General features: G+C 45.2%; 1 protein-coding gene across 1 annotated transcript; it reads left to right on the forward strand.

Annotated features, from left to right (window-relative positions):
- Positions 1 to 44,223: 44,223 nt before the first annotated feature.
- Positions 44,224 to 243,237, forward strand: WNT6 (Wnt family member 6). Its single transcript, XM_082260109.1, has 4 exons — positions 44,224 to 44,467; positions 196,638 to 196,858; positions 219,459 to 219,763; positions 242,439 to 243,237. Exons 1-4 carry the CDS (start codon positions 44,391 to 44,393, stop codon positions 242,898 to 242,900), a joined length of 1,065 nt encoding a protein of 354 aa, XP_082116235.1. The 5' UTR covers positions 44,224 to 44,390; the 3' UTR covers positions 242,901 to 243,237.
- Positions 243,238 to 283,243: the final 40,006 nt, after the last annotated feature.

A 283,243-nucleotide genomic window follows, 5' to 3' on the forward strand; every position in this document is an offset into this window, starting at 1 on the left:
ATAATGAATGTGGGGTCAGCGGAACATATTTCTGGAACATATTAAAAAAAAAAATTGCTACAAAGACATAAACTCCTTCTATCCAGGAGATATTTCAGTAAAATAATATAATAGACAAGTAAAGGTAGAGAGGTGAGAACGGACCCCCCCCCCCCCCCCATCTCATGTGATATTGTTTTTCTCATTGTATGAATCAAATGGAAGTAATTTGGAATGCCATGTGATGGAGAACCCCGCCCCGGGTTTTCCTAGCGCACCTGGTCACCACGCCGGGAATTTATTGGCTCGCACAGGCAGTGCTTTACCGTGAAATGTATGACAACCTCCCGGCCGGCCCACTTGGCACAAAATTCTTTTTTCCAACACTTTTTTTTTTTATGTATGTAATCTTGATGAATACAAGGGGCAGATGAGGACTCACCTGAAGAATTCATGTCTCAGCACCGAGATCTCTGAAAGAATGGAAATCCTCGAAGTTGCCTGATCTTCAAAGATCTCTTTAACCACTTAAGCCCCGGAAGATTTTACCCCCTTCCTGACCAGGGGGTATTTTGCGAATCGGCACTGCGTGATTTTAACGGACAATTGCGCGGTCGTGCGACGCTGTGTCTAAACGAATTTGGCGTCCTTTTTTTCCCACAAACAGAGCTTTCTTTTGGTGATATTTGATCACCTGTGCGATTTTTTGATCATGTGCTATAAACAAAAAAAAGAGCGTAAATTTTTCAAAAATAGCAATATTTTTCACATTTTTTTTATATGAAATTCCCCCTAAAAAAATGTAAAAATCTAAATTTTTTAACATTTTCGGCCAATTTGTTTTATGCTACATATGTTTGGTAAAAAAAAATCGCAAAAAGCGTATTTTGATTGGTTTGCGCAAAAGTTATCGCGTTTACTAACAAAGGGAAAGATTTTTGTCATTTTTGTTGTTTTTTTTTTTTAACGCGTAATGGCGGCGATCTGCGATTTTTTTTTGCAGTACTGCGACATTGCGGAGGACAGATCGGACCCTTGACTGACATTTTTGACACTTTTGGGGTTACCAGTGACATTTCTACAGTAATCAGTGCTCAGTGTTGGGGTAGTTACTCAAAAAATGTAATTAGTTACTAGTTACTTCTGTAAATTGTAATGAGATTACTTTACTAGTTACTGCATTTGAAAAGTAACTTCACTACCTTTTAGGCTCCATGTACACGGGACGTTGTTAAAAGTCCCTTTGAATGCTGGAATTTTTAGGACGTTTGAAACGTCCGTTCGGTCGCGTTTGTACCCGCGTTTAGCGGCGTTTGCGGGCGTTTGCGTTTAGAAGCGTTCCTAGAGGTCAAAAAAATTATTCCCCTTTAAAATGGAAAAACGCGAACGCTAAAACGCGGGTCATCGCGTTCGGGCGCGTTTGTGCGTTTGAAACGCCGGGAAACACACGTTCGAACGCAAATAATTGCGTTCTAAAAAAAGTCCCTGAACGCAACTGCCTGCAAATGACTGTAAACGACCTGGTGTACATGGACAGATAAGATAAAATGTAGATGGGTTCAGGGGCTTCTGAAAAAAACGCCCAACTGCTCCTAAACGGCCATTTCCAGCGTCCCGTGTACATGGACCCTTACTTTACTTTCCTCTTTCTTAATTGACCGTGTAGAAGAAGATACATGACACTCTTTCTGCATAGAGTTTATTGTATAAACACAGGCTTTGGGAAACATGAGAACAAAACCTGAAAAAACAGAATAAAACATAAAGTGCAACAAAAAGTCATAGACTTCATCTCTCTCTATTCTTCGAAATAACGATTGTATCGCACGGCTTGGGTAACGCAGGAAAGAGCATTCCTATAGCCTAGTAAAGTAGTGTAGTTACTTCCTATAGCCTAGTAAAGTAGTGTAGTTACCAATATTAGTATTGTAACTAGTTACATTACTTAGTTACCAAAAAAAGTAATTAGTTACTGTAATCAGTTACTTTGTAACTAGTTACCCCCAACACTGTCAGTGCTATACATATGCACTGTTACTGTAAAAATACACTGGCAGTGAAGGGGTTAACTTTTTTTGCAAGGGCGGAGCTATGTGTGTCCCTAGGGGCGTGCTTTCTACTGTGATTGGCTGTGGCTTCATATGTATGAACAGTGATCAACAGTTCTACATAGTAGAACCGTATGATCATCCTTCATACACAGGGGAGAATGACAGGCAGCTTGTTTACACAAGCAGCCTGCCTTTCTCCCTCTCCCCCGACATCGGGTCCGCTGGTCACACGCGCGAGGGGGTGTGTGACCGCGCGGGAGCGTGCCTCCGGGGGCGCGCGCTCGCTCGCTCCCTAAACCCTCACATGCTAGCGACGTAGACCTACGTCACTTTGCCTGTGAGGGGCTGACTGCCGACGTAGATCGGCGTTAGGCAGTCGGCAAGTGGTTAAAGGAACATTCCAATTTACCTATAGAAAAAAAAAGAAAAGAAAATTCCGCCAATCAGCCACTGAAGTGCAGCTTTGAAATCCTGCGAATTCAGATAAAGTCGCATGATTTCAAAGCTGCAGTCAATGTGAGCAGGGGATAAGGCTGGTTTTAAACCTATGTACAACCCCCCCCCCCCCCACTCCTCTACCCAAAAAATAATCTCACAATCATTGCTGGTCAGTGGCACCCTTAGCAACCCCCCCCCCCCCCCCAACACACACACAAACCCCACCCCCCAAACACACACTACTAAAAAGAAGTAAACCCCCAATCATTGGTGATCAATGCCACTTTAACCACTTAAGCTTCGGAAGATTTAACCCCCCCCCCCCCTTTTTATGACCAGGCCATTTTTTGTGACACGGCACAGCATTATTTTAACTGACAATTTCGCATTGTGTGATGCTGTACACAGATAAAATTTGGAAATTCTGAAGAATCATTTGATATACTTTCCAAATTCCATAAGCGATGTCCCAGAAAGAAACATCAGAATCGTCGCTGTCCTCACTTTCCGTACCTGATGACGAATTTTCCCACAAATCGCTATCGCTCAGTTCTTCAAGTAACTCCGTTTCGCTGTCGCTGTTTTCCAGTTCGTCTAAAAGCGCTTTTGTACAAAAAGAACGCTTTTTGGACGCCATGGTCGTTCTCTATTTTCCAGGCACAAAGCACTGGAAAAGCACAGGCAGGGCACTGGAAAAGTCACCAGGTGAAATCCTGTGGTGAAATGGGATGATACAGTGTAATCCGTTAGGATCAGCGCTGTCACACTTTGATGGGCATTTGTGCGGTCATGCAACACGGTACCCATATGATTTTTTCATCATTTTCTTCACACAAATAGAGCTTTATTTTGGTGGTATTTATTCACCACTGGGCTTTTCGTTTCTTGCTAAAAAAAAAACAAAAAAAAAACAAAACAAGTTTTTTTTTTTTGTTTCTGTCAGAAAATGTTGTAAATAAGTAGTTTTTCTCCTTCACCGATGCATGCTGATGAAGTGACACTGATGAGGAGGCACTAATATGCAGCACTGATAGGTGGCACTAATGTGCACTAATGAGGTGACACTGAAGGGCACTGATGGGGTGGCACTGATAAGGAGGCACTAATATGCAGAACCAATGGGCACCGATGGGCAGCACTGATAGGTGGCTCTGATAGGCAGCATTGATGGACAATGATAGGCGGCACTCATGGGCAATGATAGACGGCACTGATAGGTGGCTCTGATAGGCGGCACTGATGGGCAATGATAGGTGGCACTGATGGGCAATGATAGGCGGTACTGATGGGCGGCATTGATGGGCAATGATAAGCGGCACTGATGGTCAATGATAGGTGGCACTGATGGGCAATGATAGGCGGCACTGATGGTCAATGATAGGTGGCACTGATGGGCAATGATAGGTGGCTCTGATTGGTACCATTGATGGACAATGATAGGCGGCACTGATGGGCAATGATAGGCAGCACTTATGGGCAATGATAGGTGGCACTGATAGACAGCACTGATAGGCACTGATAGGTGGCTCTGATAGGCGGCATTGATGGGCAATGATAGGCAGCACTGATAGGCACTGATAGGTGGCTCTGATAGGCGGCATTGATGGGCAATGAGAGGCGGCACTGATGGGCACTGATAGGCGGCACTGATAGGTGGCTCTGATACGCGGCACTGATGGGCAATGATAGGCGGCACTGATGGGCAATGATAGGCGGCATATGGGCGGCATTGATGGGCAATGATAGGTGGCACTGATGGGCAATGATAGGTGACACTGATGGGCAATGATAGATGGCTCTGATTGGCAGCATTGATGGGCAATGATAGGCGGCACTGATGGGCAATGATAGGCAGCACTTATGGGCAATGATAGTGTCAGATCACTTCTTGGTAGAGGCCGAAATGCTGAGAGGGCTTCCCTTGCAGCTCGGTGCGAATCACCCCTGGAAGTGGGACAGGAGGTGACGCGTCCCAAGGAGCACTGGATGCTTGTGGAGTGCAGGTAAAGGTTCACAAGGATATCCTGGAACAACTTGCAGGGCCTCCAGGGAATCAAGCAATGTGCAGGTAAAAGCCAGGCCGAGGGTCATACACAGGTATCAGTCCAAACAGGTCGCCAAGACAAGGGGATTGAGCAGAAGCAAGTCCGTTGAGCAAGCCGGGATCGGTACACTGGAAGTCAGGCAGAGGACAAGAGAGCAAGGATGGTCACACAAGCCGAGGGTCAAACACTGGAGCAGGATCGAAGGGTCAGACGAAGCCGTGGGTCAAAGCCAGGAGAGAGAGCAGACAGGTCAGAAACAAGCCGGGTCAAACTGGAATCCAGGAAGTAGCAATGCACAGGAAACAGGAAGAGCTGAAGACAATCCAGCAATCAGATGGGCTGAGCAGAGTCCTTTTATAGGCCAGTGAATTAGTCTATGGCCTGAGTCCATTGCAGCCATGGGAAGTACTGGCAAATTTGCCAGTTGCAGCGCAGCCATTTCACTGACAATGAGTCTATGGCCTGAGTCCATTGCGGCCATTGGAAGTACTGGCGGAGTTGCCAGTTGCAGCATGGCCGTTTCTCTGACAGTGCCCCCCCCCCTAGGGGCAGCCTCCGGATGCCCAACCGGGCCAATCTTTCCGGGAATCTCCTGTGGAATTCCTGTACCAGCCTGGGGGCATGCAGGTTACTAGCGGGTTCCCAGGAATTGTCTTCAGTGGGGTAACCTTTCCATTTAATAAGATACTGTATGATCTCACCCCTTCTTCGACAATCCAGAATGGTTTCCACTTCATATTCAGGTTCACCCTCCACTGAAACTGGAGGTGGAGGCAATTCTTCCCTCCCTGGGAAAGGGCTAGAAATTGCAGGCTTTAGCAGGGAAACATGGAATACAGGATGGATCTTGTATGAATTAGGTAAAGCCAGTTCAAAAGCCACAGGGTTTATCATCCTTTTGATTCTAAAAGGCCCAATAAACCTTGGTCCCAACTTTTTAGAAGGGCAAGATAGTCGTAGGTTGTTTGAGGAGAGCCACACCTTATCCCCGACCTTATACATAGGATTTTCCTTTTTCTTACGGTCATAAAATTTCTTGTACTCCTGTTGGGCTTTGGATATGGAGTCCTGTAGCACCCGGTAGTTATCCCTGATAGCCATTATCCGGTCTTGCACTGCAGGAACTGATGTTTCTGAGAAAGCACTGGGCAAAAAAGAAGGATGGAACCCGTAATTCACCCAGAACGGGGTCTGGTTGGTTGCAGAATGCAGGGCGTTATTATACGCGAATTCCGCGCACGGAAGTAAAGAGACCCAGTTATCTTGGGAGCAAGTGCAAAAGCAACGTAGGTATTGTTCAAGGGTCTGGTTGGTCCTTTCCGTTTGACCATTACTCTGCGGGTGGTAGGCTGATGATAGGCATATCTTAATGGACAAGGATTTGCAAAGCTCTTTCCAGAATTTGGAAGTGAATTGGACGCCTCTGTCCGATACTATACTGTCCGGGAGACCGTGTAGCCTGACCACTTCTTTAATAAACATGTTAGCTGTTTCCACGGCAGAAGGTGTGCCAATCATAGGCAAAAAGTGCGCCATCTTCGAGAGACGGTCCACCACCACCAGGACAGTAGTGAAACCTTCTGAAGGTGGTAATTCCACTATAAAATCCATGGAAAGTTGCTTCCAGGGCTGTTCCGGGATGGGCAATGGCCTTAACAGGCCCCAGGACTTGGTCTTAGCCCCCTTGTTACGCTGACACGTAATACAAGAACCCACATAGGATTTACAGTCCCGAACTAAATTGGGCCACCAAAAGTGGCGCTGAATGAGTTCACATGTCTTCCTGACCCCGAAGTGCCCGGCAAGCTTGTGATCATGCAAAGTCTTTAGGACCTGTAGTCTGATCTGTGAAGGAACAAAAATCCTTTCTTGGAACCACAAGAATCCCCCGCGTTTTTCCAAGGAAGAGGTCCCAGGCTCGAGACATTGAACTGAGGCTTGCTTAATTGCTGATTGCAGATCCGTTTGAATAAGCAAAAAATTTTGAGCCGAGAGGATGGTGTTAGGTTCGGCTGTGTTTGGGGTATCTGGAAACATTCTGGACAAGGCATCTGCTTTTCCGTTCTTGGACCCTGGCCTGTAAGTAAGATGAAAATTAAACCGGGAAAAGAACAAGGCCCATCGAGCTTGACGGGGTCTCAGGCGTCTTGCTGTCCTGAGGTATTCCAGGTTCTTGTGGTCTGTGAATATTAAAATGGGATGAGTAGCCCCTTCAAGCAAGTATCTCCACTCTTCCAAGGCACATTTGATGGCCAAGAGTTCCCGATCCCCTACGTCATAGTTTCTCTCCGGAGGTGTCATCTTCCGGGAAAAGAAAGCCACAGGGTGCAGAAGAGTCTTCGGGCCTTGTCTTTGAGATAAGATTGCTCCAGTGGCTATTTCTGAAGCATCCACTTCAAGCACATAAGGTAGGGTTGGATCAGGATGCTGGAGAATAGGTGCTGAGGTGAACAACGTCTTCAGTTTGTCAAAGGCCGTTTGAGCTTCCTGTGACCAATGGAAATGGACCTGTTGGCGGGTCAATTGGGTAATGGGGGAGATAATCATAGAGAACCCCTTCACGAACCTCCGATAGAAGTTAGCAAACCCCACAAAGCGTTGAACTCCTTTCTTATCACAGGGGGCTGGCCAATCGAGAATTGACTGCACTTTCTGTGGATCCATGGAAATGCCGTTTGTTGAGATAATGAGACCCAGGAATTGAATGGAGTCTTTCTCGAATTCGCATTTCTCTGGTTTCACATAAAGTCCGTGTTTCCTTAAAGTAAATAGTACCTTTTTAACATGGGTCCGGTGGAGTTCCAGAGTGGAGGAAAAAATGAGTATGTCATCTAGGTAGACAATCAGAAAGAGATCCAGGAATTCCCTAAAAATGTCATTAACTAGATGTTGGAAGGTAGCAGGGGCGTTACACAGCCCGAAAGGCATGACCAGGTATTCAAAATGGCCAAACCGCGTTCTGAACGCCGTCTTCCACTCATCTCCTTTCCTAATGCGAACAAGGTTGTAAGCTCCACGGAGATCCAATTTGGTAAAGATCCGAGCTGCCCGGAAACGTTGAAACAGTTCTGGGATAAGAGGTAGAGGATACCGGTTTTTAATAGTAATTTTATTAAGCTCCCGGTAATCTACACAAGGTCTTAGTGTGCCATCCTTTTTTTTCGACAAAGAATATCCCGGCCCCTGCTGGTGAGGAGGAGGGGCGGATAAAACCCTTTTCCAAATTTTCGTTAATATAAATCCGGAGGGTTTCCAGCTCCTTCTCAGATAACGGGAATATCCTTCCGAAAGGAATCTCGGCTCCAGGCAGAAGTTCTACAGGGCAATCATAAGGCCTGTGAGGAGGCAGAGCTTCAGCCTTTTTCTTATCAAATACGTCCATGAATTCCTCATAAACTGCGGGGACATTTTCCGGGAGATCATGTACTGGTTGGACGGCCAGGCAAGCAGCAGAAGTATCAGATCCAGGTAGGAAACAATGGTTCAGGCAGTAATTAGACGTGAAGGAGATCCTTCTCTTAACCCAATCAATCTGTGGGTTGTGGGCCTGTAGCCAGGGAAGTCCTAAAATAATGGGAAACATTGGTGAGGAAAGGACGTCAAATCGGAGGAATTCCTGGTGAAGAGAATCTGTCGTGGTGAAGATGGGGCACGTCTCTTCAGTAACAGGCCCGGAACTGGGCAAAGAACCATCAGCCAGAAGAATATGGAGTCGCTGTTCCTTAGCTTGCATGGGGACACACAGTCTTTGAGCTAAAGAACGGTCCAGAAAGCAACTACATGCCCCGGAATCAACGATCGCCAGAAGCCGAATCTTCTTTTCTGCTACCTGTAGGGAGACAGGGAGAATAAGATGAGTAGGGGATGACCCAGCGACTTGACAGTTCAGCAGAGGCCGTGAATAGGACTTACTGGGTCTCACAGGACAATTGCGTAGGAAGTGGCCAGATTCCCCACAATAAAGGCAGAGGTTAGCTTGACGGCGACGTTGTCTTTCCTCGGGGGTCAAGGCAGAACGGATTAGACCAATCTGCATGGGTTCTCCTTCAGATCCCCCGGAGACAGAAGGCCCAGGATGGGGTGAAGCAGCAAGTGGGACTTTCGGGAGAACCCAGGTAGGTCGGGCCCCTTGAAGGCGCTCTGAGCGTCTCTCCCGCAGGCGCCTGTCCAGTTGGATTGCCAGTGAGATTAGACCTTCCAAAGACGTGGGGGTTTCTACCCGAGCTAACTCGTCCTTAAGGGCTTCAGACAATCCGTGACGGTACTGGTACTTGAGTGCTGGCTCATTCCAGTCTGTATCCGCGGCCCATCTGCGGAAGTCAATGGTATAGTCCTCTACAGGACGTTTATTTTGTTGTAAGGCATGTAGGGCTGATTCAGCCGTAACAGTCCGTTGGGGGTCCTCATATAACTGGGCCATGGCCTGGAAGAAGGAGTCTACAGAGTTCAATGAGGGGCTCTTTTGCTCAAGGAGGTTATGGGCCCAGGTCTGGGGTTCTTCTGACAACAGAGAAATTATGAATCCTACTTTGACAGTCTCTGAAGAGAAGGTTCTGGGCTGAAGGGCTAAATACAAGAGACATGCATTCTTAAAGGATCTGAACCTTCTCCGTTCCCCACGGAAGCGTTCGGGTGTAGGTACCCTGGGTTCAGGTGGGAAAACCATGGCTGCCTGCGCAGGGCCGGCTGGTCCTTGCTGAGTGGAGGTGCCCCCGGAGCTAGCGGGCGGTTGATTGGGGTCGGAAGGAGAGGGTGCGCCAGCTAGGTTCAACACTCGACCCTCTAGTTGAAAATAACCGTCCTGCAGTCTCTGGACCGCCTGTGTTAAAGAGGAGACTTGCTGACAAAGAGCCTCGAGCTGGGAAGCACCTCTGTCGGCCTCTGACATGGCTGGATTGTACTGTCAGATCACTTCTTGGTAGAGGCCGAAATGCTGAGAGGGCTTCCCTTGCAGCTCGGTGCGAATCACCCCTGGAAGTGGGACAGGAGGTGACGCGTCCCAAGGAGCACTGGATGCTTGTGGAGTGCAGGTAAAGGTTCACAAGGATATCCTGGAACAACTTGCAGGGCCTCCAGGGAATCAAGCAATGTGCAGGTAAAAGCCAGGCCGAGGGTCATACACAGGTATCAGTCCAAACAGGTCGCCAAGACAAGGGGATTGAGCAGAAGCAAGTCCGTTGAGCAAGCCGGGATCGGTACACTGGAAGTCAGGCAGAGGACAAGAGAGCAAGGATGGTCACACAAGCCGAGGGTCAAACACTGGAGCAGGATCGAAGGGTCAGACGAAGCCGTGGGTCAAAGCCAGGAGAGAGAGCAGACAGGTCAGAAACAAGCCGGGTCAAACTGGAATCCAGGAAGTAGCAATGCACAGGAAACAGGAAGAGCTGAAGACAATCCAGCAATCAGATGGGCTGAGCAGAGTCCTTTTATAGGCCAGTGAATTAGTCTATGGCCTGAGTCCATTGCAGCCATGGGAAGTACTGGCAAATTTGCCAGTTGCAGCGCAGCCATTTCACTGACAATGAGTCTATGGCCTGAGTCCATTGCGGCCATTGGAAGTACTGGCGGAGTTGCCAGTTGCAGCATGGCCGTTTCTCTGACAGATAGGCAGCACTTATGGGTAATGATAGGCGCCACTGATAGGCACTGATAGGTGGCTCTGGTAGGCGACATTGATGGGCAATGATAGGCGGCACTGATAGGTGGCTCTGATAGGAGACATTGATGGGCAATGATAGGCGGCACTGATGGGCAATGATAGGCGGCACTGATAGGTGGCTCTGATTGGCAGCATTGATGGGCAATGATACGAGGCACTGATGGGCAATGATAGGCAGCACTTATGGGCAATGATAGGCGGAAATGATAGGCGACACTGAAAGGCAGCACTGATGGGTGGCACTGAAAGGCAGCATTGATTGGCATAACTGATGGGCACAGGCTGGTGTCACTGATGGGCACAGAGAGGCATTACTGATGGACACTGTTTGCGTTGTATTCCCTGTGAGGAGATGCTGCTTATCAGCTCTCCTCACCTGACACTATCAGTGTGAGAGAGGAAAAGCCGATAAACGGCACTTCCTTGTTTACATGTGACCAGCTGTGATTGGACACAGCCGATCACCTGGGTAAAGAGCTGCGGCTCTTTGCCGATATCGGAGTCGCGCCGTGCCCAAGGAACACAGCGTGCCCACATTCGCGGCTAAACTGGGCGCCATCATAGGACGTCATCCCAGAATGAGAGCTGCACAGCTCTGCCATCATTTGTCGGCGGGCGGGAAGTGGTTAAAGGGCCGCCCTATGCCCGTTGGTGGTGCAAAAAGAAGCTTGTGCACTTTTTTTGGGCAATGACATTGTACAATTTTTGAATATGCGATTCTGCGTGTCACACATAGGACAAACCATGCACTATAAAGGGCTGCCCAATGCACGTTGGTCCTGCAAAAGAAGCTCATTCACTTGTTTGGGAGATGAGCTTCTGCGGTTTTATAAAATATGCAATTCTGCATGTCATACACATGGCAGCCCATCCACTTTAAAGGGCGACCTTATGCCCGTTGCTTGTGCAAAAGAAGCTCATGTATTTGTTTGAGATTTTTAAATACGTGTTTTGCTGCGTGATTCTGCAATTGCTGCAAAATTGCACTGCGTTTGGGGTGCCATTAGGGATAATGGCACCTAAATGTGTGTTGCGTGCTTTGCCCTGATTTGGAATCGTTGTGATTCCAAGTCACCAATCGTGAGTCAAGCCTTAAGGCTTGGTCTGCACTACTGCGCATCGAACGCACGCAAATTGTGTGCTTGCTCAGCACATCTAGAAACCAGGGGCGGAGCCAGAGTCTAGTCTCGGGAGGGGCACTGCGGATTTTGTGGGCAATGGCTGGTGTTAGCACTTGTCTGATATGGTGTCAGGATGATTGAAGCGCACTATTTCTATTATTACTTTGTAATATTAAATGAAATAGGGCGTTTCACTTGCCACGTCGCCTGCCACCAGATGCGGATTGTCACTTGTCACATCGTCTGCCACCAGATGCGGATAGTCACGTGCCACGTCACCTGCCACCAATTGTCAGGTTGCGTGACATCAGATGCAGATTGTCACTTGCCACCTCGCCTGCCACCAGATGCAGCTTGTCACTTCCCACATCGCGTGACACCAGATGCAGATTGTCACTTGCCACCAGATGCAGCTTGTCACTTCCCACGTCGCGTGACACCAGATGCAGATTGTCACTTGCCACCAGATGCAGCTTGCAACTTGCCACGTCGCCTGACACCAGATGCAGCTTGTCACTTGCCACGTCGCGTGGCACCAGATTCTGATGCAGCTTGTCACGTCACCTGCCATCAGATGCAGCTTGTTACTTGTCATGTCGCGTGACACCAGATGCAGACTGTCACTTGCCATGTTTCCTGACACCAGATGCAGATTGTCACTTGCCACCAGATGCAGCTTGTCACTTCCCACGTCGCGTGACACCAGATGCAGATTGTCACTTGCCACCAGATGCAGCTTGCATCTTGCCATGTCGCCTGACACCAGATGCAGCTTGTCACTTGCCACGTCGCGTGGCACCAGATTCAGATGCAGCTTGTCACGTCACCTGCCATCAGATGCAGCTTGTTACTTGTCATGTCGCGTGACACCAGATGATGACTGTCACTTGCCATGTTTCCTGACACCAGATGCAGCTTGTCACTTGCCACATCGCCTGACACCAGATGCAGCTTGTCACTTGCCACGTCGCATGAAACCAGATGCAGCTTGTCACTTGCCACGTTGCCTGACACCAGATGCAGCTTGTCACTTGCCACATCACCTGACACCAGATGCAGCTTGTCACTTGCCACGTTGCCTGACACCAGATGCAGCTTGTCACTTGCCACGTCACCTGACACCAGATGCAGCTTGTCACTTGCCACCTAGAGCGGATTGTCACTTGCAAGTGGCTGTGTCCCAGAGTGAGGGCAGGCAGTGAGAGATAATGTAATCTCACTGCTGCCCACTGAGAGCGCTGCTTTGTCACAAACTGGACAGCGGTGAGGCAGGGCGGGCGGTGAGAGATGATGTCATCTCTCTGCTCGATCGCCTGCCCACTCACCTGCCTGTCAATCTGCTCACCTGCGCTGCCAGCCCACCCGCTCACCTGCCTGTTAATTCGCTCACCCATACTGCCGGCCCGCCCGCTCACCTGCCTGTCGATCCGCTTACCCATGCTGCCGGCCCGCCCGCTCACCTGCCTGTTGATCCGCTTACCCATACTGCCGGCCCGCCCGCTCACCTGCCTGTCGATCCGCTTACCCATGCTGCCGGCCCGCCCACTCACCTGCTTGTCTGCCTGCCCACAGTGTAAATTGCATGGTGCCGCAGCACATTGTTAGAAAAGCGTCAGGGACTTCTTTTCAGCGTTTCTCATGCATAGGAGGGGGCAATTGACCTCTTGCCCCCCCCATATCTGCCCCTGCTAGAAACGACCTGCCATTTATCAGATCTGGGGCGGTGCCAATTGGTAATGGCATCCCTAGGCACCTTCAAATTGCATGGTGCCGCGGCACATTGTTAGAAAAGGGTCGGGGACTTCTTTTCGGTGTTTCTGGTGTGCAGGGCACGGGAATACCGTGAAAATGCGTGGGAACAAGTGTGAGCCGAGCCGAATATAAACCAAGATAGAATGTACTGTATACTTCTCACTCTTACACCCCCATTTATCCCAGGGGCGGACAGATAATTGTTATTTCTCGCATTCTGTGACGTACATCTGATTGTAAGCTCTTCAGGCGAGCCTGCTCCTCCTTGCGCATTGTACAAGGGACACAATAGCAGCTTCGCAGATCGTAAACCATGTGACTGCGGACGTGAATAGCCGGCGTAAACATTTATATTAATATTTCGTAATCCGCAGGCGGAGCGCCATAAATCCTGCGGCGGGGAGATATTGTGTGCCCCGGGGGGTCAGAATTTACTCCGATTCTCCGCGCAGTGTTTGTGTTAGGGAGACGCATTAAATTCTGCTCTCAGAACGTGGAATCTCCGGATTGTGAAAACCTTCATTGTATCAACACGTCGGTGAGGGGCGGAGAGGAGGACTTGTGGTACTACGAGGTGCTCAGAGCCAAGAGGCTTCTATGTCCACTACAAGTCCCAGCCGATCCAAAGGAGCCAATCAGGGGTGCCGGTGGTATTTCAGCCGGATTTGTAAGCTGGTTACATTTGTATCAATATGATCATTCGATCAATTGATTGATGCGACGGAGCCCCCGTTCACACCGGTGCGACTTGTCATGCAATTTGATGGGTCCAAATCGCACGACAAGTCGCGCCCTATTGTCGGCAACAGGATAGTTCAAATGGTTGCGACTCTGACTTTGCGGTGCTGCATCGATCTGAAATAAAGGTTCCAGCACTATTTTTTGGTGATTTCAGGTGCAACTTGTATCAGTGGCGTACCTAGAGCATTTGGCACCCGGGGCGGATCCTATATCTGGCACCCCCCCCCCCCCCACTTTAAAATGTAAAAACACCCGCAAAAATTTGTAATGTCTCCAAGAATATTTATAGCACAAATTTCCCAGCCCCCCTATCACAGTGCCCTTTGCAGTATGCCCCCCCCCCCCCCCGTCTCTCTAATCACAGTTCCCCCTTTTGCACTCTCTGCCTCCCCTGCACAGTCCTACCTTTGGCATAGACAGATAGCTAATACTATTATCAATGTGTTTAAGTTTGAGTAAGAGATTGGAGACATGCTAAAGGAGATAGTCAGAGACTGAGGACATGATGCAAGAGATGGTAAGAGACTACGGACCTAAAACAAAAGAAATCAGATACTGAGGACATGATACAAGAGATAGTCAGAGACTGAGGACATGATACAAGAGATGGTCAGAGACTGAGGACATGATACAAGAGATGGTCAGAGACTGAGGACATGATACAAGAGATGGTAAGAGACTACGGACCTAAAACAAAAGAAATCAGATACTGAGGACATGATACAAGAGATAGTCAGAGACTGAGGACATGATACAAGAGATGGTCAGAGACTGAGGACATGATACAGGAGATGGTCAGAGACTGAGGACATGATACAAGAGATGGTCAGAGACTGAGGACATGATACAAGAGATGGTCAGAGACTGAGGACATGATACAAGAGATGGTCAGAGACTACGGACCCAATACAAGAGAAATCCGAGACTGAGGATATGATACAAGAGATGGTCAGAGACTACGGACGGGATACTAGAGATGGTCAGAGACTGCAGACAACACACAAGAGATGGTCAGAGACTGAGGACATGATACAAGAGATGGTCAGAGACTACGGACCCAATACAAGAGAAATCCGAGACTGAGGACATGATACAAGAGATGGTCAGAGACTGAGGACATGATACAAGAGATGGTCAGAGACTGAGGACATGATACAAGAGATGGTCAGAGACTGAGGACATGATACAAGAGATGGTCAGAGACTGAGGACATGATACAGGAGATGGTCAGAGACTGAGGACATGATACAAGAGATGGTCAGAGACTGAGGACATGATACAAGAGATGGTCAGAGACTGAGGACATGATACAAGAGATGGTCAGAGACTGAGGACATGATACAAGAGATGGTCAGAGACTACGGACCCAATACAAGAGAAATCCGAGACTGAGGATATGATACAAGAGATGGTCAGAGACTACGGACGGGATACTAGAGATGGTCAGAGACTGCAGACAACACACAGGAGATGGTCAGAGACTGAGGACATGATACAGGAGATGGTCAGAGACTGAGGACATGATACAAGAGATGGTCAGAGACTGAGGACATGATACAAGAGTTGGTCAGAGACTGAGGACATGATACAGGAGATGGTCAGAGACTGTGGACATGATACAAGAGATGGTCAGAGACTGAGGACATGATACAAGAGATGGTCAGAGACTGAGGACATGATACAAGAGATGGTCAGAGACTGAGGACATGATACAGGAGATGGTCAGAGACTGTGGACATGATCCAAGAGATGGTCAGAGACTGAGGACATGATCCAAGAGATGGTCAGAGACTGAGGACATGATACAAGAGATGGTCAGAGACTGAGGACATGATACAAGAGATGGTCAGAGACTGCAGACATGATACAAAAGAAGGTCAGAGACTGCAGACATGATAGAAGATAGAAGAGCATTAGGGGGGCCGGAGAGCACAGGGCAAGCAGAGAGCACTGGAGGAGCTGAAGGGCGCGGAGGGAGACTGGAGAGAATTAAGAGGGGTTTGAAAAGCATTGTAGGGGGGTTGGAAGGCGCAGGGGTGGAGAGCACTGGGGGGGACAGGGAAAACCAGGGGGATGGAGAGCATGGGGGAACTGGAACTCACTGAGGGGGGAGGCAGGGAGCACAGGGGGGTGGAGAGCACTGGGGGAGCCAGAGAGCATAGGGGGGAGATGAAAAGCACTGCGGGAGCTGAAGAGCACTGGGTGGCTATGGAGCGCTGGGGGGGGGGGGGGGCAAGAGCACTGAGGGGTTAAGAGCAGGGGGAGTGTTAAGAGCAGGGGGGTGTTAAGAGCAGGGGGGTGTTAAGAGCAGGGGGGTGTTAAGAGCAGGGGGGTGTTTAGAGCACTGGGAAGTGTTTAGAGCACTGGGGGGTGTTTAGAGCAGGGGGGGGTGTTTAGAGCAGGGGGGGTGTTTAGAGCAGGGGGGTGTTTAGACAAAGGGGGGGGGTTTAGAGCAGGGGGGTGTTTAGTGCAGGGGTGGTGTTTAGAGCGGGGGGGGGGTGTTTAGAGCGGGGGGGTGTTTAGAGCAGGGGGGGTGTTTAGAGCAGGGGGTGTTTAGAGCAAAGGGTGTTTAGAGCAGGGGGGGTCTTTAGAGCAGGGGGGGTGTTTAGAGCAGGGGGGGGTGTTTAGAGCAGGGGGGGTGTTTAGAGCAGGGGGGGTGTTTAGAGCGGGGGGGTGTTTAGAGCGGGGGGGTGTTTAAAGCAGGGGGGGTGTTTAGAGCAGGTGGGGGGTGTTTAGAGCAGGGGGGGGGGGTGTTTAGAGCAGGGGGGGTGTTTAGAGCAGGGGGTGTGTTAAGAGCAAGGGGAGGGGGGGGGCTGGAGTCTGGAGAGCACTAGGGGGTCAGCAAGTTGTATAGGAGAGAGGATGGGACAGCTGCATATAGATGATTTGATCTTTACATATTTCTCCTGCTGCCGCTAACTGACTGCAGGAGGGAGAGGAGAATCGGCCATTCAATGGCAGCAGGAGAAATACGGAAAGATGAATCCCTCTATATCCAGCTGTCCCATCTCCTCTCCAGTCCAGACAGTCACACAGAAGGAGGCTGCTCAGTGCTCACCTTCTTCCCGCCGGCCGCCGCCCCCGCGAGCAGCGCGGACTAAAGGAGCTGCAGCTCCTTCACACTGACTGATATTCCGAGCAGCCTGACACCCCCCCAGTGCGTGGCACCCGGGGCGGGCCGCCCCCCCGTTAGTACGCCACTGACTTGTATAGACATCTGTGCATAAAGTCGCACAGGTGTCAGGCAAGTCACACCTTAAATCGCACTGACCCGAAGCTTTGAACATCAAGTGGAATAGCAAGTGAAATTTGTGATTGCATAGACATCTGTGCATGAAGTCGCACAGGTCGCACAGGTGTTAGGCAAGTCACACCTGAAATCGCACTGAACTGCGACTTTGAAATTGTTCTATTTAACTTGAATTTCAAAGTCACATTCAGTGTGAACGGAGGCTAAGTCCCATTCACACCGGTGTGATTTGTCATGCGGTTTGACAGTTCCAAATCGCATGACAAGTCGCACCCTATTATGATATTATAATAGAACCGTTCAAATCGGTGCGACTCCGACTTTACGGTGCGGCACCTATTTAAAAAAAACAAGGTTCCTGCCATATTTTTTGGTGATTTCAGGTGCAACTTGCATAGACATCTATGCATAAAGTCGCACAGGTGTCAGGCAAGTCACACCTTAAATCGCACTGACCCGAGGCTTTGAAATTGTACTATTTCACTTGAATTTCAAAGTCGCATTTAATGTGAACGGGGGTAAGTCTCCATTCACACTGGTGTGATTTGTCATGCAGTTAGACAGTTCCAAATCGCATGACAAGCCTCGCCCTATTGTCGGTAATAGAACGTTCAAATCGGTGCAACTCCGACTTTACGGTGCGGCACCGATTTAAAAAAAAAAAAGGTTCCTGCACTATGTTTTGGTGATTTCAGGTGCAACTTGCATAGACATCTGTGTATAAAGTCGCACAGGTGTCAGGCAAGTCACACCTTAAATCGCACTGACCCGAGGCTTTGAAATTCAAGTGAAATAGCACAATTTCAAAGTCGCATTCAGTGTGAACGGGGGGCTAAGTCCTCATTCACATCGGTGCAATTTGTCATGCGGTCTGACAGTTCCAAATCGCATGACAAGTCGCACCCCATTGTCGGCAATTGCACCATTCAAATAGCTGTGACTCTTGTCACCGAGACTTTGAAAAAGGTTCCTGCACTACTATTTGCCGACTGCATTGCGACTCGTATAGACTTCTGTTGTGTGAAGTCGCAAGCCACAACGAAATCGGCAGTGCAAATCGCACTGATCTGTGGCATTGAAAATGTGATGAAGTATCGCAATTTTAAAGCTGCATGGGGGCTAATTGCCATTTTATATGCGGCATCTAGACATGGTGAAGACGACTTGTTGAAGTTCAAACTGAAAATCAGAATGGGGAAGAAAGGGGATTTAAGTGACTTTGAACGTGGGATGGTTGTTGGTGGGAGACGGGCCGGTCTGAGTATTTCTGGGATTTTCACACACAAGCATCTCTCGGGATTACAGAAAATGGTGGGAAAAAGAGAAAATATCCAGTGAGCGGCAGTTGCGTGGAGAAAAATGCCTCGTTGATGCGAGAGGTCAGAGGAGAATGGGAAGACTTTTTGGAGATGATAGAAAGGCAACAGTAACTCAAATAACCACTCGTTACAACCAAGGTATACAGAATACCTTCTCTGAATGCACAACACATCAAACCTTGAAGTAGATGGACTACAGCAGCAGAAGACCACACCGGGTGCCACTCTTGTCAGCTAAGAACAGGAAACTGAGGCTACAATTTGCACAGGATCACCAAAATTGGACAATAGAAAATTGGGAAAACGTTGCCTGGTCTGATGAGTCTGGATTTCAGCTGCGACATTCAGATGGTGTGGTCAGAATTTGGAGTAAACAGCATGAAAGCATGGATCCATCCTGCCTTCTATCACCGGTTCAGGCTGGTGGGGGTGGTATATTGGTGTGGGGGATATTTTCTTGGCACACTTTGGACCCCTCAGTACCAATTGAGCATCGATTAAACCCCACGTCCTACCTGAGTATTGTTGCTGACCATGTCCATCCCTTTATGACTACAGTGTCCCCATCTTCTGATGGCTCCTTCCAGCAGGATAATGCACCATATCACAAAGCTCCAATCATCTCACCACTGGTTTCTTCACCATGACAATGATGTCACTGTACTCCAATGGCCTCCACACTCACCACATCTCATCCAATAGAGCGCCTTTGGGATGTGGTGGAACGGGAGATTTGCATCATGGATGTGCAGCCGACAAATCTGCAGCAACTGTGTGATGCTATCATGTCACTATGGAGCAAAATCTCTGAGGAATGTTTCCAACACCTTTTTGAATCTATTCCACCAAGAATGAAGGCAAAAGGGGGTCCAACCCGGTACTAGCAAGGTGTACCTAATAAAGTGGCCGGTGAGTGTACATTAATGAATGGAATCGTATTTCAATCGATCAGGTTATGAGATTACATGATGGAAACAGAGTTGTGATCAATAACTTATGATTGTATCTTAACAATCAATTGAAATCGACTTCAGTGTGTGTGTAGCATTCGATTTCTAAATTATTGATCATATCTCGGTTTCTCATAATCTGATCAATCGGAATAGAATTGTGTTCATGATCAGAATATCTCAGGGCTGTCAGTTGATGCAAAAGAAACATTAGTTATACAAATTACAAATTATAATAATAAGGTATAATATTTAAAACATTACAAATAATAAAAACATATATAATAGAAAATTCTAATAAATATAAAAATTACCAAGTACAGTGCCTTGCGAAAGTATTCGGCCCCCTTGAACTTTTTCAAACTTTTGCCACATTTCAGGCTCCAAACATAAAGATATAAAGCTGTAATTTTTTGTGAAGAATCAACAAGTGGGACACAATCATGAAGTGGAACGAAATTTGTTGGATATTTCAAACTTTTTTAACAACTAAAAAATTGAAAAACTGGGCGTGCAAAATTATTCAGCCCTCTTAAGTTAATACTTTGTAGCGCCACCTTTTGCTGCGATTACAGCTGTAAGTCGCTTGGGGTATGTCTCTATCAGTTTTGCACATCGAGAGACTGAAATTTTTGCCCATTCCTCCTTGCAAAACAGCTCGAGCTCAGTGAGGTTGGATGGAGAGCGTTTGTGAACAGCAGTTTTCAGTTCTTTCCACAGATTCTCGATTGGATTCAGGTCTGGACTTTGACTTGGCCATTCTAACACCTGGATATGTTTATTTGTGAAGCATTCCATTGTAGATTTTGCTTTATGTTTTGGATCATTGTCTTGTTGGAAGACAAATCTCCATCCCAGTCTCAGATCTTTTGCAGACTCCATCAGGTTTTCTTCCAGAATGGTCCTGTATTTGGCTCCATCCATCTTCCCATCAATTTTAACCATCTTCCCTGTCCCTGCTGAAGAAAAGCAGGCCCAAACCATGATGCTGCCACCACCATGTATGACAGTGGGGATGGTGTGTTCAGGGTGATGAGCTGTGTTGCTTTTACGCCAAACATAACGTTTTGCATTGTTGCCAAAAAGTTTGATTTTGGTTTCATCTGAGCAGAGCCCCTTCTTCCACATGTTTGGTGTCTCCCAGGTGGCTTGCGGCAAACTTTAAACAACACTTTTTATGGATATCTTTAAGAAATGGCTTTCTTCTTGCCACTCTTCCATAAAGGCCAGATTTGTGCAGTATACGACTGATTGTTGTCCTATGGACAGAGTCTCCCACCTCAGATGTAGATCTCTGCAGTTCATCCAGAGTGATCATGGGCCTCTTGGCTGCATCTCTGATCAGTCTTCTCCTTGTATGAGCTGAAAGTTTAGAGGGACGGCCAGGTCTTCGTAGATTTGCAGTGGTCTGATACTCCTTCCATTTCAATATTATCGCATTCACAGTGCTCCTTGGGATGTTTAAAGCTTGGGAAATCTTTTTGTATCCAAATCCGGCTTTAAACTTCTCTACAACAGTATCTCGGACCTGCCTGGTGTGGTCCTTGTTCTTCATGATGCTCTCTGCGATTTAAACGGACCTCTGAGACTATCACAGTGCAGGTGCATTTATACGGAGACTTGATTACACACAGGTGGATTCTATTTATCATCATTAGTCATTTAGGTCAACATTGGATCATTCAGAGATCCTCACTAAACTTCTGGAGAGAGTTTGCTGCACTGAAAGCCTGAAATGTGGCAAAAGGTTGAAAAGTTCAAGGGGGCCGAATACTTTCGCAAGGCACTGTATAATAATAATAATATTAATAATAAATGATAATAACATATAATAATTATAAAAATGACAAATTATAATAATAATAAAAAATGATTGTGAAGGTACTCACCGTTACTGGGAGTGAAAGACAGATACTTAATGGACACTAAGAATATGGCTTGGATTGCTTCAAATGGGTTCTGTGTTTACACTTATGATAAGGGGTATTGAACTTCAATGTCAGAGACAGGCTCTCCCTATTGTTTGTGTATTGAAGTGTGATGTGGATTCTGTTAAGCCTGTCTGTCCCATTGTTAAATGTTAATGAACTCACATATTGTTTCTGTCCAGATGGCTAAATAATTACTTCAGGTTAATTCTATTTCTGTATACAATTTCATCTGCATATGATAATGTAATCAGGCAACCCCTGACCTGATGGGGAAATCTAATCAGGAGGAGGATGTCCATGTTGTATATAAACTGTGTGACTGTTCAATAAAGAGAAGGTTCCAGTACAAGCTAAGTTATCGGCTAGCTTTGTATGTAGGGCGGCTGGAAAATCTGATATCTATGTTCAAGACTGAAGGAAGCCGTATACTGACGGAAGCCCACAAACACAGTGCGGGTCGCGGTTCTGTTATAATTATAATTATAAAAATCAGAAATTATAATAAAAAATATAATAATAATAATAATATTTAAATAATAACAAATTATAATAAAAAAAATGATTATTAAAATTATGCAAATATTAAACATAATGCCCAGGCTGATTGACTCATTGCTGATCGAAAGGAAAGAGAAGTTATCGCTATGCAATTTGTTTGTGGATTCGATCATTTTGTTCGAATCACGCATCGATCAGATTAAAGAAATCAAAGCGTGTATGATTTGCGATCATATTTTAACTATCAATCGAAATCCACTTCCCCAATTGTGGACTATCGTTCAAATAGGTTTCCTACTGTAGATCGATTATTCCTATCAAAAGAGATCAACCAAAAATAAATTGATTGTGTATTGAAGTGTGTACAGCGATAAAAAAAAAAAAAAAAAAAACGAGAGAGAGTCATGAACCACTGCCCGCCAATTCGATCGATGTAGTGAGCCTTTAACCCTTTGATGTCAACGTAATGCAAAAATGCAGCCTTTGGCTTCAAGAGGTTGTAGTGGGATGATATGCAGCTGCAGGCATCACTCCGGTACTGTTTTTTTAGAGCCGACTGTCGGCTTTCTTGTAATAACAACCGATGAGGCTAATCGGCCGCTCGCCTGTTATTACAAGCAGTGGGAGGGGACGTCCCCCCCACCTCCCGCCACTGCGCCCAGGACTCCCATCCCACCAGGAGGCCAGAGTGACTAGCTGGCGGACATCTGGCCAGAGACCCAAACAAAGCCGGAATTGGCTCTGATCGGGTCTCGGATCTAGTAACCCGGAAGCAGTCATGACATCACTTCTGGTTACTGGAACCTTAAAGGCGCCAGATTGGAAAAAAAAAAAATGTCAGTATTCAAAACAGCCAAACTTGGCGTTGTGAACGCTTTTAAGTGCAAAGGAGGGATTTGGGGTCTTATAGACCCCCGATCCCTCTATTACTGTCACAAGGGATGTTTACATTCCTTGTAACAGCAAATAAAAGTGATTAAAAAAATAAATTGTATAAAATTAAAAAAATTAAAAAATTAAATACATTTGTAATTAAAAAATTTAATTTTAATTAAAAAATTAAAACAAATTTTATAGGGTTAAAAAAAAAAAAAAAGTAAAGTTAGCCCAATTTTTTTGTAGAATGTTTTTTTTTCAAAATCGTCGTTCTTTTTTTTGTTTATATCGCAAAAAATACAAAATGCAGTGGCGATCAAATACCACCAAAAGAAAGCTCAATTTGTGGGGGAAAAAAAAAGGACATCAATTTTATGAACAGTGTCGCGCGACTGCACAATGGTCAGTTAAAGTAACGCAGTGCCGTGTCACAAAAAATGGCCTGGCCATGAAGGGGGAGTGGGGGGGCGTTAAATCTTCCAGAAGGCAAGTGGTTAAACTGCAAATTTTCTGCATTAATTGATGGCAAACACAGTACAATAATCCACTACTGCTATGACACCGACATACAATTACAGCGGGGCTTTGTACAATGACACCATATGGGAGGGATGCTTTTAAATTCCTTTAAGTTGAAAAAAAAAAATTGTTCCCAACTTTTTTTTTTCCACCTCCTCTGCTGCACTGACATAAACTTTCTTATGTCTTCATATTTCTGAGGATAGTGTGTGAGCTCCCTGTGTTATCTCTTCTTCTCCTCTCCCATCAGCAGATAACCTCTGCCCAGGAGCCGCCACCTGCAGGGACTTCATTCCTCAGACATTCCCTCTCTCCAACAAACACGGCCCTTCTTCTACCACTCAGCCCCCCCTTTCTATTACAGACCTTCCAGTGTCTTTACAAGTCTGCATGAAGAAATGCAATGTGCAGCAACTGTATCAATAAAACTAAACCCACAACAGTAAAATTGGTCTGTATATGCAGTAAAGCATGCTTGTTATACTCACTGTGGAACCTAAGGGGTTAATCTTCTGCATTGTGTAAAAAGGCTGCTTGATCCTGTCCTTTCTGATCCTCCCCTTCTTTCACTGTCCCCAATCCATCCCCTGATAGTACAGAGCCCAAGAGGCACTCTGCACATGCTCAGTTTGGTGTGAATTGCTAGAGTTTTTTTTTTTTTTTTGGGGGGGGGGGGGGTACATGTGATCAGCAGCACAGGGCCATTCAGCACTATCCAGATAGAGGGTCAGGGGCCAAATAGCCTCATAGGACAATCAAGGGTTAATGAAAACTCCTCCTACAAGATTTAACCAGACACTGATAGAAGTCACAAGACTGCTATATACTGCTGATGAGAAAAGGTATTTAGCAGTTTATAGTTAGTAAAATAATTGCATTTCCATGTTCTGTGTACTGTGGGAGAACAGATATAGTGACTGCAGGCTCCCGGGGAGATCAGATATAGTGACTGCAGGCTCCTGGGGAGACCAGATATAGTGACTGCAGGCTCCTGGGGAGATCAGATATAGTGACTGCAGGCTCTTGAGGAGACCAGATATAGTGACTGCAGGCTCCTGGGGAGATCAGATATAGTGACTGCAGGCTCTTGAGGAGACCAGATATAGTGACTGTAGGCTCCGTGGTAGACCAGATATAGAGAATGCAGGCTCCTGGGGAGACCAGATATAGTGAATGCAGGCTCTGGGGAGACCAGATATAGTGACTGCAGGTTCCTGGGGAGACCAGATATAGTGACTGCAGGCTCCTGGGAAGACCAGATGTAGTGAATACAGGCTCCTGGGGAGACCAGATATAGTGACTGTAGGCTCCTGGGTAGACCAGATATAGTGACTGCAGGCTCCCGGGGAGATCAGATATAGTGAATGCAGGATCCTGGGGAGACCAGATATAGTGACTGTAGGCTCCTGGGTAGACCAGATATAGTGACTGCAGGCTCCCGGGGAGATCAGATATAGTGAATGCAGGATCCTGGGGAGACCAGATATAGTGACTGTAGGCTCCTGGGTAGACCAGATATAGTGAATGCAGGCTCTTGAAGAGACCAGATATAGTGACTGTAGGCTCCTGGGGAGACCAGATATAGTGACTGCAGGTTCCTGGGGAGACCAGATATAGTGAATGCAGACTCCTGGGGAGACCAGATGTAGTGAATGCAGGCTCCTGGGGAGAACAGATATAGTGACTGTAGGCTCCTGGGGAGACCAGATATAGTGACTGTAGGCTCCTGGGTAGACCAGATATAGTGAATGCAGGCTCTTGAGGAGACCAGATATAGTGACTGTAGGCTCCGTGGTAGACCAGATATAGAGAATGCAGGCTCCTGGGGAGACCAGATATAGTGAATGCAGGCTCCTGGGAAGACCAGATGTAGTGAATGCAGACTCCTGGGGGACAAGATATAGTGAATGGAGGCTCCTGGGGGGACCAGATATAGTGAATGGAGGCTCCTGGGGAGACCAGATATAGTGATTTCAGGCTCCTGGGTTTAGTAACACTTTAGCCATTTCCAGCCCAAGCCAATTCTGCCATTTCTCTCCTATATGTAGAAACCATTTTTTGATAGAAAATTACTCAAAACATTATTTTTTTTTTTTGTAGTAGAGACCCTAGGGAAAAAAATTGCGGTCATTGCAACTTTTTATGTCAAGCAGTATTTGCGTAGCAATTTTTCAAATTTTGGAAAAAAAAAACTTTTTCATGAATTTAAAAAACCCAAAACAGTAAAGTTAGCCCAATTTTTTTGTATAATGTGAAAGATAATCTTAAGCCGAGTAAATATATACCTAACATGTCACACTTTAATCCTGAACATGGAATGTCACCAAACTTCGGTGCTTAAAAATCTCCATAGGTTGCCCTTTGTTTTTTATAGGTTACCTGTTTAGAGTTACAGAGGAGGTCTAGCGCTAGAATTATTCCTCTTGTTCTAACATTTGTGGCGATAACTCACATGTGTGGTTTGAACACCGTTTAAGTATGTGGGCGTGACTTATGTATGAGTTTGCTTCTGTGTGCGGGAAAGGGGCACTTTCATTTTTTTTTTTAAACATTCCCTTTACATTTTTTTTAATTACTTTTAATCACTTTTATTCCTATTACAAGGAATGTAAACATCCCTTATAACAGAAGTAGTGCATGACAGGTCCTCTTTATGGAGAGATGTGGGGTCTATAAGACCTCGGATCTCTCCTCTAGGCAGGAAAGCCTGAGATAAAAAAAAAAAAATTGATCTCCGTCTTTCCAGCTAAAAACACAGCAGTGTTTACAACTACAGAGGCCGGAAGTGATGTCATAGTGTCGCGCCTAGCCACCGAAGGTCATATAGATGGCTGGGGACCATCTGGTCCTCGGTCAGCTCTATGGTAAACAGCTGCCGCCAGCTGATTCCTCCTCTGGCTCGCCCGTTCACACGGAAGAGGCAGTAGAAGCACCAGAGGGCAGTGGAAGGGGGGGGGGCATAAAAAAAGGGTGGGGGGGGGAAGTAAACTTTCATATTTTAGTTTTACCTATAGGTAAGCCTAAATTAAGGCTTACCTATAGGTAGTGCAAATATCTCCTAAACATGCACCGTTGCATGCCAGTTACGTCACTGGCGCACGCGCTCTAAAGGAAGGGCCAACCGAGCCGTTTCTTCAGAGCAGTGTGCTGTGACTGAGGGCTCCCGCGCGCATGCACGAGAGAGATGTCATTGTGGCCGCCAAGCCGGAAGGAAGACCGGGTAGAGGTGGACGCTGCCTTCAGCGATGGCATCGCGTCACTTGAATGCTTAGTTTTCAGGTAAGTTTAACATAATGTGCTAGTATGCGATGCATACTAGAACGTTATGCCTTTGCCTTGCAGGTAAGAAAAAAAAGTGCAGCGGTTTACAACTGCTTTAATGTGCAGGGAATCGCCAGCAGGAAAAAAAGATATGTCAGTGATGCCTGAAGCTGCACCCATCATTCAGATATCCCCACTGAGAGCCCTGGACGTCATATGACCACCTTGGGTGGGCAGTGGTTATTAACCACATGCCGACCGCAGATATACTGCGGCAGGCTGGCTCGGCTGGTAGTTCACGAGAGCGCTCCTGGGGGCGTGCGCCCGCTCCCATTAGGAAGCGGGGAAGCTGATCAACTGGGCCAGCGGCCGCATTTGCTGCTAGGCACCTGCAATCGTTCCCCGCTGAGAGAGAACAATGGTCTGCTGTTGTGAACACAGCAGACCGTTGTTCTCTCTGGAATGATCACAGAGAGCCCGTGATCCTCCTATAAAGGATCACAGGTCTCTGTGTTCATTCCACAAGCCCATCCCCCATACAGTTAGAAAACACCCCCTAGGCTCACACTTAACCCTTTGATCGCCCCTGGGTTAACCCCTTCCCTGCCTGTGTCATTATTCTTATAATAACAGTGCATATTTTTAGCACTGATTACTGTAGTAATGTCACTGATCCCCCCAAAAGTGTCAAAAATGTCAGTTAGGGGTCCGATCTGTCCGCCGCAATGTCGCAGTCCCGCTAAGGCTCCATTCACACTACCGCAACTTGTCAGGCGACTTGTCAATCTGACAAGTCGCGGTCCCTCACGGTCCATTGACCGCTACAGGAGCCATTCTAATAGGAGCGACACAAGTCGCTCCGACTTAGAAAAAGGGTCCTGTACTATTTCGGGGCGACCTCGGAGCGACTTGCATAGACATTCATTATATGAAGTCTGTGGAAGTCGCGCCGAAGTCGCGGTGCACGGGACTTCACAGGTCGCCCCCGAAGTCGTGCCGCTTCAGTGTGAATGCGGTCTAAAAAGATCGCTGCCATTGCTAGTAAATAAATAAATAAATAAAAATGACATAAATCTTTCCCCTAGTTTGTAGACGCAAAACCTTTTGCGCAAATTCAAAATACGCTTATTGCAAATTACCAAAAGTATGTAGCAAAAGACAAATTGGCCTAAAGGGATGAAAAAACTTTGATTTTTAAATTTTTTATTGGGAATGTTATATATTGTGAAAAATATATATATATTTTTTTTTCAGAATTGTCGTTATTTTTTTGTTGATAGCGTGAAAAAAATAAAAATCGCAGACGTGATCAAATACCACCAAAAGAAAAAAAAGGACATCAATTTTAATTGGGTACAGCGTTGCAGGACTGCGCAATTGTCAGTTAAAGTAACGCAGTTCCGAGTCGCAAGAAATGGCCTGGTCATGAAGGGGGGAAAACCTTCCGGTCCAGAAGTGGTTAAAAAAAAAAAAAAAATGAAACATTGTACCTGTGTTGTAAACATTAGTTTTTAAAAAAAAAATAAACATGCTATACATACAGAGCAGCCCCGATCCTCTTCTTTTCAGGCTCCCCCGCCAGCGCTCCAGGCTCCTCCTCCTCGCTAGGTGCCCTCAAGGAAAGCTGCTTTCCCTAGGGGCACCCATGCGTGCTCGCTCCTGAGTCCCGCTGCTGCATCCATTGACACAGACAGCAGAACTCAGCCCCGCCCCCCGCATTACTGGATTTGATGGACAGCAGGGGGAGCCATTGGCTATCAATCTGTCCACATCGCTGTATTGGATCAGGCTCAAGTAAGAATAAGGGGGGGGGGTGCTGCAGCACAGAAGATTTGTGAGAGGCTGCAGCAGGGGCTGATCTGTGTCAGACACAGTCACCAGGATTTACAAGATTGTCTCATCTCGGCATCACAGTCCAGGAAGTAGATGGTGACCCTGGATGATTCCTGAGCAAAGATGGTGCTGCCCATCTGGAGCAGATGAAGGAATTGTCAGAGGGAAGTACTGTGATCCCTGTGAGAGGTAATAAATATCTGGAAGTCTTTGGTCCTGTTCAGATATCGCACGGCGGGAGCGAGCGTTTCCGCTTGCCATTTCAAAATCTAATTTATTTTATAATAATATTATAATATTTATTATTATTAATTTATTATTATTTATTTTATAATGCATTTTTTTTTTCGAGTGTTTGTCGTGTGACAGCATCAGGCGGCCCATTCACTATGCGCAATAAATGCTCCAAAGTAACTCTTGAAACTTTTTTTTTTTTTGCTTTATTATGTTTATTTTATAATTTATAAAATGTATTTTTAATGTATAATTTTTTTAAATATAGCTATGTATTTATTTATTTTTAATTTAGAATTTATTTTATAATATTTATAATTAATATTGTTTATTTATTTTATTATGTATTTTTTTTCAAGTGTTTGTCGTGCGACAGCCCATTCTCTATGCACAATAAATGCTCCAAAGTAACTCTTAAACCTTTTTTTTTTTTGTGTGTGTTTTTTTTTTTTTTTGCATTATTATGTTTATTTTATAATTAATTTTATAATTTATAAAATTTATCATTTATTTTTAATTTAGTTATTTATTTATTTATTTTTAATTATTAATTTATATTTAATTCATTTATTATTTTAAATTTACAAATTATTTTACAACAATATTTTTATAACTTATTTTATAAGATTATTATAATATTTATTATTATTATTATTTATTTTATTATGGATGTTTTTTTTCGAGTGTTTGTCGTGTGACAGCATTGGGCAGCCCATTCACTATGTGCAATAAATGCTCCAAAGTAACTCTTAAACCTTTTTTTTTTTTTTTGCATTATTATGTTTATTTTATAATTTATTTTATAATTTAACACATTTATTTTTAATTTATAATTTATTTTTAATTTATTTATTTATTTTTAATTTATAGTTTTTTTTATAATAATATTTTTATAATTTATTTTATAATATTTATTATTATTTATTTATTATTATTATGCTTTTTTTTTTTTTTGCATTTTTGAAATGCACATTTTATCAATCGACAAATGTGTGACAAAATGCAACCAGTTTTTTCGGGTGCCATTTAGGCCCCTTCCACACTTGTGCAACTTTTCCTGCGACTTGGGACTGCAAGGTTGCATGACAAGTCGTACCCCATGATTTCCAATGAGTACCGTTCATATCTGTGCGACTTCAAGTCGCAACAATTTCAAAGCACTACTTTGGACAAGTCGCAGGGATTTCAAAGTAGTCCCTGCACTACTTTGGGCCGATTTTGATGCGACTTGAGGTCCATAGACCTCAAGACTACACAGGCATTGCTTCAAGTCGAGTTGAAGTCGCATCAAAGTAGCGCGACTTTCAGGTCGCACAAGTGTGAAAGGGGCCTAAGAAATAAAAGCACTGCATGCACAATGTGCATTTTGGTGTGCTTTTCACACATTTCAGAGAACGCTCACAGAATCGGTGAGGCCCTATTCGACAAATGCGCATAGGGCAGCAACACACAGAATCGCATGAAAATTGCACTGTCAAAATCGTGGATCGGAACCCTCATTTCCGCTACGCAATTATGTGAATGGGCCCTAAAAAACATCTAAAAGACAAGAATTATTTAGGCTGGCTCTCCCAGGCAAACCGATGAAGGGCTACTTCGGTCACTTGGAGGGAGCTAGTGGGCGAGCGCGCACCGCCGGCTCGTCAGCGGGGACTCCGATGCAGGGGGCAGGTGTCTCCGATTGCCGCCTGACACCAGCGATCGTTCCCTGCTGAGAGAGAAGGACGGTCGGCTGTTGTAAACACAGCTGACCGTTCTTCTCCCTGGAATGATCACAGAGCGCCTGTGATCCTTCTATATAGGAACACAGGTCTCTATGGTCATCTCAGAAGCCACGCCCCCCCACAGTTAGAAACACGCCCCTAGGTTCACATTTAACCCCTTAATTCCCCACAGTGTTAACCCCTTCCCTGCCAGTGTCATTATTACAGTAACAGTGCATATGTATAGCACTGATTACTGCAGTAATGTCACTGGTACCCCCAAAAGTGTCAAAAATGTCAGTCAGGGGTCCGATCTGTCCGCCGCAATGTCGCAGTCCCGCAAAAAAAAAATTTGCAGATCGCCGCCATTACTAGTAAAAAAAAAAAAAAAAAAAAACAATAAAAATGTCATAAATCTTTCCCGTAGTTTGTAGACACGATAACTTTTGCGCAAACTAATCAAAATACGCTTATTGTGATTTTTTTTTTTTTAACCAAAAATATGTAGCAGAAAACAGATTGGCCTAAAATGTTAAAAAATTTAGATTTTTAAATTTTTTTTTTTTTTAAATTTCATATAGCAGAATGTGAAAAATAGACGCAAAACCTTTTGGGCAAATCAAAATACGCTTATTGCGATTTACCAAAAGTATGTAGCAGAAGGCAAAATTGGCCTTAAGGGATGAAAAAACCTTGATTTTTAAAAAAATTTTTATTGGGAATGTTATATATATTGTGAAAAATATTGTTTTTTTTTTCCAGAATTGTCGTTATTTTTTTGTTTATAGCGCAAAAAGTAAAAATTGCACAGGTGATCAAATACCACCAAAAGAAAGCTCTGTTTGTGGGAAAAAAAGGACATCAATTTTATTTGTGTACAGCGTCGTACAACCGCGCAATTGTCGGTATAGAAACGCAGTGCCTGAATCGCAAAATATGGCCTGGTCATTAGGGGGGCAAATCCTTCCGGTCCAAAAGTGGTTAATAATCGGCACCCAGAAAACGCACCAGAAATGCGGCAAAAAGGTATATGCGTTTTTACCAGGGCTTTGCGTTGGAGCAGTGTGGTCGGTGTTTAGGTGAGCCGTGTGAATGGGAACACATAACAAACATATAGCAGAGCGGGGGGGGGGGGGGGGGGGCGGTGTCTCAAATTTTACTGCAAAAGTCAACTCACTCACACCAGTGCCACTTATCCTGCGATTTGACAGTCCCAAAATTGCATAACAAGTTGCAGCCTGTCACCGGCAATGGAATGGTTCAAATTGCAGCGACTTTGCAACGCTTTAACGCTCTCAACGCTTTGCAACCCGACTTTGCAATGCTTTAAATTCAACGCTTTACTTTGAAAAAAGCTTCCTGCACTACTTTTTTTCCCCGATTTCATTGCAACTTGTATAGACTTCTTTCAAACGAAGTCGCAATGAATTCATAGGTGCAAATCGCATTGATCTGCGGCTTTGAAATCGCTCTGAAGTAGTGCGATTTTCAATAACCGCACAGGTGTGAACCCGGGCACCCTTTCACATTAATGCTCATTCCTGTGCGCGCTTCCAGCACTGCTTTTGTTAGCGGCACACGGGTGCTATTCATTGTTAATGGCACCCACAGACACGTGCATGCGCGTTGCGTCCACCAAAACTGCACAGAGACGCAGTGCGCTGTGGTGCGCCGCAATGTTAAAAGTCGCGTTGCCATACTTTTTGTGTGCGCTCCCATGCGTTTTGCAGGCTGTGGAAATGAATGGGCTGTTGGGAACGCACAAAGGCGCACACGTGTTTCGGTGTGAAGCTGATGAAGATCATCCAATGCGACTTTAGATTCTCTTCAATGATGCATTTCCAATTTCTATTTCCTTTGCCCCCCCCCCCTCCCCCCCAGCCTCTGCCAGCTCCCCTTACATTCTTCAGCAGCCTTTTGAATGACAGCAGAAATTTTGGCCCAGAGGGAGAGGATGATGGAAGGAGAGAGGCATGCGACTACCTCTGACATGTGTGGGGTTCATTATTAGACGGGCCGCCATCCTCGCTCGCTGTCAGGGGCCAAATTACTGGAAGGGTGACTAAACGGCCAAGGTGTGCAGGACGGGGGATGGGGGGGTGAGTCACAGACACACCTGCACCGTCGTGACCCCTGACCTGCCCATATGGCGGCTCGGCAATGGAACCGGGCCCGCTCATTAATACTGAAGAGAATGTGGTCAGCTGACCAATCAGGGGTTAGCTTTTATTTTATCATATGCCTTGGTGCAAACTGGAGCAGCACTGTGATTGGTGGCGGAGACGGTCATACATTACCAATTATATTACCACTTCAGCTTCAGAAGGTTTTACCCCCTTAATAAAATACAGCTTTCTTTTGGCGGTTTTTATTTTTTGCGCTATAAACAAAAAAAGACAATTTTGAAAAAAAAAAAAAACAATATTTTTTACTTTCTGATATAAAACATATCCAATAAAAAAAAAAATGAAAAAAAAATCTAATTTCTTTTTAGGCCAATATGAATTCTGCTCCATATTTTTGGGGAAAAAGATCTCAATAAGTGTATATTGATTGTTTTGCGCAAAAGTTATCACATCTACCATCTACGGAATTTTTATTTTTATTTTAAACAAAAAAAGACCGACAATTTAAAAAAAAAAAAAAACAATATTTTTTTACTTTCTGATCTAAAACATATCAAATAAAAAAATGAAAAACAAAATCTAATTTCTTCAATAATTTAGGCCAATATGTATTCTGCTACAGATGTTCGGTAAAAAAAATCCCAATAAGCGTAGTCTGATTTGTAGACATGATACCTTTTGCGCAAACCAACTATGGAATATTTTAATGGAATTTTTATTTTAAACATAAAAGGACCGACAATTTTGAAAAAAACAATATTTTTTACTTTCTGCTTCAACAACACATCCAATAAAAAATATAAAAAATCTAATTTATTCAATAATTTAGGCCAATAGGAATTCTCCTACAGATTTTTGGAAAAAAAAATCTCAATAAGTGTATATTGATTGGTTTGCGCAAAAGTTATCACATCCACAAACTATGGAATTTTTATTTTTACTTTAAACAAAAAAAGACCGACGATTTAAAAAAAAAAAACAAAAAACAATATTTTTTACTTTCTGATCAAAAACATATCAAATAAAAAAATGAAAAAAAATCTAATTTCTTCAATAATTTAGGCCAATATGTATTCTCCTACAGATTTTTGGTAAAAAATTTGTAGGAGAATACATATTGGCCTAAATCAGACTACCAATAAGCGTAGTCTGATTTGTAGACGCGATACCTTTTGTGCAAACCAACTATGGAATATTTTTATGGAATTTTTATTTTAAACAAAAAAGGACTGACAATTTTGAAAAAAAACAAAAAAAAAAACAATATTTTTTACTTTCTGCTTCAACAGCACATCCAATAAAAAATGTAAAAAACCTAATTTCTTCAATAATTTAGGTCAATATGAATTCTGCTCCATATTTTTGGAAAAAAAAATCTCAATAAGTGTATATTGATTGGTTTGCGCAAAAGTTATCACATCTACAAACTATGGAATTTTTATTTTTACTTGAAACAAAAAAAGACCAACAGTTTTAAAAAAAAAAAAAAAAAAAACAATATTTTTTACTTTCTGATCTAAAACATATCAAATAAAAAAATGAAAAAAAATCTAATTTCTTCAATAATTTAGGCCAATATGTATTCTCCTACAGATTTTTGGTAAAAAATTTGTAGGAGAATACATATTGGCCTAAATCAGACTACCAATAAGCGTAGTCTGATTTGTAGACGCGATACCTTTTGTGCAAACCAACTATGGAATATTTTTATGGAATTTTTATTTTAAACAAAAAAGGACTGACAATTTTGAAAAAAAACAAAAAAAAAACAATATTTTTTACTTTCTGCTTCAACAGCACATCCAATAAAAAATGTAAAAAACCTAATTTCTTCAATAATTTAGGTCAATATGAATTCTGCTCCATATTTTTGGAAAAAAAAATCTCAATAAGTGTATATTGATTGGTTTGCGCAAAAGTTATCACATCTACAAACTATGGAATTTTTATTTTTACTTGAAACAAAAAAAGACCAACAGTTTTAAAAAAAAAAAAAAAAAAAACAATATTTTTTACTTTCTGATCTAAAACATATCAAATAAAAAAATGAAAAAAAAAATCTAATTTCTTCAATAATTTAGGCCAATATGAATTCTGCTCCATATTCTTGGTAAAAAAAAATCTCAATAAGCATATATTGATTGGTTGCAAAAAAATTATCACATCTACAAATTTTTTTTTTTATTATTTTTTATTATTTTAAACAAAAAAAGACCGACAATTTAACAAAAAAAAAACCCAATATTTTTTACTTTCTAAAATAAAAAATATCCAATAAAAAAAATGAAAAAAATCAAATGTCTTCAATAATTTAGGCCAATATGTATTCTGCTACAGATTTTTGGTGAAAAAAATCCCAATAAGCGTAGTCTGATTCGTAGACTCGATACCTTTTGCGCAAACCAACTGTGGAATATTTTTATGGAATTTTTATTTTAAACAAAAAAGGACCGACAATTTTAAAAAATAAAAAAAAACAAACAATATTTTTTACTTTCTGCCATAAAACACATCCAATAAGAAAATGTAAAAATATCTAAATTTCTTCATCAGTTTAGGCCAAGCATGTCCAACCTGCGGCCCGGAACCGCAGGCAATGCGGCCCACTGCCCCCTAACAATTTTTTATTTTTTTTGCTCGGGAGGAAGGAATATGAGTCGGGGGCACGGCCACAGAGGCTGCCTCGGAGGGGATCATCCACTAGTTGGGGGGGGGGGGGGCGCGGCAGCATGGGAGGGCGCGGTGGCATTTTATTACTTATATACCTTAAGTATAGTATATATTTTATATGCGGCCCGAGAAAATTTCTCTACACTCAATGTGGCGCAGAGAAGCCAAAAGGTTGGACACCCATGGTTTAGGCCAATATGTATTCTACTACATATTTTTGGTAAAAGAAATCTCAAAAAGTGTATATTGATTGGTTTACGCAAAGGTTATTGTGTCTACAAACTATGGAATATTTTTATGGAATTTTTATTTTAAACAAAAAAAGCCTGACAATTTTGAAAAAAATATATATTTTTTTACTTTCTGCTATAAAACACATCCAGTAAAAAAATCTAATTTCTTCATCAATTTAGATCGATATGTATTCTGCTCCATGTTTTTAGTAAAACAAATCCCAATAGGCATAGTCTGATTGGTGTGAGCAAAAGTTATCAGGTCTACCAACTATGGAATATTTTTATGGAATTTTTATTTTAAACAAAATCAAAAAAAAAAAAAAAAAAAACAATATTTTTTACTTTCTGCTATAAAACACATTCAGTGAAAAATTTAAAAAATCTAATTTCTTCATCAATTCAGGCCAATTTTTATTCTGCTACATATTTTTGGTAAAAAAAAAAAAAAAAACCCCAATAATCATATATTGATTGGTTTGCTCAAAAGTTATCACTTCTACAAACTATGGGATAGATTTATGGATTTTTCATTTTGTCTACCATTAATGGCGGCGATCAGCGGGACTGCAACATTGCGGTGGACAAAGTGGCACTTTTTGGGGACCAGTGACACCAATACATTGATCAGTACAAAAAAAAATTAATAAATAAAAAATTCACTGTATAAATGACACTGACAGGGAAGGGGTTAACATCAGGGGCAATCAAAAGGTTAAGTGTGCTCCTAGGGAGTGCTTTCTAACTGTGTGTGTGTGTGTGGGGGGGGGGTGGATTCACTAGAGGAAAACAGAGATCCGTGCTTAGCAGAAACACAGGATCTCTATCTTCCTCTGTGACAGAACAGCGGTCTGTCTTGTTAATTTCTGCCTCTCCTCGGAACGATCGGTGGGTCCTAAGGCCATCGCAGGGCGCTCCACCCACTGTGTCCAATCACAGCGGGAGCGGCGCTCCGGCGGCGTGCGCGTGCCCCAGATCTGGTGCACAAAATCTCGTACATGTATGAGATTTTGCGCAGCCAGGCAGTACAGTATATATGCAGCAAGTGGTTATTTATGTTATCAATGGATATGCAGGTTGAGCTCCAGGCAGATATAAAATAAAATAATCGAATGCAGTTCTCTTTATCATTAGGACTCGGTTTACAGAGTACAGGCGCGACCGAGCGCAGGCGCGTTCCCACGCATCACGTGTAGTGCAGCCCATTCATTTTAAAAAGTCATCTGTCAGCGTTTAAGTGGTCTGGACAAAGCAGCGTGTACTATGTGTGAATAGACAAAAACAAAAAGTACATAAAAAAGAAAAAAGCAGCGCTGATGGGTTAATGGTTTTGCTCTTTTTCAAAAGCAGTGCGTTTTCAGATGTGTGGGGGTTCCATTAATAGTTAACGGCACGGCCGCTAAATGGCAGCACGTTTCCGTCGCACGTCAGGAAAGCAGGAAATTTTGCAACCATTACCGACATGCAGTGGCTTAGCGCCGGTTCACATACACGCGACGCTACTTCCCGGGGCGACCTCTGAGATCGGAGCGGTCGCCACGGACTTCATAACATTGAAGTCTATGGCGGTCGCCTCCTGGTCGCCCTAAAGAAGCTCCGGACCCTTTTTCTAAGTCGGAGCGACTTGTGTCGCTCCTATTAGAACGGGTCCGCAGCTTCCCTATGGGAGGCGACCTGCGGCGACCTGTGAGGCGACCAGGTCGCCTCACAGGTCGCCTTAGTGTGAACGGGGGCTAAACCTAGCTATACTGTATTTTTTTTTAACTGCAACAAATGTAATTATTGAACTGCCCATTAACCACTTCTGGACCGGAAGAATTTCCCTCTTAAAGCGGAGTTCCGGGCACAGAAATCATTTTTCAACAAACATACCCCCGGGACAGTCAGGGCTAGCACATTCCACAATGGATAGCCTCTGATCTGTCCCAGTTCGCACTTACCTTTTAGAAGAAATACTCACTTTTAAAACTTCTTCTCCAGCGTTGCCATCTCTCTTGTGGGCAGCTGAAGCCGGCGCGGTCCTCTTCGGTGTCTTCTTCCGCGTCTTCTTCTCCCAGAATGCGCCTGCACCGCCCTCTCTCGTCACTTCCGGTGCGGCGCCGCATTCCTCCACAGCTTCTGGGCATGCCCAGAAGCTGTTTAGCAGGGAATGCGGCGTCGCCCCGGAAGTGACGAGCGGGGCCGGTGCCGTCGCATTGATTCCTGGGAGGGATGACGTTCAGCTCCCAGGAATCATCGCAAGACAGGAAGTGACGGCGGAGCCGCGGCACAGAGGGAGGAAGTACCCTGAGGTGAGTACTTTCAATCTGCAAATACAAGGTAAGTGAAAAAAAAAAAAAAGCCTAACTATCCAATTCCTTTTCAGGTGAGGGAGACCAAGCGGATGGGCACAAAAAAAAAAGCTCTATTTTGTGCTCGGAACTCCGCTTTAAGTAAACCCTCCTCTGACACTTTTACCTATAGGTGATCCTATGATAAGGGTTACCTATAGGTACTGTAAATATCTCCTAAACATGCACCGTTTAGGAGATATTTACCTTACATGCAGCCAGTGACGTCACTGGCGCATGCGCTCTGAATGAACGCCCACTGGTGCCTTCAGAGCCCCGTGCCGTGACTGTTGGCTCCCGCGCGCGTGCGCGGGAGTGACGTCACCGCGGCTCCGGCCAGTCAGGTGGCCGGATGCCGCGATCCTGGAAGACATGTCGTCCGTCATAGAGGTGAGCGGACGGCGCGGCGGGTGCTCATTCTAAGGTAAGTATTTCATAATGAGCTAGTATGCGGTGCATACTAGCTCATTATGTGTTTCTCTTTCAGGTTGCAAAAAAAAAAAATGTATGGGTTTACAACCTATTTAATGACCAGGCCATATTTTGCGATTTGGCACTGCGTTACTTTAACGGACAATTGCGCAGTCATGAGACACTTTACCCAAATAAAATTGATGTCCTTTTTTTCCCACAAATAGAGCTTTCTTTTATTGGTATTTGATCACCTGTGCGATTTTTATTTTTTGCGCTATAAACAAAAAAAGAGTGACAATTCTGAACAAAAAAATATATTTTTCACATTCTGCTATGTAACATTCCGAAAAAAATAAATAAATTTAAAAATCAAAATTTTTTAACATTTTAGGCCAATTTGTTTTCTGCTACATATTTTTGGTAAAAAAAAAAAAAAAAAAATCGCAATAAGCGTATTTTGATTGGTTTGCGCAAAAGTTATCGCGTCTACTAACTATGGAATTTTTTTTTATTTTAAACAAAAAAAGAGTGACAATTTAACGAAAAAAAAAAAACAATATTTTTTACTTTCTGATATATAACATATCAAATAAAAAAAATGAAAAAAAAATGTCATCAATAATTTAGGCCAATATGTATTCTGCTACAGATTTTTGGTAAAAAAAAATCCCAAGAGGCATAGTCTGATTTGTAGACGCGATACCTTTTGAGCAAACCAACTATGGAATATTTTTATGGAATTTTTATTTTAAACAAAAAAAGCCCGACAATTTTGAAAAAAAACAAAAAAACAAACCAAACCAAACAATATTTTTTACTTTCTGCCATAAAAGACATCCAATAAGAAAATGTAAAAAAATCTAAATTTCTTCATCAGTTTAGGCCAATATGTATTCTGCTACATAGAAAGATTTATGTCATTTTTATTGTTTTTTTTTTTTACTAGTAATGGCTGCGATCTGCGATTTTATTTGTGGGACTGCGACATTGTGGCGGACAGATCGGACCCCTGACCGACATTTTTGACACTTTTGGGGGGACCAGTGACATTACTACAGTAATCAGTGCTAAAAATATGCACTGTTACTGTAATAATGACACTGGCAGGGAAGGGGTTAACATTGCGGGTGATCAAGGGGTTAAATGTGTACCTAGGGGAGTGATTCTAAATGTATGGGAGAGGCGTGGCTTGTGAAATGATCATAGAGACCTGTGATCCTATATAGAAGGATCACAGGTGCTCTATGATCATTCCAGGGAGAAGTGTGTTTACAACAGCTGACCGCTCTTCTCTCTCAGCGGGGAGCGATCGCGGGTGGCAGATGGCAATCAGAGCCGCTTGCCCCGTGCATCGGAGTCTCCGCTGCCGAGTGGGGGCGGGAGCGCGCCGCCAGCGCCGCGCGATCGCCCCCTAGCTGCAGGCGCACAACCGACGTAGACCTATGTCATTTCACGCAGGAGGGCCGCCTTGCCGCAGGAAATTCGCAGTGGGCGGTCCGGAACCGGTTAATGAATTGCTATTAAAATACAAAAGAAAAGAAACAGCTTCTGCTGAAATAATCACTTTCAGTTCAGAGCAGTACATCTTTTCTGCCACTAGATGGCCTCAGTCTAATGTCCAACATCATTCAACCAGCTTCCCCTAAGTCCCAGTTCTGCCTTTGATTGGACAGTTAATGGAGAAGCAGCACTGAACACCTATCTCTGTCACTCTGCTCTTTCCTCCTATTAGCATGCTTTTGTCAGTACAGGAACTGATTGGCTCCTTGTGCTGCTTCTTCTTCTTCTTTCACTCCAGCCCTGCTGTACAGGAAATGCAAGAGGCTGATACCAGGTAACATTCAGGTACTTGCACTGCTTGCATTTAAAAATACATTTAATGATATATTAATGATTACAGCGCTGTATTAATTTGTGTCTTTGATATTTGCCCAGAGTTCAGCTTTCTTCCTTTTTATCAGAGGTGCAGAGATTTCCCTGCATGTTGGCTGTCAGCGCTCCAAACTCCCTCTGAACAGTTATCGGAGAGGATGTTCGGCTATTACAGTAATGAGGAAACTAATTAATTATATTTAATCATTTTTAGGTAATGTTGAATAATGTTAATAAATAATAATAGTAATAATAATAACAATAATAATCATTATTATTATTATTATTATTATTAATAATAATAAAAACATATTATAAGAATAATAATATAACTAATTATTATTATTAGTTATTTGTTATCATAAAAAATTATAAAAAATAATTATAAGACTATCATAATAATAAAAATAAAAATAATAATTATTAATAATATATATTATTATTATTATTATCATCATTATTAAAAAATAATTATAAGAATACAATAATAATAATACTTAACACATAACGTATAATAATAGTATTATTATTGTATTCTTATAATCATTTTTTTAATAATAATATTTATTAATAATAATAATACTTTTTATTATTATTATGATAGTCTTATAATTCTTTTTTTATGAGAACAAATAACTAATAATAATAATAATATGATCATAAAAAATAATTATAAGACTATCATAATAATAATAAAAATGATTATTATTAATAATAAATATTATTAAAAAAATTATTATACGAATACAATAATAATACTATTATAAGTTATTTGTTAAGTATTATTGTTATTATTGTATTCTTATAATTATTTTTTAATAATATATATTATTATTAATAATTATTATTTTTATTATTATTATTATTATTATGATAGTCTTATAATTATTTTTTTATAATATTTTTTATTATAACAAATAATAATAATTATTATTATTATTAAAAAAATACTTATAAGAATACAATAATAATACTATTAATAATACTTACTATTATTATTAGTTATTTGTTATCATAAAAAAATAATTATAAAGACTATCATAATAATAATCATATTAAAAATAATTATGAATAATATTATTATTATTAAAAAAAAATATTATAAGAATACAATAATAATACTATTAATAATACTTAATATTATTATTAGTTATTTATCATAAAAAAATAATTATAAGACTATCATAATAATAATCATATTAAAAATAATTATTATGAATAATATTATTATTATTAAAGAAATAATTATAAGAATACAATAATAATAATAATAATACTTACTATTATAATTAGTTATTTATTATCATTGAAAAACAATTCTAAAAGAATATAATATAAACAACAATAATTATAATAAAAATCATAATATTTTTTTATTATTAACAGCTAATTGTAAAAATCAAATAATAATAACAATAATTATTAGATTTTTATAATTGTTTTTTTATACATGCAACGCGCAGGAACGCGCTGAAAGGGGGCGAGCGTTTGACCTGTAGATGTGAAGCCAGCGTTTATCTACCCTACAACGATGGCTGTAATGGCTCGCTGATCCTTTCAGAGGTGCACAAATTTTGGACAAGTATCTGCCGTCTACAAGTTGGATGACCGCTTCCTGAAACAATTGCACCAGAGAGATAAGCAGCCGGCCCTCCTGTACTGGGCCTGGGCCCCATCAGTTCAAAAGGGGGGCCTGGGATCCTGCTCAGTTGGAGGTCTGGCTGTACTGTCCTATTGCAGACCCCGATTCTCTTCTGCCTCCCCCTGCAATGCTGCTGACTTCTCCTTCTCTCCCTCCCTTCCGCTGCACTGCAGGGGGATTGGTTCTAGCACATGCGCTCCTTCCATCTGCTGTCTAGGCCCCCCTGTGTGCGTCTTTCCGTGCAGCGTTACCAGCTTCCCTCCTTTCCCGCCGGCAGCTGCTGTGGGCACACAGGGGGATGTCATTTACTGGCCCCTTCCTTTTTCTGAATGAACACAGTGAGAGATCAGTACCAATCACTCCTGTGTCCATTCATCATGGAAGAGCATAGTAATCTGCGTTTACTATGCCTCAGTTTGTGAATGAGCGTAAGCATCAGAGCATTTCTTATTCATTCATCTTTGCAGCTGAGGCTGTAGACTGATAAATCTATGTCCTCTGTCACTTTTGGCCGGGATGGGGGGGGGGCGGAGCCTGTTGGGTAGGCTATATGGGGTCCTGTGATTTCTAACGGCAGCCCTGAGTGAGCCCCTTCCACTTATGTCTTACAATTCATTAAAAGGGAAGACACCAAATACCATTCTTTATCTTTCCTTGTATGTGCCGCTTCCAGAAAGATTCACCTTCAGCCAATTGATTTTATATAGTATAGACGGGTCTATCACAGTCATTTGTATGGCATACATTTATCATCGCTCACCTATGACTTCCGTACTTTCTTCAACCCGCCCCCCCCCCCCCAACCACTGACACCAATATCAATTGTTATCTTTCCTTGTAAAGCAGGGGATCTCCAAAATTTCTAAACAAAGGGCTGTGGTCACCGGGAGAAGAAAATGTCCCAGCATCAGTTGGAGTAAAAATGTCCCCATCATTGGTGTCAGTGGGAGGAATAGTGTCCCATCATTGGAGGAATAGTACCCCATCATTGGTGTCAGTGGGAGGAATAGTGCCCCATCATTGGAGTCAGTGGGAGGAATAGTGCCCCATCATTGGTGTCAGTGGGAGCAATAGTGCCCCATCATTGGTATCAGTGGGAGGAATAGTGCCCCATCATTGGGATCAGTGGGAGGAATAGTGCCCCATCATTGGTATTAGTGGAAGGAATAGTGCCCCATCATTGGGGTCAGTGGGAGGAACAGTGCCTCATCATTGGTGTCAGTGGGAGCAATAGTGCCCCATCATTGGTATCAGTGGGAGGAATAGTGCCCCATCATTGGGATCAGTGGGAGGAATAGTGCCCCATCATTGGTATCAGTGGGAGGAATAGTGCCCCATCATTGGTGTCAGTGGGAGGAATAGTGCCCCATCATTGGTATCAGTGGGAGGAATAGTGCCCCATCATTGGTATCAGTGGGAGGAATAGTGTCCCATCATTGGAGGAATAGACAGTGCCCCACGATTGGTGTCAGTGGGAGGAATAGTGCCCCATCCTTGGTATCATTGGGAGGAATAGTGCCCCATCATTGGTGTCAGTGGGAGGAATAGTGCCCCATCATTGGTGTCAGTGGGAGGAATAGTGCCCCATTATTGGTGTCAGTTTGAGGAATAGTGCCCCATTATTGGCGTCATTGTAGGAATTGTGCTCCTTCAATGGTATCATTGGGCCCCATTTTGGAGTCATTGGGAAGAATTGTGCCCCGTCATTGGTGTCAGTAAATGAAATAGTGCCCCAAGGGCCAGATAAAAGCAAGCAAAGAGCTGTATGTGGCCCCTGTGCCTCAATTTGGAGACCAATGTTACTGTAAAGGTTACAAAAAATATAATCTGGCCAACTGACTTCAAATAGTTTGTTAAGGTCTGGCACGGTCATCTGTAAGCCATACATGCGCCAATCCTCAACTATGACTTCCCACCTTTTAACTCCCCCCCCAGCCAATGACACCGGCATCAATTTTCATCTTTCAATGTATGGGTTGCTCTCGGAAAGATTCAGCGGTGTAAAGATCACAAAAAAATCCATCCGGCCATCTGACTTCAGAAAGTTTCAGGTCTTTCGTTATGTGCGCCATTCATGCGCCAACGCTCATCTATTGCTTCTCACCATTTGACTCCTCCCCCCGAACCACTGACACAAGCATCAATTTTTATCTATCAATGTATGTGTGTTTCCGGAACGATTACAAAAAAATCCACCCGGCCAACTGACTTCAAAAAGTTTAAAGGTCTGTCGTGATCTGCGCCATTCATGCGCCTGACGCTCATCCTTGGCTTCTCACCATTTGACTCCCCCCCACCCCCAACCCCTCCCTCCGAAACCACTGACACAAGCATCAATTTTTATCTATCAATGTATGTGTGCTTCCAGAAAAAGTACAAAAAAATCCAACTGACTTCAAAAAGTTGAAGGCGTCACATTTGTACGCCACACATGCGCTAACGCTCTTCGACTTTCATTGACCCCCCCTCAGGCGCCGTTGGGGGGGGGGGTTGAGTTTTTGATAGAAGAATGATTAGTAATTGTGTGGATTCACCTCCCTCTATCTCTTCCTCTCCCTCCTCCCTGCTCCTCTCCTCTCTTCACCTCCTCCTCTCCACCCCGGACTCTTCTCTCTCTCTTCTCTCTCTTCCTCCCCTTCCTTACTCTGCCAGTCCTCAGGACAGTCCCTGCACTCTGGAGCCACCTGAGTGCCGGTGCCCCCCTATCAGCCACTTGCCCCCCCCCCCCCCCCCCCCACCCACCCAGCTCAGGCTCTGCTACTGTCCTCCCACCTTCTCATCCATCCCCATAGGGAGAAAATCCAGGCATTCCTTGGAGTTTTCTGCTTGCTGACCTCGCTCCTTGTGTGTTCTTGGCTGCCTGGCTTCTAGAAGAAGAATCGCAATCCGGATAAATTATTCCTGGTGCTCCTCTGCCTGCGCCCACCTTGGCCAGGAGGGACCATGATGCCCATTTCCAGGACTCAGCTGGGACTTTTCTTCATCCTCCTGTGTCCTGCCAACATCATCGGGCTGTGGTGGTGAGTAGACCCGGCTGGGGTGACCCCGGCTCACTTCTTCTTTATTTCATTCCGCAAGTTGTCACTTGTTCCACTTCACATGCCCCAGGTAATGGCAGAGCGCAGCCAGCGGGGGTACAGCCAGCTACATGGGACTTCCAGGGACTATGTCCTTCTACTGGGACTGCCAGGGACAATGTCCTTCTGCCGGGACAGCCAGGGACAATGTCCTTCTGCCGGGACAGCCAGGGACAATGTCCTTCTGCCGGGACAGCCAGGGACAATGTCCTTCTGACATGACTGCCAGGGACAATGTCCTTCTGCCAGGACTGTCAGGGACAATGTCCTTCTGCTGGGACTGTCAGGGACAATGTCCTTCTACTCAGACTGTCAGGGACAATGTCCTTCTGCCGGGACTGGCAGGGACAATTTCCTTCTGCCGGGACTGTCAGGGACAATGTCCATCTACTGGGACTGTCAGGGACAATGTCCTTCTACTGGGACTGTCAGGGACAATGTCCTTCTGCCGGGACTTCCAGGGATAATGTCCTTCTGTCGGGACTGTCAGGGACAATGTCCTTCTACTGGGACTGCCAGGGACAATGTCCTTCTGCTGGGACTGCCAGGGACAATATCCTTCTACCAGGACGGCCAGGGACAATGTCCTTCTGCTGGGACTGCCAGGGACAATATCCTTCTACCAGGACGGCCAGGGACAATGTCCTTCTGCCGGGACTGTCAGGGACAATGTCCTTCTGCCGGGACTGTCAGGGATAATGTCCTTTTGCCGGGACTTTCCCACACTTCATGGCACTCTGAAAATAAACCCCAGTAAATATTTATACATTTTACAGTTTAGGTTTCTAAGGACTTTGTTGCGCCTCCTGTGCTCACCTGCAGCTTGGTTTGCTTCCAGAAACGCTGCGACAATTTTATTCTGAGCTCAGCAGGGGAGAAGCACGCTGCGACTTCTATATCAGAACAAGACGCCCGTGTGACCGGACCCATTCCCACCAATGCGATTTCCCCTGCGCCTGCCGGCACGCTGCACTGCCCACTGATTAATGTGAATAGGCAGCACCATACATTGTCGTTCGTCTGCAAATCGCATTACTGCCCCTTCACATCAATGCGACACGGTGCAGTGCGACTGTTTAGAAAAGGCTCAGGTGCTTATGGTGCAGCCTACTGCATTTGTTTGTTTTTTTTGGGCAGGGTTTTGTGATTGAGTCCCGGTTCACACTGGTGCGATGAACCAGAATCGCACAAATCTGCAAATTGCTGGGGGTGTCAATGAGAAGTTAAGGACACCCCCAGATTGGTTCGCAGATCGCAGTGCAAACTGTGAAATGATGAACACACCATGCGATCCGATTCCAGTGCGAACCAAAAAAAAAAAAAAAAAAAAGTTCCTGCACCATTTTGGTGCAAATGTGATGCGATTTCAGCCATACAGTTTGTATGGCTAAAATCGCATCATACTGACATCGCAGTGATCTGCACAGCAATGCGGTGCGAATCACATGCAATGTCTGGCATCGCAGTAGTGTGAACCGGCACTAAGGCTCATTTCTCACTCATGCGTTTCTGTAGTGATTTTTGCTGTGCTTTCCACATTTTTTTACCGCAATTTGTGTTTTGCATTTTTTAATGCTTTTTTTAGTTTAAAAATTTGATATTGAGCAGATTTAAAACCGCAAATTGCGGCAAAATCGCAATAATTGCATTTTGGATGCGGGTCCATTGAAGTTTCTATTACATGCAAAAAGCTGAATTTTGCTGGAAAAAAAGTCCCCGACCCTTTCCAAAATTGCACAAAAATGCATTGATGTGAACGTGTTCCATAGGAACTCATATTAAAAAAAAATGAAATGCATTTCTGCAAAAAGCATGAAAAAACGCATTAGTGTGAATGGAGCCTTAGGCCTCATTCATACTAATGCGATGCGGGAAACGCACACGATTCGCTGCGTATCCCCGTATCACAAGGCGTTCATGCAATCTGCTGTGGGTGTCAATGTTAGATTAATGACACCCTAGAACTGATTGCAAAACGCAGTGGGATTGCCAGAGTTGCATCGCATGGGTGTGAACAGGTGCAGAAAAAAAAGGGTCCTGCACCATTTTGGTGCAGATGCGATTTGAGCCATATGAAATGTATGGCTCAAATCACACTACACTGACATCACATGCGATGTGCAGAGGAATGCAGTGCGATTCCTGGGCGAATCACATGCCGTGTTTGCACACACCAGGCTTAGCTCTGGTTCACACCCTGGCGACTTGTCATGCGATCTGACAGTTCCAAATTGCATGACAAGTCGCACACCATTGCCAGCAATGGAAACATTCATATCGGCATGACTTGAAAAAGGTTCCTGCACTACTTTTTACTGATTTCATTGCATTGACTTTAATTAAATGAAGTCGCAAGCTGCAATGAAATCAGAGGTCCAGATCGCACTGATCTGCGGCTTTGAAATGAAAGTAGCTGAAATAGCAAAAGATTTTAAAGCCACGCTGGTGTGACCCAGGGCTGATCCCCCATTTACATTGGCTGCGGCTTTGAAATCGTGCATCTTCATCTGAAATCGCATGATTCCAAAGCCGCATGTCACTGTGACTTTGGGTGCGACTTTGAAGACATCTATGCAGCTTCATGCATCGCAGATGTCTATTCAAGTTGAACCCTGAATCCCTAAAAGTAGTGCATGTGCTACTTTTTCAAATTGATGCGGAACCGCAAAGTCGATTGCCGGCAACAGGATGTGACTTGTCATGCAATTTGACCTGTCAAATCGCATGACAAGTCACTCCAATGCGAACGGGGTCTAGGTTTATACATGCATTTTTCAGTGCATTTGCAGAAAAGCACTTTAGTTCCTATGGATCACTTTCACATCTAAGCAACTCGCAGCAGTGCGTTTTTTTTAAAGGTGCAGGGACTTTTTTTTTTTTTACATGCAGCATGATGCGTTTTTGGCTCCTTAGACTTCAATGGCATTGCATGAAAAATGCATATACATGTTGTCTTGGTGAGTTTTTGGTGCGTTTTCCTGCATGACAACACACCTCCCCTTAGCAACATTAACACATCCCAAAAACACAAACGCATTAAAAACGCAGGTGAAAAAACACAACGGAAAATGCATCAACCACAACCTGCATAGGAATGAACCTCGCCTAAGGGTCTAATCCCATTGGGCATTAGGAAACGCAATTTGCGTCTTCTTGAAAACGCAAGTTGTGTTTTTATTGCATTTTTAGTGCGTTGTACTGAGGCTCGGTTCACACATCTGCGATGATAGACATTGCATGCGATTCGCAGCGCACTGCTCTGAAAATCACATGCGATGTCTGTGCAATGCGAGTTCAGCCATACAGATAGTATGGCAAAATTCGCATCTGATTCGGACTGAACACGCAGAGGACCCTTTTTTTGGGTGCGCAGCAGAATCGGATGGCATGGTTGGTTACATCAATGCGATCCAATTCATGTCCGAATGTCAAATCGCACTGATCTGGGGGTGTCAATAACTTTGAATTGACTTTGAATTGACACCCCCAGCGATTCGCATATGGCAGTGTGAACTGGGAATGCGATGCGGGAACCCGCAGTGGATTCGCAGGGTTCCCGCATCGCATAACTAAAGGTCATCACAACGCTTAGTGCATTTTCTATGCGATTTCCTCCACTCAGGGAATGGGGAAAAATGAACACTAAATCACTAAAAATTAACGCAATTTTTATTGCGTTTTTGACTCAAAAAACGCAATAAAAAGTGCGTTTTTAGTGCGTCTTTGGTACACATTTTTTTTAGAAAACGCACAGAAGATGCAGCAACTTTTCAAAGTGCAGCGCCACAGTTTTATATAATTTATTATGGACTATTTTTTGTGCACTTTGTGCAGGTGTGTTGTAGCGCGCTGAAAATGCGAAGGTGTGGCTTACAGACAGTCTCCGCCTCCTCGCATCCAAAAATGCGCTACAAAAACATACTGAAAAACGCATGATTATGCAGCAGCACTGGTGGCCATCCTAGGCTACGACACCATGAGCCTTGGTAATGCACAACCAGAGCAAACGCCTTCCGGCAACGCAAATTATCGATTCGAATATCGCGCTTGTTTACCAAAAATAGATTAAAAAAAAAAAAGTAAAAAGATAAATCCGATACATTTTTGCAATTTTTTTTCTGCGATTTTGATTATTAATTATTATTATAATACGGAACTGATTTAGCGCCAACAGCCATCAAAATATAAAGGGAGGCAGTGCAGTCAAGGCAAGAGGGTTAGGAGGACCTTGCTGGCGCGGAGCTTGCAATCTAAAAGCCCCCCCCCCCCCCGAGGGACATTTCTGGGATGGGTGATGGGAAAAAAAAAAAAAAACGACAATACCTGAGTAAGGTGGAACGCTCTGCAAACGTTCAAGTCCAGGCTGCGGTCTCTGGGATCGCTCGTCATCTCCGCACCCCCGGCTTCCTGCGGTGACACGGCGCTCAGCTCTCTGGGCTGTTGACAGAGCGGGGAGCGAGGCTGTGACAGCGCCGGGATTACCTGCGATCCCTACAAAAATAACAAATGTGATGTGCAGATGATGGAGAGGAAACAATCCGCCGCAACCCCACCGCAGCACATTCATAATAATCATAGTGAGAGGAGATAAAGCAGCAAGGATGCAATAAACTGCATTGCACAGAGTATATTAATAGTAATAGTCTGCAGAATAATATGGATTGCAGAGTATATTAATAATAATAGTCTGCAGCATCATATGGAATGCACAGAGTACATTAATAGTAATAGTCTGCAGAATAATATGGATTGCAGAGTATATTAATGGTAATAGTCTGCAGGATCATATGGAATGCACAGAGTACATTAATAGTACTAGTCTGCAGAATGATATGGATTGCCCAGAGTATATCAATGGTAATAGTTTGCAGAATATTATGGATGGCAGAGAATATGTGATAATAAAGATAGTCTGCAGAATAATTTGGAATGCAGAGTATATTAATGGTAATAGTCTGCAGAATAATATGGATTGCACAGAGTATATTAATGGTAATAGTCTGCAGAATAATATGGATTGCAGAGTATATTAATGGTAATAGTCTGCAGAATAATATGGATTGCACAGAGTATATTAATGGTAATAGTCTGCAGAATAATATGGATTGCAGAGTATATTAATGGTAATAGTCTGCAGAATAATATGGATTGCAGAATACTATGGATTGCACAGAGTATATTAGTAATAATAATAATAATAATAGTTTGCAGAATATTATGGAATGCACAGAGAATGATAATAAAGATAGTCTGCAGAATAATATGGATGCACAGAGAAAATGAATACTAATGGTCTGCAGAATAATATTGATTGCACAGAATATAATTTTAATAATTTTAATATCCTGCAGGAAAATATGGAATGCACAGAGTATGTTAATGGTAATAGTTTGCAGAATAATAGGGAATGCACACAGTATATTAATGGTGATAGTCTGCAGAATAATATGGAATGCACACAGTATATTAATGGTGATAGTCTGCAGAATAATATGGAATGCACAGAGTATATTAATGGTAATAGTCTGCAGAATAATATGGAATGCACACAGTATATTAATGGTGATAGTCTGCAGAATAATATGGAATGCACACAGTATAATAATGGTGATAGTCTGCAGAATAATATGGAATGCACAGAGTATATTATTGGTGAGAGTCTGCAGATTAAGAAGGAATGCACAGAGTTAAATAATGGTAATAGTCTGCAGAATAATATGGAATGCACAGAGTGTATTAATTGTAATAGTCTGCAGAATGATATGGAATGCAGGATGAATTTGATTTAAATCAAGTCGATTTAAAAGAGCAACTGTCATCTTTGTCCCCCAGCGGCTCCTCCTCTGACCCGCTGTTGACTCACCGACAGTCCCATTCACTTTAATGGGACGGCTGGTGATGCGGCAGTGACACAACAAGGTGAGGGACATGGCGGCAGCAGGTGAGTGGATTCCCAATAACAGGCGCTGCCATGATGGATCTGAAATGACAGGGGCTCTTTAAATGTAAGGACTCATTCTTGCTGGTAGTGTGCTATTGTGTGAATGCATCACTGCAGTGCATGTTATCTCAGCCTGCAGAGCTTGGATTCATGGAATGAGTTTACCAAAAATGTAAATATTGCAGAATATACAGCTTCATCCTACATAACTAAGCTCCATTTCATGCTGAATAAAGTAAATTATTAATGCATCTTAAATAGAAGACTATCTTTAAAGAGATTTTTACTCCTAAAGCATTTTATTAAAATAAATGTGATAAAAAAAAAAAATCTGATTAAAAAAGAAAAAAAAAATTGATTTAGAATAGCCGGGATATACAGAATAGCTGGGATACAGAGAATAGCCAGGATAGGGATAATAGCCGGGATACAGAGAATAGCTGGGATACAGAGAATAGCTGGGATAGGGATAATAGCCAGGATATGGAGAATAGCTGGGATACAGAGAATAGCCGGCATAGGGATAATAGCCGGTATAAAGAGAATAGCGGGAATATGGAGAATAGCCGGGATCTGGACAATAGCCAGGATATTGAGAATAGCTGTGATACTGAGAATACCTGGAGCAGGGAGGGTAGCCGGGAGCTGGACAATAGTCAGGATATGGAGAATAGCTGGGATATGGAGAATAGCTGGGATACAGAGAATAGCCGGCATAGGGATAATAGCCGGGATAAGGAGAATAGCTGGGATACAGAGAATAGCCGGCATAGGGATAATAGCCGGTATAAGGAGAATAGCGGGAATATGGAGAATAGCCGGGATCTGGAGAATAGCCAGGATATTGAGAATAGCTGTGATACTGAGAATAGCCGGAGCAGGGAGGGTAGCCGGGAGCAGGAGAATAGTCAGGATATGGAGAATAGCTGGGATACGGAGAATAGCCAGGATATGGAAAATAACCAGGATAGGTAGGATATCCGGGATAGGGAGGATAGCCGTGATAGGGAGGATAGCCGGGATCTGGAAAATAGCCAGGATAGGGAGAATAGCCGGGTTAGGGAGAACAGCTGGGATATGGAGAATAGCCGGGATATGGAGAATAGCCGGGATCTGGGGAATAGCCGGGATAGGGAGAATAGCAGGGTTAGGGAGAACAGCTGGGATATGGAGAATAGCCGGGATCTGGGGAATAGCCGGAATAAGGAGAATAGCCGGAATCTGGAGAACACCTGGGATAAGGAGAATAGCCAGGATCTGGAGAACAGCTGGAATAGGGAGAATAGCCGGGATATGGAAAATAGCGGGATAACGGAGAATAGCCAGGATCTGGAGAATAACCAGGATACAGAGAATAGCCGGGATCTGGAGAATAGCTGGGATACAAAAAATAGCCGGGATATAGAGAATAGCCGGAATAGGGAGGGTAGCCGGGATCTGGAGAATAGCAGGGATATGAAGAATAGCCGAGATATGGAAGATAGCTGGTATACGGAGAATAGCCGGATCTGGAGAATAGCTGGGATCAGCAGAATAGCCCGGATAGGGAGCATAGCAGGGATCTAGAGAAAAGCTGGGATAAGGAGAATAGCTGGGATATGGAGAATAGCTGGGATAAGGAGAATAGCTGGTATACGGAGAATAGCCGGAATAGGGAGGGTAGCCGGCATCTGGAGAATAGCCGGGATCTGGAAAATAGCCGGGATATGGAGAATAGTTGGCATATGATCCATGATCTGGACAATAGCCAGCGATATTGAAAATAGCCATGATACGAAGAATAGCCAGGATCTGTAGAATAGCCAGAATACAGAGAATAGCTGGGATCTGGAGAATAGTCTGGATATTTGGGAAAAGCCGGAATAAGGAGGGTAGCCAGGATCTAGAGAATAGCCCGGATACAAAAAATAGCCGGGATAGAGAGGATAGCCGGGATACAGAGAATAGCCGGGACACAGAGAATACCCGGGATAGGTAGGATAGCCAAGATATGGAGAATACACGGGATAGGGAGAATAGCCAGGATATGGAAAATAGCCGAGAAATGGAAGATAGCTGGGATACGGAGAAAAGCCAGGATATGGTGAATAGCCAGGATACAGTGAATAGCGGGATACAGTGAATAGCCGGGATACCGTGAATAGCCGGGATACAGTGAATAGCCGGGATACAGTGAATAGCCAGGGAGATACAGTGAATAGCCGGAATATGGATAATAGCCAGGATAAGGAGAATAGCTGGCATAGGGAGAATAGCCAGTATATGGAGAATAGCTGGGATACAGAGCATAGCCGGAATAGGAAGAATAGCCAGGATCGGGAGAATAGCCAGGATCGGGAGAATAGCCGGGATCAGGAGAATAGCTGGGATCGGGAGAATAGCTGGGATCGGGAGAATAGCCGGAATAGGGAGAATAGCCGGGATAGGGAGAATAGCTGGGAAACGGGGGGTAGCCGGGATAGGGAGATTTGTTGGGTTACAGAGAATAGCCAGGATCGGGAGAATAGCCGGGATCAGGAGAATAGCCGGGATCGGGAGAATAGCCGGAATAGGGAGAATAGCCGGGATAGGGAGAATAGCCGGGATAGGGAGAATAGCTGGGAAACGGGGGGTAGCCGGGATAGGGAGATTTGTTGGGTTACAGAGAATAGCCAGGATATGGAGAATAGCCGGGATAGGGAGGGTAGCTGGGATCTGGAGAATAGTCAGGATATGGAGAATAGCTGGGATACTGAGAATAGCCAGGATATGGAGAATAGCCGGGATGTGGAGAGTAGCCGAGATGTGGAGAATAGCTGGAATAAGGAAAATAGCCAGGATACAGATAATAGCCGGGATGTAAAAAATAGCCGAAATAGGGAAGGTAGCCGGGATCTGAGGAATAGCTGGGATATGGAAAATAGCTGGGATATGGAGAATAGCCGACATACGGAGAATAGTCAGGATATGGAGAATAGCCGGGATATGTAGAATAGTCGGGATACGGAGAATAGCCGGGATATGGAGAATAGTCGGGATACGGAGAATAGCTGGGATATGGAGAATAGTCGGGATACGGAGAATAGCCGGGATATGGAGAATAGTCGGGATACCGAGAATAGCCGGGATATGGAGAATAGCCGGGATATGAAGAATAGCCGGGATACGGAGAATAGCCAGGATACGGAGAATAGCCGGGATATGAAGAATAGCCAGGATACGGAGAATAGCCAGGATACGGAGAATAGTCAGGATACAGAGAATAGCCGGGATATGGAGAATAGTCGGGATACGGAGAATAGCCGGGATATGAAGAATAGCCGGGATACGGAGAATAGCCAGGATACGGAGAATAGCCAGGATATGGAGAATAGCGGGGATATGAAGAATATTTGGGATACGGAGAATAGTCGGGATATGGAGAATAGTCAGGATAAAGAGAATAGTCGGGATATGGAGAATAGCTGGGATATGAAGAATAGCCAGGATACGGAGAATATTCGGGATACGGAGAATAGCCGGGATATGGAGAATATTCGGGATACGGAGAATAGCCGGGATATGAAGAATAGCCGGGATCTGAGCTGGTCCGGCTGTCACTGAAAGTTTAGGAATTACACCCTGTGAGGAATTTCTTCATCATAGTGAAGGGTTCCCTGTTGCTTTTGGGGGGATAATTCTATCATTTCCTGCCTACTGAGCATACAGCACAGAGGTTTCGCGGTCAGCACGTCTGCCTTGCAGCACTGGGGTCCCTGGATTACATCCTGGTCAGCACACTATCTGCATGGAGTTTGCATGCTCTACTTGTGATTTTCAATTGACAATTATCTCATTAGAACCTCGCTGGGTTCAGCGTGATGCAGCACAGTGGCATACCGCTGCGCGTTGTGTGCAGGACAGCTCATTCATTTCAAAAGGCTGCCCTATGGATGAGAAATACGCAAAAGAAGTCTCTGATCCTTTTCCAATATCCCGCCACACTGAATCGCATGGAGCTGCAGAACCATGTCCTTTGTCATGCGCATTAGGTGCCGTTAACAACGAATGGTACTGCCATGCGCACGTTTCTGTGCGTGTCAGGAAAGAACACACATTTGCGCATGTCCCTTATACATACAAGGTTTGAAGTTAGCTTTAGCCCCCCGTTCACACCGGTGCAACTTGTCATGCGATTTGACTGTTCAAAAATCGCACAAGTCGCACCCCGTTGCCCGCAATGGAAACTTTCATATCTCTACGACTCATGTTGCAGCGATTATGAAAAAGGTTTCTGCACTACTTTTTACCGATTTCATTGTGGCTTGCATAGACTTTTGTTATATGAAATCGCAAGCCGCATTGAAATCAGCAGTGCAAATCGCACTGATCTGTGGCTTTGAAATCGTGCTGAAGTAGCGCAATTTCAAAGCCGCACCAGTGTGAACCAGGGCATTGTGGGACACCGTGTTCAGATCCCCATCTGGACACTGTCTGCATGGAGTCTGCATGCTCTTGTACCTATGTAGGTTTCCTCTGGGTGCTCTGGTCCCCCACCCCCCACACACACTCCAAAGACATGCTGGGAGGTTAATTGGCTCCTGTCTAAACTGGCCCTAGTATGTGTATGTATGAGAGATAGGGACATTAGATTGTAAGCTCCTTAGGGCAGGAACTGATGTCAATGTATAATATGTAAAGCGCTGTGTAGATTGTTGGTGCTCTACAAATACCGGTACCAGGCAAAGGTCCAACCAAACCCCAGAATAAAGATCATTACAGCGGCATTAAACCCAAAAAGCAAACATTTATTATAATTATCAGGTGAAAACAGAGGAGGAAAAAAGAAAACAAATGCAGCCACCACATCTAAGGAATGGTAAGCTGTATTATTACAATTTGGGTTCTGGATTAGGGCTGCTTCACACCCCAGAAACCTCCTCCATATCCGTTCTGGATGCGTTTCTGAAGTTTTAGACGCACTTTTTTTTATGCGTTCTGGTCCATTTGTGATGCATTTCCAGGTGCATTTCAGATGCTTTTTTTTTTTTCTTTTTTCCTGTTCACACCACATGCGTTCCAGGTTACAAGGTTTTTAATGGCATAGTTCACACCAGTACTGCAGTTCCACTGCATTCCGGTTCCAGAAAAAAAAAAAAGTAGAACATGCTGCATTTTCCCTGCACTGGACTGTAGTAGAACGCAGTAAAATGCATCAAAAACGCACCGGAAGGCAAAAGAAACACGTCAAAAATGCGTATGCAGAAACGTGTTTGGAAGAGATCTGGAGGACAATTTTTGTGGCGTGAACTAGACCTCATTGTACTGCGTTTTTGATGCGTGCAGGTGCGTTCTGGTGCATTTTTGATGCATTTTATTGTGAAGTATAAATGCAAAAAATAAATGCAAAAAAAATAAAAAATACAATAGAGATTTGGGTTGCAGAACATTGGGGGGATTTGGGTTGCTGAACAATGGGGGATTTGGGTTGCTGAACATTGGGGGGGGGGGGGGGTTGTGGGGATTTGGGTTGCTGAACATTGGGGGGATTTGGGTTGCTGAACATTGGGGGGGATTTGGGTTGCTGTACATTGGGGGGATTTGGGTTGCTGAACATTGGGGGGAATTTGGGGAGATTTGGGTTGCTGTACATTGAGGGGATTTGGGTTGCTGAACAATGGGGGGATTCGGGTTGCTGAACATTGGGGGGATTTGGGTTGCTGATCATTGGAGGGGATTTGGGTTTCTGTACATTGGGGGGAATTTGGGGGGGATTTGGGTTGCTGTACATTGGGGGGGATTTGGGTTGCTGAACATTGGGAGGGATTTGGGTTGCTGTACATTAAGGGGATTTGGGTTGCTGTACATTGGGGGGATTTGGGTTGCTGAACATTGGGGGGGATTTGGGTTGCTGTACATTTGGGGGATTTGGGTTGCTGAACATTGGGGGGATTTGGGTTGCTGAACATTGAGGGGATTTGGGTTGCTGTACATTGGGGGGGATTTGGGTTGCTGTACATTGGGGGATTTGGGTTGTTGAACATTGGGGGGATTTGGGTTGTTGAACATTGGGGGGGATTTGGGTTGCTGTACATTGGGGGGATTTGGGTTGCTGTACATTGGGGGATTTGGGTTGTTGAACATTGGGGGGATTTGGGTTGTTGAACATTGGGGGGATTGGGTTGCTGAACATTGGGGGGGATTTGGGTTGCTGAACATTGGGGGGATTTGGGTTGCTGAACATTGGGGGGATTTGGGTTGCTGAACATTGGGGGGGATTTGGGTTGCTGAACATTGGGGGGATTTGGGTTGCTGTACATTGAGGGGATTTGGGTTGCTGAACATTGGGGGGGATTTGGGTTGCTGTACATTGGGGGGATTTGGGTTGCTGAACATTGGGGGGATTTGGGTTGCTGAACATTGGGGGATTTGGGTTGCTGAACATTGGGGGGGATTTGGGTTGCTGTACATTGGGAGGGATTTGGGGGGATTTGGGTTGCTGTACATTGAGGGTATTTGGGTTGCTGTACATTGGGGAGATTTGGGTTGCTGTACATTGAGGGGATTTGGGTTGCTGAACAATGGGGGGATTCGGGTTGCTGAACATTGGGGGGAATTTGGGTTGCTGTACATTGAGGGTATTTGGGTTGCTGTACATTGGGGAGATTTGGGTTGCTGTACATTGAGGGGATTTGGGTTGCTGAACAATGGGGGGATTTGGGTTGCTGATCATTGGAGGGGATTTGGGTTGCTGATCATTGGAGGGGATTTGGGTTTCTGTACATTGGGGGGAATTTGGGTTGCTGTACATTGGGGGGATTTGGGTTGCTGTACATTTGGGGGATTTGGGTTTCTGAACATTGGGGGGATTTGGGTTGTTGAACATTGGGGGGATTTGGGTTGCTGAACATTGGGGGGATTTGGGTTGCTGATCATTGGAGGGGATTTGGGTTTCTGTACATTGGGGGGAATTTGGGTTGCTGTACATTTGGGGGATTTGGGTTTCTGAACATTGGGGGGATTTGGGTTGTTGAACATTGGGGGGATTTGGGTTGCTGAACATTGAGGGGATTTGGGTTGCTGTACATTGGGGGGATTTGGGTTGCTGTACATAGGGGGATTTGGGTTGTTGAACATTGGGGGGATTTGGGTTGCTGAACATTGGGGGGATTTGGGTTGCTGTACATTGAGGGGATTTGGGTTGCTGAACATTGGGGGGATTTGGGTTGCTGAACATTGGGGGGATTTGGGTTGCTGAACATTGGGGGGATTTGGGTTGCTGAACATTGGGGGGGGGATTTGGGTTGCTGTACATTGGGGGGGATTTGGGTTGCTGTACATTGGGGGGGATTTGGGTTGCTGAACATTGGGGGGATTTGGGTTGCTGTACATTAAGGGGATTTGGGTTGCTGTACATTGGGGGGGGGATTTGGGTTGCTGAACATTGGGGGGGATTTGGGTTGCTGTACATTGGGGGGATTTGGGTTGCTGTACATTGGGGGGGATTTGGGTTGCTGAACATTGGGGGGATTTGGGTTGCTGTACATTGGGGGGATTTGGGTTGCTGTACATTGGGGGGGATTTGGGTTGCTGAACATTGGGGGGATTTGGGTTGCTGTACATTAAGGGGATTTGGGTTGCTGTACATTGGGGGGGATTTGGGTTGCTGTACATTGGGGGGGATTTGGGTTGCTGAACATTGGGGGGATTTGGGTTGCTGTACATTAAGGGGATTTGGGTTGCTGTACATTGGGGGGGGGGGGATTTGGGTTGCTGAACATTGGGGGTATTTGGGTTGCTGTACATTGGGGGGATTTGGGTTGCTGTACATTGGGGGGGATTTGGGTTGCTGAACATTGGGGGGATTTGGGTTGCTGTACATTAAGGGGATTTGGGTTGCTGTACATTGGGGGGGATTTGGGTTGCTGAACATTAGGGGGATTTGGGTTGCTGTACATTGGGGGGGGGGGGGATTTGGGTTGCTGAACATTGGGGGGGGGATTTGGGTTGCTGTACATTGGGGGGATTTGGGTTTCTGAACATTGAGGGGATTTGGGTTGCAGAACAATGGGAAGATTTGGGTTGCTGAACATTGGAGAGATTTGGGTCGCTGTACATTGGGGGAATTGGTTTGCTGAAAATTGGGGGGATTTGGGTTGCTGAACATTGGGGGGGATTGGGTCGCTGTACATTGGGGGGATTTGGGTCGCTGTACATTGGGGGGAATTGGGTTGCTGACTATTGGGGGGATTTGGGTTGCTGAACATTGGGGGGATTTGGGTTGCTGAACATTGGGGGGATTTGGGTTGCTGAACTTTGGGGGGATTTGGGTTGCTGAACTTTGGGGGGATTTGAGTTGCTGAACATTGGGGGGATTTGGGTTGCTGAACATTGGGGGGGATTTGGGTTGCTGAACATTGGGGGATTTGTGTTGCTGTACATTGGGGGGATTTGGGTTGCCGTGGGAGGGGCCCATTCACAGCGTGCGCCGTAATGCATCAAACACCCGCCGCAGGGCTTTATTTATTTGTTATTTTATCTGCTCGTGTTATCAGCGCTGCAGCACGCTGCATACGTTCTGACGTGCTGCGCAAAAATGCAATCTATCCAATTTTTTTTTTCCCAGCACACGCCGACACAGCGCATTGGTGTGACCTGAACCCGAGCTGATCAGGCGAATCGCCTTGTTCTTGTGTAGGGAGTATCAAAGGTAACAATGCTACTGGTGTGAATGAGCCTCATAGGAATACTCTCAATTAGCTACTTCAGTGTGATTTCACAGTGTGAACGGGCACTGAACCCAGGCTAAAATTCACACAGGAGCTGTAGGGGGAAACCACATGTGATTCAGACAGGAATCGTATTCCTGTTCAAAGCGCATGTGATTCTTTGCAGTGCGATGTGAGCCTGTTCATTTTGTATGGGCTCAAATCGCTCTGCCAAAATCAGGAATTGGTGCAACCCTCCTCTCAGCCTTTGTTACGGTTTGGGGTGAATGTGACAGGAAGATTATGATGAATATGAGGAATCCGGTGAATTAGAATTACAAATCGCTCGGGATCTGGTTTGGTTTATCCGTAGCGGAAAGGATGCAGAGAACTCTGCGCAGCGCATGCCGAAGGAATGCTGCATAAGTAGATGGAAATATCTTCATCACACCAATATGGGATTATCCAGCCAGGCAGCAACCTGGATGAACCAATCAGAATTCTTCTCTCGCTGATCTGATGAATCGGAAGGATTTGGCAGTTTAGCTGTTATAGCGCTTCATATCCCATAATGCTTTGTGATGGGTAATATGGGATTTGTAGTTCCACAACCAATTCTGAGCCCCGGTTCACATTAGTGCAATTGCGGAGATCGCATGAAATTTGGAGCGCACTGCTCCTAAATTAGATGCGATCTCATGTGCGGTGCAAATTTCAGCCATACACTTTGTATGGCTGAATTTGCACCGCACTAAACTCGCACATGAGGCTTTTTTTTTATCTGCAGCAGAATCGGATCGCATGGTGGTTCACACTAGTGCGATCCGATTCTGTGCAGACTTGCAGATCGCACTGCGATATGCGATCGCAACTGGGGGTGTTGTTAACTTTTAATTGACACCCCCTGCGTATAGCATATAGCAGTGTGAACTGCCAGAGGTGCGGATGCGATGCGGGATCACGCTGCATATTTGCAGCGTTCCCGCATCGCACAAATGTGAACCGGCACTGAAGTTCTTTTTAAAGTAGTAGTAAACCCTTCCCTATACATCCAGTGAAGTGACTGGCCTCAGGTGATACACAGAGGGGAAACAAATCCTTCTACATAAGTTGTACCTGTTTATTGCAGTCTTCTCTTCTCTACAGTGCGGAAGTTATAAAGCTATGACGTCACTCTGGTCCTCCAAGGCCATAGAGTGGAGTGGGGGGCCATCTTGCCCTCACTCGACTTCCTGCCTGAGGGGACAGCAGACCGGATAGTTTTCCCCGCTATCGACGGGTCCGGTAAGCGGGGAAAATGACCGGGAAGTGGCAAGGGGGGTTACCTATCCTGCCGCCCATAAGGGTGATCCAGCGGCAAATCCCCCACTTGGACCACCCTTATGTGAAAGAGGACCGCCTGCAGTTTAAAACAATGTTGGGGTTATGGCAGCTATCTTTAACGTCAAAGTACCGACGTAAAACTGCGGCGGGCGGTCCGTAAATGGTTAAAGCCTCATTGACATTAGTGCGATTTCTCCTGCGTCTATTGTCACCCTGCAATGCATGACAATGGAAATCACATTATTCTCTATGGTGCCCGTTCCCGGTAATGCAGCAGGGTGTGGTGTGATTTGTGAAACAGTGCAGGTGCTTTTTTTGCAGTTAATGGTTAATGGCAACCCCCATGCATCTGCTAACGCACGCGGTCTTGCGCATGCCAAACCACATGGTGCCGCAGTACAAGAGTCTGGGACTTCTTTTGCACCTTTCTCCCATATTGGATGGCCCAATTAAACCACTAAGCTGCCATATATGCGGCACATGGACATTCCTACGCACCATCACACCTGTAAGGGTGAACTGGTTTTCAAAGGGCGATTCTCCCGTGATTTTGCATGTTGCATGGGCCAGCCTGTTCACTTCAATAGACTGCCCTATGCGTGTTTGTCACCTGAGAAGAAGGAGAAGTGGAACTAAACTCCTCATTATACCTAACTTCCACTGATGCAGCAGGTACAGTGCCTTGCGAAATTATTCGGCCCCCTTGAACTTTGCGACCTTTTGCCACATTTCGGGCTTCAAACCTAAAGATATAAAACTGTAATTTTTTGTGAAGAATCAACAACAAGTGGGACACAATCATGAAGTGGAACGAAATTTATTGGACATTTCAAACTTTGTTAACAGATAAAAAACTGAAAAATTGGACGTGCAAAATTATTGAGCCCCTTTACTTTCAGTGCAGCAAACTCTCTCCAGAAGTTCAGTGAGGATCTCTGAATGATCCAATGTTGACCTAAATGACTAATGATGATAAATAGAATCCACCTGTGTGTAATCAAGTCTCCGTATAAATGCACCTGCACTGTGATAGTCTCAGAGGTCCGTTTAAAGCGCAGAGAGCATCATGAAGAACAAGGAACACACCAGGCAGGTCCGAGATACTGTTGTGGAGAAGTTTAAAGCCGGATTTGGATACAAAAAGATTTCCCAAGCTTTAAACATCCCAAGGAGCACTGTGCAAGCGATAATATTGAAATGGAAGGAGTATCAGACCACTGCAAATCTACGAAGACCTGGCCGTCCCTCTAAACTTTCAGCTCATACAAGGAGAAGACTGATCAGAGATGCAGCCAAGAGGCCCATGATCACTCTGGATGAACTGCAGAGATCTGCAGCTGAGGTGGGAGACTCTGTCCATAGGACAACAATCAGTCGTATACTGCACAAATCTGCCCTTTATGGAAGAGTGGCCATAAAAAGTGTAGTTTAAAGTTTGCCACAAGCCTCCTGGGAGACACCAAACATGTGGAAGAAGGTGCTCTGGTCAGATGAATCCAAAATCAAACTTTTTGGCAACAATGCAAAACGTTATGTTTGGCGTAAAAGCAACACAGCTCATCACCCTGAACACACCATCCCCACTGTCAAACATGGTGGTGGCAGCATCATGGTTTGGGCCTGCTTTTCTTCAGCAGGGACAGGGAAGATGGTTAAAATTGATGGGAAGATGGATGGAGCCAAATACAGGACCATTCTGGAAGAAAACCTGATGGAGTCTGCAAAAGACCTGAGACTGGGACGGAGATTTGTCTTCCAACAAGACAATGATCCAAAACATAAAGCAAAATCTACAATGGAATGGTTCACAAATAAACATATCCAGGTGTTAGAATGGCCAAGTCAAAGTCCAGACCTGAATCCAATCGAGAATCTGTGGAAAGAACTGAAAACTGCTGTTCACAAACGCTCTCCATCCAACCTCACTGAGCTCGAGCTGTTTTGCAAGGAGGAATGGGCAAAGATTTCAGTTTCTCGATGTGCAAAACTGATAGAGACATACCCCAAGTGACTTACAGCTGTAATCGCAGCAAAAGGTGGCGCTACAAAGTATTAACTTAAGGGGGCTGAATAATTTTGCACGCCCAATTTTTCAGTTTTTTTATTTGTTAAAAAAGTTTGAAATATCCAATAAATTTCGTTTCACTTCATGATTGTGTCCCACTTGTTGATTCTTCACAAAAAAATACAGTTTTATATCTTTATGTTTGAAGCCTGAAATGTGGCAAAAGGTCGAAAAGTTCAAGGGGGCCGAATACTTTCGCAAGGCACTGTACATCATTTACTGCCTGCTGTCATCTGTTCCCCAGGTGCCAGGTTCTCGGCCTCTTCATTGGCTGGTGAGGATGACGTCATCATGCTGGTGTGCAGTGCGGCTGAGATCGGTGCATTGCACAGTTTCCTTTCTTTTTCTTTTAAATTACAATACATCCAGAAAGTATTCACAGCACTTCACTTTTACACATTTTGTTATATTACAGCTTTATTCCATAATGGATTCAATTCATTATTTTCCTCAAAATTCCACAAACAACCCCCCATAATGACAACGTGAAAGAAGTTTGTTTGAAATCTTTGCAAATTTTTAAAAAATAAAAATAAAACCCCATATACAAAAGTATTCACACCCTTTGCCCAATACTTTGGTGAAGCACCTTTGGCGCCAATTACAGCCGCAAGTCTTCTTAAGGATGATGCTACAAGCTTGGCACAACTATTTTTGGGAAGTGTCTCCCATTCTTCCTTGCGAACATATCAAATTGCACCCCCCCCCCCCCCAGATATGTGATCAATATGTGTCAGCAAAAATCCCCCCCCCCCACAAAAAAAATTAAGCATTAAGTACAAATCTGCCCCCTGCTGAAATCCCCCCTCTCAGCACCAATTCTCCGCCCCCCCCATCCCCCAGCTCAAGTGCCCTCCCTCCTCAAAAAAAATTCACCCCCACTTAACACAAATCCTCTACCCCTAAAATGTCCCCTCCTAGTACACATCTTCTCCCCCCACTTCAAGTCCCCCCTCTTAGCACAAAAATCCCCACTCCTAGCAAAAATCTTCTCCCCCATCCCCTCCCAACACAAATCCTCCTAAATCACAACTCTTAGCACTCCCTGCCCCAAATTGTCCCTTCTAGAACAAAACTTGCCCCTTGTCACCCCCCCCCCCTAATTGCCCCTTCCAACAAAAATCCCCCCCCCCCAATTTCTTTGTGGCTCCCCCCCACCTCACATGATACCACAGTGCCCAGGGAAGCTGACCCTCCTGACCACCCCTTGTCCCGGCCCTGCCCGCTGACACCCGCTGCTATCCGATCCTGTCCCTGAAATCCAGACGGATGGTAACCCTATTTTCCATCCGTCTGGAGGATCGGATAGGATGAGAACGGACAGGCGGTCCGTTCTCATCCGATCTCCCATAGATGACAGCGGGGATCTGACAGCTCCACCTCTGCACACAGAGCGGAGACAGAGCTGTCATTCGCCTGCTCAGTGGGGATCAGTAGATAAATCCCTGCTGAGCAAAACAGAGTCTGCCGGGCGCACCGCCGTGTGAAAGGCCCCTAAAGGCTCCATTCATACTTGTGTGACTCCAAAATCATGCAATTTCCTTTGCGACTTTACATTGCAACTTTGGATGGGTGCGACTTGGATGTGACTTTGACTGTTGCATTGATAACATTCCCACTTAAAGATCGCCCGTCACAGTTTTACTGCGGGAGGTCAACTCTGCCCCGTGAAACCACTTAACTGTACGTCGCTTTGCGGGACCGCTAGCGTGGGCGCATGCACCCATTCGCCACAGGGGAGGCCGATCAGCAGGTCCTGCATCCACGATTGCCGCCGGGCACCCGCCATCGCTCCTCGTGAAGACAGAACGGCGGTCTGCCATTGCAAACACAGCAGACCGCTGTTCTGTCAGCAATGAACACAGGGATCCTGTGTTCCTTCTATTTAGGAACACAGGTCTCTGTGTTCATGCAGAAAGCCCCCCCCCCCCACAGTTAGAAAACACCCCCTAGGGACTCATTTGATCGCCCCTGGTGTTAGCCCCTTCCCTTCCAGTGTCATTATTACAGTAACAAACAGTGCATATTTTTAGCACTTATTACTGTAGTAATCGTTGATATATATAATATATTTGATTTACACAACATATGTCAGTTGGTGTGCTAGCAGCTTATTTTTTATTCAGTTGGATATGTTTAATCTTTCTACTGTAGTAATGTCACCGGTCCCCCCAAAATTGTAAAAAATGTCAGTTAGGGGTCCGATCTGTCCGCCGCAATGTCGCAGTCCCGCTAAAAATCGCAGATCGCCGCCATTACTAGTAAAAAAACATAAAAATGACAGAAATCTTTCCCCTAGTTTGTAGATGTGATAACTTTTGAGCAAACCGAATAATATTCACTTATTGGGATTTTTTTTTTTTACCAAACATATGAAGCAGAATACAAATTGGCCTAAAATGATGAAAAAATTAGATTTTTAAATGTTATATAGCAGGAAGAAAAAAATATTGTTTTTTTTTTATTCAGTGCCGGTTCACACTAGTGCGGCTGCGGCGATCGCATGTAATATCGGAGCGCACTGCTCCTTCATTACATGCGATCGACTGTGCGGTGCGAGTTCAGCCATACACTTTGTATGGCTAAATTCGCACTGCACCCACAGCAAAGTCGCACAGGACCCTTTTTTTTTTAGCCGCATCAGGATCGGATCGCACAGCGGTTCACACTTGTGCGATCCATCCTGTGCGAACTGTAAAGATCGCACTGCGATATGCGATCAAACTGGGGGTGTCGTTAACATTTCATTGACACCCCCAGCGTATGGCATATGGCAGTGTGAACTGCCAAGGGTGCGTTTGCGATGCGGGAACAGGCTGCAAATTCGCAGCCTTCCCGCATCGCATAAGTGTGAACCGGCACTCAGAATTGTCGCTTTTTTTGTTTATAGTGCAAAAAATAAAAATCGCACAGGTGATCAAATACCACCAAAAGAAAGCTCTGTTTGTGGGAAAAAAAGGACATCAATTTTATTTGGGTACAGCGTCGCACGACCGCACAATTGTCCGTTAAAATAACGCAGTGCCGAATCGCAAAATATGGCCTGGCCATTAAGGGGGGAAATCCTTCCAGTCCAGAAGTGGTTAAAGAGATTGTAAAGTCTAGTTTTTTCTTTGTTAAAAATAACAAAAATGTTATACTTCCCTCCGCTGTGCAGTGATTTTGCTCCTCCTCTTCTCGGCTCCTCCCTCTTCTGTGCTCCTGGCCCCTCCCTCCTATTGAGTGCCCCCATAGCAAGCAGTTTGCTGAGCTGCAGCTCCATGTGTCCATTCAGACACCAAGCCATGGCCCCGCCCCCTACCACACCTCATTGGCTCACTGAATTTCATTGACAGCAGTGGGAGCCAATGGTGCAGCGCTGCTGTCTCAGCCAATGAGAAGGGAGAGACTCGGACAACCAAGATGCTCCTGCAACATCGCTGGATCGAGATGGACTCAGGTAAGTATTAGAGAGGTTGCTGCACAAGGAAGGTTTTTTTATCTTAATACAAAGAATGCATTAAGATAAAAAAAATCCTTCTGATTTTACAACTTTAAGATGCGAATTTCATGCAACTTTTGAGAGTTTACATTACAGTCTATGGCACTCAAGTTGCATTAAAGTGCAGGAACCTTTTTAAAGTCACTGCGACTTTAGGTTGCATAAATCTGAACAGCTTCCATTAAATACATGGGCTGCGACTTGTCCTGTCCAACTGTCGCGCTGATAACATTAAGATGCGACTTTCATGCAACTTTTGAGAGTTTACATTGCAGTCTATGGCACTCAAGTTGCATTAAAGTCACATCAAAGTAGTGCAGGAACCTTTTTTAAGCTGCTGCGACTTTAAGTTGCATAGCTCTGAACATCTTCCTTTGAAATACATGGGGTGCGACTTGTCCTGCAACTTTATGTGTCCAACTGTCGCATTGTTAACGTTAAAATGCAACTTTCATGCAACTTTTGAGAGTTTACATTGTAGTCTGTTAAAGTGGCATCAAAGTAGTGCAGGAATCTTTTTAAAGTCGCTGCGACTTTAGGTTGCGTAAACTTGAACAGCTTCCATTGAAATACATGGGCTGCGACTTGTCCTGCAACTTTATGTGTCCAACTGTCGCACTGATAACGTTAAGATGCGACTTTCATGCAACTTTTGAGAGTTTACATTGTGGTCTATTAAAGTGGCATCAAAGTAGTTCAGGAATCTTTTTAAAGTCGCTGAGACTTTAGACTGCGTAATCCTGAACAGCTTTGATTGAAATACATGGGCTGCGACTTGTCCTGCAACTTTACGTGTCCAACTGGCGCACTGATAACGTTAAGATGCGACTTTCATGCAACTTTTGAGAGTTTACATTGCAGTCTACTGCACTCAAGTTGCATTAAAGTCGCATCAAAGTAGTGCAGGAACCTTTTTAAAAGTCGCTGCGACTTTAGGTTGCATAAATCTGAACAGCTTCAATTGAAATACATGGGCTGCGACTTTTATGTGTCCAAAAAGTTGCACAAGTGTGAATGGTGCCTAAGCCAGGGCATGCTGGGATCAGTAGTTCTCCCTGGTGTAGATCACTGGCTGTATAAGAGCCTCTCCCAGCTGAAAGGAACACGCTGCGATTTCTCTCAGGTCGCTCTCTTTATCTTGATCTCTCCGTATTAATTATTAGCGAGAGAAATGTATCAAATGAAGTTTTATGGTGCAGACAAGTCCAGGCAAAGGCACGGAGCAAACGGGTTAAGCCACATTGTAGCAGAATTAGTGGATCGTCTGTTATTGGCTGGAGATGGGGTTAAGCGATTGCACAACTCGCAGAGATGCAGCCGCCTGATGTTCCTGGCAGGGCTGATTTTGTGGCCCGGGAGCCGAGGATTCTTCAATCAGCAGCTTTTCATATGCAAAGAGGACAGAACTGTTCTTGTGCGAATCGGGACTGGCGGTGAATCGCACTCATTCGCTCACACCTGTGGGGCTGCGTTCTACGTGTAATATATACGGCCCATTCATTTCAATGACAGACGGGAAAGAAGTCCTCGACTTCTGTGCCGCATTGCTGCAGCACCATGCGTTTTCACAAGCGCAAAAAACGCGGTGGTTTAGAGGATGCCATTAAGAATTAGGCCCCATTCACGCTTGTACGACCTGAAAATCATGCGACTTTGACGCAACTTGAAGCAATGCCGCACAGATATGAACAGTACTCATTGGAAATCATGGGGTACGACTTGTCATTCGACTTTGCAGTCACAGGACAAGTCGCACGAGTGTGAAAGGGCCTTAGGCTGCATGTTTCCTAAGTCCCTTTTCATACTTGTACGACCTGAAAATCATGCCATGCGACTTTGACGCAACTTGAAACAATGTTACACATATATGAATGGTACTCATTGGAAATCATGTAATACAACTTGTCATGCGACTTTGCAGTCATCAGGCAAGTCGCACAAGTGTGAAAGGGGCTTTAGACTGCATGTTTCCTAAGGCTCCTTTCACGCTTGTACGACCTGAAAGTCATGCAACTTTGACGCAACTTGAAGCAATGTCGCACAGATATGAACGGTACTCATTGGAAATCATGGGATACGACTTGTCATGCGACTCTGCAGTCACATGACAAGTCGCACAAGTGTGAAAGGGGCCTTAGGCTGCATTCACATCTGCATGTTTCCTAAGGCCCCTTTCATACTTGTACGGCCTGAAAGTCATGCGACTTTGATGCAACTTGAAGCAATGTGATGCAGATATGAATGGTACTTATTGGAAATCATGGGATACAACTTGTCATGCGACTTTGCAGTCACCGGACAAGTCGCACAAATCTGAAAGGGGCTCTAGACTGCATGTTTCCTAAGGCTCCTTTCACGCTTGTACGACCTGAAAGTCATGCGACTTTGACGCAACTTGAATCAATGCCTGTGTAATCTTGAGGTTCATGGACCTCAAATCGCATCAAAGTCGGACCAAAGTAGTGCAGGGACTACTTTGAAGTCACACAGATATGAACGATACTCATTGGGTTTTATAAGGGAACGACTCTTTTTTGCAAATATGCAGTCCCAAGTCGCAGGACAAGTCGCACAAGTGTGAAAGGGGCCTTAGGCTGCATTCACATCTGCATGTTTCCTAAGGCCCCTTTCACACTTGTACGACCTGAAAGTCATGCAACTTTGACGCAACTTGAAGCAATGTCGCACAGATATGAACGGTACGCATTGGAAATCATGGGGTACGACTTGTGATGCGACTTTGCAGTCACATGACAAGTCGCACAAGTGTGAAAGGGGCCTTAGGCTGCATTCACACCTGCATGTTTCCTTAGGCTCCTTTCACACTTGTACAACCTGAAAGTCACGCGACTTTGCCATGCGATTTTGACGCAACTTGAAGCATTGCCTGTGTAAATTTGAGGTCTATGGACCTCAAATCGCATCAAAGTCAGACCAAAGTAGTGCAGGGACCAGTGGCAGCTGGTGCTTTGGGGGCACAGGGGCGCCGCCCCCCCATCCATGTGTCCGGCCCCCTAGTCTACATGCAGGGCGCCGGACGCATGGAGTTCAATGGGGCGTTTATTTTTTTTTAACCATGTGATTTGAGCCAGAGGCTCTAATAGGCTAAAAAAAAAGGGTGGGCTCGGGGTGCAGCACTGCGCCCCGTGCCCACCCAGTTGTGTGACAATAGCGAATAATTATTCCCACGGATCCTCCTCCTGGCCAATCAGGAAGTGGGTCCTGAGACCAGTTTCCTGATTGGCCGAAAGGAGAAGCCATGCCATTGGGCATGGAGGAGGAGGAGGGAGGAGATGCAGTAGACTGAGGGGGAAGAAGCCGAAGCTGCCGTTTGCTGCTGCTGCACATGTCCAGGCAGGGTGAGTGAGTGGGGGGGGCGTGGTCCTGCTGTGGTCCTGAGGGGGGGGGGGTATGGTGTGCGGCCTAGTGTGGTCTGGGGGGGGGTATGGTGCAGCCCGTCTGCCGCCCCCCCCCCCCCGGCCCATGGAGCACCACCTGCCAGGGACTACTTTGAAGTTGCACAGATATGAATAGTACTCATTGGGTTTTATAAGGGAACGACTCTTTATGCGAATATGCAGTCCTAAGTCGCAGGACATGTTGCGCAAGTGTGAAAGGGGCCTTAGGGTGCATTCACACCTGGTCCCTTTCACACTTGTATGACCTGAAAGTCACGCGACTTTGCCATGCGATTTTGACACAACTTGAAGCAATGCCTGTGTAATGTTGAGATCTTTGGTCCTCAAGTTGCATTAAAGTGGGACTAAAATAGTGCAGGGACTACTCTGAAGTCGCTTGAAAAACAAAAGGATTAGAATGGCAATCAACCAGGTAACACTTTGGTATGGAATAGCCGGTGTCCTGTCGGATAATGCCTCCTGTCGAAAAATGCATCTGACGGACTGCACACGCGCAATAATGACGTCAACCCCAGCTGAGCGGAGCAGTTAGCTGGAGTGACGTCATTTACCGCGCATGCGCAGTCCGTCAGATGCATTTTTCGATGGGAGGCAAACGGGTGGCATTATCCGACAGGACACCGGCAATAGCAGCTTCCATGGTTGTCTCTGTATAGCTCTTCCTGTCTGTCTCTGTGACATGGGAGGAGAGATCAGGTGGCGACTTCTACTGATCGCAGTATTCCATACATTGGACAAGATGTAGACGAGCAAAACCTCTACATGTCCCTTGTTCCCAAGAGCTTGCACTCTGTTTAACATAATATTCTTCAGGCATGTAAAGAATTGGTCAAGTAAGGTCACACAGATCTATCTCCCCATTGATGGACTACAAGAGGGATCGCTCTATTCCATGCAATAACAACAGGGAGACCATGAGGTCAAAGTTTTTACAGAACAGGAATGAGTACTGCAAGCTTCTGATGCACTTTAATTTAAATGGAACCTGTCAGCAGAAGCATTGCCTGTCACAGCTGGAGATGCTAGTGCAAGTTCCATGAGCAACATGTCATGGTTCATGATGTGCATTGTACTCCTCACTGGAACTAACAGCACCAGGAGATGGCAAATGGCAGCTAGAGATTCTGGATGAGAACCTCTACTGCAGGGTTTATCAATCAAGGTTCCATGGAATCTTAACCACTTTGCCGCTGCTCACTAGAGCTCTACTGTGGCAAAGTGGCTCGATAACGTCTGGCGACGTAGAGCTACGTCGCCAAACATTCCCTTCTCTCGGCGGCGCGCGCGCGCCGCCGGAGGCTCGCCCCCGCTGTCCCTTCATTCACAGCGGGAGTCGGGCCAGGGGAGGAGCGGCGGTGATCACCGCTGCTCTTTACCGATCGTCGGGGAATCGAGTGTGGAGATCCGCCTGCTTGTGTAAACAAAGCGGGCGGATCTCCTAAGTGACAGGCAGGGTCAGATTGCAGGGATCAGCATAGCTGAACCTGCGATCTGTCCCTGTGTCACTCAGTCACCTCCCCCCACACACGTCAGTAAGCACCAGGTATACATTAACCCCTCCCTCTCCAATAAAATTAACCCCTTCCCTGCCAGTGTCATTTTTACAGTAACAGTGCATATTTATAGCACTGATTACTGTAGTAATGTCACTGGTACCCCCAAAAGTGTCAAAAATGTCAGTCAGGGGTCCGATCTGTCCGCCGCAATGTTGCAGTCCAGCAAAAAAAAAAATCGCAGATCGCCGCCATTACTCGTTAAAAAAAAACACCAAAAATGACAAAAATCTTTCCCTTAGTTAGTAAACGCAATAACTTTTGCACAAACCAATCAAAATACACTTATTGCGATTTTTTAACAAAAATATGTAGCAGAAAACAAATTGGCCTAAAATGATAGAAAATTTTGATTTTTACATTTTTTGGGGGGGAATTTCATATAAAAAAATATGAAAAATATTGTTATTTTTTCAAAATTGTCGCTATTTTTTTGTTTATAGAGCAAAAAGAAAAAATAGCACAGGTGATCAAATACCACCAAAAGAAAGCTCTGTTTGTTGGAAAAAAAAGAACGTAAATTTAGTTAGGGTACGGCGTTGCACGATCACGCAATTGTCAGTTAAATTCGCACAGTGCCGAATCGCAAAAAGTGGCCTGGACGTAAGACAGCAAAATCCTCTGGTGGTAAAGTGGTTAGGGTTCCTCCAGCGGTTGCTAGGATTTCCTTGAGCAATTTCTGCCTCTTAGAGAAGCTCCAAGTGACATCATTGATCTGGAAGGAGGTAATTCATCCCAATGGCCACAAGTGTAAGGAGCCATCTTCCCACTGACCATCACACTAATGTTATTTCAAGGGTTCCTCTGTGATGAAAAGGCTGAGAAAGTCTGTTCTACAGTGACTGATAAAATGTCTGGACTGTTCTCTGCCTAGAATGTGTCAATAGGTTGGTAAGCGCACTCCTCAGGCTAGCATGTACTGTATAGTTTATTGTGGGTAGAGATATTCCCAACATTCAGGAGAGAACATTAGATTCAGGCTGAATTTCATGAGTTCAGATGTCCTGAGCCAAATCCTAATTTCAGTGTTATTTTTGGCAGTTCAGATTGTTAAACACTTCTGGGAGAGAGGAACCCAAGGCTGTTTCTGCCTTATATCTGCTTCTGCTGTTGCCTGAGCATCCCTAGCTAGAATGTCAGTGCCACCAGGTCCCACCCTATCTTATCATTCCTCGTACAGTTATTCAGGACAGACATTATTCACCAATGTTCCTCCAAAGGTTGCTACAGGCTTCTTGAGCTGTGACTGACTGATGTCCCATTTGATGGTACCTGCATGGTTCCGGAGTCAATGCCACTTGGCAAAGCCAACTGCAGGACACCATGGATCTTTTTAGCTCTTTGTAAGTGTGGCATTCTGACCACTACTGTTAGGGGGCATTCTTACCACCGATCACCAATGTAAGGGACATTCTTCCCACTGACCACCAATGTAAGGGACATTCTTCCCACTGACCACCAATGTAAGGGACATTCTTCCCACTGACCACCAATGTAAGGAGCATTCTTCCCACCGATCACCAATGTAAGGAGCATTCTTCCCACTGACCACCAATGTAAGGAGCATTCTTCCCACTGACCCCCAATGTAAGGAGCATTCTTCCCACTGACCACCAATGTAAGGGACATTCTTCCCACTGACCACCAATGTAAGGGGCATTCTTCCCATTGACCACCAATGTAAGGAGCATTCTTCCCCCTGACCACCAATGTAAGGGGCATTCTTCCCATTGACCACCAATGTAAGGAGCATTCTTCCCACTGACCACCAATGTATGGGACATTCTTTCCACTGACCACCAATGTAAAGGGAATTCTGACCACCAATGTAAGGGGCATTCTGCCCACTGACCACCAATGTAAGGAACATTCTTCCCACTGACCACCAATGTAAGGGACATTCTTCCCACTGACCACCAATGTAAGGGACATTCTTCCCACTGACCACCAATGTAAGGGACATTCTTCCCACTGACCACCAATGTAAGGGGCATTCTTCCCACTGACCACCAATGCAGGGGGTATTTTCTACACTGACCACCAATGTAAGGGACATTCTTCCCACTGACCCCCAATGTAAGGGGCATTCTTCCCAATAACCACCAATGTAAGGAGCATTCTTCCCACTGACCACCAATGTAAGGGGCATTCTTCCCACTGACCACCAATGTAAGGGACATTCTTCCCACTGACCACCAATGCAGGGGGTATTTTCTACACTGACACCCCAGTGAATTGGTTTTAGCACTTCCCCAGGGCCTACAATTCATTTCAAGGATTCCCCTGGGGTAAAAAGGTTAATAAAGATAGATTTAGGGCTGCCATGAGCTGCTGCCGGTTTATCTGACTAAAATCAGATTTCCTCATTTTTTTGGCCCAATCATCTGGCAAAGCTGCCAATAGATCCCCAAACCATTCTGCACATGTTTGCATCATTTGCTTCTCATACACACTTTTCTTCACCCTGGTACAGATTTCTTCCTGACTTCAGTGAGACTTCCACTTATATAAATACTCCTGTGGTATGTCTACAGACAATTTTTTGTAGTATCAATACACACCTATCATTTGGTGCAACCATTTGTTGAGGTCAGGGGCTGCAGTGGAGGCCCCCATACTTTGTAAGTTGACAACTAAGGATGAGCTCAGGTTTGGTCCAAACTCGTCTTCTAAATGAACCGAGAAGGAACTTATCAACCCAGTGGTGGAACTACCAGGGTAGCAAAGATCACACTTGTAACTGGGCCCACAGAGAAGTAGTGCAGGAACCTTTTTCTTTTATTACTGCTACTTAACCAGTTCTGGACCGGAAGGATTTGCCCCCTTAAGGAACAGGCCATTTTTTTGCGATTCGGCACTATGTTACTTCAAAGCACAATTGCGCAGTCGTGTGATGCTGTACCCTAATAAAATTGACATTCTTTTTTTCCCCCACAAACAGAGCTTTCTTTTGGTGGTATTTGATCACTTGTGCAATTTTTATTTTTTGCGCTATAAACAAAAAAAGAGCGACAATTCTGGAAAAAAAAAAAACCATATTTTTCACTTTCTGCTATGTAACATTCATAGAAAAAAAAATGTAAAAGTTAAATTTTTCATTTTTTAGGCCAATTTGTTTTCTGCTACATATGTTTGGTAAAGAAAAATCGCAATAAGCATATTTTGATTGGTTTGCGCAAAAGTTATCTCGTCTACAAACTAGGGGAAAGATTTATGTCATTTTTATTAATTAATTATTTTTTACTAGTAATGGCCGGCAATCAGCGATTTTTAGCGGGACTGCGACATTGCGGGGGACAGATCGGACCCCTAACTGACATTTTTTACATTTTTGGGGGGACCAGTAACATTACTACAGTAATCAGGGCTAAAAATATGCACTGTTACTGTAATAATGACACTGGCAGGGAAGGGGTTAACACAGTGGTGATCAATGGGTTAAGTGTGAGCCTAGGGGGTGTTTTCTAACTGTAAGGGGGAGGGACTTTTGTGAAATGATCATAGAGACCTGTGATCCTATATAGAAGGATCACAGGCGCTCTGTGATCATTTCAGAGAGAAGAACGGTCAGCTGTGTTTACAACAGCTGACCGTTCTCTTTCAGCAGGGAGCGATCACGGGTGACGGGAGGCAATTGTGGCCGCCGATCCCGTGGATTGGCATCCCTGCTGCCTAGTGGGAGTGGGAGCGTGCCGGCGCATGCCCGCCCCCTAGCACCACTCGCGCTACCAACGTAGCCCTACGTCATTTCGCGCAGCCGAGCCAGCCTGCTGCAGTAAAACTGCGGCGGGCAGTCGGCAAGTGGTTCAGTTGCATTAAATAAGATGGCATCCATTGAAATGAATGTGTTTTGACTTGTCAGAGGACTTTATGTGTCGCAAGTAGCTTAAGTGACAGCAGTGTGAACTGGGCTTATAAAGGTCCCTGCCAAGGGAGTAGAAGGCTGTGGGATCAGTGGGAAGGGTCCTGAGCTTGGAGAGAAGGGCCCCGTGCTCATAGGGAAGGGCCCTGGCAATAGAGGAAAGGACCTCAGGACTGATGGAAAGTGCCCTGGCAGTCGGGGGGGGGGGGGGGGTCTTAATTGTTTCTTGCACCAGGGACCCTGAAGGTTCTAGTTATGCCTCTGTATTACCCTATCACCCCACCCAATACACTTCGGCCAGGGCATTCCCCATAATAAAATAGTGGGGTTGCTTGTGGCATGTGGATCGACCAATATAGTTTTTTCACTGCCGATACCGATATTTTGGTCATCGCGTATCGGTATCGGCCGATATTTTCGTACATTTAAAAAAAATTTTTTTTTTATTTTTTTTACTTGACAGGTACTCTTGTGGAGGGATCTGGGGGTCGAAAAGACCCCAAATCCCTCCTCTGCACTTAAAAGCATTCAAAACGCCAAGTTTAGCTGTTTTGAATGCTGTCATTTTTTTTTTAATCTGGCGCCAGTACCCGGAAGAGATGTCATGACATCACTTCCGGGTTTTTGCATGGAGACCCGATCAGAGCCGAATGCGGCTTTGATCGGGTCTTCGGTGGCTGTGCAGGCTGGTTGCCCAGTGGGATGGGAGACCCGGGTGAGCAGCGGAAGGCGGGGAACGTCCCCTCCCGCTCCTTGTAATGACAGCCAAGCAGCTTCTCAGCCGCATTGGTTGTCATTACAAGACAGCCGACTGTCGGCTATGGACGCCGGTACCGGAGTTATGCCTCTAGCTGCAGGCATCACTCCGGTACAAGCACTTTCCATATCGGCAATATCGGTAACCTCTGGGGCCGATTCAGATATATCGGGGAAAGTAGATATCGGCTGGTACCGGGGGGATGCCTCTAGCTGCAGACATCACTCCGGTACCAGCACTTTCCGAAATATCGGCAATATCGGTGACCTCTGGGGCCGATTCTGATATATCGGGGAAAGTGCATATCGGCCGGTACCGGGGTGATGCCTCTAGCTATAGGTATCACTCCGGTACAAGCACTTTCCGAAATATTAGCAATATCGGTAACCTCCGAGGCCGATTCCGATGTATAGGGGAAAGTGCATATCAGTCCTTGATATATCGGCTTTGCCGATAATCGGTTGATCCCTATCATGCAGCCATGTTACGTCAGTGATATCACAAGTCACAATGCCCTGGCCGCAGTTGATTGGGCGGCAGTAGACATCCAAAATTCGGACCCAACCCGATCTCACCCTTATTTATAACCACTGATTTATATAATCAATATTATATTTTATCTGTAACAACGACCGCTGAGATATAATCTCCATGCCAAAGATTCAATTTATCTTATTTATTTATACTGAACGACTGCAAATGGGGGTCTCTAATTACTAAAACGTCACATTTGCGTAAATTCCCTCTGGCGATGCTGGTTAGCGAGCGAAATGTAACTCCTTGTCTACAGAGGAACGTTCTGAAAGTACGCTGATTTCTGTGAAGGTTGAAGGGTGGAAGAGGGGTTAAATCTCTCGCTCGGCAAGCGATGAAAAGGTACGCATGCAGCGGAGGCGAGCGGTTGGAGTCTTGCGAGGGACACATTACCCAAGGCTGTGCTACTGACACAATTAAGAAACAATTCTATGACAGCTGATCTGGCAATGCAGCAAGGCGGAATTGTTCTAGAAGCAGATCTGTTTAATTATCCGCCTTAACTCTTCACTACCTGCTGAACAGATTGGAGGATGACTTTCTCCAAGCCCTCGTTCCTCCATTGCTGCTGACCCAAGTGCATGGACCCTAATAGGCACTAACTGGGCTGTATTCACCATGGTCCCCAAGGGTGGAGAAGGCATCACCAAGCCTCATAACTTACAAAGAGTAATAACTTTTTCCCTAATTTGTTTTCATCTTCTGGTCATTGATTACGAATTCAGCAGCTGTAGGGGGGCAGAGGATGTTAAGAGGAGTCAGGAGACTCACTACAGCTCAAAAAAACTGTAGCACTGCCCCCTTGAGGACTGCTGGATATTACACTTGGGTTACCGTTAGCAACTGCAGCATGCACAATTTAACTCTTTACTCTCCAGCTCAGTCAATGAAAAGTCTAGGGGTTGTAGTTGTTTTTGGGGTTTTATTTAAATTAGGGATGGGAGAAGGGAAGAGTGGGATACTCCAAAATTAAACTATTCACGAAAGATGAGGACTACTGTCTATAGATGCAGCCAGGCTGCTGGTTCACCTTGCCGATTTTCGGCTTGTTAGTATGATGTTTCCGACAACCGACTCCAACTTTTCGGCTGAACAAAGTCTGGTGTACAGGCTATAAAATTTTTGTTGGCCGTCAACAGAACGGCCGATTTTCGGTCAGTCAGTACAGATTTCGGCAGACAAAAATCAGATGAGCAAGACTGGACATGCTCAGAGAAGAAAAAACACACGGAAAGTAAACCAGCACATGACATCACTTCTGAAGTTGGTTGTTGTTGGCCGAGAAAATTTGTGTGAAGTCTAGTCACATTTCAACCAACACAACAACACTGGACAAAAGACGGCCGATCGGTCGGCCGATAATCGTTGCGTGTGTACGAGGCTTTAGTCTCTGAGTAGATGACTTGATTGAGTAACTATCTTTAGGGCACTCGCCTAGCACCCTCTTTCACTCCACCAGCTGACACCTGTCTTCTGACTATACTACTCCGGGATGGCCCCCTCTCAGGTCAGGCCCTTAGACACGATCCCCTGTACTCACGATACTGTTTTTCTAGGGTATCCAGTGTCTCAACCCCTCCAGTCACTTCAGGGCCAGCCTTAGGTGATCAGGCGCCCTGTGCGAGCTAATCCCGTGGCGCCCCCCCCGCGCGAATTTTCTTGCACCTTTTTTGCACTTTATTTTACTTTTCTTTTTTATGATCACTAATAACTTAGCCCCCCTTACATAAGAGCCCCCCTTACATCAGAGACCCCCCACACAAAGCCCCCCTTAAATCAGAGACCCCACACACAGAGCCCCCTTACATCAGAGACCCCACACACAGAGCCCCCCTCACATCAGAGACCCCCAACACAAAGCCCCCCTCACATCAGAGACCCCCGACACAAAGCCCCCCTTACATCAGAGACCCCCCACACAGAGCCCCCCTCACATCAGAGACCCCCCACACAGAGCCCCCCTTACATCAGAGACCCCCGACCCAAAGCCCCCCTCACATCAGAGACCCCCCACACAGAGCCCCCCTCACATCAGAGACCCCCGACACAAAGCCCCCCTCACATCAGAGACCCCCGACACAAAGACCCCCTCACATCAGAGACCCCCCACACAGAGCCCCCCTCACATCAGAGACCCCCCACACAAAGCCCCCCTCACATCAGAGACCCCCGACACAAAGCCCCCCTTACATCAGACCCCCCCCTCCCCACGGAGCCCCCACATCAGAGAGCGCCCCGCACATCAGAGACCCCCTACACAAAGCCCCCCTAACATCAGAGACCCCCTACACACACACACACACAAAGCCCCCCTAACATCAGAGACCCCCTACACACACACAAAGCCCCCCTCACATCCTCACATCAGAGACCCCCCCACAAAAAGCCCCCCTTACATCAGACCCCCCCTCCCCACGGAGCCCCCCACATCAGAGAGCCCCCCCTTACATCACAGACCCCCCACAAAAAGCCCCCCCCACACATAGCCCCCCACATCAGAGAGCCCCCCCTTACATCACAGACCCCCACACATAGCCCCCCTCACACAGAGCCCCCCCCCACACACATAGAGCCCCCCCTTACATCACAGACCCCCCCCTTACATTTTTTGAAGGAGAGAGATGTCACTTACTTTACTTTGTCTGCAGCTTTTTTTTTTTCTTTAAACTTCCCGCCCACACATCCCCAGGAGTGTGGGCGGGCGGGAGGAGGAGAAGGGGCGGGGCGAGGAGGAGCTGACGATCTCTCCTCCCTCCCTGCACTGACGCCAGAGGAGAGATCGTCAGCTCCTCCTCGCCCCGCCCCTTCTCCTCCTCCCACCTGCCCACACTCCCGGGGATGTGTGGGCACTGGGCAGGAAGTCAGCGTGGATTCCGTGGAAGGATCGGAGGCTGAGCTGTGTGAGAGATACACAGCTCGCCTCACTGCAGCAATAGGTGATCGAGGCACGGCTGCACAGCGGGAGGTAAGCTGCGGCCGCGGCCTGTGTTAACCCTGGCCGCTCACCTCCCGCTGTGCAGCCGTGCCTCGATCACCTATTGTTGCAGTGAGGCGAGCTGTGTATCTCTCACACCGCTCAGCCTGATCCTCTGCGAGCTGAGATGGCCGCACGGCGCCCTTGTTGCCCATGGCGCCCTGTGCGGCCGCACAGCTCGCACACCCCAAAGGCCGGCCCTGAGTCACTTCTCCTGGACCTCTGGGTTCAGCTCCTTCCTTCTGGTCCACCAGGTCGACCGCACACCAACTGCTACAGAGGAGGAGGCAGCCGCCACCCTCCTTCCGGGACTCTGCTCACCAGCCAAAGACCCCGAGCACATGTGCTCCTGGCTTTTATACCATACCCCAGAATGCACAGAGACAACCAGTCTGTGCCAATCACTGGGGCTGTATCAAAACCTGTGTACCCATTGGCCTGGTTTCCTCCACTGTCCAATATGCCACCAGTGGCATATTGGACCAGTGTGAAACACTCCCTAGACCAGATGAATCACACACTGAGCACCATGAGCAGACCTAACTCACAGACCCTGCTCTCTGTTAAGCAGAAAGCAATATAGAATTTGCCTGCTGCTCCTCTGATAGGCAGACAGAGCCAAAACTATACTCACTCTCTAGCACCTACCTAGGAGGGTGCTACAAAACATTTCCAGGTTAGGTGGACAGTATAGTCGAAAAATAGTTTGGCATATAAAAAAACTGTAGATTGCTTCTTTTTTTTTCTTACTATAGCATCACATGACACAGGGGGCTGGGCTTCACAAAAGGGGCACCTTGGACAGCATGCTGCCTAATTAACACACAGTGCTACTGGGCTGCTGCTCTAATAGCTCTTAGCCAGCAATGCCAAGGATTCCATAGTTAAGGGGGACATAGGCACAGTTTCACTAAATGATTGCTGAACTTTGTTTGCATGTGCCGGGTACATGTTAAATGATGGATGGGGGGACTGAGGGGGTACCGCTCCAAGTACAGGGTTAAAGATAAAGGGGATCTGGATTGGTGGCAAAGGTGGGCATATCCAGCAGTAGAGCAGGAAAATAGGGATTAATGGGAGGTCAAAGAGGGTCCTGACCCACAAACCTGACCCCTGCACTCTGTACATTACACACTCCTGACCCCTGCGTTCTGTACATTACACACTCCTGACCCCTGCGCTCTGTACATTACACACACCTGACCCCTGCACTCTGTACCTTACACACACCTGACCCCTGCACTCTGTACATTACACACACCTGACCCCTGCACTCTGCACATTACACACACCTGACCCCTGTACACTGTACCTTACACACACCTGACCCCTGCACTCTGTACATTACACACACCTGACCCCTGCACTCTGTACCTTACACACACCTGACCCCTGTACTATGTACATTACACACCTGACCCCTGCACTCTGTACATTACACACTCCTGACCCCTGTACTATGTACATTACACACTCCTGACCCCTGTATTATGTACATTACACACACCTGACCCCTGTAGTCTGTACATTACACACTCCTGACCCCTGCGCTCTGTACATTACACACACCTGACCCCTGCACTCTGTACCTTACACACACCTGACCCCTGTACTATGTACATTACACACCTGACCCCTGCACTCTGTACATTACACACTCCTGACCCCTGTACTATGTACATTACACACACCTGACCCCTGCACTCTGTACATTACACACACCTGACCCCTGTAGTCTGTACATTACACACTCCTGACCCCTGTACTATGTACATTACACACACCTGACCCCTGCACTCTATACATTACACACTCCTGACCCCTGCACTCTGTACATTACACACACCTGACCCCTGTACTGTGTACATTACACACTCCTGACCCCTGCACTCTGTACATTACATACTCCTGACCCCTGTAATGTGTACATTACATACTCCTGACCCCTGCACATTACACACGCCTGACCCCTGTACTCTGTACTCTACATACTCCTGGCCCCTGCACGCTGTACATTACACACACCTGACCCCTGTACACTGTACATTACATACTCCTGACCCCTGCTTTCTGTACATTACACACTCCTGATCCCTGCCCTCTGTACATTACATACTCCTGATCCCTGCACTCTGTACATTACACACTCCTGACCCCTGTTTTCTGTACATTACACACACCTGACCTCTGCAATCTGTGCATTGCCCACTCACCACACCTGCACTCTACTACAATACACATGCCCAACTCCTTTACTCTGTACAGAGGCACCAGTTTTAAGCACCCCCCATCCCCCACTGTTAGCGCAATTGTGCCACATCCACAATTCCCTGTGGCCTCGTTCATCTCCTCTGTGTGCCCAGGAAGGGGTGGGGGTGTCCTGTCAGGTAGGATGTACAGAGCACCATGATTTCTATTGGCATGCCCCATCTACACTGCTCAATAAAGTGAATGGGAATCTGCATTTCGATGCATATCAGATAATAATAATCTTGATCATTTTATTGATCATCTCTGAAAGACTTAAGAATGTTTGACTATAAAACAAACGGCGCTAATTTTGCTCGCTTTTGAAAAAACTGTTCAATCAATTTCCACCAGAAGGAGGTGAGGACGCTGTGACCTCATAGTGGCGCCATTTCTTTTTCAGCCTTTGCTGAAGTTTGTCCATTTTGCTCCCCGTCCCGTTGGATATCGCCGGCCATTATATATAGGACGCTGAGTGTTAATGAACCCCCGGTGGCCTTATCTTGTCTGCTTTATGATCCAAACAAATCCAGCTGACTCAAGTGGAAATTAACCTTGTATCAATTCCAAGTGACTCAGCCTTGTCTTTAATTATTACCACGCTGCATGATGGGAAATGCCATCGAGTCATTTAGTTGGCCACGCCCCCTTTCTGGAAATCAATGTCTGATGGCTCAAATGAAAACACATGCAGACTTTGCACATGTGGGCTTCATTAATAAGACAAAGAGCAATAGGCAGAGTGCTGTGCTCCATATTAAAGAGGAACTCCAGCCACGTTACCTGCCCCCACCAACCCCCTCCTAAAAACACATTATACATATCTTTCCCGCAGTCTTCTTTTTTTGGTCCGATGACATCATCAGACCTGATGACGTCACCAAGTGTCACTAAACCCGCATCATAAAAAAAAATCCATCAATAAATGGTGTATTCCATGCTGTTCATACTCAGTCACTATGAGATTCCTTTTCTAAATTCTGCAAAAACCTGGTTGATCCTGCTGCTCTCTATCTCCCCCTTCTGTCCATGTCCCCAATCTAGCTAGGGATTTTGAAGCTGTGGTGTCAACTCTGCACATGCCCAGTTGTCAGTGAGTTTCTATGCGGATTTCCTCCCTATCACATCTGAGCAGCCCATGTGACTATAGAGTCACACATGTGGGTGTATACACAGTGGTAAATGACAGCCCACTCCCTCCCTCCTCCTTCATGCCCACTAACCAGCTTAACACAATGGGGGGCTGGATTTTCATGTAGATTATTGGAGGCTTCACCTCCCTCCTATTCTAAGACACAGGCTGAAGGGACATGACACAGCCTGCGACAAGCAGAAATCACCCCACACCATGTTATTTCCACAAAATAATAAAAATTTGATTTCAAATACCGTATATACTCAAGTATAAGCCAAGTTTTTCAGCATGTTTGTTCATGCTGAAATAGCCCCCCTCTGCTTATACTCGAGTCACGGTCTCACTCACCTTTTCCCAGGTCAGTGCGCATGCGCCGCTGCCGCTCGGGAAAGCCCATACACTTTCGGCTATTCCCGGGCAGACGGCGCATGCGCAGTGATGTGTTGGCACCAAGCGGCACCATTTTTAAATGTAAGGCGGAGAGGTAAGTGAGACTCCTCTGCAGCACTGCAGGTAAAGGTAAGTGATACTCCTGTACCATGCCTGCAGCACTGCATCTCCTGTACCATCAGTGCCATATATGTGCCATGCCTGTACCATCTGTGCAATGCCTGTACCATATCTGTGCCATGCCTGTACCATATCTGTACCATCTGTGCCATGCCTGTACCATCTCCTGTGCCATGCCTGTACCATCTCCTGTGCCATGCCTGTGCCATCTCCTGTGCCATCTCCTGTACCATGCCCACAGCCCTGCATCTCCTGCACCATGGCCGCAGCCCCTGTTTTGTGTCTTGTGGTGGTCCAGTTGGGTCCAGTAGCTGCTGCATTTCCCACCCTAGGCTTATACTTGAGTCAATACGTTTTCCCAGTTTTTTGTGGTAAAATTAGGTGCCTCGGCTTATATTAGGGTCGGCTTATACTCAAGTATATACGGTATATATTTTAGACATGTGCATGATGAAAAAATTTGTTTTGTTTAGAATCGTTAATTTAGTTATTTAGTTTAGTTTCATTCCATTGATTCGTTCAATTGGTATTCGGAATTTGTATACGGTATTAGTTTCTTGTCTTTTTTTTTTTTTTAGAATTTACTGATTTTTTCGATTCAAAACGTTCGGAATGATACATTCAAGTGGACGCATCGAAAACTTTAGATTTTTTTTTTTTTTTCGATTCAAATGTGGCAAAGTGAACAAACAAAAGAAAAATCTTCATCAAATGATTACAATGACTCTTTAAATCATCTTTGGCTTAACAAAAAAACAGCATTTTTTCGAAATGGTACACAACAGTCTTTGATTTCAGAAACATGTTTACAGTTAGAATTCGACTGGAGTTCAATGTAAAATTTGATTCGAATTTCAATTCGAATTTTGGAAATTCTGACAAATTTTGTTTCGCTATTCGGAGCATTGGGTAAATTTTGTTTATACTGTAATTCGGATATTCGGATATATCCAGATCTCCGAATAACTAAAAATTTGTATGAATATTTATTTAGAACAAAACGAACTGCACATGTCTAATATATTTGTACGACAATTTAAAGCAGTTTATTGATACTAATTATTAATTATTGATATTAATTATTTATTGATATTAATTGATATTAATTATTTATTTTTACTTTGTATTCCAAAGGCTGTTTTTTTTTATTTTTTTTTGGACATGTGACCAGCAGCAGAGGACTAGAAGCTCCTCCTGCTTATGTTTCCCTGCAGACAGGCTGGGAGAGAGCTGGGTCATGTGACAAAAAATAGCAAAGAAAGAAAAAACAATATAGCGTATACAATTGCAACACAAATCATATTGTAATTGAATGTTATTAAAAATGGCCTTTCCTTTTCAATCTGCAGCTGTTGTCATTTTCTGAAAATGCAATATGGCCGCCTGGAGCTGTTCTGTACACAGAATGTATACTGACCACACCCCCAGAAACATCATTTCCTGCTTGTGTGATTGGCTCACCGATTTTCCCAGAAGTCTGCACTAAGATACAAGTCAGATTTCTGGCATCCCCTGCAACAAAAATGTCATATTTGATGAGATATTCCCAATAGAAACACGTGGATGCAGGCCCAGCAGCTTTCCTCATTAGAGCCCTGCAGCTGCACAGCTGATTGATAATTATGAAACCGCTCCCATTAGACCCACTCAGCACAGAGGAACAAATAATGATTTCTTCAGAATAACAAAAGGTAGGAATCTGCAACAAAAGTTGTTATAATCCTTGCAATGTACAGAGATCACCCAGAGGGGAATGGTTTTTTCTCAACAAAAGTGAAGTTACACTTCAAGTGGCGGTGACAAGGGAGAGGGAGGGGGCAACTATTTCAGGACTGAGAGGCAATTACGTGATAATGTGTGAGGCTTGGCCCCCCCATTCACATTGGACCGATTTGTCATGTGATTTGAAAGGTTAAATCGATGATAAGTCGCATCCTATTGCCGGCAATGGCAGTGTTCCAATTGATGCGACGCCGAGTTTGCGGTGCTGCATCAATTTTAAAAAATAGGACTTGGACTACTTTTGGCGATTTTGGGTGAGACTTCAATAGACCATCTGTGCATAAAGCCGCACAGATGTCTTCAAGTCACACCCGAAGTCGCATGATTTCAAAGCCGCAAAGAATGTGAACGGGGGGTTCAGTCCAGCAATACTATGAGCCCAGCCTGGGTTATATGGAATTAAAGTAAAAAATTTAAATGGAAAAAAAAAAAATAATAAGCCCCCTTAGTGGGGGGGTTGTAAACAAAAAGCTGGGCTCACAGGAGATGGGCAGGGATCTTCCCAGAAGTAGACCAACTGAACAGTGGTTGAGACTAGAGTGTAGAGATTGTTAACTGCAACTTGGGTTTTTTTTAAATAAAGTTTCACTTTAACCAATAAGGATTCAACTTATATCGGTCAGAATAATGGAAGGTCAAAGCTCATTGGTTGATACAGGGAGTATACTTCACATATTGTAAATTGTGTATTTTAACCACTTGCCGATTGCCGCAAGTACATATACTGCAGAAGTCAGCCCCGTGCAGGCAAAGTGACGTACCGGTACGTCACTAGCCTGTGAGCCAATAGGGGGCGAGCGCGCGCCACCGGAGGCGCGCTCCCGCCCCCGCTCGTTCACGGACACCTCCGCGCGAGTGACCGGCGGACCCAATAGGGATGAGGGGGATTAACTCCACCTGGGATACCGCCAACCTAAGCCTGGGTTCTGCGTGCGCACAGTGCGGAACATTTGTGTGGGTTGCTGGGTAAAAGTGAACTGATATAAAGAACCTTTCAACCCCAAATCAGTCCACTTCTGTACTGAAACTGTCTTTGTGTAATGCAGGTCTCCTGCAGAGCACAGGTCTTCCACCCACCCTCATTGACCGGAGCAAGTCCATGATAGTCAACAGGTGCTTGAAGCTCAACCTCAGGATTTTTGTAAGAAATAACCTTTCAGTGCCTCCCTCCCCCAGGGTAGAGGGAAAAGGTGTAACCTCACTCTGGTGTTCTCCACCTCACTCCAACGCTCCGGGTTCTGTGACCCTGTCCTACCTCACATTCAGTGCAGGCCTCCTCTCTTCCAGAATCCTCCACCCACCCTCATCGACTGGAGCAGTTAATGGTAGCCAATAGGCAATGCAAGCTTAGCCATGTCTTGTATCACGTCTGCAGTCTCTGACCTTTGGCTTGTATCAGGTTTGCAGTCTCTGACCATGTCTTGTATCATGTCTCCAGTCTCTGACCATCCCTTGTATCACGTCGGCAGTCTCTGACCATCTCTTGTATCACGTCGGCAGTCTCTGACCATCTCTTGTATCACATCGGCAGTCTCTGACCATATCCTGTACCATGTCTGCAGTCCCTGACCATCCCCTGTATCATGTCTGCAGTCCCTGACCATCTCCTGTATCATGTCTGCAGTCTCTGACCATCTCCTGTATCATGTCTGCAGTCCCTGACCATCTCCTGTATCATGTCTGCAGTCTCTGACCATCGCTTGTATCAGGTCTGCAGTCTCTGACCATCGCTTGTATCACGTCTGCAGTCTCTGACCATCGCTTGTATCATGTCTGCAGTCTCTGACCATCGCTTGTATCATGTCTGCAGTCTCTGACCATCGCTTGTATCATGTCTGCAGTCTCTGACCATCGCTTGTATCATGTCTGCAGTCTCAGACCATCGCTTGTATCACGTCTGCAGTCTCTGACCATCGCTTTTATCAGGTCTGCAGTCTCTGACCATCGCTTGTATCACGTCTGCACTCTCAGTTCAGATCAGGCACATCACTGTTGCTGCAGCTAAGTTTTGGTAATAATTGTAAATGGATCCTATGCTGCCTATGAGTGACAGGTACACTTTATCACTAAGACGCATGACCTACACGCGCTGCAATTCCACCGGAGGCAGAATCCTATTAGATTGTGCAAGAAGAACAAATTACACAGAAATGTGGCCTGCAGGGATGAGGAAGAAGAGATCACCTCCTGCATGCAGTACGGGGAAGACTGACGCCTAATATTTATTTAGTGAAAGAAAAATTGACGTTCCCTCATATAGTGCTAAAATGTAAAAAGAGAAAAAGCTTTTCCTAGTGAATCTGCCACATAGGATATAACATCAGGCCTATGATGACATCAGTGTGGGGCGGGACAATGCAGATATGGAGTTTACTTTTTAAAAACCGCCAATGCACATGTGTTAACACACCGCAACAGCGTGCAGCATTCCCCGCAGGCTTCACTGTCCTCCTAACATGTAACAATATACCACTATCTACACAGAGGAAAAAAAGATACAAGAGCTGCCCATCCAGTCCCGAGATTTACACAGCTCTGCTACACAGCCACTTACAGTCTCCTCCTCTCTGACTATCGCTTGTATCATGTCTGCAGTCTCTGACCATCGCTTGTATCATGTCTGCAGTCTCTGACCATCGCTTGTATCCTGTCTGCAGTCTCTGACCATTGCTGGTATCATGCCTGCAGTCTCTGACCATCGCTTGTATCATGTCTGCAGTCTCTGACCATCTCTTGTATCATGTCTGCAGTCTCTGACCATCTACTGTACCATGTCTGCAGTCTCTGACCATCTCCTGTACCATGTCTGCAGTCTCTGACCATCTCCTGTACCATGTCTGCAGTCTCTGACCATCTCCTGTATCATGTCTGCAGTCTCTGACGATCTCCTGTACCATGTCTGCAGTCCCTGACCATCGCCTGTACCATGCTTGCAGTCTCTGACCATCTCCTGTACCATGTCTGCAGTCTCTGACCGTTGCTTGTGTCATGTCTGCAGTCTCTGACCATCACCTGTACCATGTCTGCAGTCTCTGACCGTTGCTTGTATCATGTCTGCAGTCTCTGACCATTGCTTGTATCATGTCTGCAGTCTCTGACCATCGCCTGTATCATGTCTGCAGTCTCTGACCATTTCCTGTACCATGTCTGCAGTTCCTGACCATTTCCTGTACCATGTCTGCAGTCTCTGACCATCACTTGTATCCCGTCTGCAGTCTCTGACCATCTCATGTACCATGTCTGCAGTCTCTGACCATCTCCTGTACCATGTCTGCAGTCTCTGACCGTCGCTTGTATCATGTCTGCAGTCTCTGACCATCTCCTGTACCATGTCTGCAGTCTCTGACCATCTCCTGTACCATGTCTGCAGTCTCTGACGATCTCCTGTACCATGTCTGCAGTCCCTGACCATCGCCTGTACCATGTTTGCAGTCTCTGACCATCTCCTGTACCATGTCTGCAGTCTCTGACCGTTGCTTGTATCATGTCTGCAGTCTCTGACTGTTGCTTGTATCATGTCTGCAGTCTCTGACCATCGCCTGTATCATGTCTGCAGTCTCTGACCATCTCCTGTATCATGTCTGCAGTCCCTGACCATTTCCTGTACCATGTCTGCAGTCTCTGACCATTGCTTGTATCCCGTCTACAGTCTCTGACCATCACTTGTATCCCGTCTGCAGTCTCTGACCATCTCCTGTATCATGTCTGCAGTCCCTGACCATCTCATGTACCATGTCTGCAGTCTCTGACCGTCGCTTGTATCATGTCTGCAGTCTCTGACCATCGCCTGTATCATGTCTGCAGTCTCTGACCATCTCCTGTATCATGTCTGCAGTCTCTGACCATCTCCTGTATCATGTCTGCAGTCCCTGACCATTTCCTGCACCATGTCTGCAGTCTCTGACCATTGCTTGTATCATGTCTGCAGTCTCCGATCCTGTCCGTGATATCCGGAGGGATGGAAACCCTATTTTCCATCCATCTGGAGGATCAGATCGGATGAAAACAGACAGGCGGTCCGTTATCATCTTATCTCCCACAGAGGAGAGCGGGGCTCTGACAGCTCCTTCTCCGCACACAGACAGAGCAGAGACGGAGCTGTCATCCGCCTGCTTGGGATTGGCGGATCAATCCCCCGCTGAGCAAAACGGACTCCGTTGGGCGCACTGCTAGTGTGAAAGGACCCTTAGGCCCCTTTCACACTTGTGCGACTTGTCATGCGATTTGGGACTGCAAAATCGCATGACAAGTCGTTCTCCATTATTTCCAATGAGTACCATTCATATATGTGCGACTTGAAGTCGCACCGACTTCAAAGTAGTCCCTGCACTACTTTTGGCATGATTTTGATGCGTTTTGAGGAAAAGACATAATAAGCCCACTCAAAATCGCGTCAAAATCACGGCCACAAAGTCGCATCAAAATCGCGGTAAAAACTTTGAAGTCGCACAAGTGTGAAAGGGGCCTTAGAGAGATTTGTGAACAATATTTGCGAGAAATATACATAGAAAAAGTCTTAGAACTTTGAGGTCAGCTCATGAAAAATGGGGGCAAAAACAAAAGTGTTGCGTTTATAATTTTGTTCAGTGTATATTTACATCAGCTTTCACAATATACAAAAATTTGGGCTAACTTTACTGTTTTTTTTTTACAATTGAGCGAAGAGTATTTTTTCCCAAAGAATTGCGTTTGAAAGACCGCTGCGCAAATACCGTGTGACATGAAATATTGCAACGACCGCCATTTTTATTCTCTGCTAAAATATATTAATATATATATATATATATATATATATATAATTTTTGGGGGTTCTAAGTAATTTTCTAGCAAAAAATACTGATTTTAACTTGTAAACAACAAATGTCAGAAATAGACCTGGCTAAAGAACGCAGAGGGTTTAATACCATTTTAACTCCCAACTCTTGAGTGGAACACTTACCATATAGGAGTAACTGCACCCAAACTACAGCAGACGTACCCATACACCAGTACTACCTAATCAAGGCACAGCCCAATCAGCCAATCGGCATGCAGAAACCATGAGAAGCGCTTAGCATGGACGCGACCTAATCAGGCCCTCTCCCCGTCTCCCCGCAGCGCTGGGTGGGTGATAGGCTGCAGCTGTGCTCCGTAGATTCTCCTCCAGCTGATAATGGTGTTGAAATGCTCATTCTTTGCACAGGGGAGTAGATGTGGCCTTGGCAATGTATACACCAAGATATCAGGAACCAGCCATGGGCAGCCTTTAATATCCGGGGTTCCCAAGGTGCGAGCGGGATTTGGAAGTTGTACAAAGCCAGATGTGCCCTCCAAAATATATAACTGTTCTGTTCACCGGCTTTCACAAAGACATCACATTAACTTGCAAGGCCTACTCTTATGCACCTGATGCCAGGAACAGTGGTAGAAAAGTCTACCCTTTAGGCCTATGCGTGCCGGGAAAGCGAGCAAAACTGCGCACTTTCCCGACACACACAGAAACATGCTGCTCTTTAGCAGACGCACAGGGGTGCCAATCAGTGGCGGCAGAGCAGGGGGGGGGAACACCAGTCCTCCTGTTGGGGCCCTGGGCACAGAGGGGGGCCCCAACAGCACAGGGAATCGGTGCGGTTGGGCAGAGGGGCAATTACAGAAGGAAGCCCTGTGCGGCTCTCTGCAGCAGCTGAAAGCCAGTTTCAGCTGCTGCAGGGAGAGACACAGACATAGGGCATCGTTCCTGTATTTGCTTCTCCGACACCCATCCCCCTCCCTGTTCTGCCTGCTTCTGATCCCCCTCCTTGTTCTGTCTGCTTCTCATCCCTCCTCCCTGTTCTGCCTGCTTCTGATCCCCCCCTACCTGTTCTACCTGCTTCTGATCCCCACTCCCTGTTCTGCCTGCTTCTGATCCCCCTCCCTGTTCTGCCTGCTTCTGATCCCCCCTCCCTGTTCTGCCTGCTTCTGATCCCCCCCTACCTGTTCTGCCTTCTTCTGATCCCCCCCTACCTGTTCTGCCTGCTTCTGATCCCCCCTCCCTGTTCTGCCTGCTTCTGATCCCCCCCTACCTGTTCTGCCTGCTTCTGATCCCCCCCTACCTGTTCTGCCTGCTTCTGATCCCCCCTCCCTGTTCTGCCTGCTTCTGATCCCCCCTCCCTGTTCTGCCTGCTTCTGATCCCCCCCTACCTGTTCTGCCTGCTTCTGATCCCCCCCCCCTACCTGTTCTACCTGCTTCTGATCCCCACTCCCTGTTCTGCCTGCTTCTGATCCCCACTCCCTGTTCTGCCTGCTTCTGATCCCCACTCCCTGTTTTGCCTGCTTCTGATCCCCACTCCCTGTTCTGCCTGCTTCTGATCCCCACTCCCTGTTCTGCCTGCTTCTGATCCCCACTCCCTGTTCTGCCTGCTTCTGATCCCCACTCCCTGTTTTGCCTGCTTCTGATCCCCCCTCCCTGTTCTGCCTGCTTCTGATCCCCCCTCCCTGTTCTGCCTGCTTCTGATCCCCCCCTCCCTGTTCTGCCTGCTTCTGATCCCCCCCTCCCTGTTCTGCCTGCTTCTGATCCCCCCCTCCCTGTTCTGCCTGCTTCTGATCCCCCCTCCCTGTTCTGCCTGCTTCTGATCCCACAGCACTGCAGGCTTCCCTGTCCAGTAAAAAAATAACAAACTTGTAAAAAAAAAATATTTAAACATTGTAATAAATAATTCAAAAAAAATTGTAAAATAAAATCATTTTAAACATTTAAAAAAAAAATTATATATTTTTTTTAATTGCAAAAAAACAATTAAGGGCTAATTCACACGGGTTCTCTGTTATGTTTGTGTCCGCTAATAATGATTTTGATTATTTTTAGTGAAAGTATTGTCTTGATATTTTGCGGGGAGGGGGGGGCCTGCCAGGTAGGCTGTACGGCGCCCCGTGGTTTCTAAAAGCAGCTCTGAGCGGCGGCTGGTGCGCCATCGGTCGGGAGGCATCAGACAGACCTGACCACAGACCCCCCCTCCTGTCGCTCCAGCCCGCACCGTGCACCATACCCATTATGCGCCCCCTCCCCCCCTGGTTGCCAGCTCACTCACCCTGTGCTGCCCCCAGACCGACATGTGGAGGCGGCACTGGCTTCCCCCCTCAGTCTCCTCTGTGTCCCCCCCTCTGTCACGGCGGCCTCCTCCTCTTCCTCCTTCGCCAATAGGACGGCTTCACCATTCGGCCAATTGGAAAGTGGGTTTTAGGAGCCACTTCCTGATTGGCCGGGAGGAGAATCAGTGTGACAATAGCGAATATTAATTCGCTATTGTCACACAACTGGGTGGGCTCAGGGCGCAGTGCTCTGCATCTAAAGACTGGTAAACTGTGTTGAGGTAATTTGATGGGACAGTAAATTTACACTGTTATACAAGCTGTACACTCACTACTTTACATTGTAGCAAAGTGTCATTTCTTCAGTGTTGTCACATGAAAAGATAGAATAAAATATTTACAAAAATGTGAGGGGTGTACTGACTTTTGTGAGATACTGGTATATTTTTAAAATGTTCAGGTTTTTTGTTTATAGCGCAAAAAAATAAAACCGCACAGGTGATCAAATACCACAAAAAAGAAAGCTCTATTTGTGGGGAAAAAAGTAACATAAAATTAATTTGTGTACAGCGTTGCCCGACTGTGCATTTGTCAGTTAAAGTAAAGCAGTTCCAAAAAGCAAAATATGTCCTGGTGATGAAGGGGGGGGGGGGGTAAATCTTCCAGAGCGTAAGTGGTTTAAAGCGGAGTTCCGGCCACAAAATCAACATAATCGATTTTGTGGCCATCCGCTTCCTATTTGTCACCTGAAAAAGAAATGGATGGTTACGTTTTTTTTTTTTTTGTTTACTTACCTTGCTATTGAAGAAAATATACTCACCTTTCTTCCACTTCCTCCCTCTGCGGCCGCGGCCGGCGCCGTCACTTCCGGTTTGCAATGATTCCTGGGAGCTGAACGTCATCGCTCCAAGGAATCAATGCGCCTGCACCGGCCCCGACGTCACTTCCGGGGCGACGCCGCATACCCTACTAAACAGCTTCTGGGCATGCCCAGAAGCTGTGGAGGAATGCGGCGTCGCACCGGAAGTGACGAGAGGGGCCGGTGCAGGCGCATTCTGGGAGAAGAGGACACGGAAGAGAAAGCAGAAGAGGACGCGCTGGCTTCAGCTGCCCACATCCGAGATGGCAGCGCTGGAGAAGAAATTTTAAAGGTAAGTATTTCTTCTTACAGGTAAGTGCGACCCGGGACAGTTCAGAGGCTATCCATTGTGGAATGTACTAGCCCTGACTGTCCCGGGGGTATTTTTATTGAAAATTTTTTTTCGTGGCCAGACTCTGCTTTGAGCTCTGCTCTGAGCTCTGCACGCTCGCACCCACATTGATGTGAACAAAGTCTTAGTTCTCATTCACACGTGCAGCCAGGGGGGCAGTAAAACCAAGCGGTGGAGCCGGGGTTTTACTGCCCCCCTGGCCGCCCACATGAACATTAACATGCAGCTGCTCAGGGCTGTATACTGTATATGCCGCAACTGCAATGCTGTACCATCCACAACTAAAGACTAGTAAACTGTAATATACGTATGACAATTCTATTGGATGTAAATACAAAAGGGGTTTGTTTATACATAAAATGTACTGTGACTTTTTTTTTTTTTTTTTACTAATAATGGTGGCGATCAGCGATTTATAGCAGGACTGCGACATTGAGGCGGACAAATCAAACACCTGACACTTTTAATACAGTGATCTGTGCTAAAAATATGCATTGTCACTGTACTAATGACACTGGCTGGAAAGGGGTTAACATCAGGGGCGATCAAAGAGATAAATCTGTGCCTAGCTGGTGTTTTTCTGTAGTGGGGGAGGTGCTTTTACTAGGGGAAGGCGTGGATCCATGTCACTGCTTTGCAGGAACACAGGATCAATGCCTTTCCTACTGATACAGACCCGCTGTATAAAATCACGGTAGGGAGCGAGCCGGCGGTGGTGCGCCCCCGCGCCCAATACCTGGAAGTGCAGGATAACGTGTTTTATATACGTGATCCTGCACAGCGCAGCCGCCCTATAGCAGTAAATGTGCTATGGGGTGGTCAGCAACTGGTTAAAAGGAAAACGGTGCATTTTCGATTCAATAGAGAAGCTGCAGAAAAGCGTTGTCACCGCGATTTGCTTTTTTTAATCCACCCAACAAGAACCAATCCTTAGATTGCAAGAAGGATGGACAGAATCACAATAGAAAAACTAGAGGGAGAACACCACATAGATCAACTACTTCCGCTCCTAAGCTAACCAAGACTTCAGCTACAGTCTGCATATTGTGGCCCTGATTGGGTCTAGTAGTACGACTAAGCCAACTCACTGTGAAACGCGTCGGACGAGGCACTGGCAAGATGCAGGGACTGTAGCTGAACCTTCTGTTAGCTTACCAGCAGATGTGGTTGATCTATGTGATGTACTCTCTCTAGTTTTGCTATTGTGATTGCTCCATGGAGTAAGATGTGATTCCAGAGGTGCTATGACTGAGCCCAATCAGGGTGAAACGCATCGGGTGAGGCTTGACCAAGATGCAAGGACTGTAGCCGAAGCTTCTGTTAGCTTACCAGCAAATATGGTTGATCTTTCTGATGTGCACCCTCTAGTTTTGCTAATTTGATTGCTCTGTGGAATGAGACCTGCTTCCGCAAGGGGTTTGACTAAGCCCAATCAGGGTGAAACGCGTCGGACGAGGCACGACCAAGATGCGGGGACTGTAGCTGAAGCCTCTGTTGGCTTACCACTGGATGTGGTTAATCTATGTGGTATGTGCCCCCCTAATTTTGCTATTGTAATTGTTCCATAATGTGAGATGTGCTTCCAGAAGGACTGGCACCCACTGAGGGAGGAGAACTGATTAATATGACAAACAGGAGTGGTGCTATCGTTGTCTTCTTTTTTTTTGGCTGAGGTTGTCTTACACTTCCTGTTGTGGTGACTACACAGGAAGTGAGGGGTATATTTTCTCAATGGGGACACAGGCAAAAAAAAAAAAAGAAAATAAAAGCTATATAAATCCTGTATAACCGGTTGCTGACCACTTACCGCATATATACTTCTGCAGTGTGGCTCTCCCAGGCAAACCGGCGTAGGGCTACGTTGGTCACGCGCCTGCAGCTAGGGGGCGAGCGCACGCCGCCGCCGGCGCGCTCCCGCCCCAGCTCGTCAGCGGGGAAGCGGATGCACAGGGCTGGCGGCTCTTGACACCCGCGATCGCTCCCCGCTAAAAGAGAAGAACGGTCAGCTGTTGTAAACACAGCTGACCGTTCTTCTCCCTGGAATGATCACAGAGCCCCTGTGATCCTTCTATATAGGATCACAGGTCTCTATGGTCATTTCACAAGCCACACACCCCCACCCACAGTTAGAATCACTTCCCTAGGTACACATTTAACCCCTTGATCACCCACACTGTTAACCCCTTCCCTGCCATTGTCATTATTACAGTAACCGTGAATATTTTTAGCACTGATTACTGTAGTAATGTCACTGGTCCCCCCAAAAGTGTCAAAATTGTCAGTCAGGGGTCCGATCTGTCCAGTCCAGGGGTCCGCAGTCCTGCAAAAAATCGCAGATCGCCACCATTACTAGTAAAAAAAAAACAATAAAAAAGACATAAATCTTTCCCGTAGTTAGTAGACGCAATAACTTTTGTGCAAACAAATCAAAATACAATTATTGCGATTTTTTCTTTAACCAGAAATATGTAGCAGAAAACAAATTGGCCTAAAATGTTAAAAATATTTCATTGTTACATTTTTTTTTTTTTCCTTGGAGAATGTCATATAGCAGAATGTGAAAAATATTGTTTTTTTTTTTTCAGAATTGTTGCTCTTTTTTTGTTTATAACGCAAAAAATAAAAATCGCACAGGTGATCAAATACCACCAAAAGAAAGCTCTGTTTGTGGGAAAAAAAGGACATCAATTTTATTTGGGTACAGCGTCACATGACCACGCAATTGTCCGTTAAAGTAACGCAGTGCCGAATCGCAAAATATGGCCTGGTCATTAAGGGGGAAAATCTTCCGGTCCAGAAGTGGATGATAATAATAATAATAATAATAATAATAAAAGCTAAAGCTTAGCAAAAATTTTTTTTTTTTTTTTTTTAACATAGTAGTTTACCTACAACATAGTTTCAGGTCACTTCCTTGGTGGAAATGTCACTGGACGCAGAAACCTCCTGAATTTCCAAAATCCGAACGTTCCTTCATTCCTCCCCAGCTCTTCTGTGCTCGGTGCGCTGGGGACAGGGAAGTGCATAGAGGGTTTTCATTACACGGGTCAGATCCAGGCAGGGGGAAGCAGGTATGTGTCGAAACTTGAACTCTTTAAATCTATTAAGAATTTAAGCCACCCTTCCAAAGTCGTGCTATTCCAGCCAGAACCTGCAATTGTACACAATTTATTATCTAAGGTGATCCGTGATCCAGATATCCTGGCTCCGATTCACGGCTTCCCCCTCCTTCTCCTCCGCCCCTGCCAAATAAAGCTTCATCTAAACCGTTTCGATGGCTCTTATCCCAAAATGATTTATTTAATGCCACATCTCGCTGTGTTATTGCCAGAGGCACTGTCATGGAAACACACATATGAAGAGAGAGAGAGAGAGAGCGAGCGAGGCCTTCTTCTGGGAGCGAGGAGGGAAGACGATTCTTATATTCCTATAATAAAGGCTAAATGCATTCCAAGTTGGGATCGACCGATTATCGGCAAAGCCGATATATCAAGGGCCGATCTGCACTTTCCCGATAGATCAGAATCGGGCCGGAGTTACCGATATTGCCGATATTTTGGGAAAGTGCTTGTACCGGAGTGATGCCTGCAGCTAGAGGTATCACCCCGGTACCGGCATCCATAGCCGATGGTCGGCTGTCTTGTAACGACAACCGATGCGGCTCAGAAGCTGCCGGCTGTCATTACAAGGAGCGTGAGGGGACGCCCCCTCCCTTCCGCCACCTTCCGCAGCTCGCCTGAGTCTCCTGTCGCAGCTGGAGACCTGGGCATCCGACCTGCATGGCCGCCGAAGAGGAAACCCGATCAAAGCCGCATTCGGAATCACCCCGGTACCGGCGTCCATAGCCGACGGTCGGCTGTCTTGTAATGACAACCGATGCGACTGAGAAGCCGCTCAGCTGTCATTACAAGGAGCGGTAGGGGACGTCCCCCTCCCCTCCCGCCGCCTTCCGAGGCTCGCCTGGGTTTGCTGTCCCACCGGGAGACCCGGGCAACCAGCCTGCACGAGAAGAGAAGACCCAATCAAAGCCGCACTTTATATTTATTTATTTGGTTTATACCCATATATAAATTTGTGTTATATATGCACCTTGCACTTTATGGATTTTTAACACTCACACCTGATTATTATTATTTATATTGTTTACCATTTACGCAGGTACTATTGGCGCTTAACGCCAATTCATTTCTCCATGTAAAAACCCGGAAGAGATGTCATGACTATTCGGTGGGTACTCGGCGCCAAATTAAAATATATGACAGCATTCAAAACAGAAAAACTTGGCGTTTTGAATGCTTTTAAGTGCAGAAGGGTACCTGTAAAAAAAAAATAAAAAAATTTAAAAATAATTTTTTTTAATGCACGAACATATCGGCCAATATCGGCCGATGCCGATATGCGATGACCAAAATATCGGTATCGGCAATAAAAAAACTATATCGGTCGATCACTAATTCCAAACACATCAAATTAAAAAGGTGTTCAAAGATTTACAGTTCTTTTTTTATTAAAAAGCAGCCACAGATTTGGTAGAAAAGCCTGTCCCCTGCCAGCACTGCTGTAGAGAAGGACCCTTGCTCTTTGCGTGGAAGCAGCGACCTCTCTACAGAGATCTGACACGCCCCTCTGCTGAGTCAGATCTAGAGCTCTCCAATCAGTAAGGCTTATACTCCTTGCTAATTATATAATCACTAGACATTAAGCCCGTTATATTAACGGGCGCTAGAATGTATGTATATATGTATGTATATATACGTATATATATATATATATATATATATATATGTGTGTGTGTGTGTGTGTGTATATATATATATATATATATATATATATATATATATATATATATCTATATTTATAAAATGGAAGTGTCTCTGTGTCCGTCCCTGTGTCCGTGGAAATGCTCTACTGCGCATGTGCCGCACGAACAGCCGTTGGGACGCAGAGAGACTTCGGGCGGCCGGCCGGCGCTAGGTGGGCGTGTTAGACAGGAGCGGATCCCCGCCCACTTCACTTCCTCCTCAGAAGAGCGCGGCTCCGGAGGAAGAGGCCTGTCGGATGATGCCTCGAAGGCATTATCCAACATGACAGAGGCATCATCCGACAGCAGAAGGTACATCATAGTGAGCAGTCTCTCCGATCTGTCCCGGCTCTTCCGATCACCTCCCCGCCATGAGTTCCAGCAAGTCACCGGAGTCCACCAAACTTCCCACACATCTGCAGTAAATCCACACTGACAGCACCGGGATCTCACCGATCACACACCGCACTCCCAGCGCTGCACTCTGCTACGATAAATGCCGACCTCATGAATATTTATAGAGGGACCGGACAGGCCCACCCCCCCGACCAATCCGATTATCCCCCCTGGAGGGAGGCGGCAGTTGAAAATTTGGTGTGTGTGTGTATATGTATGGAAAGCTCAGAAAGTGTTAGGATTAGTGTTGAGCGAACACGGACTGTATTATTCGTGTTCGTACCGAATAATTGGATTTTTTGTACCCGAACACGGACACGGACACTTTACTGTATGTTCGGGTAAAAATCCGTGTTCGGTCGTTTTATTTCCGGGTTTTGCATGCTTTGGCGCTCTTTTCATGGCGGGCTTTCAACAGCCAATCAACAATCGTTTAACTGGTGTGCCTTAAGCCATCCCAGCCATGCCTGCAAATGTCTCAGTAGCTGTGATTGGCCGTCTGAAGCATGTGACCAAGTCTTTATAAGTTCGAGGCAGCCGCAGCGGCGTCATTATGCTGCTTAGATTCAGGGACAGAGCACACATCAACGTGCTGGCTGCTGATTAGGGAAAGATAGGCAGGAAAAAACCATTTGTGTCCGGATAGAATTGAGGGACAGGTCGGAGTGTTTAGGCAGGGCGAGTTGTAGGCATTTTAGGGATAGAGTCTGCTGAATTATATAGGGTCAGTGTCTTCTACAAACTACAATCGATATTGCTGTGTGGGGGGTGGGGTCTGCACTCAATCCTGATCTACGATCTCTTCTCAATCCTGTTAGGGACAGAGTCTGCTGAATTTTAGGGAAACTGTGTTCTACAAACTACAATCGATATTGCTGTGTGGTGTGGGATTGGAGATAGGCAGGTGTCAGTGATCCACATCCATTTTTCTGTGTGTGAGCTGCAGTGAACACAATCTTTTTGGGCTGCAGTGAACACAATCTTTTTGGGCTGCAGTGAACACAATCTTTTTGGGCTGCAGTGAACACAATCTTTTTGGGCTGCAGTGAACACAATCTTTTTGGGGTGCAGTGAACAAAATCTTTTTGGGGTGCAGTGAACACAATCCTTTTTGGTGTGCAGTGAACACAATCTTTGTGGGGTGCAGTGAACAAAATCCTTTGTGGGGTGCAGTGAACACAATCTTTTTGGGGTGCAGTGAACAAAATCCTTTTTGGGGTGCAGTGAACAACATCCTTTTTGGGGTGCAGTGAACACAATCTTTTTGGGGTGCAGTGAACAAAATCCTTTGTGGGGTGCAGTGAACACAATCTTTTTGGGGTGCAGTGAACACAATCTTTTTGGGGTGGAGTGAACAACATCCTTTTTGGGGTGCAGTGAACAAAATCCTTTTTGGGGTGCAGTGAACAAAATCATTTTTGGGGTGCAGTGAACACAATCTTTTTGGGGTGCAGTGAACACAATCTTTGTGGGGTGCAGTGAACACAATCTTTTTGGGGTGGAGTGAACAACATCCTTTTTGGGGTGCAGTGAACAACATCCTTTTTGGGGTGCAGTGAACACAATCTTTTTGGGGTGCAGTGAACACAATCTTTGTGGGGTACAGTGAACAGAATCTTTGTGGGGTGCAGTGAACACAATCTTTGGGGGGTACAGTGAACACAATCTTTGTGAGGTGCAGTGAACACAATCTTTGTGGGGTGCAGTGAACACAATCATTGTGGGGTGCAGTGAACTCAATCTTTGTGGGGTACAGTGAACACAATCTCATACTGAAGGTTTGAGGGTGCTGCCTGTTCCATACTCCCCCTACTCCTCATCTAGCCTTTTAAGGGTACAAACAATAGTAATTGGGGCCTAGTGTGGTTGTGTACGTGTGATATACATACACTTTTTTGGGATCATATTTTCTATTCCGCTATTTAATCAAAAACCTTTGGGGATCAGTTAAATTGGGGGATAGTCTGTGTTGGTACGTGTGAGAGAGATCCACCTTTCCAAGTTGTTGGGGTTCATCTCATACTTCTGAAGGTTTGAGGGTGCTGCCTGTTCCATACCCCCCCTACTCCTCATCTAGCCTTTTAGGGGTACAAACAATAGTAATTGGGGCCTAGTGTGGTTGTGTACGTGTGATATACATACACTTTTTTTGGATCATATTTTCTATTCCGCTATTTAATCAAAAACCTTTGGGGATCAGTTAAATTGGGGGATAGTCTGTGTTGGTACGTGTGAGAGAGATCCACCTTTCCAAGTTGTTGGGGTTCATCTCATACTTCTGAAGGTTTGAGGGTGCTGCCTGTTCCATACCCCCCCTACTCCTCATCTAGCCTTTTAGGGGTACAAACAATAGTAATTGGGGCCTAGTGTGGTTGTGTACGTGTGATATACATACACTTTTTTTGGATCATATTTTCTATTCCTTTATTTAATCAAAAACCTTTGGGGATCAGTTAAATTGGGGGATAGTCTGTGTTGGTACGTGTGAGAGAGATCCACCTTTCCAAGTTGTTGGGGTTCATCTCATACTTCTGAAGGTTTGAGGGTGCTGCCTGTTCCATACTCCCCCTACTCCTCATCTAGCCTTTTAGGGGTACAAACAATAGTAATTGGGGCCCAGTGTGGTTGTGTACGTGTGATATACATACACTTTTTTTGGATCATATTTTCTATTCCGCTATTTAATCAAAAACCTTTGGGGATCAGTTAAATTGGGGGATAGTCTGTGTTGGTACGTGTGAGAGAGATCCACCTTTCCAAGTTGTTGGGGTTCATCTCATACTTCTGAAGGTTTGAGGGTGCTGCCTGTTCCATACTCCCCCTACTCCTAGCCTTTTAGGGGTACAAACAATAGTAATTGGGGCCTAGTGTGGTTGTGTACGTGTGATATACATACACTTTTTTTGGATCATATTTTCTATTCCGCTATTTAATCAAAAACCTTTGGGGAACAGTTAAATTGGGGGATAGTCTGTGTTGGTACGTGTGAGAGAGATCCACCTTTCCAAGTTGTTGGGGTTCATCTCATACTTCTGAAGGTTTGAGGGTGCTGCCTGTTCCATACTCCCCCTACTCCTAGCCTTTTAGGGGTACAAACAATAGTAATTGGGGCCTAGTGTGGTTGTGTACGTGTGATATACATACACTTTTTTGGGATCATATTTTCTATTCCGCTATTTAATCAAAAACCTTTGGGGATCAGTTAAATTGGGGGATAGTCTGTGTTGGTACGTGTGAGAGAGATCCACCTTTCCAAGTTGTTGAGGTTCATCTCATACTTCTGAAGGTTTGAGGGTGCTGCCTGTTCCATACTCCCCCTACTCCTAGCCTTTTAGGGGTACAAACAATAGTAATTGGGGCCTAGTGTGGTTGTGTACGTGTGATATACATACACTTTTTTGGGATCATATTTTCTATTCCGCTATTTAATCAAAAACCTTTGGGGATCAGTTAAATTGGGGGATAGTCTGTGTTGGTACGTGTGAGAGAGATCCACCTTTCCAAGTTGTTGGGGTTCATCTCATACTTCTGAAGGTTTGAGGGTGCTGCCTGTTCCATACTCCCCCTACTCCTAGCCTTTTAGGGGTACAAACAATAGTAATTGGGGCCTAGTGTGGTTGTGTACGTGTGATATACATACACTTTTTTGGGATCATATTTTCTATTCCGCTATTTAATCAAAAACCTTTGGGGATCAGTTAAATTGGGGGATAGTCTGTGTTGGTACGTGTGAGAGAGATCCACCTTTCCAAGTTGTTGAGGTTCATCTCATACTTCTGAAGGTTTGAGGGTGCTGCCTGTTCCATACTCCCCCTACTCCTAGCCTTTTAGGGGTACAAACAATAGTAATTGGGGCCTAGTGTGGTTGTGTACGTGTGATATACATACACTTTTTTGGGATCATATTTTCTATTCCGCTATTTAATCAAAAACCTTTGGGGATCAGTTAAATTGGGGGATAGTCTGTGTTGGTACGTGTGAGAGAGATCCACCTTTCCAAGTTGTTGGGGTTCATCTCATACTTCTGAAGGTTTGAGGGTGCTGCCTGTTCCATACTCCCCCTACTCCTAGCCTTTTAGGGGTACAAACAATAGTAATTGGGGCCTAGTGTGGTTGTGTACGTGTGATATACATACACTTTTTTGGGATCATATTTTCTATTCCGCTATTTAATCAAAAACCTTTGGGGATCAGTTAAATTGGGGGATAGTCTGTGTTGGTACGTGTGAGAGAGATCCACCTTTCCAAGTTGTTGAGGTTCATCTCATACTTCTGAAGGTTTGAGGGTGCTGCCTGTTCCATACCCCCCCTACTCCTAGCCTTTTAGGGGTACAAACAATAGTAATTGGGGCCTAGTGTGGTTGTGTACGTGTGATATACATACACTTTTTTGGGATCATATTTTCTATTCCGCTATTTAATCAAAAACCTTTGGGGATCAGTTAAATTGGGGGATAGTCTGTGTTGGTACGTGTGAGAGAGATCCACCTTTCCAAGTTGTTGAGGTTCATCTCATACTTCTGAAGGTTTGAGGGTGCTGCCTGTTCCATACTCCCCCTACTCCTAGCCTTTTAGGGGTACAAACAATAGTAATTGGGGCCTAGTGTGGTTGTGTACGTGTGATATACATACACTTTTTTGGGATCATATTTTCTATTCCGCTATTTAATCAAAAACCTTTGGGGATCAGTTAAATTGGGGGATAGTCTGTGTTGGTACGTGTGAGAGAGATCCACCTTTCCAAGTTGTTGGGGTTCATCTCATACTTCTGAAGGTTTGAGGGTGCTGCCTGTTCCATACTCCCCCTACTCCTAGCCTTTTAGGGGTACAAACAATAGTAATTGGGGCCTAGTGTGGTTGTGTACGTGTGATATACATACACTTTTTTGGGATCATATTTTCTATTCCGCTATTTAATCAAAAACCTTTGGGGATCAGTTAAATTGGGGGATAGTCTGTGTTGGTACGTGTGAGAGAGATCCACCTTTCCAAGTTGTTGGGGTTCATCTCATACTTCTGAAGGTTTGAGGGTGCTGCCTGTTCCATACTCCCCCTACTCCTAGCCTTTTAGGGGTACAAACAATAGTAATTGGGGCCTAGTGTGGTTGTGTACGTGTGATATACATACACTTTTTTGGGATCATATTTTCTATTCCGCTATTTAATCAAAAACCTTTGGGGATCAGTTAAATTGGGGGATAGTCTGTGTTGGTACGTGTGAGAGAGATCCACCTTTCCAAGTTGTTGAGGTTCATCTCATACTTCTGAAGGTTTGAGGGTGCTGCCTGTTCCATACTCCCCCTACTCCTAGCCTTTTAGGGGTACAAACAATAGTAATTGGGGCCTAGTGTGGTTGTGTACGTGTGATATACATACACTTTTTTGGGATCATATTTTCTATTCCGCTATTTAATCAAAAACCTTTGGGGATCAGTTAAATTGGGGGATAGTCTGTGTTGGTACGTGTGAGAGAGATCCACCTTTCCAAGTTGTTGGGGTTCATCTCATACTTCTGAAGGTTTGAGGGTGCTGCCTGTTCCATACTCCCCCTACTCCTAGCCTTTTAGGGGTACAAACAATAGTAATTGGGGCCTAGTGTGGTTGTGTACGTGTGATATACATACACTTTTTTGGGATCATATTTTCTATTCCGCTATTTAATCAAAAACCTTTGGGGATCAGTTAAATTGGGGGATAGTCTGTGTTGGTACGTGTGAGAGAGATCCACCTTTCCAAGTTGTTGGGGTTCATCTCATACTTCTGAAGGTTTGAGGGTGCTGCCTGTTCCATACTCCCCCTACTCCTAGCCTTTTAGGGGTACAAACAATAGTAATTGGGGCCTAGTGTGGTTGTGTACGTGTGATATACATACACTTTTTTGGGATCATATTTTCTATTCCGCTATTTAATCAAAAACCTTTGGGGATCAGTTAAATTGGGGGATAGTCTGTGTTGGTACGTGTGAGAGAGATCCACCTTTCCAAGTTGTTGGGGTTCATCTCATACTTCTGAAGGTTTGAGGGTGCTGCCTGTTCCATACTCCCCCTACTCCTAGCCTTTTAGGGGTACAAACAATAGTAATTGGGGCCTAGTGTGGTTGTGTACGTGTGATATACATACACTTTTTTGGGATCATATTTTCTATTCCGCTATTTAATCAAAAACCTTTGGGGATCAGTTAAATTGGGGGATAGTCTGTGTTGGTACGTGTGAGAGAGATCCACCTTTCCAAGTTGTTGGGGTTCATCTCATACTTCTGAAGGTTTGAGGGTGCTGCCTGTTCCATACCCCCCCTACTCCTAGCCTTTTAGGGGTACAAACAATAGTAATTGGGGCCTAGTGTGGTTGTGTACGTGTGATATACATACACTTTTTTGGGATCATATTTTCTATTCCGCTATTTAATCAAAAACCTTTGGGGATCAGTTAAATTGGGGGATAGTCTGTGTTGGTACGTGTGAGAGAGATCCACCTTTCCAAGTTGTTGAGGTTCATCTCATACTTCTGAAGGTTTGAGGGTGCTGCCTGTTCCATACTCCCCCTACTCCTAGCCTTTTAGGGGTACAAACAATAGTAATTGGGGCCTAGTGTGGTTGTGTACGTGTGATATACATACACTTTTTTGGGATCATATTTTCTATTCCGCTATTTAATCAAAAACCTTTGGGGATCAGTTAAATTGGGGGATAGTCTGTGTTGGTACGTGTGAGAGAGATCCACCTTTCCAAGTTGTTGGGGTTCATCTCATACTTCTGAAGGTTTGAGGGTGCTGCCTGTTCCATACTCCCCCTACTCCTAGCCTTTTAGGGGTACAAACAATAGTAATTGGGGCCTAGTGTGGTTGTGTACGTGTGATATACATACACTTTTTTGGGATCATATTTTCTATTCCGCTATTTAATCAAAAACCTTTGGGGATCAGTTAAATTGGGGGATAGTCTGTGTTGGTACGTGTGAGAGAGATCCACCTTTCCAAGTTGTTGGGGTTCATCTCATACTTCTGAAGGTTTGAGGGTGCTGCCTGTTCCATACTCCCCCTACTCCTAGCCTTTTAGGGGTACAAACAATAGTAATTGGGGCCTAGTGTGGTTGTGTACGTGTGATATACATACACTTTTTTGGGATCATATTTTCTATTCCGCTATTTAATCAAAAACCTTTGGGGATCAGTTAAATTGGGGGATAGTCTGTGTTGGTACGTGTGAGAGAGATCCACCTTTCCAAGTTGTTGGGGTTCATCTCATACTTCTGAAGGTTTGAGGGTGCTGCCTGTTCCATACCCCCCCTACTCCTAGCCTTTTAGGGGTACAAACAATAGTAATTGGGGCCTAGTGTGGTTGTGTACGTGTGATATACATACACTTTTTTGGGATCATATTTTCTATTCCGCTATTTAATCAAAAACCTTTGGGGATCAGTTAAATTGGGGGATAGTCTGTGTTGGTACGTGTGAGAGAGATCCACCTTTCCAAGTTGTTGGGGTTCATCTCATACTTCTGAAGGTTTGAGGGTGCTGCCTGTTCCATACTCCCCCTACTCCTAGCCTTTTAGGGGTACAAACAATAGTAATTGGGGCCTAGTGTGGTTGTGTACGTGTGATATACATACACTTTTTTGGGATCATATTTTCTATTCCGCTATTTAATCAAAAACCTTTGGGGATCAGTTAAATTGGGGGATAGTCTGTGTTGGTACGTGTGAGAGAGATCCACCTTTCCAAGTTGTTGGGGTTCATCTCATACTTCTGAAGGTTTGAGGGTGCTGCCTGTTCCATACCCCCCCTACTCCTAGCCTTTTAGGGGTACAAACAATAGTAATTGGGGCCTAGTGTGGTTGTGTACGTGTGATATACATACACTTTTTTGGGATCATATTTTCTATTCCGCTATTTAATCAAAAACCTTTGGGGATCAGTTAAATTGGGGGATAGTCTGTGTTGGTACGTGTGAGAGAGATCCACCTTTCCAAGTTGTTGAGGTTCATCTCATACTTCTGAAGGTTTGAGGGTGCTGCCTGTTCCATACTCCCCCTACTCCTAGCCTTTTAGGGGTACAAACAATAGTAATTGGGGCCTAGTGTGGTTGTGTACGTGTGATATACATACACTTTTTTGGGATCATATTTTCTATTCCGCTATTTAATCAAAAACCTTTGGGGATCAGTTAAATTGGGGGATAGTCTGTGTTGGTACGTGTGAGAGAGATCCACCTTTCCAAGTTGTTGGGGTTCATCTCATACTTCTGAAGGTTTGAGGGTGCTGCCTGTTCCATACCCCCCCTACTCCTAGCCTTTTAGGGGTACAAACAATAGTAATTGGGGCCTAGTGTGGTTGTGTACGTGTGATATACATACACTTTTTTGGGATCATATTTTCTATTCCGCTATTTAATCAAAAACCTTTGGGGATCAGTTAAATTGGGGGATAGTCTGTGTTGTTACGTGTGAGAGAGATCCACCTTTCCAAGTTGTTGGGGTTCATCTCATACTTCTGAAGGTTTGAGGGTGCTGCATGTTCCATACCCCCCCTACTCCTAGCCTTTTAGGGGTACAAACAATAGTAATTGGGGCCTAGTGTGGTTGTGTACGTGTGATATACATACACTTTTTTTGATCATATTTCCTATTCCGCTATTCAATAAAAACCTTTGAGGATCAATTGAATTGCGGGATAGTCTGTGTCGGTACGTGTGAGAGAGATCCACCTTTCCAAGTTGTTGGGGTTCATCTCATACTTCTGAAGGTTTGAGGGTGCTGCCTGTTCCATACCCCCCCTACTCCTAGCCTTTTAGGGGTACAAACAATAGTAATTGGGGCCTAGTGTGGTTGTGTACGTGTGATATACATACACTTTTTTTGATCATATTTCCTATTCCGCTATTCAATAAAAACCTTTGAGGATCAATTGAATTGCGGGATAGTCTGTGTCGGTACGTGTGAGAGAGATCCACCTTTCCAAGTTGTTGGGGTTCATCTCATACTTCTGAAGGTTTGAGGGTGCTGCCTGTTCCATACCCCCCCTACTCCTCATCTAGCCTTTTAGGGGTACAAACAATAGTAATTGGGGCCTAGTGTGGTTGTGTACGTGCGAGATACATACACTTTTTTTGATCATATTTCCTATTCCGCTATTCAATAAAAACCTTTGAGGATCAATTGAATTGCGGGATAGTCTGTGTCGGTACGTGTGAGAGAGATCCACCTTTCCAAGTTGTTGGGGTTCATCTCATACTTCTGAAGGTTTGAGGGTGCTGCCTGTTCCATACCCCCCCTACTCCTCATCTAGCCTTTTAGGGGTACAAACAATAGTAATTGGGGCCTAGTGTGGTTGTGTACGTGCGAGATACATACACTTTTTTTGATCATATTTCCTATTCCGCTATTCAATAAAAACCTTTGAGGATCAATTGAATTGCGGGATAGTCTGTGTCGGTACGTGTGAGAGAGATCCACCTTTCCAAGTTGTTGGGGTTCATCTCATACTTCTGAAGGTTTGAGGGTGCTGCCTGTTCCATACCCCCCCTACTCCTCATCTAGCCTTTTAGGGGTACAAACAATAGTAATTGGGGCCTAGTGTGGTTGTGTACGTGCGAGATACATACACTTTTTTTGATCATATTTCCTATTCCGCTATTCAATAAAAACCTTTGAGGATCAATTGAATTGCGGGATAGTCTGTGTCGGTACGTGTGAGAGAGATCCACCTTTCCAAGTTGTTGGGGTTCATCTCATACTTCTGAAGGTTTGAGGGTGCTGCCTGTTCCATACCCCCCCTACTCCTCATCTAGCCTTTTAGGGGTACAAACAATAGTAATTGGGGCCTAGTGTGGTTGTGTACGTGCGAGATACATACACTTTTTTTGATCATATTTCCTATTCCGCTATTCAATAAAAACCTTTGAGGATCAATTGAATTGCGGGATAGTCTGTGTCGGTACGTGTGAGAGAGATCCACCTTTCCAAGTTGTTGGGGTTCATCTCATACTTCTGAAGGTTTGAGGGTGCTGCCTGTTCCATACCCCCCCTACTCCTCATCTAGCCTTTTAGGGGTACAAACAATAGTAATTGGGGCCTAGTGTGGTTGTGTACGTGCGAGATACATACACTTTTTTTGATCATATTTCCTATTCCGCTATTCAATAAAAACCTTTGAGGATCAGTTAAATTGGGGGATAGTCTGTGTCGGTACGTGTGAGAGAGATCCACCTTTCCAAGTTGTTGGGGTTCATCTCATACTTCTGAAGGTTTGAGGGTGCTGCCTGTTCCATACCCCCCCTACTCCTCATCTAGCCTTTTAGGGGTACAAACAATAGTAATTGGGGCCTAGTGTGGTTGTGTACGTGCGAGATACATACACTTTTTTTGATCATATTTCCTATTCCGCTATTCAATAAAAACCTTTGAGGATCAATTGAATTGCGGGATAGTCTGTGTCGGTACGTGTGAGAGAGATCCACCTTTCCAAGTTGTTGGGGTTCATCTCATACTTCTGAAGGTTTGAGGGTGCTGCCTGTTCCATACTCCCCCTACTCCTCATCTAGCCTTTTAGGGGTACAAACAATAGTAATTGGGGCCTAGTGTGGTTGTGTACGTGTGATATACATACACTTTTTTTGGATCATATTTTCTATTCCGCTATTCAATAAAAACCTTTCTAGGGCAAGATCTTAAATTACAGAAATATGAGGAGACCGTCAAATAAGGGCCGTGGCCTGGGTCGTGGTGCTGCTGGTAGAGCTCCTGTTGCAAGGAGAGGACATGGTCGATCTGTGCCAGCTACACGCACAAGTGAAACACCTTCCTCAAGTGTGAGTAGGCGACAGAACCTGCATCAGTATTTGGTAGGGCATCAAACGCCCCTAGAAGTGATGAGGCCAGAACAAGTTGAGGCGATAGTAGATTGGTTTGCTGCTGACAGTGCCTCCAGTTCCTTCACATTGTCTCCCACCCAGTCTACTGCAGAAAGGTCAGAGTTGGCACCTGCAGCCAATGTCCAACCGTCTTTCACCTCACCCCCTTGCAAATCAGGCCAGCAGTCTGAGCCCCAAGCCATACAGCAGTCTCTTATTCTTTTTGAGGACTCTGTCAGCAGGGTTTCCCAGGGCCATCCACCTAGCCCTGCCCCAGAAGTGGAAGAGATTGAGTGCAGCGATGCCCAACCACTTATTTCTCAAGATGAGTACATGCAAGGATCATCGCAGCACGTCTCCGATGATGACGAAACGCAGGTGCCAACTGCTGCGGCGTTCAGCATTGTGGAGACCGACAAGGAGGGCAGGGGTGAAGACTGGGTGGAAGATGATGTGGAGGACGATGAGGTCCTCGACCCCACATGGAATGAACGTCATGCAGGTGAACTGAGTAGTTTGGAGGAAGAGGCGGTGGTCGCACAGAGCCACCAGCACAGCAGAAGAGGGAGCAGGGTGCAGAAGCGGAGCGGCCGTGCCCTAGACACTACGCCCGCTACTGCCCAACGCAGCAAGGGAACGAGCGCACCAAAGTCAGCTCAAAGGAGTTCTCTAGTGTGGAAGTTCTTTAGAAAATGTGCTGATGACAGGACACGAGTGGTTTGCACCCTGTGCAATCAGAGCTTGAAGCGAGGCATGAACCTTCTCAACCTGAGCACAACCTGCATGATCAGGCATCTAAGTGCAAAGCACGAGCTGCAGTGGAGTACACACCTTCAAAACCAAGAAACGTCTCTGGCTCATCCTGCTTCCTCTTCTGCTGCAGTCTCGGCCGCTCCAGCCACATCTGTAGTGATACCGGCACCTGCCACCCCGCAAACAGACGATCTGTCAGCAACACCACCACCTGGGTCACCAACAACCATCTCCACAATGTCCCGTGGAAGCGTTCAGCTTTCCATCTCCCAAACACTTGAGAGGAAGAGGAAGTACCCCCCTACCCACCCGCGATCCCTGGCCCTGAATGCCAGCATTTCAAAATTATTGGCCTTTGAAATGCTGTCATTCCGTCTGGTGGAGACGCACAGTTTTAAAAACCTTATGTCGGTGGCTGTCCCACAGTACGTCGTGCCCAGCCGCCACTACTTTTCCAGGCAAGCCATCCCTTCCCTGCACAACCAAGTGGGGGAAAAAATCAGGTGTGCACTGCGCAACGCCATCTGTGCCAAGGTCCACCTAACTACGGATACGTGGACCAGTAAGCACGGTCAGGGGCGTTATATCTCCCTAACGGCACACTGGGTAAATGCAGTGGCGGATGGGCCTGAGGCGGATAGCAATTTGGCGCATGTCCTTCCACCACCGAGGATTGCAGGGCGCTTCAGTTTGCCTCCTGTTCCTAACTCCTCCTACTCCGCTTCCTCATCCTCTACCGCCTCCTCATCCGGACAGCGTAACACCTTCACCACCAACTTCAGCACGGCCAGGGGTAAACGACAGCAGGCAGTTTTACAACTTGCCTGTTTGGGGGACAAACCACACACCGCGCAGGAGTTGTGGAGGAGCATGGAACAGCAGACAAATGAGTGGTTGCTGCCAGCGAGCCTCAAGCCCGGCCTGGTGGTGTGCGATAACGGGCGAAATCTCATAGCAGCTCTGGGCCTAGCCGGTTTGACGCACATCCCTTGCCTGGCGCATGTGCTGAATTTGGTGGTGCAGAGGTTCCTTAAAAACTACCCCGATATGTCAGAGCTGCTGCAGAAAGTGCGGGCCGTTTGTGCGCACTTTCGGCGTTCTCACCCTGCTGCTGCTCGCCTGGCAGCGCTGCAGCGTAACTTCGGCCTTCCCGCTCACCGCCTCATATGTGACGTGCCCACAAGGTGGAACTCCACCTTGCACATGCTGGAAAGACTGTGCGAGCAGCAGCAGGCCATAGTGGAGTTTCAGCTGCAGCACGCACGCGTGAGTCGCTCTGCGGAACAGCACCACTTCACCACCAATAACTGGGCCTCCATGCGAGACCTGTGTGCCTTGTTGCGCTGTTTTGAGTACTCCACCAACATGGCCAGTGGCAATGACGCCGTTCTCAGCTTAACTATCCCACTTCTATGCCTCCTTGAAAAAACAATTCGGGCGATGATGGAAGAGGATGTGGCACAGGATGAGGAGGAGGAGGAGGATGAAGAGGTAACATTTCCAAGGCTTTCAGGGCAGTCATTCGCAAGGGGCTCCGAGGGTGGGTTCCTGCACACGCAAACGCCAGGGACGCAATTGTCCAGCAGGGGCACAGTTCTGGAGGATGAGGAGGATGAGGAGGAGGAGGAGCTGGAGGAGGAGATGGAACCATGTTCACAGCAGGGTGGCACCCAGGCCAGCTCATGGCCATCACTGGTGCGTGGCTGGGGGGATACAGAGGACACGGACCATACACCTCCCACAGAGGACAGCCTTTCGTTGCCTCTGGGCAGCCTGGCACACATGAGCGATTACATGCTGCAGTGTCTCCACAACGACCGCCGAGTTGCCCACATTCTAACTTGTGCTGATTACTGGGTGGCCACGCTGCTGGATCCCCGTTACAAGGACAACGTACCGTCCTTAATTCACTCACTGGAGCGCGATCGCAAGATGCGCGAGTACAAGCGCACGCTGGTAGACGCCATGCTGCTGGCATTCCCATCTGACAGCGGGGCCACAGTGGAAGCACAAGGCAGAGGAGGAGGAGGAGGAGGTCGCCAACGCAACCAGGGCACCGCCAGCACCTCAGAAGGCAGGGTTAGCATGGCCGAAATGTGGAAAAGCTTTGTCAGCACGCCACAACAAACAGCAGCACCAGCAGCTCAGATGGAACGTCTTAGCAGGAGGCAGCATTTTACCAACATGGTGGAGCAGTATGTGTGCACACGCCTACATGTAGTGAATGACGGGTCTGCCCCCTTCAACTTCTGGGTCTCCAAATTGGGCACATGGCCTGAGCTTGCCCTTTACGCCTTGGAGGTGCTGGCGTGCCCTGCAGCCAGTGTATTATCTGAACGGGTATTTAGCACGGCTGGGGGCGTTATAACAGACAAGCGCAGCCGCCTGTCCAGAGACAATGTGGACAAGCTCACGTTCATTAAAATGAACCAGGCATGGATCCCACGGGACTTTTCCGTACCTTATGCAGAATAGCAATGGATACCGACCTTACCCACCCATTGTTCCATTTTTGCTCTTTCTCACTCTTTTGGGGTGTACCCTCATTTAAAATTTGTGAAAAGAAGCAGTGTTGGCTACCTCGTCCTCCTCCTCAGGGCCAGATTAATGTAGGGGCTATTGGAGCTGCAGCTCCAGGCCCCTACCTTTTATATAGGCCCCGGGTTGGCCATATTCACTGTTACCGCTCTTCTGTCACTTGTAAACACAGAAGTCTGGCTTCTATGCTCGCTTCCCCAGGCAGCACCCTCAGAACCTCCCCACACAGCGTGAAGGCCGGACAAGGAGGGACAGTTGGCGATGCATGGATGTGTTTATGGGCTTCAGAGACAGCATCCCATGTTGAATTAGGCATGCATGGCTGCACCCTTCCTCCTCTGGGTGCATGGCAAGGCACGGCCCTAAGGCCCTTCAAAATCCTCAGCACCAAGCCCATGATGCTGTTAATCCGGCCCTGGTCCTCCTCCACCGCCGCTTCCACCTACACCGCCCATAGGTGTGCGCAGCCTATTGCATTAAGGTGTGCACCCCAAAGTTGAAATACACATGCATGTGTTTGCCAGCAGGGAGAGTAATGTATCGGGGCCATGTACCTGTAGGCAAGGAGAAATAGAGCAGAGCAGGTCCCAGGGAGATCTTTCCCATCTCCTCACTGGCAATGCTATGTGCCCTAGGTGATTAGGGTGTGCCCAGGCACACCCAGCACACCCTGTGCGCACGCCTATGTCACCGCCACATCCACCACCACCTCAACCTCCCTCCTACTCCATATGGGCCTCGTCCTTCAGAGATGAAGAAGAACATTGTTTTATTTTTCTGTTTTGTTGTTTTAAGTTATTTCCCTATCCACATTTGTTTGCAGAGCACTTGCCATGCTCTTAATTACGTTTTGCTGCCATTTGCAGCACTCTAGCCCTTTCCTTTGGTGTTTTAGAGCCATTTTAGTGCCTTAAAGTTCGGGTCCCCATTGACTTCAATGGGGTTCGGTGTCCGGGAAAAGTTCGGTAAAAGTCCGGGACACGGACCCGGACTTTTTTTTAAAGTTCGGCCGAACCCGTCGAACACGGACATCTAGGTGTCCGCTCAACCCTAGTTAGGATACAACAGACCTGTTCTATTGAAGTCTACAAATGGTTGCTTCCATCACCACCTTCTCATACAGGAATTTTGACAGTAAAGTAATCAAGAAGCTGCCAGCTAAGATAATGAAGAATGCAGTCTTTTTTTTTTTTTTTTTTTAAGCCTAAAGTGCATCTATAATCAAAATATAAAATCCTATATTCATGTTATTTCTTGCTTATTCCTATTCATCTGAACCATCTTGAAGTTTGTAAACTTACTTTGTGAAGTTTCCCACACATTTCCTGCCTTGATTTCAGTGTCCCGTAGTCACCATGTCCTGTGAGTAGCACTGCTGTGTCACACATTTCACAGAGCCCGCCTTCTGCTCTACAGAGGAGCTGAGAGGAGGAGTTTCAGGAGGCGGAGTCAGTACAGGAAGCACTGCATGCAGACAGCAAGGTACCATGGGATATGTAGTTCTTAGAAATGGAGGAGAAGTTGCAATGCATGCTGGGAATCCAGGAAGTTGTGGAAAGGGATGGCCAGCAGACAGGCAGAACTCACAACATGAAGATTTTTCCAGTCAGCTTATATTGGATTATCGGACATGAATATTGTTTGTTATTTCAATGCTGATGTTAGAAAATGTATGCTGTGACTATAGAGCTCCTTTATTTAACCACTTGCCTACCGGGCACTGTCACCCCCTTCCTGCCCAGGCCAATTTTCAGCTTTCAGCGCTCTCACATTTTGAATGACGGTTGCACGGTCATGCTACACTGTACCCATATGAAATTTTTATAATTTTTTTCACACAAATAGAGCTTTCTTTTGGTGATATTTAATCACCTCTGGGTTTTTTATTTCTTACAAAGAAAAAAGAACATTTTGAAAAAAAAAAAAAAAGTTTTTCTTATTTTCTGTGAGTAAATTTTGAAAATAAATAATTTTTTCTCCTTTACTGATGTGCACTGATGAGGCAGCACTGATGGGCACTGATAGGCTGCACTGATGAGGTGGCACTAATATGCCGCACTGATAGGTGGCACTGATGAGCACTGATAGGCGGCACTGATGGGCACTAAGAGGTGGCACTGATGGGCACTGAGAGGTGGCACTGACGGGCGGCACTGATGGGCACTGACAGGCGGCACTGATGGACACTGACGGGTAGCACTGATGAGCACTGATGGGCAGCCACATCAGTGCCCACACTCAGTGCCCATACTGCTGCCAGTCAGTGCCTAGATGAGCAGACACTGATGGGCACTGACTGGCAGCACTATGGGCACTGATTGTGGGCACTGATGGCGGGCAGTTATGGCACTTTAGTTCACTCTTGTGTAATCAGAGCACTGGTGATCAGTGCCCTGATTAAATTTCCCTGTCTCCCCTATGAGGAGGAGCCGCTGATCGGCTCTCCTCGCCTCACACACTGACAGTGTGAGCCGAGGAGAGCTGAAATACGGCACTTCCTCATTTACATGTGACCGGCTGTGATTGGACACAGCCGATCAGATGGGTAAAGAGTCATGTCATTGACCCTTTACTGAGATCGGGATCGCGCCGTGTCCTAGCAACACAGCGCGGTCACGATCGCCGCTCCGCTTGCCCCCGGGGGAGCATGAGAGAGCCTGTTCTGGTGCGCCGTCATATGATGGCGTCCCAGGATAATAGCTACACCGCTCCACCGTCATTTGACGGCGGGCGGGTAGTAAGTGGTTAACCACTTCCAGCAAACCGACGTACCTGTGTGTCAGCTTCAAGAAGTGGTTGTACCGGGATGATCTGCAGCTGCAGGCATCACCCGGGTACCTTTTTTTAGAGCCGGCGGTCGGCTTTCAGGAGATAACAGCCGACATGGCTCAGCAGCCGCTTGGCCGTTATCTTAATGAGTGAGAGGGGATGCCCCCCCTCCTCCCGCCACCTTCCACCGCTCTCCCGTCCCACTGGAAGACCCAAGCAACCAACTGGCACATCCGCCGGCTGGTTGGAGTCCCGAACGAAGCCGGATTCGGCTTTGATCGGGTCTCCGATCATGTAACCCGGAAGCAACATCATGACGTCACTTCGGGTTTACTTGGCCGCCAATGGCGCCGATTTTAAAAAAGCTGTCACCATTCAAAAAAGCAGATTTCAGAGTTTTGAATACTTTTAAGTGCAGTGGAGGGGTCTGGGGTCTAAAGAGTACCTGTCACTGCCTATTAATGTCACAAGGGATGTTTACTTTCCTTGTGACAGCAATAAAAGTGATCAGATTTTTATTTTTTTAAAGAAACAGTGTAAAAAATTTAGGTAAATAGGAAAACAAAAAATGTTAAAGCGCCTCTGTCCCCGTGAGCTCGCGCACCAAAGAAAACGCATATGTAAGTCGCACCCGCAAATGAAAATGATGTTTAATTTACACATGTGAGGTATTGCCAGGATCGTTAGAGCAAGAGCAATAATTCTAGAAATAGACCTCCTCTGTTACTCTAAACTGGTAACCGTTAAAAATGTTTAAAGCGTCGCCTATAGATATTTTTAAGTATCGTAGTTTGTCTCCATTCCAGGAGTGTGCTCAATTTTAACCGTAACATGTTGGGTATCTATTTACTCGGTGTGACATCATATTTCACAATATCCCAAAAATTGGGCTAATTTTACTGTTTAGTTTTTTGTGAATTCAGTGAAATGTATTTTTTCCAAAAAAATTGCGTTTGAAAGACCGCTGCGCAAATACCGCATGATATAAAATATTGCAACGGCCGCCATTTTATTCTTTAGTCTTTGTTAAAAGTGTATTTATACATATATAATATTTGGGGGTTCTAAGTAATTTTCTAGCAAAAAATACTGATTTTAACTTGTAAACAACATGCAGTTGCCCTCTGCAAGTATGTTTGCTCCAGAGCTTAGTAAATGAGGTAAAGCTTCACTTGGCAAAAAATACCCAATCACATGCAAGGAAAATAAAAAAAAAAAACAGCATTTTTGCTTGCATATGATTGGATGATGGAAGTCAGCAGAGCTTCTGCTCATTTACAAAGCTCTGGAGCAACTGCTCTTACAGAGTGCACAGTCTTTTTCCCTTTAGTAAATCAACTCCATAGGCTATGATTCCCTGAGGAGGTGCTACACAGTGGTTGTGCTTTACTGGTCCTTCTCACAATGCATGTCTATAAGTTGGGCGATTCATGAAAACAACGCACTCCCTGTGTGGCTGATATCTCAACAGTTGTGGAGATGAACTGAAATGAGCTACTGAGGGCTCTGTAATTAAAGTGTCACTAAACCCAGGAGCATGCATTCACTATATCTGGTCTCCCCAGGAGCCTGCATTCACTATGTCTGGTCTCCCCAGGAGCATGCATTCACTATATCTGGTCTCCCCAGGAGCCTGCAGTCACTATATCTGGTCTCCCCAGGAGCCTGCATTCACTATATCTGGTCTCCCCAGGAGCCTGCAGTCACTATATCTGGTCTCCCCAGGAGCCTGCATTCACTATATCTGGTCTCCCCAGGAGCATGCATTCACTATATCTGGTCTCCCCAGGAGCCTGCAGTCACTATATCTGGTCTCCCCAGGAGCCTGCATTCACTATATCTGGTCTCCCCAGGAGTCTGCATTCACTATATCTGGTCTCCCCAGGAGCCTGCAGTCACTATATCTGGTCTCCCCAGGAGTCTGCATTCACTATATCTGGTCTCCCCAGGAGCCTGCAGTCACTATATCTGGTCTCCCACAGTACACAGAACATGGAAGTGCAATTATTTTAGTAAATATAAACTGCTAAGTACCTTTTCTCATTGGCAGTATATAGCAGTCTTGTGACTGCTATCAGTGTCTGGTTAAAGCGTGAAGGAGTTTTCTGACTGCTCCATGAGACCCCTGACCATCTGTCTGGACATGGCTGATTGGCTTGGGGCTGCTCACATGCACCCTCCTGGAAAAAAAAAAACTCTCTAGCAATACACACCAAACTGAGCATGTGCAGCCTTACTCTATAGACTCTGTGTTATTAGAAAAATATTAGGGGACAGTGGAAGAAGGGGAGGATCAGAGAAGACAGGATCAAACAGCTTTTTTACACAATTCGGAGGATTAACCCCTTAGGTTTCACAGTAAGTAAAACAAGCATGCTTTAGTGCATATACAGACTGATTTTATTGTTGTGGGTTCAGTAGCACTTTAAAGTTGACCTGTAACCAGACTATCAACATTCAAATATTTATATATTTTTAACCACTTGCGGACCGCGCATTCCCAATGTACTGCGGGTGCGCAGCCGGTGTAGGCAAAGCGAGGTACTGGTACGTCGCTGCCTACTTCCAGGTTTAGATCAGGTGCATGTGCGCCCCCCCACCTGGCTCCCGTTATGACTGTATCATGTGGAGAACAGGGTGGCGAATAGGTGGAGTTCTGTAGTCCAGCAGGCAGGGGCTGACAATGCTCATTAGGATTTCAGTGCAGCAAAGGCAATGTGGCGTCAGCTAAAACAGGAAGTTAGGAACACATTAGAATCCTGGAGGATCAACAAGTATTTTCTCTTTCGTTCATTGACAGACAGTGAGCGGAGTCTCCTGCTGCTCTGGTGGAAAACCTGGAAATCGCCATACGAACTCTGAGGGAGTTCAGCTGGATTCTGAATTTTTCAGAAGTCTGCTCTGGTTCCGTCCACAAAGCTGGACTATCTGGGTCGGACTCTGGACTCTGCCTTAGCCAGAGTGCTCCTTCCTCTGGACAAACTCCAGAAATTTGTCTCCTGCTGTCCAGCAGATTGTCATCCTTCTGGACTTGCATGCGGTTGCTGGGCCTGATGGTGTCCACCTTCGAGGCAGTTCCGTTTGGACAGTTCCATACGAGATCCCTGCAAAGGGAGACTCTGGCCAAATGGGACAAGGCTCTGCAGTCTCTGGGCAATTGTATCCGGCTGAGTCGGGGAACGAAAGAGTCCCTGATATGGTGGCTTCACTCTCCGGCGCTTCGGCTGGGCAAATCCTTCCTCCCCTTGTATTGGACCGTGGTCACCACGGATGCCAGCCTATAAGACTGGGAAGGCGTCCTTGGCAAAAATTCTGCTCAGGGGATCTGGACACTGGAAGAGCCTAGACTACTGATCAATGTCTTGGAACTCCAAGCGATCAGACTGTGCCTGGACCATTGGCCGGATCGTCTTAAGGGATGTCCAGTGTGCATTCAATCGGACAATGCCACGGCCGTGGCTTATGTCAATCACCAAGGGAGCACAAAAAGTGTCCTGGCGGCTCTGGAGGTAGCTGACATTCTAAGGTGGGCAGAACGGTTTGTTCCAGCCCCCTCCACCGTACACATTCCCGGGATGGAAAACTGGCAGGCGGATTACCTCAGTCGGGAGGTGTTGGACCAAGGGGAGTGGTCCCTTCATCCGGGGGGGGGGGGGGTTTCATCAGTTGTGTCTCCGGTGGGGCAACCACAAGGTTGAACTGTTGGTGTCTCGCCTCAACAAAAATTAAGTTTGTGGCTTGGTCAGGGAATCCTCTTGCTGACCCAGCAAACGCGCTGGTGGGCCCGTGAAGTCAGTATTGTCTGATTTACGCCTTCCCTCCTCTCAAGCTTCTGCCAGGATTGAGGCAGAAGGGATTCCGGTCATCTTAGTGGCTCCAAACTGGCCTCACCAGTGTGTTAGAAGGGGAGGGAGATAGGACTGCATTGCGCTACACAAGGTAAAGAAGTTGTAAAGTCTCAAGGTTTTTCACCTTAATGCATTCCAGGCTTGGTACGCAGATCTGGTGCGGCTGGTCACCGATGTTCCTTGGAAGCTTCTTCTCAGGGAGGATTTGCTGTCCCAAGGACCAATCTTCCATCCTGCTTTAGAGTTGCTGAATTTGACGGCTTGGCTGTTGAGCGATAGGTGCTGATGGATTGAGGTTTATCTGAGTCGGTGATTCCATTGCTGTTAAAAGCTAGGAAATCTACTTCTAGGAAAATCTACCATTGTACGTGAAAGACATACATTGCGTGGTGTGAGTTTCTTGAGGTTCATCCTTGCTTCTTCTCTGTAGCTCAGATCTTGTCCTTCCTTGAACGGGGGGTTGAACAGAAATTGGCCTTGAGTACCATCAAGGGCCAGGTGTCGGCTTTGGTGGTCTTCTTCCAACAAATCTTGGCCACACACTCCCTGGTGCATACCTTTCTTCAGGGGGTCCAACATTTAGTTCCTCCAGTGCGGTGGCTTTTTGGTGGCTATCACCTCTGCGCACAGGGTGTCGCACAATTCTGTGCACAATTTTCACACCGTGTTCAAATGCACTGCCCTTGAATTCTGCATGCAGGTGCCAATGAAATGCTAACATCACCCCAAAAACAGATCATGAGCAATGTGTTAGTGGGCACCAAATCGCATGGTCCCACAGTGCATGCACTACTTTTTCTGTATTCTGGTGCCATTTCCATTAAAATTAATTGGGCTGCAAAATCGCACCGTGCAAGAACGCACAAGAATGCGGCACTCGTTTCTGTACGATCCTGATGTGAACCGGTCCTTTAACTGTCTTCTGTTCATCTTAATCTGACTTCTCTGGAATGCTCTACAGGCAGTTGCTCACATGTGAGCTGGGCGAGTCCCCTTCCTGGACCTGGGCCATACGAATTTGCTCTCAGGCTTTTCATATGAGAGATACAGCAAAAGGGGTCCCCTGGTCAGCAGACTTCTAACAATAGATAGCAGGATGGACTTTTGCACTATAGTGATATTAAAAAAACGAAAGAAAAATTTAAATTCTTGGCAGTTAGGCTGTGTGACAAACATTTTATACTTACCTGCTCTGTGCAAGGGTTTTGCATGGACCAGCACCGATCCTCCTCTTCTGGGGTGCCCCAGCGTTACTTCTGGCTCCTCCTCTTCATCGGTGCCCCCACGAAGAGTCACTTTCCATGGGGGCACCCGTGCGGCATGCTCCAGAGTCTTGCTTTGGCGTCCATTGCAGGGGAGGACTGGGCCAGGGGGCAGGGGGACAATTCCCCCCCCCCCTGGCTGCTCTGATGCCCCATAAAAAGGCTGCACTGCTTCTGCCACAGACATGCCTAACGAAGAGACATGCCTGGTGAAGAGAAGTAAAAATTCCCCACCCCTGACCTACTGAGTGCGGGATGAAGACAAGGACAGAGCGCAGGCTCCCCCCCCCCCAGCATGGATGGTGTAAAATGTGTCTGAGCAGAGGCCAGTTCCATGCCCCACTGGAGCCTCTCCTCCCCCCGGCCAGAGGGTAGAGAATACCTGGAGTGGAGCTTCAGCCGGGAATGGGGGTCAGAAGGAGGCAAGGAAGAGAGAGAGTGGGAGGGGGGCCAAGTCTTTGCACCATTGGCCTCTGTCTCCCATGTCACTAGATTTGATTGACAGCAGCGGAAGCCAATGGCTCCTGCTGCTATCAATCTACCCAATGAGGACCCAAGACAGCAGCTGGAGCCTGCTGGGCTCGTGCTCGTCGCTGAAACATTCGGGTTCAGGTAAGAATAACATGGGGTCTGGGGGGCAGCTGCAAACAAGAAGGTTTTTCACCTTAATGCATAGACTACATTAAGGTGAAAAACCTTGAAACTTTACAACTCCCTTAACTTGTGTAGCGCACCCCTGTGGGAGCTGTTGGCTAATACAGTCCAATCTCCCTCTTACACACCAGGAAACCCCCATTTTCTGCATTCTTTTACTGGCTCAGAAAGCAGTCTAGGGGTTCTTTTTAGGGTTTTTTTGGGGTAATGATAAACAGAGAGAGGGAGTATGGGAAATCTCAAGAAAACTGCAAAACTGGATAACTTGAAGACTCCTAAATTTTTGGCTGCACTGCATAAACTGAATGTCCCACGGGATCACTATGCTGCTGGTGACCTGTACTCCTTCCAGAGTTAAAAGCTGCATACAGTCACTTGCCTTCAGCACTGGGGGGTCTTCTACTCACATAACCACAGGATCATTGGTTGCCCCCTGCCATCAGCCACCAGGCTCTGCCTAGTGAGGGAAATGTAGACTTACACCACAGCTGGACTCTTTCCCACCAACTTCCTACTGGCTCTTTACAGTAACCCAACTTCATCCCTGGACACTGATCTGCAAAAAAGACCCCCCCCCCCCACCAGCTTAGCGCAGCTGGGACCTTGGTGTCTTCTTCATGGCCTCCCCTATGGTCCTTCACCAGGGGGCTCCTCCTGCAGGGCTAGGTCCAGGAACACAACTGCCGCTGAGGCACTGCTCACTACCTTCTGGGCACACCTCCCAAGAGATTGGCTGGAGTTCCATAAATATTGAGGCTGCCTGCTCTGTTCTTCCTCCCACTATACTTACAGAACCCTCTAGAAGACAGGGGGGAGTAACAGAAAAGCAGCCAGTGAAACATTGAGCAGCCCTGAATAATCAACCCCTGCTCCACTGATTACAGGGAAGCCAGATTAAATTGACCTAGCAGCCTGCTCTATATTATGAGGGTGCTACACTTGCAACCTTTTTGTATGGATAAGGGGTCCTCTGAGCCCTTTCTAGTTCACAGATGAAGAGGTAGCAATTTCTCATTTAGTTTAGTTAGCAAATACCCCTCCTGCTGGGGCACTGGTTGTGCAATAAAGGCAAATGATGTAAGACAAATTTGAAAACTTTTAATAAATAACTGGTTTGGACAGGAAAACAATATACTTCCATTTAAGGTGATGTAATTTTCCTTTACCTGCCCTCTCTAGCAGGCCAAGCTGTCTTTATGATTCAGAACTTGGTAGATTTCACAGTTATATATGTCAAGATTTTCCACTGACTTTAGGAATTCGAGGTATTTAAGGTGATAATTTTTTTTCCTCCTTAATTGTCTTTTGAGTGGAAGTGTTTTAACTGTTTATGTTGAGGGCTTTTACGTCTCTCAGAAATACAAAATAACAGGATGGGGTTTCTCAGTTTCAATGTGAATTCTCAACAACAAACTCCCTACTGCTACCTTGACATCAGTCTTTGGTGGGCGAGGTGGCGGTGGCCGAACTGTCTGGAAGGTTCTAGCACAGGGGTTGGCATACTTTTTGACTCGAGGGCCGCAATGGGTTCATATATTGGACCCGGGGGCTGGACCAAGAGTAGATGGCAAAAAACGCTGTAAAAAATTGCGTGACTTTGAGGTCACAAAAGTGTGAAAGGGGCCTTCAGAAATTAAGGTATAGTGTGCCCCCTTTCAATGCACAGTGACCAGCGTACTCCCTTCATTGCAGTGACCAGCGTGCCCCCTTTCAATGCAAAGTGACCAGCGTGCCACCTTTCAATGCACAGTGACCAGTGTGCCCCCTTCAAAACAGTGACCAGCGTGCCCCCTTCAATGCAGTGACCAGCGTGCCCCCTTTCAATGCAGTGACCAGCGTGGTCCCTTCAATGCAGAGACCAGCGTGCCCCCTTCAATGCAGAGACCATCGTGCGTGCCCCCTTTCAATGCAGAGACCAGTGTGTGTGCCCCCTTCAATGCATAGACCAGCGTGCGCGCCCCCTTAGTTTGTAGAGACCAGCGTGCGTGCCCCCTTTAATGCAGAGACCAGCGTGCGTGCCCCCTTTAATGCAGAGACCAACGTGCGTGCCCCCTTCAATGCAGAGACCTGCGTGCGTGCCCCCTTCAATGCAGTGTGCCCCCCGAGGCCAGTGCACTTACTGCAGCAGCAGCAGCGGCGGCTTCTCAGTCCCCCGGCGTCTCCTCGAGTCCTCCCGCCTCCTCCTTGGCCAATGGCATGGGGTTTGCCTTGCGGCCAATCAGGAAGCGGGTATTAGACCCGCTTCCTGATTGGCCAAGAGAAAGATCCGTGTGACAATAGTGAATTTTCATTCGCTATCATCACACAATGTGTGGGCTCGGGGCGCACTGCTCTGCACCCCGGGTCCACTCTTTGCTGAAGCCTAGGACCGGCCGCCACTGTAAGGCTCCGCGGGCCTGATTAAAAGGTCCGCGGACTGTAGTTTGCCCATTCCTGTTCTAGCAGCTTGAACTTAGAAGGTTCAAATGGTAGTGGTGCATAAGACCCAGTTGTGCATCTCTGGCTACTTGGCTCCTGGAGAAACCAGACACCAGTAAGTGGTTGTGAGGAACACCCTGCACAAAGAGTTATACAGCATGGTTCCATTTTTTATTGGTAGCCACATAAAAATACAGGCAACATATTTAGGGGAATTATGTCTCTCTGTTCTTCGTGGCTCTGGGGGGTGGTTGATGCTGGAGTCCAGGGGCAGACTGGCAACTTTCGGCCCAGGGGGCAAGCACAAACCAGAGGCCCATGGTGCAGCGACTCGGCCCCCTCCCACTCTTCCTCTTCCTGGCCTCCTCTTGACCCCCATTCCAAGCTGAAGCCATGCTACAGGTACTCTCTACTCACCGGCCGAATCCGGGTTCCTGACCTGGCCAGCAGGGGGTGGTTGGGGGGAGCTGGGACAGCTCAGTTGGGGCTGGCCAGGGGAGGAGAGTCTCAAGCGGGGCATGGACCTGGCCTCTGCTCAGACACAGTTTATGCTGGGGAGGGGAGGGGGGGGGGGGCTGCACTCTGTCCTTGTCTTCATCCCACACTCAGTAGGTCAGTGGCAGAGACATTTTACTTCTCTTCACCAGGAATCCTTTAGGCATGTCTGTGGCAGAAGCAGTGCAGCCTTTTTACAGGACATCAGAGCGGCCCAGGGGGCAATTGCCCCCCTGCCCCCTGGCCCAGTCCTCCCCTGCTGGAGTCTGTGTTGGATTGCTCCACAATTGACACACTGTATAAGCCAATAATCCAGGGGACAGCCCTAGCTCGAACACCAGTACCAATCATCCAACAGAGCCCTGAAGAAATACATTTTTTAGTACAGGTACTTATATAGCGCCGTCAATTTACGTGGCGCTTCACATAAGTCCCTGCCCTCAAGGAGCTTACAATCTAAGGTCCCTAACTCACATTCATACATACGCATATCAGAGCCGATTTAGACAGCAGCCAATTTAACCTACCAGCATGTCTTCGGAGTGTGGCAGGAAACCGGAGTGCCCAGAGGAAACCCATGCAGGCACAGAGAGAAAATGCAAATTCCAGTCAGGTAGTGCCTTGGTTGGTGTTTGAACAGATCCTAGTGCTGCTAGGTGGAAATGCTAACTGTGCTTACCAATTAGCCACTGTGCTGCCTGAATTGAGGTGCCCTTATCTCTTGAAACACGTTGGTAGTCATTTTTTTGTGACTACCAAAAAAAATGTGATCTTACACATATGGTAGCATCATTTTTATTCTCCCCCTCCCAGTTACACATTTGCAAGCATTTGTTTGGGGAAAACCTTGGTTAGGTGAGGATTAGTAGCCCTTGGTCACCTACATCCAAGGAGGCTTCAGGACATTCTCTCCTAGTTGGTCGATCTTGCCCATGAGTGATCAGGAAGTGACAGCGGTCTCTTGAATCCAAGTTGGTGATGTGCCAAAAAAAGAGCCGCAAAAACTTTGGGTGGGAGAAAGACAGAGTTGGACTTCATGGACCAGTAGGTATGTGTTTTTAACCACTTAAGCCCACTTAAGATTTTACCCCCATTCCGACCAGGGTTTTTTTGCGATTCGGACAATTGGACAATTGCGCGGTCGTGCGACGCTGTACCTAAACTAATTTGACGTCCTTTTTTTCCCACAAACAGAGCTTTCTTTTGGTGGTATTTGATCACCTGTGCGATTTTTACTTTTTTTAATATTAAACAAAAAAAGAGCGTAAATTTTGCAAAAATAACAATATTTTTCACATTTTTTTATATGAAATTCCCCCAAAAAAATGTAAAAATCAAAATTTTTTAACATTTTAGGCCAATTTGTTTTATGCTACATATGTTTGGTAAACAAAATTGCAAGAAGCGTATTTTGATTGGTTTGCGCAAAAGTTATTGCATTTACTAACTAAGGGAAAGATTTTTGTCATTTTTGGTGTTTTTTTTTTTTAACGCGTAATGGCGGCGATCTGCGTTTTTTTTTGCGGTGCCGCGACATTGCGGGCGGACAGATCGGACCCTTGACTGACATTTTTTACACTTTTGGGGTTACCAGTGACATTACTGCAGTAATCAGTGCTATATATATGCACTGTTACTGCAAAATGACACTGGCAGGGAAGGGGTTAACTTTATTGGGGAAGGAGGGGTAAAGTGTGTCCCTAGGGGCGTGATTCTAACTGTGATTGGACATGGCTACTGGTGTAGGAACAGTGATCAACGGTCCTACATAGTAGAACCGTATGATCGCTATTCCTACACAGGGGAGAATGACAGGCGGCTTGTTTACATTAGCTGCCTGACTTTCTCCCTCTCCACCGACAATCGCCGGGTGACTGGCGGACATCGGGTCCGCCGGTCACACGCACGGACTTCCTAGGGAACGAGCGGGGGCGGGCGCGCGCCTCCGCGGGCGCGCGCTCGACCGCTATTGGCTCACAAGCAACTGACAGGCAAGTGACGTACCCATACGTCACTTTGCCTGGCCGGGGTTGACCGCCGCAGTATATGTACTTGCGGCGGTCGGCAACCGGTTAAATACTTGTAGCTGCTGATTTTTATTTTTGGATAGCTGGATGATGTTCCTTTTTAACTATCAAGTTGTACATCACCCATCATACACTAATGCCACTTACAGAAGTGGAACTCTTTCCCTAGCCATGTGGCAATGGCCATGTGATTGCCAAAGAAATTCTTTTAGCACTGAAACACCAAAAGTGTCAATGTGGGCATTGGTGGGAAAATCCCAGAATTAGACAGGCAATACATTTGGCAATACTGAGTGGCCAGAAAAATTTGTTGAGCCTTACCGTGGAAATGTAGCAGAAAACATTTTGACCTAAATTTAAGAAGAAATATTATTTATTTGCAAACTTTTATAACAGAAGCAAATAAAAATGTGTTTTTTTTTTTTTTTTTTAAGTTTTCTGTATTTTTACTGTTTATATAGCAAAAAAAAAAAAAAAATCCACTGATGAATAAAAAATTTGACATTTTTCTGTCTCAAAAATGATTAAAAACAATTAATTTAAATGATTGAGTAATTGTCATTCAAAGTGTGACAGCACTGAAATCTGAAAATTGGCCTGGGCAGGAAGGGGGTGAAAGTGTATAGGTAAAGTGAAACGTGGTTAACTTCTTCCGGACCGCCCGCCGCAGCCCCTCCTGCGCGAACCAACATAGCCCTACGTCAGTCGCGCACCTGCTGCTAGGGGGCGAGCACATGCCGCCCCCACTCGGCTGTGGGGACTCCGATGCATGGGGCCGGCTACTCCGATTGCCTCCTGCCACCTGCAATTGCTTCCCGCTGAGAGAGGACGGTCAGCTGTTGTAAACACAGCTGACCGTTCTCCCTGGAATGATCACATATAGGATCGCAGGTCTCTATGGTCATTTCAAAAGCCCATCCCCCATACAGTTAGAAACACTCCCCTAGGCTTACATTTAACCCCTTGATGACCCACTGTGTTTACCTCTTCCCTGCCAGTGTCATTATTACAGTAACAGTGCATATTTATAGCACTACTGTAGTAATGTCACTGGACCCCCCAAAAGTGTCAAAAATGTCAGTCATGGGCCCGATCTGTCCCGCTAAATATCGCAGATCGCCACCATTGCTAGTAAAAAAAAAAAATGACATAAATCTTTCCCGTAGCTTGTAGACGCGCTAACTTTTGCGCAAACCAATCAAAATTCGCTTATTGCGATTTTTTATTTTTTTTTACCAAAAATATGTAGCAGAAAACAAATTGGCTTAATGTTACAAAAATTAGATTTTTACTTTTTTTTTTTTTTTTGGGAATGTCATATAGCAGAATTTTTTAAATTTTCAGAATTGTCGCTCTTTTTTTGTTTATAGCGCAAAAAATAAAAATCGCACAGGTGATCAAATACCACCAAAAGAAAGCTCTATTTATGGGAAAAAAAGGACATAAATTTTATTTAGGTACAGCGCCGCACAACCACGCAATTGTCCATTAAAGTAACGCAGTGCCGAATCGCAAAAAATATCCTGGTCATTAAGGGGGCAAATCCTTCCAGTCCAGAAGTGGTTAAATACATACTGTAACTCTTACCTGCCAAAAATTGTGACCTCTCTTTCCTCTGCTGTAGTTAGAGCAGTACAGCTTGGTCAGGGTTCACCCCAGCCTGTGATTGGATAATGAGGTCGTACCTGAGCTCACCTATCAGCCAGCAATGTGTGCAGTGCTGTACATAATGGTAGATTTTACACACATTTTGTAATTCAATGATAGGAGACTTTACATTCCCTCTAAACCTGAGTGATCTACTCGGCCCCCAGGTAAGAAACTAGAAGCGGTAAAACCCTTTGGCTGCCCTTTGGATGCCCAGATGAAGCTACGCAATTCCCCTGCGAAACGCGTTGACGTCACTAGCGGCCGAGTTATCGCAACGCAGATCCCCGCAGAGTGGCGATCTGCATGACGGCGGAAGGAAAAGGGATTTTGATACTTTACACCCACGGGGGTTTGGACGTGGACTGGACTTCATATTGGATATCACCCCGGTGTTACACTCAGAAGCCTTCGGCTGGGGCAGCATAATTATCATTTCTACCAGGACGGAGGTACCGGGCTCAGGGGGGCGTAACTACAGGGGTTGCAGTTGCAACCGGGCCCCATGCTCCAGGAGGCCTGTGCGGCTCCCCTGTACACCTGGATAGAAGGGGGGGGGGGGGCAGCATGAAGAGAAATCACTGTCCTCCTTTTTCCTCCTGTAGCTGCAGGAGGAAAATGGAGGAGATTGGTTCCTCTGTATGCTGCCCCCGCCAATCCTCCTATCCAGTTCACTTGTGTTCTGCTGTCTCTGGGCCCCTGTGTGCTCCCCTGGTTCCCCCCCCCCCCCCACTGTGCTCCCTCCCCTCTCCTTGAATATGCTTTTAAGTACAGAGGAGGAGTTTGGGGTCAATTTTTTTTTTAAATGTACGAAAATATCGGCCCATGCCGGCCGATCCTATTATGCGATGACCAAAATATTGGTATCGGCAAGGAAAAAACAATATCGGTCGATCCCTACTCTCAAACCAAGGTTTTACTGTACATGGTTCATATATATGTGATCACCGGAGGCCGTTACATGTCCAAATAGGGACCCTTTTGGATAGGAGGTCTACATACTCCGCCAGATTATATATTAGGAGAGACACATGACAAGTTTATATTCCTTGCTATGAGGAACGGCAGGTTATGCCTTTGGATGCTGAGATAAAACACAGTTGCATTGGACTTCGTTTATCCATCCACACCTGAATTTCTCATTCCCACTGTCCCTCCCCCCCTTTGGACTGATACGCCACCCCATTTTTTCCATCCATCCATCCATCCCATGCAGCTCGAGCGATCAGGGGCTTGCACCTAGGGGGACCCTTCACCATGCAGGGCTGGGACAAGGGGTGGGCAGGAGGGTTGGTTGCCCTGGGCGCAATGGTTTAATGCAGAGATGGGGGGGCGCCTTGACCCTAAACCTAAGGGAAGGGGGGCGGCGCAGTTTGGCATGCTTGCCCTGGGTGCAATGGTTTATTGCAGGGATGGGGGGGCGCCTTGACCCTAAACCTAAGGGAAGGGGGCGGCGCAGTTTGGCATGCTTGCCCTGGGTGCAATGGTTTATTGCAGGGATGGGGGGACGTCTTGACCCTAAACCTAAGGGAAGGGGGGGCGCAGTTTGGCATGCTTGCCCTGGGTGCAATGGTTTATTGCAGGGATGGGGGGGGCACCTTGACCCTGAACCTAAGGGAAGGGGGGGGGGGGGCACAGTTTGGCATGCTTGCCCTGGGTGCAATGGTTTATTGCAGGGATGGGGGGGCGCCTTGACCCTGAACCTAAGGGAAGGGGGGGGGCGCAGTTTGGCATGCTTGCCCTGGTGCCCTGGGTGCAATGGTTTATTGCAGGGATGGGGGGGGGGAGCGCCTAGACCCTAAACCTAAGAGAAGGGGGGGGGGGGCGCAGTTTGGCATCCTTACCCTGGGGGCTGGATGACCTTGTCCCGGCATTGTCACCATGTTTATGGTAATCAATACGGCAATAGTAGTGGGTGTCCCACTATAGGCAAGCAGTGCCTGGTAACCGGCTGATTAAATTTTATTTGTAGTATTGTCACTCAGTGCCATCTTAAGAGCATTATAGGCCATCGGGCAATGCAGTGCACTGGGGCCCCGCCTACGCAATCAACCACCAGAATAAAAATGCAAATTATGGATAAGGCGATATTTATTGGTACAGCAGTGCCAGGCTAATGACAGCTTCCAAGTTGGGCGGCTGGGTCCGGTGAACACACACGGACGGGAGTCAGACTCGGCTGTCCTGTGTGTGCCTGTTCTCATGGAGGTGTACAGGCATTCTTGATTTGTGGGCTCCCCCTCCACGGCCCAAGTGGCCTGACAGCAGCGCAGGGCCGACAGGCGCTTGCCACCTGCTGAGAGATGCACACGGGAATCGGGACTAATGCTTGGCTGGGTCGCTGGGCAGGTGGGCCCCCCCCGGGCAACTGGGGCCCGCGGGCAACTGCCCAGCATGCCCATTCAGTAAGTTGGCCCTGTTGTCACTTTGTTTGTCTTGTCTTCTGTTCCGTGAGTTTCTGCTGCAGTCTGTGCACATTGCAAATTAGCAGATATATTTCCGTGATTATCACACTAATATAGAATTTAATTTGTTGATAAATATTCCCTCTGCCTCATTTATAGCTTCTTTTTTTCAGTGATCTATACGGGACACTTTTTTTTCTTTGGCTGCCCTTTGCTTGATGCCGCTGTCTTCAGTCAAAAAAAAAAAAAAATCAGCTAAACGCGATGACTCGAGACACCGGTGTTTAGTCACTCAAATAAAATATTGATTAATAAGCATGCTCACTTCAGACGTCTGTTAAAACAATGTAACGTGCCAAATACGCCAGATTCCTCCGTGATTAACGACGCTGCAATCCACTGACCTGCATGTACCTACAGCTCAAAGTATGTCGGTTTAAAGGGATAGTTCACATAGAAAGAAAAACTGCACGACTCTGCACAACATGTAAAACATTCAGAAAACCCTTAACCTTCTTAGCGGTATTCCCGAGTGTGGCTCGGGGTTAAATTTCAGTGCCAAAAGCGGTAACCCCGAGCCACACTCGGGGTACCGATAAGACGATCGCTGGATCCTGGAAGAGAGGGTACTCACCTTGTCTCCGGGATCCATCGATGTATTCTGGCAGTGTGTGGTGGCGGATCTTCCTCCCGATGCTCTGTGCCCCGGCTTCTGTCTCCTGCGACGTGACGCTCGCAGGGGGGTGGAACCGGCGGCAAATTCAAAAGTAAAACACACCAAACACACTGATACATTGCAAAATAAAACAAATTCACATTAGTTTGCCTCCCAGTGCCCTTTCCTGCAATTTTACTGTACTTTTTATGTATGTATATATATATATATAATTTATGTATGTGTGTATATGTATATATATATATATATATATATATATATATATATATATATACATATATATATATATATATACACATACTTTAACTTATTTATAGTTATTTATTATATTATAATTTATGATTTTGTGTTTCAAACTTTATCATACCCGAGATGTTATAAAGAAGAACGCACAGTAAAAAAAAAATAATATGCTATACCTGTCCATTAAAGTCCCTTGGTCTTGGTAATCCACATATGTATTGGTCCCCTACAAAGTGAGACTTACCTTTTTCTTTTATCATATGTAAATAGTTGGTTTGGGCTGCTCATTCTTAAGAATTACATGCAAAATAATTGTACCGCTTTCAGCACCTAAAATCGGAAAGAATCATACCGCCAGGGAGGTTAAAGTGTTACTAAATCCGCAACAGTAAAATCAGTCTGTATATGCAGTAAAGCATGCTTGTTAAACTCACTGTGGAACCTAAGGGGTTAATACTCGGCATTATGTAAAAAGACTGTTTGATCCTGTCTTCTCTGATCCTCCCCTTCTTCCACTGTCCCCAATCATTCTCCTGATAAGACAGAGTCTTTGGAGTCACTCTGCACATGCTCAGTTTGATGTGTATTGCTAGAGAGTTTTTTTTTTGTTTTTCTTGGGAAGGTGCATGTGATCAGCACAGGGCCAATAAGCACTGTCTAGACAGAGGATCAGGGGTCCTGCAGCCTCATAGGACAGTCAGAGGGGAGTGAAAACTCCTCCTTCGAGCTTTAGTGCCGGTTCACACTTGTGTCAGAGATCGCATGATGTCAGACATCGCATGTGGTTCGCACATGCAATGTCTGTGCGATGGGAATTCAGCCATACAGATTGTATGGGTGAATTTGCATCGCATTCGGACCAAAGTCGCGCAAGATCCTTTTTTTGGTCTGCACCAGAATCGGATCGCATGGGTGTTCACAACTATGAGATCCGATTCCTGTCTGACTTGACAGTTCGCACTGCGATATGCAAACTAATCTGGGCTTGTCAGTTACTTTATATTGACACTCCCAGCAGTTCGCATATGGCAGTGATTCCCGCATCGCACCAATGTGAACCAGCACTTAACCAGACACTGATAGGAGTCACAAGACTGCTATATACTGTTGATGAGAAAAGGTATTTAGCAGTTTATATGTACGAAAATAGTTGCATTTCCATGTTCTGCGCATTAATCATGGAGTTTCATAGTGTCATATGTTGCCCTGTACACACAGATTATAGTCGAGTAAATCTTCTCAATACTTTGTCAGCAGTTTCTGTTTGTGTTCAAACATGAAGAAGGTGGCATGGCACGGCACAGGTTAATGCATGATCTCTGTCTGTAGTCTAAGAACCGTCACTTCCAGGAAGTGGACTGGAAGGTTTTACCCCCTTAATGACCAGGCCATTTTCTGCGATTCGGCACTGTGTTAATTTATAGAATTTAACTGACAATTGCGCTGTCGTGCGACGCTGTACCCAAATAAAATTGATGTCCTCGTTTCCCCACACATAGAGCTTTCTTTTGGTGGTATTTGATCACCTGCGCGATTTTAATATTTTGCGCTATAAACAAAAAAATAGCGACAATTTTGAAAAAAATATATATATATATTTTTTTTACTTTCTGCTATTTAACATTCCCAATAAATAAAAAAAAAATAAAAAGTTTTCATCATTTTTAGGCCAATTTGTATTCTGCTACATATTTTTGGTAAAAAAAAATGCCAATAAGTGTATTTTGATTGATTTGCGTAAAAGTTATGGTGTCTATAAACTAGGGGAAAGATTTATGTCATTTTTATTCATTTATTTGTTTTTTACTAGTAATGGTGGCGATCTGCAATTTTTAAGCGGGACTGCGACATTGTGGTGGACAGATCGGACCCCTAACTGACATTTTTGACACTTTTGGGGGGACCAGTGACATTACTACAGTAATCAGTGCTAAAAAAATGCACTGTTACTGTAATAATGACACTGGCAGGGAAGGGGTTAACACCAGGGGCGATCAAGGGGTTAAATGTGAGCCTAGGGGGTGTTTTCTAACTGTGAGGGGGATGGGCTTGTGGAATCAACACAGAGACCGGTGATCCTAAATAGGAGGATCACAGGCGCTCTGTGCTGATTCCCGAGAGAACAACGGTTTGCTGTGTTTACATCAGCAGACCTCCGTTCTCTCTCCACAGGGAGTGATCCCGGGTGCCTGGCGACAATCGGCCCCTTGCACCAGCTTCCCCTGTGGTGAATGGAGGTGGGCGCGTTCCTCCGGGGGCACACGCGTGCCCCCAGGTTTTAATCCTGCGAACCCCCGTACAGGTACGGTGATTCGCGGGAACTTGCCGTCCTACCGCCGTATATCGACGACAGCTGGTCGGCAGGTAATTAAATGCAGTCTGGGAAGCATTGCAGCTGCACTGGAGACGTATCACTATTCCTGATGCATGGGGTCTAAGAACTGACACTTCCAGGGAAGAAACTATATATCCCACAATCCATGGGTCTCCCAGTCTATTACTATTCCTGATGCATGGAGTGTTTTGTGGCCTCATCGCTCATTGTCAGTATATGAAACATTCCCTACCACCACAGGTTCTCCCTGGAGATTGCACACTGATAGGTAGGTGGAGAAACTGCTGCAATGACCCCTCCTATGCAAGCAATGTTGTATGCCTGTAGTGAGAGGTAGCATGCTGTGTCCTGGCAATGTGACTGACAGCCAAAGAGGGTGGGCAAGGGCACAATTTGGTTGCAGGGTGCTCACATTTGGAGGGCTTGTTCACAGTAGTGGTGCTCTCTGAAGAGTGATCCGCAATCTGATCATTCTTTAGAGAGCATTTCTCATGCAGTGAGGAAGGGTTTTATTGCCTCCTCACCACCTGCTTTAACCCCTTTGCTCCTTTGATCCGGTCACAAAGGTCGCAATTGTGACTGGACCCTGGTGTTCCACCACCATGGGGCCAGACCATAAGGCTTGGTTCACACTGCTGCAACCCCAAAGTCATGCGACTTGCTTGTGACTTCCTTGCGACTTGCTTGTGACTTCCTTGCAGTCTAGCATTGCAGTCTATGGCACTCAAATCGCACCAAAGTCACAGAAAAGTAGTGCAGGAGCCTTTTTGTCTATGCGTCTTGAGTCGCATTGATTAAAACAGCACCCATTGAAATGAATGTGTTTTGACTTGTAACCAGGGCTTTAAAAAGAACCCTGCATAGGAGTATAGGGCCCTGGAATCAGTGGGAAGGGCTCTGGGCCAGAAGGGAAGGGGCTCTGGGCTTGGAGGGTAGGGCCCTGGGACCGATGAAAAGGGCCCCAGCAGTTAGGGGGCCCTTTATGTTTTCTTGCATCAGAGCCCTGAAGGTTGTAGTTATGCCTCTGACTTGCCCTTATAGTGAGTTGGCTTGCTTGTTGAAGTATTGCTTCCTAAAGATTTAAGGGCAAGGACTGTGCACTACAATATTGGTTCGAGCACAAATTTATGACCAGAAACTCGGAATGCAGAGGAACTGGGAAATCAGGAGATCCACCATGAATGACCCCAAGGTGGCACATGACTCCAACATTTGTCCCTAGTCCTATATAATAAAACCTGTGCATAGATTATAGACTACCATCATACCAGTCCAGGATATCATCCACACTTATATAGGACAACCTAGAAGACTAGAGGCTAGACTACCTTCATACCAGTACTGGATATCATCTACACCTACTGTATATAGGGCAACCTAGAAGACCAGAGGCTAGACTACCTTCATACCAGTCCTCAATATCATCCACACCTACTGTATATAGGGCAACCTAGAAGACCAGAGGCTAGACTATGGTCCTATATAGGTATGGATATCATCCATACCTATATAGGTCAACCTAGAACACCAGAGGCTAGACTACCTTCATCCCAGTCCTAGATATCATCCACACCTTTATAGAACAACCCAGAAGACTAGAGGCTAGACTACCTTCATCCCAGTCCTGGATATCATCCATACATATATTGGACAACCCAGAAGACTAGAGGCTAGATTACCTTCATACCAGTCCTGGATATCATACACAGCTATATAGGACAACCTAGAAGACCGGGGGCTAGGCTACCTTCATACCAGTCCTGGATATCATCCATACCTATATTGGACAACCCAGAAGACTAGAGGCTAGACTACCTTCATACCAGTCCTGGATATCATCCACACCTATATAGGATGACCTAGAAGACCAGGGGCTAAGCTACTTTCATAACCGTCCTGGATATCATCCATATCTATATTGGACAACCCAGAAGACTAGAGGCTAGACTACCTTAATACCAGTCCTGGATATAATCTATACCTATATTGGATAACCCAGAAGACTAGAGGCTAGACTACCTTCATCCCAGTCCTGGATACCATCCATATCTTTATTGGACAACCTGGAAGACTAGAGGCTAGACTACCTTCATTCCAGTCCTGGATATTATCCACACCTTTATAGGACAACCCAAAAGACTAGAGGCTAGACTACCCTCATATCAGTCCTGGATATCATCAATACCTATATTGGACAACCCAGAAGCCTAGAGGCAAGACTACCTTCATCCCAGTCCTGGATATCATCCATACCTATATTGGACAACCTGGAAGACTAGAGGCTAGACTACCTTCATTCCAGTCCTGGATATCATCCACACCTTTATAGGACAACCCAAAAGACTAGAGGCTAGACTACCCTCATATCAGTCCTGGATATCATCAATACCTATATTGGACAACCCAGAAGACTAGAGGCAAGACTACTTTCATCCCAGTACTGGATATCATCCACACCTTTATAGGACAATGCAGAAGACTAGAGGCTAGGCTACCTTCATCCCAGTCCTGGATATCATCCATACCTTTATAGGACAATGCAGAAGACTAGAGGCTAGACTACCTTCATCTTAGTCCTGGATATCATCCATACCTATATTGGAGAACCCAGAAGGCTAGAGGCTAGACTACCTTCATCCCAGTCCTGGATATCATCCATATCTAAATTGAACAATCCAGAAGACTAGAGCCTAGACTACCTTCATCCCAGTCTCGGATATCATCCATACCTATTTAGGACAACCTAGAACACCATGTATTGCAACCCATCCCTGTTAGGTTAGTAAGTGGCGGGCCACCTGTTGGGTAGAAGGGGTTAAATCTTGATTACAGGGGTGGAAGGGCTCAGGGAGGGAGGCGTTGAGACAAGCTTGTCATGATAATTATAGATTTTGGATGGCTCCTAAAATCGTGTCATGGAGAACAAGCTTAGACAGACCCGGAGCTCCTGGTAGAGAGGGAGAAATTGGCAGCTGCACCGTGTCCCCCCACCCTCGGTACACACGAGAACACTAACATTGCACGCCGCTCGTACAAACAGCTGCACACACATACATGCAAACAGCACTGCGCACATGCTTTTGGTAAACGCGCCAAAATGCACCACTACAAACTTCTGCATGGGGGGGGGGGGGGGTCAGTAACTGATTGCGGCTCAGGCACACGCTTATTAGCTCGGGTCACACAAAGACAAGCGACATTTCGCTAATAAATCAATGGTAAAGTTGAGCGGCAGCATTGTCACCCTGCTGTGCAATCTCCTTTGGCCATAGAGCTGCCTCTCAGGTCTGCAAGAAAGCATGGACACACCCCTGATAGGCTGCCCAAAGACCAAGTGAAGGAGCTTGGCTGGCAACACTGGTACTTATTGCCCAGCAGTGGTTTAGGGTTGTCAACCTGAAACAGGAAGTGCTCTTACTGGCAGGATCTTCAGGCAAGTAAGTTTGCAAAAGATTCTCAAAGAATGATTTTCCTAAGAAGACCGTATTCAGTGAAACACGGTGCCAAACATACTGATAAATAGATTGCAAGCCCACGTCTTTGCATTGTGTTAATGCATGTAGGTTCACATGCGTTATGCAATGCATTATTGTGCATTTTATTAAACGAAGTATAATCAAAGCTTTTTTTTTTTTTTTAGAGAATAGGTGCAAGTGCTCCCCCTTTCCTCATTGAACTTCTGGAGAGAGTTTGCTGCACTGAAAGTAAAGGGGCTGAATAATTTTGCACGCCCAATTTTTCAGTTTTTTATTTGTTAACAAAGTTTGAAATATCCAATAAATTTTGTTCCACTTCATGATTGTGTCCCACTTGTTGTTGATTCTTCACAAAAAATTACAGTTTTATAGCTTTATGTTTGAAGCCTGAAATGTGGCAAAAGGTCGCAAAGTTCAAGGGGGCCGAATACTTTCGCAAGGCACTGTATAATGAAACTAATTATAGAATAGAACTCTATTAGGAATGAGCGGAGTGGTGGCCTTTTGCAATTTTTTTTTTTTTACCAAAAATATGTAGCAGAAAATAAATTGGTCTAAAATTTTAAAAAATTTAGATTTTTACATATTTTTTTTTTTTGGGAATGTTATATAGCAGAATGTGAAAAATATATATATATTTTTTTCAGATTTGTTGCTCTATTTTGTTTATAGCGCAAAAATAAAAATCTCAGAGGTGATCAAATACCACCAAAAGAAAGCTCTGTTTGTTGGAAAAAAAAAGGACATCAATTTTATTTTAGTACAGCGTCGCACGACCGTGCAATTGTCCGTTAAAGTAACGCAGTGCCGATTTGCAAGAAAATGGCCTGATCATTAAGGGGGCAAATCCTTCCGGTCCAGAAGTGGTTAAACTGTGTAGGCAAAATTGTTTTCTTCTTTATCCTTTTATTTTTGGAGGCGTGAGTTATTTTTAGTGTGTTTCGGTTAGTTTACTTTATTTATTTAGGTTTTTCCTTTTTGTGTATAGTAATCAATATTTGTGTACTGTTGCTTTATTTTTTTTTGTACTGTTGCTTTATATGTTTATTTTATTTTTAATTAGTTAAAAAATAAAACTTAAAACAAGAACAGGTCCAGGATAGTGGTAATGAACTTCTATAACCCTCATGAGCTATTTTAACCACTTAAGCCCCGGAGGATTTGGCTGCTAAAGGACCAGGGGTTTTTTTGCGATTTTTTACTGCGTGACTTTAACGGACAATTGCGCGGTCGTGCGACGCTGTACCTAAACGAATTTGATGTCCTTTTTTTCCCACAAACAGAGCTTTCTTTTGGTGGTATTTGATCACCTGTGCCATTTTTTTGATCACGCGCTATAAACAAAAAAAGAGCGTAAATTTTGCAAAAATAACAATATTTTTCACATTTTTTTATATGAAATTCCCCAAAAAAAAAAGTAAAAATCAAAAATTTTTAACATTTTTCGGCCAATTTGTTTTATGCTACCTATGTTTGGTAAAAAAAAATCGCAAAAAGCGTATTTTGATTGGTTTGCGCAAAAGTTATCGCGTTTACTAACAAATGGAAAGATTTTTGTCATTTTTGGTGTTTTTTTTTTTAACGCGTAATGGCGGCGATCTGCGATTTTTTTTCGGTACTGCGACATTGCGGCGGACAGATCGGACCCTTGACTGACATTTTTGACACTTTTGGGGGTACCAGTGACATTACTGCAGTAATCAGTGCTATACATATGCACTGTTACTGCAAAAAATTACACTGGCAGGGAAGGGGTTAACTTTATTGGACAGGGAGGGGTTAAGTGTGTCCTAGGGGCGTGATTCTAACTGTGCAGGGACATTCCTATTGGTGTAAAAGCAAAGATCAACCGTTCTACATAGTAGGACAGATCTTCACTTTTACACAGGGAGAACTAACAGGCGGCTTGTTTACACAAGCCGCTCTGTCTTTCTCCCTTCACAGGAGCGATCGCAGTGTGACTGGCGGACATCGAGTCCGCCGGTCACACGCACTGACTTGTCTGTGAACGAGCCGCGGCGGGCGCGCGCCTCGGCGGGCGCGCGCCCGCCCGCGATAGGCTCGCAAGTCAGTGACAGGCGAGTGACGTACTGATACGTCACTCTGCCTGGCCGGGGCTGACCGCCGCAGTATATAGTCGTGCGGCGGTCGGCAACCGGTTAAGCCCATTGCATCCAAAACAACCACCAAAAACACCTTCATTTCACCTTCTCCATTGACTTCGCATTTAGTCAAAATGGCAATATTTTCCCCAAAATATCTTGATTCCTGCAAAGATATTCAATGATTACTTTATGGGTGTTTTAGTAATTTTGAATATTTTTATAAATTATTATTTAACAAGTGTTACTGAAATTTCAATATATGGTTCATGTGGTGCTTTAGGGCTCCAATCACACCATGCTGGTGTTAATTAATGGGCACACATGCATTTCCACAGGTTGTATGGAAGCCCATTTCAATGGGCTGCCCTACGCACGAGAAACAAAGTCCCCGACCCTTTAGTAAAATCACACCGCACCGAACTGAATAGTGCCATAGCATGTGCTTTACGATAGCAGATGCTTGGGGGTGCAATTAACCACATTCCAGATGTTTTATGCCTATAATATCCACTTGAGCTCTGGAAGGCTTTACTTCCTTCATGACCAGGCCATTTTTTTTCTATTCAGCACTGTGCTACTTTAACGTGTAATTGCGTGGTTATGCAACACTGTACCCAAATGAAATTTATATAACTTATTTCCCACAAATAGAGCTTTCTTTTCGTGATATTTAATCACCTCTTGGGTATTTTATTTTTTTGCAATATAAATAAAAAAAAGGGCAGAAAATTAGCAAAAAATAAAAAAACTATATATATAAATATATATATATATATATATATATATATATATATATATCTACAAAGTATATATATATATATATATCTACAAAGTATATATATATATATATCTACAAAGTATATATATATATATATATATATATATATATATATATATATATATATATTTATTTTTTTATTTTTATATAATATATCTTACTTCTTTACTATCAAACGTCTTTATACATTTTTGCCAAAATGTATTCTGCTACAAAAAAAATCCCAATAAGTGTATATTGATTGGTTTGCCTGAAAGTTATAGCGTCTACAAACTAAGGGATATATACTGGGATTTTTTTTCTCTTTTTATACTACTAATGGCGGTGATCAGTGACTGTGATAGTGTGGCGGACAATCTGACACTAACTGACGCTGGAGGGGAACTAACTGCAACTTCTTGCCATAAAATGCATTCAGTGCTGGAGGTGCTGGAACTGGATTCCCACTGAAAAAAAATCCCTGCTCTGATTTCACTGCACACTGTGAGCTTCTCACAATGTGCATTAGAAGCTGCAGCAAGTCAGGTAGAGCCCCGCCTCATTTCCTCCCCAGCCTGTGTCCCTGGACCACCCCTTTCATTCATTGGATTTCAGCTCCGAGGCTTGGCTTCACATGTGGGCAGACTGCATGCAAATGCAGCATGTCTAGGAAGACGTCTCCTCCAGACTGACATTCCCTCATTAACCACTTCAGCTCCGGAAGATTTTCCCCTGTAATGACCAGGCCATTTTTTGCGATTCGGCACTGCGTCACCTTAACTAACAATTGCGCGGTTGTGCGACGCTGTACCCAAATACAATCGATGTCCTTTTTTTTCCCCACAAATAGAGCTTTCTTTTGGTGGTATTTGATCACCTCCGCGGTTTTTTAGATTTTGCGCTATAAACAAAAAAAGAGCGACAATTTTGAAAAAAACAAACAAACAATATTTTTTACTTTCTGCTATAAAACATTCCCAATATATATATTTTTTAATTAGTTTAGGCCAATTTGTATTCTGCTACATATTTTTGGTAAAAACAAAATCCCAAAAAGCATATATTAATTGGTTTGCGCAAAAGTTATAGCGTTTACAAACTGCGGGATAGAATTTTGGACTTTCAATTTTTTTTTCTGTTTTTATTGGTAATGGCGGCGATCAGCGATTTTTAGCGGGACTGCAACATTGCGGCGGGCAAATCTGACACTAAGACCAGTGACATTATTACACTTATCAGTGCTAAATAATATGCACTGTTACTGTATAAATGACACTGGCAGGGAAGGGGTTAATACTGGGGGTGATCAAGGGGTTAAGTGTGAGCCTAGTTAGGCTTACTAACTGTGGGGGGGGCTCTGTGTAAGGCACACAGAGATCGGTGATTCCGCTTAGCTGAGACACACCATCTCACTGTGCCTGTCTGACAGGAGAGCTGCTTGCTTTGTTTACATAGACAAACAGGTCTCCTGTCAGTTTTTCTGAAGATCGCAAGAGGCCGGCGGTGATCGCGCCCGCTCCTCCCATGGTCTGGCTCCCGCTGTGTCTAATCACAGCGGGAGTGCGGCTCCGACGGCACGCGCGCCCCCCTGAGACAGCGTACACATAATCACGTAGATCTACGTGATTATGCGCAGCCGAGCCGCCCTTCCACATTAAATCTGCGTGGGGCAGTCAGCAAGTGGTTAAGGCACTTTGATATTTGCACTCTGAAATACAGAGTAACATTCTCATGAAGATCAAAGGGGTGACGTCCCATCTCTATATGATGCCAGTTAAAGCTGAAGTTCAGGTATCATTCCTATAGAAAACCTACGTGGGTCCGGTTTGGACCAATGTAAGTAAGTCGTTGCTACTACTACAGTGGTAGCAGTAGTCTTTCGGGTTCCATGCTGCCCACAGGGGGTCGCTCACTTGGCACTGCCACATTTCCAGAACACCTTGTAGTTTCCCCCAATTAAAGCGGTAGTAAACCGCACTTTTTTTTTTTTTTTTAATGCAAAGTAAAGGTCTAATGTTTGCATCGCATACTAACACATTATGTAAAACTAACTTTAGAACTAAACCCTCCAGTGACGCGCTGTCACCACTGAGAGGTCTTCCATCTTTTTTTATTTATTTATCTATTTCAGGTACTTATATAGCGCCACCAATTTACGCAGTGCTTTACATATATATTGTACATTCACATCAGTCCCTACCCTCAAGGAGCTTACAATCTAAGGTCCCTTACTCACATTCATACTTACACTTAGTCTGGCCAATTTAGACAGGATCCAGGTAACCTACCAGCCTTCCTTCCGGGTTCGAGTGCTCGGGACATGTGATTGGCTGAGCCGCGATGACATCACTCCCACCCATACGCACAGGAGTCACGGACCACGGCACGGAGCTCTGAAGGAACAGCAGAGGGATGCCGTCCCTTCAGGGCGCATGCATCGGTGACATCACTGGCTGCACACAGTGTAAAAAATGTAAACAAAGCTGCCTGTCATTCTCCCTGGTGTAACTGCAGAGATCATATGATCCTGCTATGTAGGATTCTATGTCTCTGTGGTTATATGAAAAGTCACACCCCTTTACAGTTAGAAGCACGCCCCTAGGGACACATTTAACCCCTGCATCTCCTATAAAGTTAACCCCTTCCCTGCCAGTGTCATTTTTACAGTAACAGTGCATATGTATAGCACTGATTACTGTAGTAATGTCACTGGTACCCCTAAAAGTGTCAAAAATGTCAGTCAAGGGTCCGATCTGTCCGCCGCAATGTCGCAGTCCCGCAAAAAAAATCGCAGATCGCCGCCATTACTCGTTAAAAAAAAAAAACAATTAAAATGACAAAAATCTTTTCCTTAGTTAGTAAACGCAATAACTTTTGCGCAAACCAATCAAAATACGCTTATTGCGATTTTCTTTTACCAAACATATGTAGCAGAAAACAAATTGGCCTAAAATGTTAAAAAATTTTGATTTTTACATTTTTTGGGGGGAATTTCATATAAAAAAATGTGAAAAATATCGTTATTTTTTCAAAATTGATGCTCTTTTTTTGTTTATAGCGCAAAAAGTAAAAATCGCACCGGTGATCAAATACCACCAAAAGAAAGCTCTGTTTGTGGGAAAATAAGGACGTCAATTTCGTTTGGGTACAGCATCGCACGGCTGCGCAATTGTCTGTTAAAGTCATGTAGTGCCGAATCACAAAATAGCCCCTGGTCTTTGAGCAGCCAAATCCTCCGGGGCTTAAGTGGTTAATATTGTCTCTTTCCCTATACATTGCTCTGTATGGGTGATCAGTGTGCACAGCGGCTTTTATTTCCGGTCTCACTGTGATGAATGTAACGTCTCTCCGCTGTAAATTAAAGTCATCCGATGCTGGAAAACCCCTTTAAAGACACACCCACTTATCGTACCCCCCATTCCACACCCACTACTATCCCCCATTCCGGCTCTACGACTGATGCAATACCTTCATATCATTTTCTAATACATAAATCTTATTTTCCTTCAGGATAAATTTTTGTCTCTAATTTCTGAATGTTTATTATATCTTCCCACTATTTATAGGAGAAAGAAAAAAAGGTTTGCCAAGTCGCAGAGATAATAAGATGCTTTGTGATTGTGATTGGAAGCTGACCTCAATGCACTGTTTAATTGGGCAACTATGTGGCAAATGAGGTTTAATGTTGATAAATGTAAAGTTATGCACTTGGGGGCTAAGAATTATGCATGCAGAATACATACTAGGGGGGAGTAGAACTGGGGGAATCAGTGGTGGAGAAGGATCTGGGTGTTCTGGTGGATCATAAGCTTGAGTCTCGGTTCACATTTGTGCGATGCGGGAACGCTGCGAATATGCAGCATGTTCCCACATCGTGTCCGCACCCCTGGCAGTTCACACTGCCATATGCGATCGCAACTGGAGGTGTCGTTAACTTTTAATTACCACCCCCTGCGTATCGCATATGGCAGTGTGAACTGCCAGGGGTGCGGATGCGATGTGGGAACACGCTGCATATTCGCAGCGTTCCCGCATCGCACAAATGTGAACGGGGACTCAAGCTTATGATCTACCAGAACACCCAGATCCTTCTCCACCACTGATTCCCCCAGTTCTACTGCAAGATCTGCAAGTTCGCGCAGAATTGTATCGCACTAGTGTGAACCACTATATTATAATGGCAGCTGTTAGCATATTCATTTAGTAACCATTTCTCTGCCAGAACCATTTTCCCATATTAAACTGGGATGCCATTAAAGTTCATGTGCGTGTAAAGGCAGGTGTCCCAATATTTTTGACAATATAGTGTATGTCATCAATGGATTCCCTGAGATAGAGAAGAGACTGTCAGGTGGATTCTCTACCAAGAACTATAATATCAGTTTTGGGTGGACTGATCCTTAACCACTTTACCACCGGAGGATTTTGCTGTCTTACGTCCAGGCCACTTTTTGCAATTCGACACTGTGCGACTTTAACTGACAATTGCGCGGTCATGCAACGCCGTACCCAAACGAAATTTACGTCCTTATTTTCCCACAATCAGAGCTTTCTTTTGGTGGTATTTGATCACCTGTGCGATTTTTACTTTTTGTGCTATAAACAAAAAAAGAGCGACAATTTTGAAAAAATAACAATATTTTTCACATTTTTTTATATGAAATTCCCCCCCAAAAAATGTAAAAATCTAAATTTAACATTTTAGGCCAATTTGTTTTCTGCTACCTATGTTTGGTAAAAAAAAATCGCAATAAGCGTATTTTGATTGGTTTGCGCAAAAGTTATTGCGTTTACTAACTAAGGGAAAGATTTCTGTCATTTTTGGTGTTTTTTTTTAACGGGTAATGGCGGCGATCTGCGATTTTTTTTTCGGGACTGCGACATTGCGGCGGACAGATCGGACCCTTGACTGACATTTTTGACACTTTTGGGGTTACCAGTGACATTACTACAGTAATCAGTGCTATGCATATGCACTGTTACTGTAAAAATGACACTGGCAGGGAAGGGGTTAATTTTATTGGAGAGGGAGGGGTTAATGTATGCCTGGTGCTTACTAACGTGTGTGGGGGGAGGTGACTGAGTGACACAAGGACAGATCGAGGGTTCAACTATGCTTGTCACTTAGGAGATCCGCCCGCTCTGTTTACACAAGCGGGCAGATCTCCAGACTCGATTCCCCGACGATCGGGGAAGAGCAGCGGCGATCACCGCCGCTCCTCCCCTGGGCCGACTCCCGCTGTGACTGAATACAGCGGGAGTGAGCCACCGGCGCGGCGTACGCGCCGCCGAGAGAGGGGAATGTCTGGTGACGTAGGTCTACGTCGTCAGACGTTATCGAGCCACTTTGCCGCAGTAACAGCTCAGTGAGCAGCGGTAAAGTGGTTAAAGACCAGTTGTTGTGGATAGAGTGAAGAGGGATTATAATCCCTGACAGTTTTTATTGCTGTTTGTGTCCCCGGTAAGAAGATTCTCTCTCTTTGGATTTGTCCGGTTTTCATTGAAAGTAAAAATTAAAAGAAAATCCCAACCTTTGGGTTGTCCCCAGAAAAGTAATAGAGGGGAAATCTTCCAATGGGGACACTAGTTCTGGTGAATTCCCTTCATTTGCAGGGATTTCCTCTCTCCTGTTTGGCTTTGGGATAGGAAGTGATGGGAGATCTCCCCCAATGGAGAAATATCTGCCAGGGGTTATTACCCTGCCTTACTCCATTCAAAGTGAGCCGATAACTGGAAAGGCTGACAGGGCACAGTGAGTTCATTGTTTTTACATTGATTATCAGTGCAGCGCCATCAGTGCCAGTCAGTGCTGATCAGTGCAGGTTATCAGTGCAGGTTGTCACTGGCCATCTGTGCTGCCTCATCAGTGCAGTCTATCAGTGCCCATCAGTGCAGGATGTCAGTGGTCACCTGTGCTGCCTCATTAGTGCAGCCTCATTAGTGCCTCCTCATCAGTGAAGCCTATCAGTGCAGCCTCATCATCAGTGCCCATCAGTGCTCATTAGTGCTGTCTCATCAGTGCAGCCTCATCAGTGAAGCCTATCAGTGCAGCCTCATCATCAGTGCCCATCAGTGCAGCTTATCAGTGCTCATTAGTGCTGCCTCATCAGTGCAGCCTCATCAGTGAAGCCTATCAGTGCAGCCCATCATCAGTGCCCATCAGTGCAGCTTATTAGTGCTCATTAGTGCTGCCTCATCAGTGACGCCTCATCAGTGAAGCCTATCAGTGCCCATCAGCTTATCAGTGCTCATTAGTGCTGCCTCATCAGTGCAGCCTAGCAGTGCTGCCTTATCAGTGCCCATCAGTGCAGCCTCATCAGTGCCTCCTCATTAGTGCCCATCAGTGCAGCATATCAGTGTTCAGCAGGGCCACTTCATTGGTGCCCATCAGTGCAGCTTATCAGTGCCTCCTCATCTGTGCCCATCAGTGCAGCCTCATCAGTGCCTACTAATGAGTGCCCATTAGTGCAGCTTATCAATGCTGCCTCATCAGTGCCACAGCATAAGTGCCTTATCAGTGCAGCTTATCAGTGCCCATCAGTGCAGCCTTAGCAGTTCCTCATTATAGGTGCAGCTTATCAGTGCTGACTCATCAGTGCCGCTTCATCAGTGCCCATCAGTTATCATTGCCCTTCAGTGCTGCCTCAAAAGGGCCCCCTCATCATTGCCCATCAGTGCCTCCTCATCAGTGCCCATCAGTGCAACTTATCAGCGCACATCAATGAAGAAGAAAAATTACTTTTTTGCAAAATTGTTATCAAAAATATTTATCAAAAAATAAAAAACCCACCAAAAGAAAGCTCTATTTGTGTGAAAAAAATGATAAAAACTTCATATGGGTACAGTGTTGCATGACTGCGCAATTGTCATTCAAAGTGCAACAGCACTCAAAGCTGAAAATTGGCCTGGGCAGGAAGGGGGTGGAATGGTCTGGTATTGAAGAGGTTAAAACGAACCAGATTTTAAGCAGCCCAGCAAATGCTATGAGCTCACACGTGTTCTCAGGGCGGTAAACATTTCCAGAGAAGCGATAAAACGTCCTCGGGCCTCTCAGGAAAGGGTTAACCCCCGGGGCCGCCGTTCAGGCTGAGCGCCGCTCCTGGTCTTACGGGAAAACTGATGCATTTGTTATTCTGTAGTGGGCACCATGCCCAGCAGTAAGCATGGGTAATTGAGTGAGAACACACGACTGCGCGGGCACACAAACAGTTATGTAGTCACCATTACTCACTGCAGGGCTGAATCATTTCATAGAGCGCTGAATCATTAAACAGAGGATAGAAGAGATCAGATCACATAATCCCTGGCACTGCTGCAAGCCCAGTGATGAATTGCAGGGGGGGGGGGGGGGGGCAGGATCTGCCGGGGGTGGAGGGAGGGGAAGGAAACGGGTCTGAGCTGGAGAACCCTGGAGTCAGGTTAAGAGGTAACATAGTTCTGGTTGATAAAGAACTACTAGTCCCAGCATCCCTCATCAGCCTGTATGTATAGCTATTTTTTTTTTTTTAATGGGAAAGGGTTAAAACTTCCGTCAGTTATTTTTTTTTTTTTATGTCTATGTCCCAGTGGAGAGATTTTCCTTCACTTCCTGTCTTGGAGACACAACAGGAAGTATGCATGGGGGGGTCACTGGATAGGTGTCCCCACTTCCTGTTCTGGTGTCAACTGTAACATTTTGGTCTTCACCTCTACTTTCTAACGTGAGTACAATGGTCACCAGGATGAATGGAGAGGGTGAATCTCCCTAGCATGGACAAGCAATAAAAACCCAACAGGGGTTCCAATCCTTCCACACCCCATCCAAAACCTAAAAAAAGCTTTGACTATACATTTCATCTTTCTGTGTTCCCTTGGGTGGCGAGGGATGCTGAGATTTGTAGTTCCTCAACAGCCACATGGCACCAGGTAGACCTTTCTGTAACTTTGAATGAATAAATTCCTAATGTGTCAAAATTTACAGCATTGGTGATATTTTGGAGAAAAAAAAATCTGCTTTATCATTAAAATGTTGTACTTTTGTAAGTGACACGCCCCTTGGCTATGATGTCACCAGTCTGCTTCAGGTGGGAGGAAGCATTTCCTCAGTCCCCCCCCCAGCAATAAGACTGTAACATTGTAACTTTATAGCAATAATTTCCTCAGTCCCCCCCCCAGTGACAAGACTGTGGCATTGTAACTTTATAGCAATAATTTCTCTCCTCTCCCCACAGTGATCAGAATGCAACAATGTAACTTTGTAACAAGTCCTTTCCTCAGTCTCCTCTCCCTGCAGTGATCAGAATGCAACAATGTAACGTTGTAACAAATCATTTCCTCGGTCTCCTCTCCCTGCAGTGATCAGATTGCAACAATCTACCTTTGTAGCAATCATTTCCTCAGTCACCTCTCCCTGCAGTGATCAGAATGCAACAATGTAACTTTGTAACAAGTCCTTTCCTGAGTCTCCTCTCCCCACAGTGATCAGAATGCAACAATGTAACTTTGTAACAAGTCCTTTCCTCAGTCTCCTCTCCCTGCAGTGATCAGAATGCAACAATGTAACTTTGTAACAAGTCCTTTCCTCAGTCTCCTCTCCCCACAGTGATCAGAATGCAACAATGTAACTTTGTAACAAGTCCTTTCCTCAGTCTCCTCTCCCTGCAGTGATCAGAATGCAACAATGTAACTTTGTAACAAGTCCTTTCCTCAGTCTCCTCTCCCCACAGTGATCAGAATGCAACAATGTAACTTTGTAACAAGTCATTTATTCAGTCTCCTCTCCCTGCAGTGATCAGACTGCAACAATGTAACTTTGTAACAAATCCTTTCCTCAGTCTCCTCTCCCCACAGTGATCAGACTGACACATTGTAACCTTAAAGCGGAGTTCTGACCTGAAAAATAACATTTAGATAAAAATACCCCCGGTACAGTCAGGGCTAGTACATTCCACAATGGATAGCCTCTGATCTGTCCCGGGTTGCACTTACCTGCAAGAAGAAATACTTACCTTGAAAATGTCTTCTCCAGCGCTGCCATCTCAGGTGTGGGCAGCTGAAGCCGGAGCATCCTCTTCTGTGTCCTCTTCCGTGTCCTCTTCAGTCCCAGAATGCCCTGCACCGGCCCCACTCATCACTTCCGGCGCGGGCGCATCATTCCTGCACAGCTTATGCGCATGCCCAGAAGCTGTTTAGCAGGGAATGATGCGCCTGCACCGGAAGTGACAAGCGGGGCCGGTGCAGGCACATCGATTCCTGGTAGCGATAACGTTCAGCTCCCAGGAGTCAATGCAAGCAGGAAGTGACGGCGCGGCCCGCGGCCTCAGAGGGAGGAAGTGGAAGAAAGGTGAGTATATTTTCTTTAAAAACAAGGTAAGTGAATAAAAAAATAAATAAATAATTATCCAATTCTTTTACCGGTAATTTAGAGCAAGCGGACAGGGAAAACATTTTTTTAAGGGTGGAACTCCGCTTTAATTGCTATAATTTCCTCATGTAACTTTGTAGCAAGCATTTCCTCATTCTCTTCTCCCAGACGTAATCAGACTGCAACAATGTACCTTTGTGGCAAGCATTTCTTCAGTCTCCTCTCCCTGCAGTGACCAGGCTGCAACATTGTAACCTTAATAGCAAGAATTTACTCATATAACTTTGTAGCAAGCATTTCTTCAGTCTCCTCTCCCCGCAGTGATCAGACTGCCACAATGTACCTTTGTGGCAAGCATTTCCTCAGTTTCCTATCCCCCCCCCCCCTCTCCCGATCAGACTACAACAATGTACCTTTGTGAGAGGTAATACAGTGCCTTGAAAAAAGTATTCATACCCCTTGAAATTTTCCACATTTTGTCATGTTACAACCCAAAGCGTAAATGTAGTTTATTGGGATTCTATGTGATAGACCGACACAAAGTGGCACATAATTATGAAGTGGAAGGAAATGATAAATGGTTTTCAACATTCTTTACAAATAAATCTTTGAAAAGTGTGGCGTGCATTTGTATTCACCCCCCTTTACTCTGATACCCCTAACTAAAATCTAGTGGAAGCAATTCACTTCAGAAGTCACCTAATTAGTAAATAGAGTCCATCTGTGTGTAATGTAATCTCAGTATAAATACAGCTGTTCTGTGAAGCCCTCAGAGGTTTATTGAAGAACCTTAGTGAACAAACAGCATCATGAAGGCCAAGGAACACACCAGACAGGTCAGGGATAAAGTTGTGGAGAAGTTTAAAGCAGGTTTGGGTTATAAAAAAATATCCCAAACTTTGAACATCTCACAGAGCGCTGTTCAATCCATCATCCGAAAATGGAAAGAGTATGGCACAACTGCAAACCTACCAAGACATGGCCGTCCACCTAAACTGACCGGCCAGGCAAGGAGAGCATTCATCAGAGAAGCAGCCAAGAGGCCCATGGTAACTCTGAAGGAGCTGCAGAGATCCACAGCTCAGGTGGGAGAATCTGTCCACAGGACAACTATTAGTCGTGCGCTCCACAAATCTTCCCTTTATGGAAGAGTGGGAAGAAGAAAGCCATTGGTGAAAGAAAGTCATAAGAAGTCCTGGTTGCAGTTTGGGAGAAGCCATGTGGGGGACACAGCAAACATGTGGAAGAAGGTGCTCTGCTCAGATGAGACCAAAATTGAACTTTTTGGCCTAAAAGCAAATTGCTATGTGTGGCGGAAAACTAACACTGCACATCACCCTGAACACACCATCCCCACTGTGAAACATGGTGGTGGCAGCATCATGTTGTGGGGATGCTTTTCTTCAGCAGGGACAGGGAAGCTGGTCAGAGTTGATGGGAAGATGGATGGAGCCAAATACAGGTCAATCTTAGAAGAAAACCTGTTAGATCCTGCAAAAGACCTGAGGTTCACCTTCCAGCAGAACAACGACCCGAAACATACAGACAGAGCTACAATGGAATGGTTTACATCAAAGCATTTTCATGTGTAAGAATGGCCCAGTCAAAGTCCAGACCTAAATCCAAATGAAAATCCATGGCAAGACTTGAAAATTGCTGCTCACAGACGCTCTCCATCCAATCTGACAGAGCTTGAAATATTTTGCAGAGAAGAATGGGCAAAAATGTCCTTCTCTAGATGTGCAAAGCTGGTAGAGACATCCCCAAAAAGACTTGCAGCTGTAATTGCAGGGAAAGGGTTCTACAAAGTATTGACTCAGTGGGGTGAATACAAATGCACTCCACACTTTTCACAGATTTATTAGTAGAAAAAAAAATGTATTTTCCTTCTACTTTACAATTATGTGCCACTTTGTGGTGGTCTATCACATAAAATCCCAATAAAATTAGAGATCGACTGATTATCGGCAAAGCCGATATATATCGATGTGCACTTTCCCCGATATATCGGAATCGGCCCCGGAGGTTACCGATATTGCCGATATTTCGGAAAGTGCTGTACCGGAGCGATGCCTGCAGCTAGAGGCATCACCCCGGTACCGGAGTCCATAGTCGACGGTCGGCTGTCTTGTAATGACAACCAATGCGGCTGAGAAGCTGCTCCGCTGTCATTACAAGGAGCCTTCCGCGACTTGCCAGTGTTTCCCTTCCCACTGAGAGACCCGGGCAACCATCCTGCACGGCCGCCGGAGACCCGATCAAAGCCGCATTCGGCTCTGATCGGGTCTCCATGTAAAAACCAGGAAGTGATTCATGACGTCACTTCCGGGTACTGGCACCAAATAAAAAAAATTACAGCATTCAAAACAGCCAAACTTGGCATTTTGAATGCTTTTAAGTGCAGAGGAGGGGTTTGGGGTCTTTTAGATCCCCCAGATCTCTCCACAAGAGTATCTGTAAAAAAAAAAAAAAAAAAAAATTTTTTAAAATGTCCGAAAATATCGGCAGATATCTACCGATATGCGATGACCAAAATATCGGTATTGCCAATAACAAAAAAAAAGGATATCGGTCGATCACTAAATAAAATACATTTACGTTTTTGGTAGTAACATGACAAAATGTGGAAAATGTCAAAGGGTGTGAATACTTTTTCTTGGCACTGTACTTCTCAAATCGCACTGCTTGAAATTGTATCTATTTAGACACTGCCATAGAAACACATTTGATGCTACTTGGGGTACGATTGGTAAATTGCATGTGGTACCTGAAGTCATATTGCCTGTGACCGGGGACTGACACGTTACTTAGCATGGACTAAGCATGAGAATTTAGATCTGATGGACACAAGTGGTTATCGGCTATGAATGTGGCAGTCAGGGGTGGACTGGATGGACAGAGCACTGGAGGAGCCGGCCCGAGTATGTCAGGCAATAACGTCATCCAGCCCTCGTTCACACTGAGGGCGAGTTTGAAATTGCGCAAGTTCAGCTGAACTCGCACGATTTCAAACCTGCATGTCAGTGCGAGTTCGGGGGGCCATTCGATGGACATCTGTACGGGTTCCTGCACAGATGTCTATTGAAATTGCCCCCGTAGTCGGCAAAAGTAGTGCAGAAACTACTTTCGGGAAACTTTGCGGCGCCACACCGATTCGGACAGGGCCATTGCCGGCAATAGGCTTCGATCGGACATGTCAAATCTGCCCAATGTGGATGGGGACCAAACCCCCCTACAGAACCTAACTCATACGTTTTAGGCCCCTTTCACACTTCTACTACCTGAAAGTCATGCGACTTTGCAGCGACTTTCAGGCGACTTGAAGCAATGCCTGTGTAATCTTGAGGTCTATGAACCTCAAGTCGCATCAAAGTCAGACCAAAGTAGTGCAGGGACTGCAGCAGCAGCAGTGCGGCTCTCCTGGGTCCAGCAACGTAGACTTACGTGACTGAAGTTCTCGCTCCCGATGTGTTTAGACACAGCGGGAGTCGGGACGGAGGAGGAGAGGCGGCGATTGCCGCCTCACTCCCCTGATTGTTGTGGAAACGGTGAGAAGACCCGCCTGCTTATGTAAACAAAGCAGGCGGATCTTCTCAGTGACAGACAGGAGGCGATCACAGGATTCAGCATAGCTGAACCTGTGATCCCTGTCTGTGTCACATAACCCCCCTCCCCCCACACACGTCAGTAAGCATGAGGCTCACATTTAACCCCTTGATCACCCATAGGGTTAACCCCTTCTCTGCCAGTGTCATTATTACAGTAACAGTGCATATTTGTAGCACTGATTACTGTAGTAATGTCACTGGTCCCCCCAAAAGTGTCAGTCAGGGGTCCGATCTGTCCACCGCAATGTCGCAGTCCCGCAAAAAATCGCAGATCGCCGCCATTACTAGTAAAAAAAACCAATAAAAATGACATAAATCTTTCCCGTAGTTAGTAAACACGATAACTTTTGCACAAACCAATCAAAATACGCTTATTGCGATTTTTTTTTACCAAAAATATGTAGCAGAAAACAAATTGGCCTAAAATGTCAAAAAATGTAGATTGTTTAAATTTTTTTTTTTTTGGGAATGTTATATAGCAGAATGTGAAAAATATAATTTTTTTTCAAAATTGTTGCTTTATTTGTTTATAGTGCCAAAAATTAAAATGCACAGGTGATCAAATACCACCAAAAGAAACCTCTATTTGTGGGAAACAATGGACGTCAATTTCATTTGGGTACAGCGTTGCACGATTGGGCAATTGTCCATTAAAGTAACGCAGTGCCGAATCGCAAAATAGGGCCTGGTCAGGAAGGGGGTAAAATCTTCCGGTTTTAAAGTGGTTAATGGTACTCATTGCAAATCATAGGGTACGACTTGTCATGCGACTTTGCAGTTCCAAGTCACAGGACAAGTCACACAAGCGTGAAAGGGGCCTTAATGACATTTTTGCTCTACAAATACAGCACCATACACTGCAATTGTCAGCTCACTGGACTGTCAGATTGCAGAGACTGGCCTACCCCTCTGTGACAGCGGCCCTTTCAGCAGCATCATAGGGGTGGCACGGATGCAGTCGCAGAGTGGTAGGCCACTCTCAGTAATTGAATGTCGAGTAAGCTGTCAATTACAACGTGCGTCATTGAAGTGCCGGCCCTCCGCTCAGTGCCAGGTGGGAAGAAGCCCATCGCCTACTCTCTTCTGCACCTGCAGCCAGGTAGAAGAGCTCAAGAAGCACAGGGACTGCAGCACAAGGAGCGATTTGATTACTCAATCTTGGTATCAGCTGTTATTTACTAAGGGCTGTTATTATAAAATATCCCCAGAGCTATTCATCCTGTTCAAACGCCAGCATAAATAAATGTTATGTTAGGCTATTTGCTCTCCAGGTCGAATGTTCATTCAATAAAATAGAATGAATCAGGAAAATTCCCCTTTTCTCTTTCGTTCACTGACGGACACAGCTCAATGTCTTCTTTATGCTGCTCTCTCTAGGAGTAGGACTAAGCGGAAACCTTTTCGGTTACGCCCCTGAGGCAGTCACAGAGGGTATACCAGGGGCGTAACTACAGGGGTTGCAGGGGTTGCAATTGCAACCAGGCCCCATGCTCCAGGGGCCTGTGCCGCTCCCCTGTACACCTGGATAGGAGGGGCGGCGGGGGCAGCATGTAGAGAAATCACTGTCCTCCTTTTTACTCCTGTAGCTGCAGGAAAATGGAGGAGATTGGTTCCTCTGTATGCTGCCCCCGCCACTCCTATCCAGTTAAAGCGGAGTTCCGGCCTCAAAAAACTCTTTGGGCCATCCGCTTGCTCAGTGTCACCTAAAAAAGAAATGGATAGTCCTGATGTTTTTTTCAATTATTTACCTTGATATTGAAGAAAGTATACTTACCTTTCTTCTACTTCCTCCCTCTGCGGCCGTCACTTCCTGGCTTGCATTGACTCCTGGGAGCTGAGCGTCATCGCTCCCAGGAATCAGTGCGCCTGCACCGGCACCGCTCGTCAGTTACGGTGCAGGCACGTCATTCCCTGCTAAACCAGAAGCTGCCCTTGTCCCCCCCACTGTGATCCTTCCCCTCTCCTGCCGGCTGCTGCAGGGGATGTGTCACAATAGAGAACCAGGAAGGGGTCGGTAAATATGTAATTTACCAGCTCCTTCCTTTTCTGAATGGACAGAGTCATAGTCAGTGACATTGTAAAAAAAATAAAATAAAATTATAAAAATAATACAATTAAAATACCTAAAATAAAATCCTGACACCAGTGGGTGAACTTTCAGGATTGCAAAGGTCACACTTGCGACCGGGCCCTGGCATTCCATCACCGTGGGGAGGCCCCAAGATGGCAGGAAGGGGGCCCACTGCAGAACTTGTGAAAGGGTCCCTCTGCGGGACTGTAATAAAGGGCCCTGCAATGAGAGTAAAGGGCCCCAGGATCAGTGGGAAGAGCCCCAGGCTTGAAGGGAAGGGCCCTGGCCAGGATTCCGGGGGGCACTTCATGGTTTCTTGCACCGGAGCCCTGAAGGTTCAAGTTACGCCTCTGGGCTATACCATCACTTCCTGCTATAGGACTTCAGTTTTTTCTGCCTAGTCAGGAGTAACAGGCGTTCCTTCCTAAGGTTGTCTCTGGGTTTCATTTGAATGAAGATATTGTGCTACCTTCTTTATGTCCTAAGCCGAAACATCCTAAGGAAATTGCTTTACATTCCTTGGATCTGGTCAGGGCGATTCGGGTGTACCTGGCGGTGACTGAACCGATTTGGAAATCCCATTCTTTGTTGTTAAGGATGGACCTCGTAAGGGGCAGGCTGCATCTGCTGCGACCATTTCCAAGTGGATCAGGCAGACGGTGGTGCAGACCTATTTTATTAAGGGTCAGGTTCCTCCTTTCCATTCTACGAGGGCGCTTAGTGCCTCCTGGGCTTTCTTTTATCAGGCGTCAGTGGTTCAGGTGTGCAAGGCGGCTACGTGGTCGTCCGTACACACATTCACAAAGTTTTATAAGGTGGATGTACTTGCATCTTCGGATGCAGCGTTTGGCCGCAAAGTTTTGAAGGCTGCGGTTGCAGAGGTTTCCGCTTCTTGAGGGTGTATTTTTTACCTGGCGGTGAGCTCCAGTTGTTCCTGGTTGGGTTCCAGTTGTTACCTGGTTGACTATGTTTAACCTTGTTTGGAATTCTCTGTATTGCTGTGTTTTTCCTACCACTCATGTTGACACTGCTTTGGGACATCCTAATGGTCTAGAAGACATGGAGCTGTGTCCGTCAGTGAGCGAAAGAGAAAACTGGATTTTTGTCTTACCGTAAAATCCTTTCTCTGAGGTTCACTGATGGACACAGCACCCGCCCCTCTGTTGGGTTGAGTTATGTATTCTTCTGACACTGCTGGTTACAAACTGAAGTCCTATAGGAGCAAGTGATGGTATACCCCCTGGGACTGCCTCAGGGGCGTAGCCAAAATTGTTTCCGACTAGTCCTATTCCTGAAGAGAGAGCAGCATAAGCCCAAGGATCTAAAGACATGGAGCTCACGTGACGTGAACCTCAGAGAAAAGGATTTGATGTACAATAATCAAGTCATAAACTCACACTTCAACAGAAGTTAAACAGGAAAAGTTTTTTCCAGGAAACCGTTTCCAACCTGAAAGATGGCCGCAATGTCTGGGTGCGCGATGACGTCCTTGGGAGGAGTTTAGAAGTGTGACGTCATCGCGCACCCGGACGTGGCGGCCATCTTTCAGGTTGGAAACAATTGGTTTCCTGGAAAAAACCATGCTTAAATTCTGTTGATATGTGAGTTTAATATGAATATGAATTGAATATTTTAATGAATCTACTCAGAGGCGTAACTAGAACCTTCAGGGCCCCCGATGCAAGAAACCATGAAGGGCCCCCCAGACCCCTGGCCGGGGCCCTTCCCTTCAAGCCCGGGGCTCTTCCCACTAATCCTGGGGCTCTTTACTCTCATTGCATGGCCTTTTATTATGGTCCCGCATCAGGATCCTTTCACAAGTTCTGCAGTGGGCCCCCTTCCTGCAATCTTGGGGCCTCCCCACAGTGGTGAAATGCCAGGGCCCGGTCGCAAGTGTGACCTTTGAGATCCTAGAAGTTCACCCACTGGTTTGCTACCGGGCCCCCTGGAGCATGGGGCCCAGTAGCGATTGCAACCCCTGCAACCCCTGTAGTTACGCCCCTGAATCTACTCCTATTTGAACGTACTACCCCATGAGTGTCCCCTTTATGCATTTATAAACCACACGAGCCTCTGGATTAAAACAAAGAGGATTTTGCCATTTAAGAGGGATCCTCAAGGAATGAATGGAGTTTGGGCTTTTAATTGGCAAGGATATTATCATGCCATTTTGACCTTCTTTACAAGAGGTCCACATCTTGGGGTAAGAGGCAGTGTGTTCGGTGTTGATGGTGGCTCTCTTTGGATCTCTACCTGATCAACCCTCGCATTTGCTTCTATGTTTAAATCATTGATCTTATTATATTTTGGACTTTCATTTATTTATAGCGCTGCACTTTTCTCTGGAATTGATATTTTTATGCTTTTAACCCTGCATACATGTGCCAGCAGCTTGTTTTTAGCGACCATTTGATTTATGAGTTAATTAAGTGATCATCTGATATATGAGTTATTGATGTTATCCTAGCGCAACTTTTTGACATTTTTATAACAGATGAAAAGACATGAAAAATGCACCAAAACACGTAGTAAAAAAACCCAAAAAGGAGCGAGAGATTCTGCTGCATGTTTTCCTCGCATTTAAAAAATGCATGTTCATGTGACGCTAAGATGTGAATGCAGCCTAACCATTATCATTTTTATAACTGAAAAGACATATAAAGCGTTATTTCAATTTTTAATTAGGAGGATTGTTCGATCTATGTACTGCAAACTCCAAAGCTGGTCTATCGCTGGTTCCTGTGCATGATGATGTTTCATTGTGGCCACGCCCTATGCATTTTGTCATTCTCCTGAAGATGTCACCTATGACGAAATGCGTAGGGGGTGGCCACAATGTGACATCATCATGCACAGGAATCGGGGATAGGAGTATCTGCCTGTTTACATGGATCAAAGCAATATTATGGACTATTAACATGAGCGAATGATAAGTAGCATTGGAACCGGGCAAAAAGTACATAGAGCGTTTTCTGAACACTTTGTTTTAGGCCAGGTTCACATACGTGTTGCCGCGGGTTCGTGCCTGGGGTCCGGGGCGTGTCAGTTCAATGGTTCAGGTGCGAATAAGGTCCAGAATTTCTGCCTGAATTCTCACCTGAACCGGACCCAAAGACGCACAGGACCTTCTGCAATCCGGCCGCCCCACATCTGTGTGAACCGGTTCCATTGAGAGCCGGTCACATTCGCCTGTCATGCAGATTGGATGAGGGGAAAACCGCATGCAATTCGCATATACAGTATATGAAACCCAGCCTCAATGGTCACTGCAGTCTGGTAAGGGGCTTCATATTTGGCTGCTTTCATGTAAAAGCATTGGCATCTACAAGTTGGCACGTTTTTAAAGTGGAACTTCACTCTCTCAATCAACATTGATTATTTTTAATCCTTATGCTGCTAGCATTATTAAATAGATAGGAAAGTATATCATAATTACTTGTTTTCTACATTTCTTCCGTTACTTCCTGGTTTCTTGCCTAGGCAAATTATGTCATACAGGAGTCTACAGGAGGGGAGGAGGGGTTTTTCAGCTAAACTCTCCTGCCAGTATACCTAAGCTAAGGGCAGGCGGAGTCATCTGCTGTTACTCAAGATGACCATGGCCAGAAATGCTAGGGGGTGTATTTTAAAGTGATTTCTCAGCAAAATAAAGCATGGAGGGATGGATGGATGGATGGATGGAAGAGTTTTCTTTTAATATTAAAAATGAATGAATGAATGAAATAGCGTTTTCGGTTTGTGGTGCACAGATACAGTGTAGTAGCGCTTTAAGGAGTGTGAAGAGCACTTAGATCCGGTGAAATCAGACATTCACTGTTGGAGTGGGACTATTATCTTTGGATACTGTTTATTATATTATTTGATTGGTTTGAGATTGGCCAACATTTATTAGATTGCCCAGTGTATGGGAGGTTTGCAGGATATTTATTTATATCACTTTATTTCAATATATCCTTTTTGATGTTGCATGCAATGCCAAGCCGCTGCAAGCAAAGCCAACAGACTACTGGCATGTATAAAAAAGGGGATTCACTCCAGAAATAAAGCGATTATTCTCCCAATTTGAATTTACAAGACTCTGGTCCGGCCACATCTGGAGTATGCCGTCCAGTTCTGGGCACCGGTCCTCAGGAAGGATGTGCTGGAACTGGAGAAAGTCCAGAGAAGGGCAACAAACATTATTAGAGCAATGGAGGACTTCAGCTACGAGGAAAGACTCCAAGCATTGAACCTATTCTCTCTGGAGAAGAGACGATGGAGGGGGGATATGATATCAATGTACAAATACTGTACTGGTGACCCTAGCATAGGGAACAAATTTTTAGAGAAAAGGAATTCAATAAGACACGGGGGCCACTCACTCACTAAAACTAGAAGAAAAGCGGTTTAACCTTAAACTGCGTAAGGGGTTCTTTACTGTCAGAGCAGTAAGGATGTGGAATTCTCTTCCACAAGCAGTCTTATCAGCAGGGAGCATTGATAGTTTCAAAAAACTATTAGATGGGCACCTTAGGGACCACAACATACAGGGGTATACAATGTACAACATACAGGGGTATACAATGTACAACATACAGGGGTATACAATGTACGGTTAGCAGCAAACACACACACACATCATAGGTTAAACTGGATGGACTGATGTCTTTTTTCTAACCCACTAACTATGTAACTATGTCATAGAGTAACATATTTGAATTAACATTATTTTTAGGGTATAGCGCTACACCTTTCTTTTTATTTTTGTTTTTTTAAATTTTGAATCGCAATTTTTTTAGTGTTGACTCCTTTGTCCTGGTTATGTTTTTAGGCCATGCGCAGATCTTTTTGGTTGTATAGTTTTCAATTTGGTGTTGGTTTTTATTTTCTATTGGTTGAACTAGAAGCATAGAAGAGGGATGAAAGAGAACTGACCAAGTGTTTCAGTTGTCTCAGTTTGTCTGAGTATAGATCTATGTTTGTCCCAAGCATGTTCGAATACACATACTGTTGACAAACTAGTACAGGGGTCTCCAAACTGTGGCCCCGGGGTCAGATGCGGCCCTTTGTTTGCTTTTATCTGGCCCTTGGGGCAATATTTAATTCTCTGACACCAACATTGGGGCATAATTCCCCCCACTGCTATCAATTAAGGGGCACAACTTGTGATGCACCTGAAAAGGCTGAGTTCGAAGTGGATCTTGGGGGGCTGAGGACAAGGCTAAGACGTGGTCAGGCAGGCCTGCTGAGATCTAGACACGAGGTACAAAGTCAGGATCCGGGAGAGTAGTCGGGAGGGCAGAAGTCAAGACAGGAAAGGGCAGCAATGTACAAAATTAGCAGGCAGAACGGTCAGGAAACAGGCAAGAGTCATGGTGTAAATCCAGCACAAACCCAATCAATGGGCCCAGAGCACAGGAAGTGTCCGGTATTTAAAGCCTGAGATAATTGCAGATCTTCTACAGCTGGTTGGCAGGTGGAGCTAAAGTGTCCATAGGGAGAGTTGCACAGTAAAGTACAAAAAACCTGCAGCCGAAACCAAGTCCTTCCAAAGGCTGAATGGCTAGGTCTGTGCACATCTGTGCCAGAGACCCGGGTTCAAACCCCGAACCGGAGCTGATCCAGGAGTTATGTGACACAACTCCTGCCCATGAAACCAACGATAGGGCTAGTTCCTCCCAATGATACCAGTGATGGGGCACTATGGGCCACTGACACCATCAATGGGGCACAATTTCTCCCACTGACACCAATGATGGGGCACAATTTCTCCCATTGACACCAATGATGGGGCACAGTTCCTTCCACTGACACCAAGGGTGGGGCACAATTTCTGCCATTGACACCAATGATGGGGCACAGTTCCTTCCACTGACACCAAGGGTGGGGCACTATTACTCCCACTGACACCAATGATGGGGCACTATTCCTTCCACTGATACCAATGATGGGGCACAGTTCCTTCCACTGACACCAAGGATGGGGCACTATTCCTTCCACTGACACCAATGATGGGGCACTATTCCTTCCACTGATACCAATGATGGGGCACAGTTCCTTCCACTGACACCAAGGATGGGGCACTATTCCTCCCACTGACACCAATGATGGGGCACTATTACTCCCACTGACACCAAGGATGGGGCACTATTACTCCCACTGACACCAATGATGGGGCACTATTCTTCCCACTGACATCAATGATGGGGCACAATTTCTCCCATTGACACCAATGATGGGGCACAGTTCCTTCCACTGACACCAATGATGGGGCACAATTTCTCCCATTGACACCAATGATGGGGCACAGTTCCTTCCACTGACACCAAGGATAGGGCACAATTCCTCCCACTGACACCAACCATGAGGCACAATTTCTCCCACTCACACCAAGGATGAGGCAAAGTTCCTTCCACTGACACCAGGGAGGGGGCACAATTCCTCCCACTGATACCAATGATGGGGCACTATTCCTCCCACTGTCACCACAGATGGGGCATTGTTTACTGCCACTGATGCCGAGACATTTTCTACTTCCAGTGGCCATAGTCCGGCCCCCCCTGAGGACAGTAAACTGGCCCTTTGTTTAGAAAGTTTGGAGACCCCTGAACTAGATGGAATTGCGTATTTTATTTTCACCCTAATGAACAATGTAACTATATAACAGAGTGCTCCGTTCAGTCATTGTTTAGGCTGCGTTTACACGCCTTAGCGACACTGCCACGCCAGCATTCATTTTGAATGGGTCTCCCTCCACTCCAAAAATATTCCAAAGAAGTTGGATATACAAAATTTTGACACTGAGACAGGTTAGTTGGGAGTTGCATGTTTTGACACGCTTTACGCCCATTTGCTGCCAAAATTGCACCACGTTTGGGGTGCCATTAGGCCAGCCGACCAAAATACTCCAAGAGCACAACAACGACACATCCAGGTGGTTATAAAAAAAGAACCCAGAACAAGATCTAAAGAACTGCCGGCCTCACTTGCCTTAGGTAAGATCAGTGTTCATGATTCAATTATAAGAAAGAGTCTGAGCAAAAATGGCGTCCATGGGGAGTTCCAAGGCCAAAGCCACTGATGGCCAAAAAGAACACAAAGGCTCATCTCACATTTGCCAAAAAAACATCTGGATTACCCCCAAGACTTTTGGGTAAATATTCTGTTAACTGATGAGACAAAAGTTGAACTTTTTGGGAAGGTGTGGGTCCTGTTACATCTGGCGTTAAACAAACAAAGCATTTTATAAAAAGAACATCATACCAACAGTCAGACGTGGTGGTGGTGGTGTGATGGTCTGGGGCTGTTTTGTAGCTTCAGGACCTGGACAACTTGTCATAATTCATGGAACCATGAATTCTGTCCTCTACCAAAATATCCTGAAGGAGAATGTCCGGCCATCAGTTCCTGACCTCAAGCTCAAGCACACCTGGGTTATGCAGCAGGACAATGATCCGAAACACAGCAGCAAGTTTACCGCTATTGGCTCAAAAAAAAAAAAGAAGGTTTGGAGTGGCCAATCAAAGTCCAGATTTAAAGTGGCGGTATACTCACCTAAAAAAAAAAAAAAAAAACCCTGCAGAAGAAAGGCATAGCATCTCATACTAGCTCATTATGAAATACTTACCCTAAAACAAACCCCTGACACTGTCACCCGATCACTGCTGAGGGAGCCGTCACGTTCCCTCAGCATCTCTTCCTGGTTCAGCGGCTCCGGCGCTCCGGAGCCGCGATAACGTCACTCCTGCGCATGCGCGCGGGAGTTACTTTCCGACAAGAATCTTCAGTGCTCATCAGTGCAGGAAAAAAAAACGTATTTATTTACAAAATTGTATAACATAAACAAAAAAACTTTTTTTTTTTTCAAACTTTTCTGTTTTTTTTTATTTGTTTAGCGATAAAGAAAAAACCTTGCAGTGATCAAATACCACCAAAAGAAAGCTCTATTTGTGGGGGGGAAATTACATAAATTTGGTGTAGGTACAGTGTTGCATGACCGCGCAATTGTCATTCAAAATGCAACAGCACTAAAAGCTGAAAATTGGCCTGGGCAGGAAGGGGGTAAAAGTGCCCTGTATTGAAGTGGTTAACAGGGGCTGACTGGCAACTTTCGGCCCAGGGGGCAAGTACAAACCAGAGGCCCATGGTGCAACGACTCGGCCCTCCCTCCCACTCTCCCTCTTCTCAGCCTGACCCTCATTCCCTGCTGAAGCTCCACTCCAGGTACTCTCTACTCACCAGCCAAATCCAGGTTCCCGACCTGGTCAGCGGAGGCTGATTGGGGAGAGCTGGGAAAGTACGGTCGGGGCTGGCCGGGGGAGGAGAGTCTCCAGTGGGGCATGGAACCAGCCTCTGCTCAAACACAGTTTACACCATCCATGCTGGGGGGGAGGCCTGCGCTCTGTCCTTGTCTTCATCCCGCATTCAGTATGTCAGCGACGGGAACTTTTTACTTCCCTTCATCAGGAATCCCTTAGGCATGTCTGTGGCAGAAGCGGGGCAGCCTTTTTATGGCAATTAAGGCAATTGCCCCCCTTCCCCCTGGCCCAGTCCTCCCCTGGTGGTTAATAAATTAAATCATCATTTAAAAACTGCATTTTGTATTTATGGTTATCTTGTGTGTTTTTGGTTAGTAACGGCCAGCCAGGAAAGAGTTAATGGCGCTGTGCAAAAACCTGTAACCGCGATGAAAACAAATGCTGGGAGCGCGACTGCGGCCAGAGATAAACGGCTCCCAGTATATTAAAAACAATTTATTTCCCGGAGCTCGTTCCCCTTCCTCTGAACTCGCCCTTTGTTCTGTATATTGGTATAATAAGTGGTTGCCATGTTAACTCTTTCACCGCCGAGCGTAGTGGAATGATGAATTGTCGGGCCCCGGCTTTAATATTCTTAGATCAGATGTTCGGGAATATAGGGGGGGGGGGGGGGAGTTTGTTTGGACCCAGCTGACATTGTGATGAAATTATTTGTCGCACTATTGCAGGATTTCATATACCCTCCAAAATAGTAAGATCACATGAAGGTAAAGTAGGGGGGCTGTATGGGGGCCCTACCTCCCAAGTGGCCCCTGATCCTTAGGCCATCTTCACTAATATATAAGCCAAGTTATTTCAGCAAAATTGATTTTGTTACAGCGGAAACTTGAGCTCTTTGCTAGAAATTTGACAATAAAAAAAAAAACAAAAAATCTATTATTTGTTTGTTTCTACTTAGTTTTTTTTTTTTTAGTTTTTTTTTTGGGGGGGGGGGGGATTATTTTATTTATTTCACTAGATTAATTCTTTTTATTTTTATTTGATAATTATTTGTGTACTGTTTCTTAAAACTATATTTTTTGCTATTTTTGCCTGTCTAATTATTATTATTTTTTATTTTTTTATACTTACTGTAAAAAAAACTTTGCATATTGGGGATAATGAGGAGCTTTTATTCAGCACAAACAGAACCAAAATAGTTGGAAGGAGCTTCCATAGCCCTCAGGAGCCATTTAAAGCCAATCGCACCCTTAAACACCCCCCCCCCCCCCATTCTGTCTTTCCTTTAAACTTCAATGCATTCATCCAAAACTCTGAAACTTTACAGAAATCTCCCAATTTTTTGCCAAAGTTGTGCTTACCCCTAGCTCTAAGGATTAAGGAACAATATGGAAGAAATGCCCCCTCCCCCCCCACTCCTTCACCATAGTGACCTTTTTGCAAAAAGTTTTTGTTAACACCCCTTGTACAGTGCTTTGACAAAGTATCTGCCCCCTTCCTGATTTATCTGTTTGCATGTTTGTCACACTTAAATGATTCAGATCATCAGACAAATTTTGATGTTACATAGAGATAGCTGCCTCTCCTCCCCTGGCCCGACTCCCGCTGTATCTGAACAGCGGGAGCGAGCCTCCGGCGGTGCGCGTGCGCCGCCGAGAGGGGGCGTTGTCCAGCGACGTAGGTCTACGTCGCTGGACGATAACGAGCCACTTTGCCGCAGTACCAGCTCAGTGAGCGGTTGGCAAGTGGTTAAAGAAGTCGTTTGCAAGCCGCGCTAAAGTCCCGCTGTAGGGGGCTGCCTCAGAATCGGATGACTTTGAAGCCACCCCAGTGAGAACTGAGCCAATGTAATACTTCAAGACGACTTCTATCCGACTTGTGCCCATTAGGGTGACCACGTGTCCCGGATCGCCCGGGACAGTCCCGCATTTGGAGAGTCTGTCCCGGGTCCCGGTCAACCTCATTCCGGGACAATGCAGTGTCCCGGAATGATTTTGGCTCCACAGTCACAGAAGCGAACGTATCCAGTCCAGTCCTCCGCTCTTCTTGGCTTCCGGGTGACTCCTCCGGCTGGCCATCTACGGACTTCCGGTCCCGTCCTGCGCGGTGACGTCATGATCAGCGTGCGCCGCCCTCCCGGTGCTCACAGGCACCGAGGGAGCTCAACGCAGAGTCGCAGACTGGCTCCGGTCTGGGAAGGCGGCCGCACACCAGACCGTTTGGGAGGCTGTAATGAAGAAGAAGGTAAAACAAGTGGGGGACAGTAATGAAGAAGAAGGAGATACAAGTGAGGGACAGTAATGAAAAAAAAATTGACACAAGTGGGAGGCTGTAATGAAGAAGAAGGTGAAAAAAGTGGGGGGTAGTAATCAAGAAGGGGACTTAGTTAAAGCAGGTGCACATTGTAAACAACCTGTTTTTTAACTAATTGGCAAAAAAAATATAAAAAATCATCTTTTTTTTTGGGCGGGGGAGTTGTCGGGGGGGGGGGGGGGTGTCCCTGAATGGCAGTTTGGAAAAGTGGTCACCCTAGTGCCCATAGACTTTAATGGAAGTTGCCTCCAAGTCGGATCCTTATCTTAATTGATGTGATTTGGATCCAACATTACAGGAAGATTACCCAGGCATTCCCTGAAGTTGCCTCAAAGTAGCCATAAAGTTGCCTTAAAGTTGCTTCGAAGTTGCCTCAAAGTTGCTTCGAAGTTGCCTGACAAAGTAGTGCCGACTTTCAGGTCGCGGCAGTGTGAACCGTCTCTCTAGGAACATTTTTGGATCTAAAAACGAAAAAAAAAAAAGTTTGAATTTTAGATGTGCTCTACATATTGAATCTACTAATATAATTTAAAAAAATCATTATAAGAAACTCAATAAAAATAATAACAATTAAAAATTTTGAAATTGTTATAAACTAATTGTAAACTACAACTTAAAATTTTTGTTAGTCTGTTCTTTAGAACCATAGAAAAGTGGCGGCAGAAAAAAGACCAAGTGGTCCATCGGGTCTTTTTTTTTTTTTTTTTATAATATGTTTTGTATTTTTTTTTTTTGTGTGTTTTTTTTTTTTGTGGTTTTTTTGTTTGTCCTATACATGTTTGAAACCATTAATGTTAACTGACACAATATAGGAGTTTCTTTCTAGTTGTATCCATATTTATCATATTGCAAATCATTGATTTTAGCATCTTATACAGGCAAACTTATGCCTCGTACACACGCACTGATTGTTGGCCGTGAATTTTCGGCCAACGTCCGATCAGCCGATTTTCGGCTTGTAAAGCTGGATACACACTATCCAACTTTTGTGGTTAGATTTCCTTCAGATTTACCTTTTCTATGTAGTGCAAGGGCCTGCCTGATTGCATACAAATTCAAAGTGTTTAGGTTTGACCTCATATTATATGGTTTTGGTAAGTCTAAAGGAAAAAGTCTTCAGATAATCTTATAGTGTGTATGGCCCTTTAGTATGATGCTTCCAACAACCCACTCCGACTTTTCGGCCGAAAAAAATCTGGTGTGCAGGCTATAAAATTTTTGTTGGCCGTCAACACAACGGCCGATTTTCCGTCAGTCAGTACAGATTTCGGCAGACAAAAATCTGATGAGCAAGACTGGGCATGCTCAGAGAAGAAAAAACACACGGAAAGTAAACCAGCACATGACATCACTTCTGAAGTTGGTTTATGTTGGCCGAGAAAATTCGTGTGCAGTCTAGAGCGCATTTCAACCAACAAAACACCACTCTGGACAAAAGTCGGACGATCGGTCGGCCGATAATCGTTGCGTGTGTACGCGGCATTACTCATTGTTTTGGATATAGTAGGAAAGGGATAAAACAACAATTTTTTTTGGTTTTTGCTTTAGCTACAGTAATAAATAAATAAAAAAAATAATCTATTAGTAACAAAAAATATGCCTGCACTGGAAATACACAACAGTTTAAGTGCAATTATGGCGTGATTTTTTTTTTTTTTAAATCTTTTTGAAAGACAGAAAAATTGTATTTTGCACTGTAAAGTCTGAATTTACATCTTGTAAATGAGAAAAAAGAAATTCAATATGAGGAATCCCATATTCATTTCATGATAGTGTATATTTTGCTGTCACTTCATTTTTGCACCCTAATAGAACAAGTATATAATTGTTTGCAACTGACAATACTTCATCAAATATTGAGGAGCATTGGGTTACTCTTTTTCTATTAAAGGATATATTGAAGTCAACTGACAGCTCCTATTTGTCCTTGGAGTTCTGTAGATGGTCCATAGAAAAAAGTACAAATAATATAAAGAGGAGACGAGCCGTTTGACATTAATACGTTCAGAATGGTAACGTATTTTATTTAAAATCGAAACAACGTGTTTCAGGGCCTATAAGAAAATAATAATAACAATAATAATAACACTATTAGGGCTCTTTCACACGGGCGATCCGATCAGATCCGCCTGTCAGTTTTTTAGGCGGATCTGATCGGATCCTCCATGCAGCTCTATGGGGCAGCGGATGTCAGCGGAGACATCTCCTCTGACACCCGCTGCCATCCGCATCCGATCCTGTCCTTGAAATCTGGACGGATGGAAACCCTATTTTTCCATCCGTTCAGTAATCGGATCGGATCTGATGAGAGCGGACAAGCGGTCCGCCCTCATCCGATCCCCCATAGAGGGCAGCGGGGGCTGAGACACCTCCCTCTCCGCTCTGCAAGCGGAGACGGAGCTGTCATCTGCCCGGCTCAGCGGGGATCGCGGATCGATCCCCGCTGAGCAACACGGATCCGCCTACGGAGCGGACCGTGTGAAAGAGCCCTTACATTTTTTTTTCAAGTACAGATTAATACACAAAAATAATTCTAAAAAAAATATTGTAAAAAAAAAAAAAATGAAAGAAAAATCATTTAATAATTACAGTAAGTCCCCTACTTACGATAAAGTTCCGTTCCAGGAGCTCATTTATAAGGTTGACTTGTTCTTAAGTCCAACAAAGATCAGTGCTTGCAGACAAAGGCTGCGAGCTCTGATCAGTGTGTTCTGGCGGTCAGAACACAATAGCTCAGCTGGGGAGATTGCTGCACCAACATTGCTTCTGTTGGTACGGCGATCTTTCCGTTTTTTTTTTTTCTTTTCCGTTCAGCCCGCTGGGTTAAATATAAAAAAAAATGTGCAAGCATATGTTTGCATCTTTGAAAGTTTGCAACTCGAAGGATTGTATGTAGAGGATTTACTGTATAAACTAAAAATAATTATAAATGACAAATTACAACTTAAAATCTATTTAGTCAATAGGAGGCTATTTCTACTCCTGTCCATATTTATTATATAATAAATCATACAAATTCAGTCAAACTGCCACATTGTTTTAGATATAGTATGGAAGGGATTTTGTTTCCAAAACTACAAAAATAAACTTTTGTCTTTAGCTACACACAAAATTAATTTTACATAAAAAATTAATTATTAAAAAATTATTTACATACAAAATAAATAATTAAAAAAAAAGTATAAAAATAAAAAGGAAGTAGTAATTATAAAAAAGGAAAAAAAAATAAATTTAACTCAAATTTATATTTTACTTTGCAAAGTCTGAATTTGCATCTCGTAAATTAAAAAAATGGATTGAACACTAGGAAGATGATATTACTTTCCTAATAGCATACATTCTGTCTTCGCTTAATCTTTGCACCCTAATAGATCATGTGCTGAGCGCTGACGAGTGTGAGTGATGGCATACGCCCCTGCAGGTGGGATTATCGTCTTGCAGGTGGTCCCTGGAGAGAGCTCAGTGCCTGCAGGACAGTCACTGCAATCACGTCAGACTGATTTGCCAAGTTCTCAATTTTCTTTCCAGACGTTTAACCCTTTTGAGGGCACCAACTCATTAAATGCATATAAGCCAAATTGTACAATTCCAAAACATGATCTTGCTTATTTCATACAGCAAAGAGCAATGTGTTTAGAGGACTGACCTGAAGCAACCAATAAGAAACAAGCTTTCACAAGTCTGACTCCAGCAGAAAGGAATGTGATTGGCTGGAGCGATTAGGCTTGCTGTAATGGTGCCTATTGATGTTCTCCCTAAAACTGACCAATCTTTCCTCATTAACCACTTAAGCCCTGGAAGATTTTACCCCCTTCCTTCGAAACGGCACTGCGTGACTTTAACGGATAATTGCGCGGTCATGCGACGCTGTACCTAAACTAATTTGACGTCCTTTTTTTCCCACAAACAGAGCTTTCTTTTGGTGGTATTTGATCACCTGTGCAATTTTTTGATGATGCGCTATAAACAAAAAAAGAGCGTCAATTTAGCAAAAATAACAATATTTTTCAAATTTTTTTATATGAAATTCCCAAAAAAAATTTAAAAATCAAAATTTTTTAACATTTTAGGCCAATTTGTTTTATGCTACATATGTTTGGTAAAAAAATTTGCAAAAAGCGTATTTTGATTGGTTTGCGCAAAAGTTATTGCGTTTACTAACTAAGAGAAAGATTTTTGTCATTTTTGTTGTTTTTTATTTTAACGAGTAATGGCGGCGATCTGCGATTTTTTTTTTTTGTGGCGCACAGATCGGACCCTTGACTGACATTTTTGACACTTTTGGGGTTACCAGTGACATTACTGCAGTAATCAGTGCTATAAATATGCACTGTTACTGTAAAAATGACACTGGCAGTGAAGGAGTTAACTTTGTTGGAGAGGGAGGGGTTAAGTGTGTCCCTAGGGGCGTGTTTCTAACTGTGATTGGCTGTGGCTACTAGTGTAAGAACAGAGATCAACGGTCCTACATAGTAGAACCGTCTGATCTCCATTCTTACATAGGGAAGAATGACAGGTGGCTTTGTTTACATTAGCCGCCTGCCTTTCTTCCGGTGTAACGGACGATCGCGAGTGCCCGGCAGCGCTCGCTCGCTCCCTAGACCCTCACAGGCTAGCGGCGTAGACCTACGCCGCTTTGCCTGTGAGGGGCTGACTGCCGTGTGGCGGTCGGCAAGCGGTTAATAGGCACAAGCATGACCAATGTGAGTATCTATGTTCCATTGTGAATATCTATTATGTAGCAACATATATATATGTAGTGCACCCCCTTAAGGGCCGCAAGTAGCTGGGATCCCCCACCCTGCACAGCCAGGCACACCGAATTTCCACAGGCACTCAGAGTCAAGGAACAGTCGGTGACTTTGTTTTTTTTTTTTTTTTTTTATTGAGGGATTATAATTTGGATAAAGATTGGAGATTATGGGATGTCCAATTGACTTCGGAACAACTTCAGGGACAACTCTTCCTATATACAGTCCTATATACACTCCACTTCTTCCTCCAGCACCATAGCTCCCAACTGTCCTTGATTTCGAGGGACTGTCCTTGATTTCCAGGGACTGTCCTTGATTTCCAGGGACTTTCCTTGGTTTCCAGGGACTGTCCTTGATTTCCAGGGACTGTCCTTGATTTGGAACGAAGTCTCTCTGTCCCTCTATCCTCCTCATTTGTCCCTCATTTTGGTCTGATCCATATAGTTGTATATAAAATGCACTATTTATCTTTCAAAAAGTGTTTCCCAGTGCTAAACCTTTCATCCAATTCCTAAATTTCTGCATTTGTAAATTTCAAGCCAGTAAAAAGGAATTGTGGTGGTAAAAAAATATCACTTGTGGGTTTAACTAATAATTCTTTTTTTTTTTTGTATAATTGTATAATTCTCCTTTAAGGGGGCATGGCAAGGGGTGTGTCCTATGCCTAAATACTTTTGCTAATTGGTGTCCCTCATTCCCATCTCAGATAGTTAAGAGGTATGCAGCACTTGTTTGCAGAAACCCATCTGGCACACCATAAAGATCTGACAAATCACTCAGTCAGATTAGAGCAATAGCCTGTTAAAGGCAGGAACCCGAGGCCTCTTGGATGTGTAGCAGAATGTCAGTGTCTCTTCAGGCACTGCCAACCCACCTGGCTGCAGCTGCCCCTTCCACTAGCCCTCCAGGCTATCTTCCCCCCACAGTCTTCCAGGCTGACACTCACCAGCCCACCAGGCTGACTCTCAGGAGATCTCCCAGGCATGCTGACCTGCTCACGCTGTCTTCTCCTTGCACCTGTGCCTCCAAGAAGGGCTTCCTCCATGTGTTTTGGGGGATCCTTCCAGCACACGAGCCCCAGACCCGAGGACACCCCCCCAGACTAGGGGGGCCCTGCAAGGGCCTCCAGCAGCCTCCTCAGCACTCCATTTCCATCTTCCACCTGACTGCCTTGCTGACTCATGCCTATTTATGAGGTGGTCTTCCCCCTTCCAGACCCATTTTGCCGGGGATTGATTGAGGTTCTTATAAATATGCATGAGAGTCCCTTCTCCTAGCTTCCAACCACTACATCTAGAACGCTCTCCAATGTTCCAGGAATCGGGGGAGGCACCAGAAAAGCAGTCAAATAAGTTATCCAGCCTTCCTGAGTCTCCAACCCCTGACCAAGATTCACAACCCAGGCCTGGCTCTCAGCCAAACCAATTTACCTACACTAACAACTAAACCTATTTACACCTAGCACACTAGAGGGTGATATATATATATATATATATATATATATCTCTATCTATCTATCTATCTATCTATCTATCTATCTATCTATCTATCTATCTATCTATCTATCTATCTATCTATCTATCTATCTATCTATCTATCTATCGTGCCTTGCGAAAGTATTCGGCCCCCTTGAACTTTTCGACCTTTTGCCACATTTCAGGTTTTAAACATAAAGATATAAAACTGTAATTTTTTTTTGAAGAATCAACAACAACTGGGACACAATCATGAATTGGAACAAAATTTATTGGATATTTCAAACTTTTTTAACAAATAAAAACTGAAAAATTGGGCGTGCAAAATTATTCAGCCCCCATACAGTTAATACTTTGTAGCGCCACCTTTTGCTGCGATTACAGCTGTAAGTCGCTCGGGGTATGTCTCTATCAGTTTTGCACATCGAGAGACTGAAATTTTTGCCCATTCCTCCTTGCAAAACAGCTCGAGCTCGGTGAGGTTGGATGGAGAGCGTTTGTGAACAGCAGTTTTCAGTTCTTTCCACAGATTCTCGATTGGATTCAGGTCTGGACTTTGACTTGGTCATTCTTACACCTGGATATGTTTATTTGTGAACCATTCCATTGTAGATTTTTCTTTATGTTTTGGATCATTGTCTTGTTGGAAGACAAATCTCCGTCCCAGTCTCAGGTCTTTTGCAGACTCCATCAGGTTTTCTTCCAGAATGGTCCTGTATTTGGCTCCATCCATCTTCCCATCAATTTTAACCATCTTCCCTGTCCCTGCTGAAGAAAAGCAGGCCCAAACCATGATGCTGCCACCACCGTGTTTGACAGTGGGGATGGTGTGTTCAGGGTGATGAGCTGTGTTGCTTTTACGCCAAACATAACGTTTTGCATTGTTGCCAAAAAGTTAGATTTTGGTTTCATCTGACCAGAGCACCTTCTTCCACATGTTTGGTGTCTCCCAGGTGGCTTGTGGCCAACTTTAAGCGACACTTTTTATGGATATCTTTAAGAAATGGCTTTCTTCTTGCCACTCTTCTATAAAGGCCAGATTTGTGCAGTATACGACTGATTGTTGTCCTATGGACAGAGTCTCCCACCTCAGCTGTAGATCTCTGCAGTTCATCCAGAGTGATCATGGGCCTCTTGGCTGCATCTCTGATCAGTCTTCTCCTTGTATGAGCTGAAAGTTTAGAGGGACGGCCAGGTCTTCGTAGATTTGCAGTGGTCTGATACTCCTTCCATTTCAATATTATCGCTTGCACAGTGCTCCTTGGGATGTTTAAAGCTTGGGAAATCTTTTTGTATCCAAATCCGGCTTTAATCTTCTCCACAACAGTATCTCGGACCTGCCTGGTGTGTTCCTTGTTCTTCATGATGCTCTCTGCGCTTTAAACGGACCTCTAAGACTATCACAGTGCAGGTGCATTTATACGGAGACTTGATTACACACAGGTGGATTCTATTTATCATCATTAGTCATTTAGGTCAACATTGGATCATTCAGAGATCCTCACTGAACTTCTGGAGAGAGTTTGCTGCACTGAAATAAAAGGGGCTGAATAATTCTGAACGCCCAATTTTTCAGTTTTTTATTTGTTAAAAAAGTTTGAAATATCCAATACATTTCGTTCCACTTCATGATTGTGTCCCACTTGTTGATTCTTCACAAAAAATTACAGTTTTATATCTTTATGTTTGCAGCCTGAAATGTGGCAAAAGGTCGCAAAGTTCAAGGGGGCCGAATACTTTCGCAAGGCACTGTACATATATATATACTTACACACACACAGTATCTCACAAAAGTGAGTACACCCCTCACATTTTGGTAAAAATTTTATTTAGTGATCGACCAATATCGGTTTTTCGTTGCCGATACCGATATTTTGGCCATTGCATATCAGTATCAGCCGAAATTTGGCCAATATTTTCGTACATTTAAAAATTTTTTTTTTTATTTTTCATCACTTGGCAGGTACTCTTGTGGAGGGATCTGGGGGTCTAAAAGACCCCAAACCCCTCCTCTGCACTTAAAAGCATTCAAAATGCCAAGTTTGGCTGTTTTGAATGCTGTCATTTTTTTGGCGCCAGTACCCGGAAGTGATGTCATGACATCACTTCCGGGTTTTTACATGGAGACCCGATCAGAGCCGAATGCGGCTTTGATCGGGTCTTCGGCGGCGGTGCAGGCTGGTTGCCTGGGTCTCCGGTGGGACTGGAGACCCGGGCGAGCCGCGGGAGGGGGGGGGACGTCCCCAAGCGGCTTCTGGTTACAAGACAGCCGACCGTCGGCTATGGACGCCGGTATCGGGTGATGCCTCTAGCTGCAGGCATCACTCCGGTACAAGCACTTTCCTGAAATATCGGCAATATTGGTCACCTTGGTGGTCGATTCCGATATATCGGGGAAAGTGCAAATCGGCCCTCGATATATTGACTTTGCCGATAATCGGTCAATCACTAATTTTATTATATCTTTTCATGTGACAACATTGAAGAAATGACACTTTGCTACAATGTAAAGTAGTGAGTGTACAGCTTGTATAACAGTGTAAAATTGCTTTCCCCTCAAAATAACTCAACACACAGCCATTAACCACTTCCCGTCTGGGCTATGGAGGGGGTGGGAGCGGCTGGCTCAGGCTCTCAGCGGCTCGCAGAGAGACTGAGCCAGGTGATGATACAGCCATATGGGCGGATCCTGACTTCATTGTCATGATCTTTCCCAAGCCTAGACCACCTCTTTGATGTCAGCCTACAGCGGGCTTCAGCCTGCTGTCTGCTGAAAATGGGTCACAGGAGTGACTCCTGTGATCCACGGTAAAAGTACAGGCATACCCCGTTTTAAGTACACTCACTTTACGTACACTCGCGAGTACGGACACAGCCTGGTCAGCTTGGCATGGCATTACTCCCAGTTTTTAACATTGGCGTCTATGGGAAATCTTGGTCAGCTTGACTTGGCACTACTCCCAAACCATAAGTGACAGGGATACCAAACTTAGGGAGCAATGTGAGGGGACCCAGGACTACAACATATCCTATTTGTGGCCGGCCAGCTTGCCTAGGAAATGAAAAAAGGTATTGTTTCACTTTAAGTACATTTTCATTTTACATACATGCTCTGGTCCCATTGTGTACTTAAAAGCTGGGTACAGCTAAATGAGCTTTGGCTGTGCTTCTTCTTTAACTACCATGCTGTGTTAATGGTGACTTACTCACATTGGGCCTGCATGGTTCCCCATTGGGAAAGTGGTCCTTCTATTTTAAGATTATGTGTACAAGATCATTGGCTGTTTACTGAATGCACCTGAAATTTCCACCCGAGAGGCAGTGGCTTTACCTTGGCTTACTCATTTGCACCACATGTGAACTGTAATTGGAATCTTAGCATGTTGTGAACCCCTATGTGGAGAGTAATTTTTAATATTGTGTAATACATTTTTAATGCTGCATAATAACGTTGTTTTTATGGTACTCAGTTTCTCTATTATATGTTGACACAAAGATCCGTTCTCATCCAATCCCATCCGATCCGATTCGCTGGACGGATGGAAAATAGGGTTTCCATCCGTCCAGATTTGACGGATCGGTTTGGATGTCAGCGGACATGTCTCCGCTGACATCCGAATGCATGGGGGGACCGTTCAGATCCGCCAAAAAAACGAACAGGCGGATCTAAACGGTCCGCCTGTGTGAAAAGGGCCCTAGGATTGTCAGTTTGAATCCTAACCACAGCACTACCTGCCTGGAGTTTGCATATTCTCCCTGTGCCTGGGTGGGTTTCCTCCGGGTACTCTGGTTTCCTCCCACACTCCAAAGACATGCTGGTAGGTTATTTGGCTCCTGTCTCAATTGGCCTATGTATATTTATGAATGTAAGCTCCTTGGGGGCAGGGACTGATATGAATGTACAATATATGTGCAATGCGCTGCGTAAATTGATGACGCTATATAAGTACCTGTAATAAATAAATAGGAGGGCTATGACTAGCAAGGAGGGAGACGACTGTACTAGGGACTCTTCATGTGCTAGTCACATTTTCTAGCAAGTTCAAAGGTACATTGCAAGTCAATAAAAAAAAAAATGGTTATGGAAAGGAAAAACGCTTTGGGCGGACATTTAAAATTCTGGATTTTTCAATACTTTTACATGCAGTTATTAAAGTTTGGTGACAGGGTCTCTTTAACCACTTGCCGACCAGCCGACATAGTTTTACTGCGGCAGGTCGGCTCTGTTATGTGAAACTAGGTACCTGTACGTTGCTTCATGTAACAGATAATGGTGGTGCACGCGTGCTGCCTGACATGCCGATTGGCCAGAGGGGGAGCCAATCAGTGGGGCCGGCGGATGCAATGTCCGCTGGCCACCCGCCATCGCTCCCTATGGAGTAAGAACGGCGGTCTGCCGATGTAAACAAGGCAGACCGCTGTTCTGTCAGAGATGAACACAGGGATCCATCCAGTTAGAAAGCACTCCCTAGGAGCACACCTAACCCTTTGATTGCCCCTGGTGTTAACCCCTTTCCTGCCAGTGTCATTAGTACAGTAATATTGCATATTTTTAGCACTGATTACTGTATTAACCACTTGCCGACCGCCGCACGACTATCTACGGCGGCGGTCAGCCCCTCACAGGCAAAGTGACGTAGGTCTACATCGCTCGCCTGTGAGGGTTTAGGGAGCGAGCGCGCGCCGCCGGAGGCGCGCTCCCGCTCCCGCGTGGTCACGGACCTCCCCGCGCGTGTGACCGGCGGACCCGATCGCCGCCGGCCACTCTGCGATCGGCGGGGGAGAGGGAGAAAGTCAGGCAGCTTGTGTAAACAAGCTGCCTGTCATTCTCCTCTCTGTATGAGAGCTGATCACATGGATCTACTATGTAGATCCATTGATCACTCTGCATACAGTTGAAGCCACAGCCAATCACAGTTAGAATCACGCCCCTAGGGACACACACAGCCCCTCCCTCTCAAATAAAGTTAACCCCTTCACTACCAGTGTATTTTTACAGTAACAGTGCATATATATAGCACTGATTACTGTAGAAATGTCACTGGTAACCCCAAAAGTGTCAAAAATGTCAGTCAAGGGTCCGATCTTTCCGCCGCAATGTCGCAGTACCGCAAAAAAAATCGCAGATCGCCGCCATTACGCGTTAAAAAAAAAAACAACAAAAATGACAAAAATCTTTCCCTTTGTTAGTAAACGCAATAACTTTTGCGCAAACCAATCAAAATACGCTTTTTGCGATTTTTTTTTACCAAACATAGGTAGCATAAAACAAATTGGCCGAAAATATTAAAAAATTTTGATTTTTACATTTTTTTTGGGGGGAATTTCATATAAAAAAAAGGGAAAAATATTGCTATTTTTGCAAAATTTACGCTCTTTTTTTGTTTATAGCGCGTGATCAAAAAATCGCACAGGTGATCAAATACCGCCAAAAGAAAGCTCTGTTTGTGGGAAAAAAAGGACGCCAAATTCGTTTAGGTACAGCGTCGCACGACCGCGCAATTGTCCGTTAAAGTCACGCAGTGCCGAATCGCAAAATACCCTCTGGTCGTTTAGCAGCCAAATCCTCCGGGGCTTAAGTGGTTAAGTGGGGTACACCCTATAAGAAAATCAGGCGAACGATTGTCCGATTTTCCTCGTTGTTTCACAGCAAATCGGAACCAATGAAAGAATTTTCTTACGAAAATGCGTACGGAAATTCTCGTACGACAAAGGCTTTTTTTGTTATTTATTGTTTCTGATCATGCGCAGTCTTTCTTTTCTGATTTTTCTTGTACAAAAATCATACGAAAACGGTACACATTAAACCAAAATCGTTAGTTTTTTTCCCTTATGAGAAAAATTTGGGAGTTTGTCCCTTCGAGCATTTTTGTACGAAACTTCTGAATCGTCCGTAGAAAGTTCTGTACACACTATATGAAAATCATACGAAAATTCTTCGGACGAAAATGTCCGCCTGATTTTCTTATAGTGTGTACGAGCCTTTAGTGTCACCGGTCTCCTCAAAAGTGTCAGTTAAGTGGGGTACACACACTAGTAGAAAATCTGCCGAAAATTCCCGTCCGAGGTAAAATCATACGATTTTCGGCTAGTGTGTACACAACTTTCAGCAGCCGATGCCGACATTTTCAACGGGACAAACACCAACATTTTTATCGTCCGTCCCCAGATGACCAATTTCCGTTTAACCACTTAAGCCCCGGAAGATTTTACACCCATCCTGACCAGGGCCTATTTTGCGATTCGGCATTGCGTGACTTTAACGGACAATTGCGCGGTCGTGCGACGCTGTACCTAAACGAATTTGACGTCCTTTTTTTCCCCACAAACAGAGCTTTCTTTTGGTGGTATTTGATCACCTGTGCGATTTTTACTTTTTGTGCTATAAACAAAAAAAGAGCGTAAATTTTGCAAAAATAACAATATTTTTCACATTTTTTTATATGAAATTCCCCCAAAAAAATGTAAAAATGGAAATCTTTTAACATTTTAGGCCAATTTGTTTTAAGCTACATATGTTTGGTAAAAAAAATCGCAAAAAGCGTATTTTGATTGGTTTGCGCAAAAGTTATTGCATTTACTAACTAAGGGAAAGATTTTTGTCATTTTTGTTGTTTTTTTTTTTTTTAACGAGTAATGGCGGCGAACTGCGATTTCTTTTGCGGTACTGCGACATTGCGGCGGGCAGATGGGACCCCTGACTGACATTTTTGACACTTTTGGGGTTACCAGTGACATTACTACAGTAATCAGTGCTATACATATGCACTGTTACTGTAAAATTACACTGGCAGTGAAGGCGTTAACTTTATTTGAGAGGGAGGGGTTATGTGTGTTCCTAGGGGCGTGATTCTAACTGTGATTGGCTGTGGCTTTAGGTGTAGGAACAGTGATCAACGGTCCTACATAGTAGAACCGTATGATCACTATTCTTACACAGGGGAGAATGACAGGCGGCTTGTCTACATTAGCCGCCTGCCTTTCTCCTGCTCTAACGGACGATCGCGAGTGACCGGCGGACATCAAGTCTGCCGGGCACATGCGTGGGGGGGGGGGGGGTCCGTGACGCGCGCTCGCTCCCTAGACCCTCCCAGGCTAGCGACGTACCCCTACTTCGCTTTGCCTGTGAGGGGCTGACCGCCGCCGTAAATAGTCGTGCGGCGGTCGGCAAGTGGTTAATGTGTATGCAGTACGTCCGTGAAAAATCGGATACGAAAGGCCGCGCATGATCTGAAGTTTCTGACAAACCGGAAGTCTAGGAACAAATGTCCCAAAAAAAACAAAAAACAAATCGGACAAGAAATTTCGTGAACATTTATGCACTGTCAACTAAAAACGGTAATGAACGCTGAGCAAGAGAGAGAAAAATCTGAGGATATTTCGTCAAATTTCCGTCAAGTGTGTACGGGCCTTTAGGGGTCCGATCTGTCCACCGCAATGTCGCAGTCCCGCTAAAAATTGCTGATCGCTGCCATTACTAGTAAAAAATAAATAAATGAATAAATAAAAATGACATAAATTGATCCCATAGTTTGTAGATGCGAACCAATCAACATACATTTATTGGGATTATTTTTTACCAAAAATATGTAGCAGAATACAAACTGGCCAAAATTGATGAGAAAATTCGATTTTTTTAAAAAAAAAATGTTATTGGGAATATTTTATAGCAGAAAGTAAAAAACATTGTTTTTTTTTTTCAGAATTGTTTTTTTTTTGGTTATAGCTCAGAAAATAAAAACCACACAGGTGATCAAATACCACCAAAAGAAAGCTCTATTTGTGGGGGAAAAAAAGGACATCAATTTGGGTACAGCGTCGCACGACCGCGCAATTCTCAGTTAAAGTAACGCAGTGCCATAATCGCAAAAAAAGCCCTGGTCATTAAGGGGGTAAAATCTTCCGGTTCTTAAAGCGGAGTTCCACCCTCAAAAGTGACTTTGGGCCATCCGCTTGCTCTGTGTCACCTGAAAAAGAAATGGATGATGACGATTTTTTTTTTTTGTTTACTTACCTTGTTATTGAAGAAAATATACTCACCTTCCTTCCTCTTCCTCCCTCTTCGGCCGCGGCCCGCGCCGTCACTTCCTCTTTGCATTGATTCCTGGGACCTGAGTGTCATCGCTCCTAGGAATCAATGCGCCTGCATCGGCACCGCTCGTCACTTCCGGGGCATGCGCGTCATTCCCTGCTATACAGCTTCTGGGCATGGTGCAGGGATGATGCGCCTGCCCCAGAACTGACGAGCGGGGCCGGTGCAGGGCATTCTGGGACCGAAGAGGATACAGAAGAGGACGCTTCGGCTTCAGCTGCCCACACCTGAGATGGCAGCGCTGGAGAAGAAATTGTCAAGGCAAATATTTCTTCTAAAAGGTAAGTGCGACCCGGGACAGTTCAGAGGCTATCCATTGTGGAATGTACTAGTCCTGACTGTTCCGGGGGTATTTTTATTTCAAAAACATTTTTGAGGGTGGAACTCCGCTTTAAGTGGTTAAAGTTGATAAAGTACAAACAGCACAATCCATAGATCTGCGGTGACTCCACATTCCAGCACTTGCAGAGTTACCTGCAAAGAGTACAAAAGGCAGCTGGAGTTGGGGGTCTCATTAACGCTTTCGTCTGCTGCCTGCCCATCCGTCATGTGCTGTCAGTGTCAGCCTCAGGGATCAGACTATTTGTATGCATTTTTTAGAAGAAAGGTGACACAAAAAGCAAAAAACGTGAGCATGGAGTGATGGGGGTAGGCAGACGGTACTAAAAAAAAAATATATAATATATCCCCTCCAGTGCAGGATTTTCAGCAGCTGACTGGCAGGGAAACACTTATCACAACTTCCAAAACAAGTTTTTTTCTTGCATGAAGACGTTTGAGTTTAAACATTACTCCGGGAAGATATTGTTTTAAATATTAGAAACTAGAATAATTATTATACTGTTTATTATATTAGTTAATACAGTGGGGGAAATAATTATTTGATCCCCTGCAGATTTTGTAAGTTTGCCCACTTACAAAGAAAATGAAGGGTCTATCATTTTTATCATAGGTGTATTGTAAATGATAAAGACAGAATATCAACCAAAAATGTAGAAAAAAACACATGATACAAATGTTATAAATTAAAGCGGTAGTATCCCCTGAGTACAAAAAAAAAAAAAAAGAAAACCCTGCAAGACAATGGCAAAATGTGCTAGTATGCATTGCATACTAGATCATTATAAAATACAAACCCAATTCTAAAAAAGTTGGGACACTGTACAAATTGTGAGTAAAAAAGGAATGGACTAATTTACAAATCTCATAAACTTATATTTTATTCACAATATAATATAGATAACATATCAAATGTTGAAAGTGAGACATTTTGAAATGTCATGCCAAATATTGGCTCATTTTGGATTTCATGAGAGCTACACATTCCAAAAATGTTGGGACAGGTAGCAATAAGAGGCCGGAAAAGTTAAATGTACATATAAGGAACAGCTGGAGGACCAATTTGCAACTTATTCGGTCAATTGGCAACATGATTGGGTATAAAAAGAGCCTCTCAGAGTGGCAGTGTCTCTCAGAAGTCAGGATGGGCAGAGGATCACCGATTCCTCCAATGCTGCGGCGAAAAATAGTGGAGCAATATCAGAAAGGAGTTTCTCAGAGAAAAATTTGAAAGAGTTTGAAGTTATCATCATCTACAGTGCATAATATCATCCAAAGATTCAGAGAATCTGGAACAATCTCTGGCAAGGCCAGAAAACCATACTGGATGTCGGTGATCTTCGGGCCCTTAGACAGCACTGCATCACATACAGGAATGCTACTGTAATGGAAATCACAACATGGGCTCAGGAATACTTCCAGAAAACATTGTCGGTGAACACAATCCACCGTGTCATTCACCGTTGCCGACCAAAACTCTATAGGCCAAAAAAGAAGCCATATCTAAACATGATCCAGAAGCGCAGGCGTTTTCTCTGGGCCGAGGCTCATTTAAAATGGACTGTGGCAAAGTGGAAAACTGTTCTGTGGTCAGACGAATCAAAATTTGAAGTTCTTTTTGGAAAACTGGGACGCCATGTCATCCGGACTAAAGAGGACAAGGACAACCAAAGTGGTTTTAGCGCTCAGTTCAGAAGCCGGCATCTCTGATGGTATGGGGTTGCATGAGTGCGTGTGGCATGGGCAGCTTACACATCTGGAAAGGCACCATCAATGCTGAAACGTATATCCAAGTTCTAGAACAACATATGCTCCCATCCAGACATCGTCTCTTTCAGGGAAGACCTTGCATTTTCCAACATGACAATGCCAGACCACATACTGCATCAATTACAACATCATGGCTGCATAGAAGAAGGATCCGGGTGCTGAAATGGCCAGCCTGCAGTCCAGATCTTTCACCCATAGAAAACATTTGGCGCATCTTAAAGAGGAAGATGCAACAAAGAAGATCTAACACAGTTGAGCAACTAAAAACTTGTATTAGACAAGAATGGGACAACCTTCCTATTCCTAAACTTGGGCAACTTGTCTCCTCAGTCCCCAGACGTTTGCAGACTGTTATAAAAAGAAGAGGGGAGGCCACACAGTGGTAAACATGGCCTCGTCCCAATTTTTTTGAGATGTGTTGATGCCATGAAATTTAAAATCAACTTATTTTTCCCTTAAAATTATACATTTTCTCAGTTTAAACATTTGATATGTCATCTATGTTGTATTCTGAATAAAATATTGAAATTTGAAACTTCCACATCATTGCATTCTGTTTTTATTCACAATTTGTACAGCGTCCCACCTTTTTTGGAATTGGGTTTGTACTTACCTTAGAATGAAGCCCCAACATGGTCGCCCGGACACCGCTGAGGGAGCTGTCATGTTCCCTCGGCATCTTTTCTGGGTTCGGCGGCTCCGCCGCTGTGAGTGGCCGGAGCCGGGATGACATCACTACCGCCCATGCGTGCGGGAGTTCACTTTCTGGGGAGGAGCCGGCAAGGACCTTCAGAGCGCATGCGCCGCTGGTGTCAGCAGCTGCTTGTAGGGAGAATATCTCCTAAACCGTGCAGGTTTAGGAGATATTAATTTTACCTACAGGTAAGTCTTATTATAGGCCTTATTATAGGCTTACCTGTAGGTAAAAGTTAGAAAGCGGAATATACTACCACTTTAAGTTGCAGTTCAGTGAGTAAAATAAGTATTTGATCCCCAAGCAAAATATAACTAAGGCTCGATTCACATCAATGCGTTTTGTTCATACATAGGTTGCTATGGAACACGTTCACATCAATGCATTTTTGTACCTCTGAGTTTTTGGAAAGGGTCAGGGACTTTTTTTCCTGCAAAATGCAAGCATTGCGTTTTCACCGCGATTTTGGCAAGATTTGCATTTTTTAAATCTGCCCAACAACGAATCACCCCCCCCCCCCCAAAAAACACAAAAAACGCAAAACGCTGTAAAATCACGGCAAAATCATTGTAAAAAAACGTGGAAAGCACAGCAAAGAGCGCTACAGAAATGCTCAAAATCGAAATGCATAGGTGTGAATCGAGCCTAAGTACTTGGTGGAGAAACTCTTGTTTGCAAGCACAGAGATAAGACGTTTCTTGTAGTTGGCACGAGCACAGGGGGAAGCACTTTAAAACTTTTTTTATTGTTATTTATTTTAATAAAAATTGTTAATTTTTACACTGCCCCTTTATTTTTTTTCTATCACTTTTATTCCTATCTCAAGAAATGCAACGTTTCATCCCTTGTGATAGAAATAGCAGAAAAGCATGACAGGTCCTCTTTATGGAGAAATCTGGGGTCTATAAGCCCCCATATCTCTCCTCTACCCTTGAAAGCATGAGATTAAAAAAAACATTGATCTCATGCTTTCCAGAAATAAAATGGGAATGTTTACATCTGCCCTAACCGGAAGTGCCGTAAATGTTTGTCGTTCCGGTCTACACCATAGAGGTGATCAGAGACGAGCCGGCCTGCGAACACCTCTATTGTAAGCCGGGGCAACCACCAGATCGGATCCTGGGCTCCCCATCGAACAACTCTATTGTAATTTTATGAGATGCACCTGTATGTCCTCTGGTTTGAATGATTTTTGGTGCCATTCAACCCAAAAGACTGAGGATATCTTATGGCGAGCAGAGGTACTACGGGGATCAACTCTTCATTGAAGGGGAGTATACCTCTACTAAAATGTTAAAAATGTTGGGCTCTAAAGAAGAACTTTATCAAAAAGGATATATCTGCAATGATTTGGATGGAGTTGTTGCTACAAAAAAAGTTCCAGGCCCTGAGCTTTGCAACTTTTCCAGCAAAGAACAGCACGGAGGTCTATGCGTAACTAGCAGTTTCGTCATTGTTGCAGCAACAAGCAGAGGTCATTACCCATAGCTCAGGTTATAACTAGATAATGAAGACAATCTTGAAGCACCGATGCATCTAAAAAGAGCATGGGATTCCCCCCTAAAAATACACACCGGACCATTATCGTTGATGAAGGTCTGGTGTGGATGCCAAGGGGGACCCTGCACAAAAAAAAGAAAAACAGTGCTGGACTCCCTCTCTGAATTCTAAGGGGAAACCCAAAGTGAAAACCAAAAGCATTGGTTTTCCCCACAAAAAAACCCATACCAGGCCCTTGGCTGAGCATGATGAAGTGCATGCTCAGGTTATGACTAACTGATGAAGACAATCTTGGAGCACCGATGCATCTAGAGCAGCCTTTCTCAAGTAGGGTTCCCATGAGTAGGGATCAGCCGAAGGTACCTGGGTTCAGTTTGAGGCGGGTTCCGCAGATATTACTGAATCCAAACTCCATTGAAGTCAGTAGGAGCCAAATGTTAAAAAATATTAATGACCATTTTCTAGGCTAATAGGCAAGGGGTTGTCAAACAAATGAGATGGAGGGGTTGAGCACTGCCCTGGGGGATATGTACCAAAGCAAAAATTATTTTTCAAAATGTAAGTTAGCAGGGAGCAGCGATTTTAGTATTGCTTTAAGGGCAAAATTAAAATTGCCAAAATCCTTTATGACTGGGTAATGTTCCTAACTTGCCTGTGAAGTGGTGCATCTGTATGATGTATACAACCTACTTCAAAACTGACATTTTTTTCTTTCTGTAAAAAAAAAAGCAGCTGAGGATTCTCTTCATCTATACCAGCCCCATTTCTAGATGAGGGTCCAATATGTATGGTATTGGGGGAACCCCCACACAAATAGAAGAAAAAAAGAGCATGGAATTCCCCCTAAAAATACACACCAGACCATTATCCTTGATGAAGGTCTGGTGTGGATGCCAAGAGGGACCCTGCAAAAAAAAAAAGAAAAACCGTGCTGGACTCCCCTCCGAATTCTAAGGGGGAAGCCCAAAGTGAAAAACAAAAGCATTGGTTTTCCTCCAAAAAACATATCAGACCCTTGCCTGAGCATGATGCAGTGCAGCTTGGCAAGCCAAGAAAGGGAGGAGGGGCAAACGTGCCCACCCCCAATTCTGAAACATTCCAAGGCATGTGCCCTCAACATAGGGGGGTACCTTGACAGCAGGCCCCCTGGCAAACCACCTTGTCCCTATGTTTGTGAGGACAAGGGCCTCTTCCCAGAAACCTTGGCCCGGTGGTTGTGGGAGTCTGCAGGCATGGAGGGCTTATCAGAATCTGAACCCTATACAAATATAGGGTCCCCAGATACCAGCCCACCCCCCCCCATGTAAATGAGTAAAGACTAAGGGAATTGGCCAATCCTGACAGCTGCTCATGCTAAATACCTTCACCCAGGCCCCAATGCTAGTAATGGCCATATTTGATCGCTGTCATTGCCCAAGTATTGCCATGGGGTTACATATGGACAACATTTTCAGAGCTCTCCCTGCACCTTTTGTTTGCATGTCCAGGGATTCTTGGCCAGTAGACAAATCATGCTGGGTAATGTCACTAGTTTCTAAGGATGGAGCAGGTGCTGACACCCACTGCTTCCTTAGCAACCATTAATAGGAAACCGTCATAAAAAGAAGCACTGTGCAAATTGTGAGAAACCTCATAATCAGGGGTTGACAAATTTTCCTGATTTTTCCAGCTAAAAAAGTTAGGAGCCAGTTTTTTTTTTTTTTTTAAACTAACAACCAAGCTTTATTTAATAAAACGGATACTAAATTTACACATAAATACGACTAGAGCCCCACTCTCCTCTATAACGCAATTGGATGAAAACAGACTGTCTGTCTCTTTCCATCCGATGCCATCTGATCCGATCCACGGGATGGATAGAAAATAGAACCACCATCCGTCTGCTTTTGGAGGACAGGATCAGATGGCGGCAGATTACTGCTCCATAGAGGAGAATGAAGGGTCCGATCAGGTCTGCCTGAAAAACTGACAGGCGGACCTGATCAGACAGCCCGTGTGAAAGGGGCCTTCGGCTGTGGCATGACGATGAGGAAAAAAAAAAAAAAGATTATATATATATATTATTTTTTTTTAATAATAATAATTGGAAAAAATTTTTTATTTTTTATTTTTTTTTAATAATTAAAAAGAAAAAAATATTATTTAGTTTTTACATTTAAAAAATAAAATAAAATTAATAATAAATAACCACACTCCCTGTCAAAGGTAACTAACTGGACAGGGAGATGGTAATGCATTGTGAACAATCAGGCAGTGGAAACAGTAATTACAACAGTCATTACTCCCGGCCACCACAAGAGGGCGCCAGTTCCCCATTGGAAGCCTCTCATCTCAAGTAGGCCGAAAAGCCGGGGCCTCAATTTTCGGACGGCCCGAAAGTCCGTGCACTCTGTGCGCGGAAGTCCGTGCAAAAATGACAGGACACCTTCTGCAGGGCACCCCAGGCGCCAGGTCGCTAATTCTAGTCGCAAATGCGACCTGGCGCCCGGGTTTTGTCGAGGCCTGCTCATAATAATCTTGGAAATTGTGCCATTCTGCTTTTACCATGCCAAAAGTTTTGTCTGGTTGTTTGAATGTTTGTAAAAAAATGCAAATCTTTCTAATAAAAAATATTTAAAAAAAAAAAAACTGTAGAAATACCGCTACTATATATTATGCTCAGCTTCTACTAAAAGGGTAAAAAATCCAGACAAATGCCCAGATTTCAGTCCAAACTTTGAGCTCATCCCTACTTCTGAGTTTTCTGGAGGTCCCTTGAGCAGTGTGCAATCATGAAATGACCTTCTACTTACACTGATCACAAATACAACTACACCGACCACTAATGTTAGGAGACACCGCATTTTTTACTGTCTGCGTTATTATTATTCATATTACTTTTATTACTATTATGCGTATTACTTGCACACTGCAGGAGGGTGTGAAAAATGGTCTGTCCAGGGAGTCAGATATGCTAGGTATGCCATACTATTCATTCTTATATAAAAAAAAAAACATTCTATAATTTAGTGATCTTGCTAATGTACCGCAGACTGTATATATAATTATCTACAGAAGGGGTTCCCCGGGAACTTTTTTTCTTTGGTGGTAAAATGTTGGAAAAAGTCTATTCTAAACAAATCCATTTTGTCCATCGATGTTTGAGCTTCCTTCTTACTGCCTTGGAGTTGATTTTCTCAGTTCTCACCTATCAAGAAATGGGTCCTCTTTTGTCTCCCCCCCCCCCCCCCACATAACTTCAGCCAGCTTTCCTTCAAATTGTAGCAGAAAGATTAGGACAATGGGGTTGATTTACTAAAAATGGAGAGAGCAAAATCTGGTGCAGCTCTGCATAGAAACCAATCAGCTTCTAGGTTTTTTTTTGTCAAAGCTTAAAGTGATCCTAAAGTCTTATTTGTTTTTCTTTAAGAATAATAAACATATTATACTTACCTGCTCTGTGCAGTGGTTATGCACAGAGCAGCCCCGCTCCTCCTCTTCTCGGGTCCCCCGTCAGAGCTCCTTGCCCCTCCCTCCTGTCAAGTGCCCCCACATCAAGCATCTTGCTGAGGGGACACCCGAGCCAAGACACAGTGCCGCGGTTCGCCTTGCTCCCTCTCTCTCCTCATTGGCTAACTGACTTTGATTGACAGCAGTGGGAGCCAATGGCACTGCTGCTGTGACCCTTTTAGAAGGCAGAGTCCCGGACCCCCAAGGCACTCGTGCACATCGCTCGATCGAAATGGGGCTCAGGTAAGTATTAGAGTGGCTGCTGCACACAGGTTTCTTAGAATGCATTCAGATAAAAAAACCTTCTGCCTTTAGAACCACTTTAATTAAACAAGACGAAGTTAGAAGCTGATTGGTTTCTTTGCAGAGCTGCACCAGATTCTGCACTCTCCAATTTTAGTAAATCAACCCCAATGTGTAAGAACTTTTGGGAAGGTTGAGTATAAAAGATCCATCAATTCAGTCTCAGCATGGTGAAAATGGGTTTCCTGCCATAAAAAGCACATGACTCCATTGCATAAAAGAATATAACTACTGCCAGCTAAAGAACATTATTGGCAGCAGGTCAACCACAAGCTGGTGGTAGGCAATGTTCAGCACTTTACTGCAGGGTCCTCAATTCCCCTCCACAATTCTGTGAATATCCACGCAGTAGTCCTACATGCCAGCTGTGCCAGGACAGTCCCACATCTTGGTCCTCTGCCCTGTTGATGCTTTGTCCCAGGACCACATCATCAACCTTTTTTTAATTTACTGTATATGCCCAGTAACTCAAAAAGGAATTCATTGTAGGGATCAAGGCTGTGAGTGGATGATCCCCACATATTTAAAGGTAGGGGCTGGTCAAGACCAACCTATAAAGTGAATGTGATGGGCAGTCCCCACATATTTAGAGGTGGGGTCAGTGTGGGGTCAACTAAAGTGGACTTGACTACTGTTGACAGAGCCGTCTTTTGGCTCTGAGCAAGAGGGTTCTCCCTTAAACCAAGCCATCACGGACACCATCTGTTCTCCTTGCACTATTGGAGCCTTCCAGTGGTCCCGTAGCCGACTTGTCCTCATCTTGCTTTGATATGCATATATACACCGTGCGTTTGTGAGTATTATGTGTGTCACTTTTTATCCTTTAATAAATGTTTATAATAGAATTACACTAGGTTGGTGCGCCCTTCTCTTGTGTTTCATTGTTCTTCAGTATACTTGGATACCCATGGTCCTAAGAGGGCAGCAAGACCCCAGGCTTTGACAATAAGGACTAGACACCTTTCTTTGAGCATAAGACTCGATTCACACTAGTGCAACTTGTCAGCCTGACAAGTCGCGCTCCCTCACGGTCCATTGACTGCTACAGGACCCGTTCTAATAGGAGTGACACAAGTCGCTCCGACTTAGAAAAAGAGTCCTGTACTACTTCGGGGCGACCTCGGAGCAACTTGCATAGACTTCCATTATGTGAAGTCCATGCAAGTCGCTCCGAAGTCGTGGTGCATGGGAATGCACAAGTCGCCCCCGAAGTAGTACAGAGTCGTGCCGCCCCAGTGTGAACCGACTCTTACACTTAAGCTCAGGAGAGTTACTTTCTTGGACTTGACTGCCACCCTTCCATATTTAGAGGCGGGGTCTGGACGGGACCAACCTGTAAAGTGGGTGTGATAGGCAGACTCTGTATATTTAGAGGCGGGCTTTGTATGGGATCAACCAGAAAAGTGGGCATGGTTGACCATTTCTGCATATTTAGAGGCAGGGTCTGGGTAGGACAAACCTGTAAAATGGCCATGATTTGGGCATGCCCTCCTGGAAAGTAGACAGACGAAGTGTGGAGCATGGGCAGAGTTCACAGTGTCCCGGTGTTCCGTGAGAATTACCAACCCGTGAGAAAAACCTACCCCTCGTCACTTCCGGCTCACGGCACTGTATGTAATGCAGCGGGTACATTAAAACAACTGTGCTGCAATGCGACTCATCTCAGCTCCTGTCACTGTCACTTCCCTGCTCTCGGATAGTAAATATTAAAGCGGCGGCGGCTGTATGAAAACATAAATCACGGAGCCGAGAGCCGCTTTTATATTTACTTGCCAAGAGCAGGGAAGTGACAGGGAGAGGAGCGGAGATGACTCGTATTGCCGCACAGCTGTTTTATTTAACCGCCGCGTGGGTAGGTTTTTTTCACGGTACACCGTGATATTTTCATACTAGTGCGCATGCGCACTAGTCCGCTCCTCAGTTGTTCCTTTAGGTATCCGGGGCTGTGAGCATGCGCACTGCTGCGCTGCTCAGCTGTTCCTGCCCGGAAGTGACGAGGGTAGGTTTCTCACGGGGTAGGTAATTCTAACGTTACACCGGGATCTGGTTGCATCCATAATGTTGGTAAACATGAGTAGTGATGAATGTACAAATGTTTGATTGGCTGTAGTCCCAAATAGTGTTGTCAGCTCTGCCCAGTTTTTTAGTGTTCTGTAGTCCAGTAAGGGAAAATTGAGCAGGGCTGACAGCAGTGCTTGGAATTTAAGTGCAGCAGAGGCACTGAGATAAAAGTTCCTTTTGGTTATAATCAAGTGCAGTGTTTGTTCTTATCACTGTCCAGTAGGGGTGCCCCACCATCATTCTGGCTTTTAGGCTAGGATGGCTGACTGTATAGTATCTCTGCCGCTAGCCTTGAGGGATCTTCCTTGTGGGAAGGAATCCAAATGGAGCACCCACCACATAAGGTGGGGGATTGTAGTACTTCCCCAGTGTGGAGGAGCCCAGTGGCTCCTGGTTTGAACTCTGCTACCTTGTCTGAGGGCTGGGAAGAGCCCACAGTGTCAACTCCCCCTAGGAGTGGCATCTATGGGGTGCTCTTAGTATCACTATGGGTTTGGGACTCCACTGTGAGAAACCGCTCTAAGCCCTGACACCTCTTGCTTTCTCTGCAGCTTGCCTCATAGGTTATGCCTTTTGGCCGAGAACGGGGCAATTTTTGTTATCAGGCCACAAGGCTGATCCATTGTATTGCACTTTGGCGTTTTTTATTTGTTTTACTCACAGTTTTGTCACTGTACTTATTTATGCATCACCTTTCACTCAGGATTGTGGGGGGTGGGCAGGGGCAGACTGGCAACTTTCGGCCCAGGGGGCAAGTACAAACCAGAGGCTCATAGTGCAGCGACTCGGCTCCCCTCCCACTCTCCATCTTCCCGTTCTATTCCTGATCGCCATTCCAAGCTAAAGCCCTGTTCTGGATACTCTCTACTTACCGGCTGAATTCAGGTTCCCGACCTGGCCAGCAGGGGACAGTTGGGGGAGAGCGGGGACAGCTTGGTTGGGCTGGCCTTTTTACGGGGCATCAGAGTGGCCCAGGGGGCAATTGCCCCCCTGCCCCCTGGCCCAGTCCTCCCCTGGGGGTGGGTCTTCAGGCTCACCATGGAGTCTATGTGTGGCCATCAGACTGTGAAGTCTATGTGAGGATGTGGGGCCACCAGCTTCCATCCTTCCCTGCTTTGGTCGGCCTCTCTTCGGGAGTGCCCCCACAACCCAGTAACCGTTGTTTGGCTTTGGCTTATCATGAGGAGCAGGGTCTTCCATGCCTTTTGAGTAGGTGGACCTGAGTATGCCTTTCCCCTGTCAGAAGTCTTATGCACCAGGGGGGCCAGGGAGGGGTCCTTCCTCTTCGAGATGGGACCAAGACGCACCATAGTGCGCTTTTGTGTGTGTAATTAACATAAAAAAGTTGCAGCGCTGTATGAACAAGAATATAACTGTGAAATTATATATACAAAACTATCTCAAGTCCAAAAATGGTCCATTGAATTAAATCCACGTGAAAAAAGAAAAAGGAAAAAATTAAATACAAGGTTGTCCAGTGAACTATGTGATCTGAAGTGTCACCCATGGTGTCTTGCCATCACCAAAAAGTAAAAATGCAAACTCACCAGAACTAATTGCTGTCTATGTTATAGGACAGCAATCGCGTGTTAGGATATGAATGCGTTTCCTCTCTGTAAATCTCTATTTGAACCGACCAATCCGGTAGGTACTCCTACACATTAAAATGGAACCATCAAGGAATTTTTCAATCAGTCAGTGCCGGTTCACACTATTGCGATGCCAGAAATCGCATGTAATTCGGAGAGCACTGCTCCTAAAATCACATGCGATGTCTGCGCGGTGCGAATTCAGCCATACAGTTTGTATGGCTGAATTTGCACCGCAATCGCAGTGAACTCGCAACAGGACCCTTTTTTTGGTCCGGAGCAGAATCGGATCGTATGGTGGTTCACACCAGTGCGATCCGATTCCTGTGCGAACTGTCAGATCTCACTGCGATATGCGATCTGATCTGGGGGTTTGGTTAACTTTGAATTGACACCCCCAGCGTATCGCATATGGCAGTGTGAACTGCCTGTGCTGCGGATGCGATGCGGGAACACGCAGTAGATTCGCAGTGCTTCCGCATCGCAATAGTGTGAGCCGGCACTTAGTCAATTCATAGTTAACGACACCCCCAGATCAGATCGCATATCGCAGTGTGATCTGACAGTTCGCACAGGAATCGGATTGCACTGGTGTGAACTACCATGCGATCCGATTCTGCTGAGGACCAAATAAAAGGTCCTGTGCGAGTTCACTGCGATTGCCGTGCAAATTCAGCCATACAAACTGTATGGCTGAATTTGCACCGCGCAGACATCGCATGTGATTTTAGGAGCAGTGCACTCCGAATTACATGCAATGTCTGTGATCGCATTAGTGTGAACTGGCACTGAAGCAGGATAAATCATCAGGCATGAGATTAAAGCTGAGTTCCGGCCGCAAAATCGTTACAATAGATTTTGTGCCATCCACTTCCTTAGTATCACCTGAAAAAGAATTGGATATTCCAGATTTTTTATTTTTTTTTGCTTACCTTGTTTCAGAAGAAAATATACTCACCTTTCCTTCCACTTCCTCCCTCTGTGGCCGCGGCCCGCGCCATCACTTCCTGTCTTGCAATGCGTCCTGGGAGCTCTTACTCATCACTCCCAGGAGGCAATGGGCAGTGACGTAGGTGGCCGGCTGCTCCTCTCATCGCGTTATTTGCAAACAGGAAATAACGCGATGATAGGCGTCCCTATGGAAGCCCTTACTATGCCGATCGCATAGTACTGGGCATGCGCGAGATTTCGCGCTGCATTCATCTGCCCCCTCCAGCTAGAAACAGGAAGCAGGGCATACATTTGCATACTGCGGCTTCGGGTGACCAGAACAAAGATGGCGGCACTCAGCAAACGTTTTATAAAGTAAGATTTTATGATTGCCAATCAATTATTAAACTGTGTAAAACCGGATTAGCGGATGTATGAAGGGCGGTGGATCACTGTTTGGGAAGTATTAAAAAAAAACGATTCTGTGGCCGGAATTCCGCTTTAAATTCTCATATTGTAGTCATTTATTTTAACCAAAAAGTATAAAACAATAAAATAAAACAAAATAAAAACTTATGCCCCGTACACACGTGCAGATTATCTGCAGACTTTTGTCTGCAGACTTACCTTTTCTATGTAGTGCAAGGGCCTGCCGGATTGCATACAAATTGAAAGTGTTTAGGTTTGACCTCATATTATATGGTTTTGGTAAATCTGCAGACAAAAGTCTGCAGATAATCTGCACGTGTGTATGGGGCATTAGGCTCACATAGAACTAGATACCAGTCAATGTGCAAGATACTGGCAGTTCAGTGCAATAAGAAAGGTCCATAAAGTGCATAAAAGTTGCAATTCACTTACTGCGGGTGGCGCCAAAGGAAACCTAGAATGGCGGCTTGACCTCAGGCATATATCCCAACTCAATGCCCGTTTTGCGCCATGCGCCTCAGGACCTCTTTTGTGTGTGTGTGTTCACTTTTTCGGTTCACTGTGATTTTTTTTTTTTCGCACCACGCCGTGAGCCCGGGAAAAAAAAAATGTGTTCAAACAGGAAGTGAGGAGCTCACTGGATTGCTGGCAGTTTAAAATTGAGTTTTTAAAGGGACAAAACATGGGCAAATGGACTGAATGTTTTTTTTTTTCATCTTGCCCAGACGTACACTTTAAACCAGTCCCAGACAAGAAATGTTTAGAGTTATCTAATTTAGGAGATCAGCTCTCTAAGCAAACAGATCTTAATGATTAATCATCATAAGCCAAAACCCATTTAAAACAAAATGCTGTTGTACCACGGCTCAAATGATCTGATGCGGTCACATGGAGAAAACAATGGCTGGACCGTTGGGACAGGGAAAATATTGCTTTGTGTTGATATATTCCCCCAATATTATTGCACTTCTCCTAAATAATACAGTGCTCTGTCTGGTTTGTTGTGCTTTCCTCCGTTCACAGAGGAGAGGCGGGGCGGGGTGTCGGGGCGCGGAGGAGAAGAGACAGCGGGGATCGCTGTTCCTCCGGCCGCAGAGATCGGAGGTCCCTTGGCTGCGTGCACAATAGTAAAACACTGGGCAGCTTGTAAAGAACATTCCAAGAGATACAATAAAAAAAAAAAAAAAAAAAGTTCAGATCACTTTTAAAAAAAGGCAAAAATAGCATTTCTATAACGACTGCTAATCGCCTATGGACTCGCTGGAGGAGACTTTGCAAGAGTAAGGATGAGCAACCTTGTGAAACGTTTGATCGGTTGTGGTTGCGCTGAACTTTTAAAAATTCGAGAATTTTGAATTTCTGAACCGGAAGTTCAATTCAAGATAATGGAAATTACAAGGCAGCAAATGATTTGAAATTAGTTTAGTGCGAATGGGGCAAAATTGAGGCTATATTCTCTGCAAAGCGAATGTCATGAGTTAAAAAAAAAAAAAAAAATGGGTTGATAGGAAAAATACTGCATTGTGGCACACAATGGCATGCTGAGCAGAGGAGTGTTGGTGACATAATCCAGAGATATGTGAGAAGACGGCTCCGGGCTGGCACGGTGATCCTTCACCATGTGACCTGTACTGGGTCATGTGATCTGGGGTGCCACCAGGTATATCTGGAGTTGGAGAAGAATACAACTCCCTTTGCTCATTTAAAAAGTTGGTGATTGGTCTAGCAGTGTCACATGGGGCAGTGAGGCAGTCCTCTGTAAGCTCCTGCAAGAGGAGTTTTGGAGCTTACTAGGGTTGCTTTCCTTAATCCCAGAGTTGCAAAGGAGTAAAAAAAAAATGTGGGCACCTGCTGCTGGGAAGAGAGGGATTAAAGGAAAGAATGTCAGCCAAAAATATTAGGATTAAAATAAATGGCCCAATAAAAGATAAGATAAAAAACAAAAAAACAAAAAAAACAAAAAATAAAAACAGCATTTTCTGCATTACTCACCTTCAATCCAGAGATTTTCCTTGCAATACTTTTTTCTGCCTTTAGATGTCCTCAGTCTGATACCCAGCCCAGGTCATCCTGCACCGACCCTGGCCTGTTACTGCAGTGGTTCTCAAATCCGGTCCTCGGGACCCACTAACAGGCCAGATTTTAAGTATTACCTTGGGGGATGCAGACTAGAATACTGCAATCACTGAGAAGCAAATTAGATCACCTGTGATGTAATTTAGTTATCTTGCAAACCTGGCCTGTTGGTGGGTCCCGAGGACCGGATTTGAGAACCACTGTGTTACTGGACAGTGAAAGGAGGAGCAGTGCACTGATGAGCTCATCTTACTGCTTGTGCTTCTTTGTACAGCTCTGCTGTACAGCGACTGCAAGAGGCTGATACCAGGTCAAATTCTGAAGAAATGACAACACTGAAGAAATGACACTTTGCTACAATGTAAAGTAGTGAGTGTACAGCTTGTATAACAGTGTAAATTTGCTGTCCCCTCAAAATAACTCAACACACAGCCATTAATGTCTAAACCGCTGGCAACTAAAGTGAGTACACCCCTAAGTGATTAGCCATTTTCCTTTTCCCTTTCCCGTTGTCATGTGACTCGTTAGTGTTACAAGGTCACAGGTGTGAATGGGGAGCAGGTGTGTTAAATTTGGTGTTATCGCTCTCACTCTGTCATACTGGTCACTGGAAGTTCAACATGGCACCTCATGGCAAAGAACTCTCTGAGGATCTAAAAAAAAGAATTGTTGCTCTACATAAAGATGGCCTAGGCTATAAGAAGATTGCCAAGACCCTGAAACTGAGCTGCAGCACGGTGGCCAAGACCATACAGCGGTTTAACAGGACCGGTTCCCCTCAGAACAGGCCTCGCCATGGTCGACCAAAGTAGTTGAGTGCACGTGCTCAGCGTCATATCCAGAGGTTGTCTTTGGGGAATAGATGTATGATTGCTCCCAGCATTGCTGCAGAGGTTGAAGGGGAGGGGGGTCGGCCTGTCAGTGCTCAGACCATACGCCGCACACTGCAACAAATTGGTCTCCATGGCTGTCATCCCAGAAGGAAGCCTCTTCTAAAGATGATGCACAAGAAAGCCTGCAAATAGTTTTCTGAAGACAAGCAGACTAAGGACATGGATTACTGGAACCAAGTCCTGTGGTCTGATGAGACCAAGATAAACTTATTTGGTTCAGATGGTGTGAAGCGTGTGTGGTGGCAACCAGGTGAGGAGTACAAAGACAAGTGTGTCTTCCCTACAGTCACACATGGTGGTGGGAGTGTCATGGTCTGGGTCTGCATAAGAGCTGCCGGCACTGGGGAGCTACAGATCATTGAGGGAACCATGAATGCCAACATGTACTGTGACATACTGAAGCAGAGTATGATCCCCTTCCTTCAGAGACTGGGCCGCAGGGCATTATTTCAACATAACGACCCCAAACACAACTCCAAGACAACCACTGCCTTGCTAAAGAAGCTGAGGGTAAAGGTGATGGACTGGTCAAGTATGTCTCCAGATCTAAACTTTATTGAGCATCTGTGGGACATCCTCAAATGTAAGGTGAAGGAGCGCAAGGTCTCTAACATCCACCAGCTCTGTGATGTCATCATGGAGGAGTGGAAGAGGACTCCAGTGGCAACCTGTGAAGCTCTAGGGAACTCCATGCCCAAGAGGGTTAAGGCAGTGCTGAAAAATAATGGTGGCCACACAAAATATTGACACTTTGGGCCCAATTTGGACATTTGCACTTAGGGGTGTACTCACTTTTGTTGCCAGCAGTTTAGACATTAATGGCTGTGTGTTGAGTTATTTTGAGGGGACAGCAAATTTACACTGTTATACAAGCTGTACACTCACTACTTTACATTGTAGCAAAGTGTAATTTCCTCAGTGTTGTCACATGAAAAGATATAATAAAATATTTACAAAAATGTGAGGGGTGTACTCACTTTTGTGAGATACTGTATACTGTAAAAAAAAAAAAATGAATGATGTATTAATTAATACAAAACTGCATTGATTTCTGTTATTTATACTGTATGTTCCAAGAGTTCAGCTTTAACTTGTTGCCTCGCCCTGCGTGGAGACAGCTATGGTAGGATCGTGTTTGGATACATAGCGCTCGTCTCATTTTTTGTCTTTCTTTTACGGATTTGGCAGGGCAGTTGGAAGCCCCCTGGTGATGGACCCCAACAGCATATGCCGCAAAACCAAGCGCCTGGCGGGTAAGCAGGCTGAGCTCTGCCAGACGGAGCCGGAGATCGTCAGCGAGGTGGCAAAGGGTGCCAAGATGGGAGTGCGCGAGTGTCAGTACCAGTTCAGGTCACGTCGGTGGAACTGCACCGGTCACAACAAGTACTTTGGAAAGATCCTTCAGCAAGGTAAGCGCACGTCTTCACCACCCCTGAGAGGTGTCAAAGGAGGGGATTAGGAATGAAGCCGAGTTACCGGTTCACGGTGTTAATTAGCAGCATAACTCAACATTACTTATTAGGGAGCTCCATGTGTAGCCCTGGGCTAGAATAATTTAAACTCTTATTGTAGTGCTTGTTATCAAGTGTTCATGTTATCATAATTATCAGCTAGAACAGCAAGCAATGACATGAGATATCTGTGGAACATAAAATGGTATTGAGGTGAGAAGGGTCACCACGGGAGGGATGGAGATGATGCTACAAGGCATTAACTATGTGCGTTTATAGATGACATTGGCCAATGTTACACTAGCAATCCTCTCACTGGTGGCAACCCACCAGCAGCAGGATCACTATACAAGGTAAAGAGATACTTCCCTATGCCCAGGGCTTTTTTTCTCAGAGAGTAGGTGCAGGAACTCCCCCCTTTTGAGTCACCCCTTGTCTCCACCCCCTACTCACCCCCAAGCACATCCCTTGTCTCCACCCCCTACTCACCCCCAAGCACATCCCTTGTCTCCACCCCCTACCCACCCCCAAGCACATCCCTTGGTCTCACCCCCTACCCACCCCCAAGCACATCCCTTGTCTCCACCCCCTACCCACCCCCAAGCACATCCCTTGGTCTCACCCCCTACCCACCCCCAAGCACATCCCTTGGTCTCCACCCCCTACTCACCCCCAAGCACATCCCTTGTCTCCACCCCCTACCCACCCCCAAGCACATCCCTTGTCTCCACCCCCTACCCACCCCCAAGCACATCCCTTGGTCTCACCCCCTACCCACCCCCAAGCACATCCCTTGTCTCCACCCCCTACCCACCCCCAAGCACATCCCTTGGTCTCCACCCCCTACTCACCCCCAAGCACATCCCTTGTCTCCACCCCCTACCCACCCTCAAGCACATCCCTTGGTCTCACCCCCTACCCACCCCCAAGCACATCCCTTGGTCTCACCCCCTACCCACCCCCAAGCACATCCCTTGTCTCCACCCCCTACCCACCCCCAAGCACATCCCTTGGTCTCACCCCCTACCCACCCCCAAGCACATCCCTTGGTCTCACCCCCTACCCACCCCCAAGCACATCCCTTGTCTCCACCCCCTACCCACCCCCAAGCACATCCCTTGGTCTCCACCCCCTACTCACCCCCAAGCACATCCCTTGGTCTCCACCCCCTACCCACCCCCAAGCACATCCCTTGGTCTCACCCCCTACCCACCCCCAAGCACATCCCTTGGTCTCACCCCCTACCCACCCCCAAGCACATCCCTTGGTCTCACCCCCTACCCACCCCCAAGCACATCCCTTGGTCTCACCCCCTACCCACCTCCCAGTATCGCCCCTTTTAGAGAACACAGAACCAAGTATCATTCTGTGGTGCTAAGTAATTTGTATTGAACTTTTTAATTTTAACAAGAAAGGCAGCAAAATAGATCCCCTGCAGCCAGCAACAATAGACCCCCCAGAACCAAGAGATCACCTATACAACAATGCCCCCCACAACAAACTACCACCCCAACAGCAATAGATCCACCCCAAAGACAATAGACCACCAGCAACAACATTAAATTCTCCAGCAGCCAGCAACAATAGACGTCTCTCTCAACAGTAGATCCCTTCCAGCAACAACTGACTCCCTAGAAATATAAGTTCCCACCCAGCAACAATAGATCTTCCTCCTGCAACAATATAAAGGAGCTGAAATACCTTTTCTTAAAAAAAAGCTGCTCCATGCTTTTTCTACTGCAACTCACATAATGAAAAGTCTAGCCATTTGGTTGTGTGGTCAATGCTCTGCTTAGATAACATGTGACCAAACGCCTAGGCATGTATGTGACCAGCACTTTGGAAGCACTAGCTTATACACTATATTGTCAAAAGTATTGGGACGCCTGCCTTTACACGAACATGAACTTTAATGGCATCCCAGTCTTAACCTCCCTGGCGGTATGATTATGTCAGGAATTACATACCAAAAGCGGTAAAAAAATTTTCATGGAAATTTGGCGTTATGTATTATAGGCCTACAATTCTTAGTAATTACTGACTTAAACCTGAGCAAAACAAGACTCTAGTAGACATCCCAGATGTGATCAATTTGAAATACAAACGCATGAATTATAATCTAATCAATAATATAATTTTATTATATAATATATAATATATATATTATACAATAAAATTATATTACTGATTAGATAATAATTCATGCGTTATATAATATATATATATGTGCGTGTGTATATATAATATAAATGTGTTTGTGTTTTGTGCAACGTTTGAATTTCCCTCCCTAGTTCCGCTCCCATGCAGCATTGCTGCTGCAGGGAACGGAACTAGGAAGTCATCACACCAACGGAGGACGGACGAGTGGCGGGGATCTCAGACGGCTGGCGATCACAGCAATGGGAGATCATCGCTGGATCGCCAGGAGAAGGTAAGAGACCGCTGCGTGCTCTGCAGATCCACCCCGAGCGTGACTCGGGGATACCGATCCTAGACTAAAAAATCCACCCCGAGTCACGCTCGGGATTACCGCTAGGGAGGTTAAGCCCAGTACACACGATCAGATTATCGAACGATCTTTCGTCCGTTTTTTGTGGCATGCTAGTCTGATGTGGAAAGTGAAGAGGTTATTTTCATACGAATTTTCCCGTACGACAGAATTCTACTTCAGAAGTGATGTCATGTGTTGGATTGCTTTGTATGTGTTCTTTCTCTCTGAGCATCATATGGAAGAAAAATTTATTTACAATACATTTAGGGAAAAAATATTTTGAAATATATTGAATATGGCCAAAATTGTAGCATTTCAAATATATTTCCAATATATTTGGGAAAAATAAAAAATGTTTTTTTTAAAATATATTTTAAATATATTTTTCTTCCATGTGGGTGCCTAGTCTTGCTCTTATGATTTTTTTCAGTCAAAATCTGTACTAATCAGATGAAAATCGGATGTTGTATTATGGACGACAAAAATTATATAGCCTGCACATCAGGATTTTGTCAGCCGAAAAGTCGGAGTTGGCTGTCAAAAACACCATACTAAAGCCCCATACACACGTACCGATCGTCGGCGAACGATCGGCCGTCTTTTGTCCCCGGGCTGTCGGTGTCTGTTGAAAAGTGCAAAGACAGCACAAGAATTTTGTCCGCCGACTACAGCCGACTGCAGAAGTGATGTCATGTAATGGTTAACTTTCCCTGTGTTTTTTCTTTTCTGAGCATGCCCAGTTTTGCAAATCTGCGGTCTGTCGGCCGAATTCTGTACTGACTGGCGAACAATCGGCCGCTCTGGTGTCGGCATACAAAAATTTTAATGTTTGCATGACAGATTCTTGTCGCAGAATGTGCGCTGACGGCTGTCGGAGGCATCATACTAACAAGCGTTCAATCGGCAGATCGTTCGTCGGCCGACGCTTGTCTGCCGACGATCGGTACGTGTGTACGGGCCTTGACAATCCGAAAATCGGCAGATCGGTCGTCGAACAAATTTTCCCTACAGATTTTCTTATCGCGTGTACGGGCCTTTAGTCCGTAGGGTTCAATATTGAGTTGGCCCACCCTTTGCAGCTATAACAGCTTCAACTCTTCTGGGAAGGCTGTCCACAAGGTTTAGGAGAGTGTCTATGGGAATGTTTGACCATTCTTCCAGAAGCGTATTTGTGAGGTCAGGCGCTGATGCTGGACCAGAAGACACAAAAACCATGTCACACTGTGTCGTGTTTGTCAAATAACCAAAGCATACCAAAATACAAAACTTAGCCGTGGGGAAAGGTCCCCCAGCAAAAAAGTAGTCATGAATTGACAAACCAGACAGGTAATAGATGTAAAGGTGCCTAATTTTATTGCAAAATGTAAAAAAAAATTTGTAAAAAAGCCAATAAACGTAAATTCTAATAATTGGTTATGGTACAGATCACAGCATGTGGAAGGACAGTCGGCCCATTACCCAACACAAATAACCACACAAAACTGACAACATGTAGACATACATATATAGCTGGGCACCAATGGGGTAAAATTGAACACATGAAACGAAAAACAAAAAAGTCACTATGCAGCGTCCGGACAATGCGGGGAACGTCCAAAAAGAATCCCCAGGGGTACGGAAAAACCGTATTGGTGATGGCAGTGAATGCCAATAGAGTATTGCACCGTGCCCAAGATGTAGTCCAATAACTCAGGAAATATGCTGGCGGATAATTTAATGGTGAGACACGGGTTAATCTGTGATCTGTACCATAGCCAATTTTTAGAATTGACGTTTATTGGCTTTTATACGCAATTGTTTACATTTTGCAATAAAATTAGGCACCATTACATCTATTACCTGTCTGATTTGTCAATTCATGACTACTTTTTTGCTGGGGACCTTTCCCCACGCCTAATTTCTGTATTTTTTGTTGGACCAGAAGGCCTGGTTCGCAGTCTCCACTCTAATTCATCCCAAATGTGTTCTATTGGGTTGAGGTCAGGACTCTGTGCAGGCCAGTCAAGTTCCTTCACCCCAAACTTGCTCATCCATGTCTTCATGTACACAGATGGTATACAGAGCACCCGCCAGAAACATCATTTCCTGCTTGTGTGATTGGCTTACTGATTTTCCCAGAAGTCTGCACTAAGATACAAGTCAGATTTTGGGCTACCCTGCAACAAAAGTGTCATTTTTGGTGAGATACTACCTAAAGGGATGCAGACCCTGCCACTTTCCGCATTAGGACCCTGCAAGTGCAACAGCTGATTGATAGTTATTAATCACTCCCCTTCACGTTCACTGTGTATGTACATGGACACAGACAAACAGCTATTGCTTCAGAATAGTAACAGGTAGAAACCTGCAACAAACTTTGTTAGAATCAATGCAATGTACATAGATCACCCAGAGGGCAGTGGCGGCTGGTGCTCCATGGGCCGGGGGGGGGCGGCAGATGGACCACACCATACCGACCCCCAACCACAAAAGCTCGCTTGCACACCATACCACCCCCCCGTCCCCATCCCCGGCCCTGGCTTACTCACCCTGGACTGAAGTGGAAAGCAGGCGGCTTCCCCCGGCGGCAGCGGCTTCCCCTGCATCTCCTCCCTCCTCCTCCTTGGCCAATAGCATGGCCTCTCCTTTCGGGCCAATCAGGAAACGAGTCTCAAGACCCGCTTCCTGATTGGCTGGGAGGAGGATCTGTGTGATAATAGTGAATATTCATTCGCTATTGTCACACAACTGGGTGGGCTCGGGCGCAGAGCTCTGCGCCCTGAGCCCACCCTTTTTTGAAGCCTATTAGAGCCTCTGGCTCTAATCACGTGCTTAAAAAATAAAATAAAAAAACCCACTGTAGATTAGGGGGCCAGACGCATGGGTGGGGGAAGCTGGGGGGCGCTGCGCCCCCAATGCATCAGCCGCCACTACCAGGGGGGAATGTTTTTTTTTTCTTCTCAACAAAAGTGGAGTTAATTTTTGTAGAGCACTTTGGCATCCCTGCCTTGTCCTAGGTTTGAGGTGCGCCATACCTAGTAAGCAAACATGGCCATTGACATTGCCATTCAGGAACCGGAGGTCTACGGACCGCGGCCACTTGTTGGTCTGCCCAGGCAGCTGTGAACACAACGCACAGCTTGTTCCGGGATCTCAGGGATGTTTTTAGAGTTTGTTGTTGGAGGGATAGACGTTCCTATGCACGCTGCATTCTCTCTCCCCTGCAGGCAGGAGTCAGATTATTGCTATGTTCTACATAAGTCCCCGGCTTTATTGCTTAGACATGTTCCCCCGGTGTGTAATGAAGTAATTATGAATGCTCAGAGACAATGTGTGGGTTCAATAAAGAAAAAGAATGTTTTCTTGTCTGACGCATGATTTACTGCGCAGATCACCCCCCCCCCCCCCCTTTGCCAATCAGAATCCTCGTTGCTCGGAATTTGTGTCCTCCATGGTGTCCCATACCGAGTCCCAGCATTCCCTGGGAGCTCCTTCTTATGGCTTCCCTTTACCTAATGGGTCTAAGTGCCATTTAGCCACCATTTACACATCAAAACACACTCATTGGGGATTTATGGCCGTCTGATGTGTAAACTCCCATCTTCTTTAATGATTGACTTTTGAACTTGAAACAATTAAAGCATTTAAAAAAAAAATGAAACCCCTTAGAGGCTTCTGAAGAAGTCATTAAAAGGAGGACCACCCTGATCTCCATAGCTAAGTACAGTCTACACAACCGCCAACTGGAACTCTTTTGGAACTCAATCCATGGTGGAGACTAATGCCTCGTACACACACATCGATTATTGGTCGGGAATTTTCGGCCAACGTCCGATCGGCCGATTTTCGGCTTGTTAGTATGATGCTTTCGACAACCGACTCCGACTTTTCGGCCGAATAAAATCTGGTGTGCAGGCTATAAAATTTTTGTTAGCCGTCAACACAATGGCCGATTTTCTGTCAGTCAGTACAGATTTCGGCAGACAAAAATCTGATGAGCAAGACTGGGCATGTTCAGAGAAGAAAAAACACACGGAAAGTAAACCAACACATGACATCACTTCTGAAGTTGATTTTTGTTGGCCGAGAAAATTTGTGTGCAGTCTAGGCACATTCCAACCAACAAAACACAACTCTGGACAAAAGTCGGCCGATCGGTCGGCCGATAATCGTTGCATGTGTACGAGGCATTAGGCTGGATACACACTATAAGATTTTCTGTAGATACCAAAACCATATAATATGAGGTCAGACCTAAACACTTTCAATGTGTATGCAATCAGGCAGGCCCTGGCACTACATAGTTGAAGGTAAATCTAAAGGAAATTGAACAACAAAAGTTGTATAGTGTGTATCCAGCCAAAGGCTCAATTCACACCAGTGTGACTTGTCATGTGACTTTGGACACAAAGTTACATGGCATATCGCAGCTCATGTATTTGAATAGAAGTCATTCAAATCTGTGCAACTTAAAGTCGCAGTGACTTTAAAAAAGCTTCCTGCACTACTTTGACGCGCCTCAAGTGCCATAGACTGCAATGTAAACTCTCAAAGGTTGCATGAAACTGACATCTATAAGTGCAACAGTCAAAGCCAAAGTCACATCCAATTCGCACCCATCCAAAGTTGCATCAGTCGCAATGTAAATCGCAGGACTTTGAAGTCACACAAGTGTGAATGGAGCCCTACTAACACTGGAGCACTCAGAATCTGGTGCAGCTGTACAGGGTAGCCATTTAGCTTCAAACTTCAAGTTGTTCAATTAAAGTAGTATTAAAGGGTTTCGGCTTTAAAAAAAAAAAAATAACAAACATGTTATACATACCTCCTCTGTGTAATGGTTTTGCACAGAGCAGCCTCGATCCTCCTCTTATCAGGTCCCCTGCCGGCGCTCCTGGCTCCTCCACCTTAACCAGTGCCTCCAATAGCAAACCACTTACTATGGGTGCACTGGTGTATGCTCCCTCCCCAGCCCTGCTCTATCCATCCATAAGACACAAAGGGATTGATTTACTAAAGGCAAATAGACTATGCACTTTTCAAAGTGCAGTTGCCCTCTGCAAGTGCAGTTACTCCAGAGCTTAGTAAATGAGCAGAAGCTCTGCTTACCTCCATCATCCAATCATGTGCAATTAAAAAAGCTGTTTTTTTTATTTTCCTTGCACGTTATTGGATGATGGAAGTTAACAGAGCTTCTGGATCAACTGCGCTTGCAGAGGGCACAGTCTATTTTAGAAAATCAACCCCATAGAGCAATGGCATGGCCCCACCCCCTCCTCACTCCTCATTGGCTCACTGTCTGTGATTGACACCAGTGGGAGCCAATAACTCCCGCTGCTGTCTCAGTCAATGAGGAGAGAGAGACCTCTGGGACAGCTGAGGCTCTCATGGAAATCGCTGGATCAAGAGGGGGGGGGGGGTGGCTGTGGGGTGGGGGGGGGGTTGCATGAAGTTTAAAAAAAAACTTCTGTGTGCACCAGCCCCCGCTAATATACAGTATCTCACAAAAGTGAGTACACCCCCCGCATTTTTGTAAATATTTTATTCTATCTTTTCATGTGACAACACTGAAGAAATGACACTTTGCTACAATGTAAAGTAGTGAGTGTACAGCTTGTATAACAGTGTAAGTTTGCTGTCCCCTCAAAATAACTCCACACACAGCCATTAATGTCTAAACCGCTGGCAACAAAAGTGAGTACACCCCTAAGTGAAAATGTCCAAGTTGGGCCCTATTACCCATTTTCCTTCCCTGGTGTCATGTGACTCGTTAGTGTTACAAGGTTTCAGGTGTGAATGGGGAGCAGGTGTGCTAACTTTGGTGTTAAGTGTCAATATTTTGTGTGGCCACCATTATTTCCCAGCACTGCCTTAACCTTCTTGGGCATGGAGTTCACCAGAGCTTCACAGACATAGGTCTAGAGATATGCTTGTACAAACACAGGGGGGGGGGGGGAGGAATTTGGGACTTTATATGAGACTCATGACCAGCCACGGAGTAAAATCGTCTGTTTATTGGAGAGTCTATAGAAAAATATTGGTGAAACCAAATTGCTCGGTAAAAGCATGTAGCCCATGAGATTGGGAAAAACATGAATGATACACATATAAATATAAATGGTCTAGATAGGACAATGGTACAATATAATACAATGTTATCCTGGTACATCCTGGTACATAATTAGAAATATAATAGGGTCATGAAACAAAAGTATACAGTAAAAACTTGTAATTGATGAAATTGCCTGTGTTGAACTTGTTTCGTGAAAATTCACTTCATCAGGAGTAGGCATGGTTCATGTATCTAGAGAGGATGTACAAACATAAACAACAACATATCCAATAGGTAAGAAGATCTCAAAAAACCTATCAAAGATATAACTTACAATTAGGTAAGGCTTCACTGCCGGGTTCCCTGACCGGCAATGGCGGCGGGAGCACCCGACAGACGATGGAAACATCGGCTGCGGTGCCGACATCGCTGGATTCCAGGACAGGTAAGTGTCCTAATATTAACCACTTTACCACTGGAGGATTTTGCTGTCTTACGTCTGGGCCACTTTTTGCGATTCGGCGCTGTGCGACTTTAACTGACAATTGCGCGGTCATGCGACACCGTACCCAAACGAAATTTACGTCCTTTTTTCACCACAAACAGAGCTTTCTTCTGGTGGTATTTGATCACCTGTGCGATTTTTACTTTTTGCGCTATAAACAAAAAAATAGCATTTATTTTGAAAAAATTGGGATTTTGCTTGTTGGGTGTTTTGAGACTTCAGAGACTTTCAGCTCGTAAAACACTCAGGTGTGAAGTGAACAGGGCCTAAAAAAGCAACGTTGTGCTGTATAGGAAGTATGAAATTATTTAAATGGGTGTCTTGTAAAAAGAAGGCAAAAAACCTCCTCGACCCTTTAAATATCCCCATCTCTGATAGGTTCTTTGAACTTTATCATGGTTATCAATGACAGTCCCTGGAAAGACCCCCTTTGCAAGATAAATTGTAGTTCCCCTTTAACAAGGGACCCCCGGGCCCCTGTACATATCGGATTCCCAGGTTAGCCTGACCCCGGAGTTACGGACGGCACAGCTTTTACTATGGGATTTAAATAGCCTAATAGCTCCATAATGGAGGGAAACCACTTACTTTTCAAGCGGCCGCTTCCTCCACTGCTCCCTGCAAAGCTATAATTTGGGATATTTTTAGCTGCATCTACTAAATGATTTGGCAAAGGTTGTATTTGATTTGGATGACAAAGCAAAGGTGTGCAGTACAGCGGAAATGCAGCCCCGTACCCCGGGAGACAGGAAAGATCGCTCTAATGAGCAGAGATGGCTTCCGTCCCACAATGGCTAAATTATGTCATTTATACGGTGACAAGGGGGAGATGGGACCTTTATTAAATCTGATGGAGAACACGGGGGCAGGAGACTTCCCCTAAGAAAACAAAGAAATATTTCTGCAGGTGAAATAAACTGTAATTCTAACATTATAAAACATCTATCTATCTATCTATCTATCTATCTATCTATCTATCTATCTATCTATCTATCTATCTATCTATCTATCTATCTATCTATCCATCCATCCATCCATCCATCCATCCATCCATCCATCCATCCATCCATCCATCCATCCATCCATCCATCCATCTATCTATCTATCTATCTATCCTGAACAAAATTATAAACGCAAAACTTTTGTTTTTGCCCCCATTTTTCATGAGCTGAACTTAAAGGTCTAAGACTTCTTCTATATACACAAAAGGCCGATTTCTCTCAAATATTGTTCACAAATCTGCCTAAAGGCTCTTTCACACTATCCGCTCCGTCGGTGGACTCCGTTTATCTCAACGGGGGATCGATCCGCCGATCCCCCGCTGAGCAGGAGAATGACAGCTGTTCTCCGCACTTTGTGCGGAGACACAGCTGTCAGAGCCCCATACATCTCTATGGGGGAATCGGATGGGAACGGACCGTCGGTCTGTTCTCATCCGATCCGATCCGCTGGATGGATGGAAAATAGGGTTTCTATCTGTCCAGATTTGACGGATCGGATGTCAGCGGACATGTCTCCTCTGACATCCGATGCCCCATAGGGATGCATGGGGGGACCGTTCAGATCCGCCAAAAAAAAAAACTGGCAGGTGGATCTGAACGGTCCGCCTGTGTGAAAGGGGCCTAAGGCTAAGGCCCCTTTCACACGGTCTGCCTCAGTAGGCGGATCTGTGCTGCTCAGCGGGGATCGATCCGCCGATCCACGCTGAGCCGGTAGGTGGGAGCTCCGTCTCCGCTTGCAGTGCGGAGAGGGAGGTGTCACAGCCCCCACTGCTCTCTATGGGGGGATCGGATGAGAGCGAACCGCCTGTCTGCTCTCATCCGATCCGATCACTGAACGGATGGAAAAATAGGGTTTCCATCCGTCCAGATTTCACGGACAGGATCGGATACGGATGGCAGCGGGTGTCAGCGGAGGTTTCTCCGCTGACATCCGCTGCCCCATAGAGCTGCATGGAGGATCCGATCAGATCCGCCTAAAAAACTGACAGGCGGATCTGATCGGATGAAAGAGCCCTTAATCTGTGTTAGTGAGCACTTCTCCTTTGCGGAGATAATCCATCCACCTCACAGGTGTGGCATATCAAGATGGTGATTAGACAGCATGATTATTGCACAGGTGTGCCATAGGCCCCTTTCACACAGGCGGACCGTTCAGATCCACCTGTCAGTTCTTCAGGCGGACCTGATCGGATGCCCCATGCATCTCTATGGGGCATCGGATGTCAGCAGAGACATGTCCGCTGACATCCGATACGTAAAATCTGGACAGATGGAAACCCTATTTTCCATCCGTCCAGCGGATGGGATGAGAACGGACAGACGGTCCGTTCCCATCTGATTCCCCCATAGAGAAGAATGGGGACTTGACAGCTCTGTCTCCACACACAGCACGGAGACAGAGCTGCCATCCGCCTGCTCATAAAAGGCCACTGTAAAATGTGCAGTTTTGTCACACAGCACAATGCCACAGATGTCACAAGTTTTGAGGGAGCGTGCAATTGGCATGCTGACTGCAGGAATGTCCACCAGAGCTGTTGCCCATGATTTGAATGTTCATTTCTCTACCATAAGCCGTCTCCAAAGGCGTTTCAGAGAATTTGGCAGTACATCCAACCGGCCTCACAACCGCAGACCACGTGTAACCACACCAGCCCAGGACCTCCACATCCAGCATCTTCACCTCCAAGATAGTCTGCAACAATCGGCTTTCATAACCAAAGAATTTCTGCACAAAACTGTCTCAGGGAAGCTCATCTGCATGCTTGTCCCCATCGGGTCTCGACCTGACTGCAGTTCGCTCGTCGTAAGCGACTTGATTGGACAAATGCTCACATTCGATGGCGTCTGGCACTTTGGAGAGGTGTTCTCTTCACAGATGAATCCAAGCTTTCACTGTACAGGGCCCTTCTCCCCGATTGCTCAGTTTGGCCGGGTGGCCCGCTCTAGGAAGAGTTCTGGCGGTTGCAAACTTTTTCCATTTACAGATGATGGAGGCCACTGTGCTCATTGGGACCTTCAATGCTTCAGAAATTTTTCTGTACCCTCCCCCAGATCTGTGCCTCCATACAATCCTGTCTCGGAGGTTCAAAGACAATTCCTTGGCTTTCATGGCTTGGTTTGTGCTCTGAAATGCACTGGTAGCTGTGGGACCCCCTATATAGACAGGTTTGTGCCTTTCCAAATCATGTCCAATCCACTGAATTTACCACAGGTGAACTCCAATCAAGTTGTAGAAACGTATCAAAGATGATCGGTGGAAACAGGAAGCACCTGAGCTCAATTCTGAGTGTCATGGCAAAGGCTGTGAATACTTATGTACATGGGCTTTTTTTAATTTTTAATAAATTTGCAAAGTTTTCAAACAAACCTCTTTCATGTTGTCATTATGGGGTATTGTTTGTAGAATTTTGAGGAAAATGAGGAATTTGATCCATTTTGGAATAAAGCATAACAAAATGTGGAAAAAGTGAAGGCGCTGTGAATACTGTCCAGATACACTCTATATATATAAATCTATCTATCTATCTATCTATCTATCTATCTATCTATCTATCTATCTATCTATCTATCTATCTATCTATCTATCTATCTATCTATCTATCTATCTATCTATCTATCCGGGGCCGGCGCTCCTGCTAGGCAAACTGAGCAGCCGCCTAGGGCACACTGCCGCCTAGAGGCGCACTGTTGCCTAGGTTAGGGTGACCAGTCTCCTGTTTTGTTCCCGATTTGCAGGGCCGATCCTGGGCGGGTGCACTGGGGGGGGGGGGGGTCTGGGGCGTGCCCAGGGCTGGCCCTGCTATAAGTTACTTGGGCTGCCTTCAGAAGGGAAGGGAGAGGGCGAGGGCGAGCGCTGCATGATTAAACAGAGCAGGGTTCTTCTGCTTACCTGGCGCGGCTGCTGTAATGTGGAGATCCGCCTCCTGGACCGCCGCCAACCTATGAGAGACAGCACACTGGTTACGTCTATCAAAGGTTGGCGGCGGTCCAGGAAGCGGGACTTCAAATTATAGCAGCCATGCCGGGTAAGCAGCAGAACCCTGCTGTGTTTAATCATGCGGTGCTCTAATCCCCATACACTGGTCACTCTGCATTGATGGGGGCACACTGGTCACTCTGCATTGATGGGGGCACACTGGTCACTCTGCATTGATGGGGACACACTGGTCCCTCTGCATTGATGGGAGCACACTGATCACTGGTCACTCTGCATTGATGGGGGCACACTGGTCACTCTGCATTGATGGGGGCACACTGGTCACTCTGCATTGATGGGGGCACATTGGTCACTCTGCATTGATGGGGGCTCACTGGTCACTCTGCATTGATGGGGGCACACTGGTCACTGGTCACTCTGCATTGATGGGGGCACACTGGTCACTCTGCATTGATGGGGGCACACTGGTCACTCTGCATTGATGGGGCACTGGTCACTCTGCATTGATGGGGGCTCACTGGTCACTCTGCATTGATGGGGGCACACTGGTCACTCTGCATTGATGGGGCACACTGGTCACCCCCCCCCCCTCTCTGACACACTGCTCCCCCACCCTGACACACTTCCCCCCCCCCCCCCTGACACACTGCGAGTGATGCAAGTATTGGGGGGAGTATGGGGAATGCATGGAGTGTGCTGCGAGTATAGGGAAATTTTGAATTTTTTTTTTTTTTTGGGGAGGGGGGCGGGGCGCAAGTAGCTAGTCTTGCCTAGGGCGCAGAATAGTCTAGCACTGGCCCTGTATCTATCTATCTCCTTGCCAGAGGCCTCCTCACAATATTCCCACCCATTAACCTTTATATCCGAAGGAAAGAATGTCCACACAAAAAGGTAGGGTTGCTGCACTTTACTAATGTCACTTGAGGATGGCATTTACAGGTACATGACATAGACATGCTATCCAGGGTCACTTGTCAATCTATTATAGTGGAAGATCTGCAGCAGTCACATGTGAAAGCAGCACACAGTACACTTTAGTAAGCTGTCTTCACTCACTCATGACATTACTATAGGGGAGTGTTAGCTAGAAGGGACCTAGCACCCAGATTACACTATTCTCTGTTACCACACGCTATTCTGGGTCAGAGCCACCTAGTGGCAGTTTTCCCTCTAGGGCTGCAGTTGTAGCCAATCACAGTATCCTTTTTGATGGTGGTGACAGCAACTCTTCTGGGAAGGCTGTCCACAAGGTTCAGGAGTGTGTCTATGGGAAGGTTTGACCATTCTTCCAGAAGCGCATTTGTGAGGTCAGGCACTGATGTTGGACGAGAAGGCCTGGCTCGCAGTGTCCGCTAAAATTCATCCCAAAGGTGTTCTATCATTTCGAGGTCAGGACTCTGTGCAGGCCCTGTGTAGGGTTTCGGACACAGGGCCTCTTAGTTCAATGCACCTTACAGATACCCCCTTTTAGCCCTCCTCGCCTCCTTTATCCCACTCGTGTGGATGCCAAGGCATTCCTATTTGGATTGACATCACAGACACAGCAGCATCTTTTCCCACCCCAAGGATTTTCCTTAATTTGTAAGGATTTCCTCTTACTTCCGGTTTGGCTATGGGACGGGAAGTAGGGGGAGATCTCCAAAATGAGACATAGATGGCAAAAAAAAAAAAAACTGACAGGGGTCCCTTACTCTATCCAAAATGGAAAAAAAAGTTCTACTTTAATAAATATACAGTATCTCACAAAAGTGAGTACACCCCCCGTGTTTTTGTAAATATTTTATTCTATCTTTTCATGTGACAACACTGAAGAAATGACACTTTGCTACAATGTAAAGTAGTGAGTGTACAGCTTGTATAACAGTGTAAATTTGCTGTCCCCTCAAAATAACTCAACACACAGCCATTAATGTCTAAACCGCTGACAACAAAAGTGAGTACACCCCTAAGTAAAAATATCCAAATTGGGCCCAAAGTGTCAATATTTTGTGTGGCCATCATTATTTTCCAGCACTGCCTTAACCCTCCTGGGCATGGAGTTCCCCAGAGCTTCAGAGGTTGGCACTGGAGTTCTCTTCCGCTCCTCCATGATGACATCACGGAGCTGGTGGATGTTAGAGACCTTGCGCTCCTCCACCTTCTGTTTGAGGATGCCCCATAACGCAGTGCCTAATCGCAAAATATGGCCTGGTCAGGAAGGGGGAAAATCCTTCCGGTCTAGAAGTGGTTAAATGATGGCAGGTGTGTACTGACTCCTATTTAACATGAGTTGGAATGTGATTGTAATTCTGAACCCAAAAAGACAAAGTTTCCTGCGAGCAACCTCTCTACTATAGATTTTTAAAATGCCGCAGACACTTCACTTCTCATAAAAAAGTGCAATGGAGCTATTAAATATAAAATAGTGTTGCGCAGAATAAAAATCTATTTGAATGAATATATAAATAAATATATATTGGTGATATAGTGTATAAATAAAAATAAAGAATTATTATGTGCTAAAGTGATCAAATATATCCCTATAGCTACTCAATAATAAAATTCCATAATATTAAACAATATCCTTGATCAAATTGTGACTGTGAATAAATAATAAATATTAAATATAAATGGTAAATATTAATAATAATATATCTGTGTCAGATATATCAATAATAAATAATAAATATATATGTGCAATATCAAGCAATAACAAAGACGATATATATAAATATGATTTTAGTGTCCATTTATATTTAATATTTATTATTTATTCACAGTCACAATTTGATCAAGGATATTGTTTAATATTATGGAATTTTATTATTGAGTAGCTATAGGGATATATTTGATCACTTCAGCACATAAAAATTCTTTATTTTTATTTATACACTATATCACCGATATATATTTATTTATATATTCATTCAATTAGATTTTTTATTCTGCGCAACACTATTTTATATTTAATAATTCTGAACCCAGCTACATCCCCAGTTATAAGAGGGTGTGCACACTTATGCAACCACATTATTTTAGTTTTTTATTTTTACTCCCCCCTCTAAAAAATTTCAGTTTGTTTTTTCTACGGAGTTGTACAGTTTATAGGTCACATTAAAGGTGGAAAAAGTTCTGAAATGATTTATCGTTGTCTCATTTTTTTTTTTTTTTACATCACGGAAAATCTGACATTTTACCAGGGGTGTGTAGACTTTTTATATCCATTGTAGATAGGAAGCGGTTAAAAGAAGCTGGAGGCGATCAGCAGCACTGAGATACAAAAACGTAGGGAACAAAACTTGAAAATAAGAGTTAGCGTTTTTGTAAACGAATCGTCATGCAGTAGGGGTTGGACATCTAGCTGAACGTTCTACAAAAACGTGGGGTCTACAGGAACGATCCGTGGCCCCTGGGCCCGCTTTTGTCTGGAAGCGGCTTTGCATTTGGCAGGCTTAAGTCAGTTTTTTTTCCCCCTCACCTCCCCTTAATGTAAACCCATCCTGTCACTGAAGAGGATTTTCGCCTTTTCACCGTGGAATTTGATGGACACGCAGAGTGAGTCTCTTAAGTGAGCATGATGTGTGTGGAATGTCCCTGACGCCTTGCGATATGTCTGACTCGTGAGTTATATCTTTGCCTGGGGCACCTGCTGAAGGATCCCTGCAAGACTGAGAACCTTTCAGAGGCTCTCCGCAGCAAGAAAGACAAACAGGGGCAGAAGATGAGGGCTGTCCAGACCCCGATCGCTGGCCGGGGTGGAGCCCCTGAAGAACACCGCGAGGTTCTGATAAGAAGTGCTAAGTGTACGCCGGGTGCTGTAGGACAATGGTCCTCAACTCTGGTCCTCGGGGCCCACTAACAGGCCAGGTTTGCAAGATAACTAAATTACATCACAGGTGATCATTTGCTGCTCAGTGATTGCAGTATTCTAGTCTGCATCTCCCCAAAGTAATACTTAAAATCTGGCCTGTTAGTGGGCCCCGAGGACCAGAGTTGAGGACCACTGCTGTAGGATAGCAAAATGGCACAACGTTCCCGTCCTCTGAGAAATGTGATTGGAATCATTTTGCTGGCTAAAGCCCCGTACACTTGTACCGATTGTCGGCCGTAAATATTCGGCCGACGACCGATCGGCCGATTGTAGGCTTGTTAGTATGATGCTTCCGACAGCCGACAGCGCATTTTCGGCCGAACAGAATCTGTCGTGCAGGCAATAAAATTTTTGTTGGCCAACACCAGAACGGCCAATTGTTCGCCAGTCAGTACAGATTTCGGCCGACAGACAACAGGTTAGCAAGACTGGGCATGCTCAGAAAAGAAAAAAGACAAGGAAAGTTAACCATCACATGACATCACTTCTGCAGTCGGCTGTTGTTGGCCGACAAAATTCGTGTGCAGTCTTTTTCAGTTTTCAACAGACACGACAGCCCTGGACAAAAGACGGCCGATCGTTCGGCCGACGATCAGTATGTGTGTACGGGGGCTTAAGGCATTACCTGGAAAAGGAGCCTTTCCGGTCACTTTGATGCGATATCTGCATACACGTGGTGTCAAACGAATAAAAAAAAAGGTATTATGGGGGGGCTCTGAGCTACATGTTAAAACAGAACTCCAAGCAAACCGCTAAATACACCGATAAAATACAGTATCTCACAAAAGTGAGTACACCCCTCACATTTTTTGTTAATATTTTATTATATCTTTTTATGGTACAACACTGAAGAAATTACACTTTGCTGTCCCCTCAAAATGACTCAACGCACAGTCATTAATGGCTAAACCACTGGCAACAAAAGTGAGTACAACCCTAAGTAAAAATTTAAAAATTGGGCCCAAAGTGTCAACATTTTGTGTGGCCACCATTATTTTCCGGCACTGCTTTAACCCTCTTGGGCATGGAGTTCACCAGAGCTTCAGAGGTTGCCACTGGAGTCCTCTTCCACTCCTCCATGGCGACATCACAGAGCTTGTGGATGTTAGAGACCTTGCTCCACCTCCACAGATGCTCAATAGGGTTTAGGTCTGGAGACATGCTTGGCCAGTCCATTATCTTTACTCTCGCTTCTTTAGCAAGGCAGTGGTCGTCTTGGAGGTGTATTTGTGTATTTGGGCCCAATTTGAAAATGTCCAAATTGGGCCCAAAGTGTCAACATTTTGTGTGGCCACCATTATTTTTCAGCACTGTCTTAACCCTCTTGGGCATGGAGCTCACCAGAGCTTCACAGGTTACCACTGAAATCTCTTCCACTCCTCCATGACGACATCACAGATCTGGTGGATGTTAGAGACCTTGCGCTCCTCCACCTTCTGTTTGAGGATGCCCCACAGATGCTCAATAGGGTTTAGGTCTGGAGACATGCTTGGCCAGTCCATCATCTTTACCCTCAGCTTCTTTAGCAAGGCAGTGGCTGTCTTGGAGGTGTGTTTGGGGTCGTTATCATGTTGGAATACTGCCCTGTGGCCCAGTCTCTGAAGGGGGGGATCATGCTCTGCTTCAGTATGTCACAGTACATGTTGGCATTCATGGTTCCCTCAATGAACTGTAGCTCCCCAGTGGCGGCAGCACTCATGCAGCCCCAGACCATGACACTCCCACCACCATGCTTGACTGTAGGCAAGACACACTTGTCTTTGTACTCCTCACCTGGTTGCCGTCACACACGCTTGACACCATCTGAGCCAAATAAGTTTATCTTGGTCTCATCAGACCACAGGACATGGTTCCAGTAATCCATGTCCTTAGTCTGCTTGTCTTCAGCAAACTGTTTGCAGGCTTTCTTGTGCATCATCTTTAGAAGAGGCTTCCTTCTGGGACGACAGCCATGGAGACCAATTTGATGCAGTGTGCGGCGTATGGTCTGAGCACTGACAGGCTGACCCCCCACCCCTTCAACCTCTGCAACAATGCTGGCAGCACTCATACCTCTATTTCCCAAAGACAACCTCTGGATATGACACTGAGCACGTGCACTCAACTTCTTTGGTCAACCATGGCGAGGTCTGTTCTGAGTGGAACCTGTCCTGTTAAACCGCTGTATGGTCTTGGCCACCGTGCTGTAGCTCGGTTTCAGGGTCTTGGCAATCTTCTTATAGCCTAAGCCATCTTTATGTAAAGCAACAATTCTTTTTTCAGATCCTCAGAGAATTCTTTGCCATGACTCAGATTTTGCCAGGCTCACATTTAACCCATTGATCACCCACAATGTTAACCCCTTCCCTGCCAGTGTCATTATAACAGTAACAGTGCATATTTTTTGCACTGATTACTGTAGTAATGCCACTGGTACCCCCAAAAGTGTCAAAAATGTCAGTTAGGGGTCCGATCTGGCTGCCGCAATGTCGCAGTCCTGCAAAAAAATCGCAGATCGCCGCCATTACTAGTAAAAAAAAACCAAAACATTAAAAATTACTTAAATCTTTCCCGTAGTTAGTAGATGCAATAACTTTTGCGCAAACCAAACAAAATGCGCTTATTGTGATTTTTTTTTTTTTTTTTTTTACCAAAAATATGTAGCAGAAAATAAATTGGGCTAAAATGTCAAAAAATTTTGATTTTTACATATTTTTTTTTGGAATGTTATATAGCAGAATGTGAAAAATATTGTTTTTTTTTTTCAGAATCGTCACATTTTTTTTGTTTATAGTGCAAAAAATAAAAATCACACAGGTGATCAAGTACCACCAAAAGAAAGCTCTATTTGTGGGAAAAAAAGGACATTCAGTTTATTAAAGTACAGTGTCGCACGACCACGCAATTGTCCGTTAAAATAAAGCAGTGCTGAATCGCAAAATAGGGCCTGGTCGTTAAGGGGGAAAATCTTCCGGTCCAGAAGTGGTCTCCGTGTGAGAAAAATTTTGAAATTTTGGAGTTTGTCACTTCGAGAATTTTCGGAATTGGCTGTAGAAAGTTGTGTACACACTATACGAAAATCGTAACGAAAATTATTTGGACTAATATGTTCGCCTGATTTTCTTGTAGTGTGTACGAGTCTTTACTTGCGTATAAGCCTTCAAAATGGGCACTTTTTGATTTTTTCTGTTCAGCTCCCATGGACTTCAATGGGGTTCACCATTCGGGTTAGAACATTTTCCCCGTTCGGGCATTCTGCTGTGAACTGAACATGGGGGGGGGGGGGTTTAAATTTTGCCGGAGACATATTTAGAAAGAACCACATCCCTTGATAATATATAGAAATTGACTAGGAAATTGTTGTGGGACTTTTAAGGTGCAAACACATATATAAATGATGGAGAAAAAATAATTTTGGTAAAAACAATTTTACATATTTTTATTTATCCAAATAATAGACATAGTTTTTTTTAAAAGCAAGTAAAAAAGAAAAAAATATAACCATATACCGGTAATGTCAGCTCAACATGTTTCGCCATCTAGCGATAGCTTCTTCAGGAGACTAACGGACATCTCTAGTGAGTTATTTTTCTGTATATAACGAAAAGAACAATACAGTACATAAGAATTTTTATTCATATACATATATTACAAAATTAATTACATTAAATATTAATCCATTGAAAGGAAAACCACAGAACATACCTCCAAAAAACTGAATTGTGCCCCAATTCAGTTTTTTGGAGGTATGTTCTGTGGTTTTCCTTTCAATGGATTAATATTTAATGTAATTCATTTTGTAATATATGTATATGAATAGAAATTCTTGTGTATTGTTCTTTTCGTTATATACAGAAAAATAACTCACTAGAGATGTCCGTTAGTCTCCTGAAGAAGCTATCGCTAGATTGCGAAACATGTTGAGCTGACATTATATGGTTATATTTTTTCTTTTTTACTTGCTTTTATTTGGATAAATAAAAATATGTAAAATTGTTTTTACCAAATTTATTTTTTCTCCATCATTTATATATGTATTTGCACCTTAAAAGTCCCACAACAATTTCCTAGTCAATTTCTATATATTATCAAGGGATGTGGTGCTTTCGAAATATGTCTCCGGCAAATAACTCACTAGAGATGTCCGTTAGTCTCCTGAAGAAGCTATCGCTAGATGGCGAAACATGTTGAGCTGACATTACCGTGTTTCCCCCGAAAATAAGACCGGGTCTTATATTAATTTTGGCTACAAAAAAACGCACTAGGGCTTATTTTCAGGGGATGTCTTATTTATTGATGGTATGTAAAAAGATGAACTTAAGAGCCCGTTCACAATGGGGCGACCTGTGAGGCGACCTGGTCGCCTGACAAGTTGCCGTAGGTCGCCTGCCATAGAGAAGCTATGGACCCGTTCTAATAGGAGCGACACAAGTCGCTCCGACTTAGAAAAAGGGTCCGGAGCTTCTTTGGGGCGACCCGGAGCGACCTGCATTGACTTCAATGATATGAAGTCCGTGCCGGACCGCTCCGAGGTCGCTGTGCGAGCTGCGCACCGTGACCTGTGAGGTCGCTCCGGCAAGTAGCGTCGCCCCAGTGTGAACGAGGTCTAAAGGGATTGTAACTCTAAAATAAATAAATATCCTGATCCTTTAAAGCATGGTAGACAGCACAGTGCTTGTGTTGTGTCATTTAGCCCTCTTTATGTTCCAAAAAACCTGGAATAAAATAATAAAATGTTAAAAAAAGTTCTCTCCCTGTCAGCTCAGGAGTCAGCATTATGACATTCTGTAATCCCAAAAATAAACCTGGGATAAAGTCATTGTAAAAATATGTAATGGATTTTATAAAAAGATTATGTAATGTGCAGTGTGTCTCCTTTTGTAACTTTATTGTAGAAAATACCTTATTTACAGCGCCGCTGGGCACTCACGTGACCCTCCGGAGCTCTACTTTCCCACTCCGAATACTGCAGAGGGAGGGGCTGAGATCAAGGATTTTACTAGGGCTTATTTTTGGGGTAGGTCTTATATTGCAGCCATCCCTGAAAATCATGCTAGGTCTTATTTTCGGGGTAGGGCTTATTCTCAGGGAATCAGGGTATATAGTTATATTTTTTTCTTTTTACTTGCTTTTAAAAAAACTATGTCTGTTATTTGGATAAATAAAAATATGTAAAATTGTTTTTACCAAAACTATTTTTTCTCCATCATTTATATATGTGTTTGCACCTTAAAAGTCCCACAACAATTTCCTAGTCAATGAACATGGGGGGGGTGTTCGGCCCATCCCTAGCTGAAAGCTAAAAATTGGCCTGGGCAGGAAGGGGGGTAAGAGTTCCCAGTATTGAAGTGGTTAAAATAAAGCACCTGTGTGATATTCCTAGTTCCGTCAATATTCATTTGTACCTGGACTGTTCAGATAGACGCCTTTGTCTCCTCCAAATGAGCAGAATGTTATTAGTGGGGACATGAAATAAGGGAGTCAGTGGCTGGCACTAGATTAGGTTACATTTACGACACTGTGGCTCACAATGGCCTCCAGTTGGCAAAAACCAAAACCCCCTAAAGTGTATGGACTCCGGCCAAGAGAGGGAAGCTATCGCATGACACTAGAAAATTGGCAATTTGCTCCCGTTTAGTTTGGCGCTTGTAGAGAACATATCATTTCTACAGGATGATTAAACTGAATGGCAGGTGAATATTTCCAAATGTCTCCGGCACGTTATAAATTTAATTTGGCTTTCTGTGATCTGTTGCCTTGCAGATATCCGTGAGACGGCATTCGTCTACGCCATCACCGCCGCCGGAGTGATCCACACCGTGACCCAGGCCTGCAGCATGGGAGAGCTGATGCAGTGTGGATGCGAGGTGACGCGAAACTGGGGACCCCCTCCGCCGCTGGCCATTGGACCCGGGGCTGACGGCTCGGCCTGGGAGTGGGGGGGATGCGGAGATGATGTCGAATACGGCTACGAGAAGTCACGGCAATTCATGGATGCCAAGCGGAAGAAGGGGAAAAGTGACATACGAACCCTCATAGACCTCCATAACAATGAAGCTGGACGACTGGTGAGTAGGAAAATGTGAGAATTGACCATTGGTTCATAGTTACATAGTAGGTGAGGTTGAATAAAGACAATAGTCCATCCACTTCAACCTGTGTAGGTGTGTGGTCGTAATCATCTCTCATACCCCTGAATGTTCTGATCCTTGAGATGTCCAAGAGTCTTTTGAAAGTAGCCATACTTCCCGCAGAAACCACCTCTTGTGGTAGAGAATTCCACAATCTTGTAGCCCTAACAGTAAAGAACCCCCCACATTGCCTGAGGTTAAAATGCATCTCCTCTATTCGAATTGTATGTCCTTGAGTCCTCATGCAATCCTTTCGACTGAATAGCTTTTTTCTATGCTGAGATCACCATTGAGGTATTTATAAATTGCTATCATGTCCCCTCTCAGGCGTCTCTTCTCCAGGGAGAATAAATCAAGCGATTGCAGACGCTCTTCATAATTAAGGTCCTCCAATCCCCTAATTAGTTTAGTTGACTCTCTCCAGCTCCAACACATCCCTCCTGAGGACTGGTGACCAGAACTGGACAGAATACTCCAGATGCGGTCGGACCAGAGTTTTATAAAGTGGAAGGATTATAGTCTTATCTCTGGAATACATCCCTTTCTTTATGCATGCTAATATTCTGCCGGCTTTGGCAGCTGCCGCTTGACATTGCATGCTATTGCTTAGTCTATCCTCTATCCTCTAAAAGCTCCTCCCCCACAGTGAGAAAACACTTTTTAGGCACACAGTTAACCCTTTGATTGCCCCTGATGTTAACCCCTTCCCTGCCAGTGTTATTCGTACAGTGACAGTGCATATTTTTAGCACTGATCACTGTATTGGTGTCACTGTATTGGTGTCTCCAAAAAAAGTGTCAGTTAGGTGTCCGATTTGTCCGCCGCAATGTCGCAGTCCTGCTAAAAATGGCTGGTCGCCGCAATTACTAGTAAAAATAAATAAATTAAAATGCCATAAAAATATCCCATAGTTTGTAGACACTATAACCTTTGCGCAAACCAATCAATATACGCTTGGAAATATGGGAGACCGATAAGCCGATGTTAACCTAGTGATATATAGGTATATATATATATATATGTTTATTGGGATTTATAGCAAAAATATGTAGCTGAATACATATTGGCCTAAATTATTGAAGAAATTCGATTTTTATATTTTTTTTATTGGGTATGTTTTATAGCAGAAAAAATATTATTTTTTTTTTTGTTTTTTTTCAAAATTATATATAGGTATATTTTTGCTTACAGCACGAAAAAAAAAAAAAAAATCTGCAGAGGTGATCAAATACCGCCAAAAGAAAGCTCTATTTGTGGGAAAAAAAGGACGTCAATTTTATTTGGGTACAGCGTTGCATGACCATGCAATTGCAGTATCGCAAAAAACAAAAAAAAAAAACGGCCTGGTCATTAAGCGGGGTAAAACCTTCCAGGGCTGAAGTAGGTAATGCAGTTAACCACTGCCCTGAAAATATGGAACAGAAAAGCAGTAAAAAATGTGAAAATCACACCTCTTTACAAACTCAGTACATAGATATTCCGCATGTATGGTATTTTTTTTTTTCCATATCTGTGTGTCATTTGTGCCTCTGTCCATTTGTTACATTCCTCTGTCAAACGCTGTCATAATAAGTGATGTCATGGCGAGGGGCGGGCGTGTTTGTTTGGTACTAGCAGACAACTATGTCAAGTATTTGGTTTTCTGTTTTCTCTAATGTACTTTATACATTCTAACATTTTCCTATCAGCTTTCTATAAGCCTGAATGTGACACGGAATATCCAGCTTCCCGACACAAGGCTAATCTGTGTACATATCAGCGGGACGCCGCTTTTACCGCACGCCCTCGTTAAGTAAAGAGTTCTGATCCGTAAGTATTAAAACTGAACTCCGGGAATCAGACAAAGTCTACCCTTTGCAGTGCCCCCCTACCCCCAGAAATGCAAAGGGTTAAATGCTTCTTTAGGGCCGGTTGACACTGACGGCGAGCGAATTGATGCGATTTCACAGTGCGCTTTGTGTTTTGACAGGTGCAAACTTTTTTGCGATTTCTGAGTGGACTGGGCGTAGCTGGAGATTAAATTTGCGCCGCACCTGCACTAAACTCGCACAGGACCCCTAAACAGGATCAAAATTGCACCACATCTGCACTAAACTCGCACAGGACCCCTTAACAGGATCAAAATTGCACCACACCTGTACTAAACTCGCACAGGAACCTTACCAGGATCAAAATTGCACCGCACCTGCACTAAACTCGCACAGGACCCCTTAACAGGATCAAAATTGCACCACACATGCACTAAACTCGCACAGAACCCCTTAACAGGATCACAATTGCACTACACCTGCACTAAACTCACACAGGACCCCTTCACAAAATAAAAATTGCACCACACCTGCACTAAACTCACACAGGACCCCTAACAGGATGAAAATTGCACCGCACCTGCACTAAACTCGCACAGGACCCCAAACAGGATCAGAATTGCACCACATCTGCACTAAACTCGCACAGGACCCTTAACAGGATCAAAATTGCACCGCACCTGCACTAAACTCGCACAGGACCCCTTAACAGGATCAAAATTGCACCACATCACTAAACTCGCACAGGACCCCTTAACAGAATCAAAATTGCACCACACCTGCACTAAACTCGCGCAGAACTCCTTCACAAAATTAAAATTGCACTACACCTGCACTAAACCCTGCACAGGACCCCTTAACAGGATCAAAATTTAACCACATCTGCACTAAACTCGCACAGGACCCTTAACAGGAACAAAATTGCACCGCACCTGCACTAAACTCACGCAGGACCCCAAACAGGATCAAAATTGCACCGCACCTGCACTAAACTCGCACAGGACCCCTTCACAAAATAAAAATTGCACCACACCTGCACTAAACTCGCACAGGACCCTTAACAGGATCAAAATTGCACCACACCTGCACTAAACTCGCACAGGACCCTTAACAGGAACAAAATTGCACCGCACCTGCACTAAACTCACGCAGGACCCCAAACAGGATCAAAATTGCACCGCACCTGCACTAAACTCGCACAGGACCCCTTCACAAAATAAAAATTGCACCACACCTGCACTAAACTCGCACAGGACCCTTAACAGGATCAAAATTGCACCACACCTGTACTAAACTTGCACAGGACCCCTTAACAGGATCACAATTGCACCACACCTGCACTAAACTTGCACAGGACCCCTTAACAGGATCAAAATTGCACCACATCTGCACTAAACTCACACAGGACCCCTTAACAGGATCAAAATTGCACCACACCTGTACTAAACTCGTACAGGACCCCTTAACAGGATCAAAATTGCACCGCACCTGCACTAAACTTGCACAGGACCCTTAACAGGATCAAAATTGCACCACATCTGCACTAAACTCACACAGGGCCCTTTTTTTAACATTGATGCACTGCATTGATGTGAACGACCTTCATAGAAAACAATAGAGTTGATGTACTAAAGACAATTAGATTGTGCACCTTGCAAAGTACAGTGGCTCCGGAGCTTAGTAAAGATTCACTTTGCAAAGAATACCCAATCACATGCAAGGAAAATTAATTTAAAAAAAAATGTCCTTGCACATGATTGGATGATGAAAGTCAGCAGAGCTCTCCCTCTTCTACTAAGCTCTGGAGCAACTGCCATTTGCCTGTAACATATTAACCCAAATGTATTCTCAGATGACATGCAAATCTATATCTTTCAGATCGCATCAGATTTGCATGAATGTGAACCGGGTCTTAGGGCTCTTTCACTCCTAAATCGCACAGGAAGGCAGTCCACGGTCCTGTGTGATTCCTGTGCAACTGCCGTGCGATTGAATCGGCTGACAATAGCACTAGATTGTACCAAAAGTAGTGCATGCACTGCAACCAGATCACATGATACGATGGTACCAAGCAATCTGATGCAGGAAAGCGCACTGCATTTGCAACGGCAACGGCGACTTCAGGGGCGATTTCAATCGACATCTGTGCATGAACCCGCACAGATTTTATTCAAATCACCCCCCGAACTCGCACTGAAATGCGGGTTTGAAATCGTGCATCGTTCAACCGGAGCATGGGGGAGCTCATGGCCATAATGAGGACAGTAATGACACAGCCCCAAATGATCCACAATGGCTCACAAGTAGTGTTGAGCGAACACGGACTGTATTATTCGTGTTCGTACCGAATAATTGGATTTTTTGTACCCGAACACGGACACGGACACTTTACTGTATGTTCGGGTAAAAATCCGTGTTCGGTCGTTTTATTTCCGGGTTTTGCATGCTTTGGCGCTCTTTTCATGGCGGGCTTTCAACAGCCAATCAACAATCGTTTAACTGGTGTGCCTTAAGCCATCCCAGCCATGCCTGCAAATGTCTCAGTAGCTGTGATTGGCCGTCTGAAGCATGTGACCAAGTCTTTATAAGTTCGAGGCAGCCGCAGCGGCGTCATTATGCTGCTTAGATTCAGGGACAGAGCACACATCAACGTGCTGGCTGCTGATTAGGGAAAGATAGGCAGGAAAAAACCATTTGTGTCCGGATAGAATTGAGGGACAGGTCGGAGTGTTTAGGCAGGGCGAGTTGTAGGCATTTTAGGGATAGAGTCTGCTGAATTATAGGGTCAGTGTCTTCTACAAACTACAATCGATATTGCTGTGTGGGGGGTGGGGTGAATCTGCACTCAATCCTGATCTACGATCTCTTCTCAATCCTGTTAGGGACAGAGTCTGCTGAATTTTAGGGAAACTGTGTTCTACAAACTACAATCGATATTGCTGTGTGGTGTGGGATTGGAGATAGGCAGGTGTCAGTGATCCACATCCATTTTTCTGTGTGTGAGCTGCAGTGAACACAATCTTTTTGGGCTGCAGTGAACACAATCTTTTTGGGCTGCAGTGAACACAATCTTTTTGGGCTGCAGTGAACACAATCTTTTTGGGCTGCAGTGAACACAATCTTTTTGGGGTGCAGTGAACAAAATCTTTTTGGGGTGCAGTGAACACAATCCTTTTTGGTGTGCAGTGAACACAATCTTTGTGGGGTGCAGTGAACAAAATCCTTTGTGGGGTGCAGTGAACACAATCTTTTTGGGGTGCAGTGAACAAAATCCTTTTTGGGGTGCAGTGAACAACATCCTTTTTGGGGTGCAGTGAACACAATCTTTTTGGGGTGCAGTGAACAAAATCCTTTGTGGGGTGCAGTGAACACAATCTTTTTGGGGTGCAGTGAACACAATCTTTTTGGGGTGGAGTGAACAACATCCTTTTTGGGGTGCAGTGAACAAAATCCTTTTTGGGGTGCAGTGAACAAAATCATTTTTGGGGTGCAGTGAACACAATCTTTTTGGGGTGCAGTGAACACAATCTTTGTGGGGTGCAGTGAACACAATCTTTTTGGGGTGGAGTGAACAACATCCTTTTTGGGGTGCAGTGAACAACATCCTTTTTGGGGTGCAGTGAACACAATCTTTTTGGGGTGCAGTGAACACAATCTTTGTGGGGTACAGTGAACAGAATCTTTGTGGGGTGCAGTGAACACAATCTTTGGGGGGTACAGTGAACACAATCTTTGTGAGGTGCAGTGAACACAATCTTTGTGGGGTGCAGTGAACACAATCATTGTGGGGTGCAGTGAACTCAATCTTTGTGGGGTACAGTGAACACAATCTCATACTTCTGAAGGTTTGAGGGTGCTGCCTGTTCCATACTCCCCCTACTCCTCATCTAGCCTTTTAGGGGTACAAACAATAGTAATTGGGGCCTAGTGTGGTTGTGTACGTGTGATATACATACACTTTTTTGGGATCATATTTTCTATTCCGCTATTTAATCAAAAACCTTTGGGGATCAGTTAAATTGGGGGATAGTCTGTGTTGGTACGTGTGAGAGAGATCCACCTTTCCAAGTTGTTGGGGTTCATCTCATACTTCTGAAGGTTTGAGGGTGCTGCCTGTTCCATACTCCCCCTACTCCTAGCCTTTTAGGGGTACAAACAATAGTAATTGGGGCCTAGTGTGGTTGTGTACGTGTGATATACATACACTTTTTTGGGATCATATTTTCTATTCCGCTATTTAATCAAAAACCTTTGGGGATCAGTTAAATTGGGGGATAGTCTGGCTTCTATGCTCGCTTCCCCAGGCAGCACCCTCAGAACCTCCCCACACAGCGTGAAGGCCGGACAAGGAGGGACAGTTGGCGATGCATGGATGTGTTTATGGGCTTCAGAGACAGCATCCCATGTTGAATTAGGCATGCATGGCTGCACCCTTCCTCCTCTGGGTGCATGGCAAGGCACGGCCCTTAAGGCCCTTCAAAATCCTCAGCACCAAGCCCATGATGCTGTTAATCCGGCCCTGGTCCTCCTCCACCGCCGCTTCCACCTACACCGCCCATAGGTGTGCGCAGCCTATTGCATTAAGGTGTGCACCCCAAAGTTGAAATACACATGCATGTGTTTGCCAGCAGGGAGAGTAATGTATCGGGGCCATGTACCTGTAGGCAAGGAGAAATAGAGCAGAGCAGGTCCCAGGGAGATCTTTCCCATCTCCTCACTGGCAATGCTATGTGCCCTAGGTGATTAGGGTGTGCCCAGGCACACCCAGCACACCCTGTGCGCACGCCTATGTCACCGCCACATCCACCACCACCTCAACCTCCCTCCTACTCCATATGGGCCTCGTCCTTCAGAGATGAAGAAGAACATTGTTTTATTTTTCTGTTTTTTTTTTGTTGTTTTAAGTTATTTCCCTATCCACATTTGTTTGCAGAGCACTTGCCATGCTCTTAATTACGTTTTGCTGTCATTTGCAGCACTCTAGCCCTTTCCTTTGGTGTTTTAGAGCCATTTTAGTGCCTTAAAGTTCGGGTCCCCATTGACTTCAATGGGGTTCGGTGTCCGGGAAAAGTTCGGTAAAAGTCCGGGACACGGACCCGGACTTTTTTTTAAAGTTCGGCCGAACCCGTCGAACACGGACATCTAGGTGTTCGCTCAACCCTACTCACAAGTGATACGGTCCAGAAATATTTAGACAGAATAAGGGTGGATAAAGCGCCTGGACCAGATGACCTCCACCCACGGATCCTAAAAGAATTGAGCGCTGTAATTTAAAAGTCTTTGTTTCAAATTTTTAGGGACTCGTTAAGGACTGGAATAGTACCACTGGATTGGTGTAGTGCCAATGTGGTGCCTATATTTAACCACTTAAGCCCCGGAAGATTTTACCCCCTTCCTGACCCGGGCCTTTTTTGCAATTCGGCACTGCGTGACTTTAACGGACAATTGCGCGGGCGTGCGATGCTGTACCTAAACTAATTTGACGTCTTTTTTTTCCCACAAACAGAGCTTTCTTTTGGTGGTATTTGATCACCTGTGCGATTTTTTGATCATGCGCTATAAGCAAAAAAACAGCGACAATTTTGCAAAAATAACAATATTTTTCACATTTTTTTATATGAAATTCCCCCCAAAAAAGGGGGTAAAAATCAAAATTTTTTAACATTTTTGGCCAATTTGTTTTCTGCTACATATGTTTGGTAAAAAAAAATCACAATAAACGTATTTTGATTGGTTTGCGCAAAAGTTATTGCGTTTACTAACTAAGGGAAAGATTTTTGTCATTTTTGTTGTTTTTTTTTTAACGAGTAATGGCGGCGATCTGCGATTTTTTTTTTGCGGGACTGGGACATTGCGGCGGACAGATCGGACCCTTGACTGACATTTTTGACACTTTTGGGGGTACCAATGACATTACTACAGTAATCAGTGCTATACATATGCACTGTTACTGTAAAAATGACACTGGCAGGGAAGGGGTTAACTTTATTGGGGAAGGAGGGGTTAAGTGTATCTCTAGGGACGTGTTTCTAACTGTGATTGGATGTGGCTTTACATGTAACAGCACAGATCAACGGTCCTACATAGCAGGACCTTATGATCTGTGCAGTTACACAGGGAAGAATGACAGGCGGCTTTGTTTACATTAGCCGCCTCCCTTTCTCCCTTCACAGCGGACGATCGCGAGTGACCGCAGGTCACACGCACTGAGGTGTCCGTGAACGAGCCGGGGCGAGAGCGCGCCTCCGGGGGCGCGCGCTCGCCCCCTATTGGCTTACAGGCTAGTGACGTACCGGTACGTCACTTTGCCTGGCCGGGGCTGACCGCCGCAGTATATGTACTTGCGGCAGTCGGCAACCGGTTAAAAAGGGATCAAAGTCTTTGCCAAGTAACTATAGATCTGTTAGTTTAACTTCTATAGTCGGGAAGATATTGGACATAGATGAGTTCTTGCTGGAAAAAAATATTTTAAGCAACAGACAGCACGGATTCATGAGAGACAGAAGTAGTCAAACAAACCTGATTTCTTTTTATGAGGAGGTAAGTAAAACCTTGGACAGAGGGGTGGCTGTGGACGTGGTATACTTGGATTTTACAAAAGTGTTTGACACAGTTCCCCACACACGGCTAATGTGTAAGGTAAAGTCTACAGGCTTGGAAAGATCAGTTTGTAATTGGATAGAAAATTGGCTAAAAGATAGAATTCAGAGAGTAGTGGTAATGATTCTTACTCTGAATGGTCTCAGGTTATCAGTGGTGTACCCCAAGGTTCAGTGTTGGGACCCTTCTTACTTTTTAATATCTTTATAAATGATATCGGGTCTGGGATTAAAAGTACCATTTCAGTCTTTGCAGATGACACCAAGCTTTGCAGTGGAATAACTTCCTTACAGGATGTCTCCAACTTACAAACTGACCTCAATGCACTGTTTCATTGGGCAACTATGTGGCAAATGAGGTTTAATGTTGATAAATGTAAAGTTATGCACTTGGGGGCTAAGAATATGCATGCATCATACATACTAGGTGGAGCAGAACTGGGGGAATCCATAGCGGAGAAGGATCTGGGTGTTCTGGTAGATCCTAAGCTTAATAATAGCATGCAATGCCAAGCTGCTGTTTCCAAAGCAAGCAAAGTCCTTTCTTGTATTAACAGAGGCATGGACTCCAGAGAGAGAGAGATATCATTATTCCCCTGTACAAATCATTAGTAAGGCCTCATCTGCAATATGCAGTTCAGTTTAGGGCACCAGTTCTTAAAAAAGGATATCGGGGAACTGGAGAAAGTGCAGAGAAGGGCAACCAAACTGATAAGAGGCATGGAGGAGCTCAGCTATGAGGAAGGATTAGAGGAACTGAATTTATTTTCTCTTGAGAAGAGATTACGGGGGAGGGGATATGATCACAGAGGACAAGGGGGCACTCTTTATATCTAGAGGAAAACAGATTTTGTCTTCAAATACAGAAAGGTTTCTTCACAGTAAGAGCTGTGAAATTGTGGAATAGACTCCCTCCAGAGGTGGTTCTGGCCAGCTCAGTAGATTGCTTTAAAAAAGGCCTGGATTCTTTCCTGGATGCACTTAATATAAGTGGGTACTAAAATTTTTATATGTAAAGTTGATCCAGGGAATATCCGATTGCCTCTCGGGAGATCAGGAAGGAATTTTTTTCCCCTGCTGTAGCAAATTGGATCATGCTATGCTGGGTTTTTTTTGCCTTCCTCTGGATCAACTGAGGGTATAGGATTGTATGGTTGGGTTTTAAATACTGTTTGTTTTTTGTTTTTTTGTTGATTGAACCAGATAGACTTGTGTCTTTTTTTAACCTGACTAACTATGTAACTGAACTCGCACGATTTCAAACCTGCATTAAGGCTACGTTCACATGTTAGCGTAGCGGACCGCGGGCAGAATCACCGCGGTTCTGCCCACGATCCGGAAATCATTGCAAATCGCGGGATGCCTGTGCGTTACCGTTGATTTGCAATGGCACCCCAAACGCTTTACCATGTTGCCGCGATTTCCGCCTGCTGAATCGCGGTAACATCGCGCAAACAAAATCGCGGGTCGCATGATGCCCAAAAAAGGTACAAGAGCTTCTTTGGGGCGTCATGCGACCCACAAATGTGTTTGCACGATGTTACTGCAATTCGGCAGGTGGAAATCGCGGCAACATCGCACAGCGTTTGGGGTGCCATTGCAAATCAGCGGCAACGCGCAGGCGTCCTACGATTTGCAATGATTTCCAGATCGCGGGCAGATTCTGCCCGTGGTCCGCTACGGTAACATGTTAACGTAGCCTAAGTGTGAACGAGGGCTTAGGCTATGTAAACACTATTGCAGGTCTTGCTTGCCATGTTTTGCATGTGCACAGCAGTCTATTCATTTGATTGGGCTGCTGTAGCTGCGGGAACCACAGGGAAAAATTTCCTGACCCTTTTTCCAAAACTTACCTGCAACTCGAAGGGGAGGAGAGTGGACATCTGTCCGTATTCTCCCCCCCCCCCCCCCCATGCACCCTCTACCCTGCGGAACCTACTATGCCGGTCCGCAGATGGGCAAGCACAGCCCGGGATACATAGCGGGGTGGCGCACGTTGGGTGGGGGAGCATATGGGCGGCAGCCCAGGCGCCAAGTCGAAACTTCTGGTTGCAATGGTGACCTGGCGCCTGGGGTTTGTTGAGCCCTAACTTATAGAGTTGCTGATCCCCGGCGGTCTCCTCTCCACTGCAGGCTTTCGTGGGTTGCCTCGTTTCCCCTGCTTGCACCGACTGGTCTGGATGCTTGGACTCCCACAAGAGAAGACTTTCCTGAGTGATTTAATATTAGCTCTTTCATGCTCCTCCTGCTCTGGTGGGACCTGTAGTTCAGAAAGCTGGTTATATTAATACAGTATACGGTTGTGGCTTGAAACTACAACTCCCAGGGTTTCAAGCATGTCGCATTGAGGTCTATGAATTCACTGGACTTGGAACTCCCCCTGCTGGTCAGAGGTATATTGTGTAGTTCAACATCTGGCAACACTATGAACTATACAAGCTTCAGTATAGGGTCCCCATAACTATTCACAAGCTCCCCCCCCCCTTACCTTTGCTGAAGATGCCAGTTTAGCAAGGGCTTCTTTTTGCATTTCTTTTGGTCCTAAATTATTACGCAGGTTTCTGGAACCAGTTAAAAAACAAAATTTTCCTCTTTTGTGTGTCACCCTCGCCAATAAACCGCTACAATTGAATACGACCAGCACGTGCATTCCACTGTATTCAATACAAATTATGCCCTCACTAATTGGTCTTTAGTTCTTGGGTAAAAGGGCACAAAGTGGCACAGCAGTTCAGTCCACGGATGATCACTTCTGGAAGGTAACTTAGTGGAGAGGTACTTTTGTAGACCTCTGACAAGATCACCAGAGAAATGATTGAAATAGCCACAGAGGGGCAGTCTGGAACAACAGCTAACAGAGGCACCACCACCCATGACAGGCTGGAGGCAGAATCTGAGGCGACCAGAGGTTGACAACCTAGAAGGCGGGTATCAGGCAAGAAGGAGGGCAGAGGCATGGTCAGGGGGCAAGCCGAGATCAGCAAGGGGTAGGCAGGAACATGGTCAGGAAGTAAGGCATGGTCAGCAATGGGTTATCAACAGGTTAGTGGTCAAGAGGCAAGCCAAGGTCAGCAACAGGTAGTCAGCAGTGTCATGGTAAGAAAGTAAGCCGAGGTCAGCAATGAGTAGACAAATGAGCCAAGGTCAGAATCAAGCACGCCATGTCACAACAGAAGATCAGAACAGAGAAGAATCTAGAGAAAAACCAGGTCAGCAGCAGGAAATCAGAAGTAAAGGCAGGTTCAGGACCAGGGCCGTCTTTAACACAGGGCAAAAAGGGCAACTGCCCTGGGCCCAGTCATTGTTGTGGGGCCCGAAGCAGCTGCCCCTTGAGCCCCCACTGCCTGCCTGTAATAGGTGGATTTTGAAGGGTCCAAGAAAATATTTGCCCAGGGTCCAATCAATGTTAAGACGGCCCTGTTCAGGACACAAGGAACAGCTGAACAGATCCTCCAAGAACTTCCTATTTCAGTACACTTCATAAAATAGCCCGTCTGATGCCAAGCCTATAATCAGGTGTGCCTGTCCACGCGCCTGCATGTAAAGACGTTTGCACAATGTCTCCTTACGCACTCTCACGCAATCTAGCTTTCCCACATAACCTTCTGGCAACGATCCTTATTCTGCATATTGGCGCATGTGCACATCTTTTGAACCCATCCTGGCGCTATATCTCTCGACATTGTATTATTACATTTTCGTAATCATATCTGTATGTCTGTATGATTGCAAAAACGTAAATTGAAGAATTATTTTAACCACTTGCCGACTGCCGCACGACTATTTACGTCAGCAGTCAGCCCCTCACAGGCAGAGTGACATAGATCTACGTCGCTAGACTGTGAGGGTCTAGGGAGCGCCCCCGCGTGGTCACGGACCCCCCCCCCCGCGCGCGTGTGACCGGCTGACCCGATGTCCGCCGGTCACTCAGCGATCGTCGGTGCAGAGGGAGAAAGGCAGGCGGCTGATGTAAACAAAGCCGCCTGTCATTCTCCCCTGTGTAGGAATAGTGATCATACGGTTCTACTATGTAGGACCGTTGATCACTGTTCCTACACCTCAAGCCACAGCCAATCACAGTTAGAATCACGCCCCTAGGGACACACATAGCCCCTCCCTCTCAAATAAAGTTAACCCCTTCACTGCCAGTGTAATTTTACAGTAACAGTGCATATGTATAGCACTGATTACTGCAGTAATGTCACTGGTAACCCCAAAAGTGTCAAAAATGTCAGTCAGGGGTCCGATCTGTCCGCCGCAATGTCGCAGTACCGCAAAAAAAAAACGCAGATCGCCGCCAATACGCGTTAAAAAAAAAAAAACAACAAAAATGACAAAAATCTTTCCCTTTGTTAGTAAACGTGATAACTTTTGCGCAAACCAATCAAAATACGCTTTTTGCGATTTTTTTTTTACCAAACATATGTAGCATAAAACAAATTGGCCGAAAATGTTAAAAAATTTAGATTTTTACATATTTTTTTTGGGGAATTTCATATAAAAAAATGTGAAAAATATTGCTATTTTTGCTAAATTGACGTTTTTTTGGGGTTTATAGCGCGTGATCAAAAAATCGCACAGGTGATCAAATACCACCAAAAGAAAGCTCTGTTTGTGGGAAAAAAAGGACGTCAATTTTATGAAATAACATTTTTTTATTTTGGTACAGCGTCGCACGACCGCGCAATTGTCCGTTAAAGTCATGCAGTGCCGAATCGCAAAATAGGCCCTGGTCAGGAAGGGGGTAAAATCTTCCGGGGCTTAAGTGGTTAAAAAAAAAAAACTGAAGAGGAGGCCGTGGTGACCTCTCCAGGGTCTGATCATACCCAGAATCCTCACCATCACCCAGGAACCACCTCTAACTATTGTTTTTGGCTGCAGTCTCCTGGGCTTGTGGTTTCCCATTTACTGTCGCAGAAAACTATTTTAATTAAAGAGCCAGACGAGGAGAGGGCCTTCCATGAATCATGAATTAATTAGCGAGGAGCGATAGATGGGAGAAGGAGGCAGCCGTGTAGAATTCCTGGGGGTGGCGAGTTTGTGCCTGCAGGGAAGGAAGACACATTCCAAGGGGAGAAGCATCTTATCTAACCCATCTATCTCCTTCTCCACCTCCTCCCATGCCTCTCACCATCTCTCCTTCAGTCTCTTCTTGTTCCTGTCTCTTTCCCAACACTTCTTACCTTCTGTCAATTATCATTGTCTCTTCCCATGCATCATACTGCTCTGGCCTAAAGGAAAAGGTAGTTATTGTTCTCCGATAAGCAAAATTGTTTAACCACTTCTGGACCGGAAGGATTTTCCCCCTTAATAATGACCAGGCCATTTTTTGCGATTCGGCACTGCGTTACTCTAACGGACAATTGTGCGGTCGTGCAACGCTGTACCCAAATAAAATTGATGTCCTTTTTTCCCCACAAATAGAGCTTTCTTTTGGTGGTATTTGAACACCTGTGCGATTTTTATTTTTTGCGCTATAAACAAAAAAAATTCTGAAAATAAAAACAATATTTTTCACATTCTGCTATATAACATTTCCCCCCCCAAAAAAAAAAGTAAAAATCTAAATTTTTCATCCTTTTAGGCCAATTTGTATTCTGCTACATATTTTTGGTAAAAAAAAAAAAAAAAAAAATCGCAATAAGAGTATTTTGATTGGTTTGCGCAAAAGTTATCGCGTCTACAAACTAGGAGAAAGATTTGTCATTTTATTTATTTATTTATTTTTACTAGCAATGGCGGCAATCTGCGACATTGCGGCGGACAGATCGGACCCCTAACTGACATTTTTTTAACACTTTTGGGGGTACCAGTGACATTACTACAGTAATCAGTGCTAAAAATATGCACTGTTACTATAATAATGACATTGGCAGGGAAGGGGTTAACCTAGTGGGTGATCAAAGGGTTAAATGTGAGCCTAGGGTAGTGTTTACTAACTGTGGGGGGAGGGGGCTTGTGAAATGATCATAGAGACCTGTGATCCTATATAGAAGGATCCCAGGCGCTCTGTGATCATTTCAAAGAGAAGAACGGTCAACTGTGTTTACAACAGCTGACCGTTCTTCTCTCTCAGCAGGGAGCGATGGCGGGTGCCCGGCAGCAATCGCGGCCGCCGGCCTCATGCATCGGCATTCCCACTGCCTAGTGGGGGCGGGAGCACGCCGGTGGTGGCGCGCGCTCGCCTCCCAGCACAAAGCGCGCAACCGATGTAGGACTTGAAAGAAATCAATATTACTACACCAATATCTAAGCCCCTTAAACACAATACTCCATAAATGAACCACTTCAATACCGGATATTTTTACCCCCTTCCTGACCAGGCCAATTTTCAGCTTTCGGCGCTGTCACACTTTGAATGACAATTACGCGGTCATGCAAAACTGTACCCAGATGAAATTTTTTGCATTTTTTTTCACACCATTTAAACTTTCTTTTGGTGATATTTAATCACCGCTGTTTTTATATTTTTTTTTGCTAAATAAACATAAAAAGAGCAAAAATATTTGAAACAAAACGTGTTTTTCTTTGTTTCTGTTAAAACATATTTTGCAAATAAATAATCTTTCTTTATAAATGTAGGCCAAAACTTATTCTGCTCTATTTCTTTGGTGAAAATAACCCAAATCAGCTTATATTATTTAGTCTGTAGGAAAGGTATAGAGTCCATAAACTATGGTATAAACGGGGGTTTTTTTCAGCGGGTACAGGGGGGGGGGGGGAGCAGTTCCGGCACCTCCAGCACACAATATGTAATTACAAGGGGCGCTGGAGTGTGCTGCAGGTTCTATTGATGCTCGCTGCGGAGAGTATATTATAGAGGGGATCTATTTTTTCAGGGGGGGGGGCAAAAATCCCCCACCCCATAAAAAAATGAGCAGTACAAATCTGCCCCCCTACCTAATTTCCCTCTTTCCTAGCTCAATTCCTCCACCCCCCCCCCACTCCAAATCCTCCAGCACAAATTCCCCTCTCCCAATTCCCCATCCTAGCACAAATCAAAAAAATAAAAAATGAGCAGTACAAATCTGCCCCCCCCCACTGAAATTCCCTCTTTCCCAGCTCAATCCCCCCGCCCCCTAACCCCCCCCCCCCCAATTCCTCATCCTAGCACAAATCCCCCCCCCCAATTTCCCCTCTTAGTACAAATTACCCCTGATCATCCGTAGTAGCACAAATTCCCCCCCCCCCCCAAAAAAAATATTTAACCTCCTAGCACAAGTCCTTTCCCCCCTCTACCATATCACCTTTTCTAGCACAAATCCTAATATCCCCTTTCAACACAAATCCCCTCAAGTCACCACTACTACCACACCTACCCAAATCCCCCCCCCCCTCTAGAACCATTCTTACCCCCTCCGCCCAACACCAATCCCTTCCCTCCAATCTGCTTAAGCTGGATACACACTATACAACCTTTGTTGTTAGATTTCCTTCAGATTTACCTTTTCTATGTAGTGCAAGGGCCTGCCAGATTGCATACAAATTGAAAGTGTTTAGGTTTGACCTCATATTATATGGTTTTGGTAGGAAGGAAAAAATCTAAAGAAAATTGTATAGTGTGTATCCAGCTTTATGGTCCCTCCTCCTCCCCCCACCTCACATGACACCACAGTGCCCAGGGCAGCTCGCCCTCGTGCCCACCCCTTGTCCCAACACTGACGTCACTGCTACTATTACAAGGTAATATCTGAGTTTGCAAAGGCATTTCATGTTCACAAAGTCGATTTATATCCTTTGTGGCTATTAAAGATTATATATAAATACTTTTTTATTCTTTGGCGTGTCTGCAGGTAAAACATGAACGCCATGTAGCCCCAATAATAATGACCACAGATGTGTTTTCCATGGAACAGTTGCTGTAGCGTTCATTCCTATTCCACCGAATTTCCTGATAGTTCATCATCCAGGCAAATTCTGCCCTAAAGTGATCTTCGTGTTTTCTTTTTTACTGTAAGATACATTTTGGAAGACACTCTCTTGGCACGGCCGCCTTACCCCCCTGCAGGCTGTCTCCCTCTTCCAGTTCTAAAATTTGTATGTCAATATAATTGTAGGTTTAGCATTGTTCAAACTTGTTTGACGGAGAATATGAAAAGTGCAGGAACTCGGCTTTCCACGGGACACGGCCAGGGTGGATTTCAATTAAATCACTGGTAAAAAGGCTTGATTTAAAGCGGAGTTCCAGCCATTTACTCACCTGTCCAACGGTCCAGCGATGCGGCCGCCCGAAGCCTCGATCCTCTCTCTCGGCGCCGGCATCACTGCTGTGGGCACCCGGCTGTTACAGTTTGCGGCTTCACAGCCGGGTACCCACTGCGCATGCGCGAGTCGCGCTGCGCGCCGTGATTGGCCGGCAATCTTCTGGGACCTCTGACGTGTCCCAGAAGATTGCAGGGAGGGAGGGGGAGAGGAGAACTTCCGTTCAGGGCGCCGCAGTGCTCCAAGCGGAAGTGGGAGCGGGTACCTGTCAAAACTAGGTACCCGCTCCCCCCCCCCCCAAAAAATGACATGCCAAATGTGGCATGTCGGGGGGTCAGGACTCCCTAAAGCGGAAGTTCCACTTTTGGGTGGAACTCCGCTTTAAATCACACATTTTAAAGAGCAACTGTCATCTCTGTCCCCCAGCGCCTCCTCCTCTGACCCGCTGTTGGTTCACCGGCAGTCCCATTTACTTTAATGGGACGGCTGGTGATGCGGCAGTGACACAACATGGTGAGGGACGTGGCGGCAGCAGGTGAGTGGATGCCCGCTAACAGGCGCTGCCATGATGGATCTGAAATGACAGGGGCTCTTTAAATGTAAGGACTCATTCTTACTGGTAGTTAGAATCTGTAATATTTGCAAAAAAAATAAAGGTTTCCTATTTAGAATAATAAACTGTCAGGTTAGTAAAACAGCAAAATCAGTAAAACATTCAATCATACAGTTTGTAGTGTACATAGATTTGCAAAACTATGGGATAAAGCAGGGGTGTCAAACTCAATTTCATCGTGGGCCGCATCAGCATTATGATCGCCCTCATAGGGCCGGTTATTATTCTTATTATACAGGATTTATATAGCATAAACATAAAATTATATTCAGCGCTGGACTAATATCATCATATGCATGGACTCGCAGCTGAACATTCAAGGGCAATCTAAAAAAAACACCTCCTGAAACATATATTATATAAGTGCAGCGCAATCCTATTGATGTCTCATATTTGAACAAACATGCTCAAAAGGAAAAAAAAGTCCCAAAGAACTCAGGTGCCAGTGCAGAAAAACAAAAAAGATGACTATCCCAGTGGACACAGGTCCTAGAGCCGATATCAAATCTGTGACACTTTGAAATAGGTGCTCAAAAGATCCCGCCACCACATCACTCTCTGCCTCTCACCTTATCTTTGTGACCCTACAGGGTCAACCAGCATGTAATATCCACAGGAAAAAACTTGGTAATAATGGCAACCACCTCCACTCCTTAAGATCCAATATATCAGATAAGTAAGCCTCAGATCCTCCTTACTGGCCCAAGAAGAATCCCCATAATAAGTAAAAAGAGAAGAATCTAGTGCTCTCTGTTTATGCTTAAATATAGCTTTATTAAGAAGAAATGTTGCACTCACATTTGAATAGATCAAGTACAGCAGTATTGCAGAGCCTGCAAGCCAGCGTGCCTGTCCGTATCCAAGCAGTGGGAAAATTTCTGTCTGCTGCTGTCTCCTCTGCTATCAGCACAAATCACTTCTGAGAAGTTTTCCTGACACCAAGAGAAAAAAGGTGACAGAGGAGGGAGCTTCAGCACAGTCTGTGATTGACAGCTTCGGCTCTGCTCCTGTGTGAAGGGAGGAGGGGGGGGTGGTGTCCTCTTCCTCCAATCAGCTCTCAGAGCTCTCCTCACTGAGTTCTGCAGAGTGGACTTCAGCTTCCCACCCCCTTTTTTCTGACAGCTCAGATAAGCTTTATAATTTCTGGACTTTGAACGGCTGTAGAGAAGAGAAGACTGCAGCTAAACAGGTACAACTTACAGTATCTCACAAAAGTGAGTACACCCCTCACATTTTAGTAAATATTTTATTCTATCTTTTCATGTGACAACACTGAAGAAATTACACTTTGCTACAATGTAAAGTAGTGAGTGTACAGCTTGTATAACCAGAGTTGTATAAAGTACTCGAAACCCATACTTGAGTAAAAGTACAAGTGCTCGATCAAAAAGTGACTTGAGTAGAAGTGGAAGTGCTCGATCAAAAAGTGACTTGAGTAGAAGTGGAAGTGCTCGATCAAAAAGTGACTTGAGTAGAAGTACTAAAGTATTCAACATTTTTTGTACTTAAAGCGGAGTTCCACCCAAAAGTGGAACTTCCGCTTTAAATAGTCCTAACCCCCTGACATGCCACATTTGGCATGTCATTTTTTTTGGGGGGGGGGAGCGGGTACCTAGTTTTGACATGTACCCGCTCCCACTTCCACTTCCGCTCAGAGCGCCGCGGCGCCCTGAGCGGAAGTTCTCCTCTCTCCCTCCCTCCCTGCAATCTTCTGGGACATGTCAGAGGTCCCAGAAGATTGCCGGCCAATCACGACGCATAGCGCAACTCGCGCATGCGCAGTGCGTACCCGGCTGTGAAGCCGCAAACTGTCACGGCCGGGTGCCCACATCAGTGATGCCGGCGCAGCGGAGCAGAGAGGGAGAAGACGGCGCATCGCTGGACCGTGGGACAGGTGAGTGGGCGGTTAGGCTGGAACTCCGCTTTAAGTATTGCAAGTAGTTTTTTTTTAAACGTTGCTACTCAAGTACTGAAAGTAAAAGTACAAGTACTGTGTTATGTAGTTATTAAAGAAAGAAGTCAAAAGTTTGAACATCATATTGTTTTTTATTATTTCAAATGCAGATTTTATTTATACATACAGCAGCATTTATTTTTGTATGCGCTGATAATACACATGTTTTGAGCTTCATGAAACCGGCCATCTACTGTTCTGGCAGTGGTAATTTTTATAATTGTAACGAGTAACTATGCAGCACAAAAAAAAAATATCGGAGTAGAAGTATTGAAATCATTGAAAAAATGTAGTGAAGTAAAAGTGGAAGTAGGAGAAAAAAATCCTACTCTAGGAAAGTACAGATACCGCCTTTCCGTACTTAAGTACAGTAGTGAAGTAGTTCTACTTAGTTACTATACATCTCTGTGTATAACAGTGTAAATTTGCTGTCCCCTCAAAATAACTCAACACAGCCATTAATGTCTAAACCGCTGGCAACAAAAGTGAGTACACCCCTAAGTGAAAATTTAAAAATCGGACCCAAAATGTCAATATTTTGTGTGGCCACCATTATTTTCCAGCACTGCCTTAAATCTCTTGGACATGGAATTCACCAGAGCTTCACAGGTTACCACTGGAGTCCTCTTCTACTCCTCCATGATGACATCACGGAGCTGGTGGATGTTAGAGACCTTGCACTCCTCCACCTTCCATTTGAGGATGCCCCACAGATGCTCAATAGGGTTTAGGTCTGGAGACATGCTTGGCCAGTCCATCACCTTTACCCTCAGCTTCTTTAGCAAGGCAGTGGTCATCTTGGAGGTGTGTTTGGGGTCATTATCATGTTGGAATACTGCCCTGCAGCCCAGTCTCTGAAGAGAGGGGATCATGTTCTGCTTCAGTATGTCACAGTACATGTTGGCATTCATGGTTCCCTCAATGAACTGTAGCTCCTCAGTGTCGGCAGCACTCATGCAGCCCCAGACCATGACACTCCCACCGCCATGCTTGACTGTAGGCAAGACACACTTGTCTTTGTACTCTTCACCTGGTTGCCGCCACACAGGTTTGACACCATCTGAACCAAACAAGTTTTTCTTGGTCTCATCAGACCACAGGACATGGTTCCAGTAATCCATGTCCTTAGTCTGCTTGTCTTCAGCAAACGGTTTGCAGGCTTTCTTGTGCATCTTCTTTAGAAGAGGCTTCCTTCTGGGACGACAGCCATGCAGACCAATTTGATGCAGTGTGCGGCGTATGGTCTGAGCACTGACAGGCTGTCCCCCCACTCAACCTCTGCAGCAATGCTGGCAGCACTCATACGTCTATTTTCCAAAGACAACCTCTGGATATGACGCTGAGCACATGCTCTCAACTTCTTTGGTCGACCATGGCGAGGCCTGTTCTGAGTGGAACCTGTCCTGTTAAACCGCTGTATGGTCTTGGCCACCATGCTGCAGCTCAGTTTCAAGATCTTGGCAATCTTCTTTTAGCGCAGGCCATCTTTATGTAGAGGAACAATTCTTTTTTTCAGATCCTCAGAGAGTTCTTTGCCATGAGGTGCCATGTTGAACATCCAGTGACCAGTATGAGAGAGTGAGAGCGATAACACCAAATTTAGCACATCTGCTCCCCATTCACACCTGAGACCTTGTAACACTAACGAGTCACATGACACCGGGGAGGGAAAATGGCTAATTGGGCACAATTTGGACTAGGGATGCACCGAAATTTCGGCCACCGAAATTATCGGCCGAAAATGAGCCTCTCTCATTTCGGCCGATAATGGGTTAACAGTGCCGAAAATAAAAATGGCCGCCGTGGGGAAGGAGGAGGGCGCAGCGCAGCGCAGGGCAGGTTTCAATAGTCCCGCCTCTGGCCGGCCGTCCGCCTCTTAATAATGTCCCTACTACTCTGTGCATTATGAATGGACATACTAGGCGGGGGGCGGGGCGAGCGGCCGCTATAGAGAGAACTATTGTGATCCTTCACTGTCAGCTCCTCACGTCTATGTATGAATGAGAACTGAACTGAGCTGACACCGGGCGGGGGGGCGGGCGGAGCGGCCGCTATTAGCTGTGACTATGTGAGAGCTTCACTTCCCTGACAGGCACGTATCTCCGCTGACAAGGAAGAGAAGCTCTCACATAGTCACAGCTAATAGCGGCCGCTCCGCCCGCCCCCCCGCCCGGTGTCAGCTCAGTTCAGTTCTCATTCATACATAGACGTGAGGAGCTGACAGTGAAGGATCACAATAGTTCTCTCTATAGCGGCCGCTCGCCCCGCCCCCCGCCTAGTATGTCCATTCATAATGCACAGAGTAGTAGGGACATCATTGAGAGGCGGTGCCGCCGGCCAGAGGCGGGACTTTTGAATGCAGGAGAGGACACCCGAGGAGGAGGACGCTGAGGCAGTGGGGGAGGGGGGAGGGGAGCTGAGGCAGCTTACCAATGCTATTAGTATTATGAGGCATGAGGGGTTAATGTATTGTCACTGCTGGTCACTCATCTATTAGTGACTGACCAGTGGCAGTTAATTAACCCCTTTTGTGCTGCATTAGTGCAACCAGTGTCAGTGTTAATTAACACTGGTTGCACTAATGCAGCACAAAGGGGTTAATTACCTGCCACTGGTCAGTCACTAATAGATGAGTGACCAGCAGTGACAATACATTAACCCCTCATGCCTCATAATACAAATACCATTGGTAATTAAATTAACCTCTTGCCAACCCATCACAGTACATATACTGTGACAGGGTGGCAGCGACAGGTGTAGGTGTACGTCGCTGCCTGTTTTTGGTTTATGTCCCTGTTCTATCCATTTCAAATTTTTTTGGGGGAAAAAGTCATTTTCGGTTTCGGTTTCGGTTTTCGGCCAAGGGCATCCTGCATTTTCGGTTTCGGTTTCGGCCCAAAATTTTCATTTCGGTGCATCCCTAATTTGGACAATTCCACTTAGGGGTGTACTCACTTTTGTTGCCAGCGGTTTAGACATTAATGGCTGTGTGTTGAGATAGAATAAAATATTTCCAAAAATGTGAGGGGTGTATTCACTTTTGTGAGATACTGTAAGTTGTACCTGTTTATCTGCAGTCTTCTCTTTACAGCTGTTCAAAGTCCAGAATTTATAAAGCTTATCTGAGCTGTCAGAAAAAAGGGGATGGGAAGCTGAAGTCCACTCTGCAGAGCTCAGTGAGGAGAGCTCTGAGAGCTGATTGGAGGAAGAGGACACCACCCCCCGTCACAAAGTGTCATTTCTTCAGTGTTGTCACATGAAAAGATATCATAAAATATTTACAAAAATGTGAGGGGTGTACTCACTTTTGTGAGATACTGAATGTAGGAGGCTTTTTTTCCTCTCTGTGCATCACCTGAGGCCAGCCACTGGGTATATGGAAGGGTTTACAACCACTATAAGGTTCCTCTAACGCTCTTCCATTTTCTTTTCGCAGGCAGTGAAAAATTACATGAGGACGGAGTGCAAATGCCACGGCCTGTCCGGCTCCTGCACCCTGCGCACCTGCTGGAAGAAGATGCCGCACTTCCGGGAGGTCGGAGACCGACTCCTAGAGCGCTTTAATGGAGCCTTCAAGGTCATGGGCGGGAACGACGGCAAGACCATCATCCCCGTCGGCCACAACATCAAACCCCCCGACAAACAGGACCTCATCTACTCCGCCGACTCCCCGGACTTCTGCCAGGCCAACCGAAAAACCGGCTCGCCAGGGACTCGGGGACGCGTGTGTAACAGCACGGCGATGGACGTGGGAGGATGCGACCTCCTTTGCTGCGGCAGGGGGTACCGGGAGGAGACTGTGGTGGTGGAGGAGAGCTGCCTGTGCCGCTTCCACTGGTGCTGCGTGGTGAACTGCAATAAATGCACGGTGAAAAAAGAACTCAGCATGTGCTTGTGAAACTGTGGAAAGTGCGAGCGCGGCACACGCGTCTATAGACCGCCAATATGGACTCCGCCCCCGCCAGGTGTAAAAAAATAGAAAAATTAAAAAAAGGAGGAAAGCTTTTGCTGGACACCGTGTGATCCGCAGAGGCACGGGCAGTCACATGACCCCTTCAGCCATGGCGAAACACAGAACAAGGTGGATCAATAAGGGGGGGGGGGGGGGCGATCAATATAATTGTATAGGTTATCTCCAGGACAGCACATATATACAGAACAATATCCATATACAGAGAGAAAAGACTTTTGCAGATAAAACTGATTTACTGAACTGAAATAACCACATTACTCCTCCCAAAATACAGATTTCACTTCCAGTTGGACCCAAACTGGCATTTGCTCCCGTATTGGTATTTTTTGCAGTCTGCAATGGGTCTTCCTGCCGCATGCCGACCTTATCGTTCACTTTCACAGCGTTGTCACAAGTCAGTGTGCCGATTAATACACAAAGATGGGCGGAGTAACTACCAAACCCTTCTCTTTTCTTCTGGCCCGCTGTCTATGTCCACTAGCAGTACGCTACAGGCCTGGACCAGACATGACTGTGGGGGGGGGGCATCCAGACCTTACTAATGCAGGACACTGCATAGAGAACTTTAGTGTCTGGGTACTACATCTAAAAACAGGCTTATGGCATTAGGTGAAGCTCTTCTTTAAGGGGTGTATTTATGGAAAAAAAAAATGTGCAGATATAATTGTCCTGTTAAAATTCATGTACAATTGTTCTGTGCAAAAAGGGGCAATAACGAATAACGAATGTTATAAGGCTACTTCTTCAGGTCAAATGGTTTTCATTCATGCAAAAATAGAGTGATGTGGGGAAAATACTGCATTATGGCCACTAGATGGTGCTGATTATTGGAAATAAATACTACTCTTTACTATGATCAGCAGCTCCATCTAGTGGCAACAATGTGTGATGCATCGGTGTGCTCCGGAAATTAATTTTATTAGGCTGATTTCTCTCCATGTCTAATGCTTTTTTATTCATGCAAAAAAAGAGTAAGTTGGGGAAAATACTGCATTGTAGCCACTAGATGGTGCTGATGATCACAGGAAGAAAATACTTATTTGCAATGATCGTCAGCTCCATATAGTCACCAAAATGTGTGATGCATTGGTGTTCTTTAGAAACAAATTTTATTAAGGCTTTTTTCTCTCCTGGTCAAATGCTTTTTAATTTGTGCAAAAATAGAGTGATTTGGGAAAATACTGCATTTGTGGCCACTAGATGGTGCTGATCTTTGGAAATAAATACTACTCTTTACTATGATCATCATCTCCATCTAGTGGCCATAATGTGTGATGCATTGGTGTACTCTGGAAATTAATTTTATTAGGCTATTTTCTCTCTGGGTCGAATGTTTTTCATTCATGCAAAAATAGAGTGATTTGGAAAAATACTGCATTATGGCCACTAGATGGTGCTGAGGATCGTAGGAAGAAAATACTTATTTACAATGATCGTCAGCTCCATGCATTGGTGTTTCACTGGAAAAAATGTATTAGGCTAATTTCTCTCCAGATCAAATGCTTTTTCATTCATGCTAAATAGAGTGAGTCGGGAAAATACTGCATTATGGCCACTGGATGGTGCTGATAAGCATAGGAAAAAATTACCTAGTTGCTATGATCGTCAGCCCCATCTCATGGCCATAATGTGTGATGCATCTTTGTACTATAGAAACTAGTTTTATTAGGCTATTTTCTCTCCAGGTCAAATATTTTTCATTCATGCAAAACAGAATGAGTTGGGAAAATACTGCATTATGGCCACCAGACGATGCTGATGACCATTGGACGCAAAGATGCATTGGTGTACTCTGGAAACAAATCATATTAGGCTATTTTCTCTCCAGGTCAAATACTTTTTCCATTCATCCAGAAAAGAGTGAGTCAGGAAAAAACTGTATTATGCCCACTGCTGATAATCACAGGAAGTAAATACTTGCTATGATCGTCAGCTCCATCTAGTGGCCATAATGTATGATGCATTGGTGTACAGTGCCTTGTAAAAGTATTCGGCCCCCTTGAACTTTGCAACCTTTTGCCACATTTCAGGCTTCAAACATAAAGATATAAAACTGTAATTTTTTGTCAAGAATCAACAAGTGGGACACAATCATGAAGTGGAACGAAATTTATTGGATATTTCAAACTTTTTTAACAAATAAAAAACTGAAAAATTGGGCGTGCAAGATTATTCAGCCCCCTTAAGTTAATACTTTGTAGCGCCACCTTTTGCTGCGATTACAGCTGTAAGTCGCTTGGGGTATGTCTCTATCAGTTTTTCACATAGAGAGACAGACATTTTTGCCCATTCCTCCTTGCAAAACAGTTCGAGCTCAGTGAGGTTGGATGGAGAGCGTTTGTGAACAGCAGTTTTCAGTTCTTTCCACGGATTCTCGATTGGATTCAGGTCTGGACTTTGACTTGGCCATTCTAACACCTGGATATGTTTATTTGTGAACCATTCCATTGTAGATTTTGCTTTATGTTTTGGATAATTGTCTTGTTGGAAGACAAATCTCCTTCCCAGTCTCAGGTCTTTTGCAGACTCCATCAGGTTTTCTTCCAGAATGGTCCTGTATTTGGCTCCATCCATCTTCCCATCAATTTTAACCATCTTCCCTGTCCCTGCTGAAGAAAAGCAGGCCCAAACCATGATGCTGCCACCACCATGTTTGACAGTGGGGATGGTGTGTTCAGGGTGATGAGCTGTGTTGCTTTTACGCCAAACATAACGTTTTGCATTGTTGCCAAAAAGTTTGATTTTGGTTTCATCTGACCAGAGCACCTTCTTCCACATGTTTGGTGTCTCCCAGGTGGCTTGTGGCAAATTTTAAACAACACTTTTTATGGATATCTTTAAGAAATGGCTTTCTTCTTGCCTCTCTTCCATAAAGGTCAGATTTGTGCAGTATACGACTGATTGTTGTCCTATGGACAGAGTCTCCCACCTCAGCTGTAGATCTCTGCAGTTCATCCAGAGTGATCATGGGCCTCTTGGCTGCATCTCTGATCAGTCTTCTCCTTGTATGAGCTGAAAGTTTAGAGGGACGGCCAGGTCTTCGTAGATTTGCAGTGGTCTGATACTCCTTCCATTTCAATATTATCGCTTGCACAGTGCTCCTTGGGATGTTTAAAGCTTGGGAAATCTTTTTGTATCCAAATCTGGCTTTAAACTTCTCCACAACAGTATCTCGGACCTGCCTGGTGTGTTCCTTGTTCTTCATGATGCTCTCTGCGCTTTAAACGGACCTCTGAGACTATCACAGTGCAGGTGCATTTATACAGAGACTTGATTACACACAGGTGGATTCTATTTATCATCATTAGTCATTTAGGTCAACATTGGATCATTCAGAGATCCTCACTGAACTTCTGGAGAGAGTTTGCTGCACTGAAAGTAAAGGGGCTGAATTATTTTGCACGCCCAATTTTTTAGTTTTTTATCTGTTAACAAAGTTTGAAATATCCAATAAATTTCGTTCCACTTCATGATTGTGTCCCACTTGTTGATTCTTCACAAAAAACTACAGTTTTATATCTTTATGTTTGAAGCCTGAAATGTGGCAAAAGGTCGCAAAGTTCAAAGGGGCCGAATACTTTCGCAAGACACTGTACTTTGAAAAAAAAAAAATTCTGTTTATGCACAGCCTGTTCTGACACACTTTAACAGTGCAAAAATGAACATAGATGATAAAATAAGGAGAAAAACCTGAATACTGAAATACGTTATAACAAAGAATTGCAGCCTGCGTCACACCACAGCAATGCACATACGTTATGTGCACAGTAATGTGCGCTGTGTGGTGTAAATGAACCCTAACCCTTTAATACTCTGTCCAAAAATGGTATTATTATTATTGTTAATAATAATAATAATAATAATAATAATAAAAAGTGTTGGCTTTAGATACACCTTATATGAAAGGTGGGGCATAACTTCATCTTTCCCCAAATGCTCATACACACGGGCACTTGCTGCTGCGTACTTTGTATTTTTACACCCAGGAAGCCCAGAGGCCACATACAGCCGCCCCTAGAAGTTAAAGCGGAGCTCCACCCAAAAGGGAAAGGTTCTCTTTTTTTTTTTTTTTTTTTTGCTTCCTCCCCCCCCCCCCCCCTTTGCTGGCACCTTTTGGGGGAGAGGGGGAGCACTGATACCTGTTTTTGATAGGTATCCAGCCTCACTCCTGGCGAGGTCCCCTGGAAGTTCAGCCCCCCTCCTCCTTCTCCCGCCACCAGGCCATTCACAAAAGAGCAGCACGCTTCGCGCATGCGCAGTAAGGAGCCGGCTGTGAAGCCACAAAGCCTCACTGCCAGTTTCCCTCACAAGGAATGGCGGTGGCAGCAGCACCTGAGAGCCGATTAAAAAATCGTCTGGGGAGCCGACATCGCGGGCTCCCTGGACAGGTAAGTGTCCTTAAATTAAAAGTCAGCAGCTACAGAATTTGTACAGTATTTGTAGCTGCTGACTTTTATTTTTTTTTGGTGAGGGGGCTGGAGGTTCGCTTTTAATAGTTGTACTCGGGTATGCTCATGTACATATGCGCACAGCATGGGGCTATTCCTTGAACGCAAAAATCTGCGTTTTGGGAGAATGCCTGTACTCTATATGTGCATATATCAGGGTGGATTTGATTTAAATCATACATTTTTAAAGAGCAACTGTCATCTCTGTCCCCCAGCGCCTCCTCCTCTGACCCGCTGTTGACTCACCGACTGTCCCATTCACTTTAATGGGACGGCTGGTGATGCGGCAGTGACACAGCTAGGTGAGGGACGTGACGGCAGCAGGTGAGTGGATGCCCGCTAACAGGCGCTGCCATGATGGATCTGAAATGACAGGGGCTCTTTAAATGTAAGGACTTATCCTTGCTGGTAGTTACTGTGAAATTGTGTGAATCCATCAATGCAGTGCATGTTATCTTAGCTTGCAGATCTTTGAGTCATTAAGGCTGGGTTCACACTAGTGATCGACCAATTATCGGCAAAGATATATCGAGGGCCGATATATGCACTTTCCCCGATATATATAGGAATCGGCCCCTGAGGTTACGGATATTGCCGATATTTTGGAAAAGTGCTTGTACTGGAGTGATGGCTGCAGCTAGAACCAACCGGTACCGGCATTCATAGCCAACAGTCGGCTGTCTTGTAATGACAACCGATGCGGCTGAGAAGCTGCTCGGCTGTCATTACAAGGAGCAGGGGGAGGCATCCCCCCCCCTCCCGCAGCTCGCCTGGGTCTCCCGTCCCACTGGGAGACCCGGGCAACCAGCCTGCAGGGCCACTGAAGACCCGATCAAAGCTGCATTCGGCTACGATTGGGTCTCCATGTAAAAACCCGGAAGTGATGTCATGACATCACTTCGGGGTACTCGGCGCCAAATTAAAAAAAATGACAGCATTCAAAACAGCCAAACTTGGCATTTTGAATGCTTTTAAGTGCAGAGGAGGGGTTAAGGGTCTTTTAGACCCCCCAGATCCCTCCACAAGAGTACCTTTAAACTAATAAAAATAAAAAAAATTTTTTTTAAATGTACGTAAATATTGGACAATATCGGCCGATACCGATATGCAATGGCCAAAATATCGGTAACAAAAAAGAACAAGATCGGTCGATCACTAGTTCACAGTAGTGCGAATTGGATGAGGGTTTTCCCCGTATCCAATTCGCAAGACAGAAGAGTGTGCCCAGCTCTCAATGGAGCCGGTTCACACACCTGCGGAGCGGAGTGCACAGGGTTCCTGGGCGTCTTTGGCTCCATTTCAGGTCCGAATTCAGGCAAACATTCAGGCCTGATTTGTCCCAGAAACGGAGAACAGGGACGCACCGGACCCCTGCTGTGAGCCGCATCCATATTAGGTATGAATCCAGCCTGAAGGATTTTACCAAAAATGTAAATACTACAGAATAAACAGCCTCATGCTACATAACTAAGCTCCATTTCATGCTGAATAAACTACATTTTTAATGTACCCTAAATAGAAAACTATAGTTTTTACTCCAAAAGCATTTAATAAAATACATTTGATAAAAATCAAAACTATCAGATTTAAATAAAAAAAAATCTGTTTTTTGATTTTTTTTTTTTTTTAAAAAAATATTATTTATTTTTATCCACCATGGCATATATTGACATAAATCTGCGCACAGCCATTCATTTCTATAGGCAGCACCTAAACATGAAAATATGCCTGATTTTCTGCCATCCATGGCCCTATACGCACGTGTGTATGAGACCTAAAACCTTCATTGCTGGAAAAAAAAAGATAATAGTGCCCACTGCTTTCTATGCAGAATATGACCTGGTGTGAAATGTGACCGGTGCACTTTAAACTCCATCCTTTACACATTTCAGACCACACAGGAGACCGGAATTCTCATTAGGAGGCTGAGCGAGTCAGGACAGAGGTAACCTTTGACCTCCGTTTAACCTGAGAATGTTCAGGTCACCTGATGGGAGATTTACAGCCAATAAAATGACCTCATTTATCTAGAATCTCCAGTACAGGCCTGTCAAGGCGTTCTATTCAATGGAGACTGTTATGTATAGGGAAAGGGGTCAGAAATCTTTTCTGTATCAATGACTGATATGGATGGGGGGAGGGGTAAGCAATGGAAAAAAAAATATTTATAATAAAATAATTCCAGGAGCCCAGTCACCGCCAACCGAAGGTGGAGCATTTAATGTATATGTTTGGCCACAATAATAATATATATTAAAAAAGTACATCTCTGCATACATGTATTATATAATTAAAGCCCAACTCCAGGCAAAACCTTTTTCCCCATGGGGCCCGAAATGCATGGGTTAACTCCTCGTTTTTCATGGGGGTGAGCACAAGTTTATACTCACCTGATCCTTCGATCCTCCAGAAAAAATAAAAAAAGCAACCCCCCCCCCGGTCCAACGGTGGATTGTTCCTGGCTATGGAGCATGCTGACATCAGGAATAGTCCATTTTCAAGACTGCAGGAGTGCGGGGGTGTTGGACCGGTCTTGTGCGGGGAGGATCAGGTAAGTATATCTGCACTGTCCGCTCCCCTAGAATAAAACGAGAAGAGAAAGAAACATTTTGCCTGGAATTCAGCTTTAAAAACCCTTCAAGTACAGAAATTACCCATTGATCTGCCTGAAATGCACTCAGCTCCTATAGAAGAATAATAACCTATAAATAAAAAAAAAAAAATCATATATATATATATATATTTAAAGTTTTCTGGGTACACTGTATGGCACATGAGCACTGCAGTGCATGCTCTCAGCTCATTCCCGGCTTTTGTAGGGTACCTGGAATGGGCCGGGTGCTGGGAATGATGTAACTTCTGTATGCATGTACAGGAGTCATGTCATTACTGGCCACCCAGTGGCTAAAGAGGATCATTGCAGGACCCGGAAGAATTAGCAACAGTATCAGGGAACGCGGCAGTGAAATCACTATAGTTGCCAACATTTAAAAAAAATTTCCAGGGTCACTTTGCAGCACAGCTATCAATTACCACACCCACTTCCATGAAGCTCCGCCCACTCTGCATAATTAATCTTGCCTACTTATCAGATTATAGAGTCTACTCAATATAGAGAGAATTACAGGAAATTAAAAAGGGAATTTCAAACTTAAGGCCACAGTAGCAGAGTTGGAATAATTCTCCCATTCAGCTGAACTATTTTTGCATAACATTTACGGGCAGCCCGATTAACAGGCGCTTCCAGGGACAATATAAATTACCTGGGACAGGTTCCTATTTGCAGGGACTGTCCCAGGAAAAAAGGGACAGCTGGCAAGTATGCATCACCTTAATCCATTATCTCTGGAGGACAACACAGAAGGAGGTAGGCATGCACTATAATCTGCACGCATGCCCTGGGTGCTGTGTTATCTGTATATTGGACATGCTCAATTTTGTAGGTTACCCTTCCACCAGAGATCATCACAGCTCATATTTTTTCTGTTTAAAGTGTTACTAAACCCAGGAGCCTGCATTCACTTTATCTGGTCTCCCCAGGAGCCTGCAGTCACTATATCTGGTCTCCCGCAGGAGCCTGCAGTCACTATATCTGGTCTACCGCAGGAGACTGCAGTCACTATATCTGGTCTCCCCAGGATCCTGCAGTCACTATATCTGGTCTCCCCAGGAGTCTGCATTCACTATATCTGATCTCCCCAGGAGCCTGCATTCACTATATCTGGTCTCCCCAGGAGCCTGCATCCACTATATCTGGTCTCCCCAGGAGCCTGCATTCACTATATCTGATCTCCCCAGGAGCCTGCAGTCACTATATCTGGTCTCCCCAGGAGCCTGCATCCACTATATCTGGTCTCCCCAGGAGCCTGCAGTCACTATATCTGGTCTCCCCAGGAGCCTGCATTCACTATATCTGGTCTCCCCAGGAGCCTGCAGTCACTATATCTGGTCTCCCCAGGAGCCTGCATTCACTATATCTGGTCTCCCCAGGTGTCTGCAGTCACTATATCTGGTCTCCTCAGGAGCCTGCAGTCACTAAATCTGGTCTCCCCAGGAGCCTGCAGTCACTATATCTGGTCTCCCCAGGAGCCTGCAGTCACTATATCTGATCTCCCCAGAAGCCCGCAGTCACTATATCTGGTCTCCCCAGGAGCCTGCATTCACTATATCTGATCTCCCCAGGAACCTGCATTCACTATATCTGATCTCCCCAGAAGCCTGCATTCCCTATATCCGATCTCCCCAGGAGCCTGCAGTCACTATATCTGGTCTCCCCAGGAGCCTGCAGTCACTATATCTGATCTCCCCAGAAGCCTGCATTACCTATATCTGATCTCCCCAGGAGCCTGCATTCACTATATCTGGTCTCCCACAGTACACAGAGCATGGAAATGCAATTATTTTAGTAAATATAAACTGCTAAATACCTTTTCTCATCAGCCGTATTTAGCAGTCTTCTATCAGAGTCTGGTTAAAGCTTGTAGGAGGAGTTCTCATTCTCCTCTGACTGTCCTATGAGGCTGCATGACCCCTGACCCTCTGTCTGGACAGTGCTGATTGGCCCTGTGCTGTTCACATGCTCCCTCTCAAAACCAAACTGAGCATGTGCAGGGTGCCTCCAAGGCTCTGTTCCATCAGCAGATGGATTTGGGACAGTGAAAGAAGGGGAGGATCAGAGAAGATCACACACCCTTTTTACAAAATGTGGAGGATTAACCCCTTAGCTTCCACAGTGAGTGTAACAAGCACGTTTTACTGCATATACAGACTGATGTGGGTTTAGTAACACTTTAACCAGGACTGGGATGGGGCAGGAGGGACAGTTGCCCCCAGTGCAGTGTTTTGTGGGGGAAGGGGATATAACATGCCATTCATTTTGCTTGTGGCTGGTCCAACAGTATTCACCATCAGCATAAGGAGACCAGAGGCAGAGAACACACAGCAGGAAGGTGCCACAAAGCCACTGCGCACTTCCGGGTCCACGTGAAACCCGATTAGCAGACCTGGAGCTGCAGTGACAAACACATGGTGGCAGCAGAGAGTGGGATCCCAGCTGCAGAAGGCAGTCAGATAAGTAAATCATGGGGGGGAGGGAGGGGTGAAATTTGGCATCTTCACCCGGGCACTGGATGGGCACTGGTTTTAAGCACTTATAAATCAGATTCAGGGTCAAAGGTCTGTTTAAATAAAACACAGTGTAGGGGAATCACTTTGACTTGGTATTTTCCATCATTCCGTTATGATCAATGCTTCATAAGAGCACACCATTGGCTGTGATCACAAACCTCGTGATATTCATTTTCCGTATTTCTATCCCCGGACCTTCTGTATATTTTAGCAACCAATTTGTCAGCCATTTCTGCTTATTTTCACATCATAAAATAGTCAAAAAAAATATAGAAATAGAAAAAAAAAAAAGGTTTATCAAAAAGTCTGTACCGGGATGACTGAAATGCATTTGGAGGTGGAAACCCCCTTTAAGGAGGAATTGCCTCTTCACATTACCGATCGATGTACAGCTTCACCCAACTAGGAGGAAATGTGTGTATCATAATATTTTATTTTTTACTAATAAAGTTATTTAAGATGGTGCCTCTGATATTCATTGGTTGAAGAGTCCATAATCACAAAATTGTTTTTGTGTCATTGGTTCTAAACTTTATTGTTCTCACACAGAATGTTTTTCTTCCTTTACTATATTCTTAGATGTAAATATTTGCTGGATTCTGTCATTTCTCTCACTTTCCTTTTTTAGAGTGGCAACACTATTCCAACTGGTCCTCCACCTTCCATGTTGCCAGTCTCACTGCACATGCTCCGGTTTTCCCCTGGGAGCCTGAGCATTATATAAGAGAACACATCCCTGGCATCCCTTTAGAGGTGCATATTCCTCCCTGTGGTGACTGGGTGCTGCAGATATTAGGTATGAAATCTGTTCCAGAGGTAGCTAACTAAGCAACTGATCAGCAGATTGCAATGCGAATGTGTGCAGCATGCTGTGGCAAACAGGGAGGCACAGTCACATCTAAAAGGATGCCAGTGATGTGTTTTTTTATATTACATTTGGGCTCAAGCAACTGATCTGCAGACTGCACAGCTAATGTCTGCAGAATGGGGAGGGGGGTAAGACTGTTACTTTGTGAACTTTCTGTAATACTTGATCCGATTTTACAACCGCATATGTTTATTCACTATTGATTATTGCTATTTTTTTATCATCCTGTCACTATATGCTGCACAAGCGCTGGTCTATATGTTTTGTTTTTCATAATGTCTGCAGAATGCAGTGGCCAGCAGAGAGGAACATTCACATCTAAAGGGATGCCAGGGATGTGTTCTTTCATTGCAAAGCTAATGCAGCAGCCTGCAGTAGCCAGAAGTGAGAAGCATTCCCATCTAAATGGATGCCAGTGATGTGTTCTTTTATATTACACTCAGGCTCAAGCAACTGATCTGCACAGCTAATGCAGCAGCCTGCAGTGTCCAGCAGGGAGGAGCATTCATTCTAAAGGGAAGACATGGAAGCATTCTCTCATATTACATTTGGGCTTAAGCAGCTGATCGGCAGATTGCAAAGATAATGCAGCAGCATGCAGTGGCCAACAGGATAGAGCATTCACATCTAAAGGCATGCCAGGGATGTGTTCTTTTATATTACACTCTGGCTCAAGAAACTGATCTACAGACTGCACAGCTAATGTCTTCAGTATGCAGTGGCCAGCAGAGAGGAACATTCCCATCTAAAGGGATGCCAGGGATGTGTTCTTTCATTGCACAGATAATGCAGCAGCCTGCAGCGGCCAGCAGGAGCGAGAATTCATATCTAAAGGGAAGACAAACATGCGTTCTCTCATATTACATTTGGGCTCAAGCAACTGATCAGCAGATTGCACAGATAATACAGCAGCCTGCAGTGGCCAGCAGGGAGGAGCATTCATATCTAAAGGGAAGACAAAGATGCGTTCTTTCATATTACATTGAGGCTCAAGCAAGTGATCAGCAGATTACACAGTTAAATTCTGCAACACACAATGGTCAACAGTGGAAATGCGTTCTTTCATATGACGCAAGAATATTGTGAATGAGCAAAATAGTGCATTATGGCTATTAGATAGAGCTGATGATCATAAGAAATGAATACTTATTTAATATTTAATATGATCAACAGCTCCATCTGGTGGCCATAATGCAGTATTTCCCTGAAGGTTGTATATGTTTAGATGCAGTCACTGTGCAGCTGCTTGTCTTTTCATTTTAAAATTAAAGGATGTCAAGCAGGAGGGTGCTGACTGGGCCGCCCACTGACCAAATTTTATTAGGAATACAATGAATACATTAACCTTATGTAGCACTCTTTTTCTTTTTTTTTTTTTTTGGGGGGGGGGGGGGCATTTTGACAAATGGCCCTCCCCAAACAGGATATTGCGCTAAACCTGCAGGTAAATAAGAGAACCAGAAACTTCACTATGTAGAAGAGCGTGGCAGTGCCTCCACCCAGGACAGAGGGGATTATCTTCCTGGGAAATGAACCAATAATCTAATCAGAGTAACTGGGAGAAGAAGAACAACTACTGCAACCAGCATATAACATTAACCATAAGCATATACCTGTAGATGCACACCAGTATTGAAATAATAGAAGCTTTATATAAGAAGAGATTAATAACAGTGCATACATCCAATTTATAAACAGGTATTATCAGATAGGAGTCCTGGTGGGATTATGTACATATATCCGGGTATTCAGAGTTATTTATAGAGATACCTCCAGATGAATGTTGCAGCAAAGTCCAGTTGCATGGGCCCCTGAGGATAATCATGATGTGGCATCTGTCTTTGTGTTGGTGACCCGAAGACCAGATTAGCAATGATGGGGAGATCCTCCAACCATTGGGGGGGGGGGGGGGGGAGAACCTCTGGGTGAGTCTAGGATGGAAAAGGACCTGGGGGTACTGGTAGACAACAGGCTTGGCAGTGGCATGCAATGCCAAGCCGCTGCAAGCAAAGCCAACAGAATACTGGGATGTATAAAAAAGGGGATTCACTCCAGAAATAAAGAGATTATTCTCCCACTCTACAAGACTCTGGTCCGGCCACATCTGGAGTATGCTGTCCAGTTCTGGGCACCGGTCCTCAGGAAGGATGTGCTGGAACTGGAGAAAGTCCAGCGAAGGGCAACAAAAATAATTAGGGGAATGGAGGACATCAGCTATGAGGAAAGACTACAAGCACTGAACTTATTCTCTCTGGAGAAGAGACGATTGAGGGGGGATATGATATCAATGTACAAATATTGTACTGGCAACCCTAGCATATGGAAAAACCTATTCAGAGAAAGGAAATACAATAAGACACATGGCCACTCACTAAAACTAGAGGAAAGGCGGTTTAACCTTAAAATATGCAGGGGGTTCTTCACTGTAAGAGCGGTAAGGATGTGGAATTCTCTTCCGCAAACAGTCGTATCAGCAGGGAGCATTGATAGTTTCAAAAAACTATTAGATGGGCCCCTTAAAGACCACAAAATACAGGGGTATACAATGTTAACAGTAAACACACACACATCATAGGTTGAACTGGATGGACTAATTCCTTTTTGAACCTCACTAACTATTGTCCAACCAGCCTGGAACGCAGCTCTTCAGCAGCTAAAACTGTGGTATGACACTAGAATTTAGAGTCAGCCTAACTACTCTATGTCTTAGTCCCTAGTAGTTTCTATACTGACATGCAACCGGACCTCTAACTACCCGAAGTGGCCATCAGATGTTTAACCTCAGTCTAGAATATGCTGGTTTTTGAACCCTGAGCTAAAACTACCTATAGAATCCCAGACCAGAACTAGGGACAGGATTAACTAAAATAACAAGAACTGCATATAAACTATATTACAAACAGGTTCACCTACTAACATATAATAAGGTGACCAATACACACGCACACTGTATCACAGGCTTAATTACTTGGTACAGTGCATGTAAGATAACAACAAGGAGGCAAACATACTTTTGTCACCAGTCTTTATATATATGTACTATATATATGTGCAATATATATATATATATTATAATATATACAGGGCTGCTGTTAGAAATCACAAGGCCCCATACAGCCTACCTGTTAGGGCCCCCCCCCCTCCCTTCTCTAATATATCAAGACAATATTTTCACTAAAAATACGCGAAAGTCATTATTAGCGGACACAAACATAACAAGGAAAAAAGGTAAATTAGCCTTTATTTTATTGGTTTTTACATTTATAAAAAAATATACATTTGTTTTAAAAAATGTTAGTTATTTCATTTTTCAATTTTTTAAATTATATATTACAATGTTTAATTATTATTATTTTTTTTTTTTTACAATTTGTCAATTTTTTACAGTGCAGGGAAGCCTGCAGCGCTGTAGGGGGGGGGGGGCACAGTGAAAGAGGGGCACACAGGGGGGGGGGTTCAGAAGCAGGCAGAACAGGGAGGGTGATTGGTGTTGGAGAAGCAATTACAGGAACGATTCCCTGTGTCTGTGTCTGTCTCTGAAAGCTGGCGGGGGGAGAAACTGGCTTTCAGCTGCTGGAGACAGCCACACAAGGCTTCCTTCTGTAATTGCCCCTCTGCCAGACAGCACTGATTCCCCATGCTGTTGGGGCCCCTCTGTGTGCCTGGGCCTCCTACAGGAGGACTGGTGCCCCCCCCCCATTAGCGGCCCTGAATATATATATATTGTGTATATATATATATATATATATATATATATATATATATATATATATATATATACACACACACACATAAACTATGGGCACAAGGAGTAAACTATTAAACATAGGAACACTTGCCTATCAATCCCTTATGGCCTGGATTTAGCAGCAACTTTTACATGGAAAGGACATGAGGTCTCTCTCTTTCTCCACTTCCTCCTTCTGGGGTTTTCAACCCAAGAACCCAGAGACAGGAAGTGCATACCTAATATATCAGCATCCCATACATTTACAAATGCAGAGAGAAGAGGGCATCAGACCTACACTTAGTTAACCACTTGCCGACCGCCGCACGACTATCTACGGCGGCGGTCAGCCCCTCACAGGCAAAGTGACGTAGGTCTACGTCGCTCGCCTGTGAGGGTTTAGGGAGCGAGCGCGCGCCGCCGGAGGCGCGCTCCCGCTCCCGCGTGGTCACGGACCCCCCCGCGCGTGTGACCGGCGGACCCGATCGCCGCCGGCCACTCTGCGATCGGCGGGGGAGAGGGAGATAGTCAGGCAGCTTGTGTAAACAAGCTGCCTGTCATTCTCCTCTCTGTATGAGAGCTGATCACATGGATCTACTATGTAGATCCATTGATCACTCTGCATACAGTTGAAGCCACAGCCAATCACAGTTAGAATCACGCCCCTAGGGACACACACAGCCCCTCCCTCTCAAATAAAGTTAACCCCTTCACTACCAGTGCATTTTTACAGTAACAGTGCATATGTATAGCACTGATTACTGTAGAAATGTCACTGGTAACCCCAAAAGTGTCAAAAATGTCAGTCAAGGGTCCGATCTGTCCGCCGCAATGTCGCAGTACCGCAAAAAAAATCGCAGATCGCCGCCATTACGCGTTAAAAAAAAAACAACAAAAATGACAAAAATCTTTCCCTTTGTTAGTAAACGCAATAACTTTTGCGCAAACCAATCAAAATACGCTTTTTGCGATTTTTTTTACCAAACATAGGTAGCATAAAACAAATTGGCCGAAAATATTAAAAAATTTTGATTTTTACATTTTTTTTGGGGGAATTTCATATAAAAAAAAGGGAAAAATATTGCTATTTTTGCAAAATTTACGCTCTTTTTTTGTTTATAGCGCGTGATCAAAAAATCGCACAGGTGATCAAATACCACCAAAAGAAAGCTCTGTTTGTGGGAAAAAAAGGACGCCAAATTCGTTTCGGTACAGCGTCGCACGACCGCGCAATTGTCCGTTAAAGTCACGCAGTGCCGAATCGCAAAATGCCCTCTGGTCGTTTAGCAGCCAAATCCTCCGGGGCTTAAGTGGTTAAAGCGGTTTTAAACAATTTAAAAATGTAACAAATGGCAGCTTACCGATCATTAGATGTGGTGGCTGAATTTGTTTTCTTTATGGGCTTTTTCCCCTCTGTTCTCGTCTGATGATCTGGCCAGTAATACACCTTCTGTATTAGAGTGCCCCTACTCTGGATGAAGGACCTCAGGGGGCACCTTTGGACAGCAGCGTTGTCAGTCTGGGGGGAGGGGAGTGCTAGATATGCTAGCAGATTTAGATACACTAACAAATTAAAGACAAACTCCAGCTAACACTTTATAAGCTGTGAAAACAAACTGTTTATTTTTCTTTTGGGCAAAAGGTTTTACATAAAAAAATAAAAGCTGATCATTGTAAGCACCTGTGTCAGTGGTAAATGGTTTGTCTCATCCTTGCAAATGAAAAACAACAGACTTGCAAGCTGGATCACCAGATTAAAATAAAAGAAAGAAAGAAAGCCTAAAAAAAAGAAAACGAATGCAGCCATCACGTCTAAGAATTGGTAAGTTACAATATAATACATGTTTACTTTTCAGTTTAATACCGCTTTAAGAATATTTAAAGGAGATCAGCTATGAGTAAAGATTGGAGGAACTGAATTTATTTTCTCTTGAGAAGAGGAGATTAAGGGGGGATATGATCTCCATGTATAAATACATAAGGGGTCCATATAGTAAACTTGGTGTTGAGTTATTCACTTTAGGGTCATCACAGAGGAGAAGGGGAACACTTTACATATAGAGGAAAACAGATTTCGTCTCCAAATACGGAAAGGTTTCTTCACAGTAAGAGCTGTGAAAATGTGGAATAGACTCCCTCCAGAGGTGGTTCTGGCCAGCTCAGTAGAAAAAGGCCTGGATTCTTTCCTGGGTGTACATAATATAACTGGGTACTAATATTTATAGGTAAAGTTGATCCAGGGAATATCTGATTGCCTCTCCGGGGATCAGGAAGGAATTTTTTCCCTGCTGTAGCAAATTGGATCATACTTTGCTGGGGGTTTTTTGCCTTTCTTTGGATCAACAGCGGGTATAGGATTGTGTATATGGGATTGTATGGTTGGGTTTTCTATACTGTTATTTGTTTTCTATTGGTTGAGCCAGATGGACTTGTGTCTTCTTTCAACCTGACTAACTATGTAATTTATATCTCCCTGACCGTCTACTATGAGGTTTATTGACTGTGGTGCATGCTGGGGAAGGATATAAATTTGTGGGTGGTTTTGGGAGGCTCTCTTGCCTACTAGGCTTTATCTAGGTTGAAGGTGTGCGCTCCTGTGATTCTTGCTCAAGGTGCACCGTGCCCAGGCATTGGGAGCTGAGGCAGAGGAGGGGAGCCGTAGCTCGCGTAACATATATACATTGCCTGCTAACCAAAGTCCCGCCTCTCATGCCTGCTGATCAATCGCAGCCTGCACATCACCAGATCCCTCTATCCAATCAGAGTCTGCAGCAAAGTTCTCAATCAATGCACTCCAGAATTTATTGCAGGTATGTGTGTAGGTGAAAACCAGGCGGAACATGGGCACCAGATAGGTAGCAATCTTGTGGGCAGCCATCCTATTGGGTCTAGATGTCTGCCTAGTGAGCGGAGCGTCGCACAGGACACACCCTTCCAGGTCTTCCCTATGTGGAGAGGTGTGACAGTTCAGGGAAGGGGTGGGGTTCTCTGATGTATAGATGACAGGCTGACATCGGATGTGTACAGGAGACTGTACATTAGAGGTCAGTGTGTGGAGGAGGCTGTTACATTTCACTACTACCACCACCAATGCCCAGGATAAGGGGAGGGGGGGTTAACCTTCGCAGCCAGTTACCAGTAATGTATGTGTTAATAGTACTGTGCTGAGACCAATGAACTGGTGTATGTGGACACAATAATAACCCCCAGCAAATGGTGTCTGTGGACACAATAATAACCCCCAGCAATGGTGTCTGTAAACACAATAATAACCTCCAGCAATGGTGTCTGTGGACACAATAATAATCCCCAGCAATGGTGTATGTGGACACAATAATAACCTCCAGCAATGGTGTCTGTGAACCCAATAATAAGCCCCAGCAATGGTGTCTATGAACACAATAATAACCCCCAGCAAATGGTGTCTGTGAACACAATTATAACCCCCAGCAATGGTGTCTGTGGACACAATAATAACCCCCCAGCAATGGTGTTTGTGGATGCAATAATAACCCCCAGCAATGGTGTCTGTGAACACAATAATAACCCCCAGCAATGGTGTCTGTGGACGCAATAATAACCCCCAGCAATGATGTCTGTGAACACAATAATAACCCCCAGCAATGGTGTCTGTGGACACAATAATAACCCCCAGCGATGGTGTCTGTGGACACAATAATAACCCCCAGCAATGGTGTCGGTGGACACAATAATAACCCCCAGCGATGGTGTCTGTTGACACAATAATAACCCCCAGCGATGGCGTCGGTAGATGCAATAATAACCCCCAGCGATGGTGTCAGTGGATGCAATAATAACCCCCAGCAATGGTGTCGGTGGACACAATAATAACCCCCAGCAATGGTGTCGGTGGACACAATAATAACCCCCAGCAATGGTGTCAGTGGACGCAATAATAACCCCCAGCAATGGTGTCGGTGGACACAATAATAACCCCCAGCAACGGTGTCAGTGGACGCAATAATAACCCCCAGCAATGGTGTCGGAGGGCCAGGCAGTCGCCAGACTCCAGGCCCCAGCAGCACAAGAACTCAGGCCCCTGGACCAACAGCCAGGAATCAGGACCTGCAGTTAGCCCCAGGAGGACCAGCAGCCAGCTCCAGTTACCCATTATTTACGTTAAAGCGAAGTCTTCTAGGGCTGGGCCTGGGCATCAAAGTGCTATTAATAAAATATTGTTTTTTTTGCTATTGTTCAGTGACACTCTAATGTAGTCTCTCATGGGGCCTGGAGGGGACTCTTTCTATCAGAGACTCTCCTGTGGTCACAGAGAGGACCTCTGTTAGATAAACCCCCCTCCAGGTCCCATTAGAGTACTTTGTTTGTCTTTTCTGTATTTTGTTTATTGTTAAGGGTAGCATCTCTGTGTTAGAGTCAAAGCCATAGAAACATTTGTAAAGGGGAGGGATTAGTAAGATGACCACACCTATATGGGGGCGCCAGAAATATTTCTGCACCCAGGCATCTGTGGCCCTAGGATCGGCCCTGGGGGGAGCTACAGGCAATAAATGGGCATTATGCTAAAGAAAACAGAAAATTGTATGCGGGAGACAAACGGGCAATCTTCATATGCATGTAAGCACCCCCTAGATATTGGAGGTTGTAATGGCCCCACATTTTCTGATCTTACTCAGAGGAAGGAACTCCTTCATACCTCCTTTATACCCAATCCGTCCTGCAAATCTGGGATTCAGGTCCTTTCTTAATTGCATTTCAGAAGGAAAAGTGTAGCGCTTGAGCCCTCTTACTGACTCCCATTTATAAGCACAGGATTCATGACACGCTTCTCCCTAGGGCAAGGCCAGGAGCCAAACATTAAGCTTATGTATATGCAAGGCCTTGCTAGTCTGGTTGTTACATGCTGGGTTCCTAGGTAGGGTCCTGGCTCATGACTTCAGTCTTCCGTCGGGCACCATCCGCAACAAATGGGCAATTATTACTAAATGCAGGAAGAAAAATAGCAAATTGTTACTAAATGCAGGAAACAAATGGGCAATCGTTACTAAATGCAGGAAACAAATAGGCAATTGTTACTAAATGCAGGAAACAAATGGGCAATTGTTACTAAATGCAGGAAACAAATAGGCAATTGTTACTAAATGCAGGAAACAAATGGGCAATTGTTACTAAATGTATTAAACAAATAGGCAATTGTTACTAAATGCAGGAAACAAATGGGCAATTGTTACTAAATGTAGGAAACAAATGGGCAATTGTTACTAAATGCAGGAAACAAATAGGCAATTGTTACTAAATGCAGGAAACAAATGGGCAATTGTTACTAAATGCAGGAAACAAATAGGCAATTGTTACTAAATGCAGGAAACAAATAGGCAATTGTTACTTAATGCAGGAAACAAATAGGCAATTGTTACTAAATGCAGGAAACAAATGGGCAATTGTTACTAAATGTATTAAACAAATAGGCAATTGTTACTAAATGCAGGAAACAAATAGGCAATTGTTACTAAATGCAGGAAACAAATAGGCAATTGTTACTAAATGCAGGAAACAAATGGGCAATTGTTACTAAATGCAGGAAACAAATAGGCAATTGTTGCTAAATGCAGGAAACAAATAGGCAATTGTTACTAAATGTAGGAAACAAATGGGCAATTGTTACTAAATGCAGGAAACAAATAGGCAATTGTTACTAAATGCAGGAAACAAATGGGCAATTGTTACTAAATGCAGGAAACAAATAGGCAATTGTTACTAAATGCAGGAAACAAATAGGCAATTGTTACTAAATGCAGGAAACAAATGGGCAATTGTTACTAAATGTATTAAACAAATAGGCAATTGTTACTAAATGCAGGAAACAAATAGGCAATTGTTACTAAATGCAGGAAACAAATAGGCAATTGTTACTAAATGCAGGAAACAAATGGGCAATTGTTACTAAATGCAGGAAACAAATAGGCAATTGTTGCTAAATGCAGGAAACAAATAGGCAATTGTTACTAAATGTAGGAAACAAATGGGCAATTGTTACTAAATGTAGGAAACAAATAGGCAATTGTTACTAAATGCAGGAAACAAATGGGCAATTGTTGCTAAATGCAGGAAACAAATAGGCAATTGTTACTAAATGCAGGAAACAAATAGGCAATTGTTACTAAATGCAGGAAACAAATGGGCAATTGTTACTAAATGCAGGAAACAAATAGGCAATTGTTACTAAATGCAGGAAACAAATAGGCAATTGTTACTTAATGCAGGAAACAAATAGGCAATTGTTACTAAATGCAGGAAACAAATGGGCAATTGTTACTAAATGTATTAAACAAATAGGCAATTGTTACTAAATGCAGGAAACAAATAGGCAATTGTTACTAAATGCAGGAAACAAATAGGCAATTGTTACTAAATGCAGGAAACAAATGGGCAATTGTTACTAAATGCAGGAAACAAATAGGCAATTGTTGCTAAATGCAGGAAACAAATAGGCAATTGTTACTAAATGTAGGAAACAAATGGGCAATTGTTACTAAATGCAGGAAACAAATAGGCAATTGTTACTAAATGCAGGAAACAAATGGGCAATTGTTACTAAATGCAGGAAACAAATAGGCAATTGTTACTAAATGCAGGAAACAAATAGGCAATTGTTACTAAATGCAGGAAACAAATGGGCAATTGTTACTAAATGTATTAAACAAATAGGCAATTGTTACTAAATGCAGGAAACAAATAGGCAATTGTTACTAAATGCAGGAAACAAATAGGCAATTGTTACTAAATGCAGGAAACAAATGGGCAATTGTTACTAAATGCAGGAAACAAATAGGCAATTGTTGCTAAATGCAGGAAACAAATAGGCAATTGTTACTAAATGTAGGAAACAAATGGGCAATTGTTACTAAATGTAGGAAACAAATAGGCAATTGTTACTAAATGCAGGAAACAAATGGGCAATTGTTGCTAAATGCAGGAAACAAATAGGCAATTGTTACTAAATGCAGGAAACAAATAGGCAATTGTTACTAAATGCAGGAAACAAATGGGCAATTGTTACTAAATGTATTAAACAAATAGGCAATTGTTACTAAATGCAGGAAACAAATAGGCAATTGTTACTAAATGCAGGAAACAAATAGGCAATTGTTACTAAATGCAGGAAACAAATAGGCAATTGTTACTAAATGCAGGAAACAAATAGGCAATGGTTACTAAATGCAGGAAACAAATAGGCAATTGTTACTAAATGTAGGAAACAAATGGGCAATTGTTACTAAACGCAGGAAACAAATAGGCAATTGTTACTAAATGCAGGAAACAAATGGGCAATTGTTACTAAATGCAGGAAACAAATAGGCAATTGTTACTAAATGCAGGAAACAAATGGGCAATTGTTACTAAATGTATTAAACAAATAGGCAATTGTTACTAAATGCAGGAAACAAATAGGCAATTGTTACTAAATGTATTAAACAAATAGGCAATTGTTACTAAATGTAGGAAACAAATAGGCAATTGTTACTAAATGTATTAAACAAATAGGCAATTGTTACTAAATGCAGGAAACAAATAGGCAATTGTTACTAAATGCAGGAAACAAATGGGCAATTGTTACTAAATGTATTAAACAAATAGGCAATTGTTACTAAATGTAGGAAACAAATAGGCAATTGTTACTAAATGTATTAAACAAATAGGCAATTGTTACTAAATGCAGGAAACAAATAGGCAATTGTTACTAAATGTAGGAAACAAATAGGCAATTGTTACTAAATGTATTAAACAAATAGGCAATTGTTACTAAATGTAGGAAACAAATAGGCAATTGTTACTAAATGCAGGAAAAAAAATGGGCAATTGTTACATTATGTGGACAATAGGTTGACAACTGATAAAATATGTGGGCAACAAGTAGACAATCATTTTTTTCTTTACCTAGGCCTATGTCAAATCTAACCAATGTGAATGTGGGCTTAAGCTTAAGAAAAAAAGAGGGGGGAAAAATGCACTGGATCGCATCATAAACGCACCAAAATCACTTCAAAAATACACCAAAAACATGTCAAAAACACGCATGCAGAAAAGTATTTAGAACTCATCCGGAGTGCATTTCTATGGTGTGAACTGACCCTAAATAAGGACATGTGTGTTCCAGAGCATTTTTGGTGCTTTCCGGTGCGTTTTTGATGCATTTTACCACATTCTAGTACCCAGTGCAGAAAAAAAATGCAGCATGTTCTACTTTTTTTTTTGGAAATGGAATTCCCTGGAAATGACCGCACTGGTGAGAACTATGCCCTTGAAAATCATATAACCTGCTATCTATGCGTTTTTGATGCAGAAAAACAAAACGCACTGGACTGCATGTGGTGTGAATTGCCCTTGGTATGGAAATCCCTGCAGCAGAAATCCCCATTGTTGTTCCTATATCCTCCACTAGAGGGAGCTTCACACCTGCTTATATACCTAACTGACATTTCCTCCTCCCTGACATTGGGCAAAGCCAACAACCTGAATTATGTTTTTTTTTTTAAACTCTACAGAAAAAGCATTCAGATAACTAAATCCAATACATAAAACTCAACAATACAGACAGGTTTATTTCCACAGCACACAGCGTTTTAGCTCAATGCCCCCGAATAAAGCGATAAATTAGGCTGTAACCTTCCTAGGGCTTTGGAAATAAATATGGATCGGTATTTTAATAAGTGTAATTGTGATTCTGGATATTGGCAGGGGAGAGGGTTACACAATAGAATAAGGAGTGCCAGAGGAGAGCCAGCAAACACAATCTCCTTCTAATGTCAGAGAGGGAGTTTTCGGCTGCGGCTGCCAAATGGCAGCAATCATACAATGAGACAAGTGACATGAGCTGGATTCCGCAGAGCCTGCTGTGAGCGCTGACCGCACTGGGCCCATCAGGACATCGCGGTCCAGCGTCTTCCACTGGGTGGGTCCTGTGTGATTTACAGGCACGTAGGGGTGGGTTCCATCGATGGAATGAATGCCTTTAATTAAGATAAAGCTGAGGTTCTCCGCAAGGTCATTCGATGTCCTGAACGCACTAAGGCCGCGTCTGCAGGTGTCGGGTGCAAAAGATTATCCGAGGTCGGAGTGTTTCCTGCCTGTGGTTATCATTTATAATGGGATGGACTAAGAGATTTTGGGGGTGCAGTGAGATTATACCCATCTTCATCTGGACACCCATACCGTGGGGGCCCCGCTGGTTGTCTTATTTTTATGGCTTGGTAACTTGGTTTAATCGGTAGTTCTTGCCATATGCTACTGAAACTTTAAATGAACCACTTGACCTCCGGAAAATTTACCCCCTTCATGACCAGGTAATTTTTTGCGATACGGCACTGCATTTCTTTAACCAGTTGCCGACCGCCCGCCCGCCCGCCGCATATATACTGCGGCAGGCTGGCTCGGCTGCGCAAATTGCCGTACCTGTACGGCAATCCAAGGGAGCACTCCTGGGGGCGAGCGCCCACCAGCAGTACCCACCAGCAGTATCAGTCAGCAGTACCCACTAGCAGTACCCACCAGCAATACCCACCAGCAGTACACACTAACAGTACCCGCCAGCAGTATCCACCAGCAGTAACAGTCAGCAGTACCCACTAGCAGTACCCACCAGCAGTACCCACCAGCAGTATCAGTCAGCAGTACCCACTAGCAGTACCCGCCAGCAGTACCCACCAGCTGTATCAGTCAGCAGTACCCACTAGCAGTACCCACCAGCAATACCCACCAGCAGTACACACTAACAGTACCCGCCAGCAGTATCCACCAGCAGTATCAGTCAGCAGTACCCACCAGCAGTACCCACCAGCAGTATCAGTCAGCAGTACCCACTAGCAGTAAGCGCCAGCAGTACCCACCAGCAGTAACAGTCAGCAGTACCCACTAGCAGTACCCACCAGCAGTACCCACCAGCAGTATCAGTCAGCAGTACCCACTAGCAGTACCCGCCAGCAGTACCCACCAGCTGTATCAGTCAGCAGTACCCACTAGCAGTACCCACCAGCAATACCCACCAGCAGTACACACTAACAGTACCCGCCAGCAGTATCAGTCAGCAGTACCCACCAGCAGTACCCACCAGCAGTATCAGTCAGCAGTACCCACTAGCAGTAAGCGCCAGCAGTACCCACCAGCTGTATCAGTCAGCAGTACCCACTAGCAGTACCCACCAGCAATACCCAACAGCAGTACCCACTAGCACTACCTGCCAGCAGTACCCACCAGCAGTATTAGTCAGCAGTACCCACTAGCAGTACCTGCCAGCAGTACCCACCAGCAGTATCAGTCAGCAGTACCCGCCAGCAGTACCCACCAGCAGTACAAGCCAGCAGTACCCGCCAGCAGTACCCACCAGCAGTACCAGTCAACAGTAGCCAGTACCAGCCAGCAGTACCCACTAACAGTACCCACCAGCAGTACAAGCCAGCAGTAAAAGCCAGCAGTACCTGCCAGCAGTACCCGCCAGCAGTACCCACCACTAGGCAGCGGGCGTGCCGATCCACGGGACCGGCTGCACCGATTGCCGCCAGGCACCCGTGATCACTCCCCGCTGAGAGAGAAGAACGGTCAGCTGTTGTAAACACAGCAGACCGTTGTTCTCTCTGAAATTATCACAGAGCACCTGTGATCCTCCTATATAGGGTCACAGGTCTCTGTGGTCATTTCACAAGCCCATCCCCCATACAGTTAGAAAACATCCCCCCCCCCTCTAGGCTCACACTTAAGCCTTTGAACGCCCCTGTGTTAACCCCTTCTCTGCCAGCATCATTAGTACAGTAACAGTGCATATTTTTAGCACTGATTACTGTAGTAAAGTCACTGGTCCCCACAAGAATGTCAAAAATGTCAGTTAGGTGTCTGATCTGTCCGCCGCAATGTTGCAGTCCTGTTAAAAATCGCAGATCGCTGCCATTACTAGTAAAATAAATAAATAAATAAATAAATAAATAAAAAGCCCACACGGTTTTTTCCTTTATTTTTTCAATAGCCGGGTTCCGGCAAATGTAACCGCGAGTCATTTTAAATGGGATTTGACTCATTTTTTGTCATTTTTGCTGCAGCATAATTCATACATGCTAAGGATGCACCACTTTATGGGCACTTTAGGGGGACCCCCCAGACACTATATTTCGCCTCCTTAGCGGTATTCCCGAGTGTGGCTCTGGGTTAATTTTCAGTACCAAAAGAGGTAACCCCGAGCCACACTCGGGATTATCCCGCAATGTTACGCACCTTCCCTGCGATCCCCCGTAAATTACATATTTACCGACCCCTTCCTGGTTCTCTATTGTGGCACATCCCCTGCAGCAGCTGGCAGGAGAGGGAAAGGAGCACAGTGGGGGGGGGGGGCAGCACACAGGAGCCCAGAGACAGCAGAACACAAGTGAACTGGATAGGAGGAGTGGCGGGGGCAACATACAGAGGAACCAATCTCCTCCATTTTCCTCCTGCAGCTACAGGAGGAAACAGGAGGACAGTGATTTCTCTACATGCTGCCCCCGCCCCCCTCCTATCCAGGTGTACAGGGGAGCCACACAGGCCCCCTACAGCATGGGGCCCGGTTGCAATTTCAACCCCTGCAACCCCTGTAGTTACGCCCCTGCATTCTTGCTGTGTTATGTCAGCGGGCTCTATGGCGTGTGTTGTGTCAGTATTGGAGACAGTGATGAATCACCATTGTCCTGGGAGGGGATGAGCTCTGCGTTCTGTTCATCGAACATATACATACGTCTTCATAGATGAGGGTCAGCCACCACCATACCGCAGGAATAACCAGGATTTTAATCCCACAGCTGCTCAATTCCAGGATTCAAAAATTCAGACCTTTATGTCCTCAGAGATCCCCCGGATTGTCAGTACTGACGCCTGCACCAGCAAAATCCCCAATTCTGTACAACACCATCTCCAGTACAAACTTTTTTTTCTCAAGAGTAGGAAAAAAAGAAATAAAACTTGAGGGGTTTGTGCGTTGCAGGAACGTGCGCAAAATCATGTTTGCTCCTGCGATGCACAAAATAATGCGCATTTCATTTTCAGGCACACGGTTGTGCCAATAATTCCTAATGGCTCCCCAACATACCTTTGTATCACGGCAGAAAAAAAAAGTACTGCGGAGAAAACTTCTGCATCAAGAGTGACTACTGCAAACAAAAGCTGGTTTTGTTACTTTATCTTTTAATAAGCTATTCATTTTTATCTTGTTATTTTTGGCTTGAGTTCTGCTTTAAAGGCCAGCTCCGGACACGATCGAGGATTCCAAGGTGTAAGGGTTATGTTAGCAAAATGAATGTTACCCAGGACATCAACAGCAAGGAACAATGAAAGCTAGAGATTAATAATAAATTATTATTAATAATAATAATACAATGCTAATACAATTAATAATAATAATCTGTATAATAATAACACAATTAAAGGCTAAAGGTTTTTTACCTTCATGCATTCTATGCATAAGCTGGGTTCACACTCTTGCAGTGTGAGACACTGCATGCAGGGATTCTAGGACAATATCCCCCGGACAATATCCCCCCGGACAATATCCCCCCTGGACAATATCCCCCCCGGACAATATCCCCCCTGGACAACATCCCCCCGGACAATATCCCCCCTGGACAACATCCCCCCGGACAATATCCCCCCGGACAATATCCCCCTGGACAATATTCCCCCGGACAATATCACCCGGACAATATCCCCCTGGACCATATCCCCCAGACATTATCCCCCCGGACAATATCCCCCGGACAATATCCCCCCGGACAATATCCCCCCTGGACAACATCCCCCCCGGACAATATCCCCCCTGGACAACATCCCCCCGGACAATATCCCCCCTGGACAATATCCCCCCAGACAATATCCTCCCTGGACAATATCCCCCCGGACAATATCCCCCGGACAATATCCCCCGGACATTATCCCCCCGGACAATATCCCCCTTGGACAACATCCCCCCGGACAATATCCCCCCTGGACAACATCTTCCCGGACAATATCCTCCCTGGACAATATCCACCTGGACAATATCCCCCCTCTAACCCTAACCGTATGTCCAGGGGGATGTTTTCCGGGGGGGATATTGCCCGGGAGATGTTGTCCAGGGGGGATTATGACCAGGGGGATGTTTTCCGGGGGGATATTGTCCGGGGGGATATTGTCCTGATACCGCGAGACACTGCATGCAGGACAGCCATCAGAAATTTCGGGGCCCCTTACACAGCTTTAGGCCTGGGCCCCTCCGGGCCTGACAACCAATATTCCCCCGGTCCCGTCCTCTGGCAGTCCCACCGAGTCCTTCAGTGCACACACTTTTATTTTAACACTCTTACAATTTAGAATATGAAAATTAATCCAAACCAGCAAAGATACAGCCCCAAATATTCAGCAAAGAGACATCCCAATCCAGCAAAGAGATGGCCTCAAATATTCAGCAAAGAGAAGGCCCAATCCAGCAAGGAGACATCCCTTCGGCTGCCTCGGCTTACTCTGTGGCGGCCCTGCTTTAGCAATTGCTAGTTACTACAACAGCAACAACTCGATCCTGTTGGTTGGAGCCTGGGTGGCCGGGCCCCCCAGAATCCCCGGGCCCCCTACATGTGTATGGGCTGTCCCCCCTGATGGAAACCCTGACTGATTGCAATTCGCACAGGAATCTCAGCACATTCCTGTGCTGATTACATGCAGTGTTTGTGGGGTGCAATTTGAGCCATGGCTTTGTATGGCTCAAATCGCACCACATTCTCTTCAAACTCATGCAGGACCCTTTTATTTGTCCGCACCAGAATCAGAACGCATGGATGTTCACACCCATGCGATCTGATTCTGCAAATCCCCTTGCATTTTGCAAACCGATTGTGGGGTGCCGTTAACTTAACATACACTCTGCAATCGGTTTGCATGAACAGGTTGAGATTTTAAAGCGGTGCGGAATCCGGATCGAATTAGCACAGCATCTAGTGTGAAAAGAGAATATAAACAAAAGACAAAGGACAAACGAAAACACAAACAAACACAATAACAAGACAGTTGGGACTTTAAATGAGACAACGTCCATCCGCGGCTAATTGTCTCCATCCCTAATGTATATATAAATATTGAGGGGAGGGGAGTAAGATGGGTAACTAGAAAAGTAACAGTGGGATCGGCATATGGGGTATAATAGGTAATGATAGATAAATATATCAATAATATAACATTGGTATGAGTTATTAGAAAGCCGATTACCCAATAATGTTAGTAGGATAAAATGGGAAGGGGGGAAAAGGGCGGGACTTTGTGTGAGGTGTGTGGAGTCGGTGGGCATGATAGACAAATACAGTCATCTGGCATAGGATAAAAATTTTATGTATAGCATAGGTACATCTCATGAATTGACATGAACAGAACATGCATGATGCATAAAGTTACATACATGTGATATACATTCAAAGAAGCGATGAAAAACATCATACATAATGGGTGAAATATACATTGAGATAGAGGTCATTGACTATATACTGTGTAAGGTCCAAATATAAAATATCAAGGGGGACACATCTATAGTAGGCTCGACGCGTTTCGTGGGGAAACCCACTCATCAGGAGCAGATGCATCTCAAATTTGTATTCAACATAAAGTCGGTCTAAAAGGATAATATGGCACAGTAATCCAAGGGCCAGGGAGTCTATTCTGGGAGCTGCCCAAACATAAGGGAGGTGATCCGCACCACCATCCAGGATTATTCCCTGGTCTTGGATGCGGACACATCACCTCCACTTCTTGGGCGCGGACGTGACGCTAGGAGCCCTACGTATGGCCGTTATCAGGTGCCTCCCTACAACATTCCTCTATTTTCAACACTTTGAATATTTTTTACACCCTTTTTTTACACTTTTTTTGCTGTTTATGATTGTTACCCCACACGCTTTGTCACGGTACATCTATTTGTTCCCCCTTGGAAAAAGTTTGCTAGTATCTTTTCCCCCCTATTTTCTATGGACTCCTATTTTTCATCATTTTGATTAATTTTATTCACACCAGCGCAGATTCATCTCCATTTTTTATATTTCTACATTATATATCTTGTCACTGGAGCACCAGTGAACACTCATATATTAATCTACATTTTTACCTCTTTAGAAATCACTGGAGATTGGCGTCTGTGACATCACAACTTAACTTTTTTGACTATCCACATACACCCTGGAATGTTCTCCTGGAATGCACCTCGGCCGTACTATGGGCCCCTACAGCTCCCGGAATAGACTCCCTGGCCCTTGGATTACTGTGCCATATTATCCTTTTAGACCGACTTTATGTTGAATACAAATTTGAGATGCATCTGCTCCTGATGAGTGGGTTTCCCCACGAAACGCGTCGAGCCTACTATAGATGTGTCCCCCTTGATATTTTATATTTTATATTCGGACCTTACACAGTATAACGTCAATGACCTCTATCTCAATGTATATTTCACCCATTATGTATGATGTTTTTCATCGCTTCTTTGAATGTATATCACATGTATGTAACTTTATGCATCATGCATGTTCTGTTCATGTCGATTCATGAGATGTACCTATGCTATTGTCATGCCGAGCGCTCCGGGTCCTGCAGCGTCCCCGGAGCACTCGAGGCATGCTGCGGGTAGCAGCGCTCCGGTCACCTTCCCCGACCGTGAGCACCGCTCCCCCGCACTCCTCACTCAGTCGGTCCGCGCGGCGGGACGTTCCCGCCCGCGGACTCCACTCACCTCCCGTTCGGTTTCCTCCCGGCGCGCGCGGCCCCGCTCTCTAGGGCGCGCGCGCGCCGCTGGTCTGAAATTTAAAGGGCCAGTGCACCACTAATTGGTGCCTGGTCCAATCACTCCAAATGCTATAAAAAACCACTTCCCCTTCCTGTCCTTGCTGGATCTTGTTGCCTTTGGTACCTTGAGAAAGCTTTTGGTGTATCGTTCCCTGCCTGTGTATCTGACCTTCTGCTGTTGCCCCTGACTACGAACCTTGCCGCCTGCCTTGACCTTTTGCTCCGTCTGACCTTGCCTTTGCCTTGTCCTTCTGTACCGCGTCTGAATCAGCTGTCTTTGAGGTTGAGCCGTTACCGGTGGATACGACCTGGTTGCTACCGCCGCAGCAAGTCCATCCCGCCTTGCGGCGGGCTCTGGTGAAAACCGGTAGTAACTTAGAACCGGTCCCCTGGTACGGTCCACGCCAATCCCTCACTGACACAGAGGATCCACCTCCAGTGCCGTCACCTGCCGCCAGTCCGGACCCTGACAGTAGATCCAGCCATGGATCCCGCTGATGTGCCGCTGCCTAGTCTCGCTGACCTCACTACCGTGGTTGCCCAGCAGTCCCAGCAGATTGCCCAACAAGGACAACAACTGGCACAGTTGACCGCCATGCTGCAACAGCTTCTTCCCGCTCCGCAGCAGCCGCCTGCTTCTGCTTCTGCTTCCGCTCCACCTCCGCAGCCGGTGGCCGCCACCTCCGCTAGAATCCGTTTGTCTCTCCCGGACAAGTTTGATGGGGATTCTAAGATGTGCCGGGGATTCTTGTCCCAATGTTCCCTGCACCTGGAGATGTTGGCCGACCAGTTTCCTACGGAACGATCTAAGGTGGCCTTCATGGTCAGCTTATTGTCTGGGAAGGCCTTGGCCTGGGCCACGCCACTCTGGGACCGCAATGATCCTGCCACTGCCTCCGTCCAGTCTTTCGTCTCTGAAGTCCGCAGTGTCTTAGAGGAACCTGCCTGTGCCTCGTCAGCAGAAACGGCCTTGCTAAACCTCGTCCAAGGAGACGCTACAGTAGGCGAATATGCTTTACAATTTCGCACACTGTCCTCCGAATTGACTTGGAACAACGACGCCCTCTGCGCAACTTTTAAAAAAGGTCTATCCAGTCATATCAAGGATGCTCTAGCCGCACGAGAGATACCTGACTCCCTGACGGAACTCATCCACTTGGCTACTCGCATAGATATGCGCTTCCTTGAAAGACGCCAGGAACTTCGCCAAGAAAAGAATCTGGTTCGCAACAGGCGTTATCCACGCCTGGCACCTCTCTTCCAGCAACCTTTGCAACCGGTTGCTGCGCCTCCCGCCGAAGAGGCCATGCAAGTGGATCGGGCTCGCCTGACCCAGCAAGAAAGGTCTCGTCGGAGGAATGAGAATTTATGTTTATATTGTGGGAGTTCCGAACATTTCTTAAAGGACTGTCCAGTTCGTCCACAGCGTCAGGGAAACGCTCGCACCTAGTGAACGTAGGAGAGGCGTCGCTGGGTGTAGAGTCTTCCTCTCCATGCTTGTTGGTTCCAGTACGGATTTCTTCTGCCGCTAAAGTCTCCTTCCCTGCACAGGCCTTCTTGGACTCTGGTTCTGCAGGAAACTTCATTAGAGCCTCCTTCATAAACCGCTTTAAAATTCCTGTGATTCGTCTCGTCAAGCCTTTCTTCATTTCCACAATTAACGGTGAGAATCTAAACTGTACCGCGCGTTATCGCACAGAACCTGTGCTCATGACCATAGGAGTCCTCCACCAAGAGACCATTGAATTTTTTGTTCTACCGAACTGCACCTCTGACGTCCTTCTTGGTCTGCCCTGGCTCCAGTGCCACTCTCCTACCCTCGACTGGACCTCTGGGGACATTAAATCATGGGGGCCTACCTGCCACACTCATTGCCTCAAGTCGGTACCGACTAGACAAGTCTCCGTTTCCTCACCCCTGCTCGGCCTTCCTAAGGCTTATCTGGACTTCTCTGACGTCTTTTGCAAGAAGCAGGCAGAGGTCTTACCACCACATAGACCCTATGATTGTCCCATTGATTTGCTTCCTGGTACCACGCCACCACGTGGCAGGATTTACCCTCTTTCCATCCCTGAAACCAAGGCCATGTCAGAATACGTTCAGGAGAACCTTAAGAAAGGTTTTATCAGGAAATCCTCTTCTCCTGCCGGAGCAGGATTTTTCTTTGTTGCCAAAAAGGATGGGTCACTACGCCCATGTATTGACTACCGCGGTCTTAACAAGATCACGGTAAAAAATCGCTACCCTTTGCCACTCATCTCGGAACTCTTTGACCGTCTGCGCGGAGCAAAGGTCTTCACCAAGCTTGACCTCAGGGGCGCTTATAATCTCATCAGAATCCGTGATGGAGATGAGTGGAAAACCGCTTTTAATACCAGAGATGGCCACTTTGAGTATCTCGTCATGCCGTTCGGCCTGTGCAACGCTCCTGCAGTCTTTCAAGACTTTGTCAACGAGATCTTCCGGGACATGTTGTATACTTGTGTAGTGGTCTATCTCGACGACATTCTAATCTTCTCCTCCACCCTGGAGGAACACCGTCGCCATGTTCGTCAAGTGCTTCAGCGCCTTCGTGTCAACCATCTGTACGCCAAAATGGAAAAATGTCTTTTTGAACGTAGCTGTCTGCCGTTTCTGGGATACCTAGTTTCTGGACAGGGTCTTCAAATGGACCCTGACAAACTCTCTGCAGTCTTGGATTGGCCACGCCCCTCAGGCCTTCGCTCTATTCAGCGCTTCCTTGGATTCGCCAATTATTACCGTCAGTTTGTTCCCCATTTCTCCACTATCGTGTCGCCTATTGTGGCCCTAACCAAGAAAGAAGCGAATCCGAAATCCTGGCCTCCCCAAGCTAAAGAAGCCTTTACTCGTCTTAAAGCCGCCTTCGCCTCCGCTCCAGTCTTGAATAGGCCTGATCCGTTGAAACCATTCTTCCTGGAGGTAGATGCCTCCTCTGTTGGAGCCGGAGCGGTTCTTCTTCAAAAATCTGCTAAAGGGAGAAACGTCACCTGCGGTTTCTTCTCAAAAACTTTTTCTCCTCCTGAAAAGAACTACGCCATCGGAGATCGTGAACTACTAGCCATTAAGTTGGCACTGGAAGAATGGAGACACCTTCTGGAAGGATCCCCTCATCCGATCACCATCTATACTGACCACAAAAATCTCTCGTACCTTCAGTCTGCCCAGCGCCTTAATCCACGCCAGGCCAGGTGGTCATTGTTCTTTGCCCGATTCACATTCCAAATCCATTTTCGTCCTGCTGATAAGAACATTAGGGCGGATGCCCTATCACGCTCCACCGATGCCTCCGAGGATGAGACCATTCCTCAACACATCATTCCTCCTGAGTGTCTAATTTCAACTGCTCCTGCTTCACTGGTACCAGTTCCTCCAGGGAAAACATTTGTTCCTCCACAACTTCGCCTGCGGACTCTCAAATGGGGTCACTCCTCTCACCTGGCGGGTCATGCTGGAATTAAAAAGACGACTCAACTAATTGCCAGACACTATTGGTGGCCTTCCTTTGAGAAAGATGTAACAGAGTTCGTTCGGGCCTGTACTGTCTGCGCACGTGATAAAACTCCCCGCCAGAAGCCTGCAGGTCTTCTTCTCCCTCTGCCAGTGCCTGAACAGCCTTGGTCCCACATAGCAATGGACTTCGTCACGGATCTTCCTGTATCCCATGGCAACACAGTCATATGGGTGGTTGTCGACAGGTTCTCTAAAATGGCACATTTTATCCCGCTTCCTGGTCTCCCTTCTGCGCCACAGCTGGCGAAGCAATTCTTTTTACACATTTTTCGTCTCCATGGTCTTCCTACACACATCGTCTCCGATAGAGGCGTTCAGTTTATCTCAAAGTTTTGGAGAGCTCTCTGCACCCAATTGAAGATCAAATTAAACTTCTCCTCTGCCTACCACCCTCAGTCCAATGGACAAGTGGAGAGGGTTAACCAGATCCTTGGTGACTACCTGCGACATTTCGTCTCCTCCCGTCAGGATGATTGGGTCGACTTGTTGCCCTTGGCCCGAATTTTCTTACAACTTTAGAGACTCTGAGTCATCCACCAAATCTCCGTTTTTTGTGGTGTACGGCCGTCACCCACTTCCCCCCCTCCCCATCCCCACTTCTTCTGGAGTTCCTGCTGTTGATGACTTGACCCTGGACTTCTCCTCCATCTGGAAAGAGACTCAAAAGTCGCTCACCCTGGCCTCTTCTCGCATGAAGAGACATGCAGATAGGAAAAGAAGAACTCCTCCTGTCTTTTCTCCTGGGGACAGAGTGTGGCTCTCTGCCAAATACATCCGGTTTCGGGTCCCCAGCTACAAACTGGGTCCACGTTATCTTGGGCCTTTTAAAATCAAAAGCCAAATAAATGCTGTCTCTTACAAACTCCATCTTCCTCCTTCACTCCGTATTCACAACTCCTTTCATGTATCCCTCCTCAAACCCCTCATTCTTAACCGATTCTCCCCCAAGGTCATCGTTCCTGCTCCTGTCTCTGGGTCCTCTGACGTCTTCTTGGTGAAAGACATCCTCGCCTCCAAAGTTGTCAGAGGTAAAAAAAATTTTCTTGTTGACTGGGAGAATTGTGGTCCAGAAGAGAGGTCGTGGGAACCTGAGTCCAATATCCTCGACAAAGAGCTCATCCACAGGTTCCTGGGCTCCAAGAAGAGGGGGAGACCAAAGGGGGGGGGGGTACTGTCATGCCGAGCGCTCCGGGTCCTGCAGCGTCCCCGGAGCACTCGAGGCATGCTGCGGGTAGCAGCGCTCCGGTCACCTTCCCCGACCATGAGCACCGCTCCCCCGCACTCCTCACTCAGTCGGTCCGCGCGGCGGGACGTTCCTGCCCGCGGACTCCACTCACCTCCCGTTCGGTTTCCTCCCGGCGCGCGCGGCCACGGTCTCTAGGGCGCGCGCGCGCCGCTGGTCTGAAATTTAAAGGGCCAGTGCACCACTAATTGGTGCCTGGTCCAATCACTCCAAATGCTATAAAAAACCACTTCCCCTTCCTGTCCTTGCTGGATCTTGTTGCCTTTGGTACCTTGAGAAAGCTTTTGGTGTATCGTTCCCTGCCTGTGTATCTGACCTTCTGCTGTTGCCCCTGACTACGAACCTTGCCGCCTGCCTTGACCTTTTGCTCCGTCTGGCCTTGCCTTTGCCTTGTCCTTCTGTACCGCGTCTGAATCAGCTGTCTTTGAGGTTGAGCCGTTACCGGTGGATACGACCTGGTTGCTACCGCCGCAGCAAGTCCATCCCGCCTTGCGGCGGGCTCTGGTGAAAACCGGTAGTAACTTAGAACCCGTCCCCTGGTACGGTCCACGCCAATCCCTCACTGACACAGAGGATCCACCTCCAGTGCCGTCACCTGCCGCCAGTCCGGACCCTGACAGCTATACATTAAATTTTTATCCTATGCCAGATGACTGTATTTGTCTATCATGCCCACCGACTCCACACACCTCACACAAAGTCCCGCCCTTTTCCCCCCTTCCCATTTTATCCTACTAACATTATTGGGTAATCGGCTTTCTAATAACTCATACCAATGTTATATTATTGATATATTTATCTATCATTACCTATTATACCCCATATGCCGATCCCACTGTTACTTTTCTAGTTACCCATCTTACTCCCCTCCCCTCAATATTTATATAGTGTGAAAAGAGACTAAAGGTAAAAAACATTTGGTGTGTAGCAGCCCCCCATTGCTTATCTGAGCCCTATCACGACCCAGCGATGTGCACAAGAGCCTTGGCTCTCTGGGAACTCTCCCTCCCTATTGGCTGAGACAGCAGCAGAAGCCATTGGCTCCGGCTGCTGTCAAACACAGCCAGTGAGCCAATGAGGAGAGAGCGAGGGTGGGGCCGAGCCATGGCTCTGTGTCTGAATGGACACGCGGAGCAGAGGCTGGGTGTGTCGAGCCTGCTACACCTGCCCCCACAGCAAGCTGTTGGCTCTAGGGTCACTTGACAGGGGAGAGGGGCCAGGACCACCGGCGATGGACCCTAGAGGAGGAGGATGGTGCTGCTCTGTACACAACTATTACACAGAGCAAGTAAGTATTACATGTTTGGTATTTAAAAAAAAAACAAAAAAAAAAAAACTTGCTTTTTATATTACTTTAGAAAACGAAAAAAGTTGCCCTGGGACTTTGAGTGAGGTGAACACAATGGCCACTTGTAGTAAAGGAAGTTACAATATTATTATAAGTATAAAAGGAACATCATAGTAGGTTGCATATACATGTGCCAATACATCAATACAAACATAATACAATACATAGTAGTAAACATGCTGATAGGTAGCAGCCGTATTGTTACATAATAAATGGAAGCATCTTTTGAAACTCAACGCGTTTCGTGGGTCGTATTTGTAATTCTTGTTTATATTACTGTAATACATTAATACTAAGTCTAGTAAAACTAGTCTCCCTATTGGAGGATTTCCTCTCTATTTCTGTTCTGGTGGCTATGCTACATTTGGGATTTTGTTTTACGTTCACTTTCGGTGATGGTGGTCACCAGAAAAAATAGAGAATGATTATAGGTTAATAATCATTTTAATAAAACAAACAAAAATAATATAATAACCTTAAATAGGTGTAAAGGCAGAAGGTTCTATGCATTAAGGTAAAAAACCTTCAAGGTGAAGATCCCTCCTTTGACAGAGGTTCTAATACTTTAATATTTGAAGGGATGCAAAGAGTTACAAGTCATGGAGGAAGCAGCTGTCACCAGGCTGGGGTTAGGTTGGCACAGGTAGACTAATCCTTCTCCTGCCTTCCCTTGGATCTGCGCGGGTTGAAGTCAGGCATACTGTACATCTAATCCCGTCCTCAGCAATGAGAGCTCACACTGATGGAATTAGGTAATCCTCCCACTGTGCAAACAGAAATATCACACGAGAATGGCCTTGGCAGAGGGTCACGGCTGACGTAACTCCTTCGGTGCCGAGAGCCACAGCATGTAACGGGTCGGCTGTACATCATACCTGCATTCTACTTCACCTGATTTCCAGAGAGGACCTAAAATTCGAAGAAAAGGAAAAACAAAAAGCTAAGCATTTTGTGTAAGTGCGTGTACATGAAAAGTGTGCTAAGGGAAAATTCTTGTTCCCCAATGACCAATCCCTACAAGAGGGGCAGACAAGGCAAAGAGTCTTCTGTCCACCAGCCTGGTGCCTCTTTAAGTAGCTTGACTGGGTGAATCCATAAGATGTCTGCTGTTGAATGTTTTCTGGCTATTCAGGTTAAATGTTGTTATTCATTTAATAATAATAAAAAAAAAAAAAACTGATTGGTTTGGAAAAATACCACATTGTGGCCACTAGATGGAGCTGAGAAGCATAAGACCCCGTTCACACTGGGGCGATCCGACTTGCCGGGGCGACCTCACAGTTCGCGGCGCGCAGCTCGCACCGCAACCTCGGAGCGGCCGGCACGGACTTCATAACATTGAAGTCAATGCAGGTCGCTCCAGGTCGCCCCAAAGAAGCTCCGGACCCTTTTTCTAAGTCGGAGCGACTTGTGTCGCTCCTATTAGAACGGGTCCGCAGCTTCTCTATGGCAGGCGACCTGTCAGGCGACCAGGTCGCCTGACAGGCCGCCCCAGTGTTAACGGGGTCTAAGGGTTATAGAGGATGTCCAGTCTGTAAAATAAAATAAATATAAAAGTTACAAATCCTGTAGCTGCTGACTTTTAAAGTGGTAGTAAACTCTGTTCTACCTCTTTTACCTACAGGTAAGCCTATAGTGCCAGGATCGACAAATCACAAGCCAAGATTTAAGATCGCAGGGAGAAATATCAACAACCTGAAATATTCAGACGATACCACACTATAGGCAGAAAGTGAAGAGAAACTAAAGAGTCTCTTAAAGTGGTGTTCCGGCCCCCCCCCCCCCTCCAAAAATTAAAAGTTAACAGCTACACATACTGTAACTGCTAACTTTTAATATTAGGGCACTTACCTGTCCTGGAATCCAGCGATGTCGGCACCACAGCCGATGTTTACATGCTGCTGCCATTGCCAATAAGGGAATCCAGCAGTGAAGCCTTGCGGCTTCACGGCCGGGTCCCTACTGCGCATGCGTGAAGCGCACTGTGCTCTCTTACTGGCCTGGCAGCAGGGGAAGGAGGAGGGGGCCGAACATCTGACGTAACTCACTGTGGCGAGGTCCAACAGGAGTGGGGACAGGGTACCTGTCAAAAGCAGGTACCCGTCCCCCCTCCCCCCCGAAAGGTGCCAAATGTGGCACCAGAGGGGGGGAAGAGACAGATAAGTGGAAGTTCCACTTTTGGGTGGAACTCTGCTTTATTGAAGGTGAAAGAGGAGAGCGCAAAAGCTGGCCTGAAATTGAACATTAACCACTTGCCGACCGCCGCACGCCGATCTACGTCGGCGGTCAGCCCCTCACAGGCAAAGTGACGTAGGGCTACGTCACTAGCTTGTGAGGGTCTAGGGAGCGAGCGCGCGCCGCCGGAGGCGCGCTCCCGCTCCCGCGTGGTCACGGACCCCCCCGCGCGTGTGACCGGCGGACCCGATGTCCGCCGGCCACTCTGCGATCGGCGGGGGAGAGGGAGAAAGTCAGGCAGCTTGTGTAAACAAACTGCCTGTCATTCTCCCCTCTGTATGAGAGATGATCATATGGATCTACTATGTAGATCCGTTGATCACTCTGCATACAGCTGAAGCCACAGCCAATCACAGTAAGAATCACGCCCCTAGGGACACACACAGCCCCTCCCTCTCAAATAAAGTTAACCCCTTCACTACCAGTGTATTTTTACAGTAACAGTGCATATATATAGCACTGATTACTGTAGAAATGTCACTGGTAACCCCAAAAGTGTCAAAAATGTCAGTCAAGGGTCCGATCTGTCCGCCCCAATGTCGCAGTACCGCAAAAAAAATCGCAGATCGCCGCCATTACGCGTTAAAAAAAAACAACAAAAATGACAGAAATCTTTCCCTTTGTTAGTAAACGCGATAACTTTTGCGCAAACCAATCAAAATACGCTTTTTGCAATTTTTTTTACCAAACATAGGTAGCATAAAACAAATTGGCCGAAAAAGTAAAAAAATTTTGATTTTTAAATTTTTTTTTTGGGGAATTTCATATAAAAAAATGTGAAAAATATTGCTATTTTTGCAAAATTGACGCTCTTTTTTTGTTTATAGCGCGTGATCAAAAAATCGCACAGGTGATCAAATACCACCAAAAGAAAGCTCTGTTTGTGGGAAAAAAAGGACGCCAAATTCGTTTAGGTACAGCGTCGCACGACCGCGCAATTGTCCGTTAAAGTCACGCAGTGCCGAATCGCAAAATACCCCCTGGTCGGAATGGGGGTAAAATCTTCCGGGGCTTAAGTGGTTAAGAAAACTAAGATCATGACAACCGTTCCCATCACTCCTTGGCAAATAGAAGAAGAAATGGAAACAGTGACTGATTTTATCTTCCTAGGCTCAAAGATCACGGCAGACAGTGACTGTAGCCATGAAATTAAGAGACAATTGCTTCTTGGGAGAAAAGCAATGGCAAACCTAGACAATATTATAAAAAGCAGAGACATCACCCAACCGAAAAAGTGCCGTATGGTCAAAGCTATGGTATTCCCAGTAGTAACCTATGGCTGTGAAAGTTGGACCATAAGGAAGGCTGAACGCCAAAGAATTGATGATTTTGAACTATGGTGTTGGAGAAGACTCTTGATAGTCCCTTGGACAGCAAGAAGATCAAACCAGTCAATCCTGAAGGAAATCAACCCTGAATATTCACTGGAAGGAGAGATCCTGAAGCTGAAACTCGAATTCTTTGGCCACCTAATGCGAAGAGAGGACTCATTGGAAAAGACCCTGATGCTGGGAAACATGGAAGGAAAAAGGAGAAGAGGACGACAGAAAACCAGATGGATAGATAGCATTATTGAAACAATGCACATGAAGTTAAGCACGCTTCGGGAGGCAGTGGAGGACAGAAGAGCCTGGCACGCTATGGTCCATGAAGTCACGAAGAGTCGGACATGACTAAACGACTGAACAACAAAAGCCTATAGTAAGGCTTATCTGTAGGTACTGTGAATATCTCCTAAACTTGCACTGTTTAGCAGATATTCAGAGTGCATGCAGGCAATGACGTCACCATGCTCTGAAGGTTTGGCATACCATGCCGGCCCTTCAGAGCCCGTGCCGTAAACAGCGGCTCCAGCGCGCATGCACTGGAGTGACATCATCGCGCCCTCAGCCACCTACTGTATATAGCCAGAGGCCACAAACCTGGATGGAAGACCGGGTGAAGATGGA

The sequence above is a fragment of the Pelophylax lessonae genome (assembly GCF_965119305.1).
Source record: "Pelophylax lessonae genome assembly, chromosome: 6".
Lineage (NCBI taxonomy): Eukaryota > Metazoa > Chordata > Amphibia > Anura > Ranidae > Pelophylax > Pelophylax lessonae.

Bases quoted from the DNA above. Each gene is read 5' to 3' on its own strand.
- WNT6 (XM_082260109.1), top strand. From the start codon at position 44,391: ATGATGCCCATTTCCAGGACTCAGCTGGGACTTTTCTTCATCCTCCTG. The intron at 44,468-196,637 runs GTGAGTAGACCC...CGGATTTGGCAG, and splicing joins AACATCATCGGGCTGTGGTG to GGCAGTTGGAAGCCCCCTGG. The intron at 196,859-219,458 runs GTAAGCGCACGT...GTTGCCTTGCAG, and splicing joins TGGAAAGATCCTTCAGCAAG to ATATCCGTGAGACGGCATTC.